Raw genomic sequence first — 251,119 nt, forward strand, 5'->3', positions numbered from 1 at the left:
AGTATAGATAGGGTTCAGGGACAGGGAGCACAGGGGGTTGGATGGGGGTGGGGTCCTGGGGGGGCGGTTAAGGGTGGGGGGTCCTGGGAGGGGGGCGGTCAGGGGACAAGGAGCAGGGAGGGTTGAATGGGTTGGGGATCCTGGGGGGGGGCAATCAGGGGGTGGAAAGTGGGAGGGGGCGGATAGGGGGCGGGGGCCAGGCTGTTTGGGGAGGCACAGCCTTCCCTACCCTGCCTTCAATACAGTTTTGGAACCCCGATGTGGCCCTCAGGCCAAAAAGTTTGCCCACTGCAGCACATACACTAAAATTGGAACAATACAGAGAAGATTAGCATGGCCCCTGCGCAAGGATGATACGCAAATTTGTGAAGCGTTCCTGGGTTAGAGGCTGAATGTCAACCCTAGGTTACCCTACAGGCTTAGCTTGAGGTGCTAACCAGAGTTAAATGCTGTATCTTCATTGCTATTCTAAATCCAGTTAGCTAATTCAGGTTAGCTATCCCAAGTTAAAAGCACTTTTTTTTAAAAAAAAATTTCAGTGCAGACATACTCATGATCTGGTTCAGCCAAACCTCCCTATAAAAAAGGAATTACTTTGTAAAGACTTTTTCTTTTTCTTTGTGCTGGTAGGAGAACCCTCTTGATCAGGATTGGCAAAGAGGGACTTGAAGAAACCAAATTATCAGGTAAGAAATTGCCATTCCTCAATTTGCAGGATTTCATTTTGGCAGTGAGCATGATATGATAGCTTACTTGAAAGAAATTTATCTTCTAATACAACTCCTGAAGCTCCTAATTTCACTAAAGCTAATTATAAATCTCTCTCTATAGCATTCAAGATAAAGGGATTTCAATGAGAGAATTTTCTCAAATTCCTTTCCTTTTACCTGTCATTCTGCCAGCTATTTTTGCATGGTACTTCAAGACCTAGATGTTTGTTACTGTGCTGAGATTTACATATCAACTTGAGAACTTTTCCTGAGCACACAATACTGCCTAGTAAGTCATATGGTTTCTAATGATATATGCAAATGCTGAGGGCCAAATTGAGGTAGGTCGTTGCTTGGTTTGTCCTTGTGTGGAAGAATAGGATTTGGCCCTGCATGAGTTTCACCTCTGGCACTAGCTAATGTCTGGAGGCAAACTGTCACAGGGTAAGCTAGCCCTTCAAGGGGATTGGGGTTCAGCTTCACCTGTGGTAGGCTTAGCCCCCTTCACCAGGTAGAGGGAATTAATTCAAGCTTCATGTGATAGGAAGCATGTGACTAAAATTCAGGCCTGCTGAGGGGTCTGGATGCATCCTGAAGTCATTTAGGAGAGAGACTTCAAGGAGCTGGTATGTGTTCAGAAGAAAAACCTCAGCAGGGACAGGTCTAAGATCCCTGAGAGAGTGAGTCAGCCAGGAAGGCTGAGTGGAAGATTTGGGCTGTTTTGAGCCAAGCCTCTAAAATGGAAGGATTATTGAGAAAACACTTGCAGTGTGAAATCTGATTAACTGGGGAAGAAAGGTAAACTGAGGCAACAACCAGGCCTGAAGTCAAACTGGCCAAGTTGCTGCCAACAGACATACAGCTAGAACTTGTTTAGTAGGACTGAAAGGGAGAAAACTCGCAATGATTTCAGTGGAGAAGATGCATCAGTATAAACAAAACCTTTGGGCCACAGAAGAGAGACCCACAGCTCTGATTATTTTTTTCATCTCAAGATAAGAAAATATTCATTCGATTCCAAGAACCTGGAACCTGCAGTGCCCCTCTCAACTCTTTCTCTGCCTCTTGCTTCTACAGGTCCCTTTCTCTAGAGCAGTGGTTCCCAAACTTGTTCCGTCACTTGTGCAGGGAAAGCCCATGGCAGGCTTTGTTCACCTGCCACGTCCGCAGGTTCGGCTGATCGTGGTTCCCACTGGCTGCCGAACCTGCGGACGCAGCAGGTAAACAAACTGGCCCGGCCCACCAGGGGCTTTCCCTGCACAAGCAGCGAAACAAGTTTGGGAACCACTGCTCTAGAGCTGTTAATATACTGAAATTTGCTGTAGATCCTGCAAACATTGTATTCAGTTTACAGAGGTTAAAACTTACATATTTTGTTGAGAACGTTCCTGTATATGCCAGATCTGTTTCTATGAACCTAAAGTTAGTGGTACTGGGATGGGGAGGTGGGGGAGTCTTGACCCCTCCCCCTCCCCCCACTACCTAATTCTAACCACTTCCTCCTTCGGGCTTTTTTCCGGTTGGGAATTTTTGTCTTTGATTTACTGATAAATAAAATCTGTGCACTTCACAGAAGTATCACTATCCTTTTTTTGTTATCCTAGGACCAGATTTTCAAAGGCAAGTATATCCATTTTGTTAGCATATCTTTACATGCACATTTGTGCATGTGTGTTTAGTAAGGTGGCACGAATGTATTGGGTGTGCACTGCTATGCTGTATGCTCAGTGATTGCTACCCCAGATATGGCTACATTAGAGGTGCTTTACAGCATACATATAAGTGGTATTAGAGTAAATGTCTGCAAAAATATGGATATACACTGAAATCTTATTATACTTAAAATTCTCTCATATTTAAAAATTTTAAAAATTGCCCCTACTAATTCCGAATGCCTATATGTAAATAGGGTAGGGTATTTATTCAAGTAAAAATATCCATACAATGGGATTGTTAATCAGCTCCCCTGTTTGTGTCACTCAGTTCATAATTACTCATTTCCATTTTCTTGATCTGTCTCTGACGCTCAAGGGAAAAATAAATCTGCTTTTCTGGGATTTAATCATTACACCCCACTCCCTTTTCTAAACATTTGAGCAATAAAGGTTTTGGTAATCATATACAATATGTAGTATGACTGTTCTCTTAGGGCAGTGGTTGATATTCAAGTTTCATGACTAATCTAAAACTTAGGCACAGCTGTTAGAATAGAAAGGTATGGCACCAAAAGTATAGATTGAAATACAGAAAAGCTGTGGCATTAGCTCCAAGTGTCAAATGGAAAGTGCATTAGCAAATCATGACTTCATCAAAAGCATTAAATAGTTAGTATTTACAGGAAGACAAGCATTAGATTGGCAAATGTGTCAGTGAAAATGAACAACTTTTATGTTTGCAGTGTTGTAGCTGTGTTGGGCCCAGGATGTTGGAGGGACAGAGTGGGTGAGGTAATACCTTTCCTTGGACCAACTTGTTGGTGAGAGAGGCAAGCTTTTGCACTTACACGGAGTTCTTCTTCAGGTCTGGGAAAGGTACTCACAATTAAAAACAAGATTAATCTGTTCCACCTTACATTTAGCTGTGACACTCTGGTATTACCTCACCCACCTTGTCTCTGTAATGAACCCCTTTTAGTTATTTATGAAAGTCAAATGAAATGTTCTAGCAGAATCGAGCTCCAAGCATCTCTTCTAAAAGCCAAGTTGTAAATCTATAACATTCATCTCTAAATGATGTGAGGGACCATTATCATTTTCATTTTTTACTTAAAGGAGGCATTGCAGAGTATTCGGTATTACTAATGTCTATCACGGCTGTCCGTCATATCTGACGATGATGTCTCTGCATCTAGTGTGTTCTCTACTAATGTTGATGTATAATTAAAACCACAGAAGGAGATCTATGTTCTTGCCTGTGGTTTTAATTATATATCACTAATGTTGATCTATAATTAAACCATAGGCAAGAACATAAGCATCCTCATTAATCATATTGCCAAGTGTCATAGTTTTTTAAAAGATTATTTAAAATGATGCTGTGGTGGGGCAGTGCCCCACCCCCATGCCAGATTGGGCTACAACAGGCCAGAGCGGCTATGCAAGGCAGCAGCCAATCAGGGCCAGTATTACAGCCAGCCAATCAGGGCTAGGCTAGGCCCTATATAAAGGCTGCCCAGGAAGGGAGCAGGCAGTCTCTCCCAGGCCTTCAGAGGGTGAAGGTCTGTCTCCTGTGTGAGGAGACTAGCACCAGGGACAGCACAGTCCTATTGGGATCCAGGAAGTGGGTGGGCAAAGCTCGCCCACTGCTAAAGGATCCCCCCCCAGCCTAAGGGGGAGATCCACAGGACCTGGAAGCCAAATAATTACGGGGGACAACTAATGAAGAACAGGGACGGGAGTGCAGTCAAAGGGTCAAAAGAAGGGAACCGGACAGGGACACTGAGCAGAGAACCCCGGACAGCGCCCACTGCTCCTCAAAGGCTTCAAGGGAGTCGGTGGACACCGCCCAGAGGAACTCTGCCCGGAGGCGTGAACGGACAGAGGATCGGAAATAGGCCCCGCAGTCGCAGGAGACTCCATCGGCCAACCTCCTCACCCTGGTTTTATAGATGGCCACTTTAGCCAGGGCCAGGAGGAGGTTGACCAGGAGGTCCCGTGACTTAGTGGGGCCACGGACAGGGAGTGCATAGATAAGAAGGTGAGGAGAAAAGTGCAACCAAAACCTTAACAAAATATTAGTGAGGAGCCGGAATAGGGGCTGCAACCTGGCGCACTCCAGGTAGACGTGCGCCAGGGTTTCCCTCACGCCGCAAAAGGGGCAGGTGTCCGGGATTGGGGTGAACCGCGCCAAGTACACGCCCGTGCTCACGGCCCCGTGAAGGAGCCGCCAACTGATATCCCCGGCAGGCCTCGGGACTAAGGTGGAATAGAGGCTGGCCCACCGGGGCTCCTCCACCTCTAGAGGTGGCAAGAGATCCCATCACTTTGTGTCAGGGCGGGACGCGAGGGTGAGGACATGAAGGGTGTGGAGCACGAGCGTGTAGAGATGTTGTTTTGGCGCAGCCTGGAACCGGATCGGCTGCAGCTCGTGCAGCCGGCTCACGGTGAAGGGGCGGGGAGGTCGGTCGGGTCCACGGGGCAGGGGCCCGATGAAAAGGTCCGGAGGGCCTGGGGTGGAGGGTGGGCGGGGCGCGCCTTCTCGCAGGACCTGGTCGAGGTAAATCCGAGCAGCGGGCGACAAAGCGGCCCTCACCTCCTGGAGTACGCGCAGGGCGGTACGAGGTCTGGAGAGCCCCATGCGCTGAGCGAGCGTCAGGGGATCCAGCCAGTCTCCCCGGTCGTAGTCCAGGAGGTCTCCGACTTTGGTGACTTCTGCCAGGACCAACCTCTGGCGCACCGAGGGGGACTCCGCCGCCTGCACACGGAGGTAGGGGTTGTGTAGCAGGGGTTCCGCAAGGAGATCTTCCCCTCACGGAGGCCGCCACGGACCTGGTCGCTGCAAGCAGTTTCCAGGTCCGGAGGAGGTCCTGGTAGAAGACCGGCAGCCCAGAGAGGTCTCGCGGAAGACCCCTCGGATGGAGATAAAGGAGCTGCCGGTCATATCGGAGCCCTCGGAGGCGGCGCAGGAAGGCGTGCGCCAATATGCTCCACGCCGGACTACCTGCACCATAAAGGAGCCTCTGCAGGGCCTGGAGGCGGACAGGGACAGCACAGTGCTGAGCAGGCAGGGGGAGCAGAAGGGAACTCCTGCCCAGTACCTGCCCTGCGGGCCCTGAGAAAAAGGGCCTAGCCAGTGCAAAGGGACCAAAGGGGAAATGGCCCAGGGAGAGAGACGGACAAAGGGAGAGAAGGAGGGTAGGCAGGAAGGCTGCTGCCAAAGGGTACCTGGGTCGGGACCCAGAGTAGAGGGCGGGCGTGGGTCCCTCTCCCTTGCACTTCCACCTGGTCATTTGGAGTGACCATCACAGACTGCACCAGACCCCTGCCAAAAGGGGTTAGACTTTGGGGTGTGGTTGGCCATTGTGGCTAGGGAGAAGAGAAGGACCGCTGATAACACCAAACACCCAGAAGTGGGTGAGACTGGAGCAGCGGGCACTGCCAGAGGGCAGTGTCCTGAAGAGGACACCAGGAGCAACACAGGTCGAGATGCCAATCTAGGGTGAGAGACAGACGGGACACCCACCAGCAGAGGGCACTCCATATGAACTGAGCTAATTCCCAGAGTGAACGGCAGGAGGTGCTGCGGTGGTGAGTCCCAACCCCGTCACAGATGCTCAATATTATTTTAAAATGATGCTCAGTGAGAACACTATTAAAAGGACACACATGGTTTGTTGCTCTCTAACTCTTCTAGTTTTACTGTGGGTTGACTCAAGTTTGTGACCACAGGGTACTGGTTATCTCTCAATTTTGATTACTTTCTGTTTCTCCTCTGTCCCCAGCTCTATACACAATACTTACATAATCTTCCTATCTGCTTCCTGCAGTGCTAGCTGACCTTGATTATGAACTCTCACTTGTAGCTAGCTGAAAACCTTCTCCAAGGCTGTTCTCACTGCTGCTTTGAAGTTTAGCTGTCATGGCATTGTCCCTCCTTCTGGGGACAAACTGCTTGTACGTCTGCAGCCCCTCTACTCTGCACCAAAAGTTAGGAGTTACAGTGTTACTCCACAGCTTGCCTATTTCACACCGCAATTCAGGGCTGGTCTGCACTTAAATATTAGATGAACCTACCTACATTGCTCTGGGGGAGGCGGGGGTGAAAATGTACACCCCGAGTGCCAGAGTTAAGCCAACCTAACTCCCAATGTAGACGCGGCTAAGTCGATGGAAGAATTCTTCCGTCAACCAAGCTACCACTGCTTGGAGGTGTAGCTTAGCTATAGTGATGAGAGAGACCCTTCCATCGCTCTAGGAAGTGTCTACATTGTGGCGCTAGAGGGGCACCGCTGCTGCCCTATAGTTGTGCCACTCTAGTGCCCATAGACGCTGCCACCGTCTCCAGCCAGTGTAGCAGTGGTTTGGCGACCGTCTCTTTGTTTGCCAAGTGACTTTTTTTTTTTCTTTCAGTTCGGTATAATTGCTACACTGGTAGTTTTAACAACTTTGATTTAAGATAGCAAGAAAATGTTTGAGGAAAATTGGCATCCATTTCAGTTAACCTTTTCCACTTAACTTTTGCCTGTGAATGAATAAAAGCTAATAAGCGCTGTATCGTATCTCGGGGGATTTCTTGTTTACAGTTGTAGGGCTCAATTCTTCTCTCACTGGTGTAAATCAGGCATAATTTTAATGACACTGGTGTAAAACCAGTGTCAAGTCTGAAAAGAATCCGCCCCCGAGAGGAGTCAAGGAGGCCGTACTGAATCAGTATTGGGTTTAGATTAAAATATGGTCGATGCCAAGCCAGACCTAGGGGTTGGGGCTTGGCAAAGCACAAAAATCTTGCAAGCCAGTTTTGGAAGATCTTGGCCTGAAGCTGATGAAATATTGTAAGACCATATGAGCTTTTATTAGATCCGAACAGGAGGTGGAACGAGGACCACTTCTGATTCTGGACCCAACCTAGGAAGCAGAACAATAAGGAGGATTTTGATACAGGAATTTGAATTCAAAGCCTCCCAAATTAGGCTGGGGTGGGTGGTTGATCTGATGATCCAAGTCAGCCTCTGCCATCAGACCAGCTATTTATAAAAGCACTTAACAGAGGGAAATGGAGTAGAGCAATAACTTGAGAGTTTGTGATGCGTGTCCAGGAGTTGCAGCTCAGAACTTGAACCTTTTGTGCCCTCTCTGATTCTGGGCTGCTCTTGAGGCCAAGATGGTTCCCTAGGGGCTATTGTCTGTTCTGGCACGCCGCCTTCCGGACCATCCCCATAATGCTGCACACATCCTGCCCTCCCCGACACACCCTTTATGCTGGGGTTTGTGAGGGGTCATGCAGAGAGCACTCTTCCCCCTATTTCAGCTAACAGACTTGGATGGCCTTTGTCTGCTGCCACAGCAGCTTGTGGGGACCATAGCAGGGAGTGACAGTCCCATCTGGAGCACTTTGCAGAGTTGGGCTCTGCAATTGTCACCAGACAGGAGTGGAAAAAATATGTAAAACAGGAGTAAAGCAAAAAAGGCTGAAATGTAAATACATGAAAGGTACAAGTAAGTTTTTTCTTGCAGGCTAGTTACAATGAGGTGGGATTGACAGTGGTACGAAGACAGATCCATAGAAGGAGAAGAGCATCTCCAATGGGAAATTGAAATGCCTCCACTTTGTGTTTTCAGTGCTCACCTCCCTCTCACATCCAATTTCTTGCTGCTATTAATAAAAATGGACAAAATACATTTTAAAATGTCACTTACTGTGGAAATAATATCTCCCGTCCTTTAAGTGGATAGGGGCGATAATGGGGCTGAAGCACTATCGGGAACTGTTGAAGAATTGTCTTTGCAGCTTACCAGGTCACGATCCCTTTCTCTGTTACTTCTCTATATTAATGAATGTCTTTAGACTATGGCCCCTGTGACATCCATAGCAGTGACACCATCAAAACAGCCAAGATTTTTCTGAGGCTGTCCTTAGGGGCCTGAGAAATCTGCTAAATGTCTGGCAGCAGGCAAGCGTAGAGGAGAGGGATGCTAGGAGTTATAACGGTGGCAGGAGGAACAGGGGGTAGGGGAAACACAATGCCAAGATGGAGAAAGACTGGCTGGCAGAGGAGGGGGTGTTCAGGACCAAGGGGACACAGAAGCAAAGGCAGGCTTAAGGATGGGGGGGAAAGGCTAGGGACCTACATGAGGAGGAAGGGGATCCAAGGGAAGGAAAGGACCAGAGGTCGTGGAAGGTGTGGAGAAGGGACATGGAGCAGAAAAGAAACCACAAGGGAATTAGTTAAGAAATCAGAGCAGTGAATGGTGCTGTTAATGGGGGACAGCACTGAAGGAATGTCACATCAAAGAGAATAAAGCTTTAAAGAAAGGGTAAGGCTTTTTCCCTGAAGAAATAGAGAGAAAAAAGGAATAAATGTTCAAAGGGAATGAAGAATTTAAGGCTGACAATCACAAAGAAGGAAGATCCCACAATGCCTCAGTAAGTTATTTCTGTTTTATTGAACGTTTGTTTTATTCAGCATTCTACACCTCTGACTTAATGGCTGATTGGTTGTTTTCTTCCCTCGATTCAACCTGCTTTAAACCCCATATAGATCAGCCTCATTTTTCATTCTGAAAAGTTGACAGATCCCACACTGCTTACAGAGGAAAATCAAACTGAAATAGAGCTTTTGAATTGTACTTGTTCTTTTCTGTTGTAAAGGGCTTTTGAGATGCTCCTTGCAGTATGAGACCTCTTATTGTGGTGGCAACAACTGGCACCAGCTCTCCGCTGAGGCCCTGAACCTGCAGTTTGGTGTGGCCTGCCGCACCCTCACAGAGCCCCATAGAAGGAAAAGGGATTCTGCATGGGCACAGCACAGTTCATGCCCCCAGGCAATGAATTGTAGGATTGGAGCCTAATTCTCACTTTGCTCATCTGACGATATGATCATTCTCAGATGCATGTGGCCTCACCCTGTCTGCCAGCAAAGATGGAATAGCTGACTACTATGGAGAAGTCTAATATTACTAAAGCTTCACTACTCCTGCAAAATATACTACAGGAGAATACTTCTTGGCACATTGAACTCCAAGAGTAAATTTACTTAAAATGAATGAACAATTTACATTTTGCTGATTCAGTTTGTTTTTGTATCATGTTTGATCCTTAAGTTGCCTCGTCACTCCTGGGAAGGGCTGATCACTCCTGACTCCATTTTCTCCGCTGGAAATTGAGCATGCTGGGTATCTTGAGGTGCACAACACCCTATAGCAGGGGTTCTCAAACTTCATTGCACCGCGACTGCCTTCTGACAACAAAAATTACTACACCTCCCCAGGAGCGGGGACTGAATCCTGGGCCCCACCACCCTGAGTTGGGGAGCCAAAGCCCAAGCCTCACCGCCCCAGGTGCGGGGACAAAAGGCAAAGCCCAAGGGCTTCAGTCCCAGGCAGGGGGCCTGTAACCTGATCCCCATACCCAGGGCTGAAGCCCATGGACTTGGGCTTTGGCCCCAGAACCCAGCAAGTCTAATGCCAGCCCTGGTGACCCCATTAAAATGGGGTCACGACTCTCAGTTTGAGAGCCACTGCCTTATAGGATTAAAGCCTTCCATGCATCTGATGAAGTGGGTTCTAGCCCATGCAAGCTTATGCCCAAATAAATTTGTTAGTCTCTAAGGTGCCACAAGGACTCCTCGTTGTTTTTGCTGATACAGACTAACACGGCTACCACTCTGAAACCTGTAGAAATCTAGTAATTGTCAATGGATCTTCCAACCATTGGTACAAATTAGCAATTGTCTACTGTAATTAAAGTCTCATTAGAAAGATTTGAGGAAAACATGGGGGAAGGAGGAAATGACACGATGTATTGTCTCATTATCCCTGTTTAATAATACTGGCCTATAGTGTGGTAAGTAATGAGACATTAAGTACAAATGTGCGTGTAAAGTTTGTATGATGCGGTATATCTCCTGATAATGTGTAATGTCTGAGGTGATCTTGGTGGACATTATTTTTATTCTCATCTGAAATTATTTAAGAAACTCTTGGGTGTTACACAATGCAGGGCCATTACTAAGTTTCTGGTGAACAGTGGGTTAATACCAGCTCAGCTTCACCCCCTGTCCTGGCACAAGTGCTTAAAGGAAGGTATCTAAGAATTGTTGCTAGGGAAAATACCCCTGGGACGATAGAGCTTCGGGCTCTGGCTTGAGCCCTAGATGGGAGATCTTGTCTGCTTTTAACCTACGGTTTTGGTTTGGTTTTTTTGGTACCAAATATTGCTCTGGGAGGGAAAACACTCCTGACTGCTTCCATAGTCTTCCCTCTGAGTCATCAGGTCAGTGCATATGTTAGCAACCCACGCATAATGGTGGAGAAAGCCACCTTTTGAACAAGTGTATATGGCCCTAGCTGTGCTCCAAGGGAGTGGAGCCTGCAGGGAGACCTTGGCAACTCCTGTGTGCCCCATCTGACTATCTTGGGGGAAGAGGGGCTAGAGGGTGTGAAAATTGGCAGCCTTAATCTGGGCACTGTTTATGTGATCTTAGACTGAGCAGAGATGGGGTATGCTCTCCTTTACTGGCTCTGAAGGAGGCACAAGCAACCTGTGGCTGTTTCAAGTGGTTTGCGAATCTATAAGGTGAGATTTGGCCATCTTCATTCCTAGTGAGGAGTACCTTACTCTATGAGTAGTCTCATTGATTTGGGGCCAGCTCATGGAGTAAAGCACTAGTCAGCATAAGGGTAGCAGTATCTCACCCATAATGAGTGAGTTCCGAGGCACCGACACAATGTTCGTGGTGTCTGAGTTCATGTCGCTACAGGCGAATATTTAGATTCTTCTAAAAACTATTGTACCTTCTTTGTCAAAACTTTTTTTTTCCTATTAGGAATTTTAAGAAAAGCTTTCACTCTGTTTTTGTTCACAGGCATCACAAATCCAAGTCAAGTTTCCTCAAAAAGACACTTTAGAGAAAATAAGCAGATCTGCTCCAGTCTAGGCTCAACGAAGTGAAATTAGTGTCGTACGCATCAAACTGATAGGAATGCCTTTTGCCAGGCCTAATGCAGGGAAAGCATGTACAATCTTTCTCCTTCCCCTCCATTTTGCTTGAATCACTCTTCTGTTCCAGTCAGAGCATCTTCTGAGAGAGATTGAATATCATGCCAAATTTCATAAGTGTGTACAGTGGTGTAAGTGGCATAATTATTTGGCTGGATCAAGGTCTAAGGCAGGAGAGACAGGTCTAACTTAGCAAGACATCCCTGCCTTCTGTGCATTGCTATGTACCCTATAAATTCTGGGGCATATGAGGGCCATGTTTGACACCTACCATATGGAGATTCAATGTAGAAACTCATTTCTGAGGAATACTTACTTTCATACACCCAAACACGTAGAAATTCTATTTTGGCAATAGGATAGTGACCATGCAAGTTCTGCAATGCAGAAATAAACAACTTGAAAATCTAATTTAACAGTGGGCAGCAGCCTGCAGGCCATACTAGTTTTCCCAAGCACCGAATTATATTTATGATTCAGTTTCTCCTGGACAACCACAGTTAATGTTTAGACATAAGGTAATGGCCAGTTTCAAAAGGGAGCAATATGTCTATCTCCTAAACCCAATATCCAGAACATATACAGTCCTGCCTGACTTTCCACAACCTCCACTGTGAAACTTAAACCAAATGTTCCAGACAGTCTCCTCTACAGTGATGAGCAGAATATAATAAGATGAGAATGGTTGTGATTTGCAGCTGGAATCAGTTGTTGAGAGATTTTTGACCCAGATTCTCCCCTGCCTTAGGGCTCCTTTGCACTAAAGGCACACTAAACTGACATGGCTAGCCCCAGGAATATTCCACATTCACACACCCCACTACTGATCAGTGGCTAGCACTGGGGACATGATATGGGGAAACGGGCACCCCCAGGGCTTTCCTGTACCTCAGCAATCCCTGATTGGTGTAACAGCCCCTTGGTAACTAGCCTGGTGCACAGCAAGCCCAAATCTGGGTAGTGCAGAGATGACTTAATGCCACTCTGCATCCCAACCCCCTCCGAAGTTTCTCTGCGAAATTGCCTAGCCACAAGTAAAGATCTGGGCCTTTGTAACTCTTGTAATGTCACGGCTGACAGGCCCCAACTTTGGGTCTCTCCTCATTAGAAAATAATGTGTTAATTTCTTATCACTGGGATGTTTTGAAACAATCACCCCTGAGGGCCCAGTACTGAAGTCTTTAAAATGGTAACTCTTAGACTGTGCACTCCACCCAAAACAAATGCAGGAGGCTGAGTTTGTTCTGAGAGGGAGGGAGATGTTTGTGTGCAAGGTGTAGTTCCCTGCTGCCTCTGCCCTTGATGGCTGAGAAGGGACTGGAATTCTCACCTTTTGGTTTCCATCCATTTCAATTTGCTGGCTGCTCATGATACAGTCCTTTGATACAGCTGTTTGGCCTATGTGAAATTAACATGTGTTCTCACCAGTTCCTAGTGGACAGGTGCTCATATGCAGAAATCAACATAGCTGTCACTCATTGGCACCCTCATCTACAGTCTCGGCTGTGAGGCCCACAAACTGGATGTGCCAGGGGACTGAAGTGCCCTGTCCTCCCCAGGGGTGGTGGTCTCAGGTCAGGATTGTGACACATCAGCAGGAGGCAGTGTGGGGAAGCTAACATGATTGCTGCCCATGTTGTACCTGTTCTATGAATGAATATTTAATATTAAGCTGTATCCAGGATTCCTTACTCTAGCACTGGGTGAAAAGGCACATGTGTAATTTACCAGAGACTTTCTCTACCCTATCATTCTGACTACCACATCTATACATCCTGTTCAAACTTAGGGTATATCTACACTGCAGGCTTGCCATGTGTTGTTGCCCAAACCCCCTTACCATCCACACTCAAAGCCCTCAAATGCATGTGAGGATGTAGGATATGAGGCACGTGCCGCTCTGCAGTGTGGATGCTCTGAGGCGGCCTTGGCTAACACATGTCTGCCTTCGTGTGAGTCAGGTATAGTCTGCCGTGCAGATATACCCTGAATCTCCTTTGCCTCCCTGTGCTGCAGTGTGACATTTTGGGGTTCACCCAAGCCAGTAAAGGGTTCAGTCACCATCTGCCTTGTAACCCAGGGTGTCTTGTGGCTGTGCAGCTTTGGTCCAGCGCTCTGACGCCACCAGCAGCCCATAAGGCCAACCATGGCATATTTTTTTTACAAATATTACTGCAGTAGGGTGTGACTAGAGGGGCTCTTCGTGTCACATGCACAATTAAGGACTCCTGTGTCACTTCTCCTACCCCATCTGTCTGAAATTCTCTCCCATCTTCTAAGACACTGACTCCTCCCTCTCTTCAGCCATTGACGTTCACTGAATAGCTTTACATGCTGGATGCAATATAAGGAAACCAATCATACTGAAGTGTATTGGCAAACAGGCTGTTTGTTTGATTGTTGTTTTATTTTGGTTCTTTAGTTCAGCATTAAGAACAATTTACCAAACCCTTCAAACTTTCTGAAAAGACTGACTCATGCTGGTGACTTAGAGGGATTACGTAATGGCTTGAGACAGCTGTATGCGCCAAATGTCTTTCTCCTGCATTCATTCGTTCCCTTATTCAGTCTTGATCATTTTCTCTGAAATTATTCACAGGATGCTATAGTTAGCATATTTCATGTAGAACTGAAGACTCAATTAACTTGGTCCCTATAATTAGACAGAAAAGTAACACCTCTGAAAATAAATGGCCAAGAGATGGTGGTTTTATTTTTTTTTTTTTTTTTGTGGTATGTTACAAAACAAGTGGGTGGACAGTCAGACAGAACTGTGGCTATGGGGCCAGAGCTGCAAGTGGCGTAAATCCGCATAACTCCATTGGTTTCAGGGGAGCTACACCAACTGACATCAGCTGTGCATCTGTGGTGCAGTTGTGATAAGGGCGTAAAAATGATAATGATAGATAATATCAGTGGAAGCCTCTTCTGGCAAGGAGTTCTACAGCTGGAGTCCTGCCAATGCAAATGCTGCCTGCCAGCCTGATCATCTGAACTTTGGGTCTCTTCTTGCACTGTCCATGAATAGCTTTGGGACTGCTTTGGGCAGTCATGGATGATAATGACGTCTGAGGTAACTAGGTCCCAATCCATTAAAGCAGAGATTTACAAACTATGCCCTTGGGGAGCTGACTGGTCACAAGATACTGTTCTCCTCATTTTCAGGAGACTGATGTATTTTTAGCTTCTTTTAATACAGCCAAATACTTTCCTGATGTTACTTCTTCACGTACATGCCTATGTGATCACAATTCAGAGACAATGCATCAATGAGACCAGCTCTATATTAAAATGTGGTCCACGATGAAAATCCTGCATTAATGGCTGCATAGAGTTAGGCCTAGTTTTCACTAGTAATTTTTGCTGGTATAATGTCATTTTTGACAACATTTTTGTAATGGCAAAAGCCCTGGTGTAGACACAGTTATACTGGCAAAAAAGTGCTTTTGCTGATATAGCTTATTTTTCTCAGGGAACTGGTATACGCGACACTGGTAAAAGCACTCTTCCCCCCTGCCCCCCAGTATAGATATACTGGCACAGCTATTCTGGCAAGCCCTTTCTAGTGTAGGCAAGGCCTAAGACTAGGTCACTGAAATATCTCTTGAAACAGATAAGGAGGCAATGGGATTTTCTAAACTTAGGTGTGGTGTATTCTCATTGGCTACTCTCCTCAGGTATCAGCCTCGTTGTTTCCTTCAATATCAGATAGGAACAGTTGCAGTACCTGGAGTCTAACGTGAAGGACAAAAGCATCACCACAATGGCTAGGCCCTTCTCCTTAGACGGGAGTGCAGTTTCCAGACCACTGGAAGATGCAGCATTACCAACCCTAAACATTCACAAATCGTGAGTCAGGAGATACACACTCATGAGATCAACTTAAAAATTAAGATAAAACCACAACAACAAAAAGCACATTTTTGGTTTCATTTTACTTGTAGTTTTTGAGCCTTTCGGGCAGTCTTGGCTCACAACTTCATTGTTTTGTTCACAATCATGAGAACTAGAAACCTATTTTTTTAATTAATGATGATTCTCACATAATCACAGGACTCCAGGAGCTGGGACTTTGTTTTTTTCCTTAATCACTACACGACTCGCAATACAATCACTAGAGTGGGCTACACTGAAGATGCATAAAGGAATGCCTTGCTACTGTACTAATCTGTACATCCAGGAACAGTGATGATTTAAGCATGGCCTGAGGCATCATGATTTTTAGTCATATGCCCTTAATCACTTTTGAGGTAAGAATATTGACATATTTCCCAAATGTTTTTTTCTCTTCCTACTAACATCTCTTCTCTGCCTTTCCTGGATTAAGTTTTGGAGTAAAAAATTCAAAAAGCAGATAAGCCACTTTTGAAAATTGGGGGGGCTCTTAAATCACTTAGGAACTCTTTGAAACTTTTACTATTATCCACTGCATATCCAAATTCTCCCATGCTGTAGCATTTGTTTATGGCATCTGACAGACAGATCCTCAGCTGGTGCAAATTGGTGAGGGCTCCATTAGGATCTGCTAGGAGCCTATGTTGAGAGTGGGAGTTAAAATGAAACCTTTCAAATCCACTTCAGTTCTCATTTTGTTTGCACTAACTGGACCAAAGCAGATCTGTGGGGGCTTACTTCGAAGTGTAGTACATGTTTCTAAAATTTAGACATACTTCTTGAAAAGAAATCCATAGCCACTTGTTTGCCATTTGAGAAAGTAAAATATTGTTAAATACAGTTATTTACACTGGCCTTTCCAGGTATGTGTTGTCTTTCCCATTTTTCTAAAAGTCAAAAGATTGTGTGACAGCTGTTGCATCTAGAGGATGCTCTTGTCACTGCGCTTCAGTATTTATTACTCAGCAGTGCCATAACACACATTGTTCTTTTCATTTTTAGTTTATTTACTGCCTTTGGCTTATCACAGATCTGCATATTGCATATTATAATCCACGTGTAAACCTCATGAATTTATAGAAATTGGAGCACCAGATGAGAGCTATGTCAGTAATCAGACTGGTCACCAATTTTACAGACTCAATTAAAAAGTTGTGAAAACAAAGGATGCACATAGGAAATTCGTTCACTGATTGTTTGTATTAAAAACCTGACAGCACTGCTATGTGCTTATCTGTAGTGTATTCTAAACATACACTATGATCCTTGCCTATTCTTGCTCCCAGCACTCAGGGCAAGTCAACACTATGGTGCTACATCGGCACCGCTGTAGCATGTCTGGTAAAGATGTGCTATGCTGATGGGAGAGCATCTGCTGACGACATAGTGCCTGTGTGGACAGCACTTAGGTCGATGTAACTTGCGTTGCTCAGGATGGGAGGGGTCTTTTTCACACACCCTGAGCGACGTAAGTTACATCCACTTAAGCGGTAGTGTAGACCAGCCCTGACTTATATCTCTGCCAGCAGCAAGGTCTCATCGGTTTGTTCTTTGCCTCTGCAATTTTGGAGTGCATCTGACTACCCATGTTGGAGCAAAGGTTCATTTCTTAGTGTTGGCACATGAATTTCAAGCTTTGACCCCAACCCTGTCCAATGTCCTGTATGGACAGACCTCACTGTGCAAGCAGAGCTCCAATGAATTGTGGATGTAGTGGTGCTAATGCTATAAGGATTCATTGTGAAGCGTAAAGACTGAGAGCTCTTGTAAATTTGGTCTTCGCTAGGGTGACTGGAGGTGATTCACTCACTCCTATAAATGTCTAATGTTTCTCTTAATCTTAAAATGTTTCTGTTAATATTATCTGGTGGGACTTAATATTATCTGGTGGGACTTAATATTATCTGGTGGGATTAATTCTTCTGGAGGAGCTCCCTAGTATACACCAATTACTTGTACTCGGTAGATCAAGCAGAGATGGACCCTGGTGAGTAGAATTGATCAGTACCGCTAACATTAATAAAGCTATGATATTTGAGGCCCTTGAGACAGTCTGCAGCCTTTGGTAAGAAGAAACAGTGAGATTGAGGCTTTATTTCCCAAATTTATAGTGGTGTGTGTTTTATTCTAAAAGAGGTTTCATTTGACAGTCCTGAATGCCCAAAATACTTCTTTTAAAGAAGCTGGATTGCATGCTAAACAGTATATTAATGCACCTGTTAATGACTTGGTCTCTTTCACTTCTCCTTTCTTGTCTCCCCCCTCCCCAAATCCTGACTTCCATTCTCTGTTATATTGGCTTCTTTAACAGCAGTGGCTGGAGGGACAGACGCAAAAGGGCAAAGCTGTTTGAATTTTTAACACAATAAGAGCTAGTGTTTTCTTGCAAGAAAACAGCTTTGCATCCTGAAAACCAGAGTAAACAGGTAAGAGAAGGGGAAGAGAGAGTATTATTGAGCCACAACTCTAAGGGGAGTGCTCAGGTGGTGGTTCTGTTCATCATAGTTCCTTTTCGTACAGCAGGCTGTACAGAGCTGCCTCCTACAGGTAGAAATTGAGACCAGTAGTGTACTCTGGGTTGGGATGGTGTGCAAATTTGCAAAAAAAAAACCACACAATACACAGGTCTTATCTAGCGGTGACCTTGAGAATACTGTTGTTCTCCAGGAGACTAAACCATGAGCATCAGTGCAGTTAAGGCAGAAATGCTGAAGCGCTACACCGGTAGACCTGCACAGAATTGTTTCCTATTTGATTGATGTGTGGTGGTTCTCTCACCTGGCAGTACTCGTGGCTCAAAGCTAATACCAGTCAGATATCAGGGGCTAGACTGGATCAGTTCTGTATTTCCGAAAATAAGAGATCAGTGGTCTTTCTCCCTCTTGGCAGGTCAGTGTTATGATTAAGGACTTCAGCTTCACAGAAGTGTTCACACTTTGGGGGAGAACTGTCAACAGCAGAAACATTTCTTCGCGTCTCTGAGACAGTGGTGGGATGTAGGGAAACCGCAAATGCAACTGTTTGTGGTAAGCTGGATGTACTATTCACAAATCTACTTGACTCAGGCCATGCAAGGTCTGGAATGGGGTATCCTGGAACTTGACAAGACCCTAAGCAGGGAGACTAGTATGAGGCTATACCAGACCTTATAAGAGAAGAAACCACTTTGGGGAAGCCTGTTGCTGGAGAGGTACCAAAGGCTCCACGTAGGGCCCATTTTACCAGATTGAAAGATGGGCTGCAGCAGGGTTCTTGACTGGTTTGGAAAGTCTGGAACACAAAGCATGGCAAGCTGGCCAGTGGTCAAGAGAGAGAGCTGGTGCTGCAGAATTTACAAAAGCTGCCCATGCTGATTCAGGACTGTGAAGCACTGGCAATGGAGGAGCTGCTGCACCCAAAACTATCCTGCCCTGGTTTGTAATTCCCATCTAAATTATCAGTTGGTTTTTCCTCATCTATGTAACAAGAGAGCTTCTGACAGCGAAGGTTGGTCCAGTATGTTCTCTAAACAGCTTTGCACATAATTGGTAATGACTTATTATGTATTCCAGGAACGTATTCAGGAGAATGAGCTGCCTCTCCACTGCTGCCAGAGAAAGGAGATCTGTAATTTAAGGAACTGGAGACCTAACTCTTTACCCTGCTCCAATTACAAGATATTGTTAAACTCTAGCAAATTGTTAAAGCAGAAAAAGTACACGCTCAGCAGCACCATGTGATCCATCTTATTGCATTGTAAATCCAATTTTTGAGAAATTGTTTTTAATCCGACATGATTTAACTGTTTGCTGACTTCATAATATTAAGCTCCTTTCAGTACATCTGGAAAAAGTGCTTCTTGGGATTGATCGGAACTCTTGGAATGGTACCAGTTTTTACCTCTTGTGTTAACAGTACTGTAGCACAATGTAGGTAGCTTTAAAGATTAATAAAGGTCTCAGCCAGTGTCCACTGTCTCTAATGCATTTGTTGATAAGCCTCTCGGGTGAATTTCCTGTGCCAGGTAGGTCAATAGGCACATCTGCTTGTCAGGGTCATCATGTCACTTTTTAAAAAAATTTCCACAGACTGATATGCAGGCTCTTTGCAAACAGGCACAGAAGTAGTCTATTCTGTCTGCCCAAACTGGGCTAAAAAGAATACCTTTTAGCAAGTTCTTGGCAGGGCGGCAGCTCGCCAGCTACTCCTCATGGCAATTGCTTGGGGTGTTCTTTGGGTGCGATCAGCTTATGACTGAAAGCTGGGAGGAGCCATGAAATGAAGATCTCATTGCAGAACTGTTGCTTGGGCTCTTTCAGAGGAAAACCTAGCTAGTATTATTAGCTAGTAATAGTTTAACAACTTCCATGTTGGGGCACAGTTGAGTGTATGTAGGCTGTCCTTGGGGGGGCTGCTGGGACAGACCCAAAAGTACATTACTCTTTTTGTAATGTTTATTACTGGTTAAAACCCACTTCACTGTGTTTGACATTGGCTAAAGGAAGACAGGAGTTGATTGACCGGGTTGCTAGGGTGGCAGCATTTCACCTGCAGTCTGCTCTGTTGCATTTACACTCTCCTTTTGCTTTTTCTTTCCTCTGTCCTGCTGGGTGCTGATTTAAACACTTATTTCAGGGGGTTGTATAGCAGGAACTTGCACCCTGTAAAATAGAATCTTCTAAATGCCTGAAAACCATTACAATGTCGTGTACTCAGCTTGAAAAGAGACCCTACAACACAACAGTCCATGGCATTCAGAGGAGCATTGTTTTTTACTTTTTCTCTTGCCTTCTGTGGTTTCTTCCCTTAGAGTTTGTTGCTATTTTTACTAATGCTGGGCTAGCAAAGCTATCTCATGTGAATGACTTTGATCTTTTAGGTTGGAAGGCTGGAGGAAATCATTGCTGTTCAGACAGGGATTAGATCTTTGTTTTCCGGATAAAATCCTCCACAGGCTACTCAGTTCTTCCAGCACATTTTCAAGGAGAATGTTTTAGCAGAGAGAGGATGCTGTTTTTCCTTCATTCGTTCACTCTTCCTCAGTGGACAAGATTAATGTGCAACAATGGAGTGGAATTGTCTAGGGCACTAGCCAGGGACTACGGAGACCTGGGTTCAATTTCTTGCTCTGCCACAGACTTCCTGTGTGCCCTTGGGCAAGTCACTGTGGCCCAGATCCTCAATGAGAGAGGCACCTAACTCTCATTGATTGCAATGGGAGTTAGCCATCTAAATATCTTTGAGGATCTGGGGTTTAGTCTCTCTGTGGCTCAGTTCTCCACCTGTAAAATGGGACAAAAGCACTTCCTGACCTCACAGTGGGGTTATGAGGATAAATATATAAAGATGGTGAGGTGCTCAGATACGATGGTAACCGGGACTGTACACCCATCATAGAAGGGGAAGAAACAGTTTTGTGGCTGTATAATGTTGCAGCATTATCCATTGCTTAAAGATTTCCTTACTACTGTTTGGCGGACTTATTTGTCCCTGTATGATTCCATCTCCTGTCTGCAGAAAGCTGTTTAAAGCCACCTTTATCTGCACCCTCTCCCTGAACTGCACCGGGGGAGACCACACAGAATCTCAACCAGAATATTTCAGGTGTGTGTGTTTGTTTGTTTGTTTTGTTTTTCTGATTGTCCATGCTTCTTTCTTCCTTCATTCTGGAAGTGTGTGTGTGTGTGCGCGCACACACACATACTTTGTGCTTAGCCAATTCTGCACTTAGGATAAATTGGCAATTTTGCAATGGCAAAAGAAAAATTTAAGCAGGAGCTAAGGCATACCGGGCATATTTCATATGTAAATCATAACTAGAATGAACACAGAGTATGCATTTTATAAGTGTATAATTTGGAAACATTTCAGATGACCTTCCTGATTACAGACATATTGTCAATTGACTATATTCAACAATGTCTGATTTGTAGATCTGTTCTGTGTAGAAATTTAACTGCTTTTAAAATTTTAGGATTTTTTTACATGCCTGTTTAAATCAAGGTGTCTTTCAAAGTGAAGTCCCTCTCAGAAGTGAGGGAGAGTGTCTGGAAACGAAGAATGGGTGAGAAGGAGAGGAATGGTAGAGAGGAGACAGTGAATGTGGTTATGGAATGAATGGGGGTTGGGAGGGAAGGAATAAGTGATTGCAGGGGTTGATGGAATGAAAGGAGTGGGGGAAACTGCACTCATAGGCCTTGATTCAGGAAAGCACTTAAGCCTGTGCTTGAATGCTTTCATGAATAGGGATGTTTTCCTGAATTGCCTTTTCGTTTCAAACTCTTTCTGTAGCAGTTCTCTGTTTCTCTCCTAGGAGGAGAATAGAGGGGAGCATTGAATGACATTGTGCTATGTGGGGTTTTTACTCATGATTCCCTTCTTTATACATTTCCACATTTCACTCACTCTTTCTTTGACATCTGCTGAGCAGATGTTGACCGCTCATTGAAAATGGTAACACTTAGCTCTTTCTTGAGAGGTACAGCTAATTCAGAACTCAGTGTGCTGTAGTTCAAGTAAGTTCCTTCCAAGGAGCATCACCTCTTTCTCCACAATTTCATTTACAGTTATGTCTTCCAACTACTTACAATAGTTTTCTTAGATCCTTCTAGTGCTCTTAATCATCCTGCCTAGTTTTGACAAACCAAAATAATTCTGTATCTTGAGCAAATTGTATTACCTCACTCTTTATCATCACTTGCAGACCAGAAATAATATACTGAACATTGGTTCCAACACTGATCATTGGGGCACTTGGTTAATAACCTCTTTCTATACTGAGAACTAGTAATCTATTCCTTCTTTCTCCAAACTAGTTTTTAATTCATGACAGGATTTTACCTCTCACGCCTGGTTATCAAGTTTCCTATGTAGTCTCTTGAGAGGGACTTTATCAAAAGTTTGAAGGTCTAAATAAATTATATCCACATTTCTCCTTTATCCATTATTTTAATTTATTTTAAAAATAATTTTAATAGCTTAGACTTGATTTGCCATCATAAATGTTATGGTTGTTTCTCTATCCTAATATACTCATCTACCTGCCTTAGAAATGCATTATTTCTCCCAATGCTGAGGTCAGGCTCACAAGTCTATATGATTCAACAATTCACCTTGGCTCCTCTTTTAAAAGTGAGCACTTATATTTTCACCTTCCTCTGAGTCCTTCTAAATTACATAGTATAGGGCCTGATCCAAAACCCTTTTCCACTGTTTTAACTTGGTTCTGGATCAGGACTGTAGTGAGAAGTTTAGTTACTTCATTCTTTAGTTCTCGGAGAACTCTCTCCTATAACCTGCTCCCGGTGATGTAATGGAATTTAATCTCGCTAACGTTTGCATTACCTTTTTAAACACACACCTCTGACGGTGTGTCCCCTTCTTTACCTGTAAAAAAGTAACCTGTGTGTAGATATGGCCTCCCTCTCTGCTACCTTTGACTGGGGTGAAGAACAGTGCAAATAAATCATTTGGCTTTCCTTCTGTTTATTTTTCCTCTTTGACTGTAAATGGAGGTGTTTTGAAGAACTTCACTATTTTTAAGATTTTAAAAATGCACTTGTTTTCTGCATTCCTTAAATATGTACAAAGCAATGCATTGCAAATGTTTGCCCTGGGATTTAGTATAGCTGCACAATGGGATTGAGGAGGTTTAATGCTAGGGGAAGATTACATTTCCCATAGTTAAAGACTTTCCTGCTGGTAGGTTTTTTTTTTTTTTTTTTTTAATGCTCATGTGGTTTCAAATGGTATCATTTGAAATTAACCAAGTAATGATCGGGTTTCAAAAGCTTTCCACCCTTTGTCTAGGAGGCTGCAGAATGGCAAGGCCACTGTATATACTGTTATGCCTGTAGGGAGGTGTGGCTGCACACATTCCAAGCAACCATTTGCCAGGTCCATGATTTGGCTGGATTGGGGTGACCACGTTGACCTGACTATATATGGGCTGCAGGTGAATGAGTCCCTTTCAAACCTGTAAGCAGTGACCTTGATCTTTGCTTGCTCACATATTGGACCAGTGGGAGGGTGTGGGAGGCTTTTTTTTTTTTTTTTTTTTTTTTGCTTGCTTTGCTCCTGTGTTAGCCTTGTCAGTCACTTGTGTCAAATTCTAGCAAAATGTGCCTGTTATGGAAAGGAAGGGATTAAAGAGCGGCTCCAGGTGACTCCCCCCTGTTCCACATGCAAAGCTTGCACAGACTCTAGGAGTTCAGTAATGGTAGAGAGTGGAGGTGGGATGACCTGCACTCTGAGCTCCTGGGAAGGAGTCCCACAGGAGCTCTTGCTGCATGAAGCCTGGTGGTAGTGACTTTGCCAAGCCAACAAAGAAGGGTCCTGTGGCTGTCTGAAGGTTTATCTTTGTGTTCAGTTCTGTAAGATCTTTACCCACTGGAAAGAGAGAAGGCTGGGAGGAAGTGATCCAGAGAGGCAGCTGCATTGCACTCTAGGGTGTGGGACTTATCTGCTTACCACTGGTCCCTGGATTGGAACTGGGTTCCCTACCAAACCCTCAGGAACGGTTGACTATGGAAGCCTAAGATTGGTGTGGGGAATATAGTTGAGGGAAGGCCCTGAAGCTAGAAGAGCGCAGATCATGAGACTGTGACCCAAGGTGAAGCCCAGGGTCCCTTGCCTAACCCAGAAGGCTATCCCATTGCTGGGCTCTTTACATGTACTCTGAAAGAGGTGGACTTGAACACAGGACCTGGATGAAGGAGCAGATCTTTGCAGAGCCAGAGCAGCCATAAAAAGGGGAGTGCCTGGGAAGAGAAACATCTGCCATGCCCTTGCCTGACCCCTGGGCAGTGCCAGCAGTGAGTATTCCCTTCATAGTACCATGTATACTTTTTCCCTCCTCCCCACCAATAAATGTGTTTCTATACAATTGGTGGTGTTTGCGGCTCTGCTGCTACAGCTTTCCTCCACAGAGGGACTCGGAGGCCCATCCCTCAGCAGCCAACACTGCTGCACAAATGGCATCTGCAGAGTAAAGCATGGATGGAGGTGTGCCTGTACAATGGCTCTGTTTTATATGGTATTGGGCCAGGGAAGGGCTTGGCTGAATTATCACCAATGGGAGGTCCATCTTCCAGTTCCTGACTATAGAGATGGTTTCTCCTTGAGGGTTGGGGACACAAGGAGTACTGGTGAAGTTTCAGCTGTTAACTGTTTTGATCCATTAGCATGAAGTGCCTAATCCAATATTCATGCTAGTGAAAATGAGGTAGGATCAGATCTAAAATAGGGAAAGAACAAGTTTTTAAATTACTTTAGACAAATTATATGTCTTCAAGTCACCAGGGCCTGATGAAATACATCCTAGAATAATCAAGGAGCTGACGGAGGAAATATCTGAGCCATTAGCAATTATCTTTGAAAAGTTATGGAAGATAGGTGAGATTCCAGAGGACTAGAAAAGGGCAAATAGAGTAACTATCTATAAAAAGGGAAATAAGGACAACCCAGGGAATTACAGACCAGTCAGCTTATCTTCAATACCTGGAAAGATAATGGAGCAAATAATTAAGCAATCAATGTGCAGACACCTAAAAAATAATACATAACAGTCAGCATGGATTTGTCAAGAACAAATCATGTCAGACCAACCTAATACCTTTCTTTGACAGGGTAAAAAGCCATGTGGATGGGGAGGGAAGAGGTAGATGTGGTATATCTTGACTTTAGTAAGGGTTTTGTTACTGTTTTACCTGACCGTCTCATAAATAAACTAGGACAATCTAACCAAGATGGAGCTACTATAAGGTGGGTGCATAACTGCTTGGAAAACATTCCCAGAGTAGTTGACTGTGAACCACTGATAAGCTGGAAGGACATATCAACTGGGGTCTGCAGGGATCAATTCTGGGGTCTGTTTCTGTTAAATATCTTCATCAATGATTTAGATAATGGCATAAAGAGTACACTTATAAAGTGTGTGGATGATACCAAGCTGGGAAGGGTTGCAAGTGCTTTGGAGGACAGGATTAAAATGCAAAATGATCTGGACAAACTGGAGAAATGGTCTGAAATAAATAGGATGAAATTCAATAAGGGCAAATGCACTTAGGAAGGTACAAACTGGAAAATGACTGGTAGTACTGCAGAAAGGGACTTGGGGGTCATAGTGGATCACAAGCTAAATATGAGTCAGTGAAACACTGTTGCGCCAAAAAAAAAAAAAAAGCACTAACATTTTGGGATGTTTGGGGATCATTTTAGCAGGAGTGTTGTAAGCAAGACATAAGAATTAATTCTTCTGCTCTACTCTGCACTGATTAGGCCTCGGCTGGAATATTTGTGTCCTGTTCTGGGTGCCACATTTCAGGAAAGATGTGGACATATTGGAGAAAGTTCAGAGAAGAGCAAGAAAAATGATTAAAGGTTTAGAAAACACAACCTATGAGGGAAGATTGGAAAAAATTGGGTTTGTTTCAGCTGGAGAAGAGAAGACTGAGAGGGGACATAACAGTTTTCAAGTACATAAAAGGTTGTTAAAAGGAGGAGGGAGAAAAAATTGTTGTTAACCTGTGACGATAGGACAAGAAGCAATGGGCTTAAGTTGCAGCAAGGGTGGTCAGGTTGGACATTAGGAAAAACTTCTTAACTGTCAGGGTGGCTAAGCACTGGAATAAATCGCCCTGGCAGGTTGTGGAATCGCCGTCATTGGAGACTTTCAGGAGTAGGTTAGACAAATTCCTGACAGGGATGGTCTAGATAATACTTAGTCCTGCCATGAGTACAGGGGACTAGACTAGGTGACCTCTTGAGGTCCCTTCAGTCCTACAATTGTATGATTCATTGATGTCAAATGGTGGAGGGTTTTCCCCATTATCTTTAGTGACTTTTGGACCAGCCTCTAAGGCCCAGATCTTCAAAGGTATTTAGGCTCATAACTTCTATTGATATTCATAGAATATCAGAGTTGGAAGGGACCTAAAGAGGTCATCTAGTCCAACCCCCTGCTCAAAGCAGCACCAATCGCCAATTTTTGCCCCAGATCCCTAAATAGCCCCCTCAAGGATTGAACTCAGAACCCTGGGTTTAGCAGGCCAACGCTCAAACCACTGAGCTATCTTCTCCCCTCCTGCCTTTTAGGAGCTGGGCCTAAGTAACTGCCTGGAATTGTAATGCTAGTGTGAATAAAATGAGTGCCCCTTTTTTCCTCCCTGTTGCTGTATCTTGCCTTTGGTGACAAACTTTGCCTGGGGTAACTGACCTGTTCTGTGCAGTCAGGGTCAAGGAAGATTTGTACTTTTCCCATCCTCTAAGGTCTACAGCCAGGTGTTAAAATGGGAAATATGCCATTCTAGCTCACTTCTAAATCTTTTTAAAACTCAGCCCCTGAAGCTAATGGAAGACTTATAGGTGAGGTTTCTACTGGACAATAGCAGAATTCTGTCCATCTAACCTCACCTTTCCACCAATGAAAAACTAACTGCAGCTTTCTATTAATGCAGCAAGGTTCAGGCGGGACTGAAAGTGTTTCCTACCAGACCACTCCACTCATTTACTTAAGCTGTGGGCAACCTTTCCAGTTTGTTCTACTTTGGTTCTTACATGGTGCTCTATGAGGGCTGGGTACAAATGTGGGGGTGGTGGAAAGGTGTATTATCTTTTATTCAGGCGTAGGTGGTGGGCCTATGCATACTGAGACTCCCTGTAATGCAGCCCTGGTGTAAAGGGAATATAGATGGTCTGTGTGGAGAAAGGGGGAAAATGTAAGTCAGAGTGCATCTTTTATTTAAAAAAATAAAATGGTGAGCTAGTGTGGGTGGAGGAAGGAAAGGAGTGTCGAAGCAGGGGTGTAGCTACATTCCCATCATAGAAGTCATCAGCACAGGCATGAATTCAACAGACCCAACCAGTCAGTAACCACCACAACTAACCAACAAAAATCAGGGAAACCGTGAGGACTGATCCAGTACAAATACCCACCCAGTTACTATGTACTGAGCTGTGGCTATTGCAGCAGTTCACTGTTTACCAGAAAGTATCAGACTTTGCAGGTGCACGAGCCTGGAACAAATGCCAACTACACAGCCTTCAGCTGCTTCCTTATAGGGACTGGCTATACACCGCGCAGGGCAGAGGTCAGCAAGCATTCAGTGTCCCAGCACTTCTTCAGGACCAATGGTAACCATAGGAGGTCTCCAGGCTGAACAACATCACGATGCACTGACCAACACAAAGGGCAAGCCAGGAGTAGATGTGAGACATATGAGCAGCCCTCACCAACACACAACATGCAGCCTAGGCACTGACAGCATTAGCCAACCGTTTTCAGTGTTGCCAACGCCATGCGTACAAAAACCAGGATTTAGACCCCAAAATCACGAGATGGCTTAAATAACTGGATTTTAAAAATAATAAACGGGGGCGAAGGAAGGTATCTTTCTTCTCAGTTTTGAGGCTTCAGGGTGCTCTCAGTTCATGTTTGCTGGCTCTTCTCTTTAACTGTGAGGGTTAAAAACTCCTTAAAACGAAAGCTGTGACTCCCACAAAATCACTTTATCCAGGTGCTAGGCTCTGAAGAAAAATGTCACCTTGTGACTTACCTGATTAAAATCACAAGAGCTAGCACCAGTGACTTCTCCACGGCACCAGTAAAGCCCAAGCATATAATAGAATATCAGGGTTGGAAGGGACTGGTCATCTAGTCCAACCCCCTGCTCAAAGCAGGACCAATCCCCAACTAAATCATCCCAGCCAGGGCTTTGTCAAGCCTGACCTTAAAAACCTCAAAGGAAGGAGATTCCACCACCTCTGTAGGTAACGCATTCCAGTGCTTCACCACCCTCTTTCAACACCGCTTTCCTACCTGTTGCCTTTGCAGATGTCCCCTGGCTTGGGTGTGAAAATGTCATTCTTGTGGGTTTTATCAACCCGCGGAGCATCTTCCCTGACAGTCCTGGTAGTGAACCATACCCACTGATTTGGGCTACTAAGACACCATAGCAGCGTCCCATTTCCAGTTTACGTGCTCCAGAGTATCTACTTTATATAGTGGGGGCTTGATTCTTTGCTCTCCCCCATCCAGTGTTAATCAGAAATAAGTCTATTAAAGTCTACAAGGTTACACTGGTATAGGAGAAAAGGATTCTGCAGCTTAATTTACAGTGCTTGTACATGTGATTTTTTTTCAGCATTCTTTAGACCACTGCGGATCAAATGTACCCCTGGTGTAACACCATTGCTTTCACTGGGCACACATCAGGGATGAATTGGTCCCAGGCAGTCAGTAAACCATCTCATTGTGGTTGTGCCTCTGAGCCCCCGACAAGGAACAGGACCCCATGTTGCTAGGCCCTGTCCATTCACAGAACACAAAGATAGTCCTGGCTCCAAAGAGCTTACAAGTACATTTTCCATTTCTCATTTCTTTTAAAGGAATTGATATTGCATTTTATTTGAGACTCCTTCCTTAGGAATTGGCTCTTATTGCTTCCTACTTTCCAGGGGTAATGTCCAGACCATGAATGTGAAAAATAATTTAAAATAATGGAGGCATCCACTGGTCTGGACAGACCCTCTCTATATATCAAAACATATGTGATAAAAATTAAATCTTCTCTTCGGTGGGGTTAACAACTTTTCTACCCAGTTTATATAGTTCCAGCTTTGGAAGGGAGTTCCTGGGGTCAGAGTATAGTTCTGCGGGACTCCAGCAGAGGGAGTCTGAACGTGAAGAGGGAAAAAATCCTAGGCTGCCTCCTTTGTGGAGGAATCCGCAGGTCTAACCTATGGGAAAGGGCCAATCCAGCAGAAAGTGGTTTTTCTCTTTCATTCACCTCCTTCCTCTTCATGTGATCGCTTCTGGCCATGTTCCCTTCCCCGCCCCTCCCTTGCCAAAATGGAAATTTCCAGGTTTCCCCCCCCCCCCATTTTGTGTTAGAAAGCTGGGGGACAATCAGGTGATTTGCATGCAGGTAAGGGTTGGTGCAGCAGATGATCTGGTTGCTTGCCTCCACAGCTATAGACAAGCTGAAATGTCCATTGCAAACTTAGTAAGGCAAAGACAGAGTCCTCTTTTTCTTTTTTTTAAACGGTTATCAAATATTAGGCAAAGTTCATTGTTCTTGGAACAACATGGGTAAGCAGCAGGGCCAAAGGCATCGACATTGTGGCATAAGTGCTCAAGAGGGATAACTTGCACCCCAGAGACATTCAGCAGGAATGTAACAGGAGTATAATTGCACATTGACTTGCTAGAGAGCAGGGGGAATAAGTGAAGGAGGCCATGGCCAGGTGAAAGGAGGGACAGACAGATTAGGAAGATAGCCACATTCAGCAGTCGTGCAAATGGCTGGAAACATAACTGAGGGGGAGATGAAAACTAGTTTTACACAAGATCATGGAGCTACTTAGTCTGTAAACACAGCAGAGTGACTAGACACCTTACTTTGTCCAGCCATTTAACACAACAGTGTGGATGAGATGTTATCTTTCCCGGTTCTCAATGGTCACCAACACATACTGGAAAGTAAGGCTACCACTAGGTGGTTAAGATGAGACTCCCCAGGGAGGAGGAGGAGGAAAAGGAGTACTACTAGGGGAGGATGAACAGATTTCTGACAGTGAGCCTGGAGGGAGGCTATAAAAAAGGGTAACACGCAAAGTGCTCAGACAATAAGCAGTGATGAAGCTGGTCACTTCACTGCTCACACACCTCTGCCGCTATTCAAACTGCCTAAGCCACCAGGACGCTGCACTGAGTGTAGATGCTCTGCACAGGTGCATTTTTCTTTCTCTCGGTTGCCTAACTTACACTTGGGAGCGTAACGTGCACCTGGCACACCATGCCTTTTTCTGTCTTTGGCCCACTTAGTAACACACAAGTCTGACAAAAATGAAAAATCTTAACATCTCATTGAGTAGGATACAGGAGAGGTAATTGTGTTAGGGTTGGAAAGGCTGGAAATCAAAAGGCAGACTCTTTCATTGGACTAACTGGACTTTAACTGTGTGCTTTTGAGAATCACTCTCTTTATCAAACCCTGGGAAAGAACAAGATAGATATGGACAGGTAGTGTCAGGGTCTTAATTCAGACCATATAATTTAATTCGGAATTACATTAGATCAAAGGGAAAGTGAACAAGGAATATGTAGAATGAAATTCCTCTTCTTAATAGCTCGGGAAGAATTACAGTGGCATACAGCTCTATCAATCAGAAGAGGAAAATCAAAGCATGAGGATAAAGTGAAGGTTGAGTGCACAAGACCGAGGAATATCTCCCCAGCTTTCCTTTCATTATTATAAATGGGATGGTTTTGTGGTAACAGATCTATTAAGAAGAAAAACACCAGTCTATATGTGTACCTGATTTTTGTGTGTCCACACAGTTTCCTCTGATGAATGATAGATACATCTAACTTTAATTTTGTGGTCTGAATTAACATACTGCCATTATATCTCTGTCTTCCCATATCTGGTGGAGATAACAATGTGATTCTTGAAAGTGTGTCCATTTAATGTTTATTTTAGTTAGTCCCACAACAGGGATCACCTAAAATAGCTGTTCATTATTTGTCAAACGGTAGGGTAGAACAAAAGAAAAGGGAGGGATAGCTCAGTGGTTTGAGCATTGGCGTGCTAAACCCAGGGTTGTGAGTTCAATCCTTGAGGGCCATTTAGGGATCTAGGGCAAAAATTTGGGATTGATTATGCTTTGAGCAGGGGGTTGAACTAGATGACCTCCTGAGGTCCCTTCCAACCCTGATATTCTATGACTCTGTGAAAAAGAGGCAGACATCTGAGCCCGCAAAGAGCTTTGTCTTGTCCAAGGTTATTGCTGCCCAGAGGGACCGATTTACACACGTAGGCCACATTCCTTCCTGGTAGAACTGCTGTGACATGAACCCCGAGATGTGTTTGGTCCATGATGAATAAGAGAACACTAAATCTTGGTAGGAATATATGGAACTCTAAATATCCCTGCCTTTAAGACAGGCTGAAAATCAATATTTTAGACTGGAATTCAGTTTGTCTTTGTTTAGCGTTTGGCTTTGATTTATTTCTTATTGTAGAGCTCTGTGACTGTAGATATCATGGGCACTTAATCACTTTGCAGCTGGAGGCCATCATAACTTCAGTGCAGTAATGACAATCTTTAAAGGGGTATTGCCAACTTTAATATGCCCCAAAACTTATATTTGGGGGAAAAACAAGCTTTTATATGACCTAAAACCAATAGAAATGTTTACTCATTATTTTAAAATTCCAATTGTTTTCAGACCAATATACATTTCCTTGCAATGTTTGAAACCCATACACTGCAGCACTTGCAACCTAAAAGTAGAAAAATATAAATGAAAGTGAAACTGACCTTAGTGCTTTTCATTGGCCAAGAAATGTAAAAATTGGCCATAAAAAGTGACAAATTATATCTGTCTCATGTAAAGCATTATGAATTATATTCTACATAGTCTACGGTGATTTTAGTAGCATAGGTAAAATCTATATTGTGTTACAATATAGTTTTTCAGCTGCCTGTCTTTTTTAAACTGCCAGCATTCTCTGATGTACATACTTCAAAGAAATTCATAAGGTACATAGCACAGCGCTGCATGAGTTTTCCATTAAACTGCAGACAAATAGTTAAGCTGTATTATTTGACATAAATATGTTACTGAGTTGGGTCCCACACATTCATGTGGTCAACAAAGTTCCCCCAAAAACTAGGGGCACTGCCACGCTCTCATTTTTTTGCCTGCATTGATTCCTGTCCCTGAAAACCTCTCCTCTCCCTCTATCCCTCTTTAACTTAAACCCCACTGCGATGGGGCAAATTAAGCCCATTTTGGCAGCCTGCCTTTACTCTTCCCTAACATCTTGGCACTGAACCCTGCGAGGCTGCACAGAGGTGTTCGAGGGTCCCAGGCAAAATCTGAAACTGAGCCCACCCACACCCTTCCAAAAAAAAATTACCACTGAGGGGGCTTGGAGAGCAAGCCTGCCACTCACTCACCCCATAGTGGCTGCTCCTGTCCTGTGGGGTTGGGCCTGGCTTCTCACTCTGGGTGGTGCGACCTGGCATATGGGGTCACAGGGCCACTTGGGTTTGGCCCAGCTGCTCCTCCATCATGACAGAGGACAGTGGGGCCAAATTTGAGTGAGTGGCATCATGACCACCATGTGCTACATCGCAATGCCAGTAGGGCCCTCTCAAACGGGCCTTTTGCTCTCCCCCGCATGCAGCCCTGGAACCCGGTATAGTGGCACATATGAGCAGGAACTTTGTCCACTTACCACAATCATCCCAATTAAGGAAAATGCAAAGCTCAGAACATAAATTGAAAGTAACTGATTTCTTGGTCAAAGAAAACTGAGTACAAACCCCCAGTTCTCTCTTCCAAACCCGGGCGTAGCAAGTATTTACTTTGAAAATAAAAATTGTGTGCCATGGCACACACCTGCCTACATCTCTGGAAGCCTTGAGCTAACAATTTGGGAAAGATTTAGAGCACCCATTAAAGAGTACATAGAATCCGCCTAGCACTTCTAACCACCTTTGAAGCACCAAAAAAACAAAAACAAAAAACTCATTAGTGATTCGGCTTGCTTCTTTTTCAATACAACTCAGCCAAGCATGTTAATTTTAGGGTGTTAATGGCTTTTTTTCTGTGCGGGGGAGGTTGGATTTTTTTTTCTTAATTGAGTCTACTGCCTTTTAGAGAGAGCCCTACAACTCAGATTCCTTGTTGACCCAGCCGTTCTCAATCTGGAAGTTGACGGAGCAGATCTTAACCTTAGCATCCAACATGTTCTTGTTGGATGATGGAATATTTATGTCCTGTCACTAAAGACGCCAAGTATTTAATGCGAGGACTAAAAAAATGCAATGTGCAAGCAACTCCCCCTCCTTCCGAGGAGCCCGTAGCGGCAGCCGCCCCAGCGGAGGCGGGACTGGTTATGGCTGTTCTTTGTTAGTGTACCGAGCGAAACCACAGGATGGGCAAGGACGGAGCCTGTTCGGAGAAAGGCAGACAGAAGTTAGATCTCTGCCTGAAACAGTTTAACAGGGCCTGGGGTCCATTCCTGCCTCCTTTTAAGAATTAAGGTATAATCTTGACTCCTTCCCTGACGTTGCTCTTCTTTTCTAGCTCTGCATTGTACTTGTTGGTGTGGGCAGTAAGGTGGGGGTGCGATCCTTGCACGTGTGAACGGACCTGGGTAATTCAGCGCATGGACCTTCCTGGTGTAGTTTGAACGTTCCGGGGCGTGTTTGTAAATGGATCTGCCTGGCAGCGTCTGGACAGCCCGGTCCTGTCCGCTCCCCCGGCTGGGACCGGAGCCCTGGCAGCTCGCGTGACACTTCTTGTACGCGCCCTTGGGGGAGAGAGCTCCGTCCCCGCGAGTGTGCCGCCTGCTGGGGGCACGGTGACCGGCCTCCAGCGGGGGCTGCGCGGGAGGAAGGGCACCACACACGTGCCAGGGGTGCTCAGATCTGCCTGTTACCCCATGGGCAGCAGGCATGCTCCGCCCACGGACAGACCGCCCCAGTGGTTGTGGAAACCGCCGTCTCTTGGCTCCGACAAAGGTGCAACAGAGTTCGGAGTCAGTTTGGTCCCCTGAAATCCAGGCTGTGCAGCCTTCGGCGCCAGGCTGCTGGGGGCCCAGACCCAGCCAGCTGGGTGCTGAGCACCAGAAGTGCTGGAACGAGGGGTGCTGCCGCACCCCCTGGCTTGAAGAGGTTTCTGTTATACACAGGGCTTACGGGTTTGGCTCAATGGCGCTCAGCACCCCGGGTGTAGAAACTGATCCAGCACCTCTGCTGAGCACCGGGCTTTGCTGTGCTGCCGGGGGAGCCGGCCCACCCCGCACTTGTTTCCACTAAAGTGCCAGCTGCTGCTCAGAGAGGGGCTGAGAACCTGTCCCTCCGGCTGGCCGCCTGAGTGACAGCTCCCCACGCCGCTGGCAGCAGCGTATGAACCGCCCGCACCCCAACCTCTTTCTCCACCTGTCCGAGAGGCGCCTCTCGCTGACATCATGGAAACACCCGCCCTCCTCAGACTGGCCGGGAAGGTGGGCGCTAGCGCCTCCTTTGCTTGGCCCAGAGTAGAGGTTCTCGTTGGTCAGTCCAGCTGTCAATCAATGAGATGAAGCCCGTCAGCTCTGGAACCTCCCTTGGAGTCAAGAGACCCGAAGAGCCGGTCCCACTGCTCCCCGCTCCAGCAGGCACCCAGGTGGAGCTGCTGAGTTTATGATTCTGGTTGCCATCCCCCGCCCACCTCCTTTTTTGCTGGCGCCTGTAGCGGCCGTTTGGGCAGAAGGGCTGAGCTGCTGGTGTGTGCCTGGGAGCTTCCATTAGCCCGGCTGCGGGCACGCGCTCAGGTAGGTGCCCGGCTCCCACCCCGCTGTGACCCTGCGGGGGGTCAGGGACCCGGCTGGGGTTTGGCACCCCCGACCCCTGCCTGCCCTTGGGGCTCGGCGCCGTGGGAGTGAAGGGACCTTGTTCCCCTCCCCAGCCGGTTGGTGTCCCTGGGGTGGGTGCATTGCTGCCCCTGAGGGGGGTCTTCCTGGGGTGGGGGCTTGTTGCATCTTCTCCCGGGGATGTGAACCGGGGGGGCTTCCAAGGGGCGTGGGATGTTGCTGCTAACTCCCGAGGAGCCCAACGCGCGGGGGATCAGTCGTACGGTACAGGTAAATGGGTCTGGTTAGATTTTCCCCCTTGCTCCGTGACACCCTCCCCCCCCCAAGCTGAAGAGCTGGCTTGGCTTACTGGGAAAAGAGGAGCTGTGCCTTTTGGGGTGTCCCCTGCCAGCCCGGAGAGAGAGTGAAGAGGCTGCGAAAATTGAAGAGGCACCAAGGAAACTTTGTAACAACGAAGTGGCTTTTAAAAACAACCACACACACGCTTTTCAGTATGTGGCCGTTGGGAATTAAGGTTAGTTGGAGACTTGGGAGAAAAGAACTGGCTTGGGGGTGAGCTACTTATGCTCAGCCTTCATGTCGCTGCTTGGAAACCTTCGCATTGCCAGAAGCTATCAGCTGTCCTGTAAGTTTCAGTGCAAATGTCTGAAGAGGGTTTAGAGACTGTTCCCTCTTGTGAAATACAGCCAGTCGGGGAGAATAGTTCCTTTCTTCCTCTAATGTATGGGGAATCTTGAGCTACAAACAAAACCTATTACCATGTCAGTCTCTGTATATTCTGTCCCCTCTACTAACGTGTCCTAAAAAGAAATAGGATTTATATATCAGTCTAGTCATCTCTTGAAACTCATTGAGATCCTTAGATGTGCTGTTACAGTACAGAGTATTTATTTTGTTTTGATTACACAATTTTAAAAACAAATCTTGACCAGCTTTGAATTGTGCACCATTCAAGATTTTCATTATTTGTTGGGTTCATTGTGTTTTCTTTGTGGCATTGAAATAGACCTAATTCTAGGTTAATTGATATATTAAGCATCTGTTTCTAAAACATAATCCTGTATCAATTACTAAGTCTTCAGGGTTGAGAGGTGAATTTCCCGGGAGTCGTTCAGCAGGGAGCCACTGCAGATTTTCCCCTCTTGCTGTGTGCTTTGGAAAATATAACTGGAAGCCAGCTGGCTGCTAAATGTAACTTCAGAGATCTTGAGGATATTTCCAAGTTACTCACTCTCAGCTGATTCTGTGATTCTCTTTAGTAGTAAAAAAACAAAAGTTGCCATGATTTTTCTTCTCTCCTTGTCCACCTCTTTAAGGAAAATAGGTTAATTAAATCCAATCACTTCAGTACAATTTCCAAACCAGTGTAATTTCCATCAGGACTTTGAGACCAAATTAGTAAATGAGCATTTAAGTATTCTACTGCATGAAATCCATCTGGTACTTTCAGCTCTCACTTGCTGACTTTCAGTAGTTTAATATTGTGCACCATTTTGAATGGGTATAGAAAAGACTATTTAACTACATCCATCTCTTCCTTGGGAGGTAATGTGTCTGGCTTCCCTGTTTCTCAAACACCCCCCCCCCCCCCCCATTCCCCTAATGATTGTGAGAGTGCTGTTCAGCCACCCACATCCTTTCTTCTCGAGAAAGTCAAGGCTGTTTTGTTTGTTTGTTTTATCTTTTCATTGATTAACCACAGATTTTATAATGACAGGTTTCAGAGTAGTAGCTGTGTTAGTCTGTATCAGCAAAAACAACAAGGAGTACTTGTGGCACCTTAGAGACTGACAAATTTATTTGGGCATAAGCTTTCGTGGGCTAAAACGAATGTAATGTAATGTAATTTTGACCCTACTGAATTTCAGAAGAGTATGCAGGTGTGATTAAGTATTTAAAGCATAAGAAATACTCAGGCAAACAGGAAACAATTCTAACAATTCTAATTTCTTAATGTAATTTCTTTAATGTAATTATTAGGACCATCTCCTGGTTGAAAAATGTAACAATAATTAACAAATACACTTTAATCTTTTTTTAAAGTTCTTCCAAGGATAGGAAATAAATTAATGTAGTTCTTGTTAAATGAATTGGTTGAATGTTATGTAACTAGATTTCACCAACCAAGTAGCAAGAGTAAACTCCACAAGCCCTATCACAGCCTTATCATAGAATCACAGACAGGCCCCTGGGGCACTTCAGTCTATCTTGCCACCCAGGCAAGCCTGCCTTTGTGGTAGCTGATCCCTTGCACCAAAAATCACAACAATATTCAGGCTACTCCAAGTCCCAAAGGATGAGTCACTTATCTCAGGTCAATTGTGCCCCAAATCTCTCACCAGAGACAACTCTTGTAGCCAATCCTGTAATTAACTAAAGATTTATTAACTGAGAAAGGAAATGAGTTATTTACAAGGTTAAAGCGGGTGAAATTCCAAAAGATAATAAAAACTTCTATAATAAGCAAACTCCATATATTCTCTAGGGCTAAACTGGGTAGCGTGGGGTGGTGTTTTTTTATGCTTAGTAATTCTTGCCCCTTTAGGATATGTCTACACTTCAATTAGACACCTGTGGCTGGCCCATGCCAGCTGACTTGGGCTAATGGGCTGTTTAATTATGGTGTAGACATTTGGGCTTGCTGGAACCAAGGCTGTGGGACCTTGCAAGGTGGGAGGGTCCCAGAGCTCAGGCTGCAACCCAAGTCTGTGTATCTACACTGCAATTAAACAGCCCCTTAGCCTGAGTCAGATGGCATGAGCCAGCTGCAGGTGTCTAATTGCAGTGTGGACATACACTTGTAGTCCAAGCAGCCAAAAAGAACCCAGTTTCTCCTTGTCAGAGATAAAAAGAAAAGGAGTACTTGTGGCACCTTAGAGACTAACCAATTTATTTGAGCATGAGCTTTCGTGAGCTACAGCTCACTTCATCGGATGCAGTGAGCTGTAGCTCACTAAAGCTCATGCTCAAATAAATTGGTTAGTCTCTAAGGTGCCACAAGTACTCCTTTTCTTTTTGTGAATACAGACTAACACGGCTGTTACTCTGAAACCTTGTCAGAGATGTTTATCCATTTCTCCCCATAGTCCAAGCTGGTGTGATGAGTTCATGAACCACTCTCTTCCTGGAGGGGCTGAAGAATGCAATTAACAAAGTCTTTGTTCTTTGACCCTCACATCCGCTTATTTGGTGTCAAAGGCCTTCTTGTTGGCCGGGGCCTAAAGTCTTCTGGAGGAAGCCAGCATTTGCATTAGAGAAGGCTTCTCTTCTGTTTGAGTTCCACAGTTACAGAGGTTTACAATGCAAACACTCAATATAACCTTATGCCATGGGCTACCAAGGTTATAAGTGAGATCAATAATGTGGCATCCTATAACACTAAACACATTCTTATCAATTTAGCATTGTTAGAACTGATGTTAATGTGCTGATAAGCCAGACTAGTTTCCAGCTATGCATTTGACAGTGTTCAGTGAGGCCTGGGGGGGCCTTGGCATGAGCTGGCACCGGGTCTGCTGATGTCACACGTTACTCCACAGGGAAGGTGGGCCTATTCATGGAATAAACTATTACTCAGTGGTGCATGTGCATGCTAGGGGCTGGTGCAGAATCAGGCTCAGAACAAGGAGGTCGCAGCTGAGAATTATGAGCTTATGTACCAAAGACAGGAAGCACTGGTGAGACTTCAGGTGGGGTTTATTTAGTACAATGATTAACATATAGATAGTTTTGTGGTGCACTTTGCAAATGCAAACACTATATATAAATGCTAAATATTTGATATTTGTCTTCTCACTACAGCTTGAGCAGTTAAAAGCACATGACTATAAATAGAGTACATTTCATTCAGTAATGGGCCTCCCCTGCATACATTTGCTGTATTATATGTACTTTTGTTGCATACCATCTAGAGAACAGATGAAAAGTTGCATTATTCTGGCATGCTTAGATTTCATGGATTCTAATGGCAAAAAATGAGTTCTCAGTTGCTACGGTGGTGTTAGCAGTTTATATATTAATTAGTGTTTTGAGTATCAAGGTTTCTGTTGGTTTGTAACAATTAACCTTTTAGCTAAATTTCATCTTGCTGTGGTGTTCCGTTCAAAGGAATGCTATGATGAATACGGCTGCAGTAGGTTATAAAATTATGGCTAGCTTTTCTCTTAGAAGAGGCTTATTTACTTCACCTGGGGCCACTGAAGCCAGTGGAAACTTTTGCCATGGTTTCAATGGCATTAGGATCTGATGTTGGTGAACATCTTAGTGGTAAAGGCCTGGAAACTCTGCAGTATAGTCATATGTAGTATGAGTGGTGTTGTTGCTGCATGGACTGTTAGCGTAAAGGGCCTTCTAATTAGATCCTATTTTCCATTCATACACCTTCTTTATTCAGGGCTTTAGGGAAGGTGCCCAATCATGTGATTAATGCAGAATTAGATTGGATAAAACAGTAGCACATATTCTGTTGTGCAGGGACCCAGAATCCATGCCTGTATCAGAGATTGTGCTCTGTAATAAACGTTCATTTTTAAATTAAAAGGTTTTCTTTGCAACAATTTTTTATCACATTTTGTTCATGCTTTAATTTGTCCTTTTCTGTAATCTGCAGATAGCATGAAATGGTAGCTCAGAAATGTGAAATGCATTTCAAAGTGGTGTTAACTCTGAAACCTAAAGAGGACAAACTGAATGTCATTTAACTATTTCAGTGTTGATCATTTTAGTTTCCTATTAATGTACTTATCTCAGAATTCCATGCTGCTTCTCATGCCTTCTCCGGTACCAACAACTCACGGTGTCTCCTATGCACCTGCCAAAAGCTTCAGCTTCCCCCTGACGGATTCTAGGATGCAGTTTATATGTTGTGCAATATATTTTTGTGATGACTTTGGAAAATTAAAGATTTGGTGATAGCTTGTTAAATGTAATAATAACTTGGGGCTACAGTACTGATTGTTTAATATGTAATTCAACAAAATACTTAGCTTCATTTATATTAAAAAGCAGCTACAAAACTTCCAATCTCCTGCACCAGAGTAAAGGAGTACTTGTGGCACCTTAGAGACTAACCAATTTATTTGAGCATAAGTGAGCTGTCGCTCGCGAAAGCTTATGCTCAAATAAATTGGTTAGTCTCTAAAGTGCCACAAGTACTCCTTTTCTTTTTGTGAATACAGACTAACACGGCTGCTACTCTGAAACCTGCACCAGAGTGGCACAGAATCTAGGGCCAGTTTGATATGGAGTTCACAGGGCCTTGACCACAGAGAACAATCCTGTATTGACAAAGAAAATGAGGTCACTTCCATATCTAGCTTCAGAGTCTGTAACTTGGCATTGGAGCTAATTTGTCTCTTACAAAATGTTACCGGACCAAAACTTTGCTGGTTTGGCACTTTCAGTCAGTTACATATATAACTGGCTGAAAGTGAGTGGGATATAATGTATATGGTTTGTTTTTATATACATCAATCCCTACTGGTATTTGGAAGGGGTACATTCTTCAGGTTGTGTGGATTTAGACTTGTACAAGCTAATCATTTGTGGTGGAGGCATTTAAATCCCAACACACCACAGAGGTGCCTGGAAGTAAAGAGGAAGCTAAAATAATGAAACAATAGCCTCTCTGGGAGTGGAGGAAGGGTGTGTGTGAGTTAATATAGAAACAACTAAGAGAAATTTGGTTAAATTAACCTTGAGCACCTAGACTGACATACAAATCAACAAAAGTAAAAACTGGGATATTATGGTGATGAGTGTGCTATAAGTACCTGTACAGAACAGAAAATATGCCTCTTACTGTTGGCCTGATCCTGAGAGATGCTGCATTTCCTTAACTCCTATTCATTCAGCTTCAGTTCGTAGTCTGCTACTCTTGCAGAGTTCTTGAAGCTGCTCATCTCTCTTTATATAAAGAAAAGGAGTACTTGTGGCACCTTAGAGACTAATCAATTTATTTGAGCATAAGTTTTCGTGAGCTACAGCTCACTACAGATGCTTATGCTCAAATAAATTGGTTAGTCTCTAAGGTGCCACAAGTACTCCTTTTCTTTTTGCGAATACAGACTAACACGGCTGCTACTCTGAAACCTCTCTTTATATAAAATCTCTTACTTGTGATGTACTTAAGGTTGAGACATGAGTCAATGTTATACTTTTTGCAGCTTCTGAGTGCTACCATAATACTAATAATGAAAGTAAAGAGCTAGTGACTTGATCCAGTTTTAGTATTGCAGGTACTGTGCAAGCTTTACTGTGCAATTCTGCTAGTTCTCTTCAGATACAAAACCCCTACTAATCAATCCTAAGTCATTTCTAAAGAAATTCATATTCCCGTCAATTGTATATCTGTGGTGTGTACAGATGGAAACTAGAATAAGTCTGGAAGCTAACTTTCATTGAGATCTAAGGCATCACTTGAAATGGAGCAGCTAGCCCCATTGTAAATTTCTGGATTTCAAAGTAAATCTCATGTTCACTCATTTCAGTATCGTCTCAAAATCCTTGTGCTTTCAAGAATGGCTCAACACCTCTGTAATCAGTAAAATCTAGATCTTAGTGTGCTGTTGATGAGCCATTCAAAGACTGTTGCATCTGTCTACACTTTTCTCGTAATGAAGTATGACGTTGCTATTGACAGTAGAGGCAAGAGAGAGCATCTCTGACACCAGTGTTTATTTTGAACCATTCGTTCAAGTCTGTTTACCTTATAACTGCGTGTGGCATGTTGATAAAGCCTAGCTGGTGGTGGTGGGTTTTGTTGGCATACCATAACACTGCAGGATGTTGCTGAGTGAATCCTGATGGAGGCTGTCGAACATTTTCCTGAAATCCATGAAGTTGGTGTAGTTTTTGCCATTCGATGCTGTCTTCAAGGATTGTTCTTAAGGTGAAAATCTGGTCAACAATGATCTTCTGGGTTGCAATCCAGCCTGATCATCCCTTTGCTTTGTCTCACCTACTTGCTTTATTCTGCCTAAGATGATACTACCGGAAATTTTACCTGTCACCTGAAAGGACTGTTATGCTTTGCCAGTTGTTGCAATTGCTTAGGTCACCTTTCTTTGGTGACTTATTATAATGCAGTTTCCCTATTGTTCTGGAGCTTTTCCTCATCCCAGTTTCTATAAATGCTGTGTTCTGACCTCAATCTGGTCTGTCATTTAAAAAAAATAAAATAAAATTACTTTTTTTTTTTTTTTTGCTTGTATTTGTTTAATTGCTGGTAGAGTTGTGTTAAGTTCCAGGACGTTACAGTTAATTATATGCTTTCCGTCATGCAAGCCCTACAACAGACCACACACAAAGCACACCCACACTGTCACTTCTCCCTTGACGTACATTTGTACACGCTTTGCTCAAACAATAGAGGCACCCAATGCAAACACAGACTCTAACATCACATCAGCCACAAGTGGAGTCACATGTATGCATGAGACTTCACTCATCTCTGCTTGTGCACATATCCCATGTGTCATTCCCATGAAGTGGGAACCTTTGTGAGTTTCCTTTTCCTCTTTCTTCTCTCCCCTGCTAGCTTCCTGAATGAAACGTCCCATGAGCCATTATGTTACAAAGGAGGCTCATATCTTGCTACAAGAAAGCTTGTTTAATAATCCGTCTTTTTAAAGTGCTGTGGATTTTATCTTCTGCTTCCCCATCACTTGTCTGTTGCACAGATGGGACCGGATTCTCATTTACCCAAAAGCCCTTTTATACTGTCTTGGCAGTATAAAGAAACCATAGAGTGAATGTAAATGTAATTTTTGCTACCAGGGCCTTCATGTAAATGTGAATCAGGCCCCTGGGACTATTCTTCCCAGAAAGATGGAAGGATTTTACTGTAGGTGGCTGGCTGACTGAGTTCCTCCTTGAAATGACTTACTTTTAGTGCGACTGAGATTTTATTGTATTACAAGGCTTGAGGCATCCTTATATGTAATTAGTATTTCAATCTAAATAAATCTAGGAGCTGGACTGCACAGGGAAGAAGAAACCAAAGTGCATGCCCTGGGTACAGCTGTAGATAGTGGCAGGGTAGCAGGGGGTGTTTGCCTGAAACCAGATGTTTATCCTTGTGGAAAACTAAAGTGGGTTTTGCTGGCTCAATGATGCAGGTCCCTTATTACCCCGCTTAGCTATCAGAGAGGTAGGTGTGACTCTCTAAGGGAGGGGTAGATCCAGCTGTGGGCAGACCAGACCTACTAGAGAACACAAGGAACGGCCAAGTCTGAAGAAAATTTTGAGCTGAAATATACTAACGGAGTAAAAATAACTTAATTTCAAACTCCTAGATAAGGCGTTAGAACTTTATATGTGTGAGATCTGTGCCTGTGTTCACTGCATTTCACAGCTAACATTTCTATATATTTGAATGACACCTTAAAGTCCTAAATTGAAATCCTGGTTCCGTTGAAGTTAATGGTAAAACTCCCATTGATTTTAGTGGTGCCAGGATTGCACCCTCGCATGAAACTTCTTGAAAATAAAAAATCTAGTAGCAGTCTCCTTTTTCTTTTGCGGAATACAGTATGTTGATAAGGGAAACGTGTGAAACATTTCCCCCTGTACTAAGTAACAATAACGTGTACAAGCTGGTTGCCTGCTACCATGACTTCTGTATGTAACTCCTAGTGCACTGAAGAACCCTTATTGATGATCTTCCCTTCTAAAAGATCAAATTTCAAGTACTAGGACATCATTTGATGTTTTCTTATGCATCAAAAAAAAATGGTCAGTCAGGCTTTACAAAAGGTGCTTTCAATCTGAGTTGATTAGCTTGATTAGCTGTAACAGGAAAGAAGTACAACTTCCTATTTAAGATCTAGCTGTGGGTTCAGCCATCTCTTTTATTTTCAAACAAACAGCTCATTAATGTTTCATTGCAGTTGAATTGTAAGGTATTGTTAATATCCTGGTGTCGTCATGAGTTGAATTTTCCCATATTTGGAAGTAGTGTGCCACTTGCCTGAGACAACAGCTACTCTCCACTGCAGAGCTACAAGAAGGATAAAGTGTGTCTGTGATGGAAGATCTTCTGTGAAGATTCTTAACTAATGATTCCACTTCACAGCCTTGATAACTTTGATATAACATCACTACAATAATGACCATTCATATTATGTTACCAACCATATCTTGCAAAATGACCTTGCATTATTTATTTTCCCATGATTAGATTATGGGGGAAGCATAAAACAGTCCTTTGTTTAATGCAGAAAGACAAATGTTTACCTTTGGTACTCTCAAGCTGAACTATTAAATGGTAGGTTTCAGAGTAGCAGCTGTGTTAGTCTGTATCTGCAAAAAGAACAGGAGTACTTGTGGCACCTTAGAGACTAACAAATTTATTTGAGTATAAGCTTTCGTGAGCTGCTTCCGATGAAGTGAGCTGTAGCTCACGAAAGCTTATGCTCAAATAAATTTGTTAGTCTCTAAGGTGCCACAAGTACTTATTAAATAGTTGTTGCATATGGAACGGCTATTCAGATTAATCTCAACTCACTGCAGAATAGAATGCCTATTTCATTAGAGCTTTGGCTGAAAGCTTTTCTGCTCGTATCTTGCGTGTTGGCAAGGATATAGTGCTGTTTTAGCATGGTCTGTTATCTGCTGACTTTATCACTAAGGTTGAACTCTGAAGGGAATTTCTTTCCTAGTGTCATTGCTCAACAGTGGCAAAACTTGTTGCCACTTGCCCAACTATGAGACAATGTTTCTGAACTGCAGGAGGGAACATGTGGGCATATGTTGAGCACTATGCTTCACTAGTGCCTACATAACTAGAGACTAATTAGCTTCTGTATTTGCAGACTGATATTCCTGAAATGAGGGAGATGGGGAAGGCAGGAGCTAGGAATCAAAATGGAATATTTTTAGAACTGTTGTCTTCTGTTAAAATGTACTTTTCATATTGCTTGACTGAGTGCCTTCTTTCCACTTCCCCCCATGGCTCTGCCTCCCTCTCTGTAAGCATTTGCGTGTTCTGGCCTATCTAGATAACTGTATGGTTCTCTTTCCCACTATCTGGGTGCCTCAGCTGCTCCTGCACATAGCCCTTCCAGGAGCAACAACATGAAAATGACACTGGTTGTAGTACTAGGGAGCACGTTATAGACAACAGATACAAATCACGAGACAGGGATTAAAGAACAGTGCTAGTGATTGTGAGAAAAATCAAGTATTTCCCTGATGCCAGTGCTAAAATTGCCCTAGGATATATGAGTGGATGTAAAGAAATGTGTATTACAATTAGGGCTTCTGATTTTTGGTTTTAACATATAAAACACCCACAAAACACACACATACAATGAAATCAGTGTTTATCCAATAAACCCTGGAAATGGTTACTTGTATCTAAGGGTTTGTCTACACAGTAGTAATGTGGACTACTGGGGTGTGATTTTTTTATTATTATTTTTTAAAGCACACTAACATGTTGTGCATTGATTGGTCCATGAAGACCCTGCTGGTGTGCACTAAAGGTTCACTAGTGCACTTGAACATAATGCTGTTTGAAACAATAGTATGTTAAAGCACACTAGGGAACCTTACAACAAGATTACACATTACAATATGCACTACAGTAACGTATATAATATACGTAAATCATTACAATATAGTAGATGAGCTCTGAAAGCCCCCAATTGTTTTACATCTACATAAAACTCAATGCCTGAAAAATGAAATTAATAACCCCCCCAAAACAAGCCCTAATTATAATATGTATGAGGTAAAAAAAAAAAACTAATATGGAACTACAAATAAAAATAACTTTAGGACAGAACAGCAGTTTTAGATTTGAGCCTTTACAATCTAAATTTATGACAGAAAATATCCGGTGACTGTATGGAAAGCATATGACCAATGAATCAAGGGACACTGCATTCATCCTACTGTATATTGTCAAGAGAAATGGACTGTAGGGAGGTGCACAGAAGATCGTATATGGATATGACCTTCTAGTATATCAAATTGTTCCATTAGGAGTGGAAGGAAGAATTCATGTGATTTCTAGAGCAGTGACCTAATGAACATGGTGTAGCTTTGACCATGTACGTGAACAGGGATGTAGAATTAATTGGCCCAAACTATCAACTAAACAAGACACCCAAATGATTGGGGGCAAGGTGGAAATAACTGTACACCTAGTTAGAGGGACTATTTTAATATGTGGGTTTTCTGAACTACAGTACATGCAAGCTATTCAATTCGATAGTAAGTTGTTTTTTTTTCTTAAAAATGACCTACAAATGTTCCACAATGGCCTCAAAATGTAGTAATAGGTGCTGCTGGGGCTACAATTTAGTCATTCTTGTAAGAATATTAAGAAAAGGAACTGGACAGTGAACAACTTCTGGGATGTGTATGTATTACATTTTTTTTTTTGTTTTTTCCAGGAACAATTTTCTGAATAAGCTTAATATCAGTAGGCCCCAGCTACTGGAGGGTGACTTGTACATACTGGTGAAATTTAGGTTATTTTAACTTTGTAAAAAAATGAGGGGGCTTCTATAAAGTCTTGAGAATCTTCCAGATTTCCAGATGCTTATCAAAGCTTACGGAGGTTGGACTCATAAGATTCATTTCTCCCACCCTCAGACTCATACTTGGAGAAGGAAGATAAATCCTCTCTGGTGTGTTCAGAGGTAGGACAGCAGATCAGTTTCTTCTTTCCTGGTGGTGGTTCCTCATCTTTAGAGCCCTGGTGGGTACAAAATTTGTATCTTCAGCTGATCTGCGATCCGCAAACATGGTCCATGGATATAAAGCTGAAATCTGCAGATTTGCAGGTCTCTACTCTTCTTTCTCGCCTGCTGAGATCCACCCGTTTCCCTCCTCAATGTGTACTCTTTCTACCCCTACTCCCAAAAATCTGTCATCTCTTTTCTCACTTAGCCCTGGTCTACACTAGAACTTTAGGTCGAATTTAGCAGCGTTAAATTGATGTAAACCTGCACCCTTCCACACGATGAAGCACTTTATTTCGACTTAAAGGGCTCTTAAAATCGATTTCCTTACTCCACCCCTGACAAGTGGATTAGCGCTTAAATCGGCCTTGCCGGCTCGAATTTGGGGTACTGTGGACACAATTCGACGGTATTGGCCTCCGGGAGCTATCCCAGAGTGCTCCATTGTGACTGCTCTGGACAGCACTCTCAACTCAGATGCACTGGCCAGGTAGGCAGGAAAAGAACCATGAACTTTTGAATCTCATTTCCTGTTTGGCCAGCGTGGCAAGCTGCAGGTGACCATGCAGAGCTCATCAGCAGAGGTGACCATGATGGAGTCCCAGAATCGCAAAAGAGCTCCAGCATGGACTGAACGGGAGGTACGGCATCTGATCGCTGTATGGGGAGAGGAATCCGTGCTATCAGAACTCTGTTCCAGTTTTCAAAATGCCAAAACCTTTGTCAAAATCTCCCAGGGCATGAAGGACAGAGGCCATAACAGGGACCCGAAGCAGTGCCACGTGAAGCTTAAGGAGCTGAGGCAAGCCTACCAGAAAACCAGAGAGGCGAACGGCCGCTCCAGGTCAGAGCCCCAAACATGCAGCTTCTAAGATGAGCTGCATGCCATTTTAGGGGGTTCAGCCACCACTACCACAGCCGTGTTGTTTGACTCCTTCAATGGAGATGGAGGCAACACGGAAGCAGGTTTTGGGGACGAGGAAGATAGCTCACAGCAAGCAAGCAGAGAAACCGGTTTTCCCGACAGCCAGGAACTGTTTCTCACCCTGGACCTGGAGCCAGTACCCCCTGAACCCACCCAAGGCTGCCTCCTGGACCCGGCAGGCGGAGAAGGGACCTCCGGTGAGTGTACCTTTTAAAATACTATACATGGTTTAAAAGCAAGCATGTGAAAGGATTAATTTGCCCTGGCATTCACGGCTCTCCTGGATGTACTCCCAAAGCCTTTGCAAAAGGTTTCTGGGGAGGGCAGCCTTATTGTGTCCTCCATGGTAGGACACTTTACCACTCCAGGCCAGTAACACGTACTCAGGAATCATTGTACAACAAAGCATTGCAGTGTATGTTTGCTGGCGTTCAAACAACATCCGTTCTTTATCTCTCTGTGTTATCCTCAGGAGAGTGAGAGATCATTCATGGTCACCTGGTTGAAATAGGGTGCTTTTCTTCAGGGGACACTCGGAGGACCCCGTTCCTGCTGGGCTGTTTGCCTATGGCTGAACAGAAATGTTCCCCGCTGTTAGCCACGGGGAGGGTTGAGGGGGTAGCCACGCGGTGGGGGGAGGCAAAATGCGACCTTGTAACGAAAGCACATGTGCTATGTATGTAATGTTAACAGCAAGGTTTACCCTGAAAGACTGTAGCCACTGTTTTATAAAATGTCTTTTTAAATACCGCTGTCCCTTTTTTTTTTTCTCCACCAGCTGCATGTGTTTTAATGATCACAGGATCTTCTCCTTCCCAGAGGCTAGTGAAGATTACAAAGAAAAAAAAAGTTCTCTGAGCTCATGCTGTCCTCCCACACTGACAGAGCACAGACAAATGCGTGGAGGCAAATAATGTCAGAGTGCAGGAAAGCACAAAATGACCGGGAGGAGAGGTGGCGGGCTGAAGAGAGTAAGTGGCGGGCTGAAGACAGGGCTGAAGCTCAAATGTGGCAGCAGCGTGATGAGAGGAGGCAGGATTCAATGCTGAGGCTGCTGGAGGATCAAACCAGTATGCTCCAGTGTACGGTTGAGCTGCAGCAAAGGCAGCTGGAGCACAGACTGCCACTACAGCCTCTGTGTAACCAACCGCCCTCCTCCAAGTTCCATAGCCTCCACACCCAGACGCCCAAGAACGCGGTGGGGGGGCCACCGGCCAACCAGCCACTCCGCCACAGAGGATTGCCCAAAAAACAGAAGGCTGGCATTCAATAAATTTTAAAGTTGTAAACTTTTAAAGTGCTGTGTGGCATTTTCCTTCCCTCCTCCACCACCCCTCCTGGGCTACCTTGGTAGTCATCCCCCTATTTGTGTGATGAATGAATAAAGAATGCATGAATGTGAAGCAACAATGACTTTATTGCCCCTGCAAGCGGTGATCGAAGGGAGGGGGGAGGGTGGTTAGCTTACAGGGAAGTAGAGTGAACCAAGGGGCGGGTGGTTTCCTCAAGGAGAAACAAACAGAACTTTCACACCGTAGCCTGGCCAGTCATGAAACTTGTTTTCAAAGCTTCTCTGATGCGTACTGTGCTCTTCTAACCACCCTGGTGTCTGGCTGCGCATAACCAGCAGCCAGGCGATTTGCCTCAACCTCCCACCCCGCCATAAACGTCTCCCCCTTACTCTCACAGGTATTGTGGAGCACACAGCAAGCAGTAATAACAGTGGGAATATTGGTTTCGCTGAGGTCTAACCGAGTCAGTAAACTGCGCCAGCACACTTTTAAACGTCCAAATGCACATTCTACCACCATTCTGCACTTGCTCAGCCTGTAGTTGAACAGCTCCTGACTACTGTCCAGGCTGCCTGTGTACAGCTTCATGAGCCATGGCATTAAGGGGTAGGCTGGGTCCCCAAGGATAACTAGAGGCATTTCAACATCCCCAACAGTTATTTTCTGGTCTAGGAATAAAGTCCCTTCCTGCAGCTTTTGAAACAGACCAGAGTTCCTGAAGATGCGAGCGACATGTACCTTTCCCGGCCATCCCACGTTGATGTTGGTGAAACGTCCCTTGTGATCCACCAGAGCTTGCAGCACTATTGAAAAGTACCCCTTGCGGTTTATGTACTCGCCGGCTTGGTGCTCTGGTGCCAAGATAGGAATATGGGTTTCGTCTATGGCCCAATCACAGTTAGGGAATCCCATTGCAGCAAAGCCATCCACTATGACCTGCACGTTTCCCAGGGTCACTACCCTTGATATCAGCAGATCTTTGATTGCGTTGGCTACTTGCATCACAGCAGCCCCCACAGTAGATTTGCCCACTCCAAATTGATTCCCGCCTGACCGGTAGCTGTCTGGCGTTGCAAGCTTCCACAGGGCTATTGCCACTCGCTTCTCAACTGTGAGGGCTGCTCTCATCTTGGTATTCATGTGCTTCAGGGCAGGGGAATGCAAGTCACAAAGTTCCATGAAAGTGCCCTTACGCATGCGAAAGTTTCGCAGCCACTGGGAATCGTCCCAGACCCGCAACACTGTGCGGTCCCACCAGTCTGTGCTTGTTTCCTGAGCCCAGAATCGGTGTTCCACAGCATGAACCTGCCCCATTAGCACCATGATGCATGCATTGGCAGGGCCCATGCTTTCAGAGAGATCTGTGTCCATGTCCTGATCACTCACGTGACCGCGCTGACGTCGCCTCCTCGCCCGGTATCGCTCTGCCAGGTTCTGGTGCTGCATATACTGCTGGATAATGCGTGTGGTGTTTAATGTGCTCCTAATTGCCAAAGTGAGCTGAGCGGCCTCCATGCTTGCCTTGGTATGGCATCCGCACAGAAAAAAGGCGCAGAATGATTGTCTGCCGTTGCTCTGACGGAAGGAGGGGCGACTGACGACACGGCTTACAGGGTTGACTTCAGGGAGCTAAAATCAACAAAGGGGGTGGCTTTACATCAAGGAGTATTTCAGGCAGGACTTTACGGAGGGTTCCAATAAGAAATGGTCCACCTAAGTTATTGTTCTTATTGGAACAAGGAGGTTAGTCTGGCCTCTGATTGGTACATGGCTAGATTTACCTCGCTGCACCTTCTCTGTGAGTGACTGCAGTGTGACCTAGAGGAATGAGTCCCCTAGATGGGGGAGGAGGGGAAAGCAAATGAGTACAAAACAAATCTGGTCTATTTCTTGTTTTGATAGATGGAGTGTATCTTTTACATCTTTGGCTGGCAGCAGATGGTGCAGAAGGACTGCATGCCATCTACATCTCAGGGCTGCTCGGCAGAAGATGGTACAATACAACTGCTAGCCATCCTCATCTCTTGCCTGCCCGGCAGAAGATGATGCAGTAGGACTGCTAGCAATCCATATCGCCTGCCTGCTCACCATAAGATGGTTCAATAGGACTGACTGCAGGACTAAAGAGAGTGACTTGATCAGGTCACTCCAAATTTAGTCCCTGCGCCCATGTCTGCCCAGGCGCTCCTGATCGACCTCACACAGGCGACCAGGAGCACCTCGGACATGACGATGACGGCGACGGCTACCAGTCCTATTGCACCGTCTGCTGCCACAAGGCAATGGGTTGCTGCTACTGTGCAGCAATGCAGTACCGTGTTTGCTAGCACCCAGGAGACATACGGTGACAGTGAGCTGAGCAGGCTCCATGCTTGCCGTGGTATGGCGTCTGCACAGGTAACTCAGGAAAAAAGGCGCGAAACGATTGTCTGCCCTTGCTTTCACGGAGGGAGGGAGGGAACGGCGGCCTGACGATATGTACCCAGAACCACCCGCGACAATGTTTTAGCCCCATCAGGCATTGGGATGTCAACCCAGAATTCCAATGGGCAGCGGAGACTGTGGGATAGCTACCCACAGTGCAATGCTCCGGAAGTCGACTCTAGCCTCAGTACTGTGGAAGCACTCCGCTGAGTTAATGCACTTAGAGCATTTTCTGTGGGGACACACACACTCGAATATATAAAACCGATTTCTAAAAAACCGACTTCTATAAATTCGACCTAATTTCGTAGTGTAGACATACCCTTAGATAGGAGGCAGGGAGTCTGAAGCTCCACTCTGGTACTAGATATGGGAAGGATGTAAGGTCCTTGGGAACTCAAGTCCCTATACAAAGCATGCCACTGTCTGACTCTTCTCCATCCACTCCTTACTTAGCTGCTCTGCTCATATCTGATTGGTCTCTGCTATCAGAGAATGTAAGGCAGGGAGGAGAGTGGAAAGCCCTTATCGCCAGCCTCACATCCACTCCTTGGCAGCATTTTAGGCACACTGTTTAAAAGTGTGTTTCCTTATAATAGATGTTCAGTGTATTATTTTAAAATATATATGAATACGCTGAAAAGGCCACTCCGCCTTGGCTGGGGCTGGTTTTAAAACCGGAATGACTCCTACCAAAACAGAGCAGTTTGTAAGAGTGTGAGGCAAGAAATTACGGTAGAACAGGGGTTCTCAACCTTCTCCTTTCTGAGGCTCCCTCAACCTGCTACAAAATCTCCAGGGTGGGGGGGACGGGGACTTGGCGCTCCAGGCTGGGAGCAGTGCTTGGGCATAGGTATATTTGACTTGTATTTTTGGGGGACAGGGGACAGAGGGGCTCGAGCAACTCTGCATGCCAGGGTCTGGGGAGGGAGTGCCACCTCTACCCCCGACTCACTTCAGCAGGTCACCCAGCCTGTCTGGGTTGTGTGTGTGTAGGGGGTGGTGCAACCAAAAATTATAACTCAAAGTGGGGTGCAGGGGCGCAGTTCAAAAAGTTTGAAAACAGCGCAGGGAGAGGGTTGCTAGGGGCTGTGTGCGGGCTGGGGCGTAGCTCAGGATACAGGGAAAGGGATAGCTAGGGGCTGTGCAGGAAGGGTGTACCTCCGGGTACAGGGAGAAGGGTAGTTAGGAGCTGTGTGCAGACAGGAGGGTAGCTCATGATGCAGAGAGGGGGGTAGCTAGGGGCTGTGTCCCGGGAGGGTCCCCTCTTGCGGTTGCTGTTTCCCAAGGGCTCTGCCAGTCCTGGAGCCAGGTCCTCCCTCCTGGGAGACTCTTACCTGCTGCCCGAGCAGTCAAAGAGGACTGGGAGCTGAGGAGCAGCCACAACCTTGGGCAGCAGCAGGAGACAGGGGGAATGCTACGGCTGCCTGCTCCATGGCACCAGGAAGTGCGTTGCCCGGCTCTGGCTTCCCGCCTCCAACCTGGCCAGGGAGCAGGGCCTCAGGGGTTGGGAGAGAGGAGGAGGGGGTGGAGCTGCTCCTGGGACTGCCCTACTCTGGGTAAGGCACTGCAGTTTGGGGTGGCAACGCTCCCCGTGCCCTCCAACTCCGCCCATGTGCTCAAGGCTTCTGCCCTGGGAAGAGCATCAGGGCTGTGGGATTCAGCCCCATAACTTCTGGCTTTAGCCCCATGGGGGCCGACACAGGGCTACGGACCCCTCAGTTGAGAACCACTGGTGTAGAAGGCGCCTACAGAGCCCATGAACTGTATACTGATACCTATTTTATGAAACTGTTTAAATATTTTAAGTAAACTATTAGGTCGCTGTCCTAGCTACTTGTAGTAATTTCCTTATTCAGAGAGTAAATTGAGGTAACAAAGTCCATCTAAACCAGTGCTTCTCAACCATGGGTTCTCGGAGGCCTTCCAGGGGGTACATCAACTTCTCTAGATATTTGCCTAGTTTTACAACAGGCTACATAAAAAGCACTAGTGAAGTCAGTAGAAACTAAAATTTCATACGGACAATGACTTATCTATACTGCTCTAGTATAGTATACACTGAAATGTAAGTACTATGTTTATATTCCAATTGATTTATTTTATAATTATATGGTAAAATGAGAGAGGAAGAAATTTTTCAGTAATGTGCTGTGACACTTCTGTATTTTTATGTTTGATTTTGTAAGCAAGTAGTTTTTAAGTGAGGTGAAACTTGGGGATCTGCAAGACAAATCAGACTCCTGAAGGGGGTACAGTAGTCTGGAAAGGTTGAGAGCCACTGATCTAAACAACTTTAGTAGCCTTTTTATGCTCTAATGCAGAACTTTGCTTAAGTTCTCAGTGTGCCTCCTTGGCTTCCTTTTTAAAGGGAAATTAAAGAATAAACAACATTCCTCTGAGTGTTTTGCCAGTCCAGTTTGTGGGTGGGGGAAGGGCCAGGGCAGCGAACAGAGTAAGTTGTAGCATCTTGGATCCACCTCTTCTTAATGCAAACATGTTGCTGTAACTATGTGTAATGCAGGTGACAGCTCTTTGAAAACCACCTTCCTTCCTGTGCAACTCCCACAGTAGTCCTTAAGGCAGATAATCACAACCCTATGACGTTGGCAAGGCTGCACTCTTAGGCAACCCACAGATCTATGTTTTTTCTCTGCTCCCGTGGCACTCAGCTAAAACTGTATGCAACTAAGCTTATGGAGCCCCCAGTGAATGCCCACACCCATCTTATGTAGCTTTCCACCTTCTGTGAGTGGGGAACAAAGAGGGGAAACCCCAAAACAAGAGCAAAAGGACAAAAATAAGTTCAACATATGAAAGAAAAAGAGGTGGGTTGGTGAAATGGGAGAGAGAATAGGCAGTGGGGAGAAGTTGGTGACAACTATGCAGCAACATGCATGCATGAGAGGAAATGGGGTACCTAACTGTCAGTTACTAGGGGTCTCCTTGAGAAAAACATTGGGTGCCAGTGCATCTTGAAAAACAGAAGAGGTGTTGGTAGGGTATCTTGCTGTCTCACTTCAACTTTTAAAATGTGCTTTTTTTAAATTAGATGAGAAATGCCGAACCCATATATTGTTAGCTGACAGCTAGAAATAAATCTTCAGAGGTAGGTACTGGTTATGAATTCTTGAGATTTATCATTAAAACTGGAATTCGCAGAAATCTTTGTTCCGTGCCATGAGACAAGAGTCTCTTTAGTGCTTTTGCATTAAGTCATAGAGAGGACGAATGGCTGACTAGGTTTGAAGAAGGATAGGTGTGCACGTTGCAGTGCGACCTGTAGACCAGCATTTTTCAAACTGTGGATCCTGCCCCAAAAGGGGATCCCAAACCTGTTGTAGGGGTTGCGATATTGCCACCCTTACTTCCGGGCTGCCTTCAGAGCTGGGCTGGCAGAGAGCAGCGGCTGGGCCCCCAGCTCTGAAGGCAGTGCCGCCGCCAGCAGCAGTGCAGAAATAAGGGTGGCCTGGGTAGCACTAAATACTGACTTCTTGTAAATAGCTTATCTGCGGTGCAGTTCATGCAAACTACTTTAATGTGCAGGTTTCTCTTAAAAATCAAGTCCACTGATGGCTTTGATACATAAGCCTTAGTGTGATTTTTAGAATGCACTTAGATCGCTCCAGGTACCTGTTGAAGAATGTCTGCCTTTATTACTGCGCAGTGTTTAATTTTTAATGTTGACTTAGTTTTGTTGGGCTCCGTGGTGGACTTCTTTGCCCCAGAAATACTTTCAGGAATGTGCAGTTTCTGTGAAACTGGCACTGTAGATAAAAGCTTGATTGCTTTGTGGTTGTGAAATGGGCAATTGTGTTGCTGGTTCCTCTTTCTCTGGTACCAAACAATTCTTTTGTATCTCTTTCCTTGGCTGTGGTCACCCATGGGCAAACATACTTTATTTCTTAACTTCTTCTTCAATGACTCATATATTAAATTTTTCTGAAACCTCTCTTTGGAAACTTGTGAACTTGGCATACAGATGCATTTAATCTGTCGGCGACCCCTCAATTCGAAGATGACCTTTACCACAGATTTACATATGGGTCTTGAGATGACTCAGGAGTCCAATCCTGGATCCACAGATCTGTCCGCAGTAGGCACAGACATTTCCTGGCAAGGCAGCTGCTTGCTGGGAGAAAATTTCTTCCTTCCTTCCTTCTCTCTGTCTTTTCAGCTTCTAGGGCCAGGCTCTTCTCCTCGAAGCAGGCCACTGCCTGATGGAGGATGTGGTGCCATTGAGGTCAGTTGGTGGCTTGCTCCTCCCAGCTTGTGATACACTTTGTGTGTCTTTGTAGCATTTCTTCTGACCACCATAGGATCTCTGACCATAGGTGAGCTGAGAGTAGAGGGCTTGTTTTGGGAGGTGAGATACAGGACTTAAGTGACTACTTGTGTGGAATTCTTTCTTCCTAAAACTAAATAAAAAGGTGAAAAATTGTCTGCCATTCAGTGTTACAAAATGTTTGGAGGTGGATGGGGTCAAATTAGTTTGTATATTTCAGTGGAGATCCAGAAGTGCACTGCATTGCAATGGTATTCAAGAATTCAGTTTGTGTAAACGTGGATTATCAATTGGTCCAACAAAAAACAAGCAAAGTGATTTTTGGAAAGAACTTGCTGAGGTATTCAGGAGATGAAGAGCAAGCTCTATAGTCTTATCAGGCTGGTTGATATATCAACAGATAACTTGTGTGTCACACAGGCATGTTCTGTGTTACAGGCTGAAGTTTTGGGGTCTTGCTTACAATGCCAAGAAGAGAGCAGAGCTTGGCTGAATGGAGGAAATGCGCTGTGTGCTGAGGTATCTGACCAAGGGTATATCTTCACTATGGAGTTAACTGCAGTGATGCAGACTTCAGTTACTCCTCTCCCGTTAGTGTCGCTCAAATGAGAATCACTCCACTGCAGGGCAACACTCAAGTTGTTGTGTCCACACTGGTTCTGCACTACTTGTGTGTGTTGCTAGGACTTCTGGGGCGTGTCCCATGGTTCTTTGTGCTGCAGTAAGCTGGGCTGTTCTATAAATTCTTTCCCAGTGAATTGTGGGAGAACTTGTCTGTTCTTTCTGGGTATATTGGCGAGGGGTAGGGGTGGATCGGAGAACTAGTTGCACTCAAGTGATGCTAGCCAGTATCCATGCTACAGAGTGGTTGTGCTAGCAGCTGAATAAGGCTATGTCTACACTAGCCCTTTTGTCGGTAAAACTTTTGTTGGTCAAGGGTGTGGAAAAAACCACACTCCTGACAGACATAAATTTCACCGACAGAAGTGCTGGGTGAACATAGCTCTCCTGCCGACATAACTGCTGCTGCTTGTTGCGGGTGGTTTAGTTATGCTGACAGGGAGCTCTCTCCTGTCGGTACAGAGCAGCGGTACAGCTGTGCCACTGTAAGGTCTTTAGTGTAGACATAGGCTAATGCTTGAGTAAGGCTATGCCCCCGATGGGCCAGTAAAAAAGAACCACCACATCCAAGTTCTGGGTTGTTGGGTGTGGGGAAGACTCAAATTAGGAGCAATGCTCTAGTTATAACTCAAGTTAACTTTGCAATAAAGACAAGGTTGAACAGTCCTTCCTACGCAGATAGGTCTGCTCAGAAAGCCACTGCTGTAGGGCTGTGGAAAATTCTCCAATTTTGTTTTTTGTGGCTTTTAGTGAAGTGGGATTTTTGGTTTTTAGGCAGAAAAGCAGCTTTTTGGAGAGCAAAATAGTGATGCTTTCTACCTGCAACTCCCTTCTATTCCCTTGACCCATGAAATTACTGTCTAAGGCCTGGGCCTTGTAGGCCATGCTAAAACTGCAATTGTTTTTGGTTTTCTTTGGGCTTAAGCCTCTCCCATTTTTTTTCCTGGTTTGGTTTGGGGATGACTTACTAATGGCGGCGTAGGTGGGAAATCTTTCCTGCCAAAACCTAATTGCTCATTTGTTTTGTTTTAAAATAATCAGGCCAAAGTCTACATAATTTACTTTTTGGAAATCTGAACACTTTCGCTATACATGTTAATTCATCAAACACTCTGTGGTAGAAGTGCATTAAAAGGTACTTTTCTGCATTGTCACTTTGCTGAGATCCATATTAGAGTCTCTAATGGAATGTATACAAAATATATCTCAATTATAGTTTGATAAATAGCCTGTTTCTAATCAGAATATTTTTGTTTTAATTTTTACAGATATAAATGGTACAAGGAGTTGAAGCTACAAGCTTCTTAGTATCTCAAGAAAGAATTTTATTACCTAAACAGTGAGAAGTATTTAACATAGGATAGTCTAATTTGTGTGTCATTTGGAAAAAATGCTAACCGATGGATTTAGAAGTGTCTGACTAATAAAACTTTTATGTCACACTATTTCAGCCACCCCTACACATTGCAAGTTCCTGCAAGTGAAAAATGCTGGTGGTCTTTTGCTTTGTTAGCTATTTTAATTATTTAATCTTGTAAGGCAACACAAAACAATGAAAAAAAAGTTTGGATTGATAACATTTTGTAACTATGATCCTGTCATACATCACTTTTTTTTTAATCTACCTTTTTAAAATGTCCAGCCCTGGTATTTAACTGCTGCTTTTTATCAAAAATATATTAAGAACTAATAAAGTGAAACAGCTAGTATAAAAATACCAAGGAGTCTAGCTTCACAGGCAGCTTATGACTCGGTAGTGGTAATTTCAGGAATATAATATAACAAATGGGAAAAGGGAGAAGTTGATAGCAATGGCTATACATTAGCAGTTATGAAATGTAGACAACTGGTAAGAAAACCTAAAGTCTATGGGTTGATGACAATATGGATTTTTTTTTTTAAAAGAACTCTTAGCCGTCAGCAATGATGTAAGCCAATTACTAGACAGGGATGGTAATATCAATAATGATTCCTAAAAGGCAAAAGTGCTTAATAAATACTTCCATTGTGTATTTGGGAAGAAAATGAAGTACTTTAATATCTTCTTTCGTTTCTGTCAAAATAGAAACAGCAACTGCTAAAGCTAAATATTTTCAAGTCTGCTGGACTGGAGAAATGAAAAGATCTCTGAGCCATTGATGTTAATATTTAATACATCTTGGAATACTAGGGAAGTCCCAGAGGACAGGATAAAAGCGAATGTTGCTCTAAGAGTTACAAAGGGTAAATGGGATGACTCAGATAAATTGGCTAGCTTGATTTGATCCTGGGTAAAAGGCTGATATAGGATGGCAACGTTATTCTCTTCATGCAGGAAGCACTTTTAAGTTCTGTGGTTAGACTAGATGATAACGGTCCCTTCTGGCCTTAAAATCTATGAATATAGTTGTAACCTAAAATTATTTATCATCTACCCCAGACCTTGTCAGAAACAGCCTCCTGGCACAGGGCTTTCATTACTCTACAGGTGTATCTCTGGGTATGTCTACACAGGAATAAAAAGCCCATGACTGACCTGAGTCAGCTGACTTGGGCTCTTGGGGTGAAAAATCTGTGTAGATGTTTGGGCTCAGGCTGGAGCCCAAGCTCTGGAACCCTGAGAGGGTGCAGCGTCCCAGAGCTCAGGCTCAAGACTGAATGTCTTCATAGATATTTTTCGCCCCACCAGCCCAAGTCAGCTGACCCAGGCCAGCCATGGCCATGCCGTGGGTCTTTTATCCCTTCGTAGACGTACCCAGTGGTGCCACTCTTCAAGCCCCTAAAGCTACAAAATGTGATTGTCTTATCAACAGGGGGTAGCTTTAACTAAAGGCCAGAACTGAAAACCTTGGGTATATTTTAAGGTAACCAATTTAATAATAGGTGGAGGAGGTCAACATAGGTCACTTTTTTTTCCTTTTCCTTCTTTCCTCTGTTTGCTAATATAACTCTGAAGCCATTGTACAGTGTCCTGGAGCCTTGGGGGTAGGGATGGCTTCCATTAAGAAATCCACTACTTATTTATTTTATTGACTTTAATCTCACTCCAGGCTAAAATTTCACTGTCTTCCATGGCAGCGCTCTGCTAATTTGGACCTTTGATGTGTTATGATTGGAGAGGGGATCTTAAAGATTCAGAATATGTTAAGAAAAGTCAGTAATGTATTTTCAGCCTTGGTAATAGCCTTGAAAATGCAAACCGATCTTCATAAGGAAAAGAGCTAGAAGCTAGTTACATTTTTTTTTTTTTAAATTAGAACTGACACTGATATTTGTAGATTTTCCCCTTCCTCCTCCACCAGTCATAGTGGGTCACAGGCTTCATGGGACCCCAAAGGCCAGATGTGAGAATCAACTTTCCTTTTCTCCTCATATGTTATGTCTCTTTCTAGTCTAAAATCAGTTTAATGTGTGAGGTTGTCAGACTTTCCTGACGGGATTGCTTGAACTCAGAATGGATAGAGAAAGTAGATGTTTAGATTCCTTGCAGTTGTGCAAGTAGAGGAGTGATCCAGTGTAAGTTCTTTGTTATGGTTGTGAATTCTCTTTCCAGACTTCAAGTAGAAGGCAAGTTATTAGGGAGCCTAACTTCAGCCCAGAGGATGGACTTTGTTGCTCTGACAAGCTTTCATAAAGAAAGAAACTTCCTCAGACATACAGAGCTGGAGACAACTAGGCTTTAAATTTTCTCCACCATCAAAAATAGGTGAGGGGAGGAAAATCTTAGACATGGGGAGAACTTTCATTTTCTTTTGGGATGATGCATTATACTTATTGGTGCTGCCTAAAATGGAGGCCTGGGGTGGAGAGGAGGAATGAGCTTGTTCATAACCTTGGGGCACACTGGGTGTATTTTATGGTCTGCCAGTGGGAGGGAAATTGTTCAGTTCCCATGAAGGTATTGTCTAAGGTTCATTACTTCCCAGAGATGACTAGGAAGATATTGTGCATATAGATAGTGTTCTGGAATCTTTGAGAACAATAGCTCCATGTATCATCTTCTCATAAAAATGTATATACTTCTGTCTTGCTTCACTAGTTTATTTGTGTTTGTCGTATTAACCAACAGTTCTGAAGCTCAGCAAATGAAAGAATAACAGACAAACTTTTCTGTGGTATGCTAAACCTGTAATTTTAATGTGTGTTTTGAGTTGTGAGCATGTGCAGGATTGTCAGCCCCTACTTGATCTGGCAGAGCTTATTTCACATTCTGTCCTCAATAGTTTCAGATAAGAGTAATGAAAAACATAAATATGTAGCAGGCCCCCAGCTATGCCAGTGATATTGCATCTTTCCTGGAAACTGCCCATCTAAAGAAAATACGACTTGTAACGTCTGAGAATTGAAAACAGACTCACAAGACAAAGAATAGCTGAGGTGGGGGGGGGAGGAAACCTAAATTGTGCATATATTTTGTTTTTAGAAGTAGCCAGAAATTTTCAATAATTTTATTGCTAGTTGTAGGAAAGGCATGTGAGGATTGCAAATATTATTTCTTATAATACTAAGAATTAATACTTAACTTTCCTATAGCATTTTCATCCATAGATCTCAAAGCACTTTACAAAAAAGGTTGGTATCATTATCCCCATTTTCTTCAGGAATTTGTGAGGACTGCCTCATTCTCAGCTGTCTGGCCTAAGGGAAATTGATGAGTAGGTGCTGGCTTTTTGTTCTCCATGCTTCCCTACTGTGATGTTCTATAGCTACACATTATTTTCTAAGGCTGCCTTGAGCTATTGACTCCCTTAAGGCTTGGCTCTCTCTCCAATGCGCTCGAAGCATCAGGTAGCCTGGAACTTTTATCTGATTAAGTATCAGGTATTCCTCATATAAAAACTCTTCTCCAGGACTACAGCAAACAGGACACTTTTAGTATCTCAGACTGGCTAAGTTTGATGCACAGTATCAGACTTTCAACCTCTAAAGCAAGGACAATTCTCTTCTTTTTACACTGAGAATTCTCATCCCAAGAAGTGCACAGTGGTTTTTAGTAAGACTGGAAAGCACAGGACTCAGTCTGGTATAAATGCATGCATACACACACATGCTGTTTTAAAAACACTGGTTCAGCAAATTTTAATAGCAACTATATTAAGTTAAAATTATAGTGTAAAATCAATTCAATTGACTACATGGGCCCACTGCCTTGTGCAACTGGAGACCTACTTTAAAGGCCAAGGCACTCTCTGACTCTTGGTCCAATAAAGCATAGTCATGTAGTGAGAATGACACACCTGGATTCTGTTGAGGGAAATGTCTGGGTGAGGCACGAGCTCTTTACCCTGACAGAAAGTGATTGTATTTAGTATTGGCATTTAGTAGTATTAATCGCAGAGATTATTTGTGTGCATTCCATGGTTTATCAGGAAAGAAGTAATGTTGCATTGGTCTAATGCCTTTTAATAAAGAATTTCAATGAACATCATTTAATAAAAAAGCTTCCCCCCACTATGAGGCAAATAAATGGACTCATTTCACAGATTGGGGGGGAATGAACAGAGTGAGTGGTTTGTACCCAAGGTCACACAAGAAGTCTGTGACAGAGCCAGGGCCATCCCTAAGTCTTCTGCCCCCAGTTCTTTACCTTAAAGAAAGAAAATAGACTGGAAGAGGTCTGTTACGGTAGGGTCACTAATATCCTACCTTTAGCCTGTTTAAAAACAAAACAAAAAAAGTCTAAATATTTTAATTCCTGAATTTGTATATAAATGGTTGCAACTCTTCCATCAACACTTACTTCTCTTGACTGGTACTAACTAGAACAAGTGGCTAAGGTTTTTGTCTAGTGGGTAGTTTTAAATGTGTTTACTGCTGCTCTCAATGCCCATAATCCTGTGTAATTAATCAAGGCCACGACATTTTTTTCTTGATCCTTCTGTATTAGGCTATAACAAACTAGTGCCTAGATTCAGGATGGATTGCAATTGGTCTAAACCCTCCTGTTTCAGTGCCTTACAATTGTTCATACTCTCACAAGGTAGAGAGGAACAAAGAGCTTGTAACAGAGTAATTGTAACAGAAGCAGTAATTAACATAATTAAACACAATAGATCTATAAAGAATATGAGCCCTGTGTACTGCATTGCAAACTCTTGCAGTAAAGTTTGCGTGCAAGGAAAACTATGGAAAAGTAGTGTCTGATCATTTTAGAAGGAAGTTTTCTTGGCTGGCCTGCACTTTAGGAACAGGAGTAAGTTAACTTCTGGAAGCATTACAGTAGGACTTGTGCAACATGGGATTCTTTACCACCTTTCCTAAAGGCTTTGGAGGAAGCCAAAGTTCTTTCCACTCAAAATTCTTCCACCTCTCACTGAAGTTGTGTATACCCTTTTATCTAGAGCTTATCCACTAATTCAGCCCCATGATTAGATAGACTTTGTGGTTAAAGAAGCCAGTAGTAGCCTAGGCACTGTGATAGTACAAATAGCAGCAACTTATGTTCCTTGTACCTCGGGTAGTGCAAAGATGTCCTCATTTGCATGTGGTTGAACCCCAGTCTTCAATAAGTTTACATTCTAGTAAACATGGTAGACTCTACCCCGATATAACGCGGTCCTCGGGAGACAAAAAAATCTCACCGCACTATATCGAACTTGCTTTGGCGCCCCCCCCGTTCCGCATTCCCTGACAGCCCCCTCCAGAGACCCCCATCCCTAATCACTCCCAGGACACTCCCCCAACCCAACCCCCCTGCTCCCTGTCCCCTCACTGCTCCGACCCCATCCACACCCCCCGCCCCCTGACAGGCACTCACCGGCAGGAAGCAGAGCGACGCGGCCCCAGCCCGCTCCACTCTGCCAGCTCCCAGCTGCGGCGCTCCGCTTCCCGCTGCCGGTGAGTGCAGGGAGGTTGGGGAAAGGATGCCCCCCGTACTCACCGGCGGCGGGAAGCAGAGCGCCGCGCCTGGGAGCTGGCAGAGTGGAGCGGGCTGGGAATGGGCTGCTCCGCTTCCACCGCTGCCGGTGGGTGCGGGGGCATCCCTTCCCCCAAGCCTCCTCCCCCGAGTGACACGGCTGGGGCTGGGGTGAAGGAAGTGGAGCGGGCTGCTCCCAGCTCCCCTGCTAATCTCCCGGGCCACCAAAAGTGCCCCCCCCCAGCTTCTGCCTCCCAGACCCTGGGTGGGGGGAGAGTCCCTGACCGCTCCCAAGACCCTGTGCCCCTTATCCAACCCCTCGGCCCTGGCCCGGCCCCCTTAACATGCTGCTCAGAGCAGCGTTTGGGAGCTTTACCATGTTGTATGCGAACCTGCGTTATATCATCACATTATATTGGGGTAGAGGTGTACATTCTATCTTGTTTTATTAGAATGAATATTTACCCAACCCTTCCATGTTCTTTTAAATCTGCCTAGATTCTGAGGAGTTGCTTACAGCAGGTCTACGCTTAAAACGCCGCAGCAGTGCCACTGTAGCGCTTCAATGCAGACGCAACTACATCTATGGGAGAGCTTCCCTCGTCTGCGTAATTAATCAACCTCTGTGAGAGGCAGTAGCTGTGCTGCCAGGAGAAGCCCTCCCAACAACTAGCACTGTCTATTCCGGGGGTTAGGTCGGTATAACTGTGTCGCTCAGGGGTGTGGCCTTTTTCACACCCCTGAGCAAAGTAGTTATACTGATGTAAGTTTTTATAGTGTAGACCTGGCCTTATTTGTCTACCAAGAATGGATGTATTAGCAAAGAAGAGATTTGCCACTTTCTAGGTGTGTAGGTCTGAGAAAAATATCAACAGTGAATAATTGTCACACTGGAATTTTCAGAAAAACAAGACCTCTTATTGGACTGTACAAGATATTTAAAGGAGTAAAGCAAACGTGGCTTAGATTTAGAAACGAGTGCAATTGCTAGATTTCCCCTTTCAGTTTTGTAGTGATGTAAGTACTGCAGTGTGGAGACAGGGAACTGAAATTTTGGTCCTGGCATGGGAATTTAGTTGGTGAAGGAAATATATTTGGCTGTTCTCTAGTGACTCCCATTCTCTCTCCCTTTCATCCTCCAGGTAAATGTCGTAAGTACTGTTGTCTCCCTTTAGGAACTGTCATATCCAGCTCCGCTTCCAGATGGAGGGTCACAGTAACAGGACTCGAGAGGCATTTGAGGGAGGAGATTGGGGTGCCAGCATCTATTCGGATTTGAGACATATGGTATAGAAGCTCTCCTGCGTCTCTTCTGTTAACATGACAGACAAGGGAAAACAACAGGTCGTTAAATATGTAAAAGCTCTAACAGTGTCACACAAATAAAAGAATGAGCCAGTTACTTGGTTTCCAAGAGTATATTATAATGGTGGAAACTATAGAAGGCTCTTACATAGGAGCTAGTTAGATCTCAATGATATAAACTGGCATTGTTGCTTTTTGAGAGAGCTGATGAGTACAATGAGTTTCCTTACAGAATGGTCATGAGTAAAGCCTTCTAGAACAATGGAAATGTAGATTATGGGGAAGTTTCTCTTACAGCAGTCTAATGGGCACAAGAATGATTTGTGGCATGCTTTCTCAGACATATACAGGGTATGTATGTAAATGCTCTGCACAATGAGTGAATGAAAATGTTTGTCTTAATTTGAAATGTGGGGCTATAGCATGGTGTGTTGCTTTAGAAAATTAGCAAGTGGAAAGGAGACCAGTTATTTCTTTTGTGTGACCAAGTCTACATGTTTTATTTATTATATTTCCTAGAAATGCATTGTCTCTCTATTCCTCGTTTTTGTTTCTGAACCATGGACTACATCTGCAAAGTAATATTTTTTTTCTTTAAATTTGACACATCCAATCCGTAGTAGTGGATGCTGCACTTATTTTTATGGGAGTGGTTAGTGCATGGCTTTGAATGAAAATGAGCAAAGTCCTTTCAATCAGTAATTTTGAAATTTTTTGAGCTTCTAATCTATAAAATGTGAAAACGGTGTACTCCCCCCCCCCCCACCTTCTTTTGTGCTGTACCTTACACCTGGATCATCTTTGCTTTCTTCCTTCAACTTCATTAATTCACATTTCACTCCATAAAACACTCTGGCTCTGTTCTTGATCTAGTGCGTGGTCAGACCATTTAAAATGAAATAATAAAAATGAACATAAATAATTGTAAATAACTGCAGAGACAACAGGTGATCGCTCCTGAGCGTGTATCTCCTTTCTATTGTGCAGTCTCCCTTTCCCTCGCTAACCAGCATGCACATTGTCATCTTTTGTGAAGATTTCTGCCTAGCCTAGGTTATGAACTTCTTGATGGAAGGGCGGTGACACAGGAACATAGAAATTATCATACTGGATCAGCCCAGTGGCCCATCTATTTCATGATCCTGTCTCTAGCAGTGGCCAATAACAGATGCTTCAGAAGAATCCCTGTACTGGACAGTTATGGAATAACCTGTCCCTAGGAAAAGTTTCTTCCTAACCCTCCTTAGGTGGAGGCTGACTATATAATATTATATATTGTAATATACAATATTATAAATATTGTGGCAGCATCTAGAGGCCCCAGTTAGTATCCGTGTTGCATTGTGCTAGGCACTGTACACACATGTAAGAGAAGATTGTCCCTGCCACTAACCGCGTACAGTCTAAGTCAGTGGTGTGCAAACTTTTCCAGTTGTGCACAGCCAAGGCTTCCTCCACAGCAGAGCTGCGGGAGGAGCTGGGGCTAGAGGCAGGGAGGGAATGAAGGCAGAGCTGGACTGGGGGCAATGTTGTACCAATAAATTAAAAACCAGCAGGATCTTATTAAAGGGAAAAAGGCAAAATACCACATTTATTGTGAATACAGAAAGAATCATAGTAAGCAGTTAGTTACAGCTGTAACATTCCATTCAATCTCATCTTTATTCACTCATTCATTCATACAAACACACACACACACACACACAGGTTCTGCAAGGTTGTTATCATAGTAAGCAGTTAGTTATAGCTATAACATTCCATTCAATCTCATATTTATTCACACATTCACACACTCACACACACACACACACACACACAGGTTCTGCAAGGTTGTCATCATAGTTACCAGCCTTAGAGTTGCTCATGCCAAGCCACTGGCCAGGTGGCCTGGACATGAGGAGGGAGCAGGGCCTTGTCAGATGCTCATCTGATGCTCCTGGAAGTTGGTTTGCAGAATCAGACCCCAAAGTTCTCACTTTTTAAGAGTCTATTTTTATAGGAATTTCTTCCTATGCCAGTCTATGGGAATTGCTTCATCATGCTGTTGCTGAATCAATCAGCAGATAGCACATTCCTGACGGCTCCAAGAAGTTATCTTGTTCTTTGGTTCTCCCATTCTTGAGGCTGTTGGGTGGATTCCAGTCTGCCCTCCGGGGGTCCTCTGGTTATTTCCACTTGACGCCTTCTTCAGCCGATGGACACTGGATTCTTAGGCTGGCACCTCCCTGATCATTCAGTTGTTATCCACACCAAGCATCCGTCCACATACATCCTCTATCTCTATTTTAATCACAATTGTTAATACAACAAAAGGGCGGGGAGTCTCTGGGTGCTGTTTCTGTTGTTAGAGTATTGCTTTGAGTCTCTGTGAATTGCTTTGAGAACAGATTCTGTCTTAGAATGTACTAACACAATTAGCAGCTTGCAAGTTTCACACATAGAGGGAGAGAAACAGTACCAAAACCCAAGAGACCTCTTAATTAGTAATACCCTGGAATTTAAACTATGGGGAATCAAACTCATTTGTGATTTTAATACAGAACTTCTTTAATATGATCCAACATGCAAACTTTTCCAGTTGTGCACAGCCAAGGCTTCCTCCACAGCAGAGCTGCGGGAGGAGCTGGGGCTAGAGGCAGGGAGGGAATGAAGGCAGAGCTGGACTGGGGGCAGAGCAGAGCTGGGATGGAGTGGGATTGGGGGTGAAGCTGGGCCTGGAAACGGACCAGGACTGGGGGGCTGAGCAGGGTTGGGGGCAGAGCAGGTCTGGAAGTGTGGTGCTCCCTCCCCACCCTCTGTGGGGTCTGTCCTGGGCACCCCTTCCCCCCCCCCCCCCAAAAGTTACTCCATGCTCCTCTGGTAGGGCGCCACCCCATAGTTTAGGATAGTTACTGTTGATTTGGAAAGGGTTAACTGCACTTTGAATCAAACATTGTCAATGTTAATTCACACCTAGTTTCTTTATTGCCAGTATGAGTTATGCTGACCCTCTGACTTCATCCAGGTGCTACTACAAAAGTTCTCCTGTTGATTGGGTAGAACATAGCACCATCAAAAGTCATCTGGTAACCAAAAGCTGACCTAGAGGAAGAGTAGTGTCAGCTTGTGTCTCTCTTGTAGGCTGGGGTAAGAGTGTGGCAGATCTGCAAGAACAATGGCCAGGGCCATAAAAATGTGAAAAATTGATACAGATGTTCAGTCGTCGTTATCTTCCACCCTAAGCTAATCAGTCAGCTGCAGCGTTCCTTTGCCATTTGGTCTGTTCCTGCGCAGACGCTAGGACTGAGTCCAACATTGGAGCAGACTTGATAGATGTTCAGTGAAATGTTCAAAGATGTTCAGACTCTTCAATGACACACAGTCTTAATTCATAAGTTAGTTGCCTTTTAGTTAAGCACTAGATGATGCTGGTCAGAGAAAGTAGCACGTATTTCAAATGTACGGTGACATTTAATTGTCTTTAGGCCCTGAGGAATGGGATTGAGTGCAAGAATTCAGTATTGCTTAGTTAATGAAATTTTAGTCTTTGACCTAGAGACGGAGAACATAATGTTTTTAATTTTTCTTTTCAAAGGTTGGCTTTATTTGTGATCCAGCTAGGAGCCTTAACATGGTCTCCAGTTAGGATGTGGTTGTTATAACAGGGGACAAGATGCTTGCTGGAATTATTATTTATGCAGGATATTGCTGCAACACTCATTTAACCATAAATTCCTTTATTAAACCCAAAGGCCAAATGATATTTATGCAATTGCTGTAAACATGCATAAAAAGCCTAAATCAATTTACTACATCCAAACAGTAACAAAACACTTATCTGCATTTGATCAAGATCTTTACAAATGGGTGAAACCCAGGGGTGCTTAGACCCATATTGGCTTGCTCCAGTGTGGTCAGTCAGGTATTGGCAATGAATGCGTTAAGAGTTTACTTTTTATATACCTTTCAACAAACAAGTTATGTCATTGCCAAGTACTGACCTCCGCTAAAAACCTGTTTGAGCCTGTTGACCCCTTTTTTCCAGACTTAATCCCAGATAAGATTTGCAACCTCCTTTCCTCCCTATCTCTTCTCCTCCTCCTCCTCGAGCAACAATTTTTCCTTTGCACCTGGGTTCACAGAGGCCCTAATTTTTGAGATAACACTGCTATGTGGGATGGGCAGGACCATATTGGCTCATTTTAAGATGATTTTTTGTTTTATTTAAAATCTGCAGTTACCCCTGTTGATCAGAGGCCTTCTTTTTAGAAACCTCCCCATATTTCGTTATTCATTCTTTGAACCAGACCTTCCCCCTGCTTCATTCCTTCTGACCTTGTAACTGATTATTTTCAAGGCTTTCCTTCTGCTTGCTAAACAGGACCTTTACAACACATACACACACACACACTTTCCTTAACCAAAGTTAAGATTAACCCTAATTCTTTAATTTCATATTTATCCTACAGTGCTAATGAATGCCATTTAAGGATTCCCTGCCCCTCTTTCCTTGTAGGGAATATTTCATACCTGCCAACAAAGCAAACGTTAACACTTCTGCACCTACACCATGAAGTACACCCTTGAAATTTTGAGATACAGGATGTTGATTTTGCTACTGAAATATGTGAGTAAGACCTAGTGTTATACCAATAAAATAAAAACCAGCAGGATCTTATTAAAGAGGAAAAGGCAAAATACCACATTTATTGTGAATACAGAAAGAATCATAGTAAGCAGTTATAGCTATAACATTCCATTCAATCTCATTTATTCACACCATTCACACACACACACACAGGTTCTGCAAGGTTGTTATCATAGTTACTAGCCTTACAGTTGCTCATGCCAAGCCACTGGCCAGGTGGCCTGGACATGAGGAGGGAGCAGGGCCTTGTCAGATGCTCATCTGATGCTCCTGGAAGTTGCTTTGCAGAATCGGACCCCCAAAGTTCTCACTTTTTAGAGTCTGTTTTTATAGGAATTTCTTCCTATGCCAGTCTGTGGGAATTGCTTCATCATGCTGTTGCTGAATCAATCAGCAGATGGCACATTCCTGATGGCTCCATGCTGCCAGATGTTATCTTGTTCTTTGGTTCTCCCATTGTTGAGGCTGTTGGGTGGATTCCAGTCTGCCCTCCGGGGGTCCTCTGGTTATTTCCACTTGACACCTTCTTCAGCCGATGGACACTGGATTCTTAGGCTGGCGCCTCCCTGATCATTCAGTTATTATCCACACCAAGCATCCATCCACGTACATCCTCTATCTCTATTTTAATCACAATTGTTAATACAACAAAAGGGCGGGGAGTCTCTGGGTGCTGTTTCTGTTACAGAGTACTGCTTTGAGTCTCTCTCTGTGTGAATTGCTTTGAGAACAGACTCTGTCTTAGAATGTACTAACGCAATTAGCAACTTGCAAGTTTCACGCAGAGGGAGAGAAACAGTACCAAAAACCAAGAGACCTCTTAGTTAGTAATACCCTGGAATTTAAACTATGGGGAATCAAATTCATTTGTGGTTTTAATACAGAACTTCTTTAATATGATCCAACACTAGCCTGTGCGAGATAGCTCTACAAAAGCTCAGATACAATGCCATTTGTTTATTGTATTTGGACTGTATGGTAGACAACTTTGAGACCTTAATATTTAACTCACTATCTAGGGGAGATACCTATGTTCTTGCATAAGGACTTGAGGCCTGATTGTCCTTTTTCATTTACATCAGGGTAACTCCTTACTTAGATCAGTGTTGAAGGAAGGAAAACCAGGCCCATAGCATTTCTAGAATTGATTTTGCAATGTACAAAATCTAAACATACTAACAAATGTTATCGCTCTCCTGGTGTAGACATAGCCAATCTCTGTGTATTCCGTTTCATTTACTGAGAGAGAGAAGAAGGAATGCCTGGTTTTTTAAATGAACAGTAACTGGATTACCGTGCTTGATTTACTTTCCTATGCACGTTGTGTGGCATCCAGCTAATGACAATTCTCGTGTGCTCGTTTGTGCAAGTGCTGCTAGCTTCTTAGATTTGCCTGGGAAGTATGGGGAAAGCGGTATGCCCTCTCCCATTTGGGAAATGTAGCTAGCTGTAACACCCACCTGTAACGCTTCTGTATCCAGTGTTCTGGGCTACCTGTAGAAAAGAATTTCAAAAATTAGGTGTTTGGCAGGGAGGAAAAATGAGGCTGATAGTAGACAGACTGGCCGTAACAGTTGAGAGACTATTAAAACCACGTGTGGAGTCCCCAGGCAAACAGGAAGACGGACCAATTTGTGGAATGAGGCACAGGCAGTAAGTTACAGCACTTACTGGACACTGTTTATGCAATTCCAGTACGCGGCCCTTCAGGGTAACTGAAGTGCAAGACCTGACTTAGGCTCTCTAAAAATCAGCTTGTTAGACACCACGAAGAATAAATGCAACTTTATTTCTAGTGTTTGGAAGCAAGAAAGAAATTCAGAGATGGATGGGAATTTGGGTGCCTACGAACATGGTATCATTTACAGCATATTAAAAATCCAAAGTGGGATAGAGAATGCAGTTCTTGGGTCAGAAGAGTGTTTTAAACACAAACTGAAAACTGAGCTAGAATTAAGGGGAGATTCTCAAAATGTACAGAGGGCAGACAGGTGCCCAGCTCTCATTGAAAGTCACCAGGAGTTGGGCACTCAACTCCCTCCCATTCATGCCTTTGAAACCCCTCCCTCCCCCCAAAAAAACAAAAAACAAAAAAAACCCAAGCTAAAACCTAATTCTACAAAGATAAAAGTTCAGTGTGAAATACCAGAATCTCTCAGTCCAGGTATTTGGCAGAATAAAACTATTTTTCCCTGCTCCTGAATCGCAGGCGTTCAGGGTGAGCCAGGTTACTATTATGTAAGCGGGGGGAATGGTCCCGCTATTGGGGGGAACTTTCCTGGCTTCTGCACTACCCCAGTGAAGTGGGCTAGCAAAAGGATCTGAGTCCTCACTCCCATTTCCTTTACCCAGTGGCCTCCCTGCCCTTGAGGACTCCCCTTCCACTCTCCTGTCTGGCAGAGTCCTTGTAACTCCAACAAGGCTGGGCCCAGGATTCCTGGGGGCACTCGACCCCCAACCCTGCTGTGGTCACCTAGGACAGGGGCTAGGGTGTCCCCACTCCAGGATACTCTCTCTGCACTGGGCACTTCTGACCCACTGATTATTACATGCAATTTGAAGCAAATGCAAATTATTTAATCCACAATTAATTTTAAAAAGAAAAAGGGGAAATGGGAAAGGTTAAAGGAAACACATCAACCCGCTCTGTGGCAGGGAACATCACAAACAGTGTCTCTGGAATGTCAGGGCAGTTCAGTCAGTTCCTTGTAAGTCCCAGGCCGCCTTCTCAGGCCCTGGCTGTGCTGCAGGGATGCTGTGGGTTGGACATTTGCTCTGGTGGTGGCCACAGGCTCTAGGTGGCAGGGCCCTTCTTCCCAGTGTTGCTCCCACCCTGTCGGGGTTACCAATCCCTCTTCGAGTCTGGCCTGCAGAGCCTCCTGGCTGAGGCATCTCCCTGGCTGAGGCATCTCAGCTGCTCTGCCTCCAGCTCCCTGGGCTGCTTCTCTGGCCCCTCTGGCTCTGGTTGCTACAGCTCTGCTCCCAGGACAGGTCTGCTCTGCAGGCTGCTTCTGTGACTCTGCTCCCAGCGCTGACCTGCTTCCTGGGCTGCTTTTCTGGCCCCTCTGGCTCTGGTTGCTGCAGCTCTGCTCCCAGGACAGGGTCTGCTCTCTCTGGGCTGCTTTTCTGGTCCCTCTGGATCTGGCACAGCTCTGCTCCCCAGGTCAGCATGGGCCCCTGCTTTCTCCTTAGCTCGGCCCCACTCTGTCTGACGCAGGCAATTCCAGCTCACACGGAGGATGGGGCCTCCTGACTCCCTGATTAGCCTGCCCACCCTGTCATTCAGGCTGACCTGGAGCATTGGCCTCTCTCCATTGTTCCTGGAGACTGGCAGTCTCAGGGTCCTGATTCCCCATCGACCCTTCCCCTTTGAGTACTGGGAGATAGCAACTAAAACACCCCCACTGAATGTTAGTAAGGGGGCAACAGTCCCTTACATATTATTGGCAGAACTCAGTTTACTAAGATGGATCCACACCAAAGGTACCGAATTGTCTCATGCCGCAGTCTGTGATTTTTTTTTTATTATTATTAGCTTTTGTAAACTGCTGAAAGCAATGATAACCTGTTAACATGATGAAATGTCCTATATCTTAACTGTCTTCTCCAGAAGTCACAGATGGAACTAGAGCAGAGGTTCTTACAACAAAATTTTGGGTGGCCTCAGAATGCAGCCATTAACTCTTGCTGGTGGGCACTCTGACCCTGAGAAGTGGGCCCCCATCAGCCCGAGCCGCCCCGCCCCAGGAAAGCTGGGTCAGGAGCTCACTGGCTGCCAGCAGAGTTCCAGGTGCCCTGTGCCCCAGCTGCCTCTGCTGTGCCACACGTGTCTCCAGAGGCGCTGTCCAGAGCCACCTTGGAGACTGTGTGGTGCAAGGTGCAGATCCTTGCTGGCTGCACCAGTGCAAACACCAAGGCAGTGTATCCAAGAGCAACACCTGAGTGATTCAGGGCGGGGCCGCAGCTTTGCCTCCCCTCTTCCTAATCTCCGCCATCCTTTGAAGTCTGTCATGGCCACAGTAAAATCTGCTGCTGGCTGCATGCGGTCACAGTGGCCGCATTTGAGAAATGCTGAGCCGGAATGATGCAGGAGGCCTGCTGCTTATGCTTTTCATCAATTTTATGGTCCAGCCTCTTGGCCACTGAATGATTTGGCAGGAGTTGTCTCATTACTTATCCTCTCCACCCTCAGCAGTTGGTATTGTAAACCCTCCCTTAGGAGCACCCTCCCTTCTCAGGCTCTAAATCGCTGACCAATTTAGTAGTAGCAACAGCAGCCTGTCTGTTAATTCTCCAGATTAGGGCCAGCTTTAAAGCACAAAATGTCATCCTGACAAAGTTCTGGACGTACATGGCCTTTAGTTATCAGCAGAACTGCTTGGGCTGTAATTCTAGTCTAATTAAAGACCCTCTCCTCCTTCACATTGAAGTACACAGATACACTGTGTGTTCTTTGCTATGCATACTGTGCCCTTTCAACAGCCGCAAGCTGCTAACAACAAAACTTGTTTGGTGTATGTCAGCTACAGAAATCTGTCAAAGTGAACCTTTTTTCTCATCTTTAAGGAAAGCCTAGAGAGATGAACCAGGGATTCTTTTCCCTCATTCACAATAATAAAGTTTCTTTTCAAAGCAACCCTTATCTTGCAAATGAAGGAAGTGAAGTCTGCTCAAACTCCTTCCAGTTTTGCTGATCTTAGTGGGTGGTGGCAAGTAGTAGTGTGGGAGTTGGTAATCGGAAATCTGAATTCAGTGGGACTCCCCACTCTTTCCTTTGCTGCAGCGACAAGCATGACTTGCTTTCTTCAGTTTGAGCGGAGGTGGGAAGATCTACTGAAACTACAAATGCTGATTCATGTAACGTCTTCTAATGTAATCTTTTCAGCTATTGCTCATCTCTCAACATTTATATTTAAACAAGCTTCCTGCAGCAATGCTTGTCATTTTGGGATGATAAAAATAAAAGCTCAGCCATTTTTTGGCATATTTTGTGATATCTTCCCAACACAGTACAATATAAGATGTTGTTAAGCAGAAACTGAACTTATCTTTTCAAAGACACTTAAGTTTCTTAAAGGAGAGCTTAGGGAGCCGAGTGGCTTTAACACTGGTGTTTTGAGTTCTGTTTACTTATGTTACTATTCAGAGTAATTTTCTCTTTACCTTTACTCTTCCGTATCTTTGTTTTGCTGCAAATGAAGTTTCATTTTTCCTTTTCACAATTAAACATTTTTTGAATTGAATATACATTATATTTTAATTTAATGTTAATATATTGTTTAAAATAACAGTCTCAAGAAATGCAAAGCTAAGGTTCCAATAGTACTGTTAAATTGTCTGCATTGCATGTGTATAATATCTATTCCTGACAAAGTCAGTGCTCGAGTTATGCATAAACTTAAGTGTTTGCTGGAGAGGAACCTTATTTTTTTCCCCCCCTTAAATCAAGCAAAGGCAATAACCCTCAGTGGAAACTATGTATGCAACAAGTTTCAAACTTCATGTTTGTCTGAAAAACTTGTGTCTGTGTTTAAACATTTTCCCCCCTTTCCTTCTACACACAGTTCCATATATATATTTAATGCCAGAGAGATTTAACAAAAGAAAAATTGCACGCACGTGCTCTGTGTCTCTCTCTCTCTCTCTCTCTCACTTTGGTTTTGTATTTGGGGTTTTTTGTTTTTAATTACATATCTCTTCAGCTAAAGACCAAGCATAGAAAACATAATCACCGAACATGAATGTTTCAGAACATTGTCTCTAATAAAAAAAAAAAAAAAAAGTTCTTCCTAGAATGGACAATCAGCACCGGCTTAGAAATTTACTCTCAATGTTGATGTTTCCTCAACTTTACATCCTAGTCTTCTTCTCTTGTGTGGAATTATTTTTGTGCTTTTAGCTCTTTGCTTCTACTAAATAGGTCTTTTTGCCAAAGCATATTTTAATGAATTTAGTCAGATGGATTAGTCCAAATAAAGGAAAATCTTTAAATTGGTCAGGATTAAAGCTTTGGAAAAGTGTAAAACCATAGGTGTAACTATCTTTGTGGCAACCATATTGATTATCTAGAAAGCCATCTTGCTTATTCCCCCCCCACACACACACACACTTGGAAAAATAGAAGGGAGGGAGGAAGAAAAACAAAATGGTGGGACTTCCATTTTTTTGGTGGTGTTCAGGAGCAAGTTTAAACAGGAATTGAACAAATTATGGAGGCAGGTTGCATTTGTTCTTCTGTATAATCTAAAAATAAACCCCAGATAACTGAGTTATAATAGAACCATAATTTTAAAACAGCCATGGAAATGCTAAGCAGCGAGAAAAATAGTAAACGATGAATGAATTATAAAGTGTCCATGACAACTCTGCTGCTAGTCTTCTCAGTATTTCCATTCAGCGGTGACTGGAGCTAGAATTGAAGTGATAGAGCACTCCCTAGCAGTAATAAGACAGATTGTTAAATTATAGTACTGACACGCCCAACTCAGTTGAGGTGCATTGTAAATTCTGTTTTAACACAGTGCTGGTAACTCATTTTAGAACAACTCCAATCTTAACTTCTAAAATACCAGGAAATGAGGAATGCATCTGCAGCTTCTTCAATTACTTAATTTAAAGAAAAGGCAGTTACCCAGTAGGCTGCAATAACCTATACAGATCTTGATTCTGCAAAGCGAGCCACCAGTGCAGACCGTAGGCCCTCATGGAAACCCATAAAAGTTTCCATAGGAATAAGGATTTGTACCACTCGCTCCTCTTCCTGGAGTGGCACCATGGTTTGCATTTGAGTGCTATACTGTAGTTGGAAGGATTGACTCTTTGGGAATAAGGCAAGTCCATTAAGGCTCACGTACGTCTTTCATATTCTGGTCTGTCTGCAATAGTGCTAAATTCATTATTAACTCAAATCCTTCCTTGTTGGCCAATTTCCTATTTACAATTTACAGACTTCTAGATATTAAATTGACCTAGGTAAAAAGAAATTTAGCTTCTCAAAATCATGGAATTTACTACCTTCAATATAAAAAGGAGTATCAGACTTAAATTTAAATTCTAATAATGCCCATCTTTTCAAATAGTGCATCCCCTTAGTGGGACTCCAAGGCATCCTGGAAAGGGCAGTGGAAGCGAAGGGTCCTTTTTTCTTTTTCTTTTTTCTTTAAGTAAATCTCTTTAAATTACGCTAACATTTCCCCAAATTCAGGAAAGGCAGGTCCTTCACTAATAGAGACAAAATTCTGAGTAAAATTTTCAAAGGCACCTAATTCCCATTTTCAAAAGTAACTTTAGGCTCCCAAGTCACTTACATACTTTTCAACAGTTTATTTTTTAAAAACAGTACAGTATCACTTAATATAACCTTTGCTTAAACTAGAAACTTTATAACCAAGGCTTCACAGACTTGTGCATTACTGTAACTGTATCAGTGGGTAATCTTGTCACAAACCATGAAGAAGAGTGAAAGATCTGTTGGATCAATAAAATGGAATTGCCATCCATCTCCTTGCCTATTTTAGAAAAGTGAATTTCAATCCTACGTGAGGTCGCAACAGCTGTTTAGAAGATTTTTTGAGACCATGAAACCATTTTCCCTTTGTTTTACATCCTGCTTGTCATTAGGCAATTTGGTGCGCAGGAACGTGTTTATAATCTAGCTGGAACAGGTTCTGTGTTCCACTGCATAAAAACAGCCATTGTGACCTTTCCCTTCCCTTTAATGTCTAACTCTATGTTAGAGATCATATTTGCTCCATCAGGCAATATTTGTAAATTGAACATGTATATATGCAGTTTTATATCTTGTGGCTGTTTTGTTTTGCAGATTTTCCAGTGTTCTTACAAAATAAAGATGAGATGGTGACCAGGGCACTTAGTTCCTTTATCTAATAAATTACTATATTTATAGCACATTAATTTAATAGTACAGAATCTAGTAATCCTACAATCCAGCAAGAGGGTTCTTCATGGTTACAGTGACAAAGAATCAGTCAAAGCTATGTAATGGGTATAATTATGTTTTCAGTTTATGAAACAGAATTTGAGAGATGTAAGCACACTAAAATAAAACTGATGAGTGGGAAAATTGATAGTGTGTGGTGGCTGGAAGGAAGGACCATAATTAGATAGGAGGAGGGGAAAATGTTTTCCTGTCGCCATTTGTCGTTGCCTGAGTGCTGTTGAATGGAGAATCCTATATTTATTCTGAAGTATGCTTCTGGGCAACTTCCCTCCACGCATAACTACACCAAAAACATGAGACCTCAATCCCACAAAAGCCTAAGCATATGCTTAACGTTAAGCATATGAGAAGTCCCTTGGAGTACAGTTGCATTGAGTTTAATGGGACTACTCTCATGCTTAAATTTAAGCATGTGCTTTGCGTGATTGGGGCCTTTGCAAAGAGTGTTGTTTTTTTGTTTGCATGCTGGCTCATTTCTCCAGGGCAAATGTTTTTGTAAACACAGTATTGTTGCAATTTTCTCGTGGCCCACTAATTTATGGGGGAGGGGGGAGAGAATTTTCAGATACAAGTTCAAGAGCTCTTTCAGACCATTTTTTGTCATGTTTATCTCGTTATTGTATTTGAACTAGAGTTCTTAGAGGGTGGTTTTTTTTTTTTTTAAAACTTTCCTGGCATTAAGGAAATAGCTGTGGAACTTTCCACATACGAGTGCAGTTGATTGAAGTGGTGAGATCCTCCAGTAACTCCCTCACTCTGTGAGCAGAGCAAAGAGAGAAATGAAGCCATGGCATACTGAGTTGTGGAGGATTAAATGATCTTCTGTAGATCAAAGGAAGACCTGTGTCTAGTTACCATGCTCATTGGTGGTGAGCTTTAAAACCCTAGGTGGTGATAGAACTTCTCAAAGAATGGAAAAATTAAAAATCTGCAAAAAGTGCACTCTTTTCCTAATTTATTTTAATTGAATCTCCATTTTCAAAATTTCCTGTGATGTCCACTAGACAGGTATGTAGCAGAGTTCCAGTAGGAATTGGAAGAAAATACATTCTGCTTGACAGTATTTAATTCCTAGGATAGATAGCCCAGTCCTCTCAAACCTTCGTGTTCCTTCACTATTTCCAAATTATTGCCTCCAGAAGACATGCTGGAAAAAGTAACCAATGCTCCTGAGTGATACTCAATATTACTGCTTGAGAGGGGTTCATTAGGCAAGTTACCATAGGGTCCAGCACCCTTTCGTAAGTATGTGCACTTCCCTAAAGTGGCTGAAGCATCTCTAGGCTGTGCTTGGCTTACCTTTAATAAACCCAGAACTACCTGTGTCATAATCACACCCTGTTGCTTTCCCCCCCCCCCTTCTCCCTTTTCTCATTGCACATCAGGATGTAGACTTGGAATTTCAAAGAATTCCCCACCCCCTTTTTTTAAGGCTCTCCAGTGGGTTCTGATATGAAATGATAGAATCATAGGGTTAGAAGGGACCACAAGGATCATCTAGTCTAACCCTGCCAAGATGCAGGATCTGTTGTGTCTAAACCATCCAAGACAAATGGCTATCCAGCCTTTGTAAACCTCCAGTAAAGGAGCTTCCATGACCTCCCTAGGCAGTCTGTTCCATTGTCCATTGATAAAGAGACATTGATGCTTCCAGAGTTCTAGCAGCAGAAGTGACTTTGTCTCAGTTCACAGACACTACCGGCTTAAGATGCTGACTTATTTTGCTGGCATCTGCCATTTTACATGGCCACGGGAAGGCATGCCACTGAACATCAAAGTTTAGGTATGTTTTCATCAGGCTGTGCATATTGAAATAACCCTGTAGAAACAGAGCGAGAACTCATTTTTAGAAATCTGGGATGAGGGAGAGATTGCTGCTTTAAAACTTTGTTCTGTTTGTTAGATACACTACTTCCATTATTTCCCAAGGCCTACTCCTTTTTAAACAGTAAAAGATGACACGACACCCCACCCCCCAAAAAAAGCAGCCAGCCACTTCTGAAATCTGGAAGCTTAGTGGTAAACATTTTACATTTGTAACCCATCTCTGGGTTACAATAATTAATCATAAGTGATTGCTTCAGAGCATTCTTACTGTAGATGAGGTGGGTGTATGCCATAAAGAGTTACATAGTTTTCAAATGCTGCTTTCCTCACTGAAAACTACACACATTGTTCTTCAGTATGCTCCCTTATCTTCTGTTTCTTGCTACTAGTAAAGCACTGCCTCTAGCTGAGGGTAAGAAATGCACTTTCTGCTGCGGCTGCCTTTGGTACCTCTGCATTAATTGGTTGCAAGGGAGTGCTTCAGAATAATTCTGTCTGGGTTCCCTATTTATGTAACAGCCTTGAGTGCTGTATGTATCTTGTGTATCAGCTATCAAGTGATTGTCTGGAGGCTTCTCTTGTGTTCTGGTGGCCTTCTACATTATAGTGCAATGTGCTGCCTACCACTAGCCAAGAGTCTTAAAAAGGGTATTTTAAACTCTTAAGGCCTAAGACTGGCTGGAGGTAACTTTGGTCATATTACTTTAACGTGTTTTCATTTTCAGCTACATTTATCAATTGGATCATATGGCTAGTATGAGTGAGTTGATTAGATGTATGATAGTCATTACAACTTGCAATTTTGTCTCTAGTGACAGGTTTTTTTTCTTCATTTACAGATTAGTGCAGACTATATATGCAATATATTTCACACATCTGTTGGATAGCTCCTTGGATAAAAATTAATGCCTGTATAGTACATTCACGTGACAATTATCCTTGTCACACCATACATCGAATATTCAATTTCTGGGGTGGGCAGGAAGGAGGTAATTTTAATATTTTTAGGGAGTGCACATTGACTGACTTCTGAATGTCTGTAACATCTTGCTAATATGAAAGACTGAATCAATCAACCCAAGGGTTAAGGAAACGGCAGACATGCTTGTCTGGCTCCACGAGAAGCTTGGCATTAAGGAAAATATCAAAGAAAAATATGCCTCAGACTTATTCTAGTGCAATGTTCCTTAAGTTCTAATTCTCCTGTTTCCTTTTGGATTAGAATAGGCACTGTCTTTTCTCATGGGTGATTAACTACAAGCATTATCCATCAGCTACCAAATGGTCTTTAAATGGTTTGCTTTTTGAAGATAGTTTGTAAATAACCTACTTAACTTTCTTCCTTAAAATAGTGGTGCCTAGGTACTATGAAAGCCTGACCCAGGACTCAAGGAAGGGTTTAGGTAAGGGGAATAAATTTATATTTCAGTAGCTCTCAGGAGCCCCAGTCATGGACCAGAACCTCCTTGCTCTAGATACTGTACAAACACCTAACTAAAGAAGTCTCTGTCCCATAGAGGTTACAATCTAAGTAATCTCCAGTCAGGCTCTAGCTGTCTAGCTGAAACCTGTTTTGATGAATACAGCCTGTTTATTTTTTTAATTATTGGGTTTTTTTGTTTCCAGTGGAGTTTAATAAACTGGTACTTTTTAACCATCAGAACTGCTTCTACAAGCATTTTCTTCAAAAGGCAACCTAGAAACTTAACAGTATATACATAATACATGATTTGTCTTTTCTCCTTCAAGACTGAATCTTGTAATCTCTTGGAAATACAGGTATCTTCTTCCAAAAAGACACTACCAATATTTCTCATGTTTGTATTCAATTCTTTTGCTATATAGATGACTCTTACCTTTGGGAAATTGTTAGACTGTCAGATTAAAGCTGATGTTTTCATAGTTTTGTGACACTTTACAGTTTAAATTTTTATATGGTGGAAAAGATGTTTAGACTTATTTTCCAGCACACAGACTAGGTAGATGTGAAAGCACTTTAATTGGATTAACACTAACTTTCAGGGCAAAATCTGGTTGGTTGGTTTTTTGGTTGTTTTTCATCTCCAATATAATATTTCTCCAACAAAATAATTTGACAATTTTGTTTGCCAGCTAAATGTATTATTTTAAAATACCATACAGAAGACTGCTGACTTAATGTGCAAAGGTTAGTGCACTAGGAGTGCTGCAATGACTTCCATTGGTTATTTTCCCCTGCCTTCCCTGTTCCTCCATTCATAAAGTGGATTTCAGTGACAGAAAACTTGCATCTTATTCTGTCTCCACATTTAAATGCCCACTATAGCACTTTTTACCCTAATTAACTCTGAGCCAGACTTATCAGATGCCTGAGCCATCCAGTCTTGTGAGGACTTTGTTTTAATTTGACTTTAAAGAATGATAGGGCTAAGTATCTCATTTAAATATAAGGTGAATTAGGTAAGAAAAATACTGTGCTTTAGATGAAAAAGGGGTATTTTGGTAGAAACTTTATAGTAAGTCTTCCATTAAATTTTCTTAGAGGAAAATACGTTATTGATTTTCAAGAAGATCCTCTGATAAGAACATCTAAATTCTGGTTTATAGCAACACAGAGGTATTATCTGAAGATCTGGGGAAGACAGCACTGTATTAGGTTATATTTGGACCTTATTTTAAACTAGCTTTTTCAAAAGAAGCTTGGATTCTTTAAAAATGTGTGCCTTAGGCCTCTCCATTTAGTAGGGTTGCTCTAATTCATCTGGCCTCTGAATGTATTTTTCAAACAAAACAAAAAAAACAAATTAAAAAACAAAACCTGCTCAGTGCACACTGAGACTAATGTACTACTGGAGTGTAAGCTGGCACAACTATTTAAGGCAGTGATTTATTTAAGGCAATGGAGTCACATGCACTTACATCAGCAATAAATCTTCCTCCACTATGTAGAAACTTCCTTACTTTTCTAAGCCCTTCCTCCTATCATGGAAATTCTTAGGCTGCTTTGTCCATGAGCAGTCAAGTATGAAGTGATACACAACTTGCACAATACTTTTTTTCCCCAGGTTTTGAAAAATATGACTGTTTGTCTCCTTTGTCGGGTGAAAAACCATTGCCATGGCAACCATTGCCGACACTGCAAATCCGTCATTTGGGGTTTCCATCAAGTTTTTTTTTTTTTTACACACACTGCAACCACCACTGTTATTAGACAAGCTATTAATTAATCTTCCTGCCACTCAGTCACAGAAGTGATATAGTTACCAATTTCTAACTCCAGGTACAGTTAGTCATGCCCACCTGTAAGTAGCTAAGTTTGCACAATTCTTCACTAAAAATGAAAGCAACTTCTGGAGCTGCAAATGTGCACTGTATCAAAATTCTCAAGGAACCTGGGAAGTTAATTGTGTTCTGGTTTTTCCCTTTTTGTGGGATATTTAGTTTCTCCACACCATTCACAAAGGTTCTGTTCTTTTCTAACTTTCTGAATTTCTTGTTTTTATGTAATAGCCTTGTTCAGGTTTTTTTTTATATTTCTTGTGATGGGGTTAGGACTCACCACCGCTGGCGCCTCCCACTGGTTGCTCTGGGAATTAGCTCTGTCCAGTCATGGAGCACCTTTTTCGCATGGTGCCTTGCCCTTCATCCGCTCTGTTGCTTCGGGGACACTCGTTGCTCCCTGCTCGGCAGCGTCCTCTTCAGGACGCTGCCCTCCAGCCATGCCCACTGCTCCAGTCCCACCCCCTCCCAGGGATTTGGTGTTACTAGCACTCCATGATCTGCACCTGTTGTAGTGGCCGGCTGCAGCCTCTAAGTCTAGCCCCTTATCGCAGGGACCAGCCAGCCTGGATCAGGCCATGCTCCTCTTCAGCCAGGTGTAGCACAAGGGGAAGAGGGGGACCCAGGCCTCCCACTACTGAGGGTCCTTGGGTCGGGACCCATAGCGGCAGCCTCTCTGCCCTCCTTCTCTCCCCTTGCCCTGCTATTGTCCCTGGGCCACTTTCCCTTTGACCCTATGCCCCTGCCTGGCCTAGGCCGGCAGCCTCGGGTTTTCCTTAGTCGGAGCTCCCCAGCTCTTTCTGGCCTTCCCCAGCACTGCTCTGTTCAAGATACTACCTTTCAGCCTAGGAGTCAGTCCTCCTCCCTTGACCACCAGGGAAAGACTGCACACTCACTTCCTGAGCAGCCTTTATATATGGCTGAGTCTGGCTCTGATTGGCTGTCTCTAACTCAGCCTCTAATTGGCTCCCTAGCAGGCCTTCTCTGATTGGCCGCCCACCTGCACCGTCTCCCTGGCCTGCTGAAGCCCCATCTAGGATAGGAGTGGGGCAGCCACTCCACTACATTTATATATAAATAAATAATGCAATATAAACTTGCTCATGGTTTGGGATAATTTAATCTTTAAAGAGACGCTTGATGCTGCATTTAAACTGTGTTCTTTACAAGCAGTCAGATGGTATCATGACTTTCAAATGTCAGAGAGAAACAACAAGACAGTGGGCTCTAACTACTTGTTTTAAAATTATCCTAAAGCAGTTGTTCAGTTAATTTCTAATAACAAATAGTAGTGCAGTCCAACTACATAACCAAAGACTTTCTTATGAATTCTTGACTCATGTTTCCAAATAACGTGGACTATATCTGCTGCTCATGTGTTTTTGGTTTGTTTCTCTTAGGAATCTCCTTGGGGCTCCAAGGATGCCATTGGAATGCATATGGGTAAACAATGACTCTTGCCCATGTTTCTCCCATGTCTTCCAATACACTTGCTTAATTCCCTTCAGATGGTGTTCTAACTGAATAGACACAAAACAAACTGTCTCTGGGATCATGAGTGAAGAAAAGAGCTTGGGTATGTCCCAGAAAGTGTTGTCACCTTCAAGAAGTACCAGCAGCTGCTCCTCCAAACAGGGAAGTCGGCAGGTAAAGTAAACTTCACTCACTCCTATTTGTTTAAGGGGGGGGGGGACTTCAAAGTATTAGGAGAAATGGTCCGTTCTAGTAACCTTGATGAACAAAATTATGTGTTTATGGGTCTGTTGTGCAGTTGTTTGATCTTTTTTCTTTTCTTTTTCCATTTTCCTTTTTTTGCCAGTGGCAGCATCTTGTCTTCAGTCAAGTGAAATAAACAGATATTACTGAGTAGCAGATACTTATAACATTGGAAAGGGCAACCAGGAATTCAGTTAATACCATGCTCTCGCTCTCTAGATGCAGTGTGCCTATAGCAGGGGTGGGCAAACTTTTTGGCCCGAGGGCCACATCTAGGTATGGAAATTGTATGGTGGGCCATGAATGCTCGCGAAATTGGGGGTTGGGATGCGAGAGAGGGTTCCTACTGGGGGTGCAGGCTCTAGGGTGGGGCCAGAAATGAGGAGTTCGGGGTGCGGGAGGGAGCTCCGGCTGGGGGTGTGGGCTCTGGGGTGCAGGAGGGTGGGACCGAGGGGTTTGGAGGGTGGGAGGGGGATCAGGGCTGGGGCAAGGGATTGGGGCACAGGAGGGGGTCAGGGTGCAGGCTCCATATGGCACTTACCTCAAGCAGCTCCTGGAAGCAGCAGCATGTCCTCCCTCCAGCTCCTACGTGGAGGCATGGCCAGGAAGCTCTGCACACTGCCCCATCCTCAGACGCTGCCCCTGCAGCTCCCATTGGCCCCATTTACTGGCCAATGGGAGCTGCAGGGGGGGTGCGGAGCCCCCTGGCTGCCCCTATGCATAGGAGCCAGACGGGGGACATGCTGCTTCCGGGAACCACACAAAGCAAGCCCCCGACCCTGCTCCCCAGCAGGAGCTTGAGGGCTGGAATAAAACATCTGAAGGGCCAGATGCAGCCCCCAGGCGATAGTTTGCCCACCCCGACCTATAGTCTGCTGCTGAATGCTTGGCTTCTGTGGTTTGGTGCTTAGAACCCCTAAATCTCCTGTAGAAAAGGTCACCCTAGTGATAGCTGCCTACTCAAGCCTTCAGTGGCTTGTGTGTGAGTGTGGAGAGGGAGTGTGTGTGTGTATTTCAGTTAGGAACATTCTTTATCTGCCTGTGTTGCCAATATTGATACTGAAAATCTGCCCATGAGTGCAGATTGCTGCAGTGGCACTAGGGTGGCCAACTGTCTAATACACAAACCCAAACACCCGTGCCTCTTCTCCGAGGTCCCACCCCATGCACTTCATCCTCCCTCCCTCTGTCGCTTGCTCTCCCCCACCCTCACTTACTTTCACGGGGCAGGGGGTTGGGGGGACCTAAAAGTGGCAATACTTCAACAAAAAAACTTCAAAAACAGACTCCAACGAGAGACTGCTGAATTGGAATTAATTTGCAAACTGGATACAATTAACTTAGGCTTGAATAGAGACTGGGAGTGGATGGGTCATTACACAAAGTAAAACTATTTCCCCATGTTTATCTCCCCCCCCCCCACCCCCCACTGTTCCTCAGACGTTCTTGTCAACTGCTGGAAATGGCCCACCTTGATTATCACTACAAAAGGTTCCCATCCCCCCCGCTCTCCTGCTGGTAATAGCTCACCTTAAGTGATCACTCTGGTTACAGTGTGTATGGTAACACCCATTGTTTCATGTTCTCTGTGTATATAAATCTCCCCACTGTATTTTCCGCTGAATGCATCTGATGAAGTGAGCTGTAGCTCACAAAAGTTTATGCTCAAATAAATTTGTTAGTCTCTAAGGTACCACGAGTACGCCTTTTCTTTTTGCGAATACAGACTAACACGGCTGCTACTCTGAAACCTGTCATTTGCTTTTAAGATACTTTTTTCTTTCAAGCATTTTTTTTTTCATTATAAGGTTAACTTTAAAAAATTGCAAGATATAAATGAAGTTTGTTCTTAGAGATAATGTCAAGCAAGCATTATTAGCACACAGGATTTCAGTTATAACTTAATAAGATTTACATGAGCATGGCTAAATCCCGCTAAAAGTATATTGCATAGTAAAAGCATTTGTACATTTGCAGGCACAATTTCTGTAAGAACATGCACAATAAGACTTCAAAATAAATACCCACTGGCATGGCTCAGCTTTGCTGGCCAGAGCATTGGAGTAGAACTCACTATCCACCCACTCCATGCCTACCTTCTCTATGGGGATGGGGGGGGTTGCGAGGGAGTTGGTGCTGTGTACTCTTACTCATGGTCTGGGTAGCCTTCACACAGGGATTTAGGGAAGGGAGTGTTTCTTATATGGGCATATAATCCAAGCTATAATCTAGCCCTGAGTGTGGAAAGATTACAAGTCTAGCACATGGAGCATACCTTCACCCTACAAACCTTTGTCTGGGTTGTCTTAGCCATCTAGCCTTCAACCAAGCCATGTTGTCTGTTAGGCACTGGCTAAATTGCTCAACCGCACCAACCAGGTCAGGTGAGCTGGAGGTATAAAGCTGGATGCCAGTTGTATCCAGGAGGCACCACAATTCATATCTCCTCCTCATAAGAGTATGAGACCTAGTGATATACCATCTTTCTGATTTAATTAATACTTAGACCTTTCCTCTTCTAAAGAGTCTGATAAATGTAGTCAATCATCACAACACTCTAAATGGATATTATCCCAATTTCACATATGGGAAACTGGAGCATGAAAGTTGAGTGACTTGTTGAGTGACTTGCCCAAGACCTCAGAGAAAGTTAATGTCCGAGTCAGAAACAGAATTCAGCAGGTTTCTTTGGTAGAGGAGAACATTGGTAATTGGTAGAACATGTGACCATTAAAGCATGCTATCAGGCTGAGATATGGAGGAGGAATGCTGAAAGCTGGGGCCAATACTGCATTATACAGTTGAAATGCAGAATGCTTATTTCTTAGAAATGTATTCCTGAAGAGCATGTGTTATCAAGTGTGGGTGGCAGTGAAATCTTTTCTGAAGGATTTTTTTTTAAATGTGGATTTGTAATTACTTATTGCCAGATATTTTTAATATTTTTCTCCCCTTTTTGGGGGGGCAAATATAATAACTTAGTAGGCTTGACACTTAGAGTACAAGCTCTACCCAACTGCCCAATACAAGCAGGAGATCAGGAGGCCTTCTCCCAGGACAGTCTATTCCTGTCAAAAATGCAGTACTTTGAATTGAATTGGTGGACTTTCAGCATCAGTTGTCAGAGTTCCTGGAAGTGAGCTTGTCTTGACTACTACATTACTGGTGCTCATTGTTTAACTCCACAATGATGTTGGTGTGCCATAAATGACTGATTCTACACTAGACTGTACAAATCAAGATCTGTTTTATGGAATATTTTAAATATTTTTTTGATTCTACACAAACAGGGTCTTTCCCGTTTGGATATTTACCTGCTAATAACCAGTAGGTGGGAAATACAAGAAATATAAAATTGGGGCTGACATCTGCTTTGACTAAGAAAGATGGCTTGATCACATGCAACTTTTAAAAGTTAATATGTTAAGTATGACTGTCAAGTGTTCATGAAATTCAAAAAATAATGCAATGTGTTAGAAAATATTTCTTTTCTTTCTGTTGCGTATGAAAAAGACAAACACTTTGGACCAAATAGTGCAGTATTCTACACATTGTAGATCAACTAAGAAGGAGGAGGCATGCTGCTAGATGACTTGCTGTTCATGTTTTAAATAGAAATGTATTCTGTTCTCTAACTGTTTCGGTGCTAGTGAGGAGAGAGTAATCTCTATGTAGCTCAATTTAAATGGGTTCTGAGGTTGATTCTCCCAAAGAGAGGGAGGGAGCCCAGAAAAGAAAAGGAGTTATGAGTCTTCACAAAATCTGCTCATTCACCCTTTAACATGATACTGATGCTGATGATAGCCACGCTGAAAGTTATCTGGTGGGTTTTTCTGGTAACTTGTGGGGGAGCAGAAATTTGTGAGGCTGGATTATATGGGGAGTTTCTATTTGGTACTGTCAATTGGATTTGACAGAATACACATCGCATTGTTAACTAATTGCCCTCTTCTCCCCAAACCCTTCTAACTGGTGAATAATTGCTGCGTTCCCATCCGTGCCACTGTCCAGACATCAGACAGACATTTCCCTCCTTCCCCATCTCTAGAGACAACACCAATCCTTAAATGAAAGAGACTGGTTATTTTTACTAGGTATTTAGGTTTCTTCTCTATCACTGAAGAATTTAATTTGCTTAAATTACAGCATTTACATTGCTTGTTTTTCTAAAACAACTTTTTTTTTTACCAAGGTAGTTTTATGAAACTATAGGAACTAAAACCACACTAGCTGAAAGAAAAGGTCCAGCAGTGCTCCAGAGGGACAAATAGAGTACACTCCACTATTTTTATTAGAAGGAGTCCCAAAACTACAGCTTACAATTTCAGATCCTCTGTGGGAAGGTGAAGAATATTGTTTCTAATCATCTAGTATCCTCCCCTTCTTCCATTCCAGTGAGGAATTTATTCCCCCTCCTCCCTGCATGCACACCCATATGCCCCTTCCTGATCCGCTTCAGTCAGAACTGTCCTCTTTATTTTCTGCTATATCAAGACAGTGTTGGCTGGCCACCTCTTTCCCCTTTGCCTCAGGGTCTCTGCAGCTGATCTCATAGGACAGGACAGTCCTTTAATCAGATTAAGTGAAAAGAAACTGTTACAAAGCACAGGGGAGAAAGGGATCTTGGCAGACATTTTGTGGAGTAGTGGGGTACGCGTTACCAGTTTCTCAAACTCAGGCAAGCAGGGAGTGCTACCAGAAGTGCACTCGGGCCCCAGAGAAAGGGAAATTATTTGGGACTGTGGTATTGTGCGACTGATGGAATAAGGGCACCTCCTGGGATCAGAGTATTTTAGTCTGATGTGATGTGACTGCTCCTTACCACAAAGCAGCATATGGCACTGGTGACACTTATGTAAAGATCCCCGTGATGCAGACCAGAGACCGTTATGGCTTGAGAGATTGGTTCAAGTGGGGTTGCGGAACTTTCATTTTAGGACAGTCTTCCTTCCCTCGCTAATCCTAGTGCCCTGTTTCTGGCAGCCTGAATACATTTGCAGCATGACCCTGAAAACACTGACAATTTAATCCCTTCCCAGGAAATGGGACTGACCTTCACCTTTAAGCCTCAGTAGTTGGCGTGAAATGATTTCCATTTCCACACCTCCCACCCCCACCCCCCCGTAATGCAATATCACGTGCCATTAGGCCATAATTTTAAATATATTTGAGGGAAGGAAAAACATCATTATCTTTTTTAAAGTTTAAAATTGACATGTACAAAATAAATAGTGTGGATGGGAAAGCAATACATTTGTGAAATAAGCAGATACAGTAAGGAAAGGCACTGAGAGCTATATTAAAATCTTGTACTAAAAAGAAAATTCAGTAACTTTTGCCAAATTTATGAACCATAACAAATGCTTTAGTTGCTGCTGATGCAAAACCTTATCCTTCACGAAGCCGCTTTCTATTTTTGGCACTTTAAAACATGCAGTACATGTGGCTGCATTTTATACTAGAAGGCAGTCTGGCATCAACTATATTCAGGCATCGATCTGAGAGCCATTCAAACTCGTTACTTCATTCTTTTCTCCAGAAACAAAATATAGCCTTGAGGAGTTTCTGGTGTGCTGTGTGGTAGAAAATCAGGGGGCTTTTATTTGATGAGTTAATTTAATGCCAGGTTACCAGACCTTGAGACCAAAGTCCTTCAGAACTGTTCCATGGCTGACCCAGACCGCAGCAGTGCAAATTTCTTCTGCTGACCTGCCTCAGCCCTTGGCCTTTGTTGTCACTGCTGTCAGAGGTAATGGTTTTGCTCATTCTGTGTTGATGTTGGTCCACAAGGAAGTCAATTTTTGTTCTAACTGAAGTCGCTTTCTGCCGCAGCATTGCATTTTTGCATCCCCGCCAGTCTGGACCCGGACTGTGCTGCTGCTATTGACTTTTTTTTAATGTAATTGAGCTTCTCCAAACTTAACCTTAGTTTTGAGTCCCCAGCAGGGGTAAGAATCAGCAAGAGAACATGCTATAAATGCTGCCTGCAACTGTGAAGAAATCTTATGTTCCCGCTCTGATATTTCAGACAGATTAGAACAGAGAGAGAGCCAGCCTGATTTATTTGACTTCATTTTAAGATCATTGGCTGAGCAGACCTGTCTAACTGCAGTAGTTCCTTCTAGCAGCATACAACCATAGATCCTTTTTCTCTTTTTCTTTTTTTTTTCTCGAGATGAGACAAGTTGTGGATAAATTGCAGGCCACATCAGCTCCGTTCTGTTCAGCGTGGTGTGCTCTTTAAGGGGCATAAGATTCAGATCAAGGGAAAATTGCATCTTCCAAAAGAAAAGGAGAGACAAAGGAAATCAAGGGTTCATCTGGGAGTTATTTGATTCCTGGACCTTCTACATGTTTAAGGTCTTGCATCGTTGCTCAAGTGTTGATTATTACTGCGGGACAAGAACCTCCTAGTGGCTGTGTGATCACCCACCTCTCACCCTAACCATTTGGGAACTATAGAAACTGCCCTTTCCTATTGCCACATATCTCTAGGGTGACCACATTTCCCTATGCTGAATACGGGACACCTGGTAAAATTACTCCTTCAAGCGAGTTCAACGGCAATCGTACAAATATTCAAATTAACATTAAGTTGACTGAGCCTCTGTTAAAAAGAAATACTGGGTAGTTGGCTTCTTTTTATTTACCTTTTTATCTTTAAGGCTTTAGGCTTCACATGGGGAGGGGTGACACACACCCTTACCCCCCCCCCCACACACACACACACAGGGAGGGGTGACACACACATACTCCCGCTGTGTGAGAGAGGAGTATGGGAGTGACCGACCGACCAACCTGACCCTCCATGCCTGGCTGGGCCCCTGGGACAGAGCTGCCTCTTCTGGTACCTGGCATCACGTCTTCCTGAGGTAACACATGGGGGGCATGCAGGGTCACATGCCCCCCTGCCTGATTTCTGCCAGAATGTGGCCAGCAGCAGCCTTTCGGCACTGTGCAGGAGGGAAGGGACAGGAGCTGCTTCCAACCGCAGGGGAGGAAAAGTGGGGGTGGGGGGAAGGGATGACCTGGCCTGTGTCTGTGCAGAGCTCATCTCTCTCCCACCTCTCTGGTGTGGCTGGAAACAGCTTGTCCCTTCCTGCCTGCACAGTGTCAAAAGGCAGTTAACACCTCCAGGTGGTTGCTGGCACCAACATAACCCAGCCACCTCCTGTCCCCTGGTTACCGTGCAGGCAGGAAGAGGTTAAGCCCTCAGGATGCATGGTGCACCAGGGCCCAGGGAGCCTGACTGCAGGGCAGTGGCGTAGCCAGGTTCTAATATCGGGGAACGAACACACACAAAAAGGCACCACCCGACATATCAAATTACTAATTACATACTTTTAAATTCATTATACATATTTTTTTTGTACTTAAAATAAAAACACAAGAATGATATTGTTTTACAAGTACATGTCTTGCATTTAAAATATAAAAAAAGTATGACATCTATTTATATTGTATATAAAATCAAAACATAATAAAAACGTGTTGTTTACTTATTTTATATTTCAAAGATAAGATCAAAACAATATGATCTATGAAGCAACTACAACAGCCTCTTTCGTGTAAGCTTCATTCCAGCAAAGTTATCTATTACTTTATAATAATCTATTTCAGTAGCCAATTGTCTTTCTATGGAGAGCAAAGCAAACCCAGACAATCTATCTTCACCCATTGTAGAGTGCAGGTAGGACTTTATAAGTTTGTCGGCTAAAGGATCGTTCCGCCAACTGCGCTACTTATTGGCAAGGTCAGAAAAATGTGGGATGATCTCGAAAGGTTAGGATAAATGGAACACATCATTGGCAATCATGAATTTCAGTACACTGTTGATGGTGAGTTTCTCGTCGACACTTGACTTTACCCTATTGCTAGTGCTCATTATCTCTTTGTACATGTCTTTAAATGAAAGAAACTCTTCCACAATTTTGGTTTGACTGTCGATCACATCTGAGTATGTCTGCCAAAAATTCTAATTTGTTCACATTATCCTCTTTGTCAAAATGCTTTGGATCTAAACCACTAAATTTGGCAGCCACATTTTTAAACTGCTCGAATCTTTTACTCGTGCTATTTATAATAGAACCTAAGGACACTAAGTAGGACTCAGCTATGAATTTCTCCTGGGCATCAAATATTCCTTCTTCATCCTCTGCAATTTCCTCATGGAATCTTTTTCTCTCTTACATATTCTGTGCTGCTTATATTCCGTAGTAATATCACATTTTTGAGCCAACTCGGTGACTTCATTCTCAATCTGCTTGAATTCAGATTCAAATTCACTTTGAATGTTTTTCATATCATTTTAAAAAATCTGAAGCAAATGAGAAGCTTTTACCAGATCTAGACTACTTTTCTGTAAATTTGTGGATAAATTGAAAGCCTTCTCTAGCACTTTACTCCAGAATATAAGAACAACTAAGAATTCGTAAGTATCGACTGTTGCCAGAATACCCTTTGCTTCAGTGAGCTGTTAAGGCGTACAGTTTATCTCACCATCCACAATTCTTTGCAGGGCAATTACTAGTGCTGGAAAATTTTGCAAGACTGCCTCTACTGCTGTCTTTCTAGACGCCCATCTGGTATCACAAAGTTTCTTTAGAGTTAATGCAAAAGATTTGATAAGATTGCATTGTTCTTCTTTTAGTAAACTGCCAGGAAAAAGAAGTATACGGACTTTCTAGAGTTCCAAAAAACAACCGAGTTTGAATATTGGAGCTTAATGCATCAATCAGAATTAAATTAAAAGTACGCGCACAGCAGTGTATAAAGAAAAGAGTGCATTTGGAACAATTTCCCGTATCCTAGTTTGGAGACCTGATATTTCACCCGACATGTGCTTGCTCCATTGTAAGACTGACCGTAACACATAGTTATTGATAGCCCCAAGTTTTTGATTGCTGAAAGAAGAATGTTGAAAAAATCTTCAGCACTTGCTCCAGGTAATTCGCTGAAGTGTATAAATCGTTCCACTGCATCACCGTTTACTGTTCCATATCATAAGGATAAAGAAAATTGATCAGTAGAGTCAACAATTAAGGCAAAGTACTTTGATTTCAGCTACTATCTTTGGTAGAAGCTCGGCTGATAAGGACTGTATCAGATCATTTTATGTGTCAGGACTGAGATGTTGCATTTCGATCACTCAGTAATAAATGTTGTTCCAGTAATGTATCATTTTTAGCCAACAGCTTAATAAGTTCCAAAAAATTGCCGTCATTTGTACTTGGGGAACTTAAATCTCGATACTTGCAATGACCGTGGAATGCCAATCCCTGAATTCCCAAAAAGGGAAACTGCATCTATAATACGTCGTAAAATCATCCTGTTTTTTCTATCTCTTTCCTTTCCGCTGTTAGAAGACCAGCCAAGACTGTTCTATCATTGAACAAATGGAATTTGGTAAGGAAAAGTTCTTTCTCTGCTTTTTTTATGACTTTCACTTTTTTCATGATTTTCAGTTTTGTGCATACCTTTAGCAAAATTCTTGCAACCAGTTTTTGGATCACTCCAAGCATCCGACCGATATGCAAAAAAGCCAACAAGCAAAACAAATCATAGTGTTTGCTCTTGGTGAGTAAACCAGCCAGTGCCGTTCAATTGTACGAACACTTGTTTTAGTTTGTACCAAGTTGCACTGAAATGACGTCCAGCTTCATCTTTTGGAAAATTGTCAAAATTATCTTTAAGTCCTGGCTGACAAGGGCCTAACTCAAGCAGAACACGTACTAGATCAGGTGTTACAGGTGTCACAAAACAAGTGTGGATCTGTTGGGTATTCCCTATGTGTGTCAACGATAGCACGGAGTCTTACTGTGTCATTCTTGTCCTCTGCATGATAGTCTGCTGAAGTAATCAGGTCTTCTGAGGACTCTACTTCCACTACCTGTGCAGCCGCAGCAGCCCGGATGCTGTAAGCAGCTCCTAGGTTGAAGGTAGGTACTAACAAGTCTTCAGAGGGTTTTACCTCTGGTGAAGCCGCAACAGCCGGGGCACCGTCTCCAGCTCCTGGGCTGAAGGTAGGTAGCAAGTCTTCAGAATGTTCCACCTCTGGTGCAAAAGACGTCGTGGGTGTGTCGAATGAAAAGTAGGCCTCCAACCTCACATATTTTGATGATTCTTTTACTCGATTTGCATCTTCCTTCATCTTCTTTCTGTCCCACCCGGATAGTTTCTTCTTAGTGCGCTTATCCATCCCTTATCAGAAACAAATAAAATAAATATGAACAATATACGATTGTTTTAAAATGTGATTTATTTAAAAAACTGTCCACACAGCAGCCAGGTCAATTTCACAGCTCTATGAATTTGACGCCCATCAAATTTGGTCAGCAAAGTGTTAAATGATTTGTTGAAAAGGCACCACTTCATTCAAAACTAGAGGAGAAGCGAAAACAATCCACACACTAAGAAGTAATCAAACAGACTGAACTATTTGAAATTATCCAAAGGGTTCAGCATTTCTTTACACTGCAGGAAACAATTCTTATGAGTATGCGCACTTGTGTGGGTGCCTGGGTGAGTGAGTGTACATGTCAACCGATTTAAAAAAGCGCTGACAAAAGGGCAAAGACAAAATGTTTAAAAAAAAAAAAAAATTGTGGGCCTCTTGGCTCTTGCAAGGGATTCACGTGTTACAAGATTGACTAATGCTGGAGTGGTAAAGTGTTACAGGTGTACAGACAACGTTTCTACCGCATTTGATTATGGGATGGAAGCTTGTCCAGAAGAAAATGAGACCGCTCAAAAATTACTTGGAGGTACCTGTATCGGAATGCGCTCTTTCGTCGGCGTTCTTTTGTCGGCACTTTTTTTGTCCTGCATCACACAGGCGCCAACTTTCCTTGGTGCCGGTGGGTGCTCGTGCCCCTGCCCCCATTGGACCCCTCCCCAAATCCCTGCCCTGGCCCCGCCTCTTCCCCAGCGCGCCGCATTCGCCCTCCTCCCTCACCCCTGGCTTGCCGCACAAATCGTAAGCGCTGGGAGTCAGGGGGAGAAGCAGAAGGCGGCGGCGCACTCAGGGGAGGAGGTGGAGCGGAGACGGAGGTGAGATGGGCGAGGGGGCAGAGCGGGGACCGGGGAGCTGCCGGTGGGTGCTCAGCACCCACCAGTTTTTCCTCGTGGGAGTTCCAGCCCTGGAGTCAGCGCCTAAGGTGCCACTTTTGGAGAATGTGCTCAGTGGGAGCGGCTGCTCTCCCCCCCCCCCCCGCTACACTACTGCTGCAGGGGCTTCAGTGAACCCGGCCAGAGAGGTGACTCAGCAGGGGAGGCTGCCTAGGGGATGGAGCAGCCCCGTGTTCCATGGAGACAGGACCCGGGGGAGGGGCGGGGCGGGGCAGGTGGGTGGTGAAGAGGGTGCTAAGCCCCTGCCTTGGGAGCTGCTGTGGAGCCTGCAGGTTCAGGGTGTGAACAGGCTGGAAATTGCTCCCCGCCCCCGACCATGCCAGAGCTCAGCTGAGGGGCGGAGAGGTTTCTCCGTGCCAGCACTGTGCTGGGCTTTGGCATGTGCAGGGCTTGCCTCCTCCTGGCCAGTGCCCCAGGCCCAGCCAAAGGCAGTGGGGGAAGGAAGGAGGCTGCAGGCCAGGCTGTCAGTAAGCTGGATGCTCCGACCAGGGGCTGGTTCTCTGCACAGTGCTGGGAGCGAGAAGCGTCCCATTGTAGGGGATATGGAGGAGCAGCAGTGCTGGAGGTAAAGCAGGGAGAGAAGAGCAAGAGGGGGAGCATGTAAAGGGTTGATGGGTGGGCAGTGGAGGTGACATGTAACCAGCTGCCGCCTGCCCACACAGCCAGTGCCAGCCAGAAACAGGACAGGGGCAGGGCCCTGCTGGCTGAGAGCCGGTACACAGTGGGGGCTGCGCTGACGGACTGGCAGAGGGAGCGGCTGGCTCCACGTGCTGCATCTTCACACCACCACCAGCCTTGCATACCCACCCCCATTGTCGGCCACTCCTCCCCCAGCCACTTGCTGCTGGTGGGCGAGTGGTTGGCGAGCAGGGATCCGGCCAGGAGCAGGACCCGCCAGTCCTGATGAGGGGGAGACAGCAAGTGCGGGACAATTTGTCTGTTATTAAGAAAAAGTCGAGACACCTGCAAAAGGGCTTAAATACGGGACTGTCCCTTTAAAAACCAGACATCCAGTCATCCTACATATCTCTGGAGGTTCAAACAAGAAGTCTTGTGACCTTAAAAGCATTTTCTTGTGTTTTGCCAATCCAGATTCCTATTGGAGCTGATGCCAGCTCCGACTGTTGTTCAGATTTGGAGAAATATGAGATCTGAGAAGACCCCTCTCCTGATCTCAGATTTTCAATCACCCTGACCCCGAAGAGCATGGCAAGAAGTGTGTGCTATTCCTCAGTGCATTTACTTGAGCTATTGCAAACAAGTTTATGCCTCCAAATTGATGCATTTTGATGAGCCTTCTTTCTATTCTTTCCTCATCACCTCATGTTCCCCCATCGGCTATGACCCTCTCGTCACCTGTGGACTCCACTTCTTTGTAACCTTCCCCCGATACAAGTGTCCTGATTCCCCTGTGCTCAGGTGTTTTCCAACCTGGAAATTGGATAGTGTTCTGAGGAAAAGATTAGGCATGAGCTCTATTATGCTCTGATCCTTTTCAATATGTTCTTGTTGGTTGAGAGGAGTGCAGATTTAACTATGAATAACTAATTTGAAATAAGGTTCAGCTTCTCTCCCACCCATCCCAAGTCAAGGTGTTTGTGGTTTGCTAAAGAGCTTATGTGAACATGCTTGGTTTGTTTTCTTCTATGACCATTAGATCAGTAGAAAGTACTGTAAATCTCCTGCACTTAGGAAATTATTTGCCTTCCAAAAGATTGAAGACCTTTCTATCAGATCTATTCTCTGCTTATGCTTAACAAAAATGCTCAAGGACTGAACCCAGATGATCAAGAACTTCCCCAAATTTGTCAAAAAAACAAATGATCTGTAGTGCACTAAGAAGGCTCCATGTTCAGTAGTTCAGTTCTTATCGGATTTATTCTTTTTCGTTATAGGCTATGATGTTGGGTGCTGCTATCAAGTATGTTTGGGCTAAAGCAGTGGGCGACAGTTGCTATGTATAATGCTTGCTTGGGAATTTTTTTCTCTGAAGGGAGTAATCTAATTGATGGGGAAGCCAATACAACTCTTAAGCAGTTGGCTCATTCCAAGGATAAAAATCTGTAGAAATATCAAGTACATTTTCAGTCTTTTAGCTACATTGTTACGCTCTCCAGCCAAGGAAGACTTCAGTTAAATCCAGCAGCTTTTCTCTAGGTTTTTTTCTTGAGCACCAAATCCGAAAGCAACCCTTGTCAAGCTGAGCTTAGTGGAAAATTCTTCCTTAACAAGGAAATTTATCCATACACTTAACCTTTTGCAACCATTAGTATAATTGTGACATTTTAACGTATTCCCGTTACTTAACTAATGTAATTGAAAATCACTGGTTTCCTGTTGAAAACAGCACTTGCTGTCAACTACTGTACTTGCATTCTGTTGTGTGCAGTGTTTCAGTTTACACTGCATAACTGTATGCTTTAGTCAGATTACAGTGATGAAGCTAGAATGAAATTAAATGATTGAACACTTTTGTAAAGCATGTCCACTTCTCTGATATATGATGCGGACAGCTTGGAGCTACTCCAGTGGTGCAAAGATGTTGTTTAGGTTTAGGATTAGTCACTAAACCTTGGGTGGTGCAGTGGGAGGCTGGACTTCCTTATGCCCAGCTGCCATAACAGCCTTTTCAGGCCAGACTAGCATCCAGATGGTGCCAGGATTACATAGCACTGCTTTCTTCTGGGGTGGCACCTGGGGCTCTTTGACAGCGTCTCTGTGAGTCACTTTCTGTTTTTAGCCTGAGAAACTGACTGAAAAATCCTGGATGAGGTCAGAACGTTTTTGGGCAGAATGACGACGACATGAAAGAAGCCTTGACTTTTTTCCAAATCAAGTGTAGCAGCACTTCACTGGGCAAAAGAACCTTCAAGACTAAGTAGGGAAGACGTAGTCTATGTTACAGGACTCTGATAAAGCAGATGATCGTCTCCAGCTTCATAGCCTCAGACAGCATTTGCTGAGTTTCCCAGGAACTGCTTCCTAATATTATGCTTCTTCAATGATTTAAAATGGCTGGGATTATGTGAGAGTCAATAGACCATCTTTAGAGGTTGGAGTATTCCATCCTGCGTCACCATGGAGGCAGTTTCATTATAGACTCAATCACCTTTAGTATAGAAAGGATGGTGGAACATACACTTTCTTTGGCTTTAAAGAGTATGCATTAATACATGTTGTTGGGATTCCCTCGGAGACCTACCTACACACACCGCGAAAAACCCACAACACCTTCCTTTATTTATGAAATTATAGCCTGCTTTAGTTTTTGCATATATCTCTAGCAGTAAATAGTCAACTAAGGCCATGGTTCTCAACCAAGGGTACCCCCTGGAAGACCTCTGCATATGCATACATCAACTCCTCTAGATATTTGCCTAGTTTTACAACAGGCTACATAAAAAGCACTAACTAAGTCAGTACAAACTCAAATTTCATACATACAAAGACTTGTTTATACTGCTCTATATACTAGACACTGAAATGTAAGTACAGTATTTATATTCCAATTGATTTATTTTATAATTATACAGTAAAAATGAGAAAGTAAGCAATTTTTCAGTCATAATATGCTGAGACACTTTTTTGTATTTTTGTCTGATTTTGTAAGCAAGTACTTTGTAAGTGAGGTGAAACTTGGGGTATGCAAGACCAATCAGACTCCTGAAAGCGGTACAGTAGTCTGGAAAGGTTGAGAACCACTGAACTAGGGGCTAGCTTGATTGATTGATGGGAGGCCCTATGCCTCAGGGGTACCCATCTAAGGCCTAGTTACCTCTCTGCTTGATCCTTGCTCCAGGGGAGAAGGGTAGTAATTTGCTGTGATCCTCAACCAGAAGCAAACTACAATGCCCACTACTCTGGCTCACTTTTGGCTGGTTCATTGGAGGACAGAGCCAAGAGTTCATCAATTCACCACCTACTCCATGTCCACCTGCTCTGTGTGTCGTGATCAAAGGTCCAGGTAACTTACTTAGAAGTGTAAGGGGGCAGAGAGCCTCCTGTGGATGTATAGTTCAAGCTACAATCTAGCCCAAATGAGGAAAGATTAAAAGGATAGAACATGGAGCATAACTTCTGATTTCTAGTAAGGAAAACCATGTTTTTATAAGTCTTCTTATAAATAATACTTAAGTGATCACTTAAAAATATTCCAGATTGGAAGGGGTGAGGAAAATGTTCTTCTATAACACAGCCAAAAAAGGAGGCATAACCAACAAAGGGCAACATGCAAAACTTTTCCTATAATAGGAATTTAAATTAGGGAAACTGGACATTTAGCTCATCTTTGGTTGGTGGAATCCCATTGTGAGTTAAATATTGTGTTGTGTTATGAGACCTGATTAGTGCCACCCTTCTAACTCTTGTGGACTGTTGTTTAGTGCTGGGGAATATTGATTCTCGGTGCAGGAAACTGTTCTGAAGTGCAAGGCAGGGAAAATAGAGGAACAAATTGAGGAATCCTCACCAGGGACACAAGTAAATGGGGGAATAATTTTGCTTAAACTGTTTATGGAATGCCTGTTTTGTGGTATCTTGCTATTCTACATCATTACTTTATTAATGAATATATTGCTTTACCTAGCTTCCCAAGGATTGTGGGGAGTGGGTTATTGTGCCTAGACACTTGTATTTACTGTAGCTCCCATGTCAACTAATGTTGCACAAAATGAAGGATTGATATGCCTCTATATTTGTTGACCTCTTGTCTCTATGTGCTGGTCTAGTTTGGCTCTACCGAAGGGGCAATGTGATGGTTCAGACTAAACTCTTGTTGGGCGTTCTAGATATAAAAATCTTTTGCAAACCAGAATTGTTTGAACCCCGAATAAATAGAGGAATGCAACAAATACCATTTTAGAATTTTTTTGTAAAGATTTCTTGGGTCAAGGAAGTGCTATGTGACCCCTCTGCATGTTACTGCTTTGTATAATTTAAGTAGGGAAGCCAGGTACCTAAAATATTCCCCTTCCTGCTGTCATTTGGTAGGGCCAGCGTATTCCATTACAGTAGTGTTCCAAATCATTAAAAGCCAGAAGGTAAACGTAAGATTATCTAGATTTTTTTCCCTCCCTCTTTTCCTCCCTCGTCCTCCCCCTCCACTCCTTCCAAATATGTGGCTATGACACAAAGATCATGTATGTACTACTGTGAAAAATAAATTTCCCCCTGTATATAGAATATTTTTCACATCAACACCTAGCCAATAAAATAAAATAAATTGTCTGGTCCAATGATAGTTGAACCAAAGTCACTACTTTTATAGGAGGATACCTCTGGTCAGAAACCTGGGAAGTTGTTATACTTTCATTAACATTTTTCTGTAAATAAAAAATCATGAACAAAAATCGTAGAATCAGCAGCAGCTCTGTTCCCGCCTGTATGTCAGATTACTTCAAGGTCACTCCTTTAGGACTGTCATGCAGAAGAAGAAAGCGTTTTCTGTTGGCATTTTCATTTAGGTTTTCCTCCTTTGCACCTGCCTCTTGCATGTCTCAGTACTTGAGTTGCTCATCTAGCTTTGGGTTGGTTTGTTTGTTTGTCGGTTGGTTTTTTTGGGCGGGGGAGGGGAGGACCTTGAGTTGCTCACGTGTGCTGAAAAACATGCCAGAAATCTAGGTTTTTATGGTCTGCTTTACAGGCAATGATGCACTAAGGAGATCTTTTTCAGTAAGAGTTGTTTTTACCCATATTGATATAAAGATTTTATACTAAACTGTGGTGTACCCTGTGGCTATGTACTATATGTAAATAATCCTGGTAGGCACATACATTCAATGAGACATGGTGTCAAAAAAATTGCACTTCTTTTACTTTGTGTTGTCTCTCTCAAGGTGAGACTCTGGTCTCACTGGGTTTTATTCAGAGAAATGTTTTCATTCTGTTCCTTTATTTAAAAAAAAAAAAAAAAAGCAGGTTTGGATTTTGTGTTTTAATAGGACAGCTGGGAAGTTGTAGAAGGACTGCGAGGAGTCATGAATTATACCCAGGAACCACAGAAACAGGAAGGCTACCTGCTGAAAAAGAGGAAATGGCCTCTGAAAGGCTGGCACAAGGTAGGAAAGAAGTGTGTATCTTAGGGTTAGTTGGTATTTAAACTTAACTCACTTGGTGTGTTGTCCTTTGTTGAAAAGTTAACAGCAGAAGATGCCCTTTTAGTGGAATATATTGTATCATTTCCTGCTCTGCTATAAAAGTTTTCTTTGCACTTCTGATTACAGAGATACTTCTTCTTGGACAGAGGAATTTTGAAGTATGCCAAGTGTCAAGCTGATGTAAGTTGTGTGTCTCCCTCGATTTTGTGGTATTTCATATGAATACCAGGACTTGGGTCATGTTGTGAAAAGGAAAGATAGATTTTGAATTTCTAAACTACAAGATGAATTAAAAATATTGGTCCTGCCAATCAGTGCATCTCTTCTTCTACCCTGCCTCAGGCATTAATGCTAATTTTCTATGTAAAATCTTTCTTTGCAGGTAGAAAGAGAGAAGCTGCATGGCTGCATTGATGTTGGACTTTCAGTGATGTCTGTAAAGAAATCGACAAAATGTATAGATTTGGATACAGAAGAATACATATACCATCTAAAGGTAATTCTTCAAGGCAATCGTATTCTGTATCTTACCAATTAAATTGTAAAAATATTAAAACATTGTGATGTACCTAGTGATCTCTGTGTGTGTGTTGTTGGCCTCTTAATAAAGGGTGCTGGAAATGTTGGTTAACTTGAAGGAAAAACATTTTAAATTCTGCAGCAGTTGTCAAATTTGGCAAAACTTTATAGTTTGCTGAGAAGCAGTTGATCTCCTTTATTTTATTGTAGTTCAGTTTCTGGAATTTGTAATTTCTGTAAAATCTCTCTAACTTTAAATTTTGTCAAACACAAAGTCTCATTATTGGCAGCAATTTTTTATACTTAAATTTAGTTACTCCTTTTTGTGAGATGAATATGTTGGGGGGGGGAAATGGACCAGAGTAATTAGATGCTGCTGTTGTGCCCTGTGGCATCTTTTCCATTATGTGAGCGTACTTGCACTTATCTAATCTATTAATAGGACATAATTAAGAAGGAATGTATTTATTTTATCTGTGGACTATATTCTGTAGTTTTAAAGTTGTAAGTTTATCTTATGGTCTAAATTGACTTAAAATATATAGCTAGAGTTTTTTAAATGTAAAAAAAAAATCAAACCTATATTTAACTAAGATTTAAAGTCCTTTTTTTTTTTTTTTTAAACCTTAAAAGCAAATAAGTTTGGAAGTAAAACTGAAAACATATATACACATACAAACACAACTACGGCATGTGCAAAGATTTAATGCTGCCATGCTTCTGTGAGTCTAAGTTGAGCCTGTCCTCTAGATGACAGGCTTACAAGACTTGTATTTAAGTTCACAATATCAGGCCCTATTTAGTAAGGTACCCCTTTTTAGGATAGCACTTAAGCATGTGCTTAAGTCCTATTGAAGTCAGTGAGACTTAAGCATGTGCGTCAGTGTTGCCCTGAATAGGGATGGACTCAAACATTTGTTTGTGCTTTCCTGAATTGGGGCCTTAGAGAGAGACTTCAGCTAACATAGTTTTCCTCTTAAACTGCTCCATGAATTTTTTTCTATGTTGTATTCAGGCAAGTGATGAGTACTATTTAACAGGCACACTTTATTGACGATTTGTCAAGAATTCAGAACCCTTTGTGGCCACCTTATAAGAAATAAGAAAAAATAAGATCTAGTTTTGTCTAGTAATTTAAGGTTGAACCATGACTCCCTATCATATAACTTAACTATTTTCTGTAGGTGAAATCTCAGGAACTGTTTGACGAATGGGTAGCAAAACTGCGTCACCACAGACTGTATCGTCAAAATGAAATTGCCATGTTTCCACATGATATCAATAATCATTTCTTCCCCGCGTCCTCTACCGCAGACTCTGTACCTGGTGTGTTCGACTCTGTCTCAGGTAGAAAGGTAATGATGAGCTTTCATCAAGGATTAATGTAGCTTGATTTCCTCTACCAAACCAAAAACTTAATTACGGTCTTTCACAAACTGATAAAGATTTGGTGTAAGATGTAAACAGTAAAATGGTCTAAGGCAGGTGGTCTCAACCTTTTTCTTTCTGAGGCTCGCCACCCCCCCCCCCCGCCACCCCCCACCAACACACTATAAAAACTCCACAGCCCACCTGTCCCACAACAACTGGCTTTCTGCATATAAAAGCCAGGGCCGGTTTTAGGGGGTAGCAAGCAAGACAATTGCCTGGGGCCCCCATGCCACAAGGGCCCCTGCGAAGCGAAGTTGCTCAGGCTTTGGCTTCAGCCCCAGATGGCGGGGCTCAGGGCCCCAGGCTTCAGCTCCATGTAGTGGGGCTTTGGCTTTCTGCCGTGGGCCCAAGTGACTGGCCATGCTTGGTGGACCCCCTGGAACCTGCTCAAGGGGCCCCGGACCCTTGGTTGAGAACCACTGAGAATACTGTACAGTTATCCTGTATTTTTAAAATATCATTGTTTAAAGTTGTATTAAAATTTAATTTTGTTTTGCTTCATTTAAACAGTAACAAGGCCAGTATTGGAAAAGTTATAATCTTTTTATGGTTGCATAATAAATATCTTTGGTACACATGAGTTTTGCTCTCAGAATGGGAAAAGTAACTCTAGATTTTTACTTAAATTTAAGCTTTGTCCATTCATGCTAAAGTGGTGAAAATGTGTGGGTTTAACATTAAAACTTAGATACTTTATGAAATTATTTGCTATAAGAATTACAAAACATTAGCAACCCAATATTATGATAAGTAATTAGGCTTCCTTTAAAAATGTGCAGTGATGATAAAACTGTAAATCATAAATTTGCCAATGTGTTTAATTGACATGAAATTTTCTTCTTCAAGATTAGTTGTTCACACAGATTCTAGTCTTACCATGCATGCACCCCATGTGCACGAGTTTGGATTCTTTTGGCCAGCCACAGCTATTGGGGCCATGCCTGCACCGTAGATATCCTTGTGCTAACCACCCCATACGCACACACTCCTGAGGGAATAAAGGGCAGAATGGGTCTTTTGGTTCCTTTTTTACCGCCTGTGGCAGCAAGTCAAAACTCCTGCAGTGTTTGCCTGCTTTTCTGTATACTGTGCTAGCGTTAATTAGCTAGTACTCGCGCTAATTATTTACTAGTTGGTTATTGCCCACTTTTTTTTTTTTTTTTAAACAAATATCAGTCTAGGCTAGATGCACCCATCCTACCAATATAGCAGAAGCTTTAAGACCTGTAAATGCTGGGTACTTCTGGTGCCTAATCTGCCTAGGATAGGGACATGTAGAGCGTTTTGGGGGAGTATGTCACTCTTTCTCTAGCTACACTCGGAAAACTAGAGAAGTCCATCTGAGCTGTTCCACCTTGAGAGCCTGATGCACTCCTCCTGGGACACTGAAGGAAGTTCGGAACTGGACCATAGTCATCTGGGCAGCCCCTTTCTATTAGTGCACCAGTGAGCCAAGATTCTAATCTGCGTTCCCAGACCACCACTTCTTAGAGGCTTTGCCTGCTATTCCAGCGTTAACAACTTCTGATGGGCAGAAAAAGAGCACCACTGCGGGGCCAAGATAGGTGCAGGTCACCTTCACCCTAGCAAGCAGAGACAGAAGAACCATCAGACTTCTGGCTTGGCTTGGTTTAGGCTCAGGCTCAAGTTTAGGCTCAATCTCCCAAAGCCCAAAAGCATAACCAGGCCTCTTGAAGTACCCTAGTACCAATTACCAAGACAGCATCAGCAGTACTCCCAGATTCTATGGACCTCTCTCTCTCTCTCTCTCTCTACCAGTCCTTCGGCATCAATCTCAACACTGGGTATCTTGGTATCCAGAGCCTTGGCACAGTGGGTCTCAGTACCCAGAGTCCTGGTACCTATTGCCTCCATATCAGTCATCTCAAAAGAGTGTTCCCCAGTACTAGCTATCTTGGTACCCAAAGCATATACTGTACCCAAGTGACTTAACCGTGAGCCCAATACCCGAGTCACCCCTCCTTAAAAGATTGAAGGTGGTGATATTCAAGCCACCAGCTTCTGAATTATCAGTTTATCGGGTTAAGAAAGTATTTGCGGTGGGGTGGGCAGCCATACTCTAGAAAGCCTGCATCTTTTACTGTCTCCAGAGCTAGATCCTCCTCCCCAAAGAGGTAATATAGGTCGTTCCAGCCATGCCATCTAGTGCGGTCTCAAATATTGGTAAGGCAAGAGTTGGAAAGTGAGGAAGAGCATTAGCTGCAAGGAGGAAAATCATCTCATCCTCCATGCCATCTTCGCATCCTCCCCAGATGGGGCAGTGAATCCTGCAATGTCTTCCTCAGTGGATGACTTCAGGGTGTTCCAGGAACATGGCAAAGACCCTGGGTATACTACTGGAAGTGGTACAGGAGAAACGATATCAACTCATGGACATCTAACACCTTTCCACACCTGGCAGGCTCACCAGGCCCACAAAGTGAGGGACTACTGGAGCCTGAAACACACCTAAGTGAGCCAATAGATCATTTTCAGATACTGGCTCCTTTCCGGGGAATTTAGATATTTCTGTTCATAGCCAGTACTGGGTTTGCTTGCAGTGGCCACTGTCCAGGAAACATAAAAACAGGGTCCTCCCAAATGAATACCCTGAGAGAAGACCCCAAATAAATTGGACCTCTTTAGGTGTCAGGTATACTCCTCAGTCAGCATGCAGATGCATATAACTAATTATCAGGCCCTCCTCTCCAAGTGTGGGATCTAGCTTGTAGATAAGCTTCCAAAAGCACATCAAGAGACGATGAAGGTCCTTTTGCTGAAGGACCAATTGACAGACTGTGCTGAACACATTTGACGTATGTAATATGGCCACATTGGTGGCAATGAGTAGGTCTTCCTGGCTGTAGTCTGCAGGGATCCCCTGGAAGGCCTAAACAACAGTTGAGGACCTTCCATTGGCAGGTAGTGAACCTCTTAATTCTAGGATGGATGAGGCCCTCCATTCCCTGAGACTTGAGGGCAACTCTGTTCTTGAGACTGGAACACAGCAGCCCAAAGAAGGAAGCAAACATGTCAACAATCGTCCTTCAAGCAGTGCTTCTCTGCCTAGTACTGTTGTCAGCCCCAGAGGACCTCAAAAACACAAGAAAGATGTAGCTGAAGCAGGAGAAGTAGAAGTTCCACTAGAGATGACTCTCTGCCCCTCTCTCTGCTGCTGCACATGCTGTGATGTCCACCAGGCAGCAGGTCTGATGCCAACGTCAAGAGCCCAACAGAATTATCTGGAATCTTTGCCAAAGGGGGGTAAAAAAGGAAATTGCATCTTATTTTTGGAAAGCCTGGACTGAGATCACCTTGGGCTGGTGGCTCCTAGAGATTGCGAAAAAGGGATCTTTCCAGTTCCAAACCCTTCCTACCCCTTACCCCCACCCCCATCAATTTTCAGGGACCTGTCTCGCAAGATACTGTTAAAGCAAGAAGTGGACTGCCTTCTACAACTGGGAGCAGTGAAGGAGGTGTCTTCAGGGACAGGGGGTCTATTTCTTATTATTTTTTCTTCCCAAAGAAGAAAGGGGGTGTCTCAGACCTTTTAATGTCTGAACGAAGTAATTTTGTTTCAAGTTCAGGATGGTGACTTCCCTCATCAGAGTCTCAAGACTGGTTTGCAGCTCTTGACCGACAAGACACCTAATCATCCAGCCCACAGGTAATTGCTCAGAGTCTTGGTAGGAACACAGTAGAGTATCCTGCCCTTTGGTCTTTCCACAACACCAAGGGCATTATCCAAATGCTTGGCAGTTGTGGCTGCTCATCTAAGGAGACAAGGAATCCAGGTTTGCCCACATCTTAACTGTCTGATTCAAGAAAGATCACACCAACAGGTGACCAACTTGAATCCAAGTAACCTTAAAGCTCTTTACCTTATTGGGTCTCAAAGTCAACAGAGTGAAATCCACACTGACTCAGACTCCAAGCGTAGCATTCATAGGAGCAGTGTTAGATTCCAGGTCAATGAGCTTACCTTCCCAGCTTCAAGCGCACACATGAGCATCCATGAGAACTTACCTGGGATTTATGGCCTCATGAACCTAAATGATATAGTTTGCTAGACTTCACCTCCACTCCATACCAGGGTGGCTGAAATCAATGTATCTAAGCTGGCATCACATAGACATAATTGTCATGGTCCCACAAGAAGCCCTCTTCTCATTAAACTGGTGGAAAGACCCTCTTCATGTGTGCAACCCCTTTGCATCTCTACCCACTGAGACTGTGGGGATGGACACCCTGGGGAGCTTATTTAGATCACCAATCCCCGCCTACAATAACCTTGCAACCTCCCCTCCACCCACCCACCCACACACACCTCTTTAGGTCAGGACCCCTACAGTTACAACACTGAAATTTCAGATTTAAATAGCTGAAATCATGAAATTTACTATTTTAAAAATCCTATGACCATGAAATTGACCAAAATGGACTGTGAATTTGGTAGGGCCCTAATTATGACAACAGACAAGGGGAAGCAAGAATGTCTTTGCTCAGTCAGGAGGGCATGCAGCTCTGGAGTTGGTGCATTTTGAATCAAATCGCACCACTGGCTGTGTACCTTCCCAGCCTTCAGAACAGCTTGGCAGATCAACTCAGCAGACAGTTCTCAGACAACTAGTGGTACGGTACGTCTTTCACAAGTAGGGATTCCCAGAAGTAGATGTTTGCCCAGACCATGACGAGTGTCAGGCATTCTGTTTCAGAGCAGGGGCTTCAGCTCAATGGCCCGTGACAGATGCTTTTTTCACCCCTGGACACTGGGACCGATCTATGCATTTCTGCTGATCCCCACGTTACAGAGGATTCTTCGGAACTGAGGCAAAAGGCAGGACTGAGGATTAGGATAGCCCCAGCATGAGCCAGGCAGTTCTGGTATTTGGATCTGATGAGTCTCTCAACATAGCCACCAAGCACATGACTTGCTGTGGCTGACATGGTCTCACCGAACAATAGTCAGATCCGGCATCCAGACCCAACCTCCTTACATCTGGCAGCCTCGAAAGAAGCTGCCCAGCTGGAGTTCAGAACAATCCGATCCACAGCAGAAAAGCCTCCACTGGACTTATTTAAAGCAAAGTGGAGGAGGTATTCCAGTTGGACATTTCAGCACCCGCTTTCTCCCCTGACAACACCCATTTCAGCTATATTGGACTATCTGTTAGCCCCAAAACAAGTTTGACTTTCTATCAGCTCCATGCAGCAGCAAGAGCTGCACTTACACTCCTATTCAGGGTCATATTGTATATTCCCACCCTACAGTGGTAGGGTTCCTTAAGAACTCTCATTCATCTATTTCTCCCAGTTCAGGAGCTCCCTCCCCCTTGGGACCTCAATATACTATTAGCAGGCTCGTTGGATTCTCCCCTCCCCTTCCCCCTTGAGCCAAAGCTATTTCAGAATTCTGGGTGAACCTATTTACTCATCTCCCAGTATTCTTCCCCAGGCCTCGCTCCACCTCCAGGGAAGCAAAACTTCACCCACTTGATGGAGTGAAGGGCACTGTTTCTTTACAATGATGGGACAAAGCCATACAGAAACATACCTAGACTGTTTGTAGCCTTTGTAGAGAGGGTCCTTTCAGGCTAGGTAAGTGGGTCTCCAACTGCATAAGGCCGTGTTATGAGTTAGCCAGGCTAGAGCCAGCCCCCTAAGCACATTAGAGCTCATTTCACTAGAGCTCGTGCAGACTCTGCTGCCTGCTTGAAGAATATCCCTGTTTCTGAAATCTGTAAGGCAGCTACAGGGAACTCGGTCCACATCTTTAAAAGACGCTATTCTTTTGTAGCGGTGTCCAGATGGAATTCCTGCTTTGGTAGGGATATCTTGCACTCGCTCTTTAAGTAGCACTCCTACTACCCACCTCTGAGCAGAGACAACTGCTTCCTATGGACGATCACTCAAAAGAATGGTTACTTACCTTACAGTACCTGTGGGTCTTTGAGATGTGTTGCCTGTATGGATTCCACGAACTGCCCTCCTTCCCCACTGCTACAGAAACCTACTCCTCTGGGATTCTGTATTGGCAAAGAAACTGAAGGATGGTTGGATCCACTCCACCCTTTATGCACACGGGTGGGGAAAATGCAAGGATATCTAAGGCACGGAGGCTCCCCCAACGGACACTGCTGCCTGAAAGAATCTGATCACATGCATAGCAAGAGTGGAACCTGTGTGGATAACGCAACTTGAAGAACCAGAGGTAGGGTAATGTAACTTTATTTTTAATATGAAATACTTTAGTGTACTGCCAATTTATTAACCCAGTTTTGAAGTCAGTGGAGGCATGCCAGTTTACACCAGCTGAAGATTTGGCCCATGGGCAATGTTCTGTGCTACACATTGTAACAGCTTGTAGAATGTTTGCATTCTAAGGGTTAACGTTCTCTTTACGGGTCAGTTTGTCCAGCTAGATGGAGCTATAAAGGCGCTTGCTTCCTTCCCTGCCTCTTTTTTGGCAACTTCTCTTCCCCCCACGCCCCCAATTTGTATATGAATTGTAGAGCAAAAGTAAGTTTCATATTATGAATTTTGGAGAAGTAAATGTGGAATGTGTGTACAAAGTTGTTCTAAATTGTACATCTTTATAAACTCCATCTGTACATTCCAGAAGGTGGGTAACATGTTTAATACATATGGATGGCTACAGCTTTCTGCAGTGATTTTAACGAACTAGAGCAGCTGTATGGCTGAGCAACCATACATTAATTAATGATAAAGTTACTAATTGATATTTACTGTCTTGGTTCTGACTAAACAAGCTGTATTTAATACACTTATTCTAATGTCCGTATATAAAACCAATAGTATCAATAGATATAGTGTATTCAGTTTTCTTCCCACCCCCATAAGTAAAAAGGACTAAAGAAAGGCAACAAGCTTATTAATATAGAGGGATAGCAGAGACTTTCATATGAAGATAGATTTAAGGCTTCTATTGCTTAGTTTAGAGAGGAGCTGAGCAAGAGGAAACATGAAAGAAAAGTATAAAATAGGTGATAGAGATTATCTAGGCCCTTCCAATTAACCTTTCTCATAATACTAGAATAAAGGGGACACACAATGAAATTGCAAAGGAAGCAACATATTTAAAATGGATTTTAAAAGAAATGTTTTATGAAACTTCTAAATTAGCCTGGGGAACTTGCTCCTGCAAGAGTCTACTGAGGGTAAAAAGCTTACTGGGACCCAAAAAAGGCTTAGGCACTTGTATAAATGAGAAGTTCCTCTGTAGTTCTTCTAGATATGATAAGAGTATTATCAACCAACCACCAACTCATTTTAGTGTTAGGAAGAAACTTCCCCCATAAGCGTGTTACTGCATAATTGGCCTTTATGGGGGATTTACATGTTCTGAGGCATGTGATACTGGTTGCCGTTGGAGACCAGTAATAGAATAGCAGACTACATCAGCTATTGGTGGATATAGCCTGGTAATTCTTATCCAGAAGAGGCATATAGTCAAAAGGATACTAAGGACTATCATTCAAGATCCTCATAATTGAGTCAGACCAATGGTCCATCTAGGCCAGTATCCTGTCTTCTGACAGTGGCCAATGCCAGGTGCTTCAAAGGTAATGAACAGAACAGGCAATCATTGAGTAATCCATTTCCTGTTCAGAGGTTAGAGACGCCCAGAGCATGGGGCTGCATCCCTGACCATCTTGGCTAATAGCTATCGATGGACCTGTCCTCCATGAACTTATCGAATTCTTTTTTTGAACCACATTATAGTTTTTGGCCTTCTCAGCATCCCCTGGCAATAAATTCCACAGGTTGACTGTGTGGTGTAAAGAAGTACTACTTTGGTTTTTAAACCTGCTGCTTATCAATTTCATTGGGTGACCCCTGGTTCTTTCCTTATTCACTTTCTCCACGCCAGTCACAATTTTGTAGACCTTTATGACATCCACACTTAGTCATCTCTTTTCCAAGCTGAAAAGTCCAAGTCTTTATAATCTCTCCACATACGGAAGTTGTTCAATACCTTTAATCATAGGAATATGAACATTAGTCAGTTCTTCAGATAACATCTGGTGAAACTTGCCCCTTTCTTTAAAATCTTCCTAACATTTAAACTATTTGTGGTTTGTTCCTTGTTTTGCTGAGTCGGAAATGGGGAGAACATTAAAGGCAGATGATGTGCTATTCAATTTACTACTCTGACATAACTGGTTTCAAGTGTTTAAACCTTTTTAAATCTACTTTTCAGCAAACCCAGTTCTTGTTGGTTTTTCTTCTGTATTTGGCTTTCTGTTGCTAGTAGCTGCTAGTCAGCTCACTCCCTTATTCAGATTTTCACATATCCATAAGGGGTGGTATTAAATAAAAAATGTGCATATCTTTGTTGACTCATATATTTGTGACACCTTTGGTGCATATAATCTTCACCAGCTTCTGAACCTGGTCCTTTGCAGCTGGATGCCATAATGTATCTTCACCACAATAATAGATTGTCTTTGTATTAATCATTCATTTGTGTTTCTTTGGAACAGGCAGGCAGCATGACAAACCAGAACTCATTGCGAATTGGAAGCAGCTTACAGTTTTCCTGTCCAAGTAGTGAGTCCAAGATTCCACCTTGGCTACAGTCTTCTGAGGATATGGAAAAATGCTCAAAAGGTAATGTTATTTGAAGGAACTTCAAACTATTAGGTTATTTCAGATTTCCTGACTGTACCTGGAATTGATGAACTCTGTAAGAGCTGTCCTCGTGTAGTGTTTACGTCTGAAAATGATGATGGTAGCTTTTTTTTAAGTGAATTATGTCCACATTTTATAGGAATAGTCATTTTCGAGTACCTCCATTTCTGGGCAGCCAACATGAGACCTCTTAAAGGGGCCTGACTTTTTCAGAAAGTTTTGGGCATCAATCTTCTGATGATCAGGCTTTGAGGTGTCTCAAATGAGGCACCCAGAAATTGAAGCATCCAAAATTACTAGCCATTTTTGAAAATCTGGGCCTTAGTGGACATCACAAGTGCCAGCCATATTTACAGTCCAAGAGCTTGAGGTTCTTTTGAAGTTATTTCCCTGTAGAACAAAAATACATCAGCAGCAGTTTAAGCTTGCCCCATCAATATGCCTCTATCCTGACCTAGAAGGACCCACATCTAGGGGTGAGAAGATAGTACAGTCTCCAAGCCTGTGGCATCATTGCCCTCTCCACTAAGGGGGCTGACTAATGCCAAACTGTGGTAACAATCTTTGTGCTGCTGACACCAATCTGTTACAGACTAGACTGCAAAGACAAGGTGAATCAAAGTAAGACTTTAACTCTGAGGTGGGCAAACAACGGCCCACAGGCCACATCTGGCCCACAGGACCGTCCTGCCTGGCCCTTGAGCTCCCAGCCGGGGAGGCTAGCCCCCAGCCCCTCCCCTGCTGTCCCCCTTCCCCCGCAGCCTCAGCTCGCCATGCCATCAGCGCTCTGGGCTGCGAGCTCCTGCCAGGCAGTGCGGTGGCGTGGCAGGCTCCAGCCGGGCGGCGCGGCTGCCAGTCCTCATAGAATCATAGAATATCAGGGTTGGAAGGGACCTCAGGAGGTCATTTAGTCCAACCCCCTGCTCAAAGCAGGACCAATCCCCAACTAAATCATCCCAGCCAGGGCTTTGTCAAGCCTGACCTTAAAAACTTCTAAGGAAGGAGATTCCACCACCTCCCTAGGTAACGCATTCCAGTGTTTCACCGCCCTCCTAGTGAAAAAAGTTTTTCCTAATATCCAACCTAAACCTCCCCCACTGCAACTTGAGACCATTACTCCTTGTTCTGTCATCTGATACCACTGAGAACAGTCTCGATCCATCCTCTTTGGAACCCCCTCTCAGGTAGTTGAAAGCAGCTATCAAATCCCCATTCTGAGCGGCATGGTAAGGGGGGGGGGGTTGGATGAGGGGCAGAGGTTCCCGGGGGGCAGTCAGGGGACAGGGAGCAGGGGGTGGTTGGATGGGGTAGAGGTTCTGTGGGGGTGTGGTCAGGGGACAGGGGTGTGGATGGGGTCGAGGCAGTCAGGGGACAGGGAGCAGGAGGGGTTGGATAGGGCTGGGGGGGGGTCCCAGGAGGGGGTAGTCAGGGAGGGTTGGATGGGTTGGGGGTTCTGAGGGGGGCAGATGGGGGTGGGGGCCAGGCTGTTTGGGGAGGCACAGCCTTCCCTACCTGGCCCGCCATACAGTTTTGGAACCCCAATGTGGCCCTGGGGCCAAAAAGTTTGTCCACCCCTACTTTAACTGCATGTAAAAAATTACATCCCATGTCTCCATTTCTTGGGAGAAACTGGAAGTATTTTCTCTTTCAAAACAGATCTCTCGTATTGTCACACACATTTAATGGAAATGAGCCAGCTGTTACAGAGCATGGAAGTTCTCCACAGGACATGTTCAGCACCTGCTATAAATGCCATGCAGGTCAGTTGTGAAAATTATTACATCAGGGAAGTGGGAGGGGTGTCAAGGTGTTGTTTCTTCTTAGCAGTATTATTTTATGACACCTATCATTATTCTTGTTCCCTGTGTTGTTAAAAGGGAGGACCTTTTGAAAGTCCAAAAAAGGAAAAAAGAATTCACAGGAGGTGGCGGCCTAGAGTTATTGGGAAAGATGCTAAAGGAATGTTGCAGGTAACTGGAACAGTCTCTTTCCTGCCCTAACCCAACTTTCTGAAAATACTAACCTGCTTATTGATCCTTTCTTGCTCTCTCGCTTTTAAGGACATTTGAATCCTTCTAAATCAAGTAATATGTAAGATTGGATTTCACAGTGACTGACATCCATAGCAAAAATCCCATTGATTTAAAAGTGGCCAAGATTTCACACACGGTCTCAACTGACCCTCCATTTCTGGGCCCAGAAGCCATTGCAAATCTTACAGTACTGTTTAACTGTCTGTTTACCTAATGGCTTCCAGAAATCATGTTGTTGGGGAGTTTAAACCAGGGTACAACAATATTCTCTCCAGCACTCCCCAGATCAAAAATAATGTTTCCACTAAATTTTTGCCAAATCTCCAAGTTTGAAACCTTTGAGCATGTTCTCTCCTATTCTTTGGTTTGCCAAATGTACTATCCATGCAAAAAACCATTGCTGATCAATAGCAGTTCTTCCTATGCTGTTGTCTAAGGCCTGATTGTACATTGTCTGCAATGTAAATGTAAAACTTTGACTTGTCATATTTTACCAACTGTAAATGTCCTCCATTTAGGTACCTACAGTATTTTCTGCCCCCATGCGACTGCATGCTTCCAATCCTAATTTATCTACAATAGATTTTGGGGAAGAGAAAAATTACTCTGATGGCTCTGAAACATCAGAATTTTCTAAAATGCAAGAAGACTTGTGTCACGTTGCACATAAAGGTGAGTGAGATTCTATGTGTTTCTTGTATGGCTATGTGAAGTGTCAGCTAAAATAATAATGTGATATCTGAGCCTGGCTTATGTTAAAATTTGTAAGTCCTGGATAACATCACCTCCCATCCCCCTGCTTCCCAAGATGTGACAGGCACTGAAATGCGGTGGGCTCAGGTCATCAAAATAGTAGCTTAACTGTTGAATTCTTTTCTTTTCTTCAGAATTTTAGATTTGGAGCCAGAGTACAGTCTGAGCCCTGTCCAAGTCCAGAAAATGTTCTAGTTTCACAGCTAGAGCCCTGTGCAATGCAAAATGTGGATCCACATCTGATCTGCAATTCGTGGCTATAAAGTGAATATCTGCAGATTTTGCACGGCTCTACATGTAATACATAAATTGAAACTCATTTTGTGTGTACTTTTTTTAAAAGTTGATTCTTTTTAAATTGACTTCAGTTTCCTTTAGCTGCTTTTCAGTTCATAGTACACTCCAGTGGTCTCTTTTCAAGGGCAGAACCCATCAAACCCAGAGACCTCAGAGTAATAAGCCAGTCTGAATGGAATTGTTGGAATTTCCACTCCCTGTTGAATGATGGCGGCCTGCCTTTCCACCCAGTTTTATGTGTAATCACTCAAGACTCTGTTATCCTGGGAAGAAGCAGTTGTTCTAAAATCAGTTTCTGTAAATGCAGCAGTATATTGCTCCTGTGTGTGTGAGCGAGAGAGTGCGAACTCTCTCGCTCATGTGTGTGTTTTCTCTCGCTTGCGTGTGCACACACAGTAGGCATTCAGGGTGGTTTCAGTATTTCAGAGCTAACATTTGTTTGTGATGCAAGGGTTGCTATGGTAGTAACCTATTTTTAGTGAATACCGAAGAGTAAAATCTCATGGTAAGCAACCACTAGTTCAAGCTGCCACTGAACAGCCGTCTCTGCAAAAACTCTTTTTTCCATAGCTATGCTTTGCTAACATGAAACAGCCAGCCAGCCTGCCAGCCTTTCTCTCTTTCTCTCTTTTCTCCCCCCACATCCCCACCCCACCATCTACTGTCACACCCTAGCAGTATCTTTTTATTTGGAGGGTGGGGGGAGTAAGGAGAGTCCTAGTAAATAAGGCTGTTATGAACAGGAAATTAAATGACTTTTTTTTTTTTGAAGCATTCCACCATTAATAAGGACATCTCACAGAAAACCCACTTTCCCTGGCTATGCAGCAATGTTATCATAAATATTCCTCATTTGTTTTTCCCCTGTGGTGGAGGTATGTTTTAGATAGATAGTGTACTTACATAAGTGAACTCTCTTACCATTGAGCTTTGCAAAATCACATGTGGTCAAAATTAGATATGTTTTTTTTTTTAAAATGCAGTAGCACCAAATAAGATGTTTTAAGAATCTTCTTCCTTGAGATAATCATGGCAGAAATATTGCTCTCTTAGAAATGAAAATATACATCATGGCTATAGGCTTTATGCTAGAAACCCAAGTGCAATACCTGTTTTTTGCTGGGGTGATTGTTGGCTCAGTGTCATTTAATGCCCTTTTATGAAGGGTATATAATAATTTCTTAATGCTGCTTTATTTCACGCTGCCTCATCTATACTTCTGAAATAGGAAAATAATATTTTGAATGGAGGAGAGGTTTGTTTTATCTTTTGTGAATTAAACCAAATGTAGCATTTAAAAGGCATAGTCTCTTTAATAAGTCTAAATATGTGCTGATACATCTCCTGGAGAATAGAGAGATTTTTTTTTTAAGGCATATATTATGTAGTTGGAGATCAGACATGTCGTCATTTCAAAATTAAGAATTTGGGCAGTGAGAGTAAAATCAGCCTTTAGTTTCACATCTGAAGTAATATTTTTTTGAGAGATTACACGAATACACATTCTAGAATGTTATCTAAAATGGTTCTGCCCCTCTGACTCTGAGTATATTCCCAAATAATATTTGAGGAGAGAAGAGTTCCTGTGGGAACTGCACTTGTAAAACTAGCTACAGCTGATATACTTGTCTTTCTGGTGCATTTCTCTAAAACATTTGAGAACGGTATAATGAATAAAAGCTGAGAACCAGAGCATGATGATGACTTACAATGCAGCATTTTAGCATAAGAGCTCAAGAATAGTTCCTATTCCTCAGGGAGTTTAGATACACCAGCTCACATATTTAACTCAATCCCCAGGTGGGTCGGTAGAGGGCCCGTCTATTTTTCCATCTGCCAGAGGTAATCTCAGCTTACCAGTCAAGGTCTGGAATGTGGCCAAAGAGCTAGTACACTTCTTGGTCTGCCCTGCCTGTCTTGCTTTCCCATATCTGGTTCCAAATGTCTACTGGCAGCCACCCTGAACTGTGCCTCAGTTTCCCCAGGTTTGATCCCTCCATTTCATCTGTAGTCTTGGTCACAGCCACCCTGAGCTAAGCCTCAGTTTTCCTAAACTTGGGCTTCAACTTCAGGTGGTGCCTTGGATGCAGCCAACTTTGACCTGTCCCTCAGTTCCCTCCAAAGGTGGTCCTCAGTTATGGCTGGAATCTAAGCCACAGCCACCCTGAGATGTGCCTCCATTTCCCCAAGAGTGGTGTCAGTTATGGGTGGAGTCTTTGGCCACTGCCACACTGAGCTGTACCTCAGTTTCCCCAGTTTTTGTCACTTGCAGAGATGCTCACCATACTGCATGCCCCCTCCTTGCAGGGGAAGCACTGTGTCCTTTGGCCCTGTCCCTAAGCTCCTTCTCTGAGTTGGATCAAAAGTGTTTTTGATCTGTAGTACTCTGCCTGCTGGGGAGACCCCCCTCTCCCCCGCGCCAACTTCTGCCTGCCCCCAGCACCCTTGTGTAGCCTGCAGAGTGCCTGTACTACTGCTTGCCGACTCCTTCATGTCCTGACTCTAGGACCTGGGGAATCCCAGGAAAGAGATTCCAAACTCTGGGAATGTCCCTGTATCTCTCCTGTTCTCCTTCCTGCCCCTCACAGCTGTGTTGAGATGGGAAGAGGCCGGCTAGTTACCCAGTCTCCTCCCTTCCCATATAAGAGGGGCCCCACAGCTGGAAGGAAGAGCCCCACTGCCCCATTCACAGAGGTGCTGACACACTGGGTTGCCCCCCCCCACCCTCCAGGCATTCACTCTGCAGTGGGGAGAGAGCCCAGGCAGCCACCCAACCGGTCCCCTCTGTGGTATGGGGAGCCACTCAGTGGCACACCCATTGCCCACTCTGTGGTATGGGGACCTTGGTCAGTGCCCACCACTGCAAGAGGCCACTCACCTTTCCTACTCTCGCTCAGCCTGCCCTCCCCCGCTGCACATGCTCTCATGTATGGATGAGGAAAACCCTCTGCCAAAGGAAAACAGCCGCCCTTCTCTGTGTCCTGCAGCTGCCTGTCACTGCTGCTACTGCCCTGTCCAACTGTGGTGTGATCCTGGGGTGACTTCAGCCAGTCCTCCACTGGGACCCTGCTGGTCACCCTGAGGCTCCTCTGGACCCCCAACGCCACATGGTGGGGCCCTGGCAGGCTCCTCTGCCGCCTCCTTGTTGCAGCTGCTACGGATGGGCGATTGAGAGCCTTGTGGTGTCCCCCTTACTGACTGGGAGGGGGAGGTCCCCTTCCTCCTGTGCCTCTGCACCCCCCACTGCCTGGGGTACCCTAGCTCTGCATCCTGTCTCATATGTTTAGGGATCCTCCCCCCTCCCAGGCCAATCTGAGGCCCCCCATGTGCTGGGTGGGGAGGATTCCCCACCCCCCCAGTCTCACCATGCTGCTGCATCTGGAATTGGTGCTGTTGCTTCCAGCTTGATCCTGGTAAAAGGGCTTTTCTGAGGCTGCATGGGGTATAAATCACCCCATTGTGGGGGGGGTCTTAAAAGGGCCAGCACCCCTGTTCTTGACAGCCAGGCAAAGACTGCCCACATGGAGGCTGTGCGGCACACATTGTAATACTTCCATTAGGAAATGCAGAATGGCTACGTACAACTTAATGCAGTATTGAAGAAGGCTCATCACCCATGAGTCTTGTAGTTGTTGTATCCTATTAGGTTGACTACAACTTGCTGTTTGATGTTAAAATCCGATGCACCATCTGAGGCACACTGCGCATACGCTAAGAAGATTGCTCTGGTAATCTCATGAGGGTTGGAAATCAGATTTTGCACAGTGCTGTTAGAACACTACAGTCCATTTCTTTTAGACATCTGATAAATTATTCCTCTGCTCTTAGTAACCACTGTAAAATTGTGAGTGGGATTTCATAAATGGCTTCCGTAGGCTTTGCACTGCATATGACACAAAAAGTAATTAGGAGTATGACTAGGGTATCTTCTCTACATCATAACTATAGGCAAAGATTTTCAAGTTGGGCACCTAAAATCACTAGTTCCTTTTGTAAATCTTGAGTGCAAGTCTCTTGGACCCAGTACCTGAGTCTGATCCCTTGGTTTTAACTCAAAAGACTCACTGACAGCATAGACAGAGCTGGCTGTACAGCACTGTAGGTTTCCTCCCAGAAGGGGCTAAGCATACAGCATTCCCTTTTGATGGTCACTGGGAATTGTGAATGTTCATTCCCTTTTATGATCAAGCCCCTTTAGGGCTTTTCTTCACTGCAGAGTAAACCTGGGCTCTTACTCATGTGTTGCCCCAACATCTCTCCCATCCACAGATACAGACCTCTAATCTGAGTTGGTGTTTTACACCCCGGCTCACTGGTCCATCCAGTGGTATAGGCTAAAGCCTGGGTTAAGCTTTCACTTGGGAGTTTGGGGATTGAGGTAACCTGTCCACTTTTCAGTGAGGACACAGGCTAAGCCAGTCAGGGACTGATTTTTCTCCAGTGCCTCCCACAATTTCCCCCATATGTCCAGAAGGACAGACAAATTCTCCCGCGATTCACTGAGCAGTTCAACTTACTGCAGTGCTCAGAACCATGGGACGTGTGCCCAGAAGTCCCAGTGATACATACAGGTGAGTGCAGCACCAGTCTTGACTCAGTAACTTTGCAATATGATCACTCACACCTGAGCTAGGCTGACCCGGGTGCCGACTGCCCAAGATAACTCTGCAGTGAAGACATACTCTTGATAGAACTAGTTGCTTTCCTCTCCATTTACCTTTTCATTTGGCTCCGTCATCCTCACTTCTCACAAATCTTAAGCCCCCATCTACTCTGTGAGCATGTGAATGTAGTGTTGCCAACTCTCAGTTATGTGCAAGTTTCATGATATTTGGTCCTACCCCTAAATCTGCAGCTCCTGGAATCAAGTGAATAAAAAAGTACTGTATGAGAATTTCAGCAAAGTTTCTAGCCAACATGGTTGAAGAAAAGCTTGAAAAAAAATGAACCCATGTACCCCCAAAATCTCAAAAAACAGAAAGAAAATGAAAGGATTCCAAAATGTATTACTACTTGAAGTCTTATGCTTTTTAAGCTGATCTCATAAAATTTTTGGGGCCTGACTCATGATTTGTGAACACTTGAGGTTAGCAACACAGAAGTAGGAATGGAAATAGAAGTGTGAAGTTTGCATAGTATGCAAGTTACCTACTAAACAAATTCAATATCTTGTTGTTTGTTCCATTTAGTTCTTGTAACTTAAATGTAAATCATAGAATCATAGAATATCAGGGTTGGAAGGGACCTCAGGAGGTCATCTAGTCTAACCCCCTGCTCAAAGCAGGACCAATCCCCAATTTTTGCCCCAAATGGCCCCCTCAAGGATTGAACTCACAACCCTGGGTTTAGCAGGCCAATGCTCAAACCACTGAGCTATCCCTCCCCCCCCAAATATCCCCACACAGATAGATACAGCATGGCCCAAAACCACAGAGCCCTGTTCATGAGCAAACTATTAGCCTATGCACAGTTGGATTGCTTCCCCTGTGAATCAGTTAGCACAGGTTAGCATGTCTCCTTGATTTTTAACTGGAAATGTTACTTATTTAAGGAATGTAGGATAGATCCTCAAGTGTTTGGAGGCTAAAACCATACTGAGGAAGGGAAGCAAGTTAATGTAGCACGTGCAGTTATAATGCTACCATTTATAATAAAGAATCAAAATACTTTGACTCTGAAAATACAGGAGCACAGAGCATTTGTCATATAATAAATAATTAATTTGCAATATTGTGGAAATTGCAGATCCCTCAATATTCGGCTTCTACCCAGGCAATTTTGCCAGCCGTCTGGCTGATGGCGGGAACCGCGGACATCCCAGGCAGCTGGCGGCCAGGGCTCCCATTGTCAACCCCATACAGTGACTGTAATATAGTTTCAGCAAAATGTCTGGTTATCAAAAAAATTTAGCAGACATAACATAACACTTGAGGGTTTATATTGTTCCAGCAAATTTGTCTTTTAAAAAAAAAAAAAAGTGTCTTCTCTGGCTTTTCCAAATTACCACAATTAATAAAGATCCATTATTACTTTACTTTTTCTATGTCTTATCCGTAACTCAGCAGCAATTATTTGACAGTCATCCACGATCCAAGTAGGGCCTTTATAAGAAGCATTTTTCCTAGTAAAAATCCAGGTCTTAACCTTGGGTAACCTTGCCTATCTTTAGTGCTCTGTCCCCACAAGTCTTATTTCTGTCACTGTATATTAAGCTGCATTGAAATGTTGTTTCACAACTGGCTATACAACTGGTGGCATTTTTCTAACTGTCTACTTTTTAAAAAAATTATTTTAGCTTACGTCACCTTAAAGTCGGCTTTTAGTACAATCTCCGTTGAAAGAGAGAAACTGAAGCAGCTGCTGGAACATGATGCAGCCTCATCTCCATCTGCACAAATAGCTGGGTTGAAGAATGCCTTATCATCCGTAAGTAATATGTCGAGTTCAGTGAAATTCAGAGGGATTGGTTATAACAGTTCATAAGATCTCTCATTCTTCAGTATCTTGGGTTATATATCTTATTAATACTAAAGCAAACAGACTATGTATATGGTGTTTCATATAATCTGCTTATTCCAAACCTTGGAGGTGCGGATGTGCCCCTCAAATTAACAGGACATTACTGTGCAGAGTTAATCTATCAATCATGTATTTTATTAAGTATTGGAAATACTCTGTTGAATCAGAGCTGCTGTTTGACAGTGATCCAAAGTTACTATTTTCTCTAATTTGGTGCTTCGTACTATACTAACAGTACAAATGGCTGTTGGAAACTGCATAACCCGATGGATCATAGCTGTGAAATTATTCATAATCCTAGCTGTGAAATTATGAAGCCGTGTGGCATTATAAACAGAACGGTCAGAGAGCAGATTCTAATTTTAAAATTTCTATTTTGTTTTTACCACCAAGGTGTGGGGAGGTTTGTATTACAGCAGTCAGGCATTGCACAACATGCTTTGGCCTAAAGTCGTTTCTTGGGCGGCTGAAACCTTTGGCTGCCCCTGCTAAACGAATCGAAATGCAACTAAAAACAGTAGTTCTGCTTTTGCTAATGCTTGTTCATAGTTTTGCATTGATTAACTTTTTTCACTGGATTCTGGTGAAGAAAAGACTGCTATAAAATACAATCCCTGGACTGGCACCAGCTTAGTCTCAAGCTGTCAATTTGAGATTGATTTTGAGATTCCCACTCCCAAGACTGTTGGTGATCAAACTCCCGAGATTCACATTGGTTGATTTTCAGAGAGGGGAGAGTTGTCATTGCCTCTCTCTTAGATTGTAACTTATCTTGCAATCTTCTGGTTGGAGGCGGTGGGGACTCTGCTGTGGGTGAACTGATATAACTTGGTGCACAGCTAGAGTTAGCATAGGTGGTAACTACCATTCGCTTTCCAGAATCTCTGTTTATGGAAAGAGTTTCTAGCTCATAGCATCTCTACTAGTCCAACTTCTAGCTGCCTCCTCTCTCCACAGAAATCAGAGGCAGCTGAAGCTTCTTGCATGCCAGCTGTGTTCATTTGACCACACCTTTCTGTTTGCTTCCCATGAGGCCTGCTTCTGAGAGCTAGATAGGTCACAGCTGTACAAGCTGTCATTTTCCAAAGTTATTTTCTTACTACTTTTAAATCAGTAAGGGGAAAAAAATGCTTAGTTAGGCTCTCTGCACAGAGTGGACAGTCAGTTGAGTGTATAACCTTTTCCCAAAAGGCTAAATATTGATCTTCAGATGCTTCCTCTTGGATTCCCCGTGAAAAACTCTCTGCCAGCTCCCATCCCCTGCTGTTGCATAATAGGACTAAAAAAAGGGAACGCCACACTGAAAAGAGTGCTCCGTCTGTGAAGCTCTACACTCCTCAGCTCAGAATCCACTGTGAGACCTGTTCTCAGCCTGTAAAGCCAGAGAAAGTGATAGTGCAGCAGTAACCTGATCATCCCATGCAGCAGGGAATGTTCAGGAAGAAGCCAGGAGCTTTCTTTGCTGGCATTTGGAATGGTGGATGTACATCAAGAGTGCAGCAGTTACGATCCAAGTACCAAAACTCTTCCTGGCTAAGAGCTGCTTCTTTTTAAATAGAGCTCCAGCCAAAATCCCCACAGTCCTTACCAAGATGTTTAAAGGGATTTCTGGGCAGCCTGAGTTAAGTGCTCAGAGTAGCAGGATGTGAAGGTGATCAGGAAGATTTAAAGAGAGAGAAATCATTCTACTACTTTCTTCCTGGCTCTGGAGAGAGGGAGGCTGAAAGACAAACTCATTCCTATCTTATCCTGTAAAAGGCACTCATCTCACAAACAAAAGGTACTCTCTCTTGCTGAGAAGGCAATAATCCTGTCCTTCACAAACAAACCAAGAGCAGCAAATAATCAAAGAAAAGTCCCTCTCCTTAGGCTGAACACTACAGGAAGGAGAACATTCTGCAGCAGACCATAAAAATCAGGAACAGGATACATAGGAAAGGTGTCAGTTTTTTCTTCCTGTCCATTGCTTATGTAACACTGTAGATTAGTAATAACTAGTGCTGTTCATCTAGCTAGTTGAAGGGGAAAGATAAATACCTACCTTCTGAATTCAAACTCATTGATTCTTGGTGGTGTGTATGTTGTCTTCCTTCCTCCATCATTTCCTCCCCCCCCCGCCCCAATATAATCATGAATAGATCAGAGAAGGCATTTCTTTGGGAGAGGGGGGAGATGAGTAAACAAGATCAAGAAAAAAAAATCTGGTTCAGATCCTGAAAGAAGACTCAGTGATGGCTTCTGTAGCTGGGGCCATGGTGCTCCCATCAGAAGGTGATTTTTCTTTCTAGTAAACACACTCAAAGAAGAACTGAAAATATGTTTAAGGACTCTGAGGCCTTCATCATCAAATATTGACACCTACTTGCTTCATGAGAGTGGGGTTGTACTGGTGCAATCATTTCAAAAATACAGACCTCTCATCATCCCAGAGGATTTTTTTGTCCTTTTATGGATAATGTCAGTGTCCACGTTTTTCATAAGACACTAAATATATATGCAGTGTGTTTCACCCCCAGGGCTGTGGTCTGCAAAACAGTGGTTAGGGGAGGCTACTGTGGCTGAGACCATGGAAATCAGAGAGACTCACTCAAAAAGCCAATAATTATTCCTGTAAGCTTGCAGATGAAAGGTGGTTTGTCTGGTGGTCATTTCCATAATAGGGTTGTCAGGAATCCATCTGCACCTCTTCCTGGCTGAGAGCTGGCTCTTTTCAGTATATCTCCAGGAAACACTGGAGAAAGTGTTGGCAGGGAATATAGAAACATGCAAATGACCTTTTGTCAAATTATTCTAAGAGCCAGAGGAAATATTTCAAACCCAGTTACAGTAAGCAGTCCTTTGGCTGTATTCCTAGCAGAGATTTCCCCCAGAAGATATATGGTATCCAATAATGAAAATTCTGGAACAAGAACACCGGAGGCTGACCCTGTCTTTCCCCCTCCTCCTCCTCCTGACTAAAAAAATCCTGCACAGTAACCGGAGAAGATGACTGAGGCTGAACACAGAATTGAGGATATTTCTCTTCTTTGTGATCCAGCTGGTCAGCTTCAACAATAAACACCTGGGTCTTAGAAATTTTGCGGCAAGGATATGTGATAGTCCTCCTCCCAGCTCCCTCTCCATACTTCACTCAGCCCTGACAAGCATCAGACCTTCCAAAAGATAGTTGGCCTATACTTCACTCAGGGCCATAGAACCCATCTGACCAGAAGAGTCTCCTGGCACTGCTCCACCTTCTTCATATGGGAAGAGACCCAGGAGAGTGATGGTTATACTAACCCCCCAGTACCTTATTAAATGGATAAAGAAATCCACATTCAAAATAGGAAACTGCAAGATCAGCAGTAACTGCAAAATCTCCAGAGACTATAACTGGCAGAAGCATTTCCGGTTCTCAGGGGCAGTCATTATGAGATTCTGTTTCTCATACAGATTAGACCTATACCTGGACAAACCCCAAAAGGCTTCATGAAGCTACTGAGGGGCAGACAGTAATGAATTTTTGCCAGAGCAGAGCTCCTGTACCTCTGTTTGCTGCATCAGTTATGAATATAAAAAAATTGTTTGAGCCCCAGCACCTCTTCCATTACAAATTAAGCACTAGTGGCAGTCATTATTAAGCTGAAGTTGTCAGGCCCCCTGCTCTATCAATTCCAGGATGAACCAAATCTCTTCAAGAATCCAGGGAACCAACAGCCAAAGCCTTAATTGTTCTCTAGGAGTACTGTATCCACCCAAACCTGAAGAAGGGACACTAAAAGAGACTATCCAGCCTCAGAATGGAAATAGACACCACAGGAGGCTTCATAATACTTACAAACCAAGAGAGGAAGGGATAATCAGACTCCAGAATAGATCATGCAGATTCCCCAAAAGACAAGTTCTCAGACATTCAGACATGTCCCAAAATTTTGGGATCTGTGATGACGCAAGCTTCTTTTATACACCATTGCAATCATCTCTGTGCGTCCAGTTCTCAGATGGATCACAGCCTGTTCAACCAGGTAAGTATCAGCCACCAGGGTTGAGAGGTCTCAGGCAACGGCACATATATGCAGAGGCCACCTAGCTATCCATGTCTACTTTCACCATACATTATGCAGCTGATGTACAGTCTTCCGCATATGAAAGCGAGAGTGTCCAAGAGGCAGTCCATACATACGCTCCTTAAAATGACTTTAGTTTTTGGGTTGCACTAATATTTAGACTATATGCTTTTATCTGAGCCTGCCCTATCTTATTACTTATAGTTTGTTATTCCCTAGACATTTCAGGGCTAGTGGAAATGCTAAGAACTAGAATTGAACGTTCTTAGCTGAAAACTTCCTTTCTGGGGAATGGTGTGTCCACTAGTCCGTCACGGCCACTTAGATTACATTGTAGACTTCACATTTTATCCAGCATCGATGCTGCCTTTGTAACCCCTCAAAACTAATTTTATATAGTTAGTTATTTAAATATGTTCTATATGCAGTTTAAGGGAAAGTTTATTTCCAAGTTATCAAGTTTATTAGTGAAGTTGTTTAAAGATTTTTGTGTTGTAAATTCAGCTTCAGAAGCACTTATTTGGGAACTAAACAGGGCCTTGGCCAAAAAGATGTGGCTTCCGGGTATTGAGTTTCAATGGCATCCAGTTTCTGCAGTGAAAGCACACACTCAAAAGTCAGGACTAATGAAGGCTCTATTGCCAGAAGGGTAAATATCGGGAAGGAAATGTTTCATAGTGCCTCTGCAAACCTTCTAATGTTTAATGTTTCCTTCCTAAAATTAACAACTCATCTTGTTTATGAAATGGTGAGGGAATATTTGTCAGGGTCTTAGGCACCTGGTATAAGGGGTTTGTTTGTTTGTTTTTTGTTTCATCCTGACTGAAACAAGTGAACTCACCTCCCTGTCTGTCTTACTTCAGTATTTAAAAACTACCCACTCATGTTTAAATGTAAAGGAAACATTCCCATTTGATACAGTGTCGTTATGCTATATATAAGTGGTTTCTTTTCATAATAGATCACCTTTGTATTATTTTTTTATTATTATTATTTGAAGAGATATCTGCTTCTGAAATGGAGTATAGAATGGGGCATTCCATTATCACTGGTATGGAGAAATTTGTGTTTTAACTGTTAGTGAAAACTAATTTCAAAAATTAAAAATATATATAAATTCAAAATGTTTGGTAATAAAATATTTGCACTAAACAAAGTCTCACAATATCTTTCTCAGTTTGAGGGAGACAGAGCTAGTCCCATTAACTTCATAATCCTGTTTGATCTTGCGCAAACTACATGAACAAGATCTAATGTTGTTGAATTTAGGTGTTAAAATATGAAAAGTGCCTTTCCTCACTTTCACTTCTGTTCCCCAGTGTTCCAGCCACTCTGCCAATGGAACTGTCCCTCTGCCATCACTAGAGTTCTTGGAGAAACACGCTTGGCCTCTGGTGCATAAGGGCTGTCCTGTGCTCGCTCCATCCTTGCCCAAGTAGCATAGTGTTTATAACCCACAGGTTCTGCTGCAGCAGAAAAGTGGATTTGGGGCAGTTTTAGAGTAGCAAAGCCAATCGTATGGCTGCTCTGGGGATTACTTTTAGGAAAAGTGCCAGTAGTCTGGTTTGCTGTCAGTGATGCAGTGGCAAGCGAAGGGAAGTGTTTTATGTCGAGCTGAAAGGGAAAGGCATGTTTCTAATCGCACAGATTTATAGTTCTGGGGGAAATAGTTTGAGTTAACAGGCATGATTAGAGAGGATAAGTTGTAGAAGGGATAGAGGAAAAGACCTCAAGGGGGAAAAAACCCATAAACTTTTAAAAACCAGCATATAACCTCTGGTGGCCTAAAATTTCCCATAGAATCATAGAATATCAGGGTTGGAAGGGACTTCAGGAGGTCATCTAGTCCAACCCTCTGCTCAAAGCAGGACCAATCCCTAATTTTTGCCCCAGATCCCTAAATGGCCCACTCAAGGATTGAACTCACAACCCTGGGTTTAGCAGGCCAATGCTCAAACCGCTGAGCTATCCCTTCCATCTCCCCATTGTGTTTATTTGAAGTCTCCCTTCCCTCTTCCCTGCCCCTCCCCCCCAAATACTCATGTTTGAGAGAGGAGCAATGTCTGAAGCATTTGTGATATACTAAATGCAGGACCAATAACAGGTCATGTATCTAGTGACTTTCTTTTTTCTGCTTCATTCAAAGTTTTCTTCTGCCCCTTTTGCACAATGAAGCCACTGTCTACATTAGCTAAGAAAACTTTATAGCCACAATATTTTTTGTTAAATGTTCCAGGCCATAGCACAAAACACGGATCTTAAAGACCGGTTACGCAGAATACATGCCGAGTCTATGCTCCTTGATTCAGCAACTAATGCAAAATCAAGTCCCAGTTTGGTGAAGGTGGGTATGGATTTCCTGTTTCAGTGGTGTCTGTTGCTACAAACCCTTACACTTCGACTGTTGCATAGCTGCGTACTGTCTTGTTCCTCTGTTCCCGATGCAGTGAGTTGTATTAGCAAAAGGAGCTCCTCTTCCCTCATGCGTGTGGCTCACATGATGTTGCATTGTGCAGTATTAATTTAGAACAGTTTTTCTAAACACTTCCATTGCTTTTTGCTGGCAGGTCCTTTGCTCTCCTTCTGTTACTTGCCCCTTGCCTTAGGCATGAGCAAAGTCACCCCATCATTCTATCTGGCATTATTTTCTCTCAACGCTGTCTGTTCTCCTTGATCATTCTCGTGTTCCCTAGTTGCTACTGTCACCCGTATAGCAGCTTTAACACAGAACCCAAGTAATTGCAGAAGGGGAAGGGTAACTTTACTGTAAAATACATTAAGTATTGTACTTTGGGTGTATTTTGTTCTATTGAATTTGGTTTGACTCCTTGTTAGTACAGAACATCAGCTGCCAGTGTGTTTCACTCAGGGCTAGTTATATTTTTAGATAAGTGCTAATAACTTGCAAAAATAGGTCATTCTTTTAATTAAAAAAAAAAGCAATGGAAAAATGAGATATATGAGCAGTTTTAGCAATTCAGTTTTCCTTGTATGTAGCTAGGATGTCCCCTACATGTCTCAAATGTCACTTATAAATAAAAAAGTTACCCCTTGAAGGAAAGAGAGAGAGAGAGTGTGCATGTGTGTTCATGTTCTGTTTCTGGTGGATTTCCTAAATGTTAAATCAAAGAAACTTCTGTAGCAATTGTATAGTAAACGTTTCATTAGAAGTTGAATGGGAGATTTTATTTTGTTTCATGTCCTCTGTAAAGTATTAGTTAATTTCCTTTATTTAAAAAAAATAAATTATTTCATCATTCAGTTAGTTCAACTGTCTTGGTATAATGTACCATTTGAGCTAGATTTTGGTCACACTTGTAGATTTTAAAGTGTAATTGATTGTGCTAGTGGTCTTTGCTTTTTATCCCCTTGAGAATTTGAACAGTGTTTCAAAAATGTATAACAGATCTTCTGGATGTTAGCTTATCTCAGACCAACTCCTAGTCTTGAAAAGATTTTCTTATTAATACATAAAAGGCCTTGCCATGATAATGGGTCAGTGCTGAAGCAATGTATATACCATGCAGTACATGCCTAAATTCATAAGGAAAAAAACCTTTAATGTTTCATTCACAAACTGTCCATAACTTGGCTCAGGATTTATCTTCGTTAGCTCAAGGACCAAGGCACTTACACTGGACCTGTTTCATTCTAGTTAAATGTGTTCTGGAAGACTGTTAGAGCAGTGTACTCTAGAGCAGTGGGAGTGGTGAGAAAGAGAAAGGGCCACGGTACAAAATTTGGTTTAAGTGCACTCAAGGATACTATTACTTTGCCATTCCAAGCTTCTTGTGTCATTTTTCAGGGTAAATCTAATTTATTTGGAGGGTGCTAATTGATTTTATCATGTTGAAAAGTATTGAATTTTCACAGGATGGGCAACTTTATTCATCCTAACTCTCTTGATGCCAGAAATTGGCAGGATGTCTTTCTTAAGCTCCGGTTGCACTCTGGCCGTGGTTATACTCCAGAAATATACCACTTATTTTTACTTTGACTGTATGATGTCACAGGGCTTTGACTCAGTGACAGCTCTCTGCTCTCTACACTCTCCGGTGTAATCATGGCACTTTGGTAACAAATTATGATGATAGACCCTGTAGAAATCAAACCAGTGTGTGGGAGGGGGCAAACCTAGTTCAAGATTTAGGGTAAAAGTTTAGTTTGTCCGTATAGCAGCTCATGATTTTACTTTATTGCTCATCTTGGAGTCTTATGAAGTAAAGAAGAGAAAATAAAACTCCCACATAGTAAATTGTAAGAAACTACCAGATTCTCAGATGGGACTAATTAGTTCATCTTGTTGCTTTTTAATAATATTTTCAGTCATATACGCAATCCCAGGAACAAGAGTTCTCCTGTAAGACTTAGATTATTAGATACCTTCCTCCTCCTGACAAAGAAGAAGATTATGAAGCTTTAAATATTGTGAAGTCATACCTTTTTTTTTTCTTCTTCTGTTTTATCACAATTGTATAAGAAAAATCAGTGCTGTTTTTGGTATGTTAGTTCATTGATCTTGTACAGAATTTCATAGTACACTAGAATCTTATTGACTGGCATAAGCTCCCATGGAAACACACCTCAATTAAGCAATCCCCCAAATTCATCAGAGCATCATGGATATGTGGCACTAGTGCACGTCACTTCCTTAATGCGTTGCTTTAAAAATATAAAGCACTAAAACAGTCTCTTAAATGTAAGAGATTTGATTATTAGAACAAAATAGGGAAGCTGCAGAATGAAAACTTTATGCTGTTAAACACTGGAAACTATTGCAAATATGTCTGCAGATAACACTGGGCTATCTAGTGCTTTTTATCCTCAAAAGGAGGATCAGCTCAAAAGAAACAAACAATTAAAGAATGGGGAGTTAATGGACTATGGCAGGGAAGTTTGGGCAAGCAGGACAGGGTTGGTAGCTGGAAACAGATCTGGCATCATCTGAAGAGGAGTGGAACCACCTCAAAAGATCATGGATTGTGGGGGTGGAAGAGGTTTGTGGACAAGGAAGATGGGGTGCAGGAAGGGAAGAAGGGAGAAAGAGAAGTGGTGGTGGACCCCTGAAGTGCAGGTGGCAATCCAAAATAAGAAAGTGGTGCATAAAGAAAGAGAAACAAATCATAGAATATCAGGGTTGGAAGGGACAGCAGGAGGTCATCTAGTCCAACCCCCTGCTCAAAGCAGGACCAATCCCCAATTTTTCCCCCAGATCCCTAAATGGCCCCTTCAAGGATTGAACTCACAACCCTGGGTTTAGTAGGCCAATGAGCAAACCACTGAGCTATGCCTCCCTCCATCTGTTGCTCTCTGTAAAATGAGCTTGTAAACGACCCACAGTTGGCTGGCAAAAAGACTACTATGGCATTACAAAAATGAGACTCAGAGGAAAGGAAGATGGTGCTGCAACACCATTTGTAAATGATGACTAGAGGAGACTGCTAGTAACACCCGAACAAGCAAAGGAGAGGTGGAAACAATACTCTGAGTCTTTCTGAAATGAGGCAAACCCCTTTCAGGTGGAGTTGCCCACATGTGAGCCTATTGTGGTGCTTGAGCCTGAGATAATGGAGGGAGAGGTGAGAAATGCAGTCTGGAAAATGAAGAATGGTAAAGCAGTGGGACCTGATGAGGTGACCGTGGACCTGGTGAAAGTCTTGGGTTAGAGAGAGGCATAAAATAGATGAGCAGAGTGACTAAAACGGACTAGCAAGACAAGAGATTCCCCCAAGATTGGTGCAAGTCTATCTTGATCCCAATACATAAGAAGGGAAGCATCTGTGAATGTGGAAACTATTAAGGATTAAAGTTACTGTTGCCTGGGATGATGGTACTGGAACATATCTTAGATGCTAGGATTAGGAGATGGTGGAAGCCATCCCCATATAAGAACAGTTCAGCTTCAGGAAAGGATGAGGAACCACAGATGTTTGTCATTCGCAATTGATAGAGAAGGGGCTAGAGTACCAACAGGATCGCTCCTGGGCTTCTATAGACCAAGAAAAGGCACCTGATAAAGTGGACAGAAGGATACTCATACCAGTGCTGAGGAAATATGGAGTTTCTCATAATTTAATATCTATGGTACGTGCACTGTGTAGATTACCCAACATGATCCAAACATGTTTTGGAGCGAGCTCCTTTTGAAGTGAAAGTTGGACTGCATCGGGGGTTGATCCTCAGTCCTCTCCTGTTTACCATATTGATGGACTACATCAGCAAAAACATCCCAGTGGGAAAAAGTGAGAAGCTACTTTATGCATGGTATGACCAGCTAAGCAGTCATACTAGTTTCCATCCCATGACTAAGACTGAAGTCACTTGGGTCAGTAAAGTGCCACAGGGAAACTGAATATAAAGTTTAATGGAGTACCATTAAACCAGTCTGGCCAATTCAAGTAGCTTGGTGGCTGTGTTAAGGAGATGGCAAGCCTGAACGTGAGATACAGTCCAGACTGGAGAGTGCTGGGAGTATGTGAAATAACATCTCAGGGGTCGTGAATGACAAGCACGTGCCACTGAGACTAAAAGCCTAATTGTATAGAACTATGGTGTGCCGTGCAGTGCTACGTGATTCAGAAGCATGGGTTCAGGGCCAATATCTACAGGTGTTTGAAATGAGATGTTTTCACGCAATAAAGACAGGTTTCAGAGTAACAGCCGTCTTAGTCTGTATTCGCAAAAAGAAAAGGAGTTCTTGTGGCACTATAGAGACTAACCAGTTTATTTGAGCATAAGCTTTCGTGAGCTACAGCTCACTTCATCACCTACTGCAGGACAGGCCTAACAAAGAAAATAACAGAACGCCACTGCCATCACCTTCAGCCCCCAACTAAAACCCCTCCAACGCATTATTAAGGATCTACAACCTATCCTGAAGGATGGCCCAACGCTCTCACAAATCTTGGGAGACAGGCCAGTCCTTGCCTACAGACAGCCCCCCAACCTGAAGCAAATACTCACCAGCAACCACATACCACACAACAGAACCACTAACCCAGGAACCTATCCTTGCAACAAAGCCCGTTGCCAACTGTGCCCACATATCTATTCAGGGGACACCATCACAGGGCCTAATAACATCAGCCACACTATCAGAGGCTCGTTCACCTGCACCACCAATGTGATATATGCCATCATGTGCCAGCAATGCCCCTCTGCCATGTACATTGGTCAAACTGGACAGTCTCTACGTAAAAGAATAAATGGACACAAATCAGATGTCAAGAATTATAACATTCATAAACCAGTCGGAGAACACTTCAATCTCTCTGGTCACGCGATTACAGACATGAAAGTTGCGATATTACCACAAAAAACTTCAAAACCAGACTCCAGCGAGAGACTGTTGAATTGGAATTCATTTGCAAATTGGATACAATTAACTTAGGCTTGAATAGAGACTGGGAGTGGCTAAGTCATTATGCAAGGTAACCTATTTCCCCTTGTTTTTTCCTACCCCTCCCCCCCCCGTAGACGTTCTTGTTAAACCCTGGATTTGTGCTGGAAATGGCCCACCTTGATTACCATACACATTGTAAGGAGAGTGATCACTTTAGATAAGCTATTACCAGCAGGAGAGTGGGGTGGGGGGAGAGAGAACCTTTTGTAGTGGTAAAACACCCATTTTTTCATGCTTTGTGTGTATAAAAAGATCTTCTATACTTTCCACAGTATGCATCCGATGAAGTGAGCTGTAGCTCACGAAAGCTTATGCTCAAATAAATTGGTTAGTCTCTAGGGTGCCACAAGTACGCCATAAAGAGTCACACAGAGAGAGAGATTGACTTCCATTCTAATGCTTTCATTTTGCAAAGTCTGTGATGTGGCTGGCAAAATCCAGGAAGCACAACTTTGCTGGTTTGGATACATATAGATGGTGAATGAAGAGGGCCTGGGGAAGATAGCATAGCAGGAGAGGGAAGTAGGAAAAGAGACCCTGAGGAAGCAATGGTTGAATTGCATCAAAGAAGGTAGTAAGCAAGTGGACACTGATGTTGCCTTGGTCAGACGAAGGTGGTAGATGCTTGCAACACAACTCTGCCCCGGATGATGGAATAAGGGGAAGATGTGAGCTATTTATCGTGTGCTCAGTCACTAAAACTCATTGCACTGAGTGTGTTCCCTGACAGTTACCTAAGCAGGGGCAGCCATTTATTAGGCTACCAGTTAGTTAAGTAGGTTCTACTATATTGGATCTTACAATAAACATACGTATATGCAGAATGAAACTTGAGGGCAGTAACGTGCTCAGCAAGCCACCTTGTCCTTCTCCCCAGTAGCTGTGGAGGTGTTAAAGAACAAGGACGCTTGTTCCTACCCATTTCTTTTCCCTCTCTATACCCAGTAGATAGTCTAAAATAATGAGTCTCTTGGTGCTTCTCCTGCCATCACTAGCCTGCCAACAGCGTCACTGTGCCAAGTACACAAAGACTGTTTAAGACTTGCTGTGGTCTTAAATCCCCATTATAATGTATAAACTCTGCTATGAATCCCGCAGCAAAGGCTATTTCCTTTAAGTAACCTTGGTAATACGATATTCTTCATTAACAGGGGGTGCTGCACATGAGGACTGGGTGCAGTACTACTGCTGCATAAGTGACCTAGCAGCAGAAAGATAGCTAGGAAAGCAAGACCTTCATTTAGAATACTCTTTGGCTCCTGTAAATCTTTGTATGCCAATTCACTGAACATTTTGTGTTTTAAACAAGGCTTGGGAGGAAATAAATGACAAATTTGCAGAGGCTAGGGGAGAGTCTTACATTTAGTGCCATATCCATTACAATCAGCCAGGAGTTTTGGGGGATGATGGCCTACATCCGACAGATGGAGATGCTGACATATGGCTACAATACGTTTAGGCGTGGATTGGGCAGGGGTTGTGATACCGGCCTGCATGACTGGGTGGGGCTAGTTGCTGGCACCCCATGTGGCTTGTTTCTAGTGCAGTTAAGAGAATAAAATGAGGAGTTCCCAGAAGTAAAAGTCCTGGGATTTTGGTGATAGACCTTGGGTTCATGTAATAGGGTGAGACCTTGTGGGCTGAGGTCCCCACCTTGCTGCAAAGTCCCTCCCCCTTGTGGTGGGGAGGCTGCTAGGACTCTAAGAGAGCCGCCTCCTTGGCGGGAGGGAGGAGAGGGGAGGCTGAGGAGAGAGACGCCCCATGTTGTGGGTTATGTGGTAAGGAGCCCTGTAACCCTGCACTGGAACCAATTAAGTGCCTGCTATAGAAGAGTCTGTGTAATGCGTGGCTGATGCCCCTCCCCTGTGTTAAAGTTTTTAATAAAAGTTGTGGCCTGCCGCTTAATTCCATGCATATGTCTGTTCCCATTTTGCTGTTGTGTCCCCATCAGTAAACGGAGTTTTTGTAGTTGCTTTCCTTTCATGGGGAAACTATGTACACGCATGCATTTAGCTCAACAGATCACTTGACTGTTGCAACATTTTAACAGCCGTTCTTGAAAAAAAAGATGCATATGCAAGAGCAGTAACTAATTCTGCAAAATACACATTACTGAGCTTCACTTTGTCATTTGTGTGTCTGATTCTTCTGCACTTTGCTGCTTGTCCCCTCTTTGAAATGCATGCTTGCTACAGTAAACTGTGCAGGGCGCATGCGTTCATCTGTGGCAACGTTTAAGCCCTCTCTCTGAGTCGTATATCTGTTGGTTTGTACGTACATGTGCACTTTGCTACTTACCATACTTTTCCCTAAAAGCCTTTTATTTATTTTAAACAGGAAAATTCAAGAGAAAGAAGCAGAAGCCTGGTTCACCAGCTCTCCAGTGAAAGTAGGCTGTCTGTCACCGACTCTCTCTCAGAGTTTTTTGATGCTCAAGAAGTCCTGCTGTCTGCAAGTTCTTCAGAAAACGAGGTCTGAGCACCAATATCAGAATATCTCTCTGATGTACCATATTTCAACATATTTAACATGTTATCTTTTTGCGTGGTAATTGCAAACTTGCTGATCTACCACAAATGAAATATTTTGGAGGATTTCAGCGTCACATACACTTAATTGTTTGCTACTCTCTTAAAAAAATAAAACAGTTAAAAAGTATGTATGGGAGGTGGCTGAAGAGGGAGAACAGGCAATGTAGCTTGCACACCTGATTTTAAAATAAAGTAGAAGGAATGTATTTTTGCAGCATCTGTCCTGAGTCATCCTACAGGAGCTGCAAGAAATTTTATCAAACGATTGTGTATTTGTACGTTTTTTTTCTTGCAGCACCTGTAGGTTGACCTATGGCAGATGCTACTGCAGCATGCAATTTTAAACTTTGTTTTCTATTTCTTGAAATCTGGTCTTATAAACTTTTTGGAATTTCATGAAAGGCCTCTCTCTAATTTTTCAGGATCAAAGAAAACAAGTTTTATCTTCAATAAAATAATAATTTAGTAATGATTTATGAAATCTTTTTAGTGATAGATCTGTGATCTGTACACCTATTTGTATTGTTAGGCTGTTCTATGCAGCACAGAAACACAGAGAAAACAATACAGGTCTCTTTAAATGACGGATCTTTTTTCCGTTAATTTCACAAAGCATGGTAACAGTTATCAGGAGTAGCATAATGCAAACTTATTTATATTATTTCCTTCCCCCACCCCCCAGGTATCCGATGATGACTCATATGCCAGTGATATAAGTGATAACATCTCAGAGGATAACCTAAGTAACGACATTGAAAATGAAAGGCAAACTTTGGGTAAGACTGGTGTTTTGTTGTATCCTATTCTGAGAAGAGGCATTTTCTTATCAGAAATCACTCTGGTATCACACGTTTCAAGATGTAGACATTGGCTAGTTTTTGCTTTCCTTTTAAGATTTGAACTGTTTTTGGAGTAGTGTTGTTTGGATACTCTTAGTGCAGTCAATTGTGCTCTGATCATTTTAAGGTGGGAGGGTTGCTGTGTATCAGCACAGACACTTGTCTGCTGTCTGTCACCTCTCTGCAGAGACCTGCAGCTGCTCCCAAGCTTCTTTCCATGACTTTGGGACCCTATGGAGTAGCTAACCCCAGGTCCTATCTCTTCACTAAAAGGTAGATATTTTCTCATCACTCTGGATCTTCAATACGAACTTGTACCCTTACATACCATTCAAATCCACAGAATAGTTACGGTTAACAAAATGCAGCTTATTTAGAGAAATGTAAGAATAACTCTACACTGATAGGCCTGGGGTATGGCCATAGTACTTTCCTCTTCTTGGTTTTGTCTACACTAGCACTTGTCAGCAAAACCTTTGTCAGAAAGTGATGTGAAAAAACACAACCCTGACTGACATGAGCATCTCCTGCCAACATAGCTACCGCCACTCTTTGGGGGTGGTTTAATTAGGCCAGCAGGAGAGCTTTCTACTCCCGGCATAGGGTGGCTACCCAGGAGACCTTACAGCAACGCAGCTGCAGCGGTACAGATGTGCCGCTCTAAGGTCTGTAGTGCAGATGTAGCCTTTGTGTTTAGGGCTGTCGATTAATCGCAGTTAACCCACACTATTAACTAAAAAAAATTTAATTGTGATTAATCGCAGTTTTAATCGCACTGTTAAACAATAGAATACAATTGAAATTTATTAAATATCTTGATGTTTTTCTACATTTTCACATATATTTTATTCTGTGTTGTAATCAAATTGTATATTTTTATTACAAATATTTGCACTGTAAAAATGATAAACAAAAGAAATGGTATTTTTCAATTCACCTCATACAAGTACTGTAGTGCAATCTTTGTTGTGAAAGTGCAATTTACAAATACAGATTTTTTTTGTTTTGTTTTTTTGGTTACATAACTGCACTCAAAAACAAAACAATGTAAAACTTCAGAGCCTACAAGTCCACTCAGTCCTACTTCTTGTTCAGCCAATTGCTAAGAGAAACAAGTTTGTTTGCATTTGTAGGAGATAATGCTGTCCTCTTCTTATTTACAATGTCACCAGAAAGTGAGAAATGCCATTTGCATGGCACTTTTGTAGCCGGCATTGCAAGGTACTTATGTACCAGATATGCTAAACATTTGTATGCCCCTTCATGTTTCGACCTCCATTCCAGAGGATATGCTTCCATGCTGATGAGGCTCATTAAAAAAAATGTGTTAATTAAATTTGTGATTGAATTCCTTGGGGGAGAATTGTATGTCCCTTGCTCTGTTTTACCCACATTCAGCCATATATTTCGTGTTCTAGCAGTCTCAGATGATGACCCAGCACATGCAGTTCATTTTAAGGACACTTTCACTACAGATTTCACAAAACGCAAAGAAGGTACCAATGTGAGATTTCTAAAGATAGCTACAGCACTCGACCCAAGATTTAAAAATCTGAAGTGCCGTCAAAAATCGGAGAGGGATGAGGTGTGAAGCATGCTTTCAGAAGTCTTAAAAGAACAACACTCCAATGTGAAAACTACAGAATCTGAACCACCAAAAAAGAAAATCAACCTTTTGCTGGTGGCATCTGACTGAGATAATGAAGATGAGCATGCATCAGTCTGCACTGCTTTGGATGGTTATCGAGCAGAATCCGTCATCAGCATGGACGCATGTCCACCGGAATGGTGGTTGAAGCATGAAAGAACATAGGAATCTTTAGCGCATCTGGCACGTAAATATCTTGCGACGACGGCTGCAACAGTACCATGAGAATGCCTGTTGTCACTTTCAGGTAACATTGTAAACAAGAGGCGGGCATCATTATCTCCTGCAAATGTAAACAAACTTGTTTGTCTGAGTGATTGGCTGAACAAGAAGTAGGACTGAGTGGACTTGCAAGCTCTAAAATTTTGCATTGTTTTATTTTTGGATTCTGAGTGTTTTTTATACATAATTCTACATTTGTAAGCTCAACTTTCATGATAGAGATAGCACTTCAGTACTCATATTAATGAAAAATACTATTTGTTTTTTACAGTGCAAATACTTGTAATCAAAAATAAATATAAAGTGAGCACTGTACACTTTGTATTCTGTTATTGATTTCAATTACATTTGAAAACGTAGAAAACATCCAAAAATATTGAAATAAATGGTATTCTATTGTTTAACAGTGTGATTAATTGTGAAATTAATTGTGATTAACAGTGCGATTAATTGTGATTTAATTTTTTAATCACTTGACAGCCCTAATTGTGTTCATTTAAATATCTTGCTGATTGCATGGGGACCTTGCATTTTTCATTCAAAATAATGATTCTTTTTAAAAAAGAGAATGGGAAGAAATACATAAAACCAACATCATATAAATATGCTTTTCTCTTGTCCTGGACTATGGAAAGCTGCACTAAGGAGTTATTTGGTTACAAGGGTTAGAGGCTGGAACTATAACTTTTGTATTAGAAGTTCTGTGCATGCTGAGTTCCTGGTTCCCTGTTCTCCCTCTGCCACTTCAGCTTAAATCAAGATTGGATGTCTTTCTAGAAGATACGCTTTTAGCTGAAGTTATAGGATTGATACAAGAATCATTGGTGATTCATCAAATCATCAAGAATCATTTGGTGAAATTCAGTGGCCTATGTTCTGCAGGAGCTCAGACTAGCTGATCATAATTGTCCCATCTGCTCTTAAAATCTAGCTCTCAAGACAGCTCAACATGTCCGTGATCTTCCGCACTGTGTAGCAAGACCATCTGTTACAGCTCTAGGAAACAATCACCAAATTTTTCAAATGTACACTCCTAAAGTTAGACACTGAAAGAAGCTTCCTGATTATTACAGGTGCTCAACACCCACAACTCTAAATGAAACCAGCGGCCACAGAAAAATCTGCACTTTTGGAAATAGAACATTATATGTAGGCACCCGAAGTATGGATGTAAGTGCCTAACTGAAAAAGCTAGCCTTGGTGTCAAGCCTCCATTAGCATGGTTAGACTATACATCTGCTGTTTATCTCGGATTATGTATGCCCTGATGTATTTACAGCTGTTGATATTGCTTTTAATAGGCCACATCTTTGGTGACTTCCATGGAGCTACAACAACTTACACCAGCTGAGGATGTAGCCCAAACTATTTAGTTCAGTTGATTAGTCCTTGCTATGCAATCTGAGGGTTTCAAAGGGTGTGACAGCATCCCATTTCAAAGAGCTGTTTTGAACCAGAATACATTTTTAGCACTTTTGTCGCCTTTTCAAAGGAGATCTCCTCCCTGCTGGGGTCTAGGAAAACAGCTTCCTTTTGGGCTGAGTCTTTTTCTTTCTTTCTTCCTTTTTTTTTTTTTTATGTTAATTGTCTTCCTCCCCCATGGGAAGGTCTGAGTCAACCTCTTTCTGAAAAGGAAGTCATTCAAGTATATTAATTGTTTTCTTACCCCAGGTGGGCTCTCAAGTTCAGGATGCTTGCAGTCTTTTATGCAAACTAGCATTATGACAGATTGCATGTAGGCAGGAAAATAATGTGCAATAAATTATAATTCACCTATTCTGTGGTGTTTGTCAGAGCTACCATGCAGGGATGAGAGTTCAAACCCTTAGTCCTTCATTCTTGGGTAATCAGTGTCTGGGAGAACCGCAGAGGCAGAGCGCTCTGGGCAGCGCTGTGACTGTGCATTGGCAACTTTCTGGAAATTCACTGGTGCCCTTAAAACGGTGCTGGCAAAGTTGGCAGTAATAGCGTAGTCCAGCCAGGTGCCACTTTTCTTCAGTGTCATTTTGGCATGGTCTAAGCAGAGTTAGACAATGTAATGTAGATGGCCACTATATTTTTACCACCATCTCACCATTGCAGGCACCAGTGGAGTTTTACTGGTGTTAGTACAAAGTGGGAAACTTTTTAAAAATGGACAGACTGTAACTTCATGGGCAATGCTTTGCAGGAAAGTGTAGACAGACTATGGAGGCAGTCGTATCCATCCCTCTGAGTGAGACGTGGCCTTGAAGACTCATGTGGGGAAGACAACATGGAAAAGGAGGAAATGATGTACTGAGGCAGCACCCAAATGTACCAGGATCAGAGATGGGCGCTGTAGAAACAAATAGATGCTGTTCAGGGTGATTGATTGAAAATAAGCTGGTGAGATAGTGGGAGGGGTGAGAGGAGAATATACCTGATGGTTTAGACACATAGGGTGAGGGTATAGCTAATCCAAGTATTCTACTCAGGCCAGTTCATTTTGTGACACGCTCTCTGGGCTAAGGCTTATCCCTGTGGTGTGGTTTTTATTTAAAATCTATCTCAAGTCATTTACTATAAAACTTGGAAACATTTATCGTGCCCAGATTGCTCTGACACCCCAACACAGAGCTCAGCCGTTGTCTTGGATGTGTGAGTTATCCTTTTGAATGTCAAGTAAACTCGTAGTCCTCCTGTGGCCTTCTCCAGCACATAGGTGTGTCGTGAAGCTAAATTCAGTAATGTTTGTGAGGTATTTGGGTACTCGGATGAGCATCATGGAAAAGCCTGCCAACAAATATCTGGTGTTTGCCTCCAGCAACAGATTTTTCCTGATATGAGGAGTCCATCAATTCAGTATAAAGAGATGGAGGAGGAGGTGTTTTCACACTTGGGTTCTGTAAAGCACACTTTTGTCTTCTAAAAAGAATGTCAGCTTAATTGAAGATCTGTCAGGAAGGCGTTTGTTTGTTACTTAAATGTACATGAATCAGTCTCTTGTAAAACAAGATATCGTATGTGCTCTTTAGAAGTGTAACTTCTAAGAGCCTGTGGATATGTCTGCACTGCACTAAAACACCTGTGGCTGGGCTATACCAAGTGACTCGGACTCGCAGGGCTTTGGTTGCGGGGCTATAAAATGGCAGTATAGACATTCAGGCTCAGGGATTCTCCCTTCTCCTGGGGTCCCATAATCTGGGATCCAGCCTGAGCCCAAATGTCTACATTGTAATTTTATAGCCCTGCAGGCCGAGCCCCATGACCCAAGTCAGCTGACATGGGCCAGCTGCAAGTGTTTTATTGCAGTGTAGACCTACTCTTTTAGGCTTTTACAGAGCATTTCAAGGGATTCTTTTCAAGCATTTATGCTTCATATATATCTCCATAAAACTTGCTTGGTTTAAAATCTTGTTTTAAATGATCAGTGTACAGCAGATATCTTCAAACCACAAGTCAATATTTGAGTCACGTGGGGAGCGAAGCTTTGTCTGAAGGATAAGGAAATTGCTGATGCTTTAATACATCCATAATGTTTTCAAAAGAGATGATACTGTAAGAAAACAATGCATTGCTTAATGTGCTCCTGGCATTTCCTTCCAGATTGCATTGCTGAAAGTGGGATGGAAAGCCATTCCAAGCGGAGAACGTGTTTGCCGGCTCCGTGTCCTAATACCAGTAACATCAGCCTATGGAATATCCTGAGAAACAATATAGGGAAGGATCTCTCCAAGGTGGCCATGCCTGTTGAGTTAAATGAGCCACTTAACACTCTTCAGCGACTTTGTGAAGAACTGGAATACAGCGAACTACTGGATAAAGCAGCACGTACCCCGAATTCATTTGAAAGGATGGTAAAAAAAAAAAATACCTTTCCAATTCTGAGCAACATGAGATGTAACCAAAACAGAACACAATGGATTTTCTTAAGCCTAAGAGAGCAGAAAGTACTTTTTCATTTCTTGTGCTTACAGCACAGAGGGGCAGGTTTTTAAAAGAAAACATAACTAGCTCCTGTGATCTGTGTTTGACATAATTTCCATTGTCCTAACAGAGTAGCCATTCTTAGGTGTCTGATTCTCCTGCAAATTTAGTTAAGGGAGAAGCTTAGTTCTGGTCTGTGTTGCCTGTCTTCTCTTTCAAAGGTTTAAAATGTGATTTTTTTTGTTTTGTTGTGGAACTAATATGCTTTGTTAGGGGGCTTATTCCTTCACCCACTTACTTTCCTGGTCCTTCTCGCATGAACAGAGAGCAACAATACCCGAAGTCCAAAGGTGCAAACAATTTGATGTTTATTGGGGTGAACTTCCAGCAAGTATGATTCCAGTTTCCTTCCTTAGTGTCCCCCTTCCCAGCTCTGATACCACAGAACCTTATGTGTGTCCCTGTTCCCATTTCTACCTTTAGCTAAACATGATTTCAATTTTCCCACCCCTATTCCCTGTTCCCATTTCCCACCCGCTTCCTGATTGACTGCAGACTATATAGTAAAACTTGAGTTCCGCTTAGCTATACCTTAACCGATCATTTTACTGAAATTTAACTAACCAATCCTAACGTATTGTAACATGATTATGTAACCAATTATATCCCACCACCTTAATTAGTTTACACCCAGCAAAATTAATTATACAGCAGACAGGAACAACCACAGAACCACACAGAGATTATACAGACAAACAATAGCAAAGTGGGAACTATAATGACAAAACAATACAGAAGTGAGGGTTTTACATCCCAGCTATTGATAAGTGAGTTCTTGCCAGACAGGATGCTATCAAACTAAGTTTCTTTTTACATTTTCTAGGCACTTCCCTTTCTCTGGAGGCGATAGGCACTATCAGGACAGGATTGTATTCCTAACAACCCAATAGCACCTTCTTTCAATGTGGCTAGTTTGGAATGTGAGGAGGTGACCGTTCGCTTCCCAGCTTATGGCTGCCTCTGTTGCTTAGCCAAAGGTCTTAGCCTAAGAACAGGGCCTCAGACTGTCACAGTAAGAGAAGGACCTTACACTGGCAGACGGTGATTTTGGTTCTTTCTTTTATACCTCTAACTAGCCAAGTGATAAGAATACACCTAAATTCTTAGAGCCTTTACAGACAGGCCTGAATATCTATATCCTAACATGCTTCACTGATTAACACAAATGGCACAATATCTATTCTGCTTTCACAACATTTTGTAAGTGCATGGGGGGACACAGAGATGACCTGTGCCTGCCAATTAGTGGGGGAGGGGGGCAGAGTGAGGGCAGCCAGCTTCAGCAGTACAAGTCAAGCTGCAAATCAGGAGGGGGGCCTGTGATCCCCCATAGTCCCGCCCACACATACATGCATCCCCTGTGGGGGGGGGGACACGTCCTGGGTCTTCCAACAAAATGTTAACTACAACAGTATTAACAGAATGAGCTACCTTTTTTTAAATCAGACTTTTTGTGTAAAGCTTTTTGAGTCACCATCAAATATTTGCGATCTCAAACGGGGCAAGAGATGTGTATTTGGTCAAAACACAAATGCCCTTTTGAAATGAAATTTTTGAAGAGCCATTTCTCCTTTACTTATCGGCCAAGACGGGACTTCACCTTTCTTTGTTTCCTGGGCTAACCACCTAACTCAGCACTGCTGGGCGGGCTGCCTAGGGTGTGCATTTGCTATCAGAAAGACAGAACTCTGAATTCAGAACTTGGCAGGTAAGGGAGGGAGAAATGGATTTCAATCATACCTTCTTTCTAAGTGTAATCTCATATTAATGTTTTAAGTCTATAATTATATTCTAATTGATTTAAAATCCCTTATTAGCATTCTTAATGTTTTGGAACTAATGCTTTGCCGTTTCCCTTGAAGTGAATAAACACTTCAGCTCAATGGCTTTCATGGTGAAGTGTCACTGTTCTCTTCTGTATTCAAACAATCCTGAACAGAAAGTTTTAAATTCTGTATAACAAAAATTTAATCCCATTTTAAAGATCCTACCTCATTTCTACTGATTCTGCTAGAGGTATACTTGAGTCTGTGTCAAAGTAAGTAATGTCTTAAGGTCAATTATCAATAGACATTATTTTCTCTCTTCTCTTTGCTCGAGAATGTGTATTAAAAAAGGAAATAAGTAATTGCCTTTTTAGAAGGAAGTAAAAACAAGACAATTTTTTTTTGGTCCTTAGTTTTCAGGGAAATTACATTCGGGAACAGAAATAGGGAATTCTCCAGCATGAGAACCCCCAAACCAGGGTTAATGTTAATGAATGTCCTGAAATCCCACTACCTTGTAGTCTACTTCTGAGTGTTTCATTTACGGATTAAGGTACTGAGATTTGAGAGGGAGCACATCTACAACACAGTCTAGCGCTTTCCCAAGGAAAGGAAAAGGGGAGGGAGTTTCCTTGGAGGAAGGCAGTGAAGGAAAGGAGAGATGAATCAAGGTCCACAGAATAACTTCCAAGTTTTCATTCCTCGGACTTTTCAGTTCTGCAGAGGTGCTAATAACTATCGGGGGGTGGGGGGGGATTCGTATCTGCCACCTATTGTAAAGGAAACTGGCAAGATAAAGATTAGCACACAATAGACAAATGGCAGGGCAAACTGGCTGCGTCACTTATGTCGGCAAAATGTATGTTGCTATGGGGTGTGAATATTCCACACACACACACACCCCCGAGCGGCATAAGTGGTAGTGTGCACTTCTCCCGCCAACATAGCTATTGCTGCTCGTTGGGGGTGGTTTAATTATGTTTACTGGAGACCTCTCTCCCCTTGGCATAGAGTGACTACATGAGCTTTGCTACTGTCAACTCTCTAGTATAGACATAGCCTTAGTGACCCCACACAGAAACCTAAGTAGACCAGTAAACTGTTGCCTTAGAGATATGAGCCCCTTCCCCATGTTTTAGGGGTGGGGGACAAAGGATATGGTTTTATAAGTCTAGGGACCACAGTTGTACAGTTAGTGTTTTGAGACATTTTCTAATATAAAATTTGAAATTGCTTTTTAAGCAGTTTCTCATTTACTGGTTTCTGTTCTTTGGAATGGCATTTTGTTTAAAGTAATTTTTTTAGAAGTACCGTTTTTATGTACATTTTAAATTGGTGTCAAATTCTGAGTTGCTTTAACAGCTTTTTATTGGACCAACTTCTGTTGGTGGAAGGGACAAGCTTTTGAACTTCAGAGCTCTTTCTCTGCTCTGGAGAAGATGACAAGGTGAGACAGATTGTTAAGCATTAAGGGTCCACATGTTGTAGAAGACCCCTTAAAATGAAGTGGGTATGTAGCACATCTGCAGTCCTAGGCCATAAAATGAGCCATAAAAGCAGTGTCTCTGTTAAGCCCATGATTTTTAATGTCCAGCATAGTTGTTAAATTAATTTCCCAGGCTTGTCTTTTGAAGATGTCATGTAGGTTTCCTTTTGAAGATGAGGCTTGAGAGGTCAGATATACGGTGTACCACATCCAGTGCATCAAGTGCCCCAACAACTATATGGGTGAAACCAGATAATCACTATGCTTTCAAAAGAACGTGTACAGCAAAATAAGACAAAAACACCCTATCACCCATAGACTAATACTTTTCACAAAGCGATCACTCCATATCTGACCTCTCAATCCTCGAAAGCTTGTCCCTTCCACCAACAGAAGTTGGTCCAGTAAAAGATATTACCTTACCCACTTTGGTAACATGGTCTGTGTAGACATAATCAGAGGATGTTGTGAAGGCCAAGACTATGACAAGGTTCAAAAAAGAACTAGATAAATTCATGGATCCATCAATGGCTATTAGCCAGGATGGGCAGGGATGGTGTCCCTAACCTCTGTTTGCCAGAAGCTGGGAAAAGAAGACAGGGAATGGATCACTTGATGGTGACCTGTTCTGTTCATTCCCTCAAGACCACCTGGTATTGGCCACTGTCAGAAGACAGGATACTGGGCTAGATGGAGTTTTGGTCTGACCCCGTATGGCCGTTCTTATGTTCTTACAGTATGTTCTTATGTTCTTACACATGTTCTTGCAGTTGCGTCGCTGTAAGGTCTCCTGTGTAGCTGCTCTATGCCAGTGGGAGAAATCTCTCACACCGGCATAATTAAACCACCTCCAACGAGTGGTGGTAGATATGTCAGCGGGGGGATACTCTTCCACTGACATAGCGCAGTCTACAGCGGCACTTTTGTCAGTCGGGGTATTTTTTCACACCCCTGACCAACCAAAGTTTTGCTGACAAAAGTGCTGGTATAGACATAGCCTTTGTGTGTCTCATAGTCTGGGACCAACAGGGCTGCAACACTGCAGACTAACAGCTCAAGTATTCTTTGATCCAGCATTTGGAGTTCACAGACTGTGTGTGTGTGTGTCTCTCTCTCTCTCTGTCCATTTTTGGGGTGTGCCTCTGATTTCATTTTTTCCTGCATAGTTGTGAAAGGAGAAATTGAAGTACGTTTTAATCTCTTATGAATTTGGATCCTTCCTATTTTTAATAAAGGCCTTGAAATGACTCTGCAAACTGAGTCACACCTCAATGCTCATGTTAAAGGTTGGCTTGCAATAAGCCACACATTTGCAAACTGCAGAAGAATGTAGTATCTGGCATCTGTATGAGGCCTCTCTTTTGTCTACATAATGAAAACAATTAGTGACCAATTAAGCAAAATCCTGTTTATTCTCAGGTGTACGTGGCTGCTTTTGCAGTATCTGCATATGCATCCAGTTACTACAGGGCTGGGAGTAAGCCATTTAATCCGGTGCTTGGAGAAACCTATGAATGTGTCCGGGAAGATAAGGGCTTCCAATTTTTTTCAGAACAGGTACTGTATATTGTGCCTTTAACTGTCCCACTAGTCACTTAATAGACTGTTTAATTCTGTATACATGGCAGCAGTCCTCTGGGGCTCCCCACAGAATGTGGGCATAAGTCATATATAGCATCTTCAGAAGACATTGCAGAATTATAAACTATAGAGATCACTGCACTATCTGCTAAAATGTAGCTACCTCTGGGGTGGAACATGGTAGCAGCCATTATAGAAGTGCTAACATTACACACCAGTTTACCGCCACGAAGCAAAGAATAACAGCTTATCTACTTGAAGTAATAGAAGAACTTCCCTGGGCAAAAGCCAATTGCCTATATTGAAAACTGGCCTGACTAGGGCACATATTCATATTCCTGTGAAAAGTTTCATGTGATCTTTAACAATCAGTAATAGTCCAGACCTTGTTATTGCATTTCAGCATGGTGCCCCTCATACTGCAATAAACCAACTGTCCAACCAGCAACACTACTTTCTGTAGCACCCTGGGTTGTCTTCAGGTACTGGCTGGGTCCTTACTCTATAAGATCAGGGATCTCCCCTCATGTAGTTGTAGGCCATATACAGCTAGGCAAAGAGTCTGAGTATTTCTGCAAATAATCTCCAGACAGGAAGATGACTAAAGTATAGGAAGTATAATACCGGGTTAAAAACGGGGCTCTACCAAAAGCAGGTGGGGTTATTGAAGCACTAAATTAAAAGGGGGGGGGGGGAATTTTGGTTACTATGGTATTCACTGAAGTAACAGGTTAAAAACTGTTTCAGCTCATCTAGACATGATAAAAAGGCATGGGGGAAAAACTGCCTATTGTAGGACTTTGGTCACAGGTAACCCTAAATTAGAATCCATTAAGAAACAAGTTTTTTTCTTAAACTGTAAAGGCAGAACCTGGAACAATAGATCTTAAGCAGGTGACCAAAAAAAGTGCTATGTAATCTTAACCTAGCCCCAGGAAATGAGTCACAGGCATTACTGAGATGGAAATATGGGAATGGGTAGGGCAAGTATCAAGTTTAAAATTCCATTAGTGTTCCTGGTTCTCCAGTTTTATGGTGATGAAAACTATTGATTCATGGAAATTGCACTGGCATAAAACCGACCTAGAGTAAGGAAGTGGTGAATCAGGCCCACTGTTGCAATGTCACAGTAATTTCAGTTAATGTGGAAGGATTTGCCCTGCTACCCTGTATAAAGCATGTGGTTGCCAACTCTCCAGGATTGTCCTGGAGTCCCCAGGAATTAAAGATTGTCATATGATGAAACCTCCAGGAATACATCCAACCAAAACTGGCAACCCTAATAAAGCAAATAATAAAAACACTAACTGTTTGTTCTAACTTGTTAGGAATCTAAGAATCATCATGGAGGCTTCTGTTATCCTACAGACACACTCCACTATGTGCATATGTTAAATAAAAATGAAAGGTAATACAGTGAATTTACTGGCAAGAGGGTGAGGGAGCTGTTGGCAGGTACAAAGAAATACAGAAAGAACACAACATGCAGCAAGCAGGGCAGCCAACTTCTTGTCAGATCTATTTAGATTGAAAGTTCTTTGGGGCAGGGATTGTCGTTTACCAGGTGTCTGCCAGCACCTGGTTGTGGCCTCTAAGTGTTACTATAATACAGATAATAAATGAGAATAATTCTGCTCTGTTACCAGGGTAAATGTTTAGCCCATAGAGTATATTTTAAAAACTAGGGTGAATGCAGTGCCATCTGAGAAGGAGACTATCACCCCAATGTGGGTTAGGACAGTGCTAAAGGTGAGCTGTATATTAGACTCACCACAATACGTTAAAGGATATTCAATAAGGACATGAATGCCTTTACAGAAAAAACAGAAGGATTTAATAAGGAATAAGAGAAATTATAATGGAGGAGAAAATAAATTGCATTATTTACATGTCCAGCTAAAACAGAAATGTGACTCCAAGTAGCATGCATTTACTCTTGACAGAAAATAAATTTCTTTGTCTCATTCCTGTTACTTGTCTGGCATTGAATGTCTGTCATTTAACACAGTTCCTGCTCACAGCTATCAAGAAATGAATGTGAATGTGATTGCTACTGCTTCTACCCTGTGTGGTTGCTTTACCACACTCCTCTTCTTTCTTTCTCTGCAACGTCAAATTTATTTATTTATTTATTTATTTTACAACCCTGGCTTTATTTGGCGGTTGCCCTAATTCAGGTCTATGCAACTACACAAGCCCAATTCTGAGGAAATGCTGTGGTTGAGGTTTTCTGCTGGGAAGAACAAGTGCAGAAGACCGCATATTGTAACAGCTATTGTCAGAAGATGGGGTTATGTGGTCTGATTTTTCCCAGAGGTGCTGAGCAGCACCAGTTTCCAATGAAGTTAATGGGATTTTTGGGTATCCGCAGCTTTAAAAATGAGGCCAACTTTCCCGTTACTCTGCTTACACCAGAAGTGAACTTGATCCTTTGGTTTTGCACATCTGTTTGTGGCTACTGTTAATACATTCATGGGTCCTCAGGCCATATGTAATTACCACATGAGTGACACACTGCAACATATGCAGTTAATAGTTCACCCAACCCACAAAAGTCAAAGGTCTTTTCTTTGTAATATTTGCCTGAAATCCCACTTCCCACAACCCTTTTTAATCATCAGTGCTTATCGATTTATTCTACTAGCTCCCCTTGAGGACAAAATTATGAAAGGAAAATGAGGCATTTAAGCTGTAAAATTCAAACATGAAAAAATTTAAGCAGATTCTAATGAACTTGTAAATGTTAATGCATTTTTTCCCTTCTTCCAACTAGGTCAGTCATCACCCACCAATATCTGCATGTCATGCTGAATCTGTGAATTTTGCTTTTTGGCAAGGTAATTCTTTAGTTTATCATTTACTGCTGTCATTTTCATAGTAGCTTCATTTTATGTCTAACATTAAACATCCAGACGAACAAGAAAGGCAGGCCTCCCCAGCTGTTCAGTAATATTAGAACTGCTCTAGGCAATCTCAGCCTCTAGACTATGGCATGCCTTTTATAACATTTGTGAAATCATTCCTGAATAATAATGAACGGTATTTCACCAGTACAAACATCTGCATTTCTAAAACAACCTGGAAATGTTGTTCTGTAGTTTAAATAAAGCACTGGAAAAGTTGCATCTCAAGTTTAGAAAAAAATTAAAAACGTGATTAGAACTAGAAAACTAGGGCCTGTTCTGATTCATTTGCAGGATTTACCACATTTTAATTCCACTCTCACCACGACCCCCACCCAAGAGATTTGGACAAGACAATGGAGAAACCTATGTACCATTTTTTAAAACTGAAACCATAAGGGGAAAAGGAAATCATTACATGACAGGCATTTGTGTGGTTTGACTCTTTAGCCCCTGTCATGGGATTCCCAATTTTTCCAAAAAACATGGGTGCAAAGACCTTGCCTGCTTCACAACTATGGCAAAGTCATGGGACTTAGTTACAACTGGGTTTTCCCTTGACCAATATACTTAGTCTAAGAAATAGAGTAGATGGAACCTAACCATGTCCCCATAACTGAGTTAAACCCTTTAACTTGAGAGGTTTGACAATGCATGACATATCTGGGCTACTTTAAGTCTGTCTTTTAATTGTGTTGTCTGACTTCAGTATAGTTATTACACCTGTGGCCATATTTAAAATAATTGGGGCTCTTACTAGTCTGTGTTTTCCTCTATCCAACGTATTCCTCTTCCTTGCAAATAAATACAAGACAAGAGTCCTTTATTCTTGACCTGAAATAGCTAATGGTTAAAAGTTCAGGCAAAAGAGCCAGACAATGTACAGGGAAGACTGGATAGTATCATCATGGCAAGGAAGAAACTGTCTAATAAAATTGAAGACACTGATACACATGGCTGGTTTTGTGTTTGTTTTTTTAAAATACCATCTCTGGCTATGATAACATCTTGTGCATTGTGAGAACAAAATGCTCCTCCAGAAAGAATCTGGCCTTGTAAGTGAGAATCTAAAGTTTCCTTTTGGGTGCCTGAGGAGACAGAATCAGGGCACATGTAGTACATTATAAAGTGGTCAGATGAGCTGTTAGAGAACTCTGACAACACTTGGACTTTTGCTAGGAGAATGCTGGGGCTAAGGCTGCCACCTCTTCCCACAGGACAGTCCCCATCATTTGTGGAACTCTAAGCATCAAGAAATTTAATCCTAAAGCAGCTAGTGTGTGAGGAAAGTTCTTTGTATGATGTGAATGTTTCCCAATCCTACATCCTTCTTTGTTAAAAGGAGGGAACTTTGGTCTAGTCCAGGGTTTGCTGAGCCTGGCAAGGCTGTCAGGATGGAGTATTTTAGGCTCTCTAAATTTAAGAGGCTCCTTTCCTCTTGAGAGAGCTGTGGTTCCTGGAATTTGATCATTCGTGTGTTTTGGAGGAACTGGATGCTGAGTGACAGTTTTTGTGGGGGTCTTCTGAAGAATATTCCTCTTTCTGCTCCTCTGTCCCCACCCAACCCTACCTTGCCTTTTCTATTGTGACTCTGTCCTCTAAGCTGGCTCTGATGCATCTTTCTCATTCATGAGGTCATTAAAACTTTGTGAGGCAGGAGAGTGGATTCTGACCGTGCTGTTTATTCTGGTAACCATTTTTTTCCACATTGTGAAACTGAAACTTTTGGTTGCCTATTCCACTGTCACATGTTAAGGAGACTTTGATAAACACTGGTCTCTCTATTCTTCTAAAGCACCTACCATCGCAGCATCTGTGCTTTGACTACCACAGGTACAGCTTCCAGTTAACTCCTCATTTGGTACAAATGTTATCCAAACTTTCTGGATTCTCATGCTACATTTTTCTTGAGATGTTTCCAATATACTGATCTTTAAATATGACAACCTAACTACATAAGAGACCATAAAGCATCTCATAACTATCTGTACAGTACCTTAACACTTAAACTTTGTGAGAGGTCTGTGTACCATTGACATGTCTATTATATGGCAGCACTTCAGGTAATGTTGATCTTCTACTTATTATGTGATATGAAGTTGTGACAGGGTTCCCGGGGTGCAGTCTAGACTGTGGACTGCTGAGCCCTCTGTCCCACCAACCTGAGGTATCCCTAGGGTTGCCAGGTGCCTGGTTTTTGACTGGAGTCCCCAGTCAAAAACAGACCCTGGCAACTCCAGTCACCACCACTGATCGGGCCGTTAAAAGTCCGGTCAGCAGCGCAGCAGAGCTAAGGCAGGCTTCATGCCTTCCCTAGCTCGGCACCGCTCCCGGAAGCGACCAACATGTCCCTGCGTCCCCTAAGTGCAAGTGCGATCAGGGAAGCTCTGTGTGCTACACCCGCCCCAAGCGCCGCCTCTGCAGCTCCCATTGGCCAGGAACCGCAGCCAATAGGAGCTACAGGGGCGGTGCCTGCGGGCATTGCGCACCACACAGAGCTGCCTGACTGCGCTTCTGCCTAGGGGCTGGACATGACGGCCACTTCTGGGAGCAGCGTGGAGCCAGGGCAGGCGGGGAGCCTGTCGTAGCCCCGCTGCACCACCTACTGGGAACTGCCTGAGGTAAGTGCCACCAGGCTGGAGTCCGAACCCCCTCCCACACCCCAACCCTCTGCCCCAGGTCAGAACCCCCCGCACCTAACTCCCTCACAGAGCCTGCATCCCGAACCCCCCTGCCCCATGTCGGAACCCCCTCCCACACTCAAACACCCTCCCAGAGCCCGCACCTCAACCCCCTCCCTCATCCCAACCCTCTGCCTCAGCCCAGTGAAAGTGAGTGAGGGTGGGGGACAGCGAGCGATGAAGGAAGCGGGGGATGGAATGATTGGGGTGGGATCTCGGGCTGGGGGCAGGGCAAGGGTGTTTGGTTTTGTGCAATTAGAAAGTTGGCAACCCTAGGTATCCCTCTTTCTGTGATGCTGTTGTCAAGCTACAAACCTCTGACAGGTGTTGCGTGCGTGCGCGCGCACACACACACAGAGAAAGGCAGGGACACACCAAACTGAGTGACAGGAATGATCTCCCAGCCACTCATGAACCAACAACAGAGAGGCTCTAGCCAAATTCCTCCCCCCCGGGCAGCTCTCCAGCCTTGCACCCCAGAACTGTACCATCTTGCACTGGGTCAGAAGCCATATCTTTGTGTGTGTTTCACAAGTCAATTTCCTTGAAATATGAGCTTTGCTTTTGGAGATGGCCTCGTTCTAATAAAATATTGAGTGTGAATGAAGTATATGTTATCTAGGAATTGTTCATTCCAATTCCATTCATTTGAACAAAATCGGATAAAGAATATTATCATTTTCTTCTACTTCTGGCTTTGACTTTCTGGTTGACGTGTTAGACATGCATCCCTTGGAAAAATGAGAAACTATATGGAGCTTTGCAGGTCAATAGCTGAAACTTTACTTAGGATCTCAAACACTTTATTACATAAGGCTTTTTCAAAATAATTCCTCTCAGAAATTGTTTTATTGACCTGTGTTTACTACTAAATGTGTCCATGTTTTTCTGTTTCAGATGTGAGATGGAAAAACAAATTCTGGGGAAAGTCCATGGAAATCGTTCCAATTGGTACAACTCATGTAACTCTGCCAGCGTAAGTGCTGCATCAACATATTACTATCCACAGACAAAGCAGGGCTGCATTTACAAAATAGAACCACAACTACAGTATGGTAGTATACCTCTCAGAGCCTTTGCTATTGGTTTAAAGTCTAAAATCCTTTAGCAGTTCTTCTGTCCATACACAGTTAGAATTGTTTTACAAATACTTAGAAAATTAATTTATCCTTTTTTTTAAGAGAAGGCTGCAGGCTTCATACTTGTGGTATATGGGGGTCATGGACTCTTTTCTTTCTTTGGCTACATTAACTGCCCTTAATAATGAGAGCGCTCCTTGGGTCAGGGACTCTGTTCTGTGTTTTCTACAGTGCCTAACACAATGGTCCTGGTCCTTACTGGGCCCTACTGCAATATAAGTAATTACTATTAATAATAAATAGCAAAAGCAGCATATTCTTTTGTGTGAAATCAACAGCTAACGTGATGAATTACACAACTTCAGTGCTTAATAAATATCCTTTGATTAAAAAGAAAAGAAATAAACAAGGTGTTCCTGTGCTGCTGTGGCACAGAGTATTCATTTCTAGATCGAAAGATTAAAACTCCATGGTAGAATCTGGCCTATTTCAATCTTTTGTTGCAAAACACAGGTCTGAAGTTTGAGCAGCGTTCCATTTAAATCTGCTATTTCCTAAACAATAAAATTGAATTAACCTGCCATTTAAAAGCTCTGGCTAGACAGACAAAACTTGTATGCATATACAGATTAAACAAAACATGTATTCATTAGCTGGCAATGCAAACGCTACATCAGGTTCCTTTCTGGGCTCAGGGGGTGCTGAAGTAAGAAGAGGAGCTTTATCATGAAGAGATGATTGAGTCCACATTTATTAGTTTATTCCTGTTAAATTTGACTCTGCACTGTGTGGTACACCAAGAAGAGTATACATAGATCTGTGAAATACAACCTACAAAAGTTAAAGGCTAAAATCATTCTCACTAATTGTTCTTCATTACCTGAATTCATGAGCAAAATGATGTTGCTCCCTACCCTCGTTCCATGTAGTTTGCTTTGTCTGTGCAAAACAGCCCCAGTGAAGGGTCATTTGAGTGGCTGCCTCCTCGTTTGTTCTCGTTGTAATTTAAAAGGTATCCTTGATACTGAAGGTCCTTTAACTTTGCTGTCCCGGCTAGTCTGCTTGTCCCCTGTTCTGCTGAATTGGCACCTTTTGGAAGCAGTGACTCTTTTCTGAGTCCTAGAATTATTGACTCAGTAGAGCACTGGACTCTAAGACCTATAGAAATAAAATACTTCTTCAGACTAAGATTTTCAAGGTGAGAGAGAACAGAGGAGGAGTTGAAAAGACTGGGGCAAAAAGGAAGGAATTGATCCCCCAAGCACCATTCCCACTTTCTCTGGTTTCTATAAAAGCAGCAATAGCCTTTTTTCTATCTGGATATCTACTGTAAGACTTAAAGGTGGGGTTCCTCACACTTGCCCCAACACTATTCCTTGAGAAATATTCACAAGTGTACTCCTACCAACTTCCTCTCTCCACCCTGCCTCTCTACACCCTGTCTCTGTGTACTTTCTTTCCTCTTCTTCATCTCTTCTTTGTCTTTTGATGTCCTAGATTTCCTTTGCAACACAACTTGTAAAATCTGTGAACACAATTTTATCTATATCTATATCTGTAAATGTTCATGATGCAGGCACACTGTGCCGCATGGGTCCCTATCCCAAAAACTTCGGTTCTAAAGACAATCCTGTATAATGTCATGTAAAGCAAACTCACGACCATGCATCACACTCACTGGAATGATTAATGGAACAGGTGGGTTTATAGAGAGATTTGGAGGAAAGGGAAGGAGTTTGGGCAAATATTAGATAAAGAAGCATAGTGTAATGGTTAAAGCACAGGACTGGGAATCAAGATAACTGGGTAGTAATCCTAGTTTTTCTATCCAATTTGAGTGATTTGGGGCATGTCACTTAAAATGCATTTCTAGTCTGAAAAGCGATTGCATAAAATGGTATTCTGGAGTTCTAGGTTTGAGTCTCAATGGTGCTGTCTCAAATTTACTCAGTGCAGAATTTTTAAAATATTTTTACCAGCTGTAAACTCAGCCTGGTATCTGAGAGCCCAGTTACGGTTAAGTCTTCATTGATGCTACTGAGATCATGATATGGCCCTCAGATACTTTATTACCAGTGATGATACTGGTACGTGAAAGAACAAGATAATTCAGCTTGACTTTCAGATCTCAGGTTGTGCTTGCAGATCTGGAGTAAGTTTACATCTTAATTGGAACTTCCAAATTCTTTGCAGTCATTGACTAAAACTGAAAATCTATTCTACGGATACAGGTGTGTCAACTCCTTTCTCCGCTCCTTGATTATCAGTGTACTAGCTTGCTGTAATGAATGGAGTACATGAAGGTTTGTGTACACTGGATATGTCACTCTGTAATAATAGAAGGCTGGGATTCTCCTCACATTTTTGAGGGTAAATAGAGAGCATACATGGTGTTCCATTCCACAGGGGGAGGATAAGTGAAATAAATTAGGTTTCAGAGTAGCAGCCGTGTTAGTCTGTATCTGCAAAAAGAAAAGGAGTCCTTGTGGCACCTTAGAGACTAACCAATTTATTTGAGCATAAGCTTTTGTGAGCTACAGCTCAAATAAATTTGTTAGTCTGTAAGGTGCCACAAGTACTCCTTCTCTTTTTGTGAAATAAATTAGACTTTCTGCCTCATAGTGGAATCGTGGATTTGGAAATGCTGGTGTTTCTGGACTGTACATGGAAAATAGGGGATGATATATTGTGGTCTCTTGTCCATAGTAGAAAGTCTGAATTGGGGAGGGAGAAATCTGTAGATGGAGGGTAAGAGGCAAGATATCAGTGGTTTGGGGCTGGTGAACTGGAAGATGGTCTGCAGGCCCTGTGCAGTTTGCAGGCAATGATCCCTATGAAAACAGTGTTCAGTGTAGTGTTGGGTGCAGGAAGGTTTCTATAGGTAGAAGATTGGCAGAATTAAAGTTGGTTTTGGAATGTGCAATGTGGTATTTTTAATATCCATATATATTGGAGACCATAAGAACTGAGAGGATATTTGAACACTTATCAACCTTCCTTTAATTGTTCATTTTCAGACATTGTTAAATGTTCATTGTTTTTAAAAATGGAGAATTTGCTTGGCATATAGATGTTAATGTTATATAATTACCTTGTTAGTTTATTTTATTAATATTTTTTCCTTTTGCTCTTGCTCTAGTATGCAACTGCCTCTTCAGGAACTAATTAAGTCTGTGTTGCTATGCTCTTACCTAGAGCACAAACTCACTTGTGCAGTGAAGTGCATTGAAGTCAATAGACTCCCCTTGACTTCAGCTGACTTTCAGGCAGGCCCTAGATGTTGGTGAGGGACTGTGAACAGTGGACACTTAACAAAATGGGCATAGATTCATAGATACTAAGGTCAGAAGGGACCGTTATGATCATCTAGTCCGACCTCCTGCACAACGCAGGCCACAGAATCTCACCCACCCACTCCTGCGAAAAACCTCTCACCTATGTCTGAGCTATTGAAGTCCTCAAATCGTGGTTTAAAGACTTCAAGGAGCAGAGAATCCTCCAGCACGTGACCCGTGTCCCATGCTACAGAGGAAGTCAAAAAACCTCCAGGGCCTCTTCCAATCTGCCCTGGAGGAAAATTCCTTCCTGACCCCAAATATGGTGATCAGCTAAACCCTGAGCATATGGGCAAGATTCACCAGCCAAATACCCAGGAAAGAAAGTAGTAACTCGGATCCCACCCCATCTAACATCCCATCACAGGCTATTGGGCCTATTTACCATGAATATTTAAAAAAAAAAAAAAAAAAGAAAAGGAGTACTTGTGGCACCTTAGAGACTAACCAGTTTATTTGAGCATGAGCTTTCGTGAGCTACAGCTCACTTCATCGGATGCATAGCATATCGTGGAAACTGCAGAAGACATTATATACACACAGAGACCATGAAACAAAACTTCCTCCCACCCCACTCTCCTGCTGGTAAAGTGATCTTCAAGTAGGGCCATTTCCAGCACAAATCCAGGTTTTCTCACCCTCCCCCCCCCCCCCACATACACACATACAAACTCACTCTCCTGCTGGTAATAGCCCATCCCTCTTTGAAACCTCTCTTTATAATGCGCATGATAATCAAGGTGGGTCATTTCCAGCACTAATCCAGGTTTTCTCACCCCCCCCCCCCACACACACCCCCCTCCAAAAACCACACACACAAACTCACTCTCCTGCTGGCAATAGCTCATCTTACAATGTGCACAGCAATAATCCAAGTTTAACCAGAACGTCTTGGGGGGGGGTTTGTAGGAAAAAAAACAAGGGGAGATAGGCTACCTTGCATAATGACTTAGCCACTCCCAGTCTCTATTCAAGCCCAAATTAATAGTATCCAATTTGCAAATGAATTCCAATTCAGCAGTTTCTCGCTGGAGTCTGGATTTGAAGTTTTTTGCTTTAAGATAGCGACCCTCATGTCTGTGATTGCGTGACCGGAGAGATTGAAGTGTTCTCCGACTGGTTTATGAATGTTATAATTCTTAACATCTGATTTGTGTCCATTTATTCTTTTACGTAGAGACTGTCCAGTTTGACCAATGTACATGGCAGAGGGGCATTGCTGGCACATGATGGCATATATCACATTGGTGGATGTGCAGGTGAACGAGCCTCTGATAGTGTGGCTGATGTTGTTAGGCCCTGTGATGGTGTCCCCTGAATAGATATGTGGGCACAGTTGGCAACGGGCTTTGTTGCAAGGATAGGTTCCTGGGTTAGTGGTTCTGTTGTGTGGTATGTGGTTGTTGGTGAGTATTCGCTTCAGGTTGGGGGGCTGTCTGTAGGCAAGGACTGGCCTTTCTCCCAAGATTTGTGAGAGTGTTGGGTCATCCTTCAGGATAGGTTGTAGATCCTTAATAATGCGTTGGAGGGGTTTTAGTTGGGGGCTGAAGGTGACGGCTAGTGGCGTTCTGTTATTTTCTTTGTTAGGCCTGTACTGTAGTAGGTGACTTCTGGGAACTCTTCTGGCTCTATCAATCTGTTTCTTCACTTCCGCAGGTGGGTATTGTAGTTGTAAGAATGCTTGATAGAGATCTTGTAGGTGTTTGTCTCTGTCTGAGGGGTTGGAGCAAATGCGGTTGTATCGCAGAGCTTGGCTGTAGACGATGGATCGTGTGGTGTGGTCAGGGTGAAAGCTGGAGGCATGTAGGTAGGAATAGCGGTCAGTAGGTTTCCGGTATAGGGTGGTGTTGATGTGACCATCATTTATTAGCACTGTAGTGTCCAGGAAGTGGATCTCTTGTGTGGACTGGACCAGGCTGAGATTGATGGTGGGATGGAAATTGTTGAAATCATGGTGGAATTCCTCAAGGGCTTCTTTTCCATGGGTCCAGATGATGAAGATGTCATCAATATAGCGCAAGTAAAGTAGGGGCGTTAGGGGACGAGAGCTGAGGAAGCGTTGTTCTAAATCAGCCATAAAAATGTTGGCATACTGTGGGGCCATGCGGGTACCCATAGCAGTGCCGCTGATCTGAAGGTATACATTGTCCCCAAATGTAAAATAGTTATGGGTAAGGACAAAGTCACAAAGTTCAGCCACCAGGTTAGCCGTGACATTATCGGGGATAGTGTTCTTGATGGCTTGTAGTCCATCTTTGTGTGGAATGTTGGTGTAGAGGGCTTCTACATCCATAGTGGCCAGGATGGTGTTATCAGGAAGATCACCAATGGATTGTAGTTTCCTCAGGAAGTCAGTGGTGTCTCAAAGGTAGCTGGGAGTGCTGGTAGCGTAGGGCCTGAGGAGTGAGTCTACATAGCCGGACAATCCTGCTGTCAGGGTGCCAATGCCTGAGATGATGGGGCGCCCAGGATTTCCAGGTTTATGGATCTTGGGTAGTAGATAGAATATCCCAGGTCGGGGTTCCAGGGGTGTGTCTGTGCAGATTTGATCTTGTGCTTTTTCAGGAAGTTTCTTGAGCAAATGCTGTAGATGCTTTTGGTGACTCTCAGTGGGATCAGAGGGTAATGGCTTGTAGAAAGTGGTTTCGGAGAGCTGCCGAGCAGCCTCTTGTTCATATTCCGACCTATTCATGATGACAACAGCACCTCCTTTGTCAGCCTCTTTGATTATGATGTCAGAGTTGTTTCTGAGGCTGTGGATGGCATTGTGTTCTGCACGGCTGAGGTTATGGGGCAAGTGATGCTGCTTTTCCACAATTTCAGCCCGTGCACGTCAGCGGAAGCACTCTATGTAGAAGTCCAGTCTGCTGTTTCGACCTTCAGGAGGAGTCCACCTAGAATCCTTCTTTTTGTAATGTTGGTAGGCAGGCCTCTGTGGATCATTATGTTGTTCAGAGGTATTTTGGAAATATTCCTTGAGTCGGAGACGTCGAAAATAGGATTCTAGGTCACTACAGAACTGTATCATGTTCGAGGGGGTGGAGGGATCAATTAATTACCAAAATCATGTTATCCCATCATACCATCTCCTCCATAAACTTATCGAGTTTAATCTTAAAGCCAGGTAGGTCTTTTGCCCCCACTGCTTCCCTTGGAAGGCTATTCCAAAACTTCACTCCTCTGATGGTTAGAAACCTTCATCTAATGTCAAGTCTAAACTTCCCAATGACCAGTTTATATCCATTTGTTCTTGTGTCCACATTGGTACTGAGCTTAAATAATTCTTCTCCCTCCCTGGTATTTATCCCTCTGATATATTTATAGAGAGCAATCATATCTCCCCTCAGCCTTCTTTTAGTTAGGCTACACAAGCCAAGCTCCTTGAGTCTCCTTTCATAAGACAGGTTTTCCATTCCTTGGATCATCCTAATAGCCCTTCTCTGTACCTGTTCCAGTTTGAATGTTTAAATGTCCAGTTCTTAAACATGGGAGACCAGAACTGCGCACAGTATTCCAGGTGAGGTCTCACCAGTGCCTTGTATAACGGTACTAAAACCTCCTTATCTCTACTGGAAATACCTCGCCTGATGCATCCCAAGACCGCATTAGCTTTTTTCACGGCCATATCACATTGGCGACTCATAGTCATCCTATGATCAACCAATACTCCAAGGTCCTTCTCCTCCTCCGTTACTTGTAATTGATGCGTCCCCAGCTTATAACTAAAATTCTTGTTGTTAATCCCTAAATGCATGAGCTTACACTTCTCACTATTAAATTTCATTCTATTACTATTACTTCAGTTTACAAGGTCATCCAAATCTTCCTGTATGATTTCCTGGTCCTTCTCTAAATTCGCAATACCTCCCAGCTTTGTATCATCTGCAAACTTTATTAGCACACTCCTACTTTTTGTGCCGAGGTCAGTAATAAAAAGATTAAATAAGATTGGTCCCAAAACTGATCCCTGAGGAACTCCACTGGTAACCTCCCTCCCTCCAGCCTGACAGTTCACCTTTCAGTAGGACCTGCTGTAGTCTCCCCGTTAACCAATTCCTTATCCACCTTTCAATTTTCATATTGATCCCCATCTTTTCCAATTTAACTAATAATTCCCCATGTGGCACGGTATCAAACACCTTACTGAAATCTAGGTAAATTAGATCCACTGCGTTTCCTTTGTCTAAAAAAATCTGTTACTTTCTCAAAGGAGGAGATCAGGTTGGTTTGGCACGGTCTACCTTTTGTAAAACTATGTTGTATTTTGTCCCATTTACCATTGACCTCAATGTCCTTAACTACTTTCTCCTTCAAAAATTTTTCCAATACCTTGCATACTACAGATATCAAACTAACAGGCATGTAGTTACCCGGATTACTTTTTTTCCCTTTCTTAAAAATAGGAACTATGTTAGCAATTCTCCAGTCATACGGTACGACCCCTGAGTTTACAGATTCATTAAAAATTCTTGCTAATGGGCTTGCAATTTCATGTGCCAATTCCTTTAATATTCTTGGATGAAGATTATTTGGCCCTCCAATTCAGTCCCATTAAGCTGTTCGAGTTTCACTTCTACCTCAGATATGGTAATATCTACCTCCATATCCTCATTCCTATTTGTCATGCTACCATTTTCCCTAAGATCCTCTTTAGCTTTATTAAAGACTGAGGCAAAGTATTTGTTTAGATATTGGGCCATGCCTAGATTATCCTTGCCCTCCACTCCATCCTCAGTGTTTAGTGGTCCCACATGTTCTTTCTTTGTTTTCTTCTTATTTATATGGCTATAGAACCTTTTACTATTGGTTTTAATTCCCTTTGCAAGGTCCAACTCTACTTGACTTTTAGCCTGTCTCGCTTTATCCCTACGTGTTCTGACCTCAATAAGGTAGCTTTCCTTGCATATCCCTCCCATCTTCCACTCCCTGTATGCTTTCTGCTTTTTCTTAATCACCTCTCTGAGATGCTTGCTCATCCAGCTTGGTCTACAACTCCTACCTATGAATTTTTTCCCTTTTCTTGGGATGCAGGCTTCCGATAGCTTCTGCAGCTTTGATTTAAAGTAATCCCAGGCCTCCTCTGCCTTTAGATCCATAAATTCTTCAGTCCAATCCACTTCCCTAACTAATTTCCTTAATTTTTGAAAGTCAGCCCTTTTGAAATCAAAAACCCTAGTTGCAGATTTATTTTTGTTAATCCTTCCATTTAATTTGAACTGAATTAGCTCATGATCACTTGAACCAAGATTGTCCCCTACAACCATTTCTTCTATGAGGTCCTCACTACTCACCAAAACCAAATCTAAAATGGCATCCCCTCTTGTCGGTTCAGCAACTACTTGATGAAGGAATCCATCAGCTATCGCATCTAGGAAAATCTGAGCCCTATTATTATTACTAGCACTCGTCCTCCAGTCTATACCTGGGAAGTTAGTCTCCCAGGATCACACAGTTTCCATTAGTATTTACTTCATTAAAAACATTAAAGAGGGCTCTATCCATATCCAAATTAGATCCTGGCAGTCTATAGCACACCCCAAGCACTATCCCAGGGGAGGGTCTAATAGTTTTCTTCCCCAATGTGATTTTTGCCCAGACGGACTCTCTCTTATCCATTCCATCGCTTCTTATTTCTTTACATTCTACCTCATCATTGATATACAATCCAGCTCCACCACCTTTACCTTTATTTCTGTCTTTCCTAAACAGCACATACCCTTCAATACCTGTAGTCCAGTCATGACTACTATTCCACCATGTTTCTGTTATCCCTATAATATCTGGTTTCACTTCCTGCACCAGTAGCTCTAGTTCCTCCATTTTGTTACCTAGGCTCCTCGCATTGGTGTACAAACATCTTCATTTTTGCTGTTTGGCCTCGCTCACATTCTGTACCTGATTAGGCACGGATATTCTACAGCCAGTATAACCTATTAGACTGGTATCCACACTGCCCTTCCTCCTTATATACATTCTCCTACCCACGGCTGTATCCTTTCTTACTTCGTTTTCTTCCCTCTCAATGCTAAAATCCAGTGTGCCAATTACCTGGACATCTCCCAACCATCTCCCCCAGATTCCTAGTTCTAAAGCTCTCTTAATCAGTTGTGCCAGCCTCCATCCTAAAAGTCTATTTCCTTCCCTACTCAGATGAAGTCCATTCCGAGAGAACTGTCCTCTGTCCACGAATGCCTCCCAGTGGCCATACATCCCAAAGCCCTCCTTATAGCACCACTGCCTAAGCCATCTGTTGATGGTCATAATCTTGTCACACCTTTGTTGCCCTTCTCTCTAGGAACAGGCAGAATCCCACTAAAGATTACCTGAGCCTCGATTTCCTTAAGCGTCTTCCCCAGCCTAGCATAGTCTCCCTTAATACTTTCCAGCGAGAATCTAGCCGTATCATTTGTTCCCACCTGAAGGATAATTAGGGGATTCTTTCCTGCTCCCTTTAGGATCCTTTTCAACCTCAGGTCTACATCCCGTATCTTATCACCTGGAAGACAGCACACCCTTCTATTCTCTGGATCAGCTCTGGTTACAGGCCTGTCTATTCTTCCCAGTAAAGAGTCCCCGATCACATAGACCTGCCTTTTCCTGGTGACGGTGCTATTCTCTAGTCTATCCCCTGGTCCCTCTGGCTGCAAGTTCTTTCCATTCCTATTCTCCCTTGTAATCCTCTTCAACCCATCCTGTATCCTCCTGGGGCTCATATTTGGTGTAGTCTCCCATTGAGTCGTCCCCTTTTCCTATAGGACTAGCCGCTCTTCTCTTCTTCCTTGCCCTTCCACCTTCAGTGACTACCTGCTGAGCCCCTTCTTCATTTTCCAACTGTGCAAACCTGTTCTTGAGCTCTATTTCTCCTTCACTAGCCCATCTTTTCCTCTGCCTGGTTCTTTTAGTTACATGCTTCCACTGACCACTTTCCTCACCCAGTCTCCCCTCAGAATTCCTTAGTCCTGCTTCCATCTGCAAGTCTGAGCTTTTCCCTTCAGGTGCCTCATGTCTTTGCTCCATAATCTGCTCGAAGCCCTTTCTAAACTCAACCAAACTTTCCACCTGCATCTCCAGACCTCGGATCTTTTCCTCCATCAGCTCTATCAGACAGCATTTCATGCAGACAAAACTCTTACCACGTACCCCCTCCAGGATCAAGTACATACCGCAGCTTCCACATCCAGTCATCTTCATTGTGTCTTCCTTTACATGAGTCACTCCCACTGCTGCCTCTGTATCTGTCATAGCCTTCCCACCTAAATCCTGTTAATCTGGGAAACACAAACCACACCAAAACACCACCACCCACAGCAAAAACAAACCCCAAACAAGCACCACAATACAAACTCCCCTTACAAACTCCCACTGAAACTCCCCTGTTTACAGCTCTGTTTGTTAGCTTCTGTGCCGCTAATGCTTCTTCCCTTAATCAATTGTTATATGTAATACGAGCACTGTTTTTTTAACTTTGGATGAGCTAAGAGAACTAACTGAATTCAATGCTATGGTTTACACCAGAAGTGCAAAGGTTTTTCAGGGAAATTGATTTTCTTGCTGTGTCATTGTGCTTGCCCCGCAGGGAGGGAAGCGGAAAGGGAGAGAAGACTCATTTAACATTTTTGAATAAGAAAATTCCTCCATTAGTCATTGTTATGAGTTCATTGGTTATTTTAGGGATGGCATCATTCACCTCTTTATCTTGCTTCAAGTTTCAGAGACCATTTTGAGTGGAATAAAGTGACTTCTTGTATCCATAACATCTTAAGTGGGCAAAGATGGATTGAACACTACGGCGAGATCATCATCAAAAACCTGAATGATGACACTTGTCTCTGCAAACTGACTTTCATAAAGGTGTGACTTTCACTCACCGCAGTGGTGTTAATACTTTTTCTAATGAGCGCTGCTGTAAGGAGGATGCTATATAGTAGAGCCATGTCCAGCAGGGTACTCTTGTTCCTTGGGCTGCTTATGAATTACATTTTCCCTTTGATCTAATTGTAATTGACACTGGTGTGTTGGAGATTTTTGTCCATCAGGAGGAGAACCAAACTCTAAAAGAATTGCATTTCATTCGGGAGGGCCAGGCAGAAAGTAAAAGTTGCTGCCTGGTGTGAGGAGACTCCTGATATATGGAAAGAAACCACCAGGGTAGGGGAAGAGTGGGTACTTTCCAGCTGCCTCTGACTAAAGACAGGCACTAGGTATCCACTAGTGGTGACTCCCCACATGCCTCTCACTAAACCCCTGTGGGGCAGTCTGTTCTGTTTGCCTTCAAGTTGTCTTTTACCAGCAGCTGTAGAACTGGCACTCACAGTCCAACTGCCTAACAAGACTCCAGCTGAGCAGCCAGTACTCTGCTTCTCCCTTTTGTGTACCCAGAGTACTAGCTTAGCTGGGTTGTTGTGTAAGGCTTGTGCTTCAGTAGGAGGCATGAAGTACTCCTGACCATCCAATTTAAAGTTATATTAGCAGTGGATTAAAATGGCTTCTTGGAAGCACATGGCAACTAGAAACCCAGCAAGGCATCTATTGACTAGGCTGGTTGCTGCCTGACTGAGACTTTTGCATATCATATTGAGATACTTGCCTAAATCCTGGTTCTCCTTATCTAAGTTTCTTGGAGCAAGTATTTGTTTCATCCCTTCCATCCACATGGTAAGGGCTGTTGCATGCACCATGCATCTGCAACAGGAGAAAATAAACTACTGTAAAACATCCTTTGAAATTTCATTTTTGTGTTGATTTGTTCCCATGAGTATTATGACAGGTTTCAGAGTAGCAGCCGTGTTAGTCTGTATTCGCAAAAAGAAAAGGAGTACTTGTGGCACCTTAGAGACTAACCAATTTATTTGAGCATAAGCTTTCATGAGCTACAGCTCACTTCATCGGGTGCATACTGTGGAAAGTTTCCACAGTGCCACTAGTACTCCTTTTCTTTTTTCATGAGTATTATGTCACTAGGTAACACTGAAATGATTTTCAAATGTTTATTTTTAACTGAAAAATTACAAAGACATTATATACAGTCAGCGTTTGGAACTGAGATTTTAAAGTTTGAGATGTATTGCAAATCTTAAGTATTCTGCATTGTAAACTGGCTAAAAGTGGAACTGTTTCTCTGAGCATCAATCTCTCAAATTTGCAGAAGTGAAGGAGTTTAGATAAACAGGCCATGGATCTGACCCATCTCTGGTTCTGTCTTGGGTTTTGTAAAATCAAAGTCCAGTCCCTGCTTTACCTTTCTCTGCTTAACTTTGCCCTTTAAAAAAATGGAACTTTCAGAGATTTTTATAAACATTTAAAGGGGTTTTGCAAGTCAACTAGTTAAAATTACTGGGGGTTGCTTGATGTCTGTAACACTGTGTAGTGTAGATGAAAATGAATGGATGTGTGTCCCAGATCTTACATATAGCTATTCTTTAAGAAAAAGCACCCTCAGATGAGTCCTACAACAATAACTTATCTAAATGGCAAAGTAGTTCATACTTCCAAATTTGCAGCAATGTTGTTTCTGTTCATTTTAACTATAGGCAAAATATTGGAATCCTAATATGCATGAGATTGAAGGCAGTGTCATGGACAGAGATGGGAAAGTAGTGCATCGGCTTTTTGGGAAATGGCACGAGAGTATATATTGTGGAACCCCGTCTTCACCAACCTGCATATGGCGAGCAAGTTAGTAACCAGTATAATCAACACTTGTGCAGAATTTAAATTTGCTTGAGAATGAATTTACCCCTATGTTCATACCTCATCTCACGCTACATGTTAGGTCCAGGTTTATTATTGTTGTACACAGATTTGCTCTTCTGCTTCTAATGTGTAAAACTTAAATCTGAAAAGCTAAATTGTATAATTAGATTTCTCAAATATTACTTCTGGTAAAGAAACTAATCATGGATTTTTTTTTTCTTTCTGCACTATATTCCCCTTATTTTGGGTCTCAATTCCACATTTGGGCAAGTGTAGGTGTTAGGAGTTTATTTCTAAAAAATAAAAGGGATATTTTTAAGTTTCTGAAGATGTTTAGTGGATGCCTGTTCTTAGAAATTAAAGATGGGCCCAAAAAGTTCAGTACTGCAATCTGATTCAAATATGAACTCCCACAAAGTTAGGTGGTTTGCACCCATTTCTCTCCAAAATGGTATCAAGCTGTGTAGTCATGCCCTTCTGCAATATGTAATGTATTCATTTTTGATTTATTTTGACTGAGATTCCAAGAAGCTATTTGGGGTGGTGTGAGCTTTAAAGCCTTAACATATTAAAATAACAGAACTTCATTAAAAAAAAAAAAAAGATAAAAGCCTAATTTGCACTTTATACGTGTTTCTTTTTAGATCCCATGCCTAAAGATTATGAACAGTGTTATGGATTTACACAGTTTGCATTAGAGTTAAATGAACTGGACCCACAGACTAGGCCATTCCTACCACCTACTGACACACGATTTAGGCCAGACCAAAGGTAACATGTTCTGCATATATATTCCTTATTCTTTATTTATTTTTATGTCTGATTTTGTAAGTAAGTAGTTTTTAAGTGAGGTGAAACTTGGGGGTATGCAAGACAAATCAGACTCCTGAAAGGGGTACAGTAGTTTGGAAAGGTTGAGAGCCACTGGTCTAGTTCATCCTCCAGAGCTCAGGCAGGATTAAGTATACCTACACCATCTTTCACAGGTGTTTTCCTAACCTGTTCTTAAAAACCTCCAGTGTTGGGGATCCCACAACCTCCTTAGGTAACCTATTCCAGAGCTTAACTACCCTTATAGTTTGAAAGTTTTTCCTAATACCTAACTTAAATTGCTCTAGCTGCAAACTAAGCTGATTACTACAGCTATTCTGTGGCCATGGAGAACAGTTGATCACTATCTGTTTTAGAACAACCTTTTACATATTTGAATTATCATGTTCCTCTTCAGTCTTCTCTTATCTAGACTAAACATGCCCAATTTTTTCAACCTTTCCTCAGACAACTGTGATTTCTAAACCTTTTATCATTTTTGTTACTCTCCTCTGGACTCTCTCCAATTTATTCACATCCTCCTTAAAGTATGGTGCTAAAACTGGACACAGTACCTCAGCAAAGGCCTCACCATTGAGGAGAGTGGGGGGGGAGGGGAAATTACCTCCTGCATCTTAGATATGACACTCCTGGTAATAAATCCAGAATGACATTTGCCTTTTCACAACAGTATCACATTGTTCACTCATATTCAATTTGAGAGAGACAAGATAGGCGAGGTAATCTCTTATTGGACCAACTTCTGTTGGTGGAAGGGACAAACTTTTGAGCTTCTCAGAGTTTTCCTTGAGGTCTGGGGAAGGTAACCAGAGTGCCTGCGCTAAATATAACAAGTTGACAGATTGTTAGGCATAAGGGGTTCACACATGCTGTGGGAGACCTCTTAAAATGAAGTAGGCAATTAAGGGTTAGCAGTCAGGGTGTTATACATTTGTTGTAAGGAGACAGTATCTCTAAGTCCATGATTTTTAGAGTCTAGTGGAGTTAGGAATTTAAACTCCCAGGCTTGTCTTTTGAAGGTGTTCTCTGGGATGAGAACTGACAGATCAGATATGGAGTGATCACTTTGTGAAAAGTATTCACCTCCGGGTGATATGGTGTTTTGTCTTTTATCACGTTTCTGTGTGAGTGTCTGGTTTCACCCACACAGTTGTTGGGGCATTTGATGCACTGGATGAGTTACACCAAGTGTTGTGATAAGCATGTGTAGGACCCATGGTTATTGAACAGAGTGTTGGGGAGGGGGATACTGATCATCATTAAGGCTACAATTTAGTCATGAGTATTTTCAGTAAAAGTCATGAACAATAACCAAAATGTCACAGCCAGTGACTTGTCCATGACTTTTACTAAAAATACCCCTAACTAAACCTTAGGTGCTATGGGAGGGGGCTCCTGGACGGATGCTCCGGGACAGTGCCTGGGACCAGTTGCCTGGGGCTGCCAGAGCAGCGGCCGGTACGGCTGGCCCCAGGGCCACCCCAAGTGCCTTCCGAGACTTCCATGAAAGGCTCGCAGCCTTAATCATCGTAGCAGTGGAGATATGTCTGCAGGTTTTGCATCTATTGTTCTGGCAGGGTCTGGTGCCACTTTGAGTTAATGTGTCCTGGCCTGTGGGGAGCTTGCTTCTGATGATGATCTTGGCGAGATTAGGTGGTGGTTTGAAGGACAGAATATGGGGTTCAGGAAAGATTTCTTTCAGTATGTGGTCCCCATCAAGTATGGATTGTAATTCTTTGACACCACCCCACAATGGAACCCCTATGGGGTAGGTGACAACTAGGGCTGTGCTCTCAGTGAGGTGTTTTTTTTCTGTATTGAAGCAGATGCTCCTAGGGTATTTGGGTGGCCCATTCCATGATGCGATTTACTTCTCTGGCAGAGTGTCCTTGTTTGGTGAAAGCAGTTTTAAGTGTGTTTAGGTGTGTATCCTGGACTTTCTCTCTGGAGCATATTCTGTGGTATCTTTGAGCCTGGCTGTAGAAACCAATTTCTTGGTGTTGCTGGATCTGTGGAGGTAAGTGTGGTGATCAGTGGGTTTCTTGTATGTAGTTGTTCTTAGGATTCTGTTGTTGAAGATGACGCTGGTGTGGGAATGTTCTAGAGAGTGTTTGATGGACGGGCCGTGATTGTTGAAGATGTGGTGGAAATCCATATTCAATTTGTGATCCCTATAACCCCCTGATCCTTTTCCGCAATACTGCTGTCTACCCATTTATTTCACTTTTTTTAATTTGTGCATTGGATTTTTCCTCCCTAACTATGGTCCTTTGCACTTGTCTTTATTGAATGTAATCTAAATTCTAATCCTGTCCTCCAAAGTGCTTGCAACCTCTCCCGGTTTGATGCACCACTTTCCTTTTATGTGAATGAAAAATCTTGCTCTGCTGATTTTAATTGTTCACAATAGCTGAACTACAAACTGCAGGATCTTAGAGTTCAGATTCTGAAACTTTGAGTCAATGAGAGGGCATTGCAAAAACAAAGAGCGGAAACACCAATAATCTTTGGCTCTTATATCATTGCTGTACTATAGGTTTCTAGAGGAAGGGAATATTGAAGGAGCTGAAATGCAAAAGCAAAGGATTGAACAGTTGCAGAGAGAACGGCGAAAGATTCTAGAAGAAAACAACCTGGAGCATCAACCTAGATTTTTCAGGTACTATGTAACCAATGGCAAATACTGTAATTTAGTGAAGTTTTTGCGTCACAGCACTGGCTTTGTACCACCATGGGGCAGAGGGTGAGTATTTCCATAAGTCAACTTTTACAACCATGTTTTTTTGGAACCTGGCCATATAAACTTGCTTCAAACTTAGATTAGTAGCCAAGGAACAAACATGCCCTTCCCCATGACATCCCTAAACTTTTTTTGTTTATATTTGTAATCCCGGGAAACAAATCTCAGTTGGCAGCCTCCATACCAAGGCTGCAGATTGAATTTGCCTGGGGAATGAACTTGTCTTTTCATCCCTTTGAGTAAGAGTTAAGGCACACAGTTGAAGTGGAAGGATTAAGCTTGGCACCTGGTCTGTGTAAGCCCTCTCTGCATAGCCCTCCCAATGAAGTCGACAGGAATTCCATGCGCAGCAGGTTTGTTTCCTGGGCTAGCAATCTGACACTTTACGCAAGCAATGAAGTCACTTCCATCATTTGAATGTGTTTTGTCTATATAAGGGGGGAGAGAGAAACCTTGCATTCATAACATAAAATGGCTAACACAGGCTTTGGCGACTACAAGTTTAAAAGTGAATGTTGGAGAGAACATTGCACTTACCTGCCATGTCCTTGGTTCAGGATCTAATAAGAAGGTTGGGGCCAGATTCAGAGTAGAACAGATATCTATTGAGACAAAAGGCCTGGGGATTCATGAGGAATTAATTCTTTGCAGTGGAGGTAGGTGTCTTACTTTTAGAGGGAGAATTTGTGAGAGAAATGTAGGAACATTTCCAATGTACGTATAAAGAGGTGACTAAAAAACATTCCTTGTGTGTATGAGGAGTGGGGATGAGTTAACCCCTGATTAGTAGTTATAACTGATATTGGGTAAACTCGGATGGTAACTTGATGATTTTGACTAAAGGGAAGCAAGCTTTGCCTCCAGCAGGCTAACCAGTCAGTGTAGCAGGTAAGAGACCCGAGTACTGTTTAATTGTGCATTCCCCCAGATCCTTTAATATGAAGAAATTGTTGATCTATTCAATATTCCCCAAAGGCAGATTGCAGGAGGGAATGCCCCTTGATTTGGAGAAACAAAATTTGGTTAAATATTGGGTAAGATGGAACATATGTAAAATGTATATTGGTAGAAGTGTAATTATGAGGGTAGTGAGCTCTAACAGAGAGCCAGGGCAGGTCAACATGAAGGTAGAGTCACTCTAAGAGTATGTGGGGCATGTGCTTTGTTTTAAATTAATAAGGTAAAATCTCTAGCAAGGCTGTTACCCAAACCTTAGATCAGATATGGATTATACAGGGTTTACCTTTGATTACTTGGATTTTCTCTCTTCTAAAATGAGTAAACCTGGCTTTATTTAAAATAATTTTAGAGTAAATGGCTGTTGCCATTGCATAAATGCTCTATGTTAGATTAAAGTTCGATTGTAATCTTCTCAAAGCAGGACCTGTCTATACGTACAGTGCCTAACTCCATGGGCCCTGACCCTTGATTGAGGCCTCTATGCACTACCACCGTAAAAATAACTGCCATAAGCCATTCCTGGAGTGAAGTTAAAGACAGGTCCAGATTCAGACAGTAACAGTGTGGACAAAAGTAGTATCGTGGATCATTTAGGAAAACCATTCTCACAAGGGTTTCCAGGAAGTTGGCTGTGAACCTTGAGGCAAGGGAGAAGCCTAAAGCCTGATTTTAAAAAGTACTGAGCACTCACCATTCCAGCAGAAGTCAAAGCAAACTGTGGGTGCTTACCACCTCTGAAAATCGGGCAACTCAAGACCTAAACGGGGGTGGCAGGACCAAGAAACCAAAGGGCAGCAAAAGTACAAAGAAGTCTTCAGCTATACATTCAGGAAATCATTAATCTTTTGACAGGAAATCCACAGATGACTCCTGGGTGAGCAATGGAACATACATGGATCTTAGAAAAGACCCTGGTTTTTCAAAACTGGACAATCCTGTTCTCTGGTGAGAGAGGACCTTAGAAGATGCTCATCTGTATTTCTCTGATTTATGTGTGTGTACGGCTTCATACATTAAGTGTACCTTCTAGAATTGTGTTTCATTTAGAATTTGACATATATATTTTCTTCATTTGATTTCTTTACTATTTGATTGTTACCATGATTGTCTGAATGTATAAAAAACTGGTTTTATAAACTATTTAATAAAATAAACATTATTGAATGTTAATGGCTGGGGAGGGGAGAAAAAGAAGCTTTAACACTACTTTTCCAAAAGTTAATAATGCAAATTCAGATTTAATGTATGCCTTATTGAATTACAAAGGAGAAAATATCAGCCTCTCCTGGCTGTGCTAAGAAACATGAATGGAAGCCATGGTTACATGAACTTTAAGTGGGCTACCAAGGTTGGAAAGACAGCTTTTAATTACTGAAACAAAGCGAGTCTGCTGGTGCTGGAGTCTGAGTAACCTTTTTATTTTTTTCTGTAGAGATTAAATAAATTCCTGTTTTTATTTGCTTGTCACTAGCCTATTTAAAAAGGTAATAGTGAGCTTGTATTTGTGGTTCTACTGCCTTACTTAGACAATTGTACCCTGCTACATGTAACACTAGAAGATCAGGAATCACCACCAAATCTTCTCACCCAGAATCTTCAGATTTACAGCCCCAAAAAGGGTTTGGTTAATGCTTGAGCACTGACGGGATGAAAGAAGATTTTTCTCTCTTTTTCAGTAAGTAAAATAGACATAGAGCACAAAATTTTCTGCTTCCGTAGCTGGACTTCTTTTATTTACCTGAAAAAATCAAACAGGGATACTTTTTAAAAACTTAGTAAAGTAAATTATTGTGTTAAAGTAACAGATGTTTTCTTAAATACATTTTTGATATATTCTACCTCTTATTATAAGCAGCGTATTTAAGATCTTGTATTAAAAAAAAAGACCATCTGCCTTATAATTATATGTATGGAATCTTTGATCTTCCTTTAACTGCTTGTTGTGTTCAGATAAATATTTAAGTGTCTTGCACTAAATTGGTTTTATCTCTCTTCTGTACTCTTTGTACATATAGGTAGTATTTTCATGCATATCAGAAGTATGTCTATCAAACTACAGGAGACAATAGATGTAAAATTGCACATTTGAGTGGAGGTGGTGGAGTGTTCCCTCTTCCCTCAAAATCAAAGTAATACAGTAGCACATGTAGCAAAACAAATTGTACTCTCAAAGCAATTTACATTCCTGGCCGTACTAGAACCCAAGCCTGATCCACATTTTCTAGGTCTGTTGCATGCAAACCTTTTGCGAGACTCTCTGTGCTAACAACACTGAAAGGTTTCCACAGTGCAAAAAAAAAAAAAGGAAAAAGTAAATTATTAGTGGAGGTTTTGAGATTGTACAAGTTAAAACACAAGTGAGTCAAAAGTTGTTGCTATGTTTAACCAGTTTATTATTGGTGCAAGTTGCAGCTAGGGGAGATGAAGACTTAAGAGAGATCAAAAGCTTTGAAAAACTTCCAATTTACTGTGTGCCGATGCGGTCTTAAAGAAAACCCTTTAAATATTAGATCTGTTTACTGCAAGTTTATTGTATCATGTATAACATTAAACAAGTGCTATAAAAGTTGCATTTTAAAACTGTTCTGTGATGTCAGTTAAATTTATTATTTAATTTTGCCCGGTAGCACCTTTACAATTCCGCTTCACTGATTTCGTAGCCACAGCTGCTACTTTAGGAGCTTAACTCACTTTGCAAATCAGCCTTTCTCTCATTTGCACAGTGTTACTTAAGCATTGTTCTCTTTTATTTAATCTGGCCTTTAAAGATGCAGGACACACTAATTGTTTAAAGTCAGCAGTTTTAAATAATACATGCTCAGCGTGAGACAGGTGAAACCTGGGCTTTCTGACTCAACAGGAAAACTGATCCACTGGGCATAGTTGGAGTGTTTTGAGAGAGAGCTGTGGGAATTGCGCAGTCCGATCCGTTGTTGCATCTCCATCTCAGTTTATTTTCTCATTAACAATCAAAAGCTGTCTGAAGAATTAATTGCTACTTCAAGATCAGAGGGGGGATGTGGGAGTCGGGTCACGTGCCCCCCAGATTGGTTACTTGGCTTGTACTGAGCTTGCTCACATGGAATGAGCATGCTCAGTAACACTGCTGAAGTCTGCTGCCCTAACTTTGCCCCCCTTCCCCCATTCTCAGCAGGCCCAGGTCATCTCTATGTTCTAGTTGTCCCTGCCATCAGTAGTTACCAGGCATTCTAAATAGAATCTTTCCATCATTATTATTTTCCTACAAAATTAACTTTAAAAAAGAAAATTCTCAAGGAAAATTTGAGGAAGGGACTAAGGTGGTATTTAAGTGTTTGTGTCACAATTAGCAAGTGTCACCATTGCTATCAGATGTGACCATTATTACACCTTCTGCATGCTGTCTGGCTTTTTTTTTTTTCTCCAAATCTGTGTAATATGCTTAATTCATTAATAATCAGAAGCTGGCTCAAGAACCATAAGTTAATGGAGTCCAAAGCAGCAGGCTGTTGCCAACTCTCACAATTTTATTGTGAGTCGGTTTAGGAATATTTCTAGCTCTCATGATTGTGAGAAAAGCTTGAAAACACGAGCTCCTAAAAACTCAGACTCCAGAAGGCAAATTAAACCCAAATGTGTCATTGTTCTAAAATCTCATGATTTTCTAAGATAATCTCATGATTGGGGGAGGGGGAGTTTGACTCATTATTTTTGAGCACTGTGAGTTGGCAATACTGTTTTGGGATATTTGTGACCATTTAAAATCTTTAAAACTTTTCTTATTACGTACCCCCTTCCAGATATACCAGCTGCCTGCATACCCCTACCCTTCTCATCACTGATACTTTGTGTGTTCTTCTTAAAACAACCTGTCTTTAGCCATTTGTCCCTATTTCACTGTTGCGTACAGATATAGTGCAACGTATACAACCAAGGGAAGTGAGGGGAACCCTAAATTCTGAGCTCAGTTAGACTGGACAGTTGCTAGACAACTGAACCCATGCTGTACGGTGATTAGAGGTGAGAGTTCTGTGTATCTCTGTTCTCCCTGGTACATTTTGAAGTAAATTAACTACCGTATTATATATAACAAATTCCCACAGAGTTTTAAAGCTTTGTCTGACTAGCCTATTATGAAAATGCAATAAAATAAGAAAATCCACCAATTTCTCCCATGTACCACCCCCCAGAGATGTTTCATGTACCCCAGGGGTAAGCCTACTACAGTTTGGGACCCCCTGGATAATTTAGGACCTAAGCTAATGCAAAAATGCATTTTTACCAATGACTCGGTACACACGCCTAATCCTTCACTCCTCTTTCAGGCAAAACTCCTAGATCAGGAAGATGGGTTAATTTTGTACTACTCCGGTTCTTATACTGTGGTACTGTAGTACCAAAGGAATCCAGAATATTTCTTGTATATCAAAGTAAAACAATTGCACCTGGCAGTCCCTTCTCATTGTATGCTTCCCAGGTTTGCAGCATGAATATTAACTATTGGGAAAGGTAAAGCTACTGAGAAAGTTAGAGCTGTGGTGTTTCTCTTACACCACATTTCCACTGCTAGCTGACTCTAGTTGTTGATCCTTTAGTTAATTACAAATAGGTTCAGATGTGGAAGAAAAATGCCTTGAAAACATTCTGTGTGTGTGTACACAAACCCATTCATAGCCCATATGTGTAAGCAATTACTCATGGCAAGATGAACATGCAGTTCACACCAGCCTGCTGAAGTATAGTGTAGCTTTTCTTTTTAATGACTAAATAAATAACATTTTGTTTAATTTAGATTTATGTGTAGTCACACTTCCTCCCTGCATACTAAGAACAAAATATTGTGTTTTCCTTTCATATTGTCCATTTTTTAAAAAAACTGCATTGAAATAAAAAGGCCCTGACATCCGCCCACAAAACCAAGGAAGCTGTTAAAATAGACATGCATCTTTAAAATAAATGAAGAGCAAGTATCATTGCTACCATCCTCTATTCTGGGGCGTTAGCTGGTCTTGCGCATCTTATGAGCTATAGCCAGGGATTCTGGCTTTCTGTTTTAACTCATGCAACTATCTGAAGCTACCTCTCCTGGTGGTGTTATTTTAAACATGAACGCTGAAAAGAACTGATTCAGTCGCCTAATTTGTTCATGAGAAATTAGGAACTGTCATGACTTCAATTTTACCGACTTTTCGGTGTTAATTGATAAGAGCAGACTCCTGAACTAAAACACTGTAACTGGGAGGAAAATTTGAATGAACATAGGGAAGCATGCCTTTGGATTTTCTAAAAAAGTGTAGTAACAGGCATTTTGAAATGAGTCAATTTGTGCAAAACAAACACTGAATTTCCGAAAAGTGGTCAACGTAAAACCAAAATCTCTAATTATAATACTTGCAGAATTTCAGGAGTGAAGTTTTAACTCTGTCCATTTTGCTGTTGTGGGTTTATTAGACTTTAAATAGTTTTTCCTCACACGCACACCTTTTGGTATGTAATTATTTTAGGGGAATTAAACAGTAGTATAGCTTATATAGGACAACATTTTTGGAAGTGTAAAATTTGAATTATTTTTTTAAGAAGCAATTCACATACGCTGCCAATCTTTACAGAAAGTCAAATCACTGACATGTCCAAGCATCTAAAATCAGAGTTTGTTGAAGGTTAAACCAGTTTTGACATCTATAGCCTCTTCTGCAGAGAGAATATTTCTTCATTTCAGTTTATTCAACTAGTTCAGTTCAATGACTAGGTCATTCACAGTTACGAAACCAAGAGGGAGTTGAAAAAGCAGAAAGCTTGTGTTCCTCTTCCAAGCTCTGAATAAAAGACTGGGTGTGAGAGGATGAGAACTATTAGTTCTAAAATCTTGAAGGGCACGTGAAACGAAACAATCCATTTAATTCATTAGCTACTACTACTTCTGTTTAATAATTCAGTTGGTTTAAAATGCAAAAGATGATTTGATAACCTTCTTGATAAGAAAGTTTGTATCTAGCAGATAAGAGTGTTATTTAACTATTTTGTGTAAAAATAAATTTAAAAATGCTCTTTTGGTGCATTTTAAATTGAATTTTAATTTGTATGCAAATAGACCTTGGCACAAATCACAAGTAAAAAAATCTAGCAAGTAAAATATGCATAATACAAAAATGTACAAGTTAAGAATTGGAATAAATGTGAGTTAAGCTATGTAATTGCTTAAATGTGTATAGATATAGCATAACTATAGTAGAGCTCTAAATTTAATGTGAGTCTATATTTAGTTGCAGATGAACACATTTTAATGGTTACTAAACCATGAGAATCCACCTTTCTTTAGGAAAATAAAAAGTACAAATGCAAACAAGATTAAAATGGATTATCTATTTAAATTAATAAAAATTTATTTAAAAGTGTGATTTAAAATTGGCGATTTCGATCACTTCAATCTAAATCAATCCACCCTACTATTCTTGGTAAGCAGAATCTCATTAAAATCTGTTGAAATTTTGACCAGAGCAGATCTTAGCATTTTTTTGGGTGGGCCTGTGAAACACCTGGTTGCTTCTCAAGATGTAACCAACTCCAATCTGAACTGACCTGAAGATGTGGGAGAAGGTTGCTAAGATGGTTCTTTGGGAGATCTATACTGGACGTAATGGGCTAACTTACATTAAAAGGGTTGGTAGTGGGGAGTGGGGAGGAACACTTTCAGTTCCTCTGAACGTGGCTTCCTGCTGCGGAAGTGGCCCCCGGCTGCTTGTGTCGGAGCTCTGTTTATGGGCACTGCACTACACGCTAGGGGTGTGATTCCCCGGCTTGTGTACACATACTTGCACTAGCTCTTACCGAACTAGCACGTGTGTACACAGCAGTGTAGCCGCGGTAGCACAGGTGGTGGCAGGGGAGCGGGGAGCAAGTACCGAGCCACCAGTTTGAGGCAGGTTTGTACTCGGTATGGCTAAGCCTCCGCTGCTGCTGTCTGTGCTTCCGTGGCCACACAACTGTTTACCCTTGTGCTATCTCGATGAGCACTGTGCAAGCATAGGTACACACGCAGGGTAGTCACATCCCTAATGCCTAGTGTAGCTGCAGCTAGAGCTGCCAACATTTAAAAAAAACAAACAAACAAACAAAAAAAGTTGCCAGAGGCAATCATCCAAATGAATTCGGGACCAGAGGACTGCTAGGTTCCTCAGCTCCTGAAAGATGTAGTGTCTCTTCTACTGGAATTTAGCATGGCTGTCTTACCACCAGTTGGAAAACTTCCAACTTCAGACCAGACTGCAAAAGCATTTGTTAAACTTTTTGCTGAAACTATTTTGAAACTAGAGTTAGAAACTATTTTGTTTCCCATATTGGGACAGAGGCGAGGGAGTGGCTGCAGGGTTTCATAAGTCCTAAAGCGCTTCTCTAGTTTTTACCTAATAGAGTATTGCTACAGTGTTTGAGAAGCCTTCCCATTGCACCCCCGGCCAGTTTTTCTGCTCCTGGAGTTGTTCCAACGTGCAGCAGGATTTTTCAACAATGCTACACCCCAGTCCACCCTTCTGTCCCCTTTTAATGTTTAAATTGTGATTCATGTTTTTATTTTAATGAGTGCAAATAAAGACCAGATAAACACTGGTATAGTTCTAAATTATTGAATGTTAATTTCACAATTTACAGCCATATACATTAACACACACTTTATGTGTATATATAGTGGGTATAGCGTGATTGCCATTATAAAAAGACACTTGCCAACTGTGGCCATAGGTTTCTAGTCTCAGTATCTCAAATACCACTGTGCAAGCAAATGCTGACTTTTTAAGGATGACTATTTAAGCTGAGATGTAGTGCTGGAAGGGAGTAAGATTAAAGAATGATCCACCGGACGCAGGTCCATAGCCCTGTATTGATTTAACAGTGTTAACTCTGTAAAAAATGTTCAGGCAGTGCTTTCAACATCCCCCAACAAAATAGACACCTTTAATTTGTTTATGGCTCTTAATAAGCTATCAACTGGACTTCATTCACACTTGTATGTGGCACCCTAGAATTTCAACAGTAAACAGGATGAAATTCAATTAGGACAAATGCGAAGTACTCCACTTAGGAAGGAACAATCAGTTGCACACATACAAAATGGGAAATGACTGCCTAGGAAGGAGTACTGCAGAAAGGGATCTGGGAGTCATAGTGGACCACAAGCTAAATGAGTCAACAGTGTAACACTGTTGCAAAAAAAGCAAACATCATTCTGGGATGTATTAGCAGGAGAGTTGTAAGCAAGGCCCGAGAAGTAATTCTTCTGCTCTACTCCATGCTGATTAGGCCTCAACTGGAGTATTGTGTCCAGTTCTGGGCACCACATTTGCAGGGGTGGGAAGAGGCGGGGCAGGGGCAGCTTTCCTGGCTAGCTCAGTTGGCTGGGGATTGGGCTGGCCACTGGAGCAGCACACAGCTGCATAGGGCACCAGGAAATTTGAAGCAATTTGGTGCCCCAGATTTCCTGGTGCCCAATGCAGCTGCGTAGTTTGTATATGGGTAAGGATGGCCCTTGTGCCAATTTAGTTGGTAGTGTAGACATGGCCAAAGTGACAAAAAATACAGTTGTCTGTTACACAATTTAGTTTCTCTCTGCCTCCTCTCCTGCCTGGACACCCATCCCTATCCCAGTGTACCAGTGGAAAACTCTCTCTCTCACTCTCTCCATTCAAAATCCTCCCAAAACTCACTGCTCAAAGGCCCACAAATGCTGTCACATTAGTAAATGCTAAGCCCACTGTACTATTTTAAACCAAGTAAGCTATATTTAAAGGCCTGCTTTTGACCCTCTCCCTCACTTTGAGTATTTCCTTACTTCTAGAGTAGTCGCAAAATCAATGTGCTATCCAGAAATGAGTAAGGTATTGTTCAGGGTGAGTAAGGGTGGCAGAAATGGATCCTAAATTAGCACCATCCTCTGATCTGCATTCTTGTGTTATCTGTTTAGGGGATAAGCTCCTCAGGGCAGGGACTCTACCTTCTTTTGTTAACCCAGAAAGGGTATTCAACAGGGAGCTACCGAATTTAGCTACCAGCTAGCATCCTACAGACTCATACTTCTCCTGCATCTGTCACTGGGGGTGATATTCACGGGAATAACACAAAGCAAACAGGATATAAAATACAAACAAGGTCAAATTTATTAAACAGGACTCCCAACTAAATAACAGTTCACATTGACGGGTAACACAAAGCACTCGATTGTTAATTCAACAGATTGGCCTTAAACCAAGGTCCCCAAACAAACATAAGGCAGGTATACAACTAATTCAGGTAAGTCAGTACATCACTGGATCACAGGCTATTATGGACAGGGAACACACACACAGATCCAGGGCCACAGCAGGATCACCAACAACATCAGGAACCAGAGACCACAGGATTCAGGAGCGGACACACTCAGTATCAGAAACAGGAATGGCAGGCAGATCTTCTTTTGTTGACAAGTAGTCTTGGCTAGGACACCCTAAACACTGGACTGCCAACAGGATTGACAGTCTCTGGCACTGGATGCACAAATTTTTTAAGCCCTCTTGTTACTGAGCAGATTGCCTCGGTCACATGGCACCATCTTTCCCACCTTAACTGAAAAGGGCACCAACTGGCCCAACAAGAAGTGGTACCAAGATGGTGGACAAACCACAATGTAAACAAAATGATGATTTTTAAAAATTCTCTCTACACCTTAGGCCTTGTCTGTACTACCGGGATAAGTGGACCTAAATTATGCTACTCCAGCTACGTGAATAACTTAGCTGGAGTCAACATAGCTTAGGTCGACTTACTGCAGTGTCTTCACTGTGCTGCGTCGACGGGAGACGCGCTCCCATTGACTTACCTTACTCCTCTTGCTCTGGTGGAGTACCGGAGTTGACCGAATCTAAATTTAAAATCTAAATCACATTTAGAGTACTCTGCCATTGATTTAGCGGGTCTTCACTAGACCTGCTTTATCGATCGCAGCAGCCTCAATCCCTGGTAAGTGTAGACATGGCCCTAGTTTTGTACAGCTTGGGCTATGTTGCTCATGCTTAACAAATAATCAATACACAGTGCCAAATCCCGCTTTGAGAAGTACATCCAGTATCTCCAGATTAACCTTACTGAAGTTAACTGAAGTTATCTGGGATTCACAACCATATAAATGAAAGCAGAATTTGGCCCATAATACAAACTGATGAAAGCCAGCTCCTCGACAGAATTTGGCTCCTATTGCAATCACTAGGGGCTAGTGGTACGATTGGAAAGATGAGTGAAGTTAAAATGGAATGTAAATAGATTTCTCAGCCATCAATAACTCTGCTATTCTCAGCACCGTCCAGGCTGCTACTGAGGGCAATCCTCCACTGAGTAAGGTCTTAAGCTAACAAGCAGTTACAAAGTCCCAGATCATCAAAAGTAAGTAGGCTCCCTCTTCCATTGAAACCTTTGCGGATCTGAGCCAAAATGTTAACTAGCTTTCCTGTTAAAACTTAATAAATGCCTAAACGTATCACCAATTGCATTATTGTATGTTGCAGCTGTTATAAACAATTCCTGCAGCTTCTAATTTTGAGAACAATAAAACAAGTTTAGTTGAACCCAGATGTAAACAGTTGTCGTGTATTAAAGATTATTTTAAATGGTTATTTTTATACAAATTCTTTCCATACTTGTTACTGTTTTGAGCTTTGTACAGTTTTGTTTTACATGAGGACTTTTGGGGGTTGATCCACAAGAGAGGGGGAGCTTTCTCAGTTCTGCTGAGTTCAGTGGGAGTTGAGCATACTCGGAATGTCTCAGGATCATGTCCTTTCTTGTTTGTTTTTTGCTAGTTCCTATGTTTCGAAAAGTGTATTGTGTATGTCTGAGCTATTACAAATATTATACTGTTAAAAAAATTAAAAGATGTATTTGATTTTCAGTGGGGCACTAGAGACTAGACACTATTCAAGGAAGGTATTTTATTCATTACAGTTATCACGACTGTCTATTTTGAAGACACTACTTCCATAGTCAGAATCATTTCTGTCCTCTTCATTTGCTGTAAAAATACTGGATCATCCTACTGTGTAATTTATGGCTTGTTTTCTCTCTCTAACCAGTTTAGCTAGATGTTAATAAATATTACATATGAAAGGTCACAGAACATCCTCATTTTTATTCAATTTATTTCAGCTGTCATTTATACAGACGCCAACAATTCTATCTGCTGTAATGCCTTATGATTTTATACTTTCCAAAATGGACAGGCTGGAAGTACTCTCGTCTGGTGGAGCTGATGCATCCCTTCCACAATCCCCAGAGGACTTAACTTTGCCATTCCGCAGCGAGGTCTACATGACTGTTTACCCTTATCTGCATACTTTATAAAACACCACATCATGGATATTATGCTGAGGAGGGGATGGAAGAAAAATCACAGAATACATACATTTACACCAAAGAGAAACTTAATGAGAATGATCAATAGAAAAATGCACAGCCCAGAAATATGCTATAACACAGCTAGAGAGACCACAGTCTTCACATTCTATCAGCAACAAAACCATTAAACATAAAACTAGTACTTATGGCTGCAGAAAGAACATGAATGTGAACCAGTACAGTGCTTTCTTCTTGAGTCCACACACAGATACTGAATCAACAGCACTATGGTGGAAATCTTGCCCTTCCTTTTATGGGTGCAGGGGTCCTGAGATGTAGTTTGGTTGCACAGGGGATGGGTGGAATGGGATGTGGCGAGCCCATACAGATGGAATATACTCTGATCAGCCTGGAGCACAGCTCTGCTCCATTTCCGACACCCTGCTTGTAGAGAGGGCTTTGGGGGCATGCCATGGTAGAGCTGGGAGAGTGTGATCATTGAATTCACTACCATAACATTACAGTCATTTCACTCTGCAGAACAAGCATAGGAGCCCAAGGTAAGTATGGCTACAGTGAGTGAGAATTCTTTCCAGCTAGTTCCCTTAGGGAAATCCAGCCGCTTTGGCCACATGCTGGATTGAGGATTTGGCCTTACGTCAGTGAACTACCCCTGGTTCATATCAGTGAGGTGTTAACATCTTCATGATCATTTAAATGGTAGCCATTTCATTGCTGATCATGTTGATAGAAACATCAGCTAATGTACTTGAGCCAGTGTGGCTGGAGGAATTGTAAAGAACATTTCACAGAAGCAAATGTTTTTTTATAAAATATTTGATTGGGGGCTGAGAGCAGCAGGATCTTCAAGGCTCAAGAGGAATAGGGAGCAGAGACTGAAGACCTAAGAGGAAAGGAAGATGTGAGAGAAGAGATGGGGGGAGGGAGTAGAGAAATGTGACAATTTGAGGAGGAAGATGAAAGTGGGTTTTTTTTTAAGAATACAAAAGACAAACATGCAGATAACTTACTAGACTAGACAATGTATTAATGTGTTGTATGTGTGTTGAGTTAATGGGCATTAAAAATGTCAGACTTCACAAAACATTTCCACATAGCCTATAGGATTAAATTCTGCAGCTTGTGGTATAGTTTCTACAGATTGCCAATGGCCATCATAATAGACCAAGCATCAGCAGTGCACATAAACAACACAATACACAGTTCCTACTTCTTAGGAGCTTCCAGTCTAAACTGGACACAACACTTTCATGAGCCACATTTGCTGTACTTACGCTATATTCTCCAAGTGTCCTACAGTAGTCTCCATTTTAAAAGTCAGCTTTTGCCACACGATGACTTGAGATGCTCCTATTACTGCCACTAAATAGAAGGATACATTTTGACATTTGAGATACTCTAGCTCTGTATAGGAGCTCTTTGCAAATATTAAGTTTTTAATAAAATCATTTTAAGTTTCCCATCTTGCAAATGCTTATGTCCATGCTTAATTTGACACACATGACTTAGTTCCATTGGGTTATGCATGTGCACAGGAATTGTTAGGACCAGGGCCTGTCTGTAAATCAGGTCAAGTAGAAAGCCTGGATGCTGTAATATATCACTATTTGGTGTATGCTTCTGACTTTTTCCCCAGTATCTGCAACACGACTCTTTATTTGTTACTGAGAAGAACTAGTTCCCAGTATTGTGGGTCAGAGTCTCAAATTATATAAAACAGCATAGCTGCACCGAACTCAATGGAACTGTGCTGATTTACACCCGAGGATTTGGCCCCTTGAATTTATCAATGTAATTTTTACAATTTTTGGAAAAACAAAACAGTTAATTCCTAGAATAGAAGAACTTGTACATAGAGTAATTTACACCAGCTGACATTCTGGTCTGTACCTCCACAGACTTCAACAGTGATTTGACTTCTTGTAACTTGTTGAGACATTACTTTCTCTTATTAAGCCTTATTTGAAATGCTTCCTGTAATTCCATTTTAACTTCTGTTGCCCCAAGGCCAACGAGAGTCCTCAGAAAAGAATTACATTTGCATAATTAACAATACTTTTCTTTTACCAAAAATTGAGTTAGCTGTATCACCAAACATATCATTACTGGAATATTTAAAAATGGCATGAAAAGATTTGATCTTGAGCAAAAGACTGCACTAGAAACTAGTTTAAAAAGAAGTATTACAATAGGTGGCTTGAAACTTATTTCTCTCTTTGTTTCTTGTCAGAACATCGCTGCAATGTCTGGAATTTTGGAAGGATTACATAGATTTATCACTAGACAGGATCCTGTCTAACAGCTAACAGAGAGAAGTGATTTACCATTGTGAAATGGTGCCAGACACAAAAGTAAACAGTCGTGGTCAAACTGAAGATGGAGTGAAGTCAAGAGATCATCCTTCTTGTATTCAATGTATGCTACTTACCCATTAGTCAAAGAAATAAATCTTCTGGAAGCAGCTAAAGACAGAATTGTTAAATAGCTTTGAAAAAGACAGCATTTTCTTAAAGGTTTTAAAATTCTGATCTTAATCCTGCAATCCTTCCTCAGGCAAAGCCCCCACAGATTCCAATGGAAGCTTTGGCCAAGTAAGGACTATCTGAGGAGGCCAATAACAACAAGTGTAATTTATTTTTAAAGGAAAATAAAATTATATAGTGATCTGATTTAGTTCTGTATATACCAAAACATAGCAAACCCACTCCCTTCTCTGTCCTAAACTGCTACCTAGCCTTCTTTCAGAAAATAAACAAAATCCAGACTTTTGTGCCTGCCAGATTAAATGTTGGGGCAGGGAGGACAAAAGGAGGCTAGCAGAAGATGGATGCTCATTTCCTAGTTAGCCACTGCAGTGCTTGTCCAAAAAAAGTTGACTGCTTCAGTGTGTTTAAGCGATAGAAACTCTGCCTCAAACAAACTCATTCTGTTTGTCCTATTGTACAGTGAGGGTCTTTTGTTCAGGGACACTTGAAAGGAGTTCAACTGTCTTTATTCAGAAAATAATTTAAACCTCCCGTGACAGGGTGCTGAGCAGAAAGACTGCAGAATCAGCCCCCTGCCACGCCAGCCCCGTTTAGGTGAATAAAGTGGAGCTGGCTGGAAAGAACATTGCCCTAATTGGGGAATGAGAGCCAGCTGCCAGCCCAATTAGCCCAGGGCTATATAAGAGGCTGGGAAGAAGGCTGCTGGTGGGTGTGCCTGCCTGAGTTCAGACACCAGGAACCCAGAGGGATGAATGCTGTATGGTGATGAAGGTGGTGGGAGCATAAACTTGTAAATAAAAGCACCAGTGGTTTCAGAACCCAAGGGTCTCTAAGTGACTTTATCTGAGCCTAGCAGAGGCAGGAGCCAGGAGAGCTCTGTTACACCTCCTTCCAACCAAATTTGCAGCTGGTAAAAGAGGCCCTGATAGTAATTAATCAATTTTGTACAGCTCTTTGAATATGTAAAGTACTCCAGAAATGCTATGTTATTACTTTTTCATTAATACTGGGCTGATGAGGGTGCACACAAATGACAGCGCCTACCCACGACTTTGAAATGACAGGGAAAAAAGGACATATAAAATTAATGGAAATTAAGTATGTGGGCAGAAAGTGCTGGTAAAGAGAACAAGGGAGCACTCACTTTGCCTGTACTAGTTAACCATTTGTTCCTGTTAGCTTAACACTGGCTAGCAGGACACAACTTGTCTTCCCCCTCAGTCAAAGGCTGCGTCACTCCTCTCCTGATGCACATCCAGCAATTCCTGGAGGGCCGTGGCTCTGCCTCATCAGTCCAGGCTTAGACCTGTTCCATGGAAGGTAGTATGTCTCCAACTGCTGCAAAGTGAAAAGGCCACAGCCACCCATAAGAAAGCCATTGATGGAGGCTACTTGCATCACCTTCTTCAGCAGCCATTCATCTGCTTACCTTCCAACCTACCCCTCTATTCAGCTCTGCAGAAAGCTCAAAAGGAAAGAGGAGCTGCGGAGCATTTGTTTGAATCCTGTGACTGAACACCCAGCTTACACTGTAAACTCTTTGAGGAGGGACTCTCTCTTTGCTCTAGGCTTGTATAGTGTCTAGGTACTACTGCAATAGAAATAGGCTAGGCAGAATTAGATTTTTTTTTATAATTGATTGTTTTAAAGCACATTCTTATCAATTTAAATTTTCACAGTCGTGCAAAATGCTGGGTTTTAAGGATTTTTTATTTTTATTTATTTAAATTTTCACCGTTTGAGGAAATTATGTGGGAGGTGGGTTTATCCGACTATGAGGGGAGTAAGACAATTGTTTAATGACAGTAAAGTTAAAGCTGTATAACCATTAAAAAAAACTGGCAACATCACGTGAATATACACAAAGTAAACAGACTTGCATCAAACTCTAATAAGTGCTCAGGAAGCATTTTTCTTACTTTGCTTATCTATACATTCCAATTAGCAATGGCAGTATTTTTTTCCTGGCTTCTGTGTAGGGTAAAATTGAGATTACTGACATTTACCAATAAAAATGTTATCTGTTCAAACCTAAATATAAATAGTAATAATTATCTGGAATGGGGCAGTTTTGGCCATTTCCACTATTCCACTGGCATACTGAGGTGGTTGTTAAATCTCTCCCCATCTGCTTCCTCACAGGTAGCCTCTTCGGTTTCCAATTTAGGCCCTGTGTATTTGTTCATCATACCTGGTATCTAATTTCCCACACAATTGGCAACCCTTGTAATTTTCAGCAATATGCCTCCAGTGTTGCCAGCTCTTCTTACTTTATAGCAAGTCTCACAATATTTGGTGTATGAAGCCCCAGCTCCTAGAATCATGTAATTATGCAAGAATCTCAACTTTGATATAAAAGGAAACAATAAGTGAGTTATTGTTGAGAAGAAAAGCTTGAAAACTTGATCCAAGTGCCCCCTAAAGCCTCAGAACCAGATGACATTTATTTCAAATCCCATGATTTTTTTAGGATGATGCTTGATTTTCAAACATTTGAGGTTGGTAAGTCTGTGTCCTATATCTCTGTGCTGCAAACATTATCAGCTTATGAACTTTTACACTTTAGACACTAGGTGTCATCAGAGCACATGCCAATTCTGCAGTGACAAGGAAGAATTGGCTGTGGTCTGTGTAGAAAAGAGACTGAGGAAGATGAGAGAGAGCGAAAGAAAGGATTTTATTGAAGAAAATGGGAGAAGGAGAAAACATAACACAAAGAATGAAAATGGGGAAGGGAAAGGGAGAGAAAAGAATCGAGTAACATAAATGTTATAACAAAATAATTATGTAATAACCTACTCTGTGTTGTTATAATCATATTATTAAACAATTATAGTGCAGGAGCGCCTAAAGGCCACAACCAGGTTGCGCCCCATTGTGCTAGATATTATACAAATACATAATTGTAACAGTCATTGCACCAAAGAACGCAGAGTCCCAAAGATATATTGGTGGTGAAATATAAATATGAATGGCCTGATTTTCAGACATGCTGAGCACCCACAACTCCACTTGGAGTTAACAGCTTGGATTCTCAGCACTTTTGGAAATCAAACCCTAATATTTCTTATTCTAGTATGGTCTGTCATTGCCTTCACATAGTTTATGAAGTAAATCTCCTAAATGTATAAAACAGGAGAAGAAAGGAAAAAGTAATTGCTTATAATCTTTAGAGATACTGTCAAGAAGTTTGGTTCCAAATTTTAATCTAGTATATTTGCAAAAATTCTTATCTTCTGGTGTGGAATATTTAAATACTTTGGATTTTTTTTTACATTTATGTAGGACCTAGATAAAAATGTTTTGTGCTCTTTTCTGGTGTCTTCATAGCTATTCCTTTTGCTTTATTTATGTTAAAATCCTATATCTTGGACAATGCAGCTTTCAGGTGGTCCTTAATAAAACATTAAAAAGACCAGATGGTTCTTAATAAGGTAGTATTTAAGCAACCTTGGAAGTAGGCAAGAAACATTATCCATACCTAACCCTTAATTTACCACTGTTACACAGGAAATAAAAGGACATTTCTATGTTTTATATTTAGTCCATGTTTTATGGTTTTAGTATCACTTAGCTACTGAAGGATTGAGTTTACCAGACCTATTATCACATATGCTCTCCATTATATTATATGAGAGGCACAGCTGGATGGTTCCTAAAGCAACCCGCAAGCAAAACACTATGCCACTTACTAGGAAGGAACCATCTTCTTTCTGCCACATTTGACCAATCTAAGAACCATCATATTTTTGGGTCTTCAAGAGTAGATCTTTAAAAAGGTCTGGCAATCTCAAAATCCCATCTCTAATCCTCTCCAACCTTTCCTTGAGGAAGAGGAAAAAAAGTTTTAGCAATGATATGTGGGAGTCCAACAATATAATGTACTTCTCAGCTATAACTAAATATTGTAACTTCTTTCTCAAAGCCAAGTTCAACACCGCAGACACAAGCGGTGACTTCTGCATTACATTGAAATCAACTAACAAAACTATATTGAAGTACATTCATTTGTCTATCTAGGCTCCTTTATGTCCATCATCACCATAGTATCCAAGTGCCTTCTGCTTGAAAAGATTTGTAAACAATTCTTTCCCTTCTCCTCCTCCTGTAAGGGAGCCAATAAGCACATAAGCAAATTTGTCAAAATAGCTCCTAAATGTCTTCTGCCTCTAACCTCCTTCATTGGCTTTTTAACCACTGTGTCTGTGAGACATACACTACCACTAACAGCAATGGTGGGAAATTTTTTCAAAAAAATCTTAGATTCTTCCTAGTAAACAAAACAAGCAAGGTTTGGGGGTTCTTTGTTTTTTAATGAAAAACTATTGATATTTTTCATATGAAATGAAAAAGCCAAATCGGGGGAGGGAGGGGCACCCAATTGCTCATTTCTTTGTTGGTTATCTTTAAACAGGAAATTTGCTCCACAAAACAGCCTTAAATTCTAAATACAAACCCAAAAGGTCCCCCGTCTTTCTACTTCACCCTACTTCCCAGGAGTCTAGACCAGTGGAGCCTTCTCCAGCCACTTTGATGGCTGAAGAGGCCGAAATGGAACCACAAAGAGCTTTGCAAGATTTCTTAAACTCTTACTAGAAAGAAATCATGCAGCATATATATATATTAATTATTCTCTAATAGGCACAGATGCAGATGGAAAGACCTCTGAATGACCATTAATAGGACTTTTATTCAGTACATATTAATACATGCACATAATTAAAGGATTGAAGAGAAGTACAAGTCAGGCCATAGATCTACAGTACTGACTATTTTCTGTCTAAGCAATTTCCCTTTGCAGAAAATTTTGTGCTTACATCAGTGATTGAAAAATAAATCAGTGTGATACTATTATATAAAATAAAAATATAAGCTGTAGCATTAATCAGTTCAAGGAAGTAATCTTTCTACAATACTGACACCTGGTGGCTTTTAAATCTTATTTACTCTCTTACCATAGTTCAGACACAATGTGAGAGGATTCTCACACCAAGGCATTTGAGGAACATCTTAACACTTTTGAATTTTTCACTTCAGACATCTCTGCCTGCATATTGTATGGGTCACTATTTACAGGTGAAGTGTACTTTCCACTGGTGAAATTTTGTGATGTAACTTTTTCAGTTCTTGATCAGCTTGCTTCATTTTGTCTCCTTTTTTTGTTTTTTGTTTTTCATTTGGGTGATGTAACCGATTGGGTTACATCCCTGTCTTGTGCTGAATGTTGTTCTATCCTGTGCCACACTGACCACACGTTTACAGTTTTCTTCTGGTTCAGCTAGTAGTGCCTTTCTTTCATGCAGCTCTATACAATGGACTTCAAGCTTCTGCTGTTGGTGTCCAGCACCTTCAAGAAGTTCAGAATGTGGCAAGGAGATTCTTACACAGGCTACTCTGATAGTCTGTATTTCCTCAGCGCCTTGGCCACTGTGTTGGCTTCTTGTTCACCAGTGAAGTAATTTCATAAGAATGACCACACTGGGTCAGACTAATGATCCCTCTAGCCCAGTATCTTGTTTTCCGACAGTGACCTGTGCCAGGTGCTTCAGAGGGCATGAAAAGAACAAGGCATTTATTGAATTATCCATCCCCTGTCGTCCAGCCCCAGCTTCTGGCACTCAGAGGCTTAGGAACACCCAAAGCATCCCTGGTTGCATCCCTGACCATCTTGGCTAATAACCATTGATAGACTTATTCCCCATGAACTTGTCTAATTTTTTTTTAACCCATTTATACTTTTGGCCTTCACAACATCCGCTGGCAAGGATTTCCACAGGTTGACTGTGCATTGTGTGAAGAAATACTTCCTTATGTTTGTTTTAACCCTGCTGCCTATTAATTTCATTAGGTGACCTGTGGTTCTTGTGTTATGGAAAGGGGTAAAATAACACTTCCTTATTTACTTCCTACATACCAGTCATGATTGTGTAGAGCTCTATCACATCTCTGTTTAGTCCTCTCTTGTCTCAGATGAACAGTCCCAGTATTTTTAATCCCTCTTTGTATGGAAGCTGTTCCATGCCCCAATCATTTTTGTTATCCTTCTCCATACTTTTTCCAATTCTAATATATTGTTTTTTGAGATGGGGTGACCAAATTGCATGCAGTATTCAAGGTGTGGGTATAGCATGGATTTCTGTAGTGTCGTCATATTTTCTGTCGTCTTATATTTCCCTCTGGTAATGGTTCCTAACACGGTTAGCTTTTTTGTCTGCTGCTACATATCAAGCAGATGTTTTCAGAGAACTATCCACAATGATTCCAAGATCTCTCTTTTCCTTCTATCAGTTTCAACTGCCCTACATGTCTGAACATCACCTATTTATATTCTGACTGAAGTACGAGTGATTACTCATCTGCCACAGGCATCGTTCCATATTCAGTGTTCCAGGGGTCAGGTTTGCCACCTGTGTATAATGTGTGAAAACTAATAGAATTGTATGGTTTTGAGGTATCATCATTCTGATACCTCGACCTAAATAACTGTCTCTTCCAACCACAGTGAGTGTATCTCAAAACTGTCAGGATTCCTGCCATGCTGCAAATTGGATAAATGACAGCTGGCTAAACTTAAACAGTGGTAAGATGGAAATATCACTGGGGGAGTGAGGAGGATTTCACTTGTTCAGTAGAGCGCCTGACTATCAATAAGAGACACCCAAAGCTGGCTGACAAGATTCACAATTTGTGGATACTTTTTTTTTCCCTGTTGACGTTTCCACAGTGATCCATTTCACTGACATCTTGGCTGGATTTCTCAAATGAGCTTCACTAGGCACTTCCATGTACAATGACTCAGAGGTTGTAACTGCAAAGAGTCCCATCAACGAGAACGGATGACACCTGTGGGTGGCTAGTGGGGGAGATTCTTACTGTCATCTGCAAGACTTGGTGACTCTGCAGCTGTGGCCTGATCCTGAAAGAGGCTGAGCACTTGCACTGAAGTAAGAGAGAGCTGTGGGTGCTGAGCCTCTCTCAGGATTAGGCTCTATTTTAAGGGGTAGGCTATGGTAGGGATTTTTCTTTTTTCTGTCTTCGTTTTTATATTATTAGGCCGCGTTGCCTTTATAAAAGTTTGTCATTAGTTTTTGTTTTGTAACTTTTCACACTTTTTAGTTAGTTACAGTTAAAAAAAACAGTAAGTATTATTGAGTCATTAAGGGTATTAATGAGGGCTATTAAGGGATGGAATGTCAGATCTAAACCTCACTAAAAGGCGTAGGAGAAGCTGGGACATTTGGTAGGATGGAATGAAAAACTGGTAATAGGCCTGCTTTTATTTAAAAAAAAAAAAAAAAAAAAAAAAAAGGAACTGTTACCAAGGTCTGTTAGTTAATTTAAGGTCATCTGATTTTGAGCTTCTTTTTGTTCCAAAGCCCAATCTTGGGCCTATTAACACCTAGTGATTTGACATTTTTGTCATTATGGCCGAGATCCTCAAAGGAATTGGGTACCTAACTCCTATTGATTTCAATGGGAGCCTAAATACCTGGATCTGGGCCCATTTCACTGCAGCCTAGAACTCCTGCCCCCAGACTCTCAAGGAAGCTACCTGTTGTGTGGTGTGATTCATGTGAAAAAGGCATCTCTGATTTCTTGCAAAGGTGCACATTCCTTGAAAAAATGACTTCCTTCTGTTTCTGCAGCCTGGTGTAAAAGCCAAATATATTTCTTTTGAATCAGACCTTTGATGTCTCTAAGAGCAAAGTTAGGAACAGAGCTACATTTAAAGATCAGTTAAAGATCTTATAAGTATATGTATATATGTATAAGTATATGTGTATGGTGTCATACAAATAGTTTCACAGTGTATTTCATAAATCCCCCCGCTCCATTTTATATGGTTTTTTATTTACTTGCATCTTGTTTTATACCATGTGCCTCCAGATACGGGACTAGATTGGGGATTGGACCTACATTTATGTTAGGAAATTGATGTTTCTCTTAATTCTTATGAAAGGTATCAGTTGGATTGCACTGGAGACTGAACCAGAAAAGTAAGTAGCAGAACAGGCTTCCCCAAGCCATCCTGACAAAACGTGCCCCCAGCATGTTATGGAAGGACTACATCTCAGAATAGGAGGGTAATTCAGTCCCCATGAGTCATTCAGTCCTTGGACTCTGCTAAGTCTGACAAAAATGACAGTTGTATTTGTGATAACATCTTTTGAGTTGCAGACAACCTGGAGAACTGGGGTAGATGCCAACAAATTCATTTTATATAGGCAACTGAACCTCCAGCAGATTTTTGGTCACTAGTGACATGAGCCAGATTTGAATAGGTGACTTAGGCTTTGTCCTCACTGACACACAGGTGGTGTTTTTTTGTCTGTTTATTTTTACAGCAAGGTAACTAACACACAATAGTTATCTCACTGTAAAATCTTCAGTGGAGACAAGGACTTATAGTGTTTATCAGGAGGTAGCTAGGTGACGTCAGTATTATACACCCTGCCTTTGGCAGACCTTGCTTCATCTACTTAATAATAATATTAAAGTGCCTTGTCTCCACTGTGGTTTCACAGTGGGATAGCTCATACACATTAGTTATTATCCCTAAATAAAAACACACCTACAAGTGCCTTGTATCCACTTTGGATTTTACAGCGAGATACTAATTAACTTGCTGTAAAAACACCACCTTTGTGTCCGTGAAGATAAAGCCTTAGAGGCAATTCTAGTCCCCAGAATTATCCAATACAATACAATTATCTATACTATGTGAATAATTGTTTACCATCCTTATTAAAGAACGCTAAGAGTTATAGACAAAAAGCACTAAAGTGCAAAACATTACATTTTGTGTACGTGTGTAAAGCCTCATGTTAACATGGCACTTTTTTAATTTGGTGGAAGCACCTTTCATGTTAATTTAAGTTACAAACACAGTTATATTGTTTCCTGAATGGCAAGGAATGAAAATAATAGGGCTGTCGAGCAATTAAAAAATTAATTGTGATTAATCACGTGATTAAAAAATTAATTATGATTAATCACACTGTTAAACAATAATAGAATACCATTCATTTCATAGCATGATAGACTCATAGAAGATTAGGGTTGGAAGAGACCTCAGGAAATCATCTTTTCCAACCCCCTGCTCAAAGCAGGACCAACCCCAACTAAATCATCCCAGCCAGGGCTTTGTCAAGCCAGGCCTTAAAAACCTCTAAGGATGGAGATTCCACCACCCCCCTAGGGAACCAATTCCAGTGCTTCACCAGCCTCCCAGTGAATCCGTTTTTCCTAATATCCTCCCCACTGCAACTTCCTAATATCCTCCCCCACTGCAACTTGAGACCATTGCTCCTTGGTCTGTCATCTGACAAACAGCCGAGCTCCATCCTCTTTGGAACCCCCCTTCAGGTAGTTGAAGGCTATCAAATCCCCCCTCACTCTTCTCTTCAGCAGACTAAATAAGCCCAGTTCCCTCAGCCTCTCCTAAGAAGTCACGTGCTCTAGCTCCCTCATAATTTTCATTGCCCTCCGGGTCTTCACTAGACCCGCTAAATCAACACCCCCTGCATCGATTGCAGCTGCATGGATCTCCCCACAGTGAAGACAAGTCCCTAACTGCATCTACAGTGGGTGGTTAGGTCAATCTAACTTTGTCAAACAAGGCGTGAAATCTTTCACAGCCTTGAGAATTGTAGGTAGGTTGATGTAATTTTTAGACCAGGCCTTAGGCCCGAGCCTGCAAACGCTTCCTCGTGTGCTTAACTCTAGGGGTTACGCCAATAATAAAGTTTCACATGAGCATGTTTGCAGGGATGGGGGCCTTACAGATCTGGTGGAACTGCTTCCTTCGCTCCATTGCCCGGGTGTTCACACTAGGGTTGCCAATTCTGGTTGGAGGTATTCCTGGAGGATTCATCACATGACATAATCTTTAATTAAAGATTAATCTTTCAATCCTGGAGCTGGGTTGGCAACACTAGTTCACAGGGTGCCTTCTTCTCAGTGCCTCTGCAGACTGCCACCACACTTGTGGAATTGTGGGCCACTGAGGCACGTGTCATAGGAAACGCTCCAACCCAGTGTGGCAGCCGAAGTCGCTGGTTTTGCAGGTTCTGGGCACTCAGACTCTGGACTCCCAAGGGCTTCCCAGCTGCGCAGAAAGAAACCATGATGGGAAGGGCAATTTCAGCCTCTTCTGCAGCTGGTGTTTCCCCTCCAGCTTCAGCTGCTCGCTTTGCCACTGACCCCGGCGAGAAGCGTCCTTGTGTGCCCGCCCTTCCCCTCCCACAGAGCGTGCTGCCTGCCGCGTGTCTCTTCGCGCACACCCCCCCCGCCCCCGCAGTCAGGGAGCCACCCCCGTCCCAGGTGTGTGCGTGCTCGCAGCTGATAATACCCCCGGCCAAGCTAGTTACTACTTTCCAGCCGCGCTGCCGAGGCCCGGCAAACTCAGCTCAGGAGTGAGGCGGTGCTGGGTGGTGTGCGGCAGCGGGCGCCAGCCAATGGGCTAGAGAGCGCGGCGAGCATCCGTCCCCCGCGGGGCAGGCTGCGGCGGGGTCAGCCACGGGCGTGCTGGTGAGTACGAGCCGAGCGCGCCGCGGTGGCGGCCCCGGCACGCCGAGAAGGCGAAGGGGAGACGCCAGCTCTGGGGAGGGGAGCCGCTGCACCGCGTCCTCCCTTCCCCCTGCCCTCCTCCCGCTGCGGGCGCCCTCCCCAGGGGCACTCGCTCTCCCGCTCTCTCCCTTTGTTTTCCTCGCCCCGGTCCCCGTCGGTGTCCCCGTGCGCCCCAAGCGCTGGCTGCTTTTAGCGGGGCTTTAGTGACATCGGTGCTATGTCGTGCCTGGATGCCTTGAGGTGATTGCAGGCGGGCTTGGGTCAGTCTGGCTAACCACGGGAGTGTGTATCCACGCCCCAGGGTTAAAACTGCAAGCTGCTGTGTAGACACACCCTAAGGCCTAAGTATGGCTTGGGGGGGCTTAGGGGTGTGTGTTTTTTTTTTTTTTTTTTTTAACTGAAATAGTTATAAAGAGACCTTACACCACAGATTCCTCTGCCCCTACAGGGATGAACTGTACTAGCATAAGCAATTTAATCCAGTGCAAACTGGGTCCCTGCTAGGGATTTCTTTTTTACTGCTTTAATTATATTGCTGTAGGAATGCAGTACAACTCTGTAGACTAGCCCTTAGAGGCAAAGGCTGTAGTTCATCAGAATTGGAAACAATCATCTTTTCAGTGCTGCTAAATAATGTGCATGTGATTGCAGGGAGGAGGGCCTGAAATTAACTCGTTTGAGGACTGAATAACTGCATGAACTTTTTCCGAAGCCTGAATGGACTATTGCGATGACCCAGTCTGACCTGTGTAACACAGGCTCTAGAACAGGGGTGGGCAAACATTTTGGCCCGAGGGACACATCAGGGTTGCGAAACAGTATGGAGGGCCAGGTAGGGAAGGCTGTGCCTCTCCAAACAGCCTGGCCCCTGCCCCCTAACTGCCCTCTTCAGAGCCTCCAACCTCCCCTGCCCCTAACTGCCCCCCCCAGGACCCCAACCCCTATCCAACCCTCCCTATCCCCTGACTGCCCCCACCCCTGTCCACACCCCTGACAGGCCTATCCAACCCGCCCCCATGCCTATCCATCCTCCCTCCCCCCCACCCCCCGCTCCCTGTCCCCCAGGACCGCTGTACCTAACTGCCCCCGCGGGACCCCACCCCCTATACAACCCCCCCGTCTCCTGACTGCGGCCCCCCCCGAACCTCTGCCCTATCCAACTGTCCCCTGGGGCCTCCTGCCCCTTATCCAAACCCCCTTACCCTTACCATGCCACTCAGAGTGGCAGGACAGGCTTATTTGAAAGCCTGGGAGGTGGGCGGGCGCAAGCCGTGCTACCCGCATGGAGGCATTGCTGTATTGGAGGGGAGACAGCAGGGGAGGGGCCAGGGGTGAGCCTCCCTGGCCGGGAGCTCAGGGGCCAGGCAGGACAGTCCAGTGGGCCGCATATGGCCCGCGGGCTGTAATTTGCCCACCCCTGCCCTAGAACTTCCCTAAAATAATTCCCACACTAACCTTTTGGCATTTGCTTTTATGGTTTTTAAACATTTACCCAAGTTGTCCAGAAAAATAAGGCAATGAAAATAAGTTCCAAATTTTGCTATAAAAGGGTAATAAAATTTACATGCTACTTGTTGCAACCTACTCTCTTTACATGTCTCTCAGTATAGACTCAGGCCCCATTAGAATTCAAAGGATATCTCCTCTGGTGCAGTTCTTCACTAAATATAAAGTCTAACAGCTCTTTGGACTGTCAAGCTACTTGTTCAGACTTGTTTGGTACACAAGGACCCTCCTATGAAGTATTTATGTACAACTTGAATTTGTAATCAATGTTCTAACATTCTGTAGTATTTCTCTCATCCTCCACATCTGCCTTCCTCCTCGTATTGCCTAGGGCTTTGAGCAATTTTGTCCTTTAGTCAAAACTGATTTTTTTTAAATTACATTTTAATATACTGACAAATGGGAAATACTGGGTAACTTTCATGAAACTTCCTGTTTTGCTGTCCAGAGTAAAATGTACTCACTTTCACAATCCTCTTTGCCCCTTGTAAAATGTTCCTGTAGAATTAATATTCCTAAATACAGATTACTGGGGTAATGTTTCTAAACATATAGCTATGGAATTGCAGTAGATGTACGCAAATATTATGAAGCACAGGGAGATGTTTATTTAACTAGATCAGGGGCTCTCAAACTGGGAGTTGGGACCCTTCAGGGGGTTGGGAGATTATTATATGCAGGGTCGCAAGCTGTCAGCCTGCAGCCCAAACCCTGCTTTGCATCCAGCATTTATAATGGTGTTACATTAAAAACACTTTTTGATATATTGGGGGGGGGGGAGGGGGTCGCACTCAGAGGCTTGCTATGTGAAAGGGGTCACAGTACAAAAGTTTGAGAACACTGAACTAGATCGTTTGTTTGTTTTTTATTTGTACTATTATGGCACCTATAAGCCCTAGATATGGACCAGAACCCCACTGTGATAGGCACTGCACAAATACAGAGGGGAAAAAGACAATCTCTACTCCAAAGAATAATGAGGTGTCCATCATGGGGGGTGGGGGGATGAGTTTAGCTGACATGTTTTTCCTCTGCATCTTTTTAGTGATGTTCTTATTAAACACTGTCCCCTCCCCGTCCCACATGCAAACTCATTTTAAAGGCTTAGCTCAAGTCCCCAGTCAAGCAAACAAAACACCCCTCCTCTTCTCTGCTGGTTTCTTTCATCAGTTTACAATAATTTGTTTCATTTAGGCATGGGGGGAATAGCTTTCCCTCTAGTTCTGTCAATCCAAGCCCTGGTCTAACATAAACCTCCAAAGCAAGAAAATTCAAAGGTAATGTCCTCTCAACAACACTTAGCGCCCTGCCCGTCCGCCAGCTCACCTGAAGTTTTTTAGAAAACCCGGTCGAACGTTGTTTTACCATTGAGACTAGAAGTGTCCCTTTGAAACAATTCTATCTGAATGGAAGTCTGTGAAAAGGGTATATAGGATTAGTTGGCATCAAGGTCAAGGAGACAATAATATTTCTATGAGCAATAGGTTTAAAATTTGAATTGAAAAAACAAGGTAACTCCTTCATGTAGCAGAAACTAATCTTAACGGAAAGCTGTTCTAGATTCTTCCATTGAGATTCAGGTTAATCTAGAGACTTCTGGCATTCCTAGAAGATGAGGCTGCTGTAGAGTAGACTGATGTAAATGATGTCATTTTTAGGCTCCTTTTCTGCAATTGTATCTGCGTGAGTGGTGAACCTCCTTTCTGCATTAACCTCTTTAAGTCAGTGGCCCTCTTCATATGTAGAAGGGTCTGCCCATGCAGACCTGATTACTCGTTATTCTGAAATGGAGTCAAAGGATATGCAAACCACAGGTGTATGCGTGTACTGAGGGGGGGAGGAGAAGAAGAAGAAGATGTTCCTTGGGGATAAGAAGTCATTGGACATTTAGAAACCGGTAACAGATACTTTAGCAGGGAGTGAGAATTTCTCTGGTATTCCTCCTCCACTGCAAATAATTTGTCAGGTTAGTTCCAGAAGTCAACTTCACCATAGTAGAATTCTGTGGGGGAAACCCTGCCTGTTGGTGGTTGAGGTTCTTCCCTTCCAAATATAAATGGAGTTGAACGATTGTATTTTAAAATGTTCTGGAAATGCGTTCCATACTTGTACATATGCATGTCATTGAGCCTAAATGATGCGAGTGGGAGTTTGAAAATGCAAGAATCTGAACAAATTTAGAGCTAAGGAATTGATCCACCAGCCACTGAAATTAGTGGAAGTATTCCCATTGGACACTGGACTGTGCCCCAAGTACATTGCAATAGCAGATTATAATGAAAGTGCTGAGAGACCTTTAGGTAAAATGTTGTTTGACTTTAAAACATTGTAAAATTCCTTCCATTTTTTGTGTAGTCAGGAAGTACCTTTTACTAACCTTGCTTAAATATAGAACTAAGAGTAGGCCACAGGGGTCTCATGAGAAAATACCTGAACATCAATTGGTTAACATTGTGTGAAGTATTATCTCAAATGAAATTTTGGGAGTTAACGGAACGGCAAGTTTCTGTCTTTAAAGATATTTTCTTCTTTCCCTCTATTTAATAATGAAACGAGCTCTATGGCCAAGCTCCCCTCAGTATTTTTTTTTTCTCTCTCTTCTGTCAATATTCACCAATGTTCACTGAGTGTCTGTCCTTGCTTTGAAGTCTGTCCTCCCCTATCCTGGTTTGCATCTCTAATTGACAGATCTAATATCTGTGTGGAACAGGACAGATAATTAATGAAGAATGTATGAATATACAGCTTCAAAGAAAAGAAATGGACAGATAAGACCTTTTACATTTCAACTTGAACTCTTCAGTCTTCGCAGTCAGATTTAAAAGAACACTGTCAAGTTAAAAATATCTCATTCTGAAAATATTTCACTTAATTGTTGGTACAAGTAACACATAGGAATATAAAAACAGAGATGGGAGAAAAATATTTTCCTCAGTTTATGAACTTTATGTAGTCATTTTCACTGTGTTTCTTCTGTATGGTTCCTCTTTTAGAAGAATCTTTGTGAAATACACTGACTTGGGTAGAGGAAGGCCATTAAACAAAAAGTGATACTAATACTGACATTCTCATGTTAACTCTCTAAAACTCTAAGCTTCTTTAAAGGGGACAACTAAGCACTGATACTTTCCAATTGTACTTTTAAAGGGGATTTGTTCTTTCAGATATTAAACGATTCCACAAGATGTTTGCGAAAGCAACAAAAAATTTTGTGAGAGAGACTGACTGTGGCGGTGACTTGATCCCTGTATCCCGCTTGAATGACTCAGATAAATTACAGCTTCTCAACTTAGTAACAAAGAAGAAGAAATTGTGGTGCTGGCAGAAACCAAAGTACCATTTCTTGACAGTCACGCTGAATGATGTGCTTACTGAAGACAAACCTATAAAACCAGGTAAAACTATACTTGTATGACATTACAGTAGATAAGAAGAATGCAAAGTACAATCTGTTCTAACCATTATTAAATAAAGTTCTTATAGCATGTTACTGTAGGGTTTCTTTTGGCTCTGAAATATTCAGCACTTTTAAATATGAGATGGTTTGATCTTTTCTATGCTTGACTTGTCATTTAGCTAATAACAATACTAATAAAATGTTAGTTAAAAAGTGAAATGTCTTGCCCAGTGGGAGTAGTGTGATTGAATGCTGGAGACTCCAAATGACAGTGTTGTTAAATGTTATTGTTTTATGGCTTGACATTCTGAAGAGCTCTTTCAGAGTCACTGTCAGGCTCCAGTGTGTGGTAATACTGTGCTGTCATAGTGCACTCTAGATGAGAGCACACTGTGTTATGCTCAGCAGTTACCCCTTGCCACTCCACAGGTGAGGTGAGCTGCATCTCATAATCCTCAAGCCCTGGGGGAAATGATGAATTTGGGGCAAATCAGTCTTGATGGCTGTCTGACCTTTTATAATACATTTTTAAAAAAATGTTTGTTTCAGATGCTTAATTAGCTGATGTGGAGAAAAAGGTTTTATATTGATCCCCAAAACAGAAACAGCGCAGGTAGCAGGAATGCAAGCTTTCCCACAGGTCCCCACCAATATTTATCAACCCTGACTTGGAAAGTCCAGCTCCAGTTGCATACAGAGGAGAGCTCAGTCTTCCTGCCTGTTTGTTCCTTAGCATCTCTGCCAAAATTGAAGACATCTGGTCACAGGTGACTAAACCTAGATTTGATTGAGTGACCAGCAAGTGAAGGAGTCTGGGCCTGATTCTGATACAGGTTACACTGGTTTATGCTAATATGTACCAATGAAAATCTACTGGTGGAAGCATTTGTGTAGACAAGGCTCAGGCATTTTTATCTCCATGTCGTCGTCTCCTGTGTGGAGTGTCTGTACTTGTTTCCTCAAGTTGTGTAACTCAATGGTGGGAACCACTGCTAGGCCAACATTCGAAAGGTAATAGCATGGCCAAGATCAGTATCTCTCGGCAGACATGACTATCCAACATAAAGTAATCTGAAGTGATCTATGTTTATAACTTGCACATTACAGTTCCCAATTTTGAGTTCTGTGCCTAACGTGTGTTATGTTTTTGGCATTAAAGGCCATGATCCAAAGCCCATTAGATCAATGGGAATCTTTCCATTGGCTTCAGTGGACCTTGGCTCAGGCCCATGATGAGACAAACCAAGATAATGGAAAATAAAAAGCTGAAAACATAGGTAGTTGAGTTGTGTATGTATTCTGTGTATGGCAGGAAAAAATCTCTAGGGTACTTTATAAAATCCTCATAGGATTTGAACTCAGTACTGTAAACATCATACATTTCCTTAAAATGCCAAAATGAAAAATAGTGTAAATTGGGGGGGGGGGGGGGGGAAGATGGAACAAACAAAAATAAGGGTTGTAGGCCAGTTAACTCTTCTGTGTGACTTTATTTACCTGTTCATATTTTCCACAGGCTTCTGTTTCAGGATCTATTGTTTTCAAGTCTGCATTAGTCATTTTTTATTGTGGGTTTGTTTTTGTTTTCTTTCTTTTCCAAGTTGTTGTTGAGTCTGACTTTGTGAAATATGAGGGGAAGTTTGAAGACTTTGTCAGAGGAAGTATTGAAACGTCATTTGGAAAGATCAACCTGGGTGCTGGAGGAAAAGGCTTTGTAGAAAGCCAGTCTTCATTTGGAAACCTAAAAAAGCAGGAGGCTGATTTGCAGCAGCTTATGAAAGACCTCAAGGGAAGGTAGGAGTTTTAATTTTGCCATCCATGTAAAGCTTAAAAAGGAATAATAAACGTGTGAAATAGATCTTCAAGTGGCTTATTTTTATGCTGAATTTACACTTTGAATTTGGAGCCAAATCCTCCCTCTGTGGGGCTCTGTGTGGGTGCAGGGATCTGTTTGTTTTGGTGGTTAGTGCAGGACTGGAGCCTGAGTTTAGACAGGTTGTAACCAGTGGGAGTAACAAACCATGGGAGAGGAAAAGGGAATGCCAAAGATATGGACTAGAATCAGGCAGTTTCTTGGATTTTAAGTCTTGTCTAAGGATTGTGTAGGTCTTGATGGATCCAGTAAGAATACTTTTAATGTATATTAGTTGTTTACAAACTAGAACATTTTGAGGATTTTCTTCACCAGATGTCTAGGGCAAATACTCATGGAAACCAAACTTCAAATACCCAGTATTCTAGTAAGCAAGCTTTAAAATCTGTTCTCTGAGTGTTCAAGCTAGTAAAACTTGATTGCTCAAATTTAATAGGAGTGAAATACAAAAGGGGAACAATATGTCAGTGAAAATTCATTTAAATATTAAATGAATAATCAAAGAAAACATTTTACAGCACTTTCCTATCACTAATACAAACTATCACTTACAACCTGAGGAAAAATAGACTTCCGAAGTCAGGGGCTTAGTTCCATAAGATACGGAGCACCTCCTGACAATCTCTGCGTGCCCCTAAATCCCATATAAGGGCATCATACTACAATGAGCTGTCCATGGACAGACCCCCTTTGTGGAACCCAACTTACTTCAGTGGGAATTTTGTGCACTTTTGCCTTACAGGATTGGGGCATGAATCATATGGGAGTCAAGGGTACTCAGCATGTGGTAGAATCAAGCCCTTAATCTGTTTGGATTCAATGCAACATACTTTAACAACCGTTGCTAATGCTTTGATGAGAGGTGGCAGGTGTAGAAATGAGATGGAAGAATTAGTTTTTTCGCTAGCTGCATGATAGTTGTCCAAAGCAGTGTAAATTTCCTTTAAACAGATCCTCTAAAAGTAATCAATTTCTCACAGTAAGGATTGCCTGCTGTTCTGCTTGTCAAAGCCTTTACAAACAACCATTGAAAGGCACCTTGTTACTTTCTTAGTAAATTTCCTGATTAAAAACATAAATATCCTAGCAAATGTGTGTGCCATGATTCAAAAATGAATTTATATGTAGTATAAAGGGGGGGAAAAACTCAAGATTTAGAGTAGCTGTCATGACAGTGACACACTAGGTCATGCCTAGTATCCCCTGGAAAAGATGAGTTTTGAAAAAGCTAGTTAGCTGCTCCATTAGAATAGGCAACTCTCCCATAGCAAATGGAAATGTACTGAAGTTAATCCAATGTCTGTGGGCTCACAATCTTCACAGTAATTAAACCGCATTTACAAACATTATCTGTATTCCACTCGGGATGGTCATAAGGTATACACCAATCTATGAATACCTAAAATGAAAATTAAGATCCCAATGATTTGTATCATGTTTGTAACTGTAGTGTATTAAATTCATACAAGCCCTAATCTAGCAAAAATGTATTTGGCTTCTGAAGTGTGGGAACACACATGGGACTGCAGAATCCTTGGTTTGTAGACTCAAACCAATTATTGAGGCCCTTAATTTTCTGAAAGTAATATGCTCTGTATATGAGTCTCACTGGATTGTTTATGCAGATTTTGCACTGGAAGTATGCCAGCACAATATGCCTGCATTGCACCCAAGCATCTGGCTCATTTTCTCTAGAAATGACACTTCATAACTTAATGCTTATGATACAAAATATATTGCCAATATTCCAGCCAGTCCTAGTTTCACTGGGAGTTGGGAGATTACAGAACAAGATTAATTTGCAGTTTTTCTGTGTCCCTAGTCATAAGCAGTATGGCCCTTAGAATTTACCATGCTGAGGCAGTTCTTTAAAATTGAAATTTCTTGTATTTGTATCTTAGTTATTTCATGATGTGCCACAAATTTTTCTCCAGCATCTACCTATTATCTTACTCATAGAACATTATGTGATAACATTAAACACTGGTGAGCTTGAAACTGAGGGTTTGATTTTAAGCAATATATTATCAAGGGGGTGTTTACTTGATTTCACCTAATGAAATGACTTATCCAGGGTTTGTTGGATCTATAGTTATTCTGTTCATTTTTAATGTATGTCCTAACTGTTCCTTTGCAAAAATGCAGTGCTTATTTTGCATTACTTGAATTGTGATATAATTCAGAAGTTTAAATAAAGTTTAAAAAATAATTTGTCTTCCATGTACATAATACATAATACATGATACTGTCCTTAGTGGTATAAAATCAGCTTCCCTCCACTTATATGTACCTTCTAAAGGAGAACCATAGTAAAGCTCAGAATTAAATTACAAAAAACCTATGGTGTATCCCCTTTTTTAGCAAGGATTTAACAGCTGAATGGTGTGATGTAAGGTCCTGCATAAATAAAATTTCATTACTTTTTTACAAAATATGCCCTACAACATCTGTTAACCTAATATGAAGTATCAAAAATAATTAAAATTAAAACACTCTTGTCAAATACATGAACAAAGTGCATTTTGTGATACATTATCCTTGCTTTTTTTTTTGCTGTGTTTGCTGAACTAAGTTGCTATTTCACAAAATGCAGTAATTCACTGTCTTGCAGCTGCTTAGAGTGAATAAATGAGGCTCTACTTCTAATCAATTTGTTAGAAAATAAGCTCAAGAATAATTGTTTTGTTTTATACCATCATAGAAGTGTAGGACTGGAAGGGACCTCAATGGGTCATCTAGTCCAATCTCCTGCACTCAAGACAGGACTAAATAGTGCTAGACAGTCCCTGACAGGTGTTTGGAGGTTTTTAAGAACAGATCAGACAATGAGGGAGATTGTTCCGGTGATTAATCACCCTGACAGGAAGTTTTTCCTAATGTCCAACCTAGCCCCCCACCCTTGCTGCAATTCAAGCCCACGGCTTCTTGTCCGATCCTCGGAGGCTAACGAACAATTTTTCACCCTCCTCTTTGTAACAACCTTTTATGTACTTGAAAACTGTTATCGTGTGCCCTCTGTCTTCTCTTCTCCAGGCTAAACAAACCTCCTCCCTGCCCCCATCTTTCCTCATAGGTCATGTTTTCTAGACTTTTAATCATTTTTGTTGGTTTTCTCTGGACTTTCTCCAATTTGTCCACATCTTTCCTGAAATGTGGCACCCAGAACTGGACACAATACTCCAGCTGAGGCCTAACCGGTGTGGAGTAGAGTGGAAGAATTACTTGCTTCCAGCTCTCCTCCTAATACATCCCAGAATGATGTCTGCTTTTTTTTTTTTTCAATACTGTTACACTGACTCATATTTAGCTTGTGACCCACTATAACCTGCAGATCCCTTTCTGCAGTACTCCTCTCTATGCAATCATTTCCCATTTTGTATATATGCAATTCCTTCCTAAGTGGAGTACTTTGCATTTCATCCTATTTACTTCTGGACAAACTGAAGAAATGGTCTGATTTTGAATTTTAACCCTATCCTTCAAAGCACTCATAACCACTCCTAGTGTGGTATCGTCCGCAAACTTTATATACGTTCTCTCCATGTCATTATCTAAATCAGGGACCAGTAACCTTTGGCATGCAGCTCATCAGGGAAATCCGCTGGTGGGCCAGGATGGTTTGTTTATCTGCAGCGTCCACCGGTTCAGCCGATCGCAGCTCCCACTGGCAGCAGTTTGCCATGCCAGGCCAATAGGGGCTGTGGGAAGTGGCAGCCAGCACCTCCTTCGGCCTGCGCCACTTCCCACAGCCCCCACTGACCTGGCACGGCAAAGTTCTTTAAAATGGAGCCAGTGGGAGCTGCGATTGGCCGAACCTGCAGACGCTGCAGGTAAACACACTGGCCCGGCCCGTCAGCAGGTTTCTCTGACGGACCACATGCCAAAGGTTTCTGATCCCTGCTCTAAATCATTTATGAAGATATTGAACAGAACCGGGCCCAAATTGAAATACGTTCTGGTATATTCCACCTTAAAATTCACTTTATTATTGCTTATGCAGTGAGTTAATTAGCCAGATTTATTTATATATGCCTAAACTGAGTAATGGTGGGAGTTTTATTGCTGTTAATCTTGTCCTTCTTTCCCCTCCCTATTGTTTGTTCCACTCATTTGTCAAGTAATGCATGAAGTTAAATTGTAATCTCATCAAGGCAGGGACCATGTGTTTGTATTTGTTCTTTAAAGCACCTAAGGGATTTTTGAGCACTGTTGGAAATACTTAGAGGCTGGTAAGATACCTCCACCGGTTATCTGTTCAATGTAGATTTCAATCAGTAGTATTATATGGCTTAAGTGAACTCATAAAACGTCACCACTCAGAATTGCATACAATCAGGTGGGGGGGAATAGAGTACAGGAAGTTGGAAATAAAATTCTGGAGCAGTGTCCCCCTTTTGAACTCAGTCATAAGTCTTTTAGTACTCTCAGGGAAGATGTGGCATAGAGTAATTGCCTGGTGTTCTCTGTAAGGGAACTGTGAAATACTGTATTTAAGGACAGGTTTCAGAGTAGCAGCCATGTTAGTCTGTATTCGCAAAAAGAAAAGGAGTACTTGTGGCACCTTAGAGACTAACCAATTTATTTGAGCATAAGCTTCTGTGAGCTACAGCTCACTTCGTGATGAAGTGAGCTGTAGCTGATGGAAGCTTATGCTCAAATAAATTGAAGGATATTATAGTAAGTAATCAGTCAGAAAACTGATATTTTAAATGGCTTAATAAAGGAAATAATATGGAACTGTTTAGTGGAATGTGACAGTGGATTAGACTGGTGTTCTCTGCTGTCTGAAACCCGGCTACAGACTTTTGTTCTGAGAAGGAATAAAGCTTTACAAGAGTTGACCTTGTAAAGTAGGAGGTAGTATCTGAATAGAAGAAATAGGCTATTGTGTTTTATAAGTGAGGTGGAGAAGATTGAACCGACTAGCACGTTTCTGTTGAGTAGGTCAGAGAAATGCATTTTATAATGTGAAGAAGTAGGTGCATTTCTTTTCGGGGGGAGCGTAGCATACATTTGTGATTGGTGCAGCTAGAAACCGGTTCACGTGTGGAAATGGTTCTTCAGCAGCGTAGTTTATTTTTAAAGTGATGAGCAGAAATATGTGGTGCTAGGAGATAGGATGTTGCCCATCAGTGAGTGTGCCTAAGGGCCCAACATTGCAAGCCCTCTCTATTTAGAACGCCCAGCAAATAGCTGAGTATTTAGCATAAAGGTTTGCAGGTTAAGGCCTTTCATCTTGTTCCCCTGGAAAATCTAGGTAGGATTGGATGGAAGAGTGGTCCTAGCCCACCTGAGGAAACTCTGGCTGCTGGGGACCTGAGGAGGCCACTCAGCTGGTGGCTCTAGGTTTGTTTCTCTAGATTTGTGATCCTTTACCTATTAGAATGCTGTAGTGCCAGATGCTGGGCTGCTTGTATCTGCCTGTCGTGCTCCTTCCTTTTATTGGCTCCTCTCTTTTTTTTCCTCTTTGCTGCCTCTGTTCTGCAGCAGAGAGAGAGTACTCAGTGCACCTATTTACCCTTTCTTATAATACAAGAAGAGAACTTCCAATAAAATTGAAAGACAGTGGGCATAATCCTGCTCCCATTGTAAGTCAATCGGAGTTTTGCTGTTGACTTCATTGGGGGCAGGATCAGCCCAAGTGAGTTTAAAATTGATAAAAGGAAGCTTTTATTACACAATGTATAACTAAATCATAAAAACTTTCATTTCATCTTGTAACTTACAAAAACACATACGGAATTAAAAGTAAATATATCTATGATTTGAGGTATCCAGCATTTCAAACGTTTTATAATGTTTCCTTTGTAAAGCATTTCAGCTCACCTTTAAAGAGTTTGAAAGGAATGCAGTGGAGCGATAGGAAGTTAACCCAGATCGATGATGATGCTGTAAAATAGAATGTGAAAGATTAGAGTGATATGTTGCTTACCATAAATAAGAGCATTTAAAATATGACTTGTGAAATAGAGACTAACAAATTTATTTGAGCATAAGCTTTCATGAGCTACAGCTTGCTTCATCGGATGAAGTGAGCTGTAGCTCACGAAAGTTTATGCTCAAATAAATGTTAGTCTCTAAGGTGCCACAAGTACTCCTTTTCTTTTTGCAGATACAGACTAACACGGCTGCTACTCTGAAACCTGTTGAAATAAAAACTGCAGCTCCATTTGTGTACATCCTCAGTCATTTTAATGTAGCCCTTCCTGCATCTCGTGTTAACTATGCTCATAGTACAAGGCTAAGGAAAACTGAGTGAATGAGGTGTCTTAGGCTTGGCCTATACTACAGAGTTAGGTTGACATAGGCAGCTTATGTTGACCTGTGTCAGTGTCTACACTACAGCCTTCAGCCTTGCTCCCACCGATGTAAGTCCCACCGACATAACTCCACCTCCATGAGAGGTGTAGGGCTTACGTCTGTGTAGTTAGGGTGATATGAACCTGTTTCTTGCATCAGCTGGTGGCTGTCTTGTCAATTTTATGGCTCCCCAGCCCTGAAATTGACAAGAAAGCTAGCTGCTGTCAGGTCTCCACTCCAAGACAGGCTTGGGTTGCCACTCAGGCTCCCCACCGGGAGCCCTGCTGCCCCCCACGGCCCTGGGACTCCAGGTGCAGATCTCACAGTCTAAGGCAAGAGGCTCCTAGCAGGGAGCTGTGTGGCACAGAGAGCCTTGGCGCGCGCGCGCTCTCTCTCTTCCCTCCTCCCCCCTCCGCGCCCCCCCCCACACACACACAAACACTTCCCCTCTTCAGTCACTGTGTTGTCCTTAAAAGACTCATTTCAGGATTAATTATTGCCATTATCTATATGTTCACATTAAAGTCAGTGAGGACAGGAGGGAGGCCGCTAGTGTACAGGGACCATATTCAGGAAAACATTTAGTGTATGTCCTGTTGGAGTCAATGGAATTGAGACTTGAGAATAGGAGGCTTCAATTTTGACACAGGACTCTTAGTTGGTTAGCTGTACTCCAGAGTCAAAAGGTATAAGAGGGTTTAGGCCAGATTAACTCCATTGCAATAGATGAAACTGAACTCTGAAGGGCCATCTTTTTAACAAAATTTAAGCAGGTTTTGAAGTACTTCTTGAGTTAGTACTATTTCTGGTACCAAATTAATCTGGTTGCATTTTTCTACAGTCTCATTTCTTTTCCTATAACTGGATAGAATGGAGGATGTCCTGTAACTTTGTAACCACCTAAAATAGGCACAATATAGGTGGAATGAAAACAAGAGAGCATGGGGGAAAGATTCTGGTGTTGCATTCCTGTTGGTCCTTATGTTGCCTATTGCAAGTTCTTTGAAGCATGGACCCATCTTGCTGTATATCTTCAAGATGCCTAGCACACTTCTGAATACTGCATAAAGCTTAATTATAGTAATAATATGGAAAGTGTAATCTCTGTTTGTTAGTTACTATGCTGCTCAGTAGCCCCAGTTTTGCATGTCGGTGGGAGTTTCCAAGAACACTGCTGTTTGTGACCATTTGAAAATTCTTGGATTTCAAAGAGCCTGACCTTTCAGATATAAAACTAAGCTTTGCAAAAAAAATCTCAGGAATGTTTGGGTGCATTGTTATAACGATTATTACATTGCTTCGATATATTTTGTTCCTCATCTGCACAATTTTTAGGGTTTTTAGACCATTCTTTCTGAATGACTGAGCTTTCACAGAAACAGAGGTTTCTAAATTCCACACTAATCAAAAATTGTCTGACAGTATGGTGTGTTTTGTTTTTTGAGGGTGGGGGTGGGTTAGTTTTTTGTTTTTAAAGAACCAAGCTGACTTAAATCTGATGTTGTGCTGTCTGTGTAACATCTGAAGCTCCAGAAACTGGGGTGTCTAAACTTTAATTCCTAAAAAAAAAAAGAGCTAGAGATGTATTGATTTAAATGAATCTGAGGCAGAACATGTCTCTTGTATTCTATTTTCTGGGAATGATAGTTTAACCCCTCTGAATACCCCATTTACAGTAGAATGGAGAAGAAAAGATTAAATAACTCCTGCCAAGGATAGCAATCTTTTAATCTTCTAGCTATCTTGCTAGCTAGAACTGTCTGTTAATAGAAGGTATGACCCCTCTTTTAGGAACCTCAGATGAGTATTTTGAAAAAGGTTGGTATAATTAACACATTTTAGTTGATGGAATACAGTTAAAAGTTCCTTTAACTTCTCTGACAGGATTGAATCCTGTCAATCATAGACCCCAGAAGATGTGGTAATGAAGTATGTAATCCATTTCTTAGAAAAATTTTGTGGTTTCTTGACCTTTTTAGGGCATGATTCTGGTACCCTTTCTCATGTTCAATAGCATCTTACTTCAGGAGTGACTTCAGTGGGACTTAAGGACATGCTTAAGTGCTTTGTTGAGTTGGGATGATTTGCTAAATTGGGGACATAATAAGGTGTTACTCAACATGAAGAGGGGGGAGCGATTCTCATTTCCCCACCCCACCATCTTTTGAATGTGACAGTTCTGGTAACTGATTTTTTTTAAATGTATCCTTGACCTTCGCAGGTGCATTGGAACTGACACAGGGAATAACACTGAGGTAACCTTTTAGTCCATGCAAGGGCTTTAAGCTAAACAAATTCACGCTAGAAATAAAGCCTGCATTTTTAACCATGAGGGGTAATTAACCATTGAAACAACTTCATAGGGATAGGGGGGATTCTCCATTTCTTGAACTTCTTTAAGTCAAGACTGGATTTCTTTCTAAAAGATGGATGCTGTCACTGAAATAAAGTTATGGACTAAATAGTTTATTGGGTGAGGGTCTATGACGTGTGTTATGCAGGACGTCAGACTGGATGATTTTAACAGTCTCTTCTGTCCTTAAAATCTATTAAATGTTATCTACTTCTACCATGTAAAGTACTTGGTTAGTTGTGACCCCAGTTTACCAGCCATGAGTCTGACTAGACACTAAAATGGATTTATTAATAGCAAGGTTAGAAAACAGAGGTAATTAGTTATAGGTGGGGTTGGGAAAATGTCTTATTAAGGTTGCCTGATATGTCCTATTATAAGACTTGTTTTCAGTTGTTTATAACATTGCCAAACTTTAGCTGATTTGTCTGAAATTTTCCACTTTGGAGGTCTGTCTCAAGCAGAATTTTTTTTGGACATTTTTTAGCCAAAACAGTTGCATTGTTTCTGAGAACAACGCTAAGGAAAAAAATCTTGTTTTGCCCATTTTAAAAAAATTCTGGTGTCCTTTTCTTTGAAAACTGTAGTTGCCCCCATGCTTTGGAGCAGGGACTTGAAATTTGCAGGAGGGTGATCTTTGTGTCAGGGATGTGCCTTTTGCTATCCCCTGATAAAACTACCCAAGTTACAAGCTTTTGAAAAATTGCAGTTCACACATGGTCAGTCAAGACTTGCTAGAGCATTCCAGCTAAAATCATGGAAGATTCTGTCCTCACTGAGCATGCTTGAACCTCTTGCAGCTACTAGTGTTGACCAGACTGTGCATGTACTGTCCCCATAGAGTGACAGAACATGGTCCAGCCCAGGGCTACAGAGGCCAAAGCTGGACTTCCCCTATAATGGCTGCTCCGTGCCACAGTGGAGCCAGTCTCTTCTATGCTCTCAATGATACCTCACCCCTGCTGGCACCCAGACAGTGTGGAAGAGAAAGCTGTCTGATCAAATGCAGAGGGGACAAAAAACAGAGCAGGGAGGAAGGAAAAGGAGTAGATTGGGACAAGGAGATTTTTGGAACTGGGAGCTGGGACTGGGAGGCAAATTAATTCTGGTATTTTCTAGCATTTGAGTGCTTGACTTTGCAGCCTTAATTTTTTTTTAATAATTCAAATTACACCCAAAAAACATTGGCTAGTAGACAAGGGTGTCTGTCTCACACCCTTAGGTATGCCACTGGATGGACCACAAATATATATATATTTTTTTTTTGGTACTTACTGCAGTCCTTATTTGGGAATTGGCTATTATGTGGCTCAGTGACTTCAATGGGGCTATGCTTGTTAGTCAGCAATAGACTGAAGCTAGTGGGGCAGAGTCTCATCTGGTGTAAATTGTCATAGCTCTGTTGAAGTCCATGACAACTGACCCCCCCCCAGCTGAGGATATGCCCTTATGTTTGCAAGATGGTTTATTTGTTTTCAAATCACAAAGGAGTCTTAAATTTGTCTGAAGTTATTTGGCTTTTATTTAAACAAATAAAAATAACTAAATAGCCTTTTTGCTGGAAATGATGAACCAAGAATTCACTAAATATGGTGGGATTTAAATTGTTCCAAACAGATCATTACAGTCTTGCTGCTACCAGATAACAAAAGAGAACATAATAATTTGAGGAGGATACTCATACTGAAACCATTTATACTTTACAATAAAAGCTTCTTACAAAGATTGCTGGGCATACAATTAAGAAGAATGTTTTATCAGCTGCAGTGTTATGCTATTAATACCCTTTTTTTTTTTTTTTTTTTTTAATTTCAGAACAATAAATCTAAACAATAATTTACTGCAACAAGTGCTAGGAAGAAAACATGAGGTACTATGTATCTTGACAGAAAAGATCATAACAACTCAAAAGTGTTTGGTGTCTGAACACATTCAGACGGAAGAAAAATATGGTGGCGTGGTGGGACTCCGTACAAAAATTGTAAAGGTAAAAAAACAAAACAACCCACCGACCATGCAGCGCGCGCACAAATATTTCTTCAACGTCATTAGATGCCTTCAAAACCTCAGTTATGGTATTAAAAAAAACTAACTAAGAAAATTTCCACTTTTTTTTTCCTCCTGATTTTGGACAAACCATATTATAACTGACCATATCCTGCCCTTGATTTATTAATTGATCTAATAGATCTGTTTCTTCTCTTACTGCTAGAGCTAAGCACATAACTGGCAATGAGTATGTTATCTAATTAATTTAGCCCTTTCTCCTCCATATGAATTTTCTGAGAACAGATCACTTTCTTCATACGTATTCATCATTATTTTTAAGTATTTGGCAATTTTTGTCTATTTTAAACTGTATCTGTTGCAAATGGTTCTCCACAAGTATTCGATACATTGTTTAGTTGTCACTGATTGGTAGAGTTCCCTAGTTGGATGAGCGTGCAAGCTCTTCTGGGGTGAATCTAGAACCTGGTTTCCATGAATACTCTTGGCATGTGATTCAGTTTTTGTGAACATTCATGCCCACGACATATGATAACACAAATATTAAAAGAAACGGAATGTTAAAGGGGCAAGAGCACAGCTGAAGCCAATTCATGTAAAAATTCAAGTGACTATTTGGAAACCAGATTTTGCCATGTCACCCAGCTCCACGGAGTACGAGGATCCTCATTGTTTGACCATTTTCTTCAGGGGCGTTCAAGGTGCTTCTGATGATTTTGCCTCAGTTTGTTACAGTTATTTCAGAACTACCAACAAATCCCCACTGTAGGGGCACTTCCACTGACATAAAGCTGGCAAAGCTACCTGCTTTACCAGCTCTTGTGCACCTGGTTGTAAAGAGGATGGGGATGAGCAGGAGGGGTGTCAGGATGGGAGGGCAGAGCAGCAGTATGACAAAGCGAGGACCAGTTTTTTCCCATGACTTCATGGGACTTTACACCAGGAGCATAAGTGAAAGCTGCCCCCTGCACACACTGGGGCTGGAGGCTGAGGGTTGAGGTGCTGCTCTTGTCTCCTACCACAGGGCTGAGTTCAGGCCCAGAGAGCTTTGTTAAGATAAACGTTCACAGACCTCTAATATCACATGTGATCTTGATTTGGGCACAGTGGAGAATTGAGCTAATGCTTTTCCTAACCTAATTTGTGTTACCCTGAAGTTCATTTTGTGTGCAAGCTGCTCTTTAGTTGAATCAAGTAAACAGTGGATGAATCTGTCCCCCAGGTTTCAGTGAGCGAAAATGGGAATGTGAGAAAGGATTCCAATGTGGTCTTAGAGATTCCTGCTCCCACCACTATTGCCTATGGCATAACTGAACTGTATATAAAGCGTGATGGTCAGTTCGGTAAGTACAATGCCCGTTTTCTTTTTCATGTAGCTCTGCTATGGAAAAGAGCTACCTCCTCAAGTAAAGCCTTTCATTCACCTGCAGGCTTACAGCACCTGGTTCTTCATTGCCCTGCGTCTTGCATAGTCGTTTACACCAGTGCAAAATGGGCATAAAATGTTGCTACCATTTTTATTTCGTAGCATTTTATACACTCTTCACACTCACTTTTCATTAGTATAAATAACTGCATAAGATGCAGGGCAACAGTCAAAGTATTGCCTGTCTGTACAACATTTTATTAGAAAAAATGAAGAAATAAAGTGTGAGGCTGGTAGTTCATGAGCTTTACTGATTTTACATTCAAATGAATATAGATCAGCTCAGAAAAAGACCGTAAAAATTTCCTTGCCATGTTCAGTCTTTGTCTCTTGGTTACTCCAGATCAAATTCACTCAGATTACAAGTAAAAATACATTGGGGTTGGAGATTTTGGTTTGTTTTGCTGGGCTTTTTGATTTGTTTTGTAACTCCCTGCTCTGGACATTCCATCTGGGCTCTTCCTTGTGTATCATAACTACAAATCCCAGACCCACGTGAGGTTACTGAGGATAATATGCAAGAAGGAAAGAACCCAGGTTGAGTGTGCAGTGCAGGCAGTTAGAAAAGTTAGTGCATCCGAGATGAACTGTAGATGTCCTTAACGTGCAATTGAGATGTAAACCTACAGTGCATCTCATTTGGGTCTGTTACAGGAGATGATGGCCAGCTGGAATCTGGACTGACTTTTTAATCTCCTGATGATGAGTTTGTAGGACTGGCAGGAATAATAATAAAAAAAAAAAAAATTGTAAACAAAATGTATTTGACCTAAAGTCATCGAGACACGATGAACAGGAAAATTCCCTAAGGCCGTGCATTTTATAGTCACTTTTCAGAACTGAACTGCATTTCCCAGTTAACTACACTACGCTGAATCAGGTCTTAATAAGACATCAGGCTAACAGTGTGTATTAAAATATTATTTAGTAAAAGTTTGTGGCTGGGAATCTCTCCCTGGGAATATCCTGTGTTCTGTCAGCTGGTTAGTATGTGCGTGCATTCATTGATCCGTATTCTCATGTGTTTCTTCACTGCTGCCTGACCCTATTTTCATTTTAATTATCTAGTCTTTCCCTCTTCATAAACAACATATGTCTCATGTTGACTTTATTTGTTGAACTTCATAAACAACATATGTCTAGTGTATGGTTTTTTTTTTTTTTTTTTTTTTTTTTTTTTTAAATTGTTGCAATAATCATCCATCCCTTCCCTTCCTTTCAGTGGGCAGGGAAACCAGTGGGACTAATTGCAGAGTAAGGTACTCTTCAGCAAGAGTAAGAGTGGAATTAATGTCTGCTTAGGAATATAAGAATTGCCATACTGGATAAGACCAGAGGTCCATCTAGTCCAGTGTCCTGCCTCTGATAGTGGCCAGCTCCAGCTGCTTCGGAGGAAGATGGAAGAATCCCCATAATGGATAATTATCGAATAACCTGCACAGAGTCTTTTTTGTTCTCATTTCTATCAGTGGTTGGCTTATGCCCTAAGGCATGAGAGTTTAGTCTCTCTCTATCTCTCCTCCTCTCTGTATATACACTCTCTAACATGGCTAGGGAGGGTCTTAGCTATAAAAATGTCTAATCCTTTTTTTGAATCCTGCTGAACCCTTTAGCACAGTGATTTTTGTGTCTGTGTTCTACAGGTTAATTATGCACTGAGTATAAAAACACTCTCTTTTAAAGGGTTGAATTTTTTTCCCTTTTGATTTCATTTTGTTCCCTTGGTTTTGTGTTACGAGAGAGGATAAATAGTAGCACCTGACTGATTTGCTTTGTACCATTCATTGTTTTATATACCTTTGACGTGTCTCCCCTTAATCATCTTAGTGTCTCTGCGTCTCATCATTTTCATTGCCCATCTCTGGATCTCTTCAGTTCTTGTCACCTTATCTCAAACATGCTGGCAGAAACAGATCACTGTGTTCTAGGAGAGGGTGCACCAATGATTTTATATAATGGCATTACGATATTTTGACTTTCCAATCCTCTCTGCCCTCACCCCCACCTCTATAAAGGGTCATGCAAACTTAATGTGCTATAAAAATAATGAACGATAGTAACAATACAAACTTTCATAGACTTGTTTGCTTTTGAATTCAGATCTCTTATGGGATTTGACAGTTGTGACTGCCTCACTTATTTTCACATGATGCTGTGTATGTATTTCAGTCACTGGCCTCATTCTCCCATAAAGGACAGTTGGGTTTTTTGGGTTTTTTTTTTTTTTTTTTTTTAGTGATACCTTCTCCCTTCAGGTGTGCATATGTAAATCACTCTAACAGTAATGGGAGTAACACAAGCATACTGAGACAAGACTATACTCCTTGGTCAGTAATGCCTTGGCTGCTGCCCTTGCTGGGAAAGGCTTTTATTTGTGTTAATCTCTTTCTGTTCCTCTTCAAGTTGTTTTACAGGTGACAGCAGCTTTCTGAAAGATTGCTTTTTTTTTCCCCTTCCTTCCGTAGCAGAGATTTTTTTTTCCCCCTCACCCTTTGAAATACCTGTTTACTTTTGGACTTTCTTCTCTTTGTCACATACTACTTTAAAACTGACTTACTTTTTTTAGTCTACCCATTTGTTTCGCTACAAAATGCCATGGACGGTATATGGTTCAATATCTTTTTGGGCCATTAAATTTTGTAATAACATACAGGGTCTTGGATTATTTCACATATATTATTCTTTTGGGCATGGCCTAGTGGTCTGAGCATAGGCCTGGATGTTACAAACTTGTACATTCTAATCCTGGCTCTGACAGTGGCTCCCTTTGTGTCCTTAATTTCTGCCTTGGTTTCCCCATCTGTAAGATGAAACTTGCCTAACTCTCAGGGTAGTTACTGTTTGTGAAGAACTGTAAAGCTGGACATTGTTGGGTAGACAGTACTCTGTTACTAGCGATAGTCTTCCATATGATGAGCCAGATTGTGCCCTCTGAATTGAGTAGAGAAGGGATCCTCCACACACAAATGTCCCCTCTCCTTCACAGAAGGGTGGATCAGTGCCTTCTGTGGCATTGCTCCCACCTCCTTTCCAGTAGCCCACATAGAAATCTGGCTGGGGGCAAGGAGGTGGCAGCCCCACATTGGGTGGGGTAGAGGATGTACATCAGCCCATCATGAACTGACCGAGACTAGACTGGAAATGTAATGCAGCTCGAAGCTGTATTTCCTTTCCCATGGAGTCTCCTCCACAGTGGGTGTCTCCCTTGAAGGGTAGTCCTGGAAGCATCCATGGCCAGAGGAAGACCCTAGTGATGCGACTCTGTGGGAGCCAGGCTGCTACTGAGCTAGCATGGACCTGGCCTCTCACTGATCTATGGGGCTTAGGGATAGACCTGAAGCCTTCCAAAAGCCAGGCAGCCCAATAGAAGAACCAGGGCAAAGCTCTGAGGGATGCTCATGGAGTTTTTCTGACCTGTAGCTCTTTCACAGGGGTTTCCTGTAGGAAGGGGTGATCTGGCCCACTGTATATAACATCTAGTAGTTTATAGATAATGTAAGAAATATATAGATCCTTCCCTCATATATAGTATGCAGGTTTTAATTGTCCACGAGGAGCATTGTTCTAATTTAGCAGATTGCTTCTTTTCTTGGTATTTGCTGAACGGATTATTAAATGCATCCACAAAATCTTGTTTTGCGTTCTGTAGTTAGTACCTGTTTCAATTTACATCAAGACAGATCTGTGCACAGCACTGTTCTAAATAAGCAACAACATATAATGTACAGTAGTTCATGTAGACAGTGACTACCATTTTTTTCCATCTACAAGAAATCAGTTACATAGCCTTCCTGAGTGCATGTTTCTAATGTCTACATTGAAAGTTCTAGCATTAATATTTGCTTCTGTCCACTCATGTGGTTTTATTTATTTATTCACTTGTGTTTCTAATTACAGAATTCTGTCTGCTAAGTGAGCAAGAAGGAGGTTTTGAAAGAGAAAACACAGAAGGCTCATCTTATCCATATTCTTTACCATTTAGAGACTCTTCCTTTCTATATCAGCCAGACGCTGTGGATAGTTACAGGCACTCTGGAGATAGAAACATCATTCCCAGCAATGCGTCCTTAAGTGTACTGAAACAAGGTATTACCAGAAACGCTTTATTTGATTACACTACAGAGTCTTAAGCAAGATAACAGAAGGAGGTATTCTTGCAGAATAGTACATAGAAATTATGCTGTCCTGTTTTAATAGCCTCTAGCAATAACTCCTTGGTGATCACTTAGAAAAAATTGGAAGATATTGTACTTCTGGAATGAATGTATGAAGGGAATGGGAGTAAGTTGTTTCTCTCCTAGGAACATATTGTTACCCTGTGTCATAAATATAACCTTATACAGTTTTGGTTTTACATCAGTTTTATTATATCCCTACTAAACTGCACAAGATTAATAATTTTATGTTGGCACTGAAAAATGTTCACTGAGAATATTTGACACATGATGTGAAAACGTTCTCTTAGTAAAGCTTCTCGGGGAAGGTTATTTGACATCTCCAGAAATACAAAGCAGTTTTTTCTTCCTGAACCTCTCTGAGTTATGAGAAACCTCGAAAAAATCAGAGTTGAACACTAGGACTAAACTCAGATGTGAGCTAAATGGCAGTGCAAATTACATGTTGGTAAATTAAGTGGCTAGGGAGTGGAAGGGTACGGTTGTACCAAAACAAACAAGAAGGAGTAAGAAGGTCTAAAATAAAGGAGGCCCCATCCCTCTTTTATATTGCCTCTAATATATAGTCCTGCCTTTACACCCACTTCCACATACCAAGGTGTAATTTACCATTATGTCACCTCTGAATTTGGCCCTGAGTTCAGTTTAGTCAATAATTTATGACCAAAATAGCCATTTTATTGCACTAGAATAAATCCTATTCTTCTCTAGTGTAGACTTGCTTAAGAGAACTTATCTCTTTATAGGGATAACAGGGTTTTTTTTGTGTGAAGGACTGTGTTGCACTGTTCTTTCTTAATACCCTCTGTGCCTGTCTTAGTTAAAGAATTGTCATTCTGTTTCTTTGATTAACCTACCCTATTTATTGAAATGCTTTTATATTGGAATAATTTGGGGCAGGTGTTTGACCTCCTTCCCCTTTTCCTCCCATCATGATGTTCTAGTATTTGTATAATTATTTGGTTGACCCATATGGAGAGACACTACCTAGAGTAAAATTATTGTTTTTCAATATCTTATAATTATTGATGTGAAACAGGCATCTTTAAAGATCATGTGTGTGTTTGACAAGTGTTACATCAGGCTTTAAAAGTAACATCCGGCATCTTCAGGGATTAAATAAAAAAAACCCCAAACCCTAAATTTCTTTTGACTGGAACTCACTGCTGGAATATTGATTTCCTACTCATAAAACATCTTGGCTTAATACCACGTTTGCGCTGCAGGAAAAGGAATCTAATAAACTGTAGTTGAGTTTATAAACTACATACTCTAATAGGTTAAATATTATGTAAAACATAAAACGTATGTTTTTTGGTCAAAGGAGAGAGGGGTAAATCGTGTAAAGCTGGTGATGATGAAATATGAGGACAGTAAAATAGTGTTACTGTCTGAGTTTTTAATTTGAAGTATGAACAATATCATCAGCCTTAGTTATTCATGATGTTTTACCATAATATGAAGCAGTTCCAGAATAAAATATTCTGGTTGAGAAGTAAGACTACCTGGTTCTAAAAATGAACATCCTACTGGGAATCATGAACAGCTTTCATGTGAAAAACAGTATTAAAATATTGAAATCTTAAAACTGAATATTGATGCCTAATAACAGTATTTATTTTCTCTCAGTTTGCACTGACGCTTCATTAATTTGCAAAGGTCACTAGTAAAACACACCTGTAACCAAATGTGTCCTACATTTCATTGTGAATTCTAGAGATTAGTGATTACAGAATTTTAGTTGCATATACTGGCATTTGTAAGAGTCATGAGTTTAATATTGTGTTTCTTTCTTGGAAAGATCTGTTGCTGTTAAAGATGCAGTTCCAACCCTTTGTGAAGCTTCCAGAAGACAAGCAAGGAGCTTTAAATAAAATATTTTATGAGCTCTTGCATCATGAAGAAATTGTGATTGCACTGGAGGAGGTGGTAAGATGATGGAACTTTTTTTCTTTCTAAAAATAATAGAGCTAACACGTCCCTCTATTCAAACACTACTTTTATAAGTATTCTTAACAAGTTGTGTTGACTTCAGTGGGAGGAAGATCAGGGTTTGTTTCTCTGTCTAGTTTAAAATGTGAGAACCTAATAATGTATCTTTTTTTCCTCTTTCCAGTTAGATAGTATTTTCACAGGAGAAGAGCCAGATTTTACAGACCTGAAGGAGTTGAAACCTCCACAGCAGCAAAACATAACTGACTTCTTGCAGCTGGTCGGGTACAGTTTACAGAATGAGCTGTTGCAGAAAGACCAACTTCATTATAAGGGCCTCTTCTCAGCTGCTCACATCCTGATCAGTGCAGTGGCAGGTACAATGGAGATAACTGCAGCTTTCCCACTTAGAAACTCCTCTTTTGTGTACAGCATGAATTTTTATTTTGTAGGTAAATTGCAACAGCTGGGTAGCTTCAGTACATGTAGTGATTTCTGTTTCAGTTTTATGGGGCTAGGGTGGATAGAGAAGAAAGCACTTTGTGATTCAGGCTAAGAATTAAATTCAAACCCCTTTCACTGCATATTTTACAAGTAAAATTTAACGTTCCCTGGAAATCATTTGATTTGAGTTTCCATTGAAGCCAGACCTTTTCACTCAGTTTTGTAAATGAATTACTGTTCTTGTGCATCCGAATCCTTCATATCTAGTGTCTCAGGGTTGCATTGTAGGTGCTGGCTTCCTTGTATTTGCTGAATATGTGGCTTATGTTGAAGTAAAAACCATATTTAGCAAAAATACTTTAATATGTAGATCTGTAATTAGAGGGTTTTTATGCTGCCACAGAAAAAGGAAATTAAACATAAATGTAAATGAATGCCACCCTCACAATGAAATTGGCACTACAGTGTTAATTAAAAGCCACCTGCAAATCCAACTTTCTTTCTCATAAAAATCTTCGTTCCATTAAGTCAGGTGTTGAGACGAAGTGAAGTGTGATATTGGGTATCCATGTAGCACTGTACAGTGGAAGGTCAGTTTCTATGCAACTACATGGCACCAGTTTATGAAAGATAAGAGACATTTTGAAAGCATGACCCAGCTGCAGAGATTCAAAAGCAGTTGAACAAAACAGACCTGTTGATGTACTGATACTTTTAATAGTCTGGCAAGTAATGTACAGTTCATCAGATGTAACCTGGTTCTGGACATAATATCTAGATCTGACATTCATGTATACCTGAAGCAGTATCCGTAACCAGAAAGCTGCTTTGTAGCTGTTTTCCACTAGGAATTATAACGATATGGATTATACAGTGTGTCTCTCTCATATTAATGTTGGGGCAAAGACCCTGTCTTCCTTTTAGGCCCAAATCCTCTGTCCAGCACCCAGACCTAATACCATGCCTGGCACTAGGATAGGCAGGAGACAAGGAGAGAGAAATTCTCCCATCCATGCTGGAAAGCTACCTTTACCACCCAAAGGCTTACATGGCCCTCCTAGCTCCACCCCCTGCCAACCTACTTGCACTGCCCGATACGCTGCTGCTAGGTTCACACAGAGCAGGACTCTGCAACACACGGAGAGTGTACATACTTAGTGCAGCTCCTAGCATCCATTTCCCCCCCCCACTTAGACTTAAAGGCTGTAAGGTCAGAAGGGGCCATCATGATCATCTAGTCCAGGGGCTGGCAAACTTTTTGGCCTGAGGGCCACATCGGGTTTCCAAAATTGTATGGAGGGCTGTTTAGGGGAGGCTGTGTCCCCCCAAACAGCACACACCCCGCTCCCCCTCCCCACAACTCCCCTGACCTTTATCCAAACCCCCCCTTACCATGCTGCCTGGAGCACTGGTGGCTGGCAGTGCTACAGCTGCACTCCCATGCACCACAGACCACCGGGTCAGGCCGGGCTCTGCAGCTGCACTGCCCCAGGAGCTCATAGCCCCCCCCCCCCCCCCCACTGCCCAGAGCATTGTGCCGGTAGTGCAGTGAGCTGGAACAGTAGGGGAGGGGCCAGGGGCTAGCCTCCCAGGCCAGGAGCTCAGGGGCTGGGCTGGAGGATCCCGCAGGCCATAGTTTGCCCACCTCTGATCTATGGCCTGGAACGTGCAGGGGGTCAGACTAGAACCTCGCCTGCCCACCCGCTCCTATAATAGAATCATAACCTCTGAGTTACTGAAATCCTCAAATTATGATTTCAAGACTTCAAGTTACAGAGAATCCACCATTTGCACTAGTTGAGACCTGCAAGTGACCTGTGACCCATGCTGCAGAGGAAGGTGGGGGGGGAAAAAACCCAGGGTCTCTGCCAATCGGACCTGGGGGAAAAGTCCTTCCCGACCCCAAATATGGCGATCAGTTAGACCCTGCGCATGTTGGCAAGAATTTTATGTAGTAACTCCAAGCCCTCCCCATCTAGTGTCCCATCGCTGGATAATGGAGATATTTGCTGCTAGCAGTCGCAGATCAGCTACATGCCATTGTAGGCAGTCCCATCATAACAACCCCTTCGTAAATTTATCAAGCTCAGTCTTGAAGCCAGTTAGGTTTTTTGCCCCCATTGCTCCACTTGGAAGGCGGCTTCTGCTGCCTGGAGAGCTTGTACACACACAAGGAAGGGGCTAGATTTGCCTCTTATGGATGTGCAGCACAAAGCACACTGACAGTGCTCAATAAAACACATAATTGTCTTCAGTGGTGGGTTTGTGTTGGTCTCCAGAGCACTTTATACTAATCAGGACAGCACTGAAGAGAAGCAGTGGGGCTGTCACTGCCCAGCAATGGCATTTCATAACTGTGTGTAGGCTTAGCTTGTTCATATACATCCCTACAGGCTACTTTTTAGCAACCAGCCTGCTTCAGAGATCATTGAAACTTAACTCTTTTTATATCTCCTTCCACAGAATTGTCCGACTACACACTGGCTCTGCTGCGTGCTTGCTGTGATATACAAATAGTCCCTATCCTGTGTTGTTTGGTAAGTAATCCAAAAGGGAGTGGACTGCCTTAGTGTTCAGAGGTCAGTCCTAGTGACGGTGAGGAGTCTGTAGGCTCTGGCTGATTGTATCTGTCATTAAATAAAGGAGAGGTCAGAATATGCTACAAATTACATCAGTAGGCATTGATTAAGCCTAATCACCATCTGGTCTAGTGTGTTAAAATGACAAACAGTGCAGCTAGTTTAAACCAAAACTGGATTTCTTCCTTCTGACACATTGATGTAGTTTTCTACATGCCACAAATGTGAAGCAAGAGAAAATAGTAACTTTGGTTCAAGTGTCAAAGGTCACGATTTTATTTTACTAAACATCTAATTAGACCACTTCATAAACCAAAAACCTGCAGTGGGCGTCGGAGGCAGGTGAGATAGGAATTGCATTGTGAAAACAGTAATATGTAGGCAGTGATAAGTTTGAAGTGCAGAAGCTCTGAGCCTGCCTGTTACAATACTTTGTTAGAGGTTGTGAGGAGAGGGGTGGGAGTTGGGTTCAGTGACCAAACTTTGGTAGGGAGCTATAGGCAGGCTTGTGAAGAACAAGGATCCGAGTGGAAAGTCAGCTGGGGGAAGAGGAGCTGAACTTGCCATCTGGAAGCAGAATGACTGGAACTCTTTCACTGTGGGTAGGTGTCAGGGAGGGATCAGAGGCCTGCAGAGGAAGGATAGGTAGCTGAGGTTGTAGGATAGGCTGGCGTGCTCTTGGCCATGGACCACTCTGTCCCACTACACAACCATGCATGTAGGAACCCTGAGCTTTGAACTTCTTTGGAAGTCCTCTGGCCAGCTGAAACTGTCACAACGCCCCCTCGATTGCTGGTCCAGGGGCTTACGTTGATAGTGGCCAGAAAAGATGTGGGTCTCATCCTTTCTATCTATCGGAGCAATGGCAGTCTCTATAGGGCACTGGGGGCTAAGGATTATATATGGAAATAGTAGCCCCCACAGTGAGGACCTGAGCAAGAGGCTTCACTCAGCTGCTTTGAGGAAAAGGATTGCAGTTAAAGCATCACTTTCCTTTGACACCAAGCCCCTACTTTCAGTGAGTGTTGGGGCAAAATGAGTGCCTCCACTGTCGGTGCCAGTCTGAGATATCTTGGGCCTGATTTTTTAGATTTGCCAAGCACCCCAAACTCCCAGGGAAGTCACCAGGAGCAGCAGGGTGTCAGCTCCTTTAAAAGCCAGGCTCATGTTGTCTCAAATTGGACACCAAAAACAGAGGCATTAAAATAAAATTAGTGGACGCTTTTGAGAATGTCTGTCTGTGTGAGCTTAAGTCTCCATTCAGTCTTAAGTCTCCATTCCATTAAGTCTGAATGGAATCACACGTGTTAATCTTTACTCTACCTAAATGTATCTTTTGGCAGCAAGACAATATATTTTCTCGTTTTTCCAGAACCTGAGTCCCTTGACTTTTACTGCAGAGAGCAAAGATCTATGATGTCAGAAACTGTACTCTCTGAAAATAGCTTTAACCTCTTTCTGTCTATATAAACACAGCCTAATGTCGCTTCAGCTGATGGCACTTTGACACTGAGAGATCCTGCCCTGGCCCCTCTGACTGACACAGGAAGATTTCACATAGTGCAAAGGCTGTTTGCCCTGTCAAACATCAACCTTGAAATGATGGAGTCTTCAATGAAAGCTGTAACCATGAAAGAACCTAGCTTTTTCCCATTCATTCTTTATATTGCCTTGTATGGATTTTATGCCTTAGGTGGGACCATCTGAGGAAAAAAGAAAAACCTAGAATAATAGCTGAACATACTGCACTAATAAATGCCAGATTTGCCGTGCTATAGAACCCTGCAAATTTTGCACTCATATGCCTCGGAGACAACTGCAAATCACTGAATTTTGTAACCAAGTGGGTGAGTAAATGAACATGAAAAATACAAGGGCACTGCATCCCAGCATGGTCGTTGTTCATTTAGGGCCTGGGCCTGCAGAGTGCCCTCAAGTGCTACTCAACTCTGCACCTTGCAAAATCAGGCGTTTATTTTGTCAGTAGTTTAGATTGATTTATGGCAATACTCCACAGTATAGCAAATACTCCATGTCTCTCATTTCCTTTCCTAAAACTAATCAAATTAGTGATTAGATCTCACTACAGCATCTTTACCGATCACTTTTTTGTGGAAGTTTCAGCAGCATGCGATGTTTAAGTTACACCCTAAACTCTCCCTTAAAAATGTAATGATTCCTTTTGAGGTGTATGTATGTACTTCACTCTGGTTCAGTCCAGACAAACACTTGTTCTACCCTTCTGACCTCTTCAGTGTGGTGGTTTTTTAATAAAAGTAAAGTGTTTGTTCTCAGTGCATTACTTTGCTATCTGTCCCCTTTAATCCTAATTGGGGTGTTTTCCTCCTCATGTGAATGGTGATAAAATATCACTGCTCTAAAAATACAGCACAAATCATTGTAAATGTTGGTTTGGGAAGATTTCAGTTAAAAGACTGAGGGTCATGTTCTTACACTGCATGTAGTGGATCGTAAAGTGAACAAAGGCAGCCTTGTGGAAGTGTGCCTAGGCGGGAAGAATAGTTCAGTATCTAGGGTGCTAACCTGGGATTGAGGAGATTGGGGTTCAGTTCCCTGCTCCCTTCCTCTGTGATTTTAAACATGTCATTTAAGGCCAGATTATCAAAGATATTTAGGTGACTAAAAGTACAGATTGACGCCAAGGGATTTACAAGCTAAGATTGCTATGGCCGTTAGGGTGCCTAAACTGCTTTGGAGCTTTTGGAAATCCCATTAGGTGCCTATCTGTGTCTTTGGGCACCTAAATACCTTTAAAATCTGGTCCCCGGGCTCTAAGCCTCCATTCCCCATCTGTAAAACAGGAGATAATAGCACTGCCTTACCTCCACAGGATGCAGGGAGGATACATCCATAAAGAGTGTGTGAGGTGCTCAACTTCTATGGTGGCAAAGGCCACGTAATTCCCTTATTAGACACACACTGTCTGTCCGATGAAGTCAGCTCACTTAAGCTTATGCTCAAATTTGTTAGTCTCTAAGGTGCCCCTAGTACTCCTTTTTCTTTTTGCGAATACAGACTAACACGGCTGCTACTCTGAAACCTGACACTATCGTTTACTGTGTGTTAATTTGTAAGTGGGGAAAGTGGAGTGGCAGAAGTCCCTTTGTCTAATAATAATAATTAACCTACTTTGCTGCTTAACTGCCAACCACTAACTCTTTGAAAGCATTTTCATTGTAACAGTGTAAATTATCAACTGTTTGAATTTAACATTTGATCTGAAAACAGAACCGTAACTTACCTCTCATTTTGTTCCATTGTGTTTATACATTATGGACATAGTCAATCTCTTGGGCATAATACATCACCCCACACATGAGCAGTTAGAGTCCATGGCACATTTGACTGAAATAATTTTGGGATAAGCCTGCATATGGTATTTTGCTCAAGGACTTCAGTGACAGGGTTAGACTAATGGATTTTTATGAGGGCTGAATCCCCCTTCCCTAGGCTTCAGAGGCTGAGCTCCACTCTGAGCAGTGGATTCAATGCCCTGTTGACACAGCTACTTTTAGAGCACTAGTGCAAGGCTTGCTAACCCAAGTCTGTTGACCCGGCTGGGAGGCTTGCTCCCCCTGGCTCCAAAATGCTGTGTAGGCATACCCAGAGAGTAGAATGGCCACAGATCCACTCCAGAGCGGAAGGAGCTTTCTACCCCTGTCTGTTGGTGAACAGAGGGAAATATGGCTAGAGACTTGCATAAACTTTCTACCCAGAATTCTTCCATTGATGTGTCAGGAGCCACCATACAGGAGCCACCATACTAGTACACAAGCTCAGAATTGCTGGGCTAATGGAACAGAAAGGAGAGTAGGAAATGGCTCTTACCTTGGAGCAAGGACTTTTTCTGTTTTAAGGGTCCTGTATGGTACTGATTACCTGCCACTGCAGTCGCGTGCCTTTGGGAAGGCTCTTCAAAGGAAGATGAAAGGGGACAACAGCACAGTTGAATGAACTTGTGAGGCTCCTCCCATACAGCCCATAAATAAAGCTCAAGTCAATAGAGCTAGGGTAGTGGGTGGCATCTTCCAACAGGACCAAGCACCAATTCCCAAAGGGCTGGAGGCAGGCATGCCCACATTTATCTCGGGACTTTGGACAGCTGCTTCTGGGAGCTGCACAAAGCAAGGGCAGGTAAGGAGCCTGCCCTAGCCCCACTGTGCTGCTGACCAGACTTTTAATGGCCCAGTCAGCTGTGCTGTCCAGACCCCACAGGCTCCCTTTCTGGACAAAAACCAGATGCCTGCAACCCTACCTGCCTCCAACTGCCCTCCCTTCCAACAGTCCCTCTGCACTGCTTTGACTCCCTCCTCCCAAACCCCCAGCAGTGGTCTTTTGATGTTTCCCCCTACTTACCCCTCAACTACCAGTAGTGCCACTTGAGGCCTCAAGCAGGGGTGAAGGCCACACCATGCAGTTCCTTGCTCCTGGATCAGCTCCATGACCTAGGGCCCCTACAACCTAGGATGTTGTGACAAATCAAGTGCGGGTGTGGGAGGCCTTACAAGATGTGATCCTGCACCACAACCATGACCTGCTTCTGTGCACCACCTTGCTCCCTCCTTACTAGCAGGCTGGACTGGGCCCTTTGCTATGGCTCAATGCCTGGGATCAAGCCATCCTGGCTTTACTCTGCCTTGGGTGCTACTGGGAGAGAGTGGTGCAGTTTGGGCTGCTGGGTGGGGCCTGCACAGGGAAAAAGGCCTGGCAGAGGAAACACTAGTCCCAGGGCACCAGCTCCTCAGCAGTGTCCCTCCCCCACAGTGACAGCTCCTCCTTGCCCCATGGCACCCTCCCCAGATGCAGCACCTGTCCTCTCCACCTACAGCCAGCACCCCGTTCCCCCATGGCACCCCGAGGCAGCTATCCAGCACCTCCATGGGCGGCAGGTGAGCTGCTGGCTCAGGGAGGCTAGCCCTGGTCCGGCCCTGCCCCTCTTTCCCCTGCTGGAGTCCAGAGCCACACACAGCCCCAGGGCTGTCAGCCCTGGCCCCCCCTTCCCCCCCAAGCATAGGGTGGGCAGCCCCCCAAGGGGCTGGGCGTGGCCCCTGCCACCCTAGCTCCAGCCCCATCACGCTTCCATGAAGACAAGCAACCAGCCTGCCTGGGCTGGGGCCAAGGGGGAAGGGCGGCTTCCGGGCAGAGCCACACCGGGCTGTTTGGGAAGGCACAGCCTCTCCCAGCCTACGATACATGCCGCCCATGGGCACCTCCTGCCCCAACAGGCACCATGTGGGCAGCCCCGCCAGCCAGCAGCTGCCCAAGCTCCTCTGTCATGTGCTATGGGGTCTAGGAGGAGCCCCACCAGCTAGGCGCCATACAGCCTCTGAGGTGGCAGCAGCACGAGCAGCTGGGGGATCAACTTTTACTGAGTGAGTTGGGGGAGGGGGCACCTCTCTCCAGCTGCGTGTGACGCCTGCCAACTACCCCACGAACCACCTCTTCCCCCACCCTGCTCTGCTCTCCCCACCCCCCGAGCCGCCATCCTGCCCCTGTGCCAACCCGCATGTGTACCTTCCTCCCTCCATGGGTCCTGCTCCTCTCCCCTAGGACTGGGAATGTCAGGCGCATTCCCCCTCCCCCCCCCCCCAAAAAAAAAACGACATTGGCCAATGTCCTTCCCCTGCTTGTTCTTCAGGACACCACCCAGGAGGGCCAATGTCCCACCTTCCCAAACTACGCTACCATCTCCCCTATAACAAGATGGCGCTAGACACCCTGCTGCCTAGATGCAGGCGTCCCAGTGGTAGGCCAGCTTGCTACACATGCATGTTGAGGCTCCCACCCAGGGGGCCTCCTGCTGGGGTGTGAGAGTTCCACAGGCCCAGCTTGAGCTGGAAGGATGGCGCCAGGCTTCCTCTGGCAGAAGGAACGACAGTGGCCTTGCCTCTTTGGGGCAGGGATGGGGAAGGGGGGGGCCAGGGTGCTCTGCTGGCTCTGGGAGGTGCTGGCTCAGGGTGGGGGGTTGATGGGCCTGTGCAGGAAAGAAGGCCTGGCAGTGGCAACACTGTGCCCAGGCACCACCATCCCCTCCCCTATGGTACCCTTCTCCAGAGCCAGCACCCCACCCACCCCGCTCAGTGGTACCCCCTGATGGCACTGGGAGGGATTTGGGAGAGGGAGGTGCTCAGGGGGTGGCACTGGCTCTGAGTGTGTGGGCGGGAGGGAGGTGCTGGCTGAGATGAGGATGGTGGCAGTGGCTCTTGGTGGGCGGTGCCATGGAGGCAGGAGGTGCTGGGTGGGCAGTGCCATGGGTGAGGGGGGAAACTCCAAGCATCTGGCTCTGAGGGTGCCGGTTCGGGGATGGTGGTGCCCACAGTGTTGCCACTGCCAGGCCTATTTTCCTGCACAGGTCCCCAAGCCAGCAGCCTCCTGAATGTCAAAGATGGACATGGGTGAAACACTGGTCACAGTCAGAAGCCCTTGCCCCACCGCTGCCACTTCCCTGAGGGCCCCCCCCACCTCCAGGCACCCCTCCCTCTGTCACTCACTCTCCCCCACCCTGACTCAAGACTGGAGGAGGGGTTTGGGATGCGAGGGGGGTGGGGTGAAGGCTCCAGCTGGGAATGCGGGACTGGGGATGAGGGGTTAGGAGTGCAGAAGCGGGGGGGGGTCTGACCTATGGCAAGGGGTTGGGGTGCAGGAAAAGGTGAGGGGGTGCCATCCACCCCCCCCCATCCACAGTGCACAGTCGGGGGCAACGTACAGAGTCCCCATGGCCACCCCTACACCTAAGAGCTGGATATAGCAGCTGCTTCTGGGAGCCACAGGGAACCTGCCTTAGCCCCGCTGTGCTGCTAGCCAGACTTTTAGAGGCCCAGTCAGCGGTGTTGACCAGATCCATCAGGGTCCCTTTTGGACCAGGCATTCTAGTTAAAAAAAACCAGACGCCAGTCAACCATTGTGCTGGGGCTGTGCTTGGCTATGCCGTGTGATCCATTCACCCAACAAGAGCCTGGCCACTGCTGGAGCCAGCCTCACTAAGTGTGAAAATTCCTGCCTTGTTTCCTAGCCATGGTTGGAAGCTCAGAGGTGACCAGTCCCATTTCCCTGGGAATGGGAAAAAGTAGCCAACCAGGGCTACTAGTCCAAGCTCTCCTTCCACCTCTCAGGAGCCACAGAAGTGTCTGGGGAGGGGAGGAGGGATTAACTCACACAACACTTGGAAGGGGAGAAAGAGCCCAGCAGCACCAGGGGTCTCTGGCCCTGCCCTCTTCTCCTTTGAGGGTGTCCCTGCTCCTCTCCCTCCCTGTCCCTCACCTCTACTCCTGCCACTGGAGAATTGGACCCCCTCCTCACTCAGATCTGCAGAAGGATGTGTAGGAAAGGGGGAAATTAAGTGTTCCTGCTCTCCTCCCATGCCTGAGAGCAGGGGCAGGTGTGAAGAGGCTCCACAACTGCAGGAGGAGTAGAGGTGGGGCTGCTGGGGGCACACATGGGTTATTTGAGAGTGTGGGTGGGGTGTGGTGGTTAGAATTGGTGCAGTCATGGGGAGGCAAAGTTGATGGGCTGAAGACTGGGGCAGATGTACGGGCTTGGACACCACTGATGAGGGGCACAGATTTACATGGGGCTGTGTAATTAATTGCTAGGCAAGGAAATGGTCAGATGCGGTGGCAGTGGGGGGCCATGGCCTTCATTGGAATGTTGTGGACACTATCTACAAATTTGTGTCATTTGACCTCAGCTGAGTCTTCCCGTAAGACAGGGGTGGGCAAACGTTTTAGCCCAAGGGCTAAAGGAGACCAAAGCCCTGAGGTAAGTGGGAAAACGGGATACCGGGAGGAAGCACAGGCAGGAATGTCTGTGAGGGGAGGGCTCCTGCCTCATACTGAGAATGAGGGGTGATCAGCAGGTTCTCTCAAGTGCTTATATACAAATGCACAAAGCCTTGGAAACAAGCAGGGAGAACTGGAGGTCCTGGTGATGTCAAGGAATTATGACGTGATTGGAATAACAGAGACTTGGTGGGATAACTCACATGACTGGAGTACTGTCATGGATGGTTATAAACTGTTCAGGAAGGACAGGGCAGAAAAGGTGGGGGAGTAGCACTGTATGGAAGGGAGCAGTATGACTGCTCAGAGCTCCGGTACGAAACTGCAGAAAAACCTGAGTGTCTCTGGATTAAGTTTAGAAGTGTGAGCAACAAGAGTGATGTAGTGGTGGGAGTCTGCTATAGACCACCGGACCAGGGGGATGAGATGGATGAGGCTTTCTTCCGGCAACTCGCAGAAGCTACTAGATCGCATGCCCTGGTTCTCATGGGTGACTTTAATTTTCCTGATATTTGCTGGGAGAGCAATACAGCGGTGCATAGACAATCCAGGAAGTTTTTTGGAAAGCATAGGGGACAATTTCCTGGTGCAAGTGCTAGACGAGCCAACTGGGGGGGAGCTTTTCTTGACCTGCTGCTCACAAACAGGGAAGAATTAGTGGGGGAAGCAAAAGTGGATGGAAATCTGGGAGGCAGTGACCACGAGTTGGTTGAGTTCAGGATCCTGACACAGGGAAGAAAGGTAAGCAGCAGGATACGGACCCTGGACTTCAGGAAAGCAGACTTCGACTCCCTCAGGGAGCGGATGGGTAGGATCCCCTGGGGGACTAACATGAAGGGGAAAGGAGTCCAGGAGAACTGGCTGTATTTCAAGGAATCCCTGTTGAGGTTACAGGGACAAACCATCCCGCTGAGTCGAAAGAATAGTAAATATGGCAGGCGACCAGCTTGGCTTAATGGTGAAATCCTAGCGGATCTTAAACATAAAAAAGAAGCTTACAAGAAGTGGAAGGTTGGACATATGACCAGGGAAGAGTATAAAAATATTGCTTGGGCATGTAGGAATGAAATCAGGAGGGCCAAATCGCACCTGGAGCTGCAGCTAGCAAGAGATGTCGAGAGTAACAAGAAGGGTTTCTTCAGGTATGTTGGCAACAAGAAGAAAGCCAAGGAAAGTGTGGGCCCCTTATTGAATGAGGGAGGCAACCTAGTGACAGAGGATGTGGAAAAAGCTAATGTGCTCAATGCTTTTTTTGCCTCTGTCTTCACTAACAAGGACAGCTCCCAGACTGCTGCGCTGGGCATCGCAACATGGGGAGTAGATGGCCAGCCCTCTGTGGAGAAAGAGGTGGTTAGGGACTATTTAGAAAAGCTGGACGTGCACAAGTCCATGGGGCCGGACGAGTTGCATCCGAGAGTGCTAAAGGAATTGGCGGATGTGACTGCAGAGCCATTGGCCATTATCTTTGAAAACTCGTGGCGAACGGGGGAAGTCCCAGATGACTGGAAAAAGGCTAATGTAGTGCCAATCTTTAAAAAAGGGAAGGAGGAGGATCCTGGGAACTACAGGCCAGTCAGCCTCACCTCAGTCCCCGGAAAAATCATGGAGCAGGTCCTCAAGGAATCAATCCTGAAGCACTTACACGAGAGGAAAGTGATCAGGAACAGTCAGCATGGATTCACCAAGGGTAGGTCATGCCTGACTAATCTAATCGCCTTCTATGATGAGATTACTGGTTCTGTGGATGAAGGGAAAGCAGTGGATGTATTGTTTCCTGACTTTAGCAAAGCTTTTGACACGGTCTCCCACAGTATTCTTGTCAGCAAGTTAAAGTAGTATGGGCTGGATGAATGCACTATAAGGTGGGTAGAAAGTTGGCTAGATTGTCGGGCTCAACGGGTAGTGATCAATGGCTCCATGTCTAGTTGGCAGCCGGTGTCAAGTGGAGTGCCCCAGGGGTCGGTCCTGGGGCCGGTTTTGTTCAATATCTTCATAAATGATCTGGAGGATGGTGTGGATTGCACTCTCAGCAAATTTGCAGATGATACTAAACTGGGAGGAGTGGTAGATACACTGGAGGGCAGGGATAGGATACAGAGGGACCTAGACAAATTGGAGGATTGGGCCAAAAGAAACCTGATGAGGTTCAATAAGGATAAGTGCAGGGTCCTGCACTTAGGACGGAAAACCCAATGCACAGCTACAGACTAGGGACCGAATGGCTAGGCAGCAGTTCTGCGGAAAAGGACCTAGGGGTTACAGTGGACGAGAAGCTGGATATGAGTCAGCAGTGTGCCCTTGTTGCCAAGAAGGCCAATGGCATTTTGGGCTGTATAAGTAGGGGCATAGCGAGCAGATCGAGGGACGTGATCGTTCCCCTCTATTCGACATTGGTGAGGCCTCATCTGGAGTACTGTGTCCAGTTTTGGGCCCCACACTACAAGAAGGATGTGGATAAATTGGAGAGAGTCCAGCGAAGGGCAACAAAAATGATTAGGGGTCTGGAACACATGACTTATGAGGAGAGGCTGAGGGAACTGGGATTGTTTAGTCTGCAGAAGAGAAGAATGAGGGGGGATTTGATAGCTGCTTTCAACTACCTGAGGGGTGGTTCCAGAGAGGATGGTTCTAGACTATTCTCAGTAGTAGAAGATGACAGGACAAGGAGTAATGGTCTCAAGTTGCAGTGGGGGAGGTTTAGGTTGGATATTAGGAAAAACTTTTTCACTAGGAGGGTGGTGAAACACTGGAATGCGTTACCTAGAGAGGTGGTAGAATCTCCTTCCTTAGAAGTTTTTAAGGTCAGGCTTGACAAAGCCCTGGCTGGGATGATTTGATTGGGGATTGGTCCTGCTTTGAGCAGGGGGTTGGACTAGATGACCTCCTGAGGTCCCTTCCAACCCTGATATTCTACGATTCTAAGGGCCACATCTGGATATGGAAATTGTATGGTTGGCCATGAATGCTCATGAAATTGGGGGTTGGGGCATGGGAGGGGGTGAGGGCTCCAGCTAGGGTTGTGGGCTCTGGGGTAGGGCCAGGTATGAATTCAGGGTGCAGGAGGAGGATCAGGGCTGGGGCAAGGGGTTGGGGTGGGGGGGGGAACAAAGGCTCCAGCAGGGGTGTGGGCTCTGGGGTTAAGAAGGGTGGGAGGGGGATCAGGGCTGGGACAAGGAGTTGGGGCACAGGAGGGGGTCAGAGCGTGCAGGCTTTGGGTGGCACTTACCTCAAGCATCTCCCAGAAGCAGCATGTCCCCCCTCTGGCTCCTACGCGGAAGCGCGGCCAGGTGGCTCTGTGCGCTGCCCCATCCGCAGGCAGGGGCAGCATATGAAGCCCCTTAGCAGCCCCTACACGTAGGAGCTAGAGGGGGATGTGCCACTGCTTCCGGGAGCTGCACAGAGCAAGCCCCCGACCCCACTCCCAAGCAGGAGCTCAAGGGCTGGTTTAAAACATCTGGAGGGCCGGATGCGCCCCCTGGGCCATAGTTTGCCCACCCCTGCCAATAAGAGCTCCTGCACTGGGGGCAAAACACATTTTTCACTGTGAATTTGTGAGATGTAGTAGCACTGTAACTGTCCCACCCATACTGGGGATGGGCACTAGGAGCTCAAGAGGATAGTGTGTTTTGGTCTAGCATCTTTTTAAAAAAAATAATAAAAAAATTTTGAGGCTAATTTCATAATGCTTCAGAGGGAGAGGTCTAATTCCCCCCCCTCCCCTAAGGTTGGAAATACTGCTGTGTCACTGCAGCAGGGCACCTCCCTTTATAACTATCCTACGGCCAAGAGGAGACAAGAGCTGCTAGAGCAGTGGAAGGGAGGGGAAGCAGCAGCCATGGGGTGACCAGGACCCCCAAGGTGAAAGCTAAGGAAGCAGGAGAGGAGCTGTGCAGCTCATGGCTACCATAACTGCTCCTGCTTTTCCAACTGTCTCTTGACAACTAGTGACAAAGGGGCGACTGCTCCCTGCCTTAATACACATGACATGTGCCTATAGGTAAATGGGTAACAGGTGCCAGTGGCTGGCGCTCATTTAGTCCTGTGCAAAACCGAGGAACAAAACTCATGCACTGAACTTGGCTTCTTCTGTGAAGCCCTCCATCAGTTGCAAAGAAGAGCTCCAAGGGGAAAAGGTCGGGCTCTTCCCTGTAGCTCTGCTAGGATATGCCTCAAGGAAAGGGGGAATGTGCCCACCACCCTATTGACTCCCCCCCTTCAGCAGGCACAGCCACCCACTTGAGTGATGGGGAGCCTGGAGCCCCTTCCCTTGTTAGGGATCATTCTGAGGGAAGCAGCTCCAGGAGACGCAGCAGCAGTGGGATTTTGAAGTCCCTTCTGCTGCCAGCTGTTCCTTTTACAAGTGCTAGTAACGAGGGTTGAAGGAAGGATGGACGGACGGAGACAGGAGCAGCAGAATGAAACTGGGGTGGCCTGTAGCAGCTCCCAAACAGCAGGGCTGGCACCCTAGCCCAAGTTTTCGGATTTGTCTAGGTTAGTAGTTAAGGTATGATGTGTTGTGGTAGCTAAAATAGATTTGGCACTCACCTTGGCTGTAACTCAAGCAATTTAGCATGCTACAGGAAATGTGCTTGTCTAGACTATGCTTTCAAAACACATCAGCACATTAGTGAACAGGTGCAAATATCACACCTTAAATTCTAGGCTAGACAAGGCTGCAGCCCCCTGGATTGGATTGGAGGCAGAAGTCCAACGCTCACCTGTAAACTGCTCCTTCCTGCACCCGCGTGGGGAATCAGAAGGACGGGAGTAGCTGAGAGGGAGGGGTTGCTGAAAGAGGGGTTGGACTGGGAGTTGTCCTAAGAATCCTGCAGTTCTGTCTCTCTTCCTCCTCCTCCAGGTCCCCTGCTCTGTTTGGGGGGTGGGTAGAAAGGAGCGGTGTTCCTCTGCCCACTCCCCAGCTGCAGGAGCGGTAGGCAGAGCAGGACTGAGACGATCTCCCTTAGCCAACAACCGCTCTCAGGGCCCTTCAATGTTCTCGGTTAGGTTTGGAGAAGGTGGGGAAAAAGCTGTTAACTGAGTGCAGCTTTGACCCACTCTGCTTGCGGCAGGCTGGGAGCTCGGTGACTCAGGAAAAGCATAGATAACAGCTCCTCCCATTGCATATGAAGGGAGTAGCTGGGGGAGGTTGTGTGAGGGATGCTGCAGGAAGCACGGGGAGGTGAAGGAACAGACAAGACAGTCATCACCTGGCAACCAATCAAAAGACTGGCTTATGAGTTGCTGCAGAGGAGGAGGGAGGGGAGCATTCCAGGAGGAGTTTGCTGTGCTCCACCTGCTACTCCAGCTGCTGCTCTCCCCCTCTCCTTGTGCTGTCCTTGGGGGGGGGGGGGGGAGAAAGAGGTTCCATTTGGAAAGCTGGCTTTCATGGCAGCCACGGGTTTCAGTGGGAGCAACATCTCATTGCATGGGGTGCTTGCCCTCCACAGCAGAAGCAAAGCGTTCCACGTCTTTTCTTCAAGGATTACAGAACACAGACTTAGCGAACCCCTTTCTCTATCCTTTGTGCCACCTCTTGCTCTGGCCACACCAAGAGATGCAGCCGCACTCTTCCAAAGCCTTCCTGCCTTAGGATGAATGACCTGAAGTAGGCCAACGTATCTGCCACCCTTTCACATCACGTTTGCGTCACTTTGGATCTTTCTGAAACACTCCTTAAGTCCTGAACAAAGCTGACTAAGGTCAGTAGAACCTTGCAGGGACTTCAGTTCACACAAGGATAAGGTTTACTCTGGACACATGTATGATTCGTTTCTAGGTGTTAATGGAGGCCCTTGTAATTGAGCCTATCTTGCACTCATAACAGAGCTGTAGTTAGTAGCTCTCTTCCTTTCCCTTTCACCCTAACAAGGGAGATGGAAGGTACAAGAAGAGAGGGTGGGATCTGGCATTGAAGAAGTCTCACAAGAATAGCTAACAGCTCAGACGAACCTCCCAACAGCTGTAGTCACCAGAGAACGTACAGCTGCTGCTGTCACCGTCTTCCTGCCTCCTCCAACTCTTCAAGACACAGACCTAAGAGAATGCAAGCCAGCTTTTCTCTCTCCTGTTCTGCAGACAGACCCTTTTTAGAGATTAGGTGTAGGACTCTTTCATAGATCATGGCTACTAAAGCGGTTTCTGAAGCCACTGGTGGAACACAGAGGCCTGCAGGCCTCCAGGGCTGAGGCTACAGGTAGAACTAGAGGTTGAGGGCATGTTCTTCCCAAATTTTCTTTGGTTATACCAACAGCTGAGGCAGCAGCTTCCTGCCCCTGCCCCTCCACTTTCCTGTACTAATAGCTAACCCAGAACTGATGCTGAGCCAGATTTGTGGCCTTGTGTACCAAACTGGTAAGCTCCTACGGCCAGATTTCTAGTGGTATTTAGGCACCTAAAGATTCAGATAGGGCATTTTGAAAAGCTGAGTAGGTGCCAAAGTCCCAATGCTTTTTATGCACCTAGGGCCTTTTGAAAATCCCCCTATTTGCATCTTTAACTGCCTATGTAAATTTAAAATCTGACACCTTGTGTTAGTCCTGAGTAAGGAAATAGAAGGTGTTAGTATTCATAGCTTAGAGGATTTAAACCATAGATGGGTAAACCCTTCAAATGACTCCCACTACTAAAGTTCAGGAATTTGGGACACAGTTTAATGGGTTTGGCCTATTTCCCCCCTCTAATCACAGTGAGTTAGGCACCAAGCTCTGATAGCAGAGGAGGGTGTGGGAAATATCTATGGTACTTCTATGCTCCCATCACTATGCTGTCAATGTGCCTCAGTCTTTGAATGCATTTATCCTCACAATATCCATGTGAAGGGATGCCATTACCCCATTTTACAGATAGAGAAGTGAGGCAAAGAGACTAATGACCCACGTCACAGTCTGTGGCAGAGTCAGGAATTAAACATGGGTCTCCTGAGTTGTAGGCTAGTACCCTAATCACTAGAACCAGGGGTTCTCAATCTTTTCCTGAGGCCTCGCCCCACACATGCTATACAAATTCCATGGCCCAGCTGTGCCACAACTGTTTTTCAGTAGATTAAAAGCCAGGGCCAGCGTTAGAGGGGTAGCAAGCAGAGCAATTGCCCAGGGCCCTGCAAAGCTAAGTTGCTCAGGCTTTGGCTTTCTACCCTGGGCCCCAGTGAGTCTAACACTAGCTCTGCTCTCTGGTTTATTGTGGCAGACCCCCTGAAACCTGCTCAGTGCACCCCTGGTTGAGAGCCAATGCACTAGACCATCCTTTCCCTTTTAGATAGTGGTGGTAGCATTTTTCTAGGAAGAATACACCTTCTTGCCTTTGAGACAGGGCTGTAGAATAAAGCTGTCTGCCACAATGCCTTCAGGAGCTAGTCCAAAGTAGGATGCAAGGGTACAGCCACCCTACTGGAAGGTGTTTCCTGGCCCAGGTATTTCATCTACGGCTCTTGTAAATTCCTGGACTGGCGTGGACTCAAAAATCTGGCTGACAAACTCCAGAAAAGTTGCCTTCACAATGGCATCAAAAGTATCATTCTGGTTAATTTATTTCGAGCACACAAGTGAGTGGATCTGAAAAGGTGATCCACAAGGCTGTATCCTTGACAAGCACAGTCAGTACTGACTACTCCTTTGTCAAAGACCCTTGGTGCTGGGAGTACAGTCAATTGTGAAAAGTGGGCCAATTTCTGCACATCAAGAGAGCAAACTTCAAGGGCTTGGCCACTGATGTGGGCACACACACAAAAAAGTCCAATGGCACCCAGAGATTTGGCAACTTACGTCATAGGGCTAGGGGAAAGCTCCATGGCAGCACTGCAACTTTTCAGCCAGCTTCAGGGATGACCAGGTCTGACTTGGCCAGGTCCCTGAACTTGCACTGCTAGTGAATATTCCCAGTTTAGTCTCCTCCATGCACCATTATCCATCATTTCTTCTAAGGACAAAATACCTCATTGGATAAGGCAGAGCTTAGTACCATCAATTTCAAGAGTCAAGGCTTAGACAAAAAGAACAGGAGTACCTGTGGCACCTTAGAGACTAACAAATTTATTAGAGCATAAGCTTTCGTGGGCTACAGCCCACTTCATCGGATGCATAGACAGCAGTACTACCTCAATAAACAGAAAGAAGTTCCAGGCTTAGAAGGGATGTAGAAAAATGATAAAAGACAAAACACACCCTATCACCTGTGGGTGAACACTTTTCACAAAGTGATCACTCTATATTGGTCCTCATCCTCAAAGGAAACCTACTCAACGCTTTCAAAAGACGAGCCTGGGAACTTAAATTCATAACTTTGCTAGACATAGTCTTAAAGAACTAGATTTATGGCTTAATACAACAATCTGTAACCTACTATTGCCCCCGTTCCCCATTTTTGTCCTATCACTACAGGAGTGTTAACAGGCCACTTCACCTTGAATGGTTCCTTAGTTTAGTACAAGTACTTAGCACATATTCGATCTGTTTGACCCTGTATTTAGTAGTGGCACTCTGAGTACCTTTCCCAGACCTGAGGAAGAGCTCTGAGTAGCTGGAAAACTAGTCTCTCTCACCAACAGAAGTTGATCCAATAAAAGAAATTATCTCACCCACCTTGTCTCTGTATAATCCTAAAAAATAAACTATACTTGAGGCAGGCAGTTTTGAAGCCCAGAACTCTGAAGCCACAGAGAAAACTGAGGCTTTATTAAATGTTTCATGGAGGAGCCCAAGTACAGGCACTAAGGCACCCATGTTCCCAAAACACAGACACTGAAGCACCAAGGCAAGGTGAGAACTCACCAAAACCCTGACATGAGATGGAACAACAAAGTAGTGCAAATACAGGCGCTGGCAAGGCCAGGCCAAGGCAAACTGAGAAAAGTGCCTAAAAAAATCTTGACCAGAGACTGCTCCTGGTGGAAGACGAGACGAGTTCCTTCACTAAGGAAGAAACTTCCAATAGTTTTGTTGCCTAAGAACAGTGGTTAGAGTCCTGAGTGGTGCACACAACCACTAGTAACAGGGAAAGGATGAGGGTCACTTGCAAAGTTTACCTTTCTTTGTGCTGTAAAGAGCACAAGAATTTAAGTGTGTAGGTTTCCTTTGAGCATGAGGACTGAAGTCAGATATCGTGATCGTTTTGTGAAAAAAGTGTTCACCCACAGGTGATAGGGTGTTTTTGTGCTGTAAGAGCAAAACAGCCAGAAGACCTGCCAAAACAATCTCTAGAGGGGAAAAAAAATGTTTCCATTGGCATATATGGCAGGAATAGAATGGTTTTCCCAAAAAATTTAGAATAGATTGTGGTGTTACACAAGCACCAAAGTGCTTCTGGATATCCCAGGACCCAGGGTATTTCCCCCCTCGATATTTTTAAACTTAAAGCATACATCCCACCAATATAGTCTCTACTTTATGACTCTTTCAAGTTAATTACCTTATTGGAAAGTTGCCTGTTGGCCTCCCAGAGAGAGTTTTGGATAGGCCATGTCTAAACTAGTTTCTCATATAAATTTTCAGTGGAAGTGTTAAGAGGCAAACTTTAGGACCGCTGCTACTATTTTAGACACAAACAGAGAAACTTTAAAATATCTGTTTGATGAAAGAGGTTCAAGCCATTTCTGTAGAACCGAAGACTTTCATTTCATTTTTACATCTGGCCTTTTTCCTTGTTCACTTCTGAGAACAGTACCATACTTCACAGGGAGTGAATGTTAAAACTGATGTTTAGTAACTAAGGAAAACTACTACATTTATGTGCTTCGGGCTCAAACTGCCAATCTGATCCATGAGGATGGACCTGAGTCCATGTGTAACCCCTTTGACTTTAATGGGATTCAGCCCAGGCAAAAAGATTAACTGGTGCTGATCAGATCACAGAGCCTTGGTTTGTATAATGTCTGCCAGAAGACTGTAGCAGAATTTCTAGGTATACTGATTATGTGCATTGGTTGACAGACAGTCCACTTGCAATACCAGAGGAATTTTTGCACTTAAGAGAATAAGATGGCTCTAGTTAGGGATTTATTGAGGTAGGATCTAATGCAGAGGTGGGCAGACTATGGCCAGTGGGCCACACCCAGGCCGCGGGACCGTCCTACCCAGCTCCATAGCTCCTGGCCTGGGAGGCTAGCCCCTAGCCCCTCCCCCGCAGCCATGCGGGCAGCACTCTGGGCGGTGTGCTCATGCAGGGCAGCGCGACAGCGTGTCTGGCTCCAGCCAGGTGGCGCAGCTGCCAGACATGCTGCTCTGAGCAGCATGGTAAGGGGGCCAGGGATGGGGGGTTGGATAAGGGGCAGGGGATCCCAGGGGGCAGGGAGCAGGGGGTGGTTGGATGGGGCGGAAGTTGTGGAGGGGGGGGGCAGGGGATGGTCAGGGGATAAGGAGTAATAATACTACTAAGGGAGTTGGATGGATGAGGAGTTTGAGGGGGGCAGTCAGGGGGTGGGAAGTGGGAGCGGTTGGATAGGGGGCGGGAGCCAGGCCATTTGGGGAGGCACAGCCTTCCCTATCCAGCCCTCCATTTCGCACCCTGATGTGGCCCTCGGGGCAAAAAGTTTGCCCACTCCTGATCTAACGTGTAGTGTGGTGTAATCTTGTCAACTTTACTATTTGGTTAAGAGTCACAGTATAGCAAACATCATGAAAAAAGACTACATTTTCCCGAATATTAAATCTTTATTTTATTATATACAAAAATATTTTGTTGCGAATTAACAGAATTTCACATATTTGTACATTATTTTTAGGCTGGACTATGCATGACATGAAAAAGATAACTGTGTAAAAGACAACATGATAATGAGGGGAGATCTTAGAATACAAAATGATTAAAAACATAGTCCGACATGTCAGCTGATTTTATCCATGTAAAGATATAATACTAACAGGTCCCATTTGTTGGACCTGTTCCATAATATCGTGTTTCTTAGGCAAAAGTTTAGTTGCTAAGTTATTTTCACAGTCTTACTTTAGAAAATATCACTCAGTTGGTTAATGTGGCAATGACAAGGTTTTCTTAGTTTTGTTTTTTGCACTGCTGAGACCTGTATACATTAGAAGAGAACAATTTTTAAAACTCACAAGTACCAAGTCTAGTTTTAAAATTTAAGAAGCTACACAAAAAGCATGCATGTTAACATCCAAAAGAAAAAGCCACTTGTGAAAACACGCAAGGTAAGTCAAATCTTAATTCAAGGGGACAGAGGCATATTTAATATAAATGTAAATCAGAGTTTAACTTGACCAAAATCTTGAATTTCTCAGCACAATCCCTGACAAAGAAACTCCAGAGTTTAGACTCCTTCAGTAATAGTGGGTACCCTTACTGTACCACAATATATAGAAACATTATACATAGGAAGTGTAAGATTTGTGGGAGAAGGGCATACTCAACATGCATTTTTAAAAGTCAAGAAAAAGTCTATGGAAGTAATATTTTGTACATCGTGAACGCAGTGTGATGTCCTGGACTGTGTTTTGAAACCTGTTCAAAACTGCACTGTACCGGCCAATACACTGCCATCCAACAAAACCCAGTGTTAAGAGGAATCTTGTGACCCCTTATTTGAGAGGTCAGATAGTACAGAAAAGCCACTTGGATTCTGGAGAAAGCTTTATTACCCTTCTCTAGAACATGAAGAATATCTATGGAGCAATATTTAGGTCAGCCTTGCAGGTGCCCAATTATCTTGTCCTTGAGTTTGGATAACAGCTGCAGAGTCTCATTAAAAAGAAGAGTGTACAGGCAAAAGTGTCCCCATAGCCAATGTAACTCTTTCACGCTTGAGGACCCAATCTTATCTTAGCAGCAAAGGAAGGGGAATCCATGCCCATGAGCATGAAAGTTGAAAATTATGAGTACCAAAAGTCTTTCCTTCTAATGTACATGTATGATTTCACATTTACTTCGGAGTAGAATTTGCCCCATAGAATATAAATACTGCTAACTATAAAAGTAATTAACTGTTTATAGGTGGGTTTACTTAACAGAAATGGAACTACTTACTCTACAGAATGCCTTTAGTAAAGATGCTTTTCATATTTTATACAGTTAAACTAGAACTTGAATAGAAATACAACATACTGCGAACGACATAAAAGACAACATATTGCAAATAATTTCTTACAGACAACACCCACTGACTTACTTGGGAATTCTCTATGCTGAAAAATGGTGATGGATATGTTAACCACCACTCCTGTTATGAACTAATGTACCAAAATATCCCTTTTAAAAACAAGTAGGACCTGACTTTTTCTACACTGAATTTGGCGATATAAATTATACTTAATCTCTCCAGGATTTAATGAATGGGGCAGAGTTCTAATTGCAGAAGCATGAACCTGCCTTTGAACACATGCATGTATGTTCCCCACTGGGTTTCTCAATTGGTGCATTTTTGAGGCAAAAACCCCTACGGATCACACTAAGTTTAGAATCTAGCCTCATATCTGTATTACAGTAGTGCCTAGAGGCACCACCTGAGCTGGGGACTGTATTGCAGTAGGCATTATGTAGACACAGTGAGAAACAGTCGTTTCTAAAAGCTTACAGCCTAAATAAGCAAGACAAAGTGTGGAGGGGAAACAGAGGCACAGAGTGGAGCTGACATAGGCAAGGTTATACATCAGATCAAGGGCAGAGCTGGAAAAAGAACCCAGGTCTCCTGATTGCCAGTCTAGTGCCCGACCCACCAGATCCACATTGTCTTTGCTGTAGCTAAAATAAGGAACGGTATGGACACAAACTTTAAAAAGGACACCCAGCCAGGCATTTTTCATATTTCATAAAACATTTTTCTATTTCATATTTGCATCATCTGGAAACCTAGGACAGCTCTTGAGCGCTGAGCATCAGGCATTTTGTAAAATGAAAGCACTGAAGTTTGATTTTAAAAGACATAATTAGGATAGCATGTAAGGAGCCGATAAAGTAGGTCAAATTTTGAGCCTTCACAATCCTTGACAGTCTTTTTAAGCACAGACATTCAAAGTTAAGGTTGACTTGCCATCCTGTTCCACACAATTCTTGCACCTCAATACACATACAGAAATTCTGATCTGAGAACACTGCACAAGGCAAAAAAATAATACTGTATTGCCCACAACGCTGAGTTTCCTTGCCGGTGTCAATGTATGATACTGCTCTAATTTCACATCTTTTATTTTATATTTACTAAACACTTTAAAAAAGCCCTTCATAAAATATATATAAGTTGACAGGTTCTATTATGGTTTACCACACTGAACCTTAAACAGACTCGGGCTTGTCACAATATTTAGAAACTTAAGTTGAATCAATAACATAACTTTTAAAGAATAGAGCTATTATGAACTAATCAGTTATGCACCCAAAGTATTTGCATTGAAGTTTAGTTTGGTGTTTACTTAAATTAGTCTACGAAACAGGGAGGATTGATGTATATCAAAGTGATTTAAATCAGCAATCAGGAACCCTTTATTTAAATAATCAATTTTAATTGTGTTTTGCATGTGTACTTTTTAGTTATTTTCTCTAAAGAAAGGTTAATTCTTATTCGTCGGTAACCATGAAAACATGTTGATTTGCAACTAAATATAGGCTTTACACTAAACTGGTGTGTGTTTGTTTTGCTAATCAGGAGAATACATTATATCTATACATATTTATTTAAGCAATTATATAGCTTAACATTTGTTCAGATAAAAGATTTTAAAATCTTTTATTATGTTAGAAAATGGTGAATGATGCATTTCTTATTTACTAGATGATTATTTTACTTATGATTTGTTTCAAGATGTATTTGGATGGATATTCTAATTCAATTAAAGATGCACAAAACCAGCTTTTTAAAAATATTAAATAAAACTACCTTAAATGTGCTACACGCCTAAGAAAAAAGTTGATCAAAATATGTTTTGCATTTAAAATTAAAATTGAACTGATAGTTTCTGGTCACTTTGTTCAAGATTTTAGAACTAGTAGATCTCATCCTGACACCTAGTCTTTATTCCTAGGTTGGAAGAGGAAAACAACCTTTCCAACTGGTTTCTTAATTATGAATGAACTAGTAACTGAATTGAACTAGTTGAATAAACTGAAATAAAATAAAATAAAATATTGTTTCTGCACCTGCAGAAGAGGCTACTGCTGTCAAAACTGCTGTGTTAGCCCTTAAATAGACTTTGGTTCCAGGTGCTTCACCAGTGATTACTACCAGCTCAGTAGTTTGATTTTCTTTAAAAGTTGGCAGCAAACATTGATCCTTTATTATTTTTGTATTTAATTTAAATTATTTTAATAGATAAGTTTGACAACCTATGCTAAGGTCTATTTCAAATTTAAATAGATATTTTAAAAATAAGCCTGCATTTAATTTAAATTAAAAAATCCAATTTTTTCTTTTTAATCTTTTAAAAGAAAGCATCAATTTTTTTCCATCCTGCCATGGAATAATTTGTGGTTCATGACATTCTGATTGCATTCTAGCAAAAAGCTAGCGTTCACAGGAGGAACCGAATATTTTCTCTATAACTCTATAGATACACACACAACATTTTATGGTACCTCATGAACTGCTTAATATAGATAGAAGTTACAGATACAGAATAAATTTTTAGAGTGAGCAAACGTATATTAATAATCACCACCATCCAGGTAGACATATGTGCCAGTTTTCAATATATCTCATATGCAGGAATATTTCCTTTGGATTAAGTCTTGGTACATAATGATTGTGTACATGAACATTTTTTGTTTTACTATCCACGCATGCACACATTCACTTCCCAGCTATTTGACCATTATGAAGATAAAAGTAAACTAATATATTCATGTATCTTACAAATTTAGCAGCATCTCTAACATATATCCCTATGGTTAGTCAGCATAAAGTTTAGCTACTTTACTTTTCAGTGTCCAGGAAAAAGTGAGCAAGTGTTTAATACTCAGAAGATGAACCAAACACAAAAGTGATTTCTGGACAATAGGAAATGTTATAACTTTAAACCCCCAAAATACTATTAACAACAATATAGTACATGCTATGAGAAATATTTAATTTGTTCAAACTTAATGCATTCACAGCATCTCTTCATTACTTGTATATTATGCAGTTCAGTCTAGCTTGTGGATCTTCTAGCCCAGTGGTTCTCAACCAGGGGTATGCAGAGCTGACATACCCCCTGAAAGACCTCATCTAGATATCTGCCAGTTTTACAACAGCCTACATAAAAAGCACTAGCGAAGTCAGTACAAACTAAAATTTCATACAATGACTTGTTTATTCTGCTCTATATACTATATTATACAGTAACAATGTGCATATACACACTGTATTAAACATGTGTTTTATGTCATACTGATGCATGCAAGCATGTTAATGAGGTTGAAGTTGTCAGTGTGTATGCAGTTCCAATGTAAAAACTGACAGTTTTTTAAAACAAGGTGCTAGAAGCGATGGTAGTGGCGACAGTGAAATTTGTAAGAAATTGAAAAGGACTGAAAAAACTCCATCAGTTCTGTGAGGAATATATTGCTTTTGGATTCACATCTACAAACAGTGATCCACCTCAAACTTTGTGGTTCCTTTGCGGACAAGTCTATTAAATAACAGCATGAAGCTGGCATATTTGCAACAACATTTGAAGACAAAACACCCTGGGCATGTGGGTAAACTGGAAGAATTTTTTCAAAGAAAGGTTTCCGAGTTCCAGACTTGCCAGCTTAAAATGAAAAAAGCGTCAACTATTTCTACAAAAGCACATGAAGCTTTATATGCTGTCTTTCTTATAGCAAAGATCAAAGAAGCCGTACACTATTTCAAAAGATCTGATAAAAAAGCAGTTGATACTCTCAAGAAAGTACCCTTATCACATGACACTGTGTCGCAGAACTGAAGAAATGGCTGAGGAAATTTTCTCTCAACTTATAGAGAAACTTAAAATGGCAAAAACATTTGCCCTTCAGCTTGATGAGTCACGGATATTAGTGGAGAAGCTCAGCTGATTGCTTACGTTCGATACCGTGAAACCACTGATATCAACGAGTACATACTGTTTTACAAAAGTTTAAAGGCAAATTAAATTGGAGGGGCCATGTTTAAACTGAATTTTTCTTCTGAACACGATTTGAGTTGGAATTCATGCAAAATCATCTGCACCGAGGGGGCTGCTGCAATGACAGAGAGTGAACGGACTTGTAGCTAGGATCAGGAAAGAAAATCCTTCCTTGCAGTGGGTGCACTGTATCATACACTGAGGGGTACTTGCTTCAAACAAGATGAGTTCTTAACTGCATGAACTTTCAAATAAGTCTGTCAAAATTGTCACTTTATCAAGTCCAGGCCCCTCAATGCTCACCTGTTTTGTGTTGTTTGCGTAGAGAGGGGGTCAGAACAGCAGCAACTGTTGCTTCACACAGAGGTTCACTGGCTTTCATGACAAAGTACTTGACAGATTGTCTGAATTACACACAAGTTCACACGTTTCTTTCTGATCATCCATTTCCTCCTTTCCTCAGCCATTTCTTCAATTCTATTACATACAGTGTCATTTGATAAAGGTACTTTCTTGAGAATATCAACTGCTTTTTTATCAAGCATGTTTTTTTTCCGCAAGTGCCACAGCGGCAGGTAGAATCAGATCTTCTGTAATAGCATATGGCTTCTTTGATTTTGCTACAAGAAGAGAGACAGCATATGAAGCATCGTGTGCTTTTGTAGAAATAGCTGAAGCTTTGAGAATACTGCGGTTACCTCAACTTGTCTACCTCGCAGATAAACTTAGCAAGCTGAATGATCCAAATTTGTCCATGCAAGGACATGACACTAACATTCTGAATCTCTATGAGAAAGTGAATGCCTTTATCAAGAAAACTGAATTCTGAAAGTCCAAATGTGGAGACAAAGACTTTACCTGTTTTCCACTGCTTCATGCACATGTCACTGATTTCTGCACAGGGGAAACTGAGCAGAGCAAAATTAAAAGATATAATAGATCATTTTGCTCACTTGATATCTGAATTCAAGTCATTGTCGTGAGAGATTCTGCTTTTAATGTTCTGAAATACCTTGAATATCCTGAGAGGCTTACAGAAAAACCTGAAAAGGGGTTTAAATATTGCAAAAATTCACTTTTCCCAATTGATATAATTAAGCTGGTGACAGTATCAGGAAATTTGGGTTGTATAAAACAGTAATTAGTTTTAAGATTAAGGTTCTAAGTAAGTAGAAATTAATGATAGTTTAAATTTAGAAAATCCAACATGGCCAGGAAAATCAAAATGGGAGACACAGGGATTACGGAGTTCAAAATTAGGTTGTGGAAAGTTTAGCAAACAAGATGGCATCAGAGGGAGGAGCTTACAAAGGTCTAGAATCCAAGATGGCTCAGGGAGGAGCTTTCCTACCTAAAAATAGGTATGTTGTCATAGGGAGGAGCTGAAAAGCTAGCTGCTGATTGGCTGAGAGGAGCTGATATTGAGAGAGCAAACAGTATATAAGGCCAATAGCCAGCAGGTTGAGTTTGTAGTGGGTTCAGCCAGCAGGCTGAAACTGAAGTACAGAAGCTGCTTGAAAAGAAGGAGGGAACATCCTGGAAAGCAGCTACCTGGAAAAGCAGCAGCAGCAGAATTCCAAGGTGTCATAGCAACGAGCAACTGCCTGCCAGCAACTATCTTACCAGCAGCAACGAATGAGCAGCAGCCACCACAGCATCCATGGCCCGAGTGAAACAGTGAAATTGCAAGCTGTGAAAACTGTGCTCTCTAAATTCAAACAGATCAGAAGGATCAATAGATGAATCAGAGGGAAATTTTGAATAAGATGTGTAAGTCTGATCTTTTCTATCTAATATTTAAGAGTGCATGGATTTGTTTGTAAATAAAGCTGGATGCCTATGTCTTGAGTAAGATCTTCCCTTCTGCTCTTGTAACTGCTTGGCCAGCACTTATAGAATGTTAAATATTAAGTGTTAATGTTAAGTAAAGGTTTTATGTTAAATGTTATGTGACAATGATTTCTCATGTGTGTATATATAGAGACTGCATCTCTTACATTAAGTACAGGATTAGAGTGTAACACAGACTAAAAACCTTTGCGTATGTGGGATCTTTATATACATGTTACACTGAAGCTGCTGTATTCTGTGTGTGTGAAATATTGTAAGTAGTCTTTTATTTCATTGTGCCGCTTTAATTATGATGTTTTAAATGTAATTTTACTGCATTTTTACTATATTCTATTATTCTTTCTTGCTTCATTAAATGCACTGTAACCACTTATCTTTTAAATACACAATTATTTTGTTTTCGAAGAATTACTGCTTGTATGTCTATCCTTGAGCGGAGGGCTGTATCCGTGTCCTTTTAGGGGTTAGCAAGACTAGCTTGCTCTGGGGAGCCCTCTGTGGGTCATAGACAAGCCCCCTGGTAACACCCTGGCAATTCCTTTAGAGCAGACCACAAACCTGGTTACCCTTTTAAGAAATTAAAAGCGCTATTGTAGGTAACATAATTGACGTCTAAAATTTTAGGATAACAATACTGCCCCAACATTCAACACAACTTAGCTCAACTCGACTGGGTAAGAAACCCATTCATTTTGTCAGATGTTCGTATCAATAACCTCTCTGCCAGTCAGCAAGAAAATCTTCTTGAGACATCCTAAGACCAAGGTCTGCAAATGAAGTTTAAAGACTCCACACTAACCCAGTTCTGGTGTTTAGTACAGAAAGAGTACAGTGACCTTGGGAACCATGCTTTGCATGTTCGGTTACCTTTTGGGTCAACATATCTTTGTGAAGTCTCATTTTCTGTTAAGACTGCCATCAAGACAAAGAGTAGGAATAGACTTTATGTGGAGAAAAACTTGATTGTTGCTGTCGCTTCACTGCCTCTCAGAATGACAAGGCTCAAGTATCACACTGAAATGTAAGTACAATCAATATTTACATTCTAATCCCTTTATTTTATAATTACATGGTAAAAATGAGAAAGTAACCAATTCTTCAGTATTAGTGTGCTGAACTGTTTTGTTTTAGGTCTGATTTTGTAAGCAAGAAGTTTTTAAGTGAGGTGAAATTTGAGGTATGCAAGACAAATTAGACTCCTGAAAGGGGTACAATAGTCTGGAAAGGTTGAGAACCACTGTTCTAGCCTACCACCCTTCCTACCAATATGTATTATGACATGAAGCTATCACCGTAGTTACGATGGAAATAGCATCTTCATTCTCTAACCCTCTGATGAATGGCTTAACAACCTCTCTAAAAAGGTTAGTTTGAACTCAAAATTCTCATTGCTGTCAGCCTAGAAGACTTTTTTTTTTAAAAGAGTAAAAGAAAAAATTCAGCCATTTTTGAGTGACCATATGAGCTGAAAACCTATTTTTTATAGTTTAAAGAAAAGTTCCAATGTTTTCTGAACAGTTGTTTTAAATCCAAAGCAGGTGTGTTTATACAGCTAACCTGGTCCTCAATGAGGAAAGTATACTTTGCTAAATTTGAAAGATTTGGTAAAGAAGTCTGGTAAAGAGTTTATTTTGCTTACCACCTTAAGCCTAGACATCCAGATAACCCCCATAAAGGTTTTGATATACCAGGTTCTTATATACATCCTGCCAGACAATCCTTCCTGTGAGGGAGCCCTAGAATCACACTTTCCAGCTGCTTCTACATTAAAGACAATACCTAAAAGGATACAGCAGGTCTGATGGCACTTACAATAGGCTCAAGCGCGATCCATTTCACATTTTGCACTCTATTGAACGCAGGAGGGCCTACGCCCTAGCACAAAACATCACCCCACTGTCCCTTTTGACAGTCCTATTTCTATGATGGTACTGGTAGTAGTACAGTAGTTTTCTGACTAGACCTTGGCGCATACATTTCCATTTGGTGAAATATGCTCTGACAAAGCTGCGGAGTTAGTGAAATTTGCAATATACGGCACTACAGTGTGGAAAGTAAAATCTTCTAATTTCACTCGTTAGGGAGGAGCTAGCTCAACCCACTTTTGGCATCACAGTTCAGGAGTTAGTCATTTCTAACTCATAATGAAAGGCGTAGTATCTGACTAGATAACACTTCCCACATACAGAACACATTTATCTCCTATTACATAGTGTATAACAAGGACACTGATAGATCCATCATAGCTATAAAGTCCTTTAGTACCAAGATTGAATCTTTTAAAATATTCAAGCAAAGGCTCTGCTATTTGTTGGCAACAACAGATCTATTCTTCAAAGTACCGTTAGAGCAGCAGCATCATAGAACCTAGTCTCCTAAGAGTACCAAATAGAAAAGTGTCATGCTGGCACCACATATTATGAAATCTACCAAACTTCTAAAAAGAAACAAAACCCATATATACTTTGCAGAATTTAACAGAATAAAAACAAAGTAGTAATACAAGTTTTCCTTAAAAGTTTCAGACTCACTTTAAAAAACTGAAATCTCAATACCAAGAGCCACAGAGAAG

The 251,119-nt window shown here is 42.8% G+C and overlaps 2 protein-coding genes, 1 long non-coding RNA gene and 1 other non-coding gene across 4 annotated transcripts; 3 read left to right on the forward strand and 1 right to left on the reverse strand.

The window, feature by feature from the left end:
• Positions 1-281: 281 nt before the first annotated feature.
• LOC141983565 (U6 spliceosomal RNA) lies at positions 282-385 on the forward strand. The gene has a single exon (XR_012638404.1). It is a non-coding gene; the product is annotated as a U6 spliceosomal RNA (small nuclear RNA).
• Positions 386-33,118: 32,733 nt separating this feature from the next.
• Positions 33,119-173,040, forward strand: OSBPL3 (oxysterol binding protein like 3). Its single transcript, XM_074945767.1, has 23 exons — positions 33,119-33,296; positions 83,059-83,305; positions 100,441-100,557; positions 100,723-100,776; positions 100,979-101,092; positions 102,300-102,470; positions 111,051-111,177; positions 112,855-112,958; positions 113,076-113,168; positions 113,750-113,903; positions 120,577-120,707; positions 127,083-127,190; positions 134,586-134,720; positions 135,462-135,555; positions 141,056-141,306; positions 146,108-146,245; positions 149,043-149,106; positions 152,751-152,829; positions 163,974-164,118; positions 165,798-165,942; positions 166,605-166,731; positions 169,328-169,450; positions 171,344-173,040. The coding sequence occupies exons 2-23, from the start codon at positions 83,213-83,215 to the stop codon at positions 171,438-171,440; spliced, it is 2,664 nt and encodes an 887-aa protein (XP_074801868.1). The 5' UTR covers positions 33,119-33,296; positions 83,059-83,212; the 3' UTR covers positions 171,441-173,040.
• Positions 173,041-181,703: 8,663 nt separating this feature from the next.
• On the reverse strand, positions 181,704-226,834 carry LOC141983066 (uncharacterized). Its single transcript, XR_012638285.1, has 5 exons — positions 226,743-226,834; positions 207,504-207,566; positions 185,477-185,670; positions 183,121-183,208; positions 181,704-181,854 (listed from the first exon to the last, which is right to left on the reverse strand). It is a non-coding gene; the product is annotated as an uncharacterized LOC141983066 (long non-coding RNA).
• Positions 194,629-225,201, forward strand: GSDME (gasdermin E). Its single transcript, XM_074945768.1, has 10 exons — positions 194,629-194,862; positions 199,572-199,802; positions 201,406-201,598; positions 212,146-212,317; positions 213,560-213,680; positions 217,661-217,849; positions 219,740-219,867; positions 220,055-220,247; positions 222,778-222,851; positions 224,370-225,201. Exons 2-10 carry the CDS (start codon positions 199,592-199,594, stop codon positions 224,598-224,600), a joined length of 1,512 nt encoding a protein of 503 aa, XP_074801869.1. The 5' UTR covers positions 194,629-194,862; positions 199,572-199,591; the 3' UTR covers positions 224,601-225,201.
• Positions 226,835-251,119: the final 24,285 nt, after the last annotated feature.

Source organism: Natator depressus, chromosome 2, assembly GCF_965152275.1.
Source record: "Natator depressus isolate rNatDep1 chromosome 2, rNatDep2.hap1, whole genome shotgun sequence".
In the NCBI taxonomy this organism is placed as follows: domain Eukaryota; kingdom Metazoa; phylum Chordata; order Testudines; family Cheloniidae; genus Natator; species Natator depressus.

Excerpts from the sequence above, each read along its gene's own strand:
- OSBPL3 (XM_074945767.1), top strand. The coding sequence starts at position 83,213 with ATGAGTGAAGAAAAGAGCTTGGGTATGTCCCAGAAAGTGTTGTCACCT. Across the intron at positions 101,093-102,299 it reads AATACATATACCATCTAAAG|GTGAAATCTCAGGAACTGTT; the intron begins GTAATTCTTCAA and ends TATTTTCTGTAG. Across the intron at positions 146,246-149,042 it reads TCCAATTTTTTTCAGAACAG|GTCAGTCATCACCCACCAAT; the intron begins GTACTGTATATT and ends TCTTCCAACTAG.
- GSDME (XM_074945768.1), top strand. The coding sequence starts at position 199,592 with ATGTTTGCGAAAGCAACAAAAAATTTTGTGAGAGAGACTGACTGTGGC. Across the intron at positions 219,868-220,054 it reads TGATTGCACTGGAGGAGGTG|TTAGATAGTATTTTCACAGG; the intron begins GTAAGATGATGG and ends TCCTCTTTCCAG. Across the intron at positions 220,248-222,777 it reads CCTGATCAGTGCAGTGGCAG|AATTGTCCGACTACACACTG; the intron begins GTACAATGGAGA and ends CTCCTTCCACAG.